General features: G+C 48.9%; 6 protein-coding genes across 20 annotated transcripts; 2 read left to right on the top strand and 4 right to left on the bottom strand.

Annotated features, from left to right (window-relative positions):
• Nucleotides 1-21,311: 21,311 nt before the first annotated feature.
• ZNF618 (zinc finger protein 618) lies at nucleotides 21,312-192,658 on the top strand. Of its 4 annotated transcripts, XM_032200546.1 has the most exons (16): nucleotides 21,312-21,483; nucleotides 91,388-91,431; nucleotides 108,433-108,689; nucleotides 118,724-118,801; nucleotides 127,160-127,198; nucleotides 154,043-154,132; nucleotides 155,536-155,571; nucleotides 156,266-156,343; nucleotides 157,370-157,459; nucleotides 164,776-164,964; nucleotides 169,089-169,172; nucleotides 170,263-170,319; nucleotides 177,426-177,470; nucleotides 184,775-184,852; nucleotides 189,803-189,904; nucleotides 191,011-192,658. In XM_032200546.1, the coding sequence occupies exons 1-16, from the start codon at nucleotides 21,433-21,435 to the stop codon at nucleotides 192,522-192,524; spliced, it is 2,832 nt and encodes a 943-aa protein (XP_032056437.1). In that variant the 5' UTR covers nucleotides 21,312-21,432; the 3' UTR covers nucleotides 192,525-192,658. The 4 variants fall into 4 exon arrangements, with proteins under 4 accessions (XP_032056437.1, XP_032056439.1, XP_032056438.1 ...); XM_032200548.1 differs by lacking the exons at nucleotides 21,312-21,483; nucleotides 184,775-184,852 and adding an exon at nucleotides 83,081-83,195; XM_032200547.1 differs by lacking the exons at nucleotides 21,312-21,483; nucleotides 177,426-177,470 and adding an exon at nucleotides 83,081-83,195.
• A 12,085-nt stretch (nucleotides 192,659-204,743) lies between these two features.
• On the bottom strand, nucleotides 204,744-213,477 carry LOC116497035 (cholesterol 7-desaturase-like). The gene is made up of 8 exons (XM_032200531.1): nucleotides 213,469-213,477; nucleotides 212,869-213,046; nucleotides 208,855-209,043; nucleotides 208,523-208,701; nucleotides 207,363-207,488; nucleotides 206,952-207,071; nucleotides 206,278-206,454; nucleotides 204,744-204,905 (listed from the first exon to the last, which is right to left on the bottom strand). The coding sequence occupies exons 1-8, from the start codon at nucleotides 213,475-213,477 to the stop codon at nucleotides 204,744-204,746; spliced, it is 1,140 nt and encodes a 379-aa protein (XP_032056422.1).
• Nucleotides 213,478-225,704: 12,227 nt separating this feature from the next.
• GRIN1 (glutamate ionotropic receptor NMDA type subunit 1) lies at nucleotides 225,705-260,047 on the top strand. 12 transcript variants are annotated; one of them, XR_004254069.1, is made up of 22 exons: nucleotides 225,712-225,983; nucleotides 228,918-229,052; nucleotides 234,875-235,051; nucleotides 239,366-239,428; nucleotides 240,212-240,312; nucleotides 240,847-240,968; nucleotides 241,421-241,595; nucleotides 243,091-243,235; nucleotides 243,329-243,412; nucleotides 244,000-244,135; nucleotides 244,889-245,016; nucleotides 245,149-245,313; nucleotides 245,414-245,532; nucleotides 245,866-245,978; nucleotides 246,423-246,571; nucleotides 247,360-247,517; nucleotides 247,944-248,105; nucleotides 249,092-249,201; nucleotides 250,251-250,396; nucleotides 253,075-253,185; nucleotides 255,712-255,983; nucleotides 258,839-258,884. XR_004254069.1 is itself a non-coding variant. In XM_032200445.1 (21 exons), the coding sequence occupies exons 1-21, from the start codon at nucleotides 225,726-225,728 to the stop codon at nucleotides 258,905-258,907; spliced, it is 2,967 nt and encodes a 988-aa protein (XP_032056336.1). In that variant the 5' UTR covers nucleotides 225,712-225,725; the 3' UTR covers nucleotides 258,908-260,047. The 12 variants fall into 12 exon arrangements, 11 of the variants coding, with proteins under 11 accessions (XP_032056347.1, XP_032056336.1, XP_032056341.1 ...); XM_032200445.1 differs by lacking the exons at nucleotides 253,075-253,185; nucleotides 255,712-255,983 and adding an exon at nucleotides 252,033-252,284 and having other exon boundaries at nucleotides 258,839-260,047; XM_032200450.1 differs by lacking the exon at nucleotides 255,712-255,983 and having other exon boundaries at nucleotides 258,839-260,047.
• Nucleotides 260,048-261,493: 1,446 nt separating this feature from the next.
• LRRC26 (leucine rich repeat containing 26) lies at nucleotides 261,494-264,343 on the bottom strand. The gene is given in 4 exon segments (XM_032200532.1): nucleotides 261,494-261,753; nucleotides 262,594-263,194; nucleotides 263,196-263,339; nucleotides 264,320-264,343. Coding segments are annotated over 4 exon segments (1,029 nt in total).
• A 2,284-nt stretch (nucleotides 264,344-266,627) lies between these two features.
• On the bottom strand, nucleotides 266,628-267,134 carry RNF224 (ring finger protein 224). Its single transcript, XM_032200055.1, has one exon. It carries the CDS (start codon nucleotides 267,132-267,134, stop codon nucleotides 266,628-266,630), a length of 507 nt encoding a protein of 168 aa, XP_032055946.1.
• Nucleotides 267,135-272,967: 5,833 nt separating this feature from the next.
• Nucleotides 272,968-273,354, bottom strand: CYSRT1 (cysteine rich tail 1). The gene has a single exon (XM_032200054.1). It carries the CDS (start codon nucleotides 273,352-273,354, stop codon nucleotides 272,968-272,970), a length of 387 nt encoding a protein of 128 aa, XP_032055945.1.
• Between the last annotated feature and the right edge of the window lie 10,452 nt (nucleotides 273,355-283,806).

Below are 283,806 nucleotides of genomic sequence, written 5' to 3' on the forward strand. Positions count from 1 at the left end.
GCATGGTGCAGAGCCATGCACCACCCCAGCCTGCACTGAACACAAAACCATCCTCTTTCTTCCCATCAGAAGATATTCCATGACTTAATTTTAATCCCTGCCTTTCACAGGCCATGTGCCACAAATGTTCTACTTAAAGTAACTATTTCAGCCTCCATAAGAACACTCTGTCTTCACAAACTTGTACCTTTTCCTAAAATTCTCCTCTTGGAACAAATGTGTTTTATGGAAAGTTGGAGGGAAATCAATTTGGCCATATTTGCATTAGGAGAGAAGGGGAAAATCATACTATTTTCCTACCTTGGAAAAAAAATAGAAAGAAAGAAAACTACATTTTTCATACAATGCAAACAGCTCTAAAATCCTGGAAGTCTGCATTCTCCCTGCCTTGCTGCGGCTGGGGGTGCAAACAGGAGCAGGAGAGCATAGAGACAGACAAGATGTAAAGGAGGAAGATAAATGAGCCTGAGCATTCTGATAGTTCTTTTGGCCACCAGTGTGATAAATCAGGATAATAGAAGAAGAAAATAAAAACTTTTGAACAGATACAAAAACCCTGATGGGTCCAGGTGGAACACTTCGCTTCCAATTCCACAGTTCCTACAGTCATCCTTGTACATACCTACTTATCTCTATATATTCCATATGCTTTAAAGAACAGGTTGTTCTACTGGGATACAAGAATGCATTCTCCCAGTAAAACAGATAAAAATACAATAATCTCAGTCCCTTCTTAAATGGCAGAGGGAGGAAAGCAGGGAGGGACTCAGAGAAGCCTCCAGTGGCATATGATTATTTGACGACTCACCAATGAAAGCCATGTCATACATCATCTAGCTTGGCTGCCAGGCCAGGACTGGGAGGAGCTGGGAGGTGTCTGGGGGGGAGTTACTCACTTTCTTGTTTTTTTTTTTTTTTTTTTTTTTGTGTGTGTGTGATTTTACAATATAATGTCACTGCAACAGAAGCTTTGTATCCAGGATATCCCACAAAACTCATGTCTTCTCATGGCTTACTGCAGTAGATACTGTCAAGTCAATGTCAAGCTTTCTTCAAGAATCTGCTTCTCTGAAGGGAAGTTTTATTCCAGACTAATTGTCTCCGCTAAAGTCATGGGGAACAAGATTTTTCTCTGTGGATTAAGAGAAATACCATTTCCCTCCATGTTTTCTGCTCTGTTCTTCAGTGGTTAGAGCATGTCTGATTACTCCTTCAGCCTATATCCTTTGCCAAGAAATGCCTTGATCAACACTGCTGGGGGAGCCCTGATAGCAGAGAGACCACAAAGAGCAGAGCAGCAACTGAAGGAAGTTAAGCACAAGACTAGAATTAAAGTGCTCATTTTTATTAACAAGTGTTAATTAATTATTGGAACAAGATACTGAGAGACACAGTGAATTCTCTGCTGCTAGATCTCTAAGGTAAAACTGCATCATTTACCAAAGTAAGATCCTTTCTAATCCTGTGCTGCTACCTGGACGGGGCTCTGGGTGAACCTAAAAGATCTCGGCAACTTTCAAAGCAGAAGGTCAAAGAACCAAGTCGAGTAAGAGCTAAACATGACTCAGGAGATGATGGCTCACATCATCGTATTATTGCTGTTGAAGTCTGATGTTCAGAGCTGTTTCATAGAACGAAATTGGCTTTAACCTTCTACCCCTACCTTTACATTAGAGGTGAATATTAATTAAAGTAAATCAGCCTATTGAACACCAACAGAGGTAGGCTGCATTAACAAATGTTCTGCTCTTGTTTCTTTATAGGTTTCTGAATCTCTGCTGAAGCTTTTGAAGGGGAGAGATGCCATTGCTAATTTGTTTGTTTAGTAAAAAAAGGATCAATGTTAAAAAGCTCATAAAAGTTTGTGATTCTCTTCAGGGTAGGCATATAGGTGGGATCAATCTCATTGATAACCTCTTGGTTTGTGTGAGACCTTCCACTGGGAAAGGGAGCTGTGCTCAGCACTAGAATTAAAACCAGAAAGGAGTTTCTCTCTTAACTCCTGTATCTCCCAGCTTTCCCCTGTTTCCATGGGGCTGGGACCAGTGAGTTGTTGGGCTTACATCTCCAGAAATTAACCAGTCCTGAGAAAAGAGTGCCAAGAAAGAGAGAGCTCCACCTCTTTCTCGAACAGTTTACTCCAGTGATTAACTGCCCTCATTGCTGATATTTGTGCCCAGTTTCCAATTCAAATTTTACTGACTTCAGCTGTTGGTGATGTTTTTTTTTCATGTGCTTCTCCACTAAACAAAAAAGCTCTCTAGTATCTCATGTTCCCTGCACCCCAGTGTCATTTGGTGCTCTCCAGCCACTGAGAGGACACAGGACCACCCCAGAGCTAGTCCCAGATAACTCCTCCAGAACACACAGTATGGATGCTGACTCATAAGTGCCCTCACAGCCAAGAAGGCCCATGGTATCCTGGGGTGCATTCAGAAGTGTTGCCAGCAGGTCAATGGAGGTGATCCTCCCGCTCTACTCAGCCTTCCTGAGGCCACACCTGGAGTATTGTGCCCAGTTCTGGGCTCCCCAGTACCAGAGGGACATGGAGCTACTGGAGAGAGTCCAGAGGAGGGCTATAGAGATGATGAGAGGACTGGAGCACCTGTTGCACAAGGACAGGCTGAGAGAACTGGGCCTGCTTTAGCCTGGAAAAGAGAAGACTGAGGGCAAATTTGTGTGTAAACATGCCAGATTACACACAAATGAGCACAGAACTCATTCAGGCTGTAGTTTCTGTGTTTGAGCTGTCAAGTGGAAAGGCTTTCCAGTCGCTTCTACTGTCACCAGAAAAACAAAGACTGACTATGGCTTCCTAGTGCATGTGTGCCACCCTACAGCAGGTAACACAGGATGGAAATTAACATTGTGTCTACATGGTGGTGTCTGCCAGCGAAATGTGACTTTGATTTAGCTTAAACCAGCTTCTAGTTGGCTAAAAATAGACAAAAGAAACTTGGTCCCTTATTTAATGAAAAGATCTCTAGGCAGATTTTCATCATTTAAAGATACTGCTTTTAAGCCATGCTATGGTCTCTATTACTGGGTTTCATCAGCTTGACTCAGTTCAAAATGTTTTTGTATGTGTTCTGTTTGGAAATAAATGGTTCACAAAATACGATGCTCCAACTGAGATATAAGTAAACACAGACTGCCAAATTACTGCAGCTTAATGAGTTACTGCTCATCAGCTGAGCTGCAGGAACTGGCCTTGTGTGTACCCCCTTTGAAGTGTAATGTACTCACATAAGCCACCCTAAGAGGCTTTAGGTAGGGATTCTTGTTTGGGCAAGGCTTCACAATGGCTGGTGCTGGGATTCTTGAGAATTAGGTGGCTGCTTTGCTAATATTTTCCTCCTGTCCTTGCCTCCAGTTGAGTCTCTACTTCATAGACTAGCTCTAAACAACATCTCTGAGCTTTTATCTGCAGGTGACAAACAGAGGCATACAAACTGGATTGGCAGGAACACAAAGAAGGCTTTCATCTCATCATTGCACGAGGCACTTACAGTAACTTCTTAAGGAAAAAAGAGATTATGCATCAACATTGTGAGCATAAAGACAATTTAAAAGGGATGTTAAGAAACTTCATGTCAGGAAAATATAGAACATCTGCAAACAGACGAGTATTCAGTAATAAGCTACGTCAACAATCTTGGAGGAAAGAGCCTGTTTTCTTGCAGTGACAGGCCCGTAGAATACCCCAAAGGAGATTTTAACAGGCTAAAGTGCTTCTTGTGGTCAGAAAAATAAACTGGCTGTGTGCCACAGTTATGGCTGTTTGGCTGTGTTTGTTTCACCTGCTTGAAGTTCCTTGCTGCCTGTCTCTGTGGCATCTCACAGCTCGGTTCACCCTTGGTGCAGGTGGTGTGAAGGTTTGCTCCAAGACTGTGACACCTACTGCCCTAGAAGACTTCTGGACTTGACATAAAAGCTACTATTTAGTTCCCTGGTAGTTTATGGAATTTATGGGATTTTGTGCTCTTGCTTGGCAGGACCAAGCGTGGGGTGAAAGAAGCAGCCAGAACAGTTGCAGGGCATACTGTGCTCCTTTCTGGAGGACACTGTCACCAGCAGTGCTGTGCAGGAGTACGCACAGTATTTGTGATTATTATAATAATCCAGGATGACATAGAAAACTTAATCACTAACTAATAAGCTGTCTTAACTAGTTATTAATCCACTAATTAATGGATAACTAATTGTAATACATATTTATTTCCAGTCATCAGTAAACACTTCTGCAGCCAATGCTTTAGATGTGCATTCATCCACCAGGAAAGCACTGAACTGAACCATGTGCTCATGCGAACATTGCCAGATTTGCCAGAGTCACCTGGTGTCTGTGTTTCTCCCACTGTCTTCACCTCTTCAGGGCTATGTGCTCCTGCCTTGGCCAGCTGGATACAGCATCTGTGCCAGCTGGTGGGGTTTCCAGCATCTCTGAGATGTGCCTCCATGTGAGCTTGCTGCCTTCTGCTGTGGTTACAGTCAATGGAGAGCTGGTTTAGAGGCTTGGTGTGGTCCAGGCTGTCAGCACTGGGCACACCTGAGATCCTGAGATGAGCTGTGGCCTGCTGTGTAAGGCATTTTACTTCCATCTGCTCTGGTGACTACGTCCAAGCCAAAAGTAGCCTCCTCAGGTGGACTTAGTCAAAAGACTGTTACTTTTGCAATATTTTGTGTAATGCACTTTTTCAAATACCTCCCTACTGCACCATGCCAGGATGCCAGTGGGGACAGGGTGTGTTACACTTTCTCCAGCTGCTTTAACTCAGGGCAGGACACAAATTTCCTGACAGATGAGAGCCTGAGGAAGCCAGTGGATGTTGACTAGTGTTGCATATTGTGTTTTGCCTCTAGTGCTTCAGGCGAGTGGGCAGACACAGCCATTGCCCCTTTGCTCATAAGATTAAACCATGTGAGATTTGGGATTCAGCACAGTCTGGAGCCCAACCCACCAAAGTGCCTGTCTGCAGTCCTAAGGTAGTTAATCCGGGGTACATCCTGCTCTTTAACATTCTTATTGAGTGAGGCATCCCAGTGCTCAGCTCCTGCCAGTGACAGTCCTGGAGCTTAAGCTCTGCAAGGTGGACATCTGCCAGAGCAGTGCAAAATCCAACCTGAGGTCCAGGTGCTAGATTTCAAGCACTGGTTGTTGTCATGATTCCTAAGATATCTTGAGCTCTATGATGCAGAATCTTCTGCAGAAGAACTGAGCTCCTCCAGCTCAAGATTCTGTCACCTCCAGCCACTTTGTTGCTCCCTGTTTGTCTGGCACTCTGATGGCAGAAAGAAATGTGTTAACTGATTTTAGCTGCAGGGGATTTGGGGGTGCTCCCCCTGCCCCCACACATAACAAGGCTGGCCGATGGACAGGAAGGAGCAGGGGGAGAGGTGGCCATGTCTTTGCTGCTTCAGCCACCTGAAAGTGAGCCCGCACCTAGAAGGGAGGACAGAGAGTGCCGGATGAGTAGCAGTGGAAGGACTGCACAAACCATCTGAGTGCAAGCTGCTTCCTGCATGTGTTTTCTTGGCAGAAAGTAGTATTTCGACTGCAATGTTTTAAACGGCAGTAAGCATGAAGGGTGTGAATTATTTGACTCACAGCAGATGCCTGGTGCTGTTTTAAGTACCTAGATGTTTGGCGGTGATTCCTCTAGACTACCCTGAACACCAGCATGATGTTCCTGGGAGTGACTGCGTTTAGCACACTCTGCACAGAAAGACATCTATGCCATCTGCATGGACTGGCTCGCAGTGCCTGGCCAGGGTGAGACTTGCTGAGGTTCACCTCTTAGAGATGTCTTCCAGTCCCTGATTTTTTTCCAGCCACCTACTCCTATTTGTTGAAACTGTGATTTTTCCCCAGATCTGTTCTTTTTCCTTATAGGGTGCCTTTCTGTGAGATCAGACTGCACTGAAAGAACCCTCTACCTGGACCAGGCAGGCCTGTGCCTTCCCAAGGACAGCCTGACACACATGGCTCGCCAAGAGGGAAGGAGCTGTGCTCTGCCAAGTGGTGGGTGGGTGACACCAGGCCACCATCCAGCCCCAGCTGTGGCATTTAGCTGAGCTGCAGGAAGGAGAGGTGTCAGCTCAGCACACAGTGATGGCAAAGCTGCAACTTCACTTTTGGCCCAGTTTGATCCTGAGTCTTCCCTTCTGCTACTGCACATGGTGCTGATTGCTTGTGGGGCCTTTCTTCTGTAGCCCGGCAGATGGGGAGACAGGTCAGAGGTCCTCTTGCAGAAGTGACTTATGGCAGGCGTGATGGAGAAGGACAGTGTGCAGGGGAGTATAAGTGGGAGACAGTGTGTGTTTGTGTCTGTGAACTGGTTTAGTGGCTTTTGACCACCATGGGATGCAAATGCCTGCTGATGTCCCCATGAAGCAGACTAGTTGGTCTGCATGAGAACCCAGACAGCTGAAGAGCCTTTTCTGGACTAGCTGGTCAAAGCATTTCCACTGCATGTGGACATCTGGTTCAGTAGAGTCATCTCCCTCTACTTAGAGAAATTCTACCCAGGATATTCACACACATAGGCACTGAAATATGGATGTGTAAGCCTCTTCCCCTGTATTAATTGCTTAGGGCTTTTCCTTTCTAGACTGAAACGACACAGATGAAGATCTTAAGTATATGGTCCTTCCTGCCAACAACTGCCTTTCCCAAGTTTTGACTGAATTTCTACTTAATGAATCCAGCTTTGTCATTTAGGGGATGTTCCGGCAATAAGATATGACAAGGTGTGAATTATAGTACAATAATTCATGCCTAGAGCATTGTCAGGCACAAGGCTGAGAGCCGAGTGCTGTCCATGCAACTCAGCGTGAATTATTGCACCATAATTCAAGCCCCAAGGAAACAATAAGGGACTAGCCAGAGACTATCAATACAAAGAAAAAAATGGGTTAAATCTATTAATTTTATTTAGGTTGCTGGATTAAAAAGAAAAATTATGCTCTTTGTAACATTTCCTTCTATCCCTGTGTTTTCTTTGCAGAGAAGTGAAATTAAACAAAACAAAACAAAAAGACAACAAAAAAAACACAACCATGCCTGGCTTAATGTAGAATGGGAGAGAATATGGTCCAGGCTCCTTGAGGGGAGAGCAATGAGCTGTGGGCATAGCAGCTGGCAGCTACCTGCTCATTTTTCCCTCTTCCCTGTTTTAAATATTCAGCACCTGTCACTGGATCCTAAAGCACTTTCTAAATGTAGCACAAAGTATGCACATGCATCATTCACCTGCCAGGGAAACGATGCTGAGCTCAAGGGAGGGCACAGAGAGCATGAATGGGAGCACATTCAGTGAGGTGGGACTTGAGGCACAGGGTTGGTCACACACAACACAGACCTGTGGCGAGTTGCATCTAATGCTCATCCTGAAGACAACCTTCCCCTTCACCCAGGCTGAAAAAACACACCACAACTGACTGCAGAAAGTAATCTAAGAATTGGCAGCAGCAAAAGGGATATCACATCAGAGCCTCTGCATAGGTCAATGGCTGGGCTTCTTCTGCTTCTTACTGCATTTGATGTCCAGTAGGACATGCAGCAGAGACTTTAGAAATGGATTTGCTGAACATTTTAAAGGCAGTTCTGATGTAGTCACTCCACAGAAGACCACGCTCACGAAGTATTTATTTTAATCTGAAAAAAATACAGAACAGCTTAAATTTTTTCCTGTCGCTGAGTTTCATTCAGCCCTTCCTAGAAACTTTCTGGAGTTTAAAAATAAAACTACCTATTTTCCAGGGTTCTGTGATAGATAATCTTCCTCTGGAAGCCCCTATAAACAGACCTATTTTGCACTAGGTATCATCCAGCTTGCCCATCTTTTGGGGCTACATACCCAACAGACCAAAAATGTTCTTCCAGAATTTCTTCTATTGAACAAGGGGGCAAGGTGTCCTCACCCTGCAAGATGTCCTTCTCTGCATGTCTTGATTTTTTTGTAGGAATGTCTCCAGTCCCTCCACTATGAAAGACCTGAAAGAAGCCCTGATGAAGAGGAAGTCCTCTTCCTCCCAGCAGTGGTCACCTCTGAAATCCAGGCAGCAGCGATTCAGGGTTGGCTGCTGACCATGGTAGACCTAGCATGAAAGGAAATTCAGGGATATCCAGAGCAAATTTTTAGTGATCATTTGGACTTCAGTTACCCTATCAGTATAGATTTCATTTTGAAATATCTCTGAGTTCATTGATTGTTGCTTCAGACAGCTATTGATTTTCAAATAATTATTCTAATTTTTTTTATCTAGATACCTTTCTGCTCCTATGTCAGGCAGTCTGACATAGCCTTGAAATTACTTACCTGCAGGATTCCACACGAGAGGCTGATTTTCATTTTCACTTGACAGTGGGACACAGTAATAGAGCAAGGCTCCAGGGCAGAGCCCCATCTTTGCCCCGATGGGATGCAGGTCCTTTCATGGTGTCTAACCAGCAAAGGACACAGGACAACCCCACATGCCCTGCGACAGGGCTGCCCAGGCACAGTGCAATATTCATTAGGAGCGGGAGTAGGTGACGGGCTCATGTCAGCTCTTTGGACATCCAGGACAGGTGCTCTGCACTTTGTTTTCCACTGGCCAAAGAAGGAGCAGCATCCTGGGGCTTCTCCTCACCTCCGGGACTGTTTGTGTCCCTAGATCACCTGCCCATGTTAACACAGAAAGCTGCAACAGATCTCCCTTAGCCTTCAACACCACAGGAGATACCAACTCTCTTCCAGCCCCAGTTCTGCTGATAACAACAATGGACTCCCTGCAAAACTGAGCATTACTTTTATGGATTTATTTACTATATCACTTACAATGCCACTCAAAGATACCAAACAAAAACAGGACTTCTTTCCCAAGATTTGCACATACATAAGATGCGATCTCAGCTCCAAAGAGTAAAAACAGACAGTCTTTTTCAGTCTAAAGCCAGCCAACAGGAAATAATAATGGCTGGAAATACAATGGCAATGTTGATTAAAAAGTCAGTTGTATTCAATAAGATTGATTTTTTAAATCACCAGTTTTCATTGCACTTCTCAAAATTTTGAATTATCCTAATTGATCAAAAATATTTCAAAACGTCTTTGTAACTTAACATGTTACAGATGGGCTCAATGGGAATCTCTCCATTATTCTGATGGAGACCCAGTTTTCCAGCTCTTCCATTCATGCCCATGGATTTGTTCTTGCCTGGTTTTGCACAGTGTGGGAGCTGGTTATGTTGGAGGGTCTTTTGAAGCATCAGAGAATTTTCTTCATAAGAGCTTCATGGGGTCATGAGCATAATTGTTGGACTTGATGATTTTAGAGGTTTTTGTCGATTAAACAATTAAAACTAAACAATTGTGTGATTCTATGATTATATATCGAAGAAAGATAGGAAGCAATATAAAGAAAAAAATATTTGTGATATCTGTCCATAAATGAGAGGATATGGCAATTTTTGCTGTATTGATAAGTAGTAATGTGTGCATGGTGCAACACGTTAGCTAACATTGTGGGAAAGGCTGGTTGTGGGCTGGTACACACCATCACACCCCATGCTGGATGCGCCTGTCTGCGGGGTATCTAAAGTAAACTTGCCCTTTTCTACAGGATATTTCTGTGGGAGGTGAATGCTGGAGACCTCCTGCGGGCAGTAATAAAACATCAGTGGCATCTCTAAAAATTATATATGATAATTTTTTAACACAAAAGGGATGGCACCTAATGTGAGGTAATTCTATTTTAGATCTTATTATGATGGATAAAGATGAATTGATCACTGAACTAGAAATCGGTGGTTGCCTAGAGACCGGTGATCATGACCTGATTACATTAATTATGGGATAATAAAAGACAGTCCCGACCAGTAATATATACCTGGTGCTTCTCCCTGGATCTGTTAAGCTGAATAAAGAGATGTGTGAAACTCATTGGGAAGAAAAATAAACATGTAAGTAAATGAGTGAAAAATGAAAAGTTCTTGCTAAGAGTTCACAACCTGACTAAAAAGTTATATTTCCACTCTCATTTTTTAAGAATGGTGTATGATTTTGAGGTCTTTCTAGGTGAACATGAAAACAGCAATTAGAAGCTGAAACAACACAAAGAATAGAAAAATGGGGAAAAAAAAAACAGTAATCAAGATAATTTAACATTTCTGAGTGGTAGAAAATTGATAAGGGAAGCCAAATGCATTAAGAAAAAATGTAGCTGATGAGTTATAGATAACAAGAGCTGTTATTATCAACAAGAAAAAGAAACCTAATTGTGGTATATACCCACTGCTTGAAAAAAGATGTTGAAAATGATAAAATTAGATCATAAAATTAATAATAGTGAAACAGAGCAGATCCAAAAATGTCGGAGGGTCATTATCTTGGTCAAGCAGCTCATAAGCTCCTCAGGGCATTGGAAGAAGCTTAAATTTAGAGAGTCTACAAAAAACTTTCTCCTTGAGGGTTTTATGGAAGAAGTTGCAAATGGTACATTGTATGTCACCTGGATTTTTTGAAATATGGCATTTGCCACCCTTTGGTCATGGGTGTGAACTATGCCACAGATTCCTGCTCTTCCCAAGCTTGTCCTCTGCCATTGTACTTACAGTCTTTAAAAAACATGCCTTTAAAAATCATGGCAAATTGCCCTTTCTTACTTTGTATAGATTTTATCTAGAGACAGCTGCTGGTTTATAGTCTGCTCTTGTAGAATATTTTGAAAAAAAAAAAAAAAAAAAACAACAAACAAACAAACAAAAAAAAAAACAGACAAAATTATGATTATTTTTAACCTAGAGTATAGATTATTTATATAACTCCCATTAGTAAAATAGCTGAACCCTTTGCAGTCTCCCATATATTTATTCTTGCAAGAAGCAATGAAGTAGAGAATAGGATTAAGGTAGGTTAATAGTTTTTGAGTGCAGCTCACAGAGAAGAAACAGAGTGTGACTCCACAAGTAGTAGGCTGGGTCCTGCTCCCCATGAAGCCACGAGAGGGCCACCATCAGCGGTGTTCATGTCCAGGTGCTTGTTCATGTCCAGGTACTTAAGCTTGTAAGGAGGTTTTCTGTCCTGTACTAATCTCTGTGCTACTGCAGCCTCATAGTTCATTTCCCACCAGTGCTCAGAAGTTCAGCGTCTTGCTAAAGATGGAAGGGGAAGACGTTACCATCAAAATTGCTGGGGGGAGTTGGTGGTACCTCTATTTCCCACCCATATGTGGGGAAATCTGATGGGGTAAAAGGGGATGAGCCCAGGCCGAGGAATGCCTTACCCAAAGGCAGTTGGCAAAGCTGGGGCACTCGTAGTTCACCAGCTTTACTGGCTTCCTCCTGCCTGCTGGGGCTCCATGGCAGCCAGAATGTTCCCCTTTGCCTCTGCACCAGCTTTACCCAGACAAAGGAAGCCATTTCCATGTCCCATTTTGCACAATGAACAAGAAATTGTCTCTGTATGTCCTACCTGTTCCTCACCACCCCTTGAGAAGTCTTGCTGCTGCTTTGCACCACAAAGGTGAAGGTACCCAGACCCTGAGCTGCAGCAGTTCCAATGCCCCCGTGCAGCTCTATGGGAAGGAGGTGAGGCGGTGATGGGGGAAGGGATGGCATCTAGAGATGAGAATCTCACAGAGAATCTCATGAGGTTCAACAAGGCCAAGTGCAAGGTCCTGCACCTGGGGCAATCCCAAGCAAAAATACAGGCTGGGTGATGAATGGATCAAAAGCAGCCCTGAAGAGGACCTGGGGGAGCTGGTAGATGAGAAGCTTAACATGAACCAGCAATGTGCACTTGCAGCCCAGAAAGCCAACCATGTCCTTGGCTGCACCGAAAGCCACATGACCAGCAGGGTGAGGGAGGTGATTCTCCACCTTGCCTCTGCTTTCCTGAGACCTGACCTGAAGCTATGTGTTCAACTCTGGGTCCCCCAGCACAAGAAGGATATGGAATTATTAGAACAAGTCCAGAGGAGGCCATGAGGATGATCAAGGGGCTGGAGCACCTCTGCTATGGGCACAGGCTGAGGGAGTTGGGGTTGTTCAGCCTGGAGAAGAAAAGGCTCTGAGCTGACCTTACAACAGCTGGCCAGTGCCTAAACAGGCCTACAGAAAGCTGGGGAGGGACTATTTGCAGGGAGTGGAGTGATAGGACAAGGGGTAATGGCTTTAAATGAAATAAAGGGAGGTTTAAATTAAATATGAGGAAGAAATTCTTTACTCTGAGTGGTGATGTCCTGTCCCAGGCTGTCCAGAGGAGCTGTGGATGCCCCATCCCTGGCAGTGCCCAAGGCCAGGCTGGATGGGTCTGGGGGCAGCCTGGGCTGGTGGGAGGGGTCCCTGCCCATGATGAGGGTTGGAATTAGGTAGGCTTTAAGGTCCCTTCCAACCCAAACCATTCTGTGATTCTGTGATTCTTTGATTTCTGCAGTATCAGGAGATGCCCCTTGGGAATGGGTATTCCTGGCCAGAAGTTGGATAGACATAGGCCTTGCCACAAATTGCCTCCAGTCTTAAAGCAACAGCAAACGGAAAAGGCGGAAGGACAACTGCTTCAGAAACTGGTTGTATGTAGTAAAGTGTAAGATTTTTGCTAAGGTGCTGAGCTCTCTGGCAATTCATAACCAGTCCAAAGTGTTTCAGAGCAGGTTTCAGTCCTGCTGAGGTTTCAGTCCCGCTTTCAGTAGGTAGAGCTGGAGGCCCTGCTGCACACCTGGGATGTGGGGGGACATTCCTGAGAGATCTTCCTGAAGGTTGCGAACCAGCAGCTCTGGACACCTCAGGCTTTTGGTGTGTCACTGGAGATGCCAGGTAGGGGCCTGACTTTCTACAAAACACTGAGAGGAACTGATTCACCACTTGAGCAAACTGATCTGATGCTGGTGTGCTGGAGTTTTGCTTTTGGGCCAAGAGGCCCAAAGTGCAACTGAGGGTGCTCCCTAGAACCAAAGGGGCAGAGATGCTGGGGCTGAAGCTTCCTAACCATGGGACAGGGAGATCGCTGCAAACACACCATGTTTGCAGGTCACCCTCTGTTGGTTACGCCATGCATACAGGTTTATAAATGCTTTTTATGACTCTTGAACTAATTGTTCAAGGGGAGAGAGAGTTCTTCAGAGGCAGGAAGACACAAGTCTCTTTGGAACCCATGAGCTGGATCCAAGGGGTGCAAATCTCAGCATCCAAAGGCAAGGACCAGTTTTGTTCCTTGGAGGCTGCATCTGAATCTCTGACCTCGATTTGGAATGTAGTCCCTAGAGGGGCAGAGCCGCTCTGTGTCTCCGGCACCCGCTTCTCTTCCCTGTCTGGGCCGCAGAGCAGTCTCCTGAGCAGTCAGGATGTGGTCAGGTCTCTGCTTTTGGTACAGCACAGTGGTTGACTTGCCGTGGAATGTAAAATGCAGGTTTCCAGAATGCCAAAAAGGTAATTTAAATGTTAAAACATTTGTGATTGCATAAATTGCATGTATTATTCCAATGGAATTGTAGTGGGATTAATCTGACCTTAATAGAATACTACTAATAATTTATATTATTATCTTTAATAATATTAATTCTATTTAATTTTTTTTTCCATTTACTTTGTTCATTTAAGGGCAGCTCCATTGAGCTCTGGAGCGTTTAGCTCTTGGTGTGCAGCAGTCACTTATCATTTGCACAAGTGGGGATTCCACTAGGCAATTTTCAGAGAAATAAAGATCATCTTTTAGTGAAAGGAAGTTAAAAAAAAATTATAGTATTAAATAAGTAGATATTAATGTGTCATATTTAGAATATAAAACACCCCATAATCTATTCTGAAGTCTCTTCCACCTAAACATATACTTTTTTCCTTCCAGAGGAATCTTTTATTCCGCTGTTTAACTTATTAGGCATTACCATTCTAACTGTTAAAATAAAATTGTTAGGATCATAATGTCAGGAAAATAAAAACCTTGGCAGTATGATAGTGCCTTCTAAACAGAGCATCACAGTTTGTTGGTGATGAATTGGAATTGCGCATTTCATTAGAATTTATATCACAAGCCAAGGGATGAAGCATTATTTCATTAAGTATCTTGAAATTTCACCAACCTAATGAAGCTGTCAAAATTCTATTAATAAAGCACTGGAAATATTTATTTGTTTGTTTGTTAGTGTGCATTTGCCATTATTTAATGTTGTATTTGCAATTTGTTAATTTACAAGCACAGGCTCAGAGGCACAGCAAGGAAGAGCACCAAAGGCTGGCAGTGGGGCTGGGGGTGGGGGTGTCCCGCTGGAGCTCAGCCCTGCCTTGCAGGGAGGGGCACAAAGCCCTAATTATTCTGCACAACAAGCAGGCAGGTGCTCAGGGAAAGAGTAAGACTCTTTGTTGAAGATGACTGTCAGGGAACCAGCACAGTTCGGTCAAGCAGTAGAACCACACGCTGCTGCTTTGTTTTCAAAATGATTTTTTTAACTTTTCTGACTTGATTTTGCCTTTACTTTGTTTCTCAGTTCATCTCTGTGGGGTAGCAAACTTCAGTGAGAGATGAGTAATGTTAGTGATCATTATCATTCAAAAATTGCTAAGTTTTACTGAGTGCCATTCGGCAAGGAGTTGGATTTCCTACTGGTTGCGCCCCTGGGCGGTGCCAGCCCATCCCTACCCGAGGTGGGCCAGCAGCTGTGGTAAGGCTACAAATGGCGACACCTCACATCTGGGTCAGGCTCTTGAGCTTGAATATCCCTGCAGATGTTTATGGGCAGTTTTCAGAGGTGATGCTGTCTGTAGCAGTATGGCACAAAGGGTTTTACTGGTGTGCATCTGGGATGGACATGTTACTCATGTGTGATGAAGCCATAAGCAAATGATTGGGATCACGTCAGATGAGTGCTAATAAAATTAATTATACCAGCACAGTCTTGTACTCAATATATTCTGTTTGTGATGGTAAAAATATTTAGGAAATTTTTTGGTTCTCCAACCTGCCATCCCACGGCCCACATGCAATGTATTGAATGACTTCAAAAAACAACTTACGTTCGTTATTCAGACTAACACTTATGGCCTGACTCTCCCCTGTGTCTGGGTGCTCCAGAGCAGCCACTGACCTCTGGAGCTTGCTGCTCCATGAAGCCTCATCCCACAGGGCCACACAAGCACCCCAAAATGTACAGTCTGGGCTTGCACTTGTGCCCCTGCTTTTGGGGACCACAGCTGGGTGCAAATCTGTATGGGAAGCTTTGAGGGAAAACCCTGCAAACCAGTGCCACTGAATAAACTTCCAGCTATGAAGCAGAATTTTTAGGAGGCCATTCACTATAAAATAAATTATCCAAGTGAAATTTATATATAAGATTTCAGAGAGTATTAATTACACAGGAAGGTTGCAGGGTCTGCATTATTCTGTTAATAGGATCTTCAGGAAAAAAAAAAAAAAGACAGTTCTGACACAATGCATTAGATTTGTTAAAGGGACGATGTTTAATTAGTCTTAGCTGATAAATTAATTAATGAATTTGCAAATACATACCCAGGACATGCATTCGATATTCAAAAAGTAGATGCTGGGATTTTGCGGAGAATAGTCTTTAACAAAGAGATTGTATGCCTGCCTGAAGTGCAAAATTCAACATCGCCATAACTACGGATCCCTAAATAGTGATTTCCATAATTACACAATTAAAACAGAAAATCTCAATTTAAGGCATGCAAATATTCTTAATTCTGCTCTGCCATGACACTGTAAAGAAGAGACAGATGAATCTGATTATGGGCCCAGAAAGCTACAATTCCTCTGTAATGCTCAGATGATGGCTGCGTGTTATGGCAGAGCAGAGCTAGGATTTCCTGAGTGAACTGCATGCACTTCTTTTAAGTACAACTTTAACTTTCAATTTCTTCCGTTTATACTGCTTAGCATGGGGATAACTGCAAATCACTTTAATCTAATTTACCCCAAAATAGTGATGATACATCTCTCAGTATAAACTCCTTCTTAACGTAACATCTCTCTAGGAATATCAATACCGCATACGATTTTTCAATTAAAGCAGAAACTCAACCTTTTCTGTCTGAAGAGCATTTTGTTATCTTCTTCTAAGCTTACAGCACCTGATGTGTGGATAAAAAATCCGTCTTCTGGGGATTTTCAGCTAAATCTATTATTTAAATCCCATTTATTAAGGTTCTTTGCTTCAGTGTCTGAATTTTCTTGGACATCTTTTTCCTGCCAAATACAATCTTCATCATAATGCACATCTTTGAGAAAATACCCCAAGAGCTCCTGTGCAGCCAGCAGGCATGTGCCAACCTTGACCATCTCCTGGGGTTGCCAGCCAGGCTGAATGTACCTGGGGGGTTTATCCACACAACAGGACGTTCTCCATCAGACCAGCATGTAGTCTCCAGATGATGCAGTGCTGCTCTGGCTTGCAGCCTCAGCACCCATCACCTCCTGTGTAGCCCCTCAGGAAGGCAGATGGGCGCTAAGCATCCTCCTACCATAAGGGCCCACTCCACCTGGTGGGCCCACAACTGAGGATCTGTTGCCATCACACCTCCAGATTAAGGCAGGGTAGCTTCCTGTGCTGGGAGGTGGTCACTCCATGACTTGTCAGAGGCAGAAGTAAGCTCTTTGTTGTAGCAATAAACCTTCTGCTGTCAGCAGAAATCTATTGCATGGTCATTAAAGAGTGGGTAAGAGGTGCCCCACGGCTTGGGATTGTATTGCTTTGCAGTTTGCTCTGGAGAGTGCTGTGTTTATAAAATCCTAATGCTTTTAAAATCATAGGTTTCTTGTTTTATACAGGTAACACGTACGCTCACATACTTACAAATGCTCCCACACCCCTGTGCTTCCTCGTGAAATTCAGCCACATTCTGAGACTTGCATGGCTTCAGCCCCGTCACCAAATCATTCAGAACAGAGGGAGCAAAACACCTTGTGCATCCAACACCACACACCAGTTCAGCACTCAGCGGGCTATTGCTTTCATGGGGATTTCCCACGGACAGGGCTTCATCATCATCACCCAAACAGAACCGATCCTAGTGAGTCAGCCACTGCAATTTCTGAAAAAGACTTCGATGCAAATGAAGAATTCGTTCATCATGCTGTAGAGAAAAACATTGGACCTAAAAATCCTGCTCCACACAGTTGGTTATTTAGTGCATTATTGGTATCAAGCCATTGCAGAGAGCATCTGTCTCTGTTGGAAGCAAGGGCCAAACTACGATAACCACAGGCCCCTTAGAGGGGTCTAAGCACTGACAGCAAGTGCTCAGAGCATAAAAGATCCCCCAAAAGGAGGGTACAAAGATGATCACAACTGGAAAAAGAAGGACCAGGAACAGCTTGGTGCTGACAAGGACAACTACAATCCAACTCTTCCTTTCACAGAACCACTGGCAAACATTTTGATGAGTTTAAATGCCTCAGAGTGAAGCAAATGCAGGGTGCTAGGGTCAGGAAGAGTGAAGTGGGGATTTTTTTTTTGCTGGTCTCACCAATATCTTTACAGATAGGGGTGATTTATAAATAGCCATTTTGCCATTTCCTGATTGCGGTTTGCCGACTCTGCCTTATTTATGGCAGCGCACGAGAAGCGCTCAGCACTTTGCTTTGGTGCATGCCCCGGTGCAGGGCTTCAGACACAGAGTTCAAACTTTGGAGCGGGCACAGAAACAAATGGATCCCCTGCCACCTGTCAGCATCACCTTCAGCATCTCACGACAGATGCTGTGAGGACTGCGATGCTCTTACAGAATAGACACCGTGCTGCCTGCCTTGAAAATACGCTGGGGTGATACATGCAAATACAGTACCACAACAGATTATCAAGCTTGCAGAGCCAGCCCTCTTACATATGCATGTTATGACAGTCTTTAATCATATTAACACATCAGTTTATTGCAGGCAGGACCCTCTCTCCTCCAACACATGGGAGGATCCAGGATGTCATTGCCAGCCTGGAATAGCTGTGGAGCTTCCTCGAGAATGGGAATTGGGAATTGCTGCTGCCCCATTTCACAGATGGGAAAACAGAAGTCAAAACATCCAGGCTGGGAATGCTGAGCTGGTGTGAGCCCCTGCTGTGCCCTCTGCCTGTGGCCACCTGGAAGTGGAATAATGAGAAAAGACATCAACCTTTATCAGAAGGTCATTTTTGAATGGACCGTTCAGTAGCTGTCACCCAACGCAGCTTGGAAGACACTTAAAAAGTGAGGATGCAGGTTTTCAGGTTCTGGTCACCAATCTTGGGAAGATTTTGAGAGAAAAAGCAGAAATCTGGCATCACGCAGGATAGATGAGCCCACTGAATGTTACCAGTGCAGCAGGCTGGCATGGCCAAAATGCCTTTCCCTAACACGCAGCAGAAAAGGGCACCTCATCACAGGGACATCAGCCAGACTGACACCACGAGTATCTCATCCTACCAGCATTAAAATATTCTTGGAAAATCGTCTGACTTAATCAGTAGAAATTTCCTAACTCAGAACTGTAGAAATTCTGTATTAGACCTTACACTGATAAATGAGAACAGGCCATTCTTCAGGTGGAAGTGATCACAATTTGGTTATGTTCATTATGCACAAACAGGATGAGAGCCAAGCTCAGCAGTAGAAACACGTACTGATTTTGGAGTTTCACACAGGCAAAACCAAACCAGCACCCAGGACAAGGACTTCAAGCACAGAAATCTGCCCAAGAACTGACAACTCTCCTGTGGACCCCAACCCCATCAGCCACATTAGGTGGACAGCCAGAGCAGACAGCAGGGGCAGAGGAAAAGGTAGATATGAGAAAGAAGGCCTGGTTGGTGTTCCTGGCAGTTTCCTGATTGCTACTCAATTTCTGTATTTGTTCTGTATCCACAGTCAGAAGAAATGGGAGAGGATTTGGGGAGGAGGGCTGAGGAAGCTCTAACACTGCCCTTCAAGAGGGAAGAGAGACCTCAAAAGAAGGCAAGGGATGATTTATCTACATGGCTCACAGAAATGAGCCATTCCAAATGCACCAAATGGGAGCAAAGCTGGGTTAGGTTTGACAGGAGTCATGGATTTGTCTTTAGCAGTGGAGGTGATGATGGCTGGCCTCATCATTGTGAGTTGTGATGGATTTTCTGTAGCTGAAAGTGTTTAAATCAGCACTGGATGTTCAAGGACACAGTTTAAAGGGACATAGTGTAAAACTGAGGAGTTGTAAAGTGTTTCACGGTGCCTTGCTCGAGACAGACTGCGTCCCTCACCGAGGGGCTGCAGCACAGCCGACCCAGCTGTCGGCTCCTCATTCTGCAGGCTTGTGTGGGCTGTGCCATGGATCTGTCACAGCCATTGAGGCACCGTGTGCTTCTGCCCTCCTCTCTGAAGGTGCTGCTGGGGCTCTGTAGGAACATTGGTGGAGCTGGGCACAGCTGGGATGTGTTGCTTGGTTGAGTGGGTGCAGAAGAGGCTCCAACCCATGCGGAAGCACGCAGTGACTGCAGTAAATGTTAGACATCACATTACTCAGAGGTGTGAAGATTTTTGCTCTCTACCATCTTTGAGCAGGTTTCCTGAAGTCTCTAGAAGGCATCTCAGCACGGAGGCTTAACACTGAGGAACTGCTCCAAAGGATGCAGCAGCACGGGCTGTGACCAGGCTGTGAAGCAGACTGAACCCTGTGTCCTTCCTTCTTTGGGGGTTTTCTCCAAAAACCTATATTTTGCACCTGAGAGTGGAAAGTCTTAAAGGTTGAGGAACTGTTTTTGGGCAAACCAGCATCCTAAACACAGCTGTTTTTTGTTTTGTTTTGTTTCCCCCCCACAATCTTCCTCAAAGTTATTACATGCATTGAACATCCTATTTGGCTTCGCGCTTGACCTTGGGGGACTCCTTGTTCCTCTCTACACTGCACAGGAGGTGACAGAGCCTCACAAGTGCACTTTGCCTCCTGCCTTCCCACAACCCTTCTAAGCTCATTGGAAAAACATCTTCCCTTGCCCAACTTCACCAATTCCCCTGCCCCTTTGTTTTTATTTAGCTCTGTAATTACATTATCTGATTGTACAGCATTTTGGAATGAAATCTGCATGAAAGATATTAAAAAAATAAATTTCTATTTCGCAATGTCTTTGAAGCTATCTTTAGTCTGGGCAACCAGAATAAAACCAGTGCTTGACTCTTCACAAATTTTCTGCTTCGTGGAGCTCTTGGGAAAGAGGGCTTCATGGGCCGGGGCAGGGAAATCCATGAGTTCAGATTATTTTATTAATACTATTAATAACTATTTTTTGGCAGTGCTTCACAAGGGAGAAAAACACCAGGTATGCACAAGATGTAATTATGTTTATAGTTAATGCTGACTGTTTTCCATGGGAGAAAAAGCGCCATGTTTTTTTTTTTTTTTTTCCTTTTTTTTTTTTTTTTTTTCCCGAGGAAAACAGCAAATTTTGCCGGGCAGCACCAAACGTCGCGAGGACGTGCCGGGGAAGCGCTCTTTCTCAGAGGGCGGCGGTGGCGGGATGAGTTTCACACGAGGATGGGGACTTGACGATTATTGTGAGAGACTTCTCAAACAGGGGGTGCCACCACGCTCCCGAGCGCGGGGGCTCCGCGCACAGCGGGCGCTGCCCACGCCGGCCGCGCTGCGGGGGACGCCGCCCGGGCGAGCGGGCGGCGGGGAGCGGGACCCGCCGCCAGCCCCCTCCCCGCCGCAGGCCCCGCTGCCGGCCCGGCTCTCGCCCCGCGCCGCCCGGGACCCCTCGGCTCTCGCCCCGCCGCGGGCCGCCGGCTCTCCGCCGCCCCCCGGAGCGGCGGCGGCGGCGGCCGCGGGGAGCTTCGACGCCGCCGCTCGCCCCGCGGCCCCTCGCCGGCCGCCCCCGGCCCCCGCCGCGCCCCGCAGCCCGGGCCCCGCCGCCCCCCGCGGTGGGGCGGCGCGGCGCGGGGCTCGGCGCGGCCGGGGGCGCTTCGCCGGCCCCACGGCGCGGAGCGGCCCCGCGCCCGCCGGGCGGCGGCGGCGGCGGTGGTGCCCGTCGCGGGGCCGGGCCGAGCCGTGCCGGGGCCGCGCGGGGGCGGAGGGCAGCGCGGGGCCGGCCGGCGGCGCGGCGCGGCTCCCGCGCTGGGCCAGACTCAGCCCCTTTCTCCCGCCGCCGCTGGCTGCGAGCGCGCTGCGGCTGGAGCTGCCCCCAGAGCGGCTTCGTGATGGCGGCGGCGGCGGCGGCGGCGGCGCGGGCTCGGCAGCGGGAGGCGCCCGCCCAGCCCTGCGCGCCGCGCCGCTAGCGGCAGCGCCCGTGCCCGCGGCGGCCGCCCCGGCCCATGCCCCCGGGGGGAAGGGGGGCTGCAGCAGCCCGGCGAGCCGCCCACCCGCGCAGCGGGGGCATCGCCCCCACTCGCCGCTCCTGGGAGGGCGGAAAGCAGGCGGCGGCGGCGCCGGCATTGTGCGCGGCGGATCGCAGGCCCCGGCGGCGCGGGGCTCGCCTGCCTCCCGCCCCAGCCCCATGAACCAGCCGGACGGCTCCGCTCCGGCGGCGGCGGCGGCGGGAGCGCAGGTACGCGGCGGCCGGGCGGCGTGTCCCCGGGGGGAGGCGGAGGGAGCGGGGAGGGAGGGCGGCAGCCGCAGCCGCCCCGTCGCGGAGCCCCGCCGGCGGCGCTTTGGCGCAGTGCGCGGGGGGCGCCGCCGGGGCAGCCGGACCCGCGCCGCCGAGGCCTCCCGGCACGGCCCGGCCCGCGCCCCTCGGACCGGGGCGGAAAACAAAGCGGCGCCCAGCAGCCATGTCGGCGGGGACGAGCCGCCGGCCGCCTCGCCTCGCCTCCGCGGCCCGGCCCCGGCCCCGGCCCCGCGCCCGCTCCCCGGCCCGGCCCGGCTCGGCTCGGCTCGGCCCGGCCCGGCGCCCCCGGCCCCGCGCTCCGGTCCCGTCTTTCTCCCTGCTGGAGCTTTTCCCCCCCCCCCCCCCCCCGCTTCCCCGCTCCCCTTCTCGATTTTTTTTCTTCTTTCTAATTTTCCTCCCAAACGGTAGTTTTTTTTTTTTTTTTTTTTTTTTTTTTTTCCATTAAAACGACGCCACCTAGAGGAGACTATTTTCGTAAATAAAAAAAAAAAAAAAAAAAGAAATTAAAATTGAAAAAAAAAAAAAAAAGAGGAAATATTCAGCTATTTCTTATTTTTAAGAAAGTTGGCGCCGGGCGGGGCGGTGCGGGGCCAGCGGCCGGGGGGGACCCCGGCACCGCCCCGCCCGGCGAAATTTTATTTTTGTCCCTTTGGAAGCAAAGCCGTGCTCGTATGTAAATGAAAATTAAGCTGGAATTTGAATGAATTCAGGTTTTTCTCTCCCCCTAACCTCCCACACCCCCCCCGGTTCTCCTGAAGGAAAATAAAGGCTGGAAGCAGCAGAGTGCTGGGGAATCCAACTCGTTCAAGTTGGAGGTGGGCACCTCTGGATTAACTGCAATAAAATGATTAGTTTGGGATAGTGGGAGAATTGCTGTTACGGAGCAATTAAGAATTGTACTTCATTGTAATTTTGAACTTGCCTACCACAGTGTGCCAGAACGGGCTTTTGCTGCAGTGCTTAAAGTTATTTGTTTCAAATAAGGAGTTTTGCAGGAAAATTAGACCATAGAAAATTTGCTGTGGACACACCCAAATTTTTTTTTTTTGTGATTTTGGATTTCATGCAAAACTGCTCTTAAACAATAAGATTCTAAACACGGTCCAGGAAAACACGAGGACAAGCAAAATTAAGAGTCGAATGTCAGTTTTATTTTTGAATTTCTTGGCATTTCTGATGGTTTCTTCTGGCATAATTAAAACATAGTTTCCAGCATTTAATTTCCTACTTCATTTGTAAAGAAAAAATTTCCATAGTAGGTTTTTTTTTCCTTCTTTTCTTTCTTTTTTTTTTTTTTAAGCACATGCAGACTGTAACTACTCCAGATACTGTGTATCTTATAAATCTAGTATTTGCACAGGTTTATTATAAGGTCCGCCATGATATTATGAATGTGCATAATTAACAATATTGTGAAAAATTAATTGAAGATTTAGTGATTTTGATTTTTTTTTTTTAAACAGTAAATCTGAAGTGGCTTTTCAGGGCTCTGCCATGATATTTCTCACAATTTCAAAATCCTTTTTCTCCTTGACTCTTACTGCAAAGCTTTCCTGGAGTTTGAGATGAATTTTTTTTTTTTTTAATTTGTTGTCATGTTCAGATTATTTTGCTGTTACGGGGAGCCTGCAAGTTTAGGACTGTGCACAGACTGGTTTGTTATTGTAGGGTTGCCCTTGAATACTGGGGTCTTGGTATTGATCTTTTAAAAATAAATAACAAAAGAGCTCTGAAACATGCATTGTTTCAATAAAAAGCAATATAGGAGAGATGCATGGCCTTTCCACCCAAAAGTGGGGGAGGGAGAGGAAGGGAAAGATTAGGTCAACATTGAATTTTACCAACCTTGACACAGTCTCCTCTCTAAAATGGGGACAAAATAGCAAGATGGCTGGCTCCACAGCTGCAGCAGTTCTTTTTTTTTTTTTTTTTTTTTTTTTTTTTTGAAAAAGGCATTTTTAAATTTTGAACTCAGAAGAGTTCATGGAGCTGCTGGGCACCCACCCTCAAATGTTGAATTGCAACTGGTTAAAAAAATTAAAATTCAATCTGGAATGAATTTTTAAATCTGAATTTCAAACCCATGAAAAGTTTCTTCTGTTTTATTTCATTGTAACTTGATCTTTGTTTGAAATTAGGCAGCACTGGCTGAAAAATTAAAGGTTCTGAGGCTGTTTTTCACCCTGCTCCCCTTATTTTATTTCACATTTTGTGTTTCTTGGGGGGGGGGGGGCAGGGGGACAATGAAAAAATTTGCAAAGCAGGATAATTCTTTTGGGTGGAGGAGAAAATATTCTGAAATGTCAGCTTCATATTTTTATTTTTGTGCTTATTCCCCCCCCAACAAGGACCCACCCTCTTCCTGGATCTTTTTTAGCAAATAATAAAACAAGTACCACGGTTACAGACCTGCAGTGGTGCAGATAGAGTGGGGTGGCACATATGGGCAAAAATTACACACAATGCTCTAAATTGGATTAAACAATCCCGGAGAATATTTTATTCATGGTTTCAGCCAGGAAGCTGTAACGTGCTGGCTTTTCCATATTCTTATATGCCAAGAATTCCCTTCCTTGAGCTACCCCCCAGAACTTTCACTGACTCTATGATTATACCAAAAGAAACTGTTTAGCTGTAATTTTTTTTTTAAGGATTCATACTTTTTTTTTTTCCAAACAGAGAGCTTTTGATGCTGCTTTTTCTCTCCCTCTGTGCTCCCCCCACCATCACCCTGAGATCTGGGGAGAAACCCCGTGGCTGCATTGTAGGATCAGGGGGGTTATGCATTGATGGGTGCTGCATTTAATTATAAATAATGGCATATATTTGGTTTGGGGTCACAAATACCAGGTTTTTGTTTTATCTTTAAAGTTTATCATGGTCTCCTAAAATATCATTATTGAAATTAGTTTTTATCTGCCGTAACCTGTTTTAGTCTGTTGTAAGAATAAGTGAATTGTCTTGAGGTGGTTATTTGGGATGTGCTGTGTGTTGCACGTCTCCTCTGCAGAGATTTGAAATGCAAGGCAATAGTACTCGGTTGCAACTTGTGGGGATGCTGTCATACAGAAGGTGTGCGTACCGCAACCTTTACAATCTTTAACTCTGCGTATATCAGTTTCTTTTAAACAACGGCTTCCATTATATATTCCACTGGTGATGAAAAGCTGCGGTTTAGGTTATAATGGGTTTCTGAATCTAACCTTTCTGTGTGTTGGTGTCCTTCCAGGAGAAGCCTCTTCTTGCTTGAAAAATTTTTCATAATTTTTCATTGCAGTCTGCTTTCAGAGGATTTTTTTTTTTTTCTGGAAAGTTGATCAATATTTATCATTTTAAAAATTGCTGTTGGGCAGCCAGGGAGGGGGAGGGGAGGAAGCAGCGATACCAACGCCGCACTGGTGGCAGGACTGAAACGTGCTTTTGAAAAAGGAAAATTTTGCAAAAAGTACCCAGTCCTCAGCGAGGGATGAAAATAGACACAACATTATTAAAGTAGTAGATAATATTTACACAAGCTCAATATAAAATATTACGATCCTATTCGCATAACTCCAGAATAATTTAAATACGTATCACTGCCGTAATGGCACGCATAGTACAGGTCTGGGTGCAATCACGTGGCTCTGGTGATGCACAGCCAAGTTTGCAATTATGCGAGTGCGGTAGTGAAATTAGGCTTCCAAAAATTAGAATTTTTAGAAATTTGTATTTTGTGCTGGAAACATGACGTAAGGCTTGCGCTGGGAAGGAGTTGGGGTTTGTGCCCTGAGGCCGTTCCATGGGCAGCTCGGGCGTCCTTCAGGTTTGGGAACAGGCACGGTGTCCATCCACGCAGGGCAGTGGGACAACCCAGCCCAGGTAATGTCCATCGCCCTGCCTGCGTGTGCGAAGCACGATGTGTGTACAGAGGGGCTGCTGGATCGCAACTGCACCTGCTGCTGCTGCCCAGGGCACTGCAGGTTACTCTAATTCACCTTCTGATCCCCATCAACAATTATTTGTATGCTAATTGTGCTGGGAGCTTTTAGGAGCAGCCTAACCTGCACAGCATTGGTCCTGCAGTGTGCAGGAACGTGCCTTTTGTGTCGTGGTGCTGGCAGGATTAGGCCCTGGTTGTAAGTGGTGGGAAAAGCGGTGGCAAGAGAGCACCTGGGCATGGGGACTGCAAGTGGCTGGAGGTTGTGGTTGCTCTTTGGTGACGGACACAAGTAAATGCTGCGGGGAGATACTTATTCCTTGTAATTTATCAGTTTCTGAGCTGTTAAAACTACAGCATTGTGTATATTTGGAATTGGGCGCTTATGGATTCAGTTTGGCCATACTGCATTTTCTAGGGAAGAAGTTTAATTTTAAAGGTCTTTTATGGATTAATTGCTAGTCATCTGCCTCCTTTTTGCTTTTGTTTGGTTCCTTGAATGTCTCTTGATTATTCTGTACTATGTGATGCCAATTTAGTGGTTAACTAGTATGCAAACTACATCTGGACGTGTTGACTTTGCATTAACAATCATTGATTTGTCTGGAGCAAGGGAATAGAAATGAATGATGCTGTTTACCATGGATAGTATATGAAAAATAACTGTTTGCGATGTATCTTTCATCAGTGGCATGCAGCTCTGGTGCAACTTGTCACGGCGGCTCTGCCTCATCAGCAGTCACGTGAGAGCTGAATTTTTAAGCCCTAGCACTTGGAGTGGGAAAGAAACCCAGGAAAGCAACTGCACGTGGTGTATGGTGAAGGTGGTGACTGCATACCCGGCGTGGAAGAGGCTTGGCATGTGGCTCCTGGTCTCCTTGGTTAGCTGTTGGGATGGTGGAAGGAGGAGGGTACAGTTGTGGCAGAAAGGGAGGAGAAATAATTTATATATATACACACACATATATATATGGAGCTTTTCAGTTGAACATTATAATCACCAGTGATAAGCGGTGGGTTGAGTTGGTGGGCTGCTTCTGTGACGGCTGAGGGCCTGCAATGCTTATGGCAGGAGGAGCACGGTTGGCTCCCATCCTTGCCTTGTCTTGCAGATCCCAAGATGTGCCTGCAGTGCATGTTCAGGTGAGTTGCGGGACAGGGACATGTGCTCCATGCTTTGGTCTTCTTCAGAAGAAGAAAGGGCTGAAGGACTTTCCCAAGGAGTGAGTCCCTTCCCAAGACACATGACGCTGGAGACATCAGACTGTTTATGAAGGTAGGGTTCCTTCCCTTGGTTGATGTTGGATATTCACACCTTGAATCTGTCCTCCTCCTCCAGTCTTGGGCCCTGTCTGCCATGCTGTCCGTAGGACTATGGTGGTGTGTGAAGTTGATTGTGAGCATTGATCTTCCTTTTGGGCTTGGGTCAGCAGCTTTGGTTCTTTGTTTTCAGAAATTGCTGAAATTGTGTTTGCCAGTTGGGTACTGTAACGATGGATATAGGTAGTCTCCTGTGATGTTGGTATCCTGCACTGACAATATTGAGCTTGTAAATGAACATGGAGGTGTTGGGCAAGCTGCGTGATGGCTTTGTTGAGTTATTTGGGTTTTCCTTGTTAGAACATTTGTTGCTCCCAAAGTGAGTGGTGTCAAACATGGCAGAAGAAGGAGATTAATAAGAGAAATGTGTCCTTCATACTCCTTGAAAGTGTGGCTGAAAAGAAGTTTCTTATTCAGAGGTGTATACAGCACTGAGGGTATGAGTGGTGTAGAAGCAACTTGATATCAGCAGATTAGGCTCTGCACCTGTACTTAAACCAATTCTTTTGTGTCAATATAGAAGAGGTTTTATGCTCTACGTTTTTTTTTTTGACAACTGATTGGCTGTTAACTCAGGCGTGTAACCCATCTGAATGCTCGTACTGGCATGCTGGAATCCTTTTCTCCAGCTGGGACATCTCAGTGAGTGGAGTTTGCGTGATGGGAACCCAGGTCCTCCCTGGGGAAGTCAAAGCAGCTGAACCCCTGAGCTTGTGCCTCTACAGGTGTAGAATGATCCAGATGATCCTGGATGAGATCAGGGCAGAGCTGCAGGCTGGTGATCCCACCAGGCAGAGACCAGACTTGTGGTGATGTGCTGCATCTGGAGAACCTGGAGCCTATGTGGCTGGTTTGCAGTAAAACTGCATGGCTGTCCCCGTGCTGAGGGCCTGGGGTGAAGGGCACAATGCTTGTCATCGGTGGGACCAGTGTCAAAATACCAATTCTGCTAGAGCAGCTCTTCTCAGGAGTCTTTCTCCTCTGTCATTATTTCTCTAACCTATATTGCCAAGACACTCCTTAACGTGTGCTTTAGAAAGGCTTAGCTGGTGCACTGTACCTGCAAAGATTTAATTACATAGGCAAGGCCTTCCTTGCTTGTAATTTACAATACTGCTGTTTGTTTCGCATCTATATTTGGCTGTCATAATGTGAAAAATAATGCTGGAAGTAGAAAAGCAGTGACAAGATTTTGTGTATCCTGATGCCGGCTAACAAAGGGAAGATGCCAACATTGGTGTGTGGAGGAGGGTCTTGGGATTGTTGAAGCCTCTGAGGAGCCATCGTGTGTGGAGGGAATCAATACAAGTGTTTATGGTTATGTGTATGGTTATAGTGTCCGAGAGACTTGGTGTAGCGATGGAGGATGGTGAGGCTTGGGTACTGGCCAGGGCTCGGGCTGCAGACACAAGGGGCTCAGTGAACATCAGTATGCTGTGTGCTTTTAAACACTGGGGATGGTATTGCGTGAGGTTCAGCATCTCAGCAAGTGACAGAAGTAAAACCAGGGGTGCTCACCAGGCCTTCCTTCAGCTGCCTGCTGAGCAAGTGCTCCATGGACCAGATGCGGTCATGGTCCTGTGCTGGTGCCATGAGGCACCGCCATGTCCTCACAGCCTTCCTTCATAATGCTTGTTGCAGTTTCATTTTGCTAGGTATATTCTGGCAACAAAATTTTTTTCAAAAGTTAATTTTTTACTCTGTGTGGGTGTAGGTGTCCTTTCCTGTCTGAAAATAACAACAGAAGTAAGTTTTCAGCAGAACTTGGGTTTGCTTGCGTTGAAGGCCCATCATTTAGGTTCTGCTTACAGTATGCGGAGAACAATTTTAATAGAAGTATTTAATTGCTTTAGGCCCATTTATGGAAGTATTAAACCTCGGTGTTCAGAACTTTGTGGCCAAAGCCAGCAGCTCTGTGGAGAGGAGAGCCCGGCAGGCTGGTGTGGGGGGAGCAGAGCAGGGTGGTGGAAGTGGGGGCACTGGGGCCTTGGGGTGTGCACCTCTAACCAGGGCTCGGAGGTGTGTGTGTTTTGGTGAATTGTCTTTCTTTTGTGTGCGACTATTTTAATTACTTGGCTACATGAGGGAAGAAGGAAACTCTCTACTTCAGCAGATTCGTATGATTTCTTATATTTAGACTGCTGGGTGTACTTTGGGAGTAGAGCTGAGATGACCCTGTCAGTCATGTGTGAACTGCCTCAGTAGAGCTGTACCTCAAAACCCAAGAACAGCCACAGGCTTCTGGGTGTAAATCTGTCACTTGAGGTCTGGTGCTCTTCAGTCTGTGAGTTGCAAATCCTGAGCTTTTAGCAGTGATCGTGATGCTCATAATTTGAGGGTGAAAAGGAAGGGTCATAAAGACAGGATAATTATTTGCTGGAAACAAAATACCTTCTCAGATTTCTGAATGTGTTTTTGAAACCCATGTAGGGAGGCACCGCTGGATTTGGGTCTGGTGTGTAGCAGAGGGGAACTGAAAACCCCACTGAGAGTCGACTAAATTCTTCTGTGCAGTTAGGTGATACTGTCAGCAGGAGCATATGTTGGGACCTGGAGATGCTCAAGCATGTCCTGGGGAAGGTGGTGGTGGCAGTGACGCATGAGATGGGTCAGGACTGATGTTTGGTGTCCTTGGTGCTGCGGCGATAGCGTGAGCTGGTGGGATCATCATGGGCCAGCAGGGATGTGGATGAGCTCTGCCTGCCAGTAAATGAATTAATAATTTAACAAAACAAAAACTTGTGGGTGTATTTTGACTCTTTGTCATACTTAGATTGTTTTGGGGCATGTGGCTTCTGATATCTGCTCATGGTTAATGCCACCAAGTCATACTAGGTATTTATCTGATGGAGGGATATTTTTGCCTCCTTATCTCTCTTTATTGTAAAGGCCTATAAATTCAGCTGGGTGGTGATAACAGCCATTAGAATTAGCGTTTTTCCTTCATCGTGTTTTTTAGGTTATTGCCAGAGAGAAAGCGTTGGAGGGGGACCTGCTTTGACGTGGGCCGGGAGGCAGAGTATGTCCGGAGCAAGTTTGCAGGGTTGGAGTTGCAGTGTGCATGGTTTGGGAGTAACCATGCAGTTCCCACTTCTGGAAGCGGCATGCAAGTGTCAGAGAGGTGTAGGCATGGGTCCATTGGAGCACCCTGCACTTACTGGAAATAGTCTTGCTGTTCATAAATGAGAAGAAACAATCCCAAGCTGACAAAAACAAAAGGCCTTTTTTCTGAAACCTTGTGTGGATTTAACTTTTTATTATTTTTTGTAATGTCTTAATTGTTTTATTTGCTAAGAAGTAGATTTACTGAGAATGCTCCATTGCTTTTGGTTTCTAATAATGTTGTGTAGATACCAGTCACACATTATGAATGTTTGTCTAACTCGTATATGTTTGTGCTTTCCTCATTTTACAGAGAACTCTTTGGCCTTCCTATTCCAGCATAAACAGTGCTTGTGATTGTAGTTCATTATGTGATATTTAAAATGTATAAAATGAAATGTTCCTGTCTACCTTAAGCAGACATATGTCTACATTTTACAAATTAACCTAATTAAATATATATGTAGAAATTTATGATATTCAGCTCCTAGCATAAGATATGCAATTAGCATCCATGGAGCCAGGAAGGAATTTTCCATTTGTGTCTTGACTTTTCCTCGTAGAATGTGTTTTTTCTTGTGTGTGTTTTTTTCTTTCTTTCTTTCTTTCTTTCAATGCTTTAATTTTTGTTCAGCTTAGGAATTCACATAGGGACTAGTCCTAAAGGGATTTATGCTTGTGGTTAAATTTCCTCAAAAGGAGCTTTGACTGAAGTCAGTAAAATGGTACCTAAATCCTGCACTCCAGCCTATCCCTGTGAATGTGCAGGACAGAAGGATTTCGTTTTGTTAAGACAATATTATCATGAGCAAAATATCATTCTGGAGGAAAAATGGCACTAGAATATTTACATTTTTCAAGCCTCTTCCTTCCTCCTACCCGAAAATAGAAAAAAAAAATTATCTGTCTCCTCTGGATTTATGTAATTTTCAAGTGTTAGGCCAGCATTGTTTCCAAAACACACAGTCCTTCCACCTTAACTCTCTCTGTGGCAAGAGAGCCCTTGCGCAATAAATACAAGGAACATATTCCGTTAATATATGCTCTCATATAGAACTGTTCTGGCACCAGGAATAATACATTTTAGTTTCTTTTCTGCCAAAGTGTGTTTTTTTTTTTTTTTTTTTTTTAAGTTGGATCACACTATAATAGTTTGTTATATAAATAATCACGTAGTCTATTTTGCATCTCAATAGTTGAATGCATTTTATTCACAAAAAGCCTTTTTTCCCCCATAAACATCCCCACTGTTACCCAAAGGTACTCTTTCCTAGCAAAACCCACAAAGTGAATGACGTTCCCAGCTTAGCTATTTTAATGATCCCACAAACCAAAAAAAGCCGTAGGAAATTTTTCAAAAGCAAACTGCAGAAACATGTTTTTGGGACATCATAACTTTCAGACTTTTTGTCCAATTATTTTTGTTAGATTTTCCAAGTAGTCATAACAGCAACTGTAAACTCGAAGAATTTGGGACTGTTCTTTCTTTCTGTGGAGAAAGTTTAGGGCTTTTAAATTTGACCTGAAATGGAGCAAAGCTGACTCAAAGAGCATCCCTGAACAAAGCCACGGGGCTGTAGACCCAGCAAACATTCTGGCTCTGTTGCTAATTTCTGTTCGAGAACTATTAATAATTTTGTGCGAGGAAGGTGAGATGTTGGATCATAACCATTTTTCCCCTCTTGGACACCTCTGTGAATTCATCTTCCAGTATTTTCCTTTAACTTTCTGTCCTGCTGTGTTGCAGAGTCTCTATTTCGAGGCCCGGTGGAAATTTTGCTTTAAGGCACATCTCCAGACCGAAAGGTCTTTGCATGAGCTTTCTGCTCCTGCATTGTCTCAGGTTGGTGGTAGAGGGTTTCCCTCGCTGTCCCTGTGTTTTTTTTTTTTTTTTTTTTTGTTAATGCCCTTTGCCGTAGGGGGGAATCCTTTTTATATGTGCTGGTCAGCCTTTAGTTTCTGCTCCTCCATCACCAGATGCTGAGTGGCAGCCAACTAAGTAAATTAGAAGACAGCATTGCAAACTCTTTTAGGTTTTCTTGTAAGCCTACAGCTTTGCCAGTGAGCTCTGCAGGGCAGGAACTGTCTTACATCTGTGTCCAGTGTAGCTCCAGGTATGGAACGGATGATTTATTAATAATAACTTTGTTTTCCAGTCTGGCAGGTATTGTACATCTGTTTCCTTCTCACCCCTGCTTCATAGCTCTGTGCTGACCCTTTGGAGGCTCCTCATGTTGCAGCCCCAGCGTGTGCTGCAGGCTCCTGTTAATGTGGATTTTCAGTAGCCTGGTGTTGCTGAGCGCCGAGGCAATGGTTTGTGTAATTGCAGCGTCTGCAATTTATTTAGGCAAATAGGAGCACGAAAAATATTTGCTCTTCCAGTTTTATTTCTGCAGTTGTTTTTGAGGTGGGACCACCAGAACTATGCACAGTGCTATGGATTCAGCGGTATGCGTTGGCACATTCTCTGTTCTTTTGCTAATAATTAGCTGCGTTTCACTTGCCGTGCTGGCCACCATCAAGTGCTGTGCTGACGCTGTTGGAGAAGTACCCTCAGCCGCTCCTCATCTGCTTTTGTGAATGCTAATGGTTGATTTAGATGCCTTTATTTTGTGTATTCCGTTATAGTTGCTTTTCCCCAGGTGTATTACTTTTCATATATCCATGTTGAATTTCATTCCCTTTTGTCACCTGCTCTCCTGCTTCATAAGGTCTTTCTGCTGCTTGTCATGGTCCCCCTTGGCTTTGGATGGCCTCAACAATGTCTTCTGTCCACAGTCTTGGTTACCTCGTTCTCCTCATCCCTTTCTCTGCATCTCACTTGGTGCGCTGACCAGGCATCTGTCTGGTCCCCACTATGATATTGAACTATTCCTGCCCTTTATTTTCTGTCTTATTCAGTTGTTAGGTGATCAGAACATTTCTTGCTCTATCCTGTGCATATGACAGCATTGTGAGTGCACTCGGTGTAAGAGCCTTTGTAGAAGAAACTTGGCAAAGACTTGGCAATTCGGGTATGTTGCATCGCGCACTCATCCTTTCTATTTGCTCATCAACACTTTCTGGACACCCTGATAATTTTGTGAGTTGTGACGGCAAAGCTGTGTTGACTCCTGGTGTATCCTTTTTCTCTGTGTGAAGACAGATTTTGTTTCTAATTAACTGTACTAATTCTAAAATCAAGTTCTGCAGTTTGTAGTTCTTTGGATTTAGTCTATGACCCTTCTAAAACAGTGCAGTTTTAGAACTGCACTATTCTAAACCTACTTTGTGGGTTTTAGGTATTGAGGCTGATACGAGTGATTTTGTGGTACTAGGTAATTTTAATAGCTCAGTGACTTTTAGACTTTTTGTTGGATACTGTCTGGCTCTGTTTTTTATTATGCTGATACTTTTTTTTAGGCAGGTCTACATCTTTTTCCAGTGACCCTACAGTTTCAGGCAGATACTCTTGATCACTCCTGATGAAGGAAGGGTCCAGAAGGGGAATTTCTGAGCCCTTTCACATGCAAGCACTGATGCAGAGAAGTTGAATTTTTATACTGTGGTTTTATCTTTCTTCAGTGCTTGATTTATACCAGGCTCTGACTTCTGGTGCTTATGTGTTTGATTTGATTTTATTTATTTATTTATTTATGTAAAATTAGTTTTTATTCCTTTAGCGACCTGTTTATCTCTCTCTTTTTTTTTTTTTTTTTCCTTTCGGATTGGAGTCTTATGGCTTTGAATTTAGATTCATCGAGTTTACATTCTTCCTTGAGTGTGTCTTTCTGTTCCTAATGGCCTTTTTCACTCTGCTCTTTAACTGTGCTTACTTTTTAAGAAGCCCCTTTGACAGTGATAGCCATCTTCTCCAAGTTCTCCACCTCACCCTTTTAACTGCTCCATTGATCTTTCTTTTAACAAATTCTCCCATTTAAGTACCCTTTTCTGTAGTTGAATCGGAGTGTAATGGACTTTGTGGTGCAGCTTTTGTGTTCCCAAGAGTTCTGGATTTGGAGCACGGGTGCAGGGCGGCAGGGCTGAGCTTGGTGGCTGCCTCTGGGTCAGGTTTTGGGGGTATAGGAGCAGCGGGACACCCGGCGGCCTCCTGCTGGTCTTCGAGAACGACGGAGCAGGGCTCATGGACTTATATCTCCTGACTCGCATTTAAGGACACCATTTGGGGAGAGGTCAGATGTGGCCTCCAGAGCATCAATGCTGCATCAAACCAGGTTTCGCATTTGCTGGCCTCTGGGATTAACTGACTTCTGCCGTTCCCGTCATTGTATTTCCTGCCCTTGTAAAGACCCGCAGCCTTCTGGTATTCTTTGACGTGCCCAAGGATGGTGCTGTCACCATCCTTCGATGCTCAGTGGTGCTGGAGTTGTACCTGCCTCTTGTGGACGTGCTGTGGTCCCTACAGGTGCTCTGCCACCAGTTCGTGGCCGTGCACACTCCTCAGCCAGCACGCCCAACTCGGCATGCCGACCTAACTTGGGCACAGATGGTAGTGCGCTGACTGCTGTTTCCTACCTGAATTTTAGAAATATCTGTAATGCTTTTCAGGGATGCAGTATGCTTATGACCTCATCAATAGAAAATGCTTTACTTAAACTGGGCATTCTCCTGCGCTTGTTGATTTTGTCAGGCTGTAGTTTAAATAGTCCTGTATGTGCCGGCATCTGTTTTCATTTTGGTTTTGTTGAAGTCCGGCTTTCCTGCAGGAGCTCCATCTCCTTTGGAGTAAGCCCTCCTTTAGCTCATGCCTTCAGACCCTCTGAAGCCACCTGGACCCATAATTGGGTCCTCAGAATTTCAGAAGAGGGCACCACATTGGTCCTGGGTTTTACTTTTTCCCAGTTTGTTTTGCTTCCAGGATCTGTTGTCTTCTGTGTCATTCATGTGCACTTTTCAGCCCCTGCTGTGAAACTAGAGCCACGTTCTGGTTTGGGGCTTGCTCTGAAGCCAGGCCCCAGCTTGCTGTGCACAGGGCCCTGCTCTCCCCTCTCATGCTGCCCCTCCAGCGAGCTCGCTGGGCTTGCCAGGAGAGACTGGGGAGAATTAAAATAAGGGAAAAAAAGGAATAATAAAAGGAAGAGATGACAGTTATCCTCGAGTTAGAAGTTATCAAGCGCAGAAAATTGATAAAGGAAGTTAAAAACACAAGGGAAAAAATCTGTGACTGTCACTGCAAAGAACAGTAAGAAAGTATTTATATTAGGAACAAAAGAAATTCTAATAATGGTTTGTGTAGACTTATCACGACTGCGGAGAGGTAAAACGCATAATAAAGCAGAAAAACTAGACATGTTTAATAAATATTGCTGTTCCCTATTTGTAAAGAAGAGGTGTGAGGTATTCATAGTCCATGTGCAGAAGAGGTCTGCCATTGTTAACAGGGAGGGTGTTGAGCAGAGGCTGGGAAGTGGAAGAAGCATTTTCCAGCCGGCACGTACAGATGGTGCTCATGGGGGAGTCCTACAGGGGATGGATGGCTGCTGGGTGTGCTGAGCTGGCGAAGTGTTTTGGTGTTGGGCAGCATTTGGCTCCATCAGCTGCTTGTGGCATCGCGCTCATGTGAAGCTGGTGCCCCGATGGCGCGGTGCTGCCTGCCCTGTGGGTCTGGAGCCAGAGGCACACTAGGGCCAATCTGAGGAGCTTTGGTGCGGTCAGTTGTAGGATTTGTGCACTGGGAGATACGATCTCGAGGGGGTGCCTTAGGAATGGGGAAAATAGAGAAGGAACAGAGATCCCAAAGCAGGCTTTAGGGTGGGAAAGGGACAATTGCTGCAGCAGAGGCAATGACACCACATCTGTGGGAAAGGGGTAATGCAAACCACGGGTGTGCAGAGCAAGGGAGCTATGTGAAAACCACTATTCTGTCTTTTCCTTTTGCTTGTGTGTTAATGCAATATCCCTATTTTCAGTTCTCATTTTTTTTTTAAGAGATGTTGAAAAGTTGGAGAAGACACAGACTGTGTGGCTGGAGTGAAGCAATTCAGGGAGCCAAGGAAATAGTCGTTGGTATTTGTTCTGAAATGTTTTGGGACGTGCACAGTATTTTGGGAAATTCTCTCTGGCAATAAGATTTAAAAAAAAAATAAATCACTTGTTGATTTTTATCTTTGTAGAGCCAGTTCTCCATGGATTTTAAAAATAAATAAATAAAAAATAAAAGGCAGGTACCAAAGAGCTCTTCATTTTAGCAGACCATGAAGCAAGGAACAATACCTGGAAGCTGAATACAAACATTCAAATGACAAAATGAAGACGCAAAAATATTTTTAAGAGTAGGAGGTGGAAATTTTGAACAGCAGGGGAGATCAGCCATTAGAGCAAACTACCAAGGGAAAATGTGGACGCTGCATATCTTGATGCTTTTGCTTATTCTCTGCATCTATGGAATATGTGTTTCAGAGTTTTCTGGCAGAGCTTAGCAGTTAGGCAGGGGAGAATTGCTGTTATGTTATAAAGAATGGCTATTCTGTGGTTTAAACAAAGGATCTCGCTCTCTGTCTCTCTCTTTTGGTGTCCTGTTTCCCAGTGTCCAGCAGCAGATGGTTGGGGAAGGATTATAAGGAACAGAGAAAATATTGAGTGAGCCTTTAATATACTCTCACTTCTGTCGAATAATGGTGTAGGGACTTACCAAGCCAGAGCCTTAGTCTGAACCCCTGTCATTAGTGAGATGAACTCAATTGCCATTCCCTGCTCACATTCACCATGGCGCTTAGAAAGGCTCCTGCTCCCCAAATTGTGCTACCTACACATGTCCTCATGTGTGGGAGTCACAGCTCGCGCAGCCTGGGCATTTCTGAGGCATTTCTGAGTCTCTCCAAACAAAAGATGGATGTTTATTCCCACTCTGCTGCCCTGACCTGTTTTTCCCAGCTGGAATTATTAGTGAAATGCAGCATGGATTTGTAGTTTGCTTAGGTGAACCCCAAATTACACCTACATCCAAACCCTGCAGGATGCACCAAAGCTTCCTGGTAGTTTTGCTGGGCCGGTGTCAGACCATGGCACGTGCATACACACAGGCACCCCCCAGCGTAAGCCAGTGCACGAAGCCAAAGTGCTTGCAACCGTTTTTCCCCCCTAGTAGAGATATAACTAATGAAATTCATTGGTAATCTCCTGTAACACTGAGCACAAAAGGCTATTTGTTTACTTTTTCAGGCAGGAAATGATAATGAATAAGGTAGTTAGGGAACACATGGGACTCAGTCATTAATAATCTGCTTAATATTCCTAATGCAAAAACGATAGGCAGAGCAGTGGAGAGAAGTGTGCCTAAAGCGCTGCATAAGAATACAGATTTGCCTGAGAGCGCCTCGTGGACTGGAGTAGACTTCGTTCCCTCGTCCAGATAGGAGGGAAATGTATGGCAGAAGAAATGGGAGGTATTTACAAACTGTTGTAGAGATCAGAGAGGAAATTTCCCCTGGTTAACTCTGAAATCAGGCAAAAAGCAGCAACTGTGCTGAGGTGGCTAAGTGAAGATGTAAACAGTATTAGAAGCAGTAAGCAGTAGGCTTTTAAAGAGTATAAACAGTCTGGTAAGGATGAGGATAGGAAGATCTATTAAAATAAGCAGAAGGCAGTTAAAAGGATAATTAGGAAGGCGAAAAGAAATAGAGAAGATTTAATTGCTAAGAATATTTTGACTTCAAAAGGTTCCTTAGATATGTTCAGAGCAGAGACGGAAGCTAGCAGAGGAAACTTGTCCACTGAAGATGGTGATAGCAATTGGAGGAAGAAGATATGGGAACAGCCTATTTGCAAATGAGCTGTTTAATGCCTTTGGTAGGTGATGGGCAAACTGGGTCCAGTATTGAGGGATTTTTGAAACAGCAAGGAGGCCATGACTTGCTGCAGCTGAGCAAACCAAGCTACCAGGACGACTATGAGAAGTTCCCATGACAGTGTTCCCACATTGCCCAATTGAGGAATTTAGAAAAATATTGTTGCCAGTAGCTGGCTTCATGGACGGGATCTACGTGACTGCTAATCACAAAGGGGTTGTTTTCTTTCAGGTGGGGTTGTTTTCTTGCAGTTGTTTGTCTGAGTGCTTTTGACCATTAATCTTGTGTGAGACACTATCCACCCCTGTTAAGTTTGCTATAAAAGTCAGGCTATTCGGGTAATAAAGGGAGAGCATGATCTGACCATACTAGTGTATGTCATGGTTTCGGCCATTCTTCCTGCAACAGTCCAGGACCCGATTTGTGTCACGTGCTGTGAAGTCCATGATCCGAGGGAGTGGCAAAATGCTGGGGCATGCTCATTTTGTGGGGATTGTGTTTTTAAGCTAAGAGGTACGTGCAACTTGCCGCCAAGCATGGAGTCTCCTTGCAAAACAAACATAAACATACCTTGTTGCTCCACACACCTGCTGAGCAGAGAGGTGACCTTGAGCCACAGGCAATTTTGAAAGATTTTTCTTATGACCTTTACAACCATCAGAGACATATTTGTGCGCGTGTATGCATATATTTGTATGCATACTGTGTGTGTATACATCTATTTTGCACAGAAGCACAAGGCTTGTCATCTGGGAGCGGACGTTTGTAGCAAAAATGGCAGTTTTTTGTATATATGTGTTTGGTGTGTACTCCAATTCCAAAATCCCCCCTTTCTAAGCTCAGTGGACATTTGAATAAAAAAAGGTAAGGCCACAAACAAAATGAATTCTGGCTGGAAGCTCTCAAGTTTTGCGCATAAAAATCCGGAGACAAATTATGCGGTAACTCTGTAAGGTCACTAGTTTTTCTTTTTTACAATCTACAGAAGGGGCTTGGAAGCTTTGATCAAAGTTGCTTTTTCTCAGCAAGCCGCCCTTGCAGTAGAGCTGGAGTGTTACAAACTCCTTTGTGTGTGTAATTAAAAGCCGACATCTATCTTGATATCATGCTGGCGGTTAATGTTTCATTTAGGAAAATGGGTTGACTTGAACATGCTGGGAGAGTTGGTGATTCTTCTGCTTGCTGGAGCAGGAGCAGACGGATCTGAGGGCTCCTCTTTGCCTGCCCTGGTGAGTGGGTGTAATGGCTTGCTCTGATTTAGAGAGCAGGATTAGCAGTTCCAGAAGATCTCGTTATATTTTGTCATATGTGTTTATTAGGATGGAGTCCATGTGGTGTTGTGCTAGGTAAGTTGTCACAGCCTGTCTCAGTGAAGCTGTCTCAGCGATGGGCGCCTCCTGTTGGGTCTGTCCCTGCCGCCGGCTGCTCGAAGACATTTCTGGTGGATCTGCGGAGTCCAGGATTTGAATTCCTGCTTTTCACCCAGCTGCCACTATAATCTGAATTTCAACAAATCTGGGAGGAAACGAGCAATATTTCAAGCGGCTGCAGTGCGCAGCTCTTCAGTTATATTCCTGGGGTGCTGTGGTTACATGGGCAATGCCTCACCAATAGACCGAGTTTCCATGTCAGCGCGCGTCGGGTGGTTGGGTGTCACATCTTGACTGGAGGGCAGAATTTTTCTTGTCGGGAATGTGACCAAATCCATTGTTCGTGCATTATGGCTTGTCCCTTAAAACATTACAACATTTACGCAGAGTGTTTCAGACTCGCAGCATTGCCTGTGTGTGTTTAGCCAGCTCCATCTGCTTGAATGAGGTGTCCAGCTGTGCGCGGCATTGCTGCTGCTCTCTGCACAAGCTACGCTCCTTGTCCTTGTCCTGGAGAAGCCCTTGTGCCTGCCAGTCGCTGTTCCCTTGCACAACCTTCCTTCCTTTTCAGGCACTGGAGCAAGTTCCTTCCGTGGCATGAGGGAGCTGGTGGGCTGGGGGAGCGGCGGTGGCTCCCTGAATTCGCACCTCAGGGCTCGGGTGTAACCAGCAGATAAATAGCTGGCCCATTTCGGGAGGGCAGTTTCTTTAGCAGGATGGTGTTCTTTAAGCTGATACAATTTTAATGGAGTGGGGAAATGTCCTAAATATCAAATGCTTAAGTTTTCAGATAGGATTTGAGAGGTTTCCTCTTGAACGTTATTAGTCCAGATAAGAAGTTACAGTCTTGTGAGTAAAAGAGCTCCTCATACAGAGAAAGAGCTTAGCATTGATACTTGGCAAGTTCCAACAGGCCCAGAGTGGATGTTTTTCATGTGCCCACACTGTTTTAATAATAAACCTTTTTATTTTCACCTGCATTAAGTGCTAATGAGACCAGGGTGTTATTTGGGCTGAATGGGAAATAAAGCAAGACAAGAGCACACCACATCTGTCATCATGCTCTGCTTCCCTCCTTTCCTCAAATCTGATACCCTTCAACATTGTTTCATTCAACCAAATTACGATCAGAGGAAAATAGTAATTTAATTCAAGGGGAGAAAAGTTAAATTAAAGTCAAAAACCAATATATGGAAGAAATTTGTGCAGAAGAAATGTATATCTTCAGGAAAAGCTTTAGTAATTCAGCAGATGTTATCAGCAGCAAAGGAGGATGTGTGTTGTAGTGGAGAAGAAAAGAAGGACTACAGAGTCCTGGAGCCGTCAGCCCAGACAAAGATGAACAGGAGAGATCCCGGACTGTCGTGGAGGGAAGGGTTCACTAACTAGAAGTGGTTACTGCAGCAAGCCTCGCTTCTGCTGGAGCTGGCACCGTGGCTGTTTTCAAATCACAGCCGGCTTTGGAGAGGAAAGTGAACATATTGCCTGCAGCAGAGGACCTGTGCTTGTTCCAGCTTCTCCAAGTGTTTATGTGGTGCAAACACAGTATCAGCAACTTGCCTGGATGGTGGATGAGAGGACCTTGCAAGTAGTGAGCAGATCTTAAGAGGACATGCAAGTAACTGACCTCGAGTCCCTGTATCTTATGTAGATTGTTAGACCAAGGTTTGCCTAGTAGTAAAATCAGAAATACATGCAGTCTGTATAATGAAAACTTGACATTTTGGCAGACCTGGTCTTGAGTTCCTTGTTTGTCCTGCATCAATCCCAGTAGCTAGCCAGCTTGCTGTCTTCCCCCCCAGAACTGACTGCTGCAGCCAGCGGGCACTGGCTGTCAGCTGCTCTCTGGGAGCAGAAGGAGCAAGCAGGAGGTGATGGTTTCCACCTGACGCAGAGGCTTAGGTTGGAACAAGAGCAAACCAGAAGATGTGCCTCTGTTACAGCAGCGCAGTCATTAAGCAGTGGGATGAAGTGGCAGAGCTTGTTGAGTAGCTTTGCTTGGATGTGCCAGACTCTGCTTCCTTCTTGTCAACGGCCCATGTTCACTACGTGGAAAGAGAAAAATGTGAACAAAACCTAGAGGAAGTTTCAGATGCTGTGACCTGCCTTTGTTCTTCCTTATGGAAGATAATTGAGAGAGGAGGCTTGAAAACGAGATTATGTCTGTTGTCAAGACTGAGCGAGCTTCTTTCCTTGTTTCCCAAGGGAGCGCATCCTTGGTGTTGCGGAGCCCGAAATGTGCCGTGAAGGGGCACCTTCTGCATGCCATCAGTTGGATGGGGAAGGTCTCATCAAGCATATCAGGATGCTTCTCCTGATAATAGCAGCAGCAGGGGACTTTGAGGCTGTTCTTACTAAGGTGCAGTGTGGTTGGGAGGTTCTATTCCTGTTCACAGACAGAAGAGCCCAAGGAAGTCAGTGTGGTTCAGCGAGACACGAAAGCTGTGTGCCTTGGAGCAGCCCAGACCCATCCCTGTTGGCACCATGGCCATGGGCTGGGACCAGGATCAGGGCCCTTTTGCAGGACCAGTGGGGAAAGAATGTTTCTGTGGGGTAAATTTGTTGTAAGCACCTTTCTCAAACTGTGCACGGACTCAGATCTGAGGTTGCTCTAATAAAACCCAGATCACACCCAAAGCTACTGGTCCCAGTCTATGCGGTGAGATCCCACCAGCGTGTTCAGACAGGATGGATTTCCATGAATTTGAAGGATCTTTGCTGCTTAAATGTCTGCAGTTGCTGCCTGTGACAATACCGATGGGTGGAGACTTGCTATACAGTCTGGGTGGTGGCTCAGCATTGGAAGTTGAGACAGTGACAAGAAACTAAGGAGGAAGTAGGAGATCTTGGGTTGAAGAACAAAGGTGATGCCACAGTGGGAGACCTGGTAGGACAAGCACCGCAGTGCTGTGGAGTGAGGGGTCTCAGGGCTGGCACAGGTAGGAGAAAAGAGAACATTCTTGGAGGAGGTGGGAGAAAACCAGGGGTGAGATGGTTTGCAATGATAAATGATGATAAAATTAATATTTTGGGGTTCAGAAGTGTTGATGGAAGTCACTGATTTGACTGTCATTCAAAGGAAATGCAAAAATAAAATCTCTCCACAGTGCTGACACCTCTTCTCTCTCCCCACACACACTGTGGTGAGGAACATCCCTTCCATCAGCCCAAATGCAAATGAAGGGGAAAGGAAGGAGATGACTTGAAAGAGTCTCTTAAGTGCAGTGCCTTTGAGATCGTGACATTGGTGCGAGTGTCTGAAGCAACATCACTTTGGGATGCAGGAAGCCACGCTGGGATGTCCAGGCGCATCCCTGGAGCTCGGTTTCTGCAGAGGACAGGTAGTGGTGGAGTGTTCGGCCTAGAGGATTGGAGTCACCATGGGTGAGACCAAGGTGCCACAGAAGGTGCTCTCTGGAAATTGCTCCAGGTGTTCTCTGTTCTGTTCTTGATGCATCTTCCAACAGTCCTTTGCCTCAAAGACATTTCACTTGAGGGCTTGCTGGTTTTGATCCTTCCCTGTTACTGGATTTGTAGTGAAATGTTACTTCTGAAAATAAGATGTTCTGTTTCTAGAGATTAATCTTTTTCCTTTTTCTTCAGCTGTTCTTCCATGAAAGGATTGCTGGTAGCCTGTAAAGGCTGGATAATGTAGTTTTCAGTAAAATTTTCATTTCAGCGAGCTTTCAGTAATTGACCTGTTTGCATCAACCATTGCAAAAGCAAGTGCAAGACTAACTGTGCTGTGCCACATATTTTTGCACAGTTGTGTTAGCGATTCCCGGCCTCCTGCGAACAGCTGGTGCATCCTCTGGAGATCCTCCTGCCATACTCCTGGCTCTGCGCTTGTGTCTTTTGGCATCAGGCGGCAGGACTGTGGCTTTGGCCGGTGCTCCAGCCTCGCTCCATCCTTGGCTGCTGCTGCTCGAGCGGCGTAACAACGTGGTGTCAAGCTACCTGATCCAACCCATTGAATCTCTGGCCTGGCGTACCTCTGTGGCTGCCTGCTGCGTTCACATCCAGAAGCATTCAGGATTTCCTTTAAAAATAGCTGAGAGCTAGAAGTGCACTTCTAATGAGAAATTCTTTCCAAGTGCAAGTTGAAGGCAGACCAACACGTTACAGTCTCCTTGAGTTTGTCAGCAGTGTTACCGACTAACTCGAGGAGGTGTGAACTCCCTTAGCCCTCATTTGTTGGATGTTAATGACACTGCTAGTCATCCCGTGGGGAGGACGAGTGGGTGGCAGCAAAGCCTGCAAGCTGGGGTAGGGAGCCCAGCCAGGAGCTCACTGTTGGCAGAAGATGGAGGTGCTGGTCCTGTGCCTCCTGTCCATGTTCTGCTGCTGCTTCACTCATGGGCTAGTGTTTGTTGGAGCCTTCTGTGCATTGATTTATCTCCCCAACCGTGGAAAAGAACATAAAAACCTGTGAAGGCTAGGAAGAGGCAGGGCTTTCTGCCAGCTTGGTGACTAAGCTGGCTTACGGAGGGGAGCAGTGAGGGGGGAGGCAGAGGAAGGGTGGGAGGAGGAAGGCACCCTCTCTGTACTGTGAGACCAGTTTGGTCACGCAGGAGCCCTCCTCCCACGTGGTGCGAGGGGCTGAGGATTGTGGCAGGTGAAAGGGAGAGGACCAAAGTTCAGATGGGAAAGGAGACCTTTCCTTTTGACAGCATGGCCAGAAGTAGGACTGTGGCTCGTGTGGGTGTGCTTGACCCTTCCTTAACTCAGTTCGTGGCGTTGCTGTGACCGGGCAGGGAAGTCACTGCAGCATCACTCAGCAGAAGCTGTACTCTTGCATCTTATCTGCCACTTTGCAGGCAGGCTCTGCTGTTCTTTGGCTCGTGTCTCTCTAGGTGTGATACTGCTGGTGCCTGCTGCGGTTTGGGGACACTGCCCTGCCTGCCACTGTCCCACCCACTGCTGGCTTTGGCCGCAGTGCAGAGCAAAGGGCTTACCACCCTTCCCACCACGTGCTTTGTCACAGCACGTTTTCAGAATCTGGAGTCATAATCCCTCTGTGGTTCCAGCAGCAGGTGTCTGACACCTTTTTTGGCCTGATTTGGCAGCGGTGGCTGTTCAGCTTGCACTAGCTCAGCTGCTCAGCGTGCTGGCTGGGGTCAGGTCTCGTGGAGCTGAGCACCACACAGTCCCGTGGTTTTATAGTGCCAAATGGTTGAAGAATAAACTGCTCACAGGGAGTGCCTGAGCTGTGCAGGAGCAGGACCTGTGTTCAGAGCCCTGGAAAAGTGCCACGTCCCCTGGGCTGCGATGCCACCCTGCCATACCCAGCCTAGTGCTGGACTTGGGCCAGACCCCGTGCAAGTTCCCATTGCAGCACAGGGTCCTGTGGCAAACACACCGCCAAGCCACACGTTCACCTTGCTGTTCGGCCTCCGCCAGGTTTGTACCGCAGCAGCCGTACCCCGTACCTGCAGGCTCCACCGCGGTTCTGCCAGCGGTGCTGTGCAGGCAGCTGGCTGGAACTGCAGGAACCATTGGAACAGTTGTTTCCCAAAAAGTTGGCAGATCCTACTCTTAGGCTATGTAAAAGTCAAATGAAGAGCTTTGTTTTAGTACGTGCTATGTGAAAGCTTTTGTGTCTCAGCTTCTTCCTGTTCTCTGCAGTCAGCGGTGCCAAGTCTCACCCTGAGCTTTGGAGCCCCAGGGCAGTCCTAGCAGACTCCAGAAGACACGTGGAAACTTTCACACTCACTGTTTCCAATCCTTGAACTTTGCAGCCCTGCTGTACCCTCTGGACATTGGCTTCGAGCAGTTGCCCTCTCGTCAGCAGCAGTTCTGAGATGGTTTTCTGAAATGTGCCCGGCCCATGGGGTTCACCACTGAGTCATTGGGAAGAGAGATCTGGGACAAGAGTGGTGGAGCATCTCCCACCTCTGATAGGCTGTCACCTGCTAATTCAGAGCCCTTCGTGGTCCTCTGGTCTGCTCAGTCCTCTCCTGAAGGACTGGGAATGGAGGTGCATTCTGGGCAGCTCCAGCTCGTACTATTTCTTCCAGAGTTTGTAACAATTTCCCAAGCTGTTGCTCACCAGGCTGCATAAAAAGCTGGTAACAGGAACTGTGATGAAAGCCGCCTTCTGCTCCCGACTTCAGAGGAGGCCATTGTGCTGCAGCATGCTTATGCCACCATACCTCAGGAAAAAAGGTAAAATCCTTGAATCGGGGAAATCTGTCAGTTTTCCATGTGCAATCAAATCTCAAGCCACTGTTCTCTGTGCAAGACCTCTTTACTGGGAGAGTATCAATGGAGGCCAGCATCTAATTTCACCCGGGATCAAGCTCATTTCTGAGCAACCTCTGCTCTGTTTGTTGGTGTGACAGGGGATGGATGCAAGTGAACCAGCCTTTTCTGCTGCTGTGAGGATTTATTACGATGTTTTACTTACCCTGGCTTGCAGCGTCGATACGTGCCTTGCTGTTACCCCATAATTCCTGCTGTGCCGTTGGGATGGTGACTGCTGGTTCCTGACGGAGGTTTGGCATTAGCCTCCAGTAAGGGCCTTCTGCCTCCTGAAGTTGGAAATGAGGTGCACTCTGCTTTTATATTACAAGTTTCCACCGCCCCCTCCCCCCCAGAATGCTGGTGGCCAGAGCTACATGTGGCTACCCTAAGTATACTGCACCTTAATTAATCGTGGCTGATGGTTTATTGAGACACTTTGCACTGCTTAAATTTCCATTAAGGGCAGCTGCAGGAAGCACAGACTCCGCTGCTGTTTCTCCTTAGCACTCTCCTGGTCCACCACATTCAACTTCAGGTTTTACAGAAATTGTCTAATAGGGTTACCCTGTTAGTGGGATTATTTTGATCTAAACTGATAAATGTGAAAATAGGTATTACTGGGAAAAAGAGCTGCTATGTCAGAATTCATCTTCTTGAGAAGTTAAAGGACCTATTTGAGTAACACGCTTAAGAAGACATATTTCATCCTTGTGTATCTTGTTCCCCCAAGAAACAAATATTTTGAACTTCTGCCCAAGGCACCGTCACTGCGTCCTCTCCCTGTCTCTGCGCTGGTCCCAACAGAAATCTTGGCACTGCAGCCGGCAGTGTCGAAGTGATGAAGTAGTGAAACTCGATGGATTTCCGTTCCTGAGGTCAAGCAGTGCATAATTCATCCCCCGCTTCCTCTCCCTCCAATTCAAAAGACATTCCCCAGCGGGCTGCCGTGGGACCGGGTGGCACCAAGCACTGCGCCTCTGCAGGGAGGGATGCCTGCGCTTTGGGGCTGCATGTGGGCTGTGTACTGAGGTGTTTCTGTTTGAAAACCTGGGGTTTGGGCTGCTATGCAATAGTAGTTGATTTAAGATGAGCTTTGTAAGGAGGAGGTTGTTGACAGCTGATGGTGTTGGCCAGTCCCTTCCAAAGGATGAGGCTTTGGGTCTTGCTGCATGAAGGAGGGATGGGTTATACCCCCGCTACTCTAGAGGTGGAATTAACAATAAAAAAAAAATGTGTTTGTGAAGGAAAGTTTTAAAACACTGCGATGTCTGCAGGAGTGCACAGAGGAGCGGGGCTGTGTGGGAAGGAGGAGTGGGCAGCACAGGCAGCATCCTCCTAGAGTGCCCGTGGAGCTGTGGGGTCGCCATGGCATCACTTTGAGCGCAGGTGGGTAGCATGCTGCCTGTGGTCTGTTGGCCTCGTGCCGTCCGGGATGGGCACTTGAGAGTCTCATCTCATTTTCCCTGGTTAGCTCGTCTCAGCTGGAAAGTTTTTCATTCATTTTGTCACTTCTCTTATGGAAGTGGTTTCCAGCCTCTGATCATCTAGCTCTGCAATCCCTAGAGATGCAGGTCTTTGAGATGGTGGACAGATCTGCATGCTGAGCTCAAAATGAAGGTGTAGTAGAGATGTATGCATGGCACAATTATGTTTTCTGTTTGTTTTGCCTTTTTTTAACAACTCCTTACCCTCTCTTTTGCTCTTTGACCTCTAATGAGTACTGAGCTGATATTTTCTCTGCACATGTAGGACATGAAGGCCAACTGAGCTGTGTTGCGTTCAGGTCCCTTTCCTAACATAGTGCATAGGTCTGTTGCTTTTTTAGTAATTCTATTCTGACTTGTATTTCTGCTTGATTGTAACAGTTTCTGTGTGTTCTCCTGCTGGTGGTTTATTTAGGCCCCTGCATCTCCACCTGCAGAGCTGTGGGGCTCAGGTTTGCAGTTCCTGTTCCCCACCATGGTCAGCCTGTGTGGATGTGCCGTGGGGGTACCATGGCAATTTCATGTTTGCTTTCCCTTAGCAAACAGCGGTTTTGTTCTGCACAATCTGGTCTTGGCAATTACTGCTCAGTTCATGAAATTCGTTCTGAAACCTTCTTGGACGTGTTATGAAGATCTTTGCTGGTATTTCCACGTGTAAATGTGATTAATTGTATGTGGGGGTGAGGGGACAGGTGACAAACAAGCCATGTGACAAACAAGCATAAATCCCACAGGGGCACTCGATGGGGAGGTAGCGAGGCTGGGTGGTTATGCCAAGGAGAGGTTTGGCTTTCACACGTGGAAGATGGCTGGGCCTTTGCAAAGGGAAGCTATTTGCACCTTTTAATGCAGCAATTAGAAATACCTTTAGGGGGTTAGAGTCTGTAGCATGAATGTGGTTTCCATCAATAGCGGCGGTGTTGTGGAAGGTGCTGGGTGCCTGCTGGGTGCCCGGTGTCACTGCCGGCTGGCAGAGCAGCAGCCATCTGCATGTCTGGGGCGCTGCTGGCGGCTGCTTGCCCCTGCTGGGCTCAGGTGGAGGGGAGGTCTGGGGCTGGTGGAGCCCCATCGGGTCACTGAGCTCTTGGTGGCTTCTGGGCTGGTTGTGACCAGACCTTCCTGGTACCTGGCATTCGGTACATGTGGCTGCACATCCAGACAGCTGCTTCATCGGCTAACAAGCTGCTGGGGGTTTTATCTGGGATCAGGCTTCCTTGTATGGACTTATAGGGACTTCATGCAATCCCTATAGAGTAGAGGAGCACCCAGATACCTTTCCTGATGCTTGTCCCACTTGGGGCAACAAACTTGAGTTGTGGCCTTCCAAAGTGGCTGCTTTCCAGTAAACCTCAGGTTTTGGTGTGGGTTTAAAGAGGTTGATTTTGAGTGATCCCATCAGGCGATGTCCACCCGTATTAGCGAGATGGTGAGACTTGGTATAGACAAACAGACCATCAGGCTATTAAAAATAACATGGATTGAATTTATTAAAAATAAATGGCTCACTGAGCTCTGATTTGGCCTTTTTATCAGATGTTTCTCCTTTCTTGCTGCGTGAGGACCTGTTTCACTTGTGTGTTTTGAGGCAATGTCTCACATAGCGTAGGGGACACAGGCTGGCTTTGGCCATCATTGCTAGCTGAAGCCACTGAGGCTGCACGGGGACATCTTCCTGAAAGCCACAGTGCTGGTGAAAGAGTTTACTTCATGTACTTCATGCAAAGTTACCTAGGTTAGCATTCACATTTGATTTCTGGTGTGAACAATCTTACTTCATTTTCTTAGAGTGGTTCTGTGTGCTACTGTGGCTACACTTTGGGTTTGACCCCAGGTTAGTGTGTGAGAGTCAACCCACTGCCCGCTGGGATGCTTGCAGGAGTTTGGGAAGGTGCTGCATGCAATGGGTGAGTAAGCAATGGGGAGAGCTCCACCTGGTCATCAAACCCAGGCTGCTGCCCTTGCTGTCCTATCCCTGGTCTCCTCTGCTGGGCAAGGGGCTGCAGGACGAGCCGCGCTGTGGCTGCGGCCTCTGTGCGGAAGGGGCTCATGGGCACTCTGATAGCCCCACTGCCTCCAAGGCTCGTCAGTGGTGGTGGTATGTGAGGCAACCTTAACATTAAGCATTAACCAAAAGGGAGCCTTGCCCCAGCTGTGCATGCAAGGCAGCGTGAGGCTATTCCTCTTTTCTTGGAAGGGCGGAAGCTGGTGCCCGCTGCTGGCACATGGCGGCCCTCAGGCTGCTTTGCAGTTGTGGTCGCAGTTGGGATGTGTCTCACTGCATCTTTGCTAATCTGCCTCTGCCCTCCTGTAGTGGGCAAAGAGGCTCCCTGCTCTCAGACATCCTCTGGCAAGGGAGTCCGCGCAGGGGGGACAGCCCTCACTGGAGACATTTGGGTCTCCGGACCTCTGGCGCCAGTGCGGGTGAGGGGATGCTGCAGCAGGGGGCCATCCTCAGTCAGCCCTGGTTGCGCCCGTGCTTTACAATGCACCCTTCACGGCCGTGCTTCTCTTATCTCCTTGCCCAGAAGGATCCTTAATTTGATGAGGAACCAGTTCATTACGGGCTGCCCTGTGCTGAGTGGGTAGGGATGCAGGCAGGGAGAGGAGGCGTGGGGCTCAGTGCGCCTGCTGCCCACACAGGCAGGGTTGAGAGTTTGGATTTTTCTGGACTACGCTGTAAGTGCTTTAAAATAGTTCTTGAAGTTTTCTTTAACTTGAAAGCGTTTAGGAAGTGATTTTGAATCCATTTGGTTGATTCACTGTTATTCCTACAGTAGGATGCAGAGCAGTGATTCTGTAATTAATTTAATTACATGCTTATTCAATCTTTCCTAAACTAGTAAAATTTCAGAATGGTTTTGAATTCAATGAAATGTGATTTTCAGGGACAGGAGGAAGGGAAGGCAGGGAAATTTCAAGCCATCTGATACTTTCTCCTTGCCTTCATGCACCAGCCCTCCCTCGCCCCCCCACCAGCCCACAGTGCCCATTGCCTCTGCCCCTCCCTACGCTGCCCCAGCCCTGCCAGACACTTGCCTAATTCTTGCCCAATTCTTGCCTCTCGGGGCATCCCTTGTAGAGCTCCCTTCCCCTGCTGGGCAAAGGGGAGGATTTTAAAGGAGTTTCACTGATCAGCATAAAAAGCCTTTTCTTCCTCCTTCTCCCCCACCTCTTCCCGATTTGCTGTTACCTAAGAGTTCATTTCTCTCGCTGCTTTTACTGCATTCGGATTTGGCCAAAACAAGATATTATGTAATTGGGCTAATGAGTTCCAACCCGTTCTCCATCTTCCCATTGCGGCACAGCAAGCAGCTCATCTCTACCCAGTTCACTTCTTTCCCATTTTCGGTTATTAATTTAAAAATATCATTTCCAAATCTGCCTCTCTTTGTCAGTAAGTCTGTTCTTTTTTTTTTTTTTTTTTTTTTTTTTAACTTCGCAGAAGGCCTTGAATGAGTAACCAAATATCTCCTGGGCTCTGGAATTTAACAGTCTTTGCCCTTTGTTCGGCTGGGTCAATGCATGAATTCACAAGTTACTGGATTAAAAAGGAGAAAAATACAGATGTCTGATTGTGATTCGATTTGTATGTTTTTTCAGAAGAAATTAAATACAAAGAGGAACTAATATTATTTAGCATTATTTAGCAGTTTAAAATGTAGTAGTTTTTTTTTTAAATCGAGTTGTTGCAAAGGCCAGTTTTTAATGTGGTATTAAGCATCAAGTTCTTCTAAAGGGAAAGTAGTAAAATCCAACTTTTTGTATTTAAGAAGTTAGAAAATTTAAATCTTCTTACTGCGTAAACATGGGTAGGCTGGAAAATGGCTTGATGGGCAGGGCTTACAGCTGGAGCATAAAATCACCACAACACCAAGATGGTTCCCTAATTTTTGCTGCCTGAGGAGGATGATAAGGTTGGGTGTGCAGTGGGAGCCACTGGTGTCAGAAGGCCCCGAGTGCGAGGCTGCACTGCGACAGCCAGAACAACGTGAACAGACCTCCATTCAAGTTTTTATGAGAGTGTCTTTATAAAAAAAAATAAAAAGAAATAATGCAGTTGTGGCTGGTGTGAATTGTGTGAATTGGTCGGTGTTGGACAAGTTGGTTTTGGCCAAACTCTCAGCCGGGAGCCAGGATGGTTCCTGGTGGGATGTGCTCTGTGCTGGGGATGGGTAGGAGCACGGGGTCGGGATTGCTGCTGCCCTGTGCAGGCGTCAGGGTGGTGTGGGGCACCTGCTGACAAAGAGCTGCCCAGGTAGAAATTTATTGGTAGGGACTGACAGAGCTTCAGGGTTTTTGTAGGGATCCTGTGGTTGCATGAGGTGAGCTTGTAGTGCTGTACCTCTTCAAAAATGACTTTTTGTATATATATAGAAATAACAGGACTCGTACAGCTCACCTTCTTTGAAATCAGTCATTTGGTTTGATATTTTTGGAATGGAGCACTTTGACTTTGCTTTTCTTCTTACTCATGCATGGCAGCACGAGGAGGCTGAGCCTTGTGCTTGGCCTTTGGGATTGCTGTCGGACCTCCAGCAGCATCTTCGGAGGGCTTCATGCGGGGTGGTATTTTCCGTGTGTGTTTGTGGCAGACCCCTCCTGCCCTCCTCCCCTGGCCTTTGAGTCAGCTCTGAACCATGCCTTGTTCTGCTCCAGCTGCGCAAGGAGAAGGCTTCTGGGCAGCCAGCACCACCTTCTTCTCCTCCTCTTCTTCATCCTCATCCTCACCCATCTGCCTTTTCCAGCTCTGTCGGAGCAGCCCCAGAAGTTTTGCAGGATGCTGGTGTCCTGGTGAGCGGCAGTGGGGACTGACGACAGTTGGGTCTGCTGTGACCCCAGATTTTAGTTTGATTTTGTTCCATGTGGTTGATGTTGGGCAGCATGTGGGAAGAAGAGACAAAAAGCCTTGGTTGTCTCAAACAGAGATGCATTTTAGCATATTAAAACTGGCGGCTGCCCCCAATTTGGGTGACTTTGCCTGTTGGCTCCCTCAGCACTGCCTTGCCTTTGAGAATTTTTTGCATTCAAAATGATGAATGTAGCTAGAGACCTTAAGTGACCTTAATTTCTCCAAATTGGATGCCTCATGCCCAATGTGACAGCCTCAGAGTTAAAATTAATATAAATTTTGTAAATCAGTAGACTGACCTTTTGGTGAACTGGAAAGAAATGTCAAATTTCTGTTTTTTTCCCCCCTGTAATCAGCAGTCTGTAATGAATGAATTATTCCTAATTTCAAGATTGTAGCTCAAAAGGGCACTCAAATGGCTGAAATCCCATAAGAAAGGCTGACCTTTTGGTTGTCTCTGATGAAAATTCAAGATTTTCCCCAAACTTCACAGTCTGTAATGGACTGGACGAGAAGGTACTGTAGCTCAGCGGGAGCATCTCCCCATTTCTCTTGTTATTACCTTTATGGTGGCGCTGTATGGTCCCCCAAAGAGCTTTCGTAGTCTTGTAGGAGTATTAAAGGTGTAGTTGAGATTCAGTGCCAAGACTTCTTGTAGGTACAAAGCAATTGTGAAATAAACAATTCCCCTCCTACTCGATAAAGGATTGATTATTTGTCATCTGCTGCCTCGGACACAGCGACTGCATTTTCCCCGCCTGCTCCAAGTTGCTGCTGTGGGTTTTTGTTTTGCTGGGTACGTGCGGGGTGCTTGGACAGTGTGAGCTCTCCTAGCCCCAGGAAACAGGACTCTGAGGTGACGAGGAGCTGGGAACCTGTCCTCCATAACGCCTTACAAATGACCACAGATATGTTTTTGCTTGGAAACCACGGTAGAGAGTTTTGGTTTGTAAAATTAATGTGACTGATGCTAAGGTTGTGTGCTAGGAATGCAAGTGGGATTTTTGTTTTCTTTTCGGCATTAGTGGGAAACATGCATGGTGCTGGGTAAGGAGTGGTGCCTGTGTGTATGTAGGGTGGTCCTGCGTGTACCCGGTGTGCTCCGGGTTGCAGCTTTCCTGGCCCCTTGGCTCCGGGCTGCTTGTCAGGCGTTACTGGAGGGGGCAAGTACAGAATCACTCGTGCTTTGGCACTGGAGCTCCTGTTGCTCTCTCTGTAGCATGGACTTGTAGGTACAGAACCATGTTCTGCAGTAGCAAACAGCAAACTTCAATTTAGAGAGGAAATCCCATGAAACCCTCCCGTACACGCAGTGCTGGGTGAGGCGGGGCTGGGGGTGCCAGCATTGGGCTTGGTGCAGCGGCCACTCCGGCACGGTGCCTGGTCCCACAGGGGGCCCGGGCTCCCCGCTGAGCTCCGGGGAGCAGCTCGGGACCCCTGCCAGCATGGCATGGCCCCACTACATGGAGCTGCGGAGGTGGGCAGCACTGCAAGGCAGGTGGCTGCTGCAGTGCAACACCTTCCAGAAGTGGCCATGTTTCGAAGAGGATGGTTTTAGGGGGAAGAGCCAACACTGGCATGGACTGGAGAGCTCCTTCCTTGTGTTACTGCCAGTGGCAAAGGTCACTGAAACTGAGTGAAGCAGCAAAAAAGTCCCACAAAGCTCCCTCCCCCTCCCTTGTTTTTTGTGTGTTTGTTTTAATTTCCATTATTTTAGAGGTGAAAACTGGCTGAGATCACTTTAGCTTTTCATTTTCTGGTTCTCTTCCAGCATGGTGGAAATTTTGGAGGTACATTTTTTGCTACAACGCAAAAGCAAGATAAAACTTAAGCCCAATTTTCATTTTAACTTTATTAAATCATGGAAATATTTCTAGTAGATTGCGAAATAGATTTCGCAAATGGTACTGCTTTAAAATAATAGATACCAAGTGTTAAATTATTTGGCACTCGTTTTGAAGTGTCCAAGTGCTGGGTAATAGTATGAAGCCTGTCTCCTGTCAGCCTTTTCAGCTGTTTTCTTGGATGCTTGAAATGATGAGTAGTTCAATGAAACGTTTAGCTTGGTAAAATGCTGTCACATCGGGCTTTAAAAGATAACAATTAAAAAAAAAGATCAGAAGGTTTAATGTTCCTAAGTTTGTATGCTACACTCAAGCAAACAACAGCAACAACAACAACAACAAAAACATACACCAAGAAATCATGTTTTTGTTTTTAATTTTATTTGGAGAGTACCTCAGGTTACAGGTAAATGTGTGGGCACTGCTCAGAGCGTTGGCTTGCACTAAAGGTGCCAGCCGGCTTTTGGCAGTCTCTTGAATCCTTCTCCCATGTTCGAAGCGCAATGATTGGTAACAGCCGGGCGTGCCACAGAGCTTTTGTTTTGCCTTTTTTTTTTTTTTTTAAATTTGTTCCCTTCTTATGCTGCAAAGAAACCAACCCACGGACGATTAAGCAGCCTCTCTGTGGTGCTGCTTAAAAATCATTTTATGCTTCTGGCGATGCTCCGAGTCAGCAGGGAGGGCTCGCAGCTCGAGAGGGGTTTGCCAAGCCGTGCACCAAGCAGTCGGTGTGGGGGCTCCATGCCCTCCAGGTGGCCTCTCAGGAGCCTCTCTACTTCTGCTCTGCACACGAGTAAAGTAAAGAAAAACACTTTAAATGGTTTTGGTGGGAATGCTTCAAGCTGCTTCTTTTCTTTCTGTTTTGGAGAAGCTGGCATTAGGTTTTATACTGATAAAAAAAAAAAAAAAAGGCAGCTACTGGCTAAATTTGTGAAAGAAATTAATGCACCCAGTTACCAGGCACAAAAGCAGTGCTTCTTGCCCATGAAGCCCCACAACTGCAGCTTGCTGGAGCATAGGAGGTAGTTCTGGAGAAGTCCCATGCGTGCTCTTCATGATTTCATGCACTTTCCTGACCCAACCATTGCTGGAGTCAGAATGGTGGCTCACATGGAGCTGTGTCCTGAGCCTGCTGCCGGCTTTCTCACATTGGCATTCTTACAGAAAAACAGTCCAGCTGTTTTTTAAAGATTTTTGCAAGGGCTTCATCCTGCACGAAACTGAGTGAGAAACAAGAGTATGCAGGAGCCAGAACAAGTCCTTTAGGGGCTTGTCCCTGTCCATGGCAGGAGGGCTAGATTTATATGATCTTTAAGATCCTTTCCAACCCAGACTGCTTTGTGACTCTGTGAGTCTCATGCCCGGTGCATGAGGATGGACAAGTCTGGAGCAAAGCCAGGACTGCTGGCATCCTGCAGGGTCGCACGCTGAAGCAGGACATCTGCCTGTGCCACATAAGCACAGTAATGATGCTGTCCTTTCTGAGGAGGGGTCATTTCTTTTAAGAAACATTAGAATAGCCAGAAAAACATTTTTCATTCAAGTGTGCTGGGAAGTGCAGCTCCTGTTGCTCTCTCTTGCCCTGTCCCCAGCACTGGAGTGAGGCGAGGAGCCCAGCCCGAGCCTTCATCTGCAGCCAGGAGAGCGCAGTGGTGGCGCTGAGGCTGTGGCCACAGCCTCTCTTGGGCCCAGCAGCCTTCATTCTGGTGCAGGATGCAGTCATGAAAGTGACGTTGGTCATGGCTTCAGTCCATGTACAAATTCTTTGAATGTTTGCTAGCCAGAAGATTGTATCTTGGCAGTGTAGCCCTGCCATCTCCTGCTGGGGGGGTTCTGCCAAGCAGCTGTCAGTGGAGGTGGTCCGAGACCTCCATCTCCTGCTTACAGCTCTGTGTCAGAGCTGCCTGCTTCTGGATGAGGAGAAATGCTGTAGTCATGCACAACATTTTGGTGGAAGAGGGATGTCTGCTCCTATCCCCAGTGGGGCTGGGATGTGCTCAGAGCCGGGCAGTGCAGGGGACACGGCGTGGCTCCCCTCCTTTTACCTTCCCCCAGCTCTTACGTGCTCCAAAAGTAGGACTTTCAGACACAGGTAGCACGTCACCTTTATCTTTCAGTTCAGTATTGGATGTCACTTATTCATAGATTGAAAATTTGTGTTTCCTTTTTCCTGTGCCTCACCGGGCACTGGGAAGCACGTGTCAGGAAGCTGTTGTTACTGGCAGCTTTCAGACTGAAAGCATTAGCTGTGCCCAGGGAAGAAGTTTTGTAGCCACCTGCACTTCTCCACCCTTGGCATGGGTTCGATGGAGAAATTCCTTCCATGCAGGACCCTCTCTCCAGGGGCATTCCCAGGTTTCACCGGGCACTGCGAGCATCTGCAGCCTGTGGCTGTGCCTGGACGCAGGATGAGCTCACGACCTGGTTCCCATCCACCAGGGCTAAATTAAGGGTAAAAAATCCTAATGGTGTTACTGGTCTTACTGGGTGGCTGGTCCAGCAGAGACAGGAATGGTTCAGATGGACCTTTGACTGTTTCCCAGTCTAGCAGCCTGGATCATCTCCTCGTAAAATGCTGAAGTTTGTTCTTTGAATCCCCAGTATCTGATGGGAAAAGGCTGTACGGCTGCACCAGGGTGTGTGTAGGCCCCCCCCCATGTGGCTGGCAGAAGGCTGCTGGGAGAGCAAGCCTGTTGGAGTGCTCGCACCTCCAAAATATTTGAGAAAACTGAAAAAAAAACCAACAAGATTTAAAGCTGTTCATTTGGAACATAGCTTTGAACACTGAGCAGAGCAGCCTGAGGTGGGGCTGGGAGGAAGAAGCCTGCTTGGTTTGGGCCTTCCCCTGTCACCCAGCAGCTTTCTGGGCTTGCAGTTAGTGTGGTTCCGAAGTCTGTCCCATACATCAAAAGGTCTTGAGTGGTTTCTGTGTGGGGTCCAGGAAAGAACCCGCTTGATTGATACATTCTCTGTTTCTGCAGAATTTGAATTGCTGAAGCTCCCATCCAGCCGTTGTGTTACCACCCCCCCTCTGCCTGACCCCTTGAGGTGGACACAACTGTGTGAGCCCCTCAGCATCCCCCCGTGCCCGAACGTGCCAAGAGGAGCAGCCTTCGGGCACCGGGACACCTGGAGCTCTACTTCACCCGTGGGATCCCTTGGTGCATGTCCTGGGGGTGCTCGGCGCCACGGGCTGGGCTCTGCAAATGCATCGATGTCCTCTTCAGATGGTGCTGAGCTCTGCTCTGGGGCTGTTCTCTGCAAAGAGAGTGTGTCCTGGAAAGAGCATGTCTGCATGGGGTGGGCTTTTCCTCTGAGTGTTGTGAAAGGTGATGGTACTCGCACTTCGCGCTTGTGTTGTCCGCTCCAAAAATGAAAGCAAAAAGGATAAAATCACATTATCTGGTGCTCTCCAAAGTATCCTCTTATACGATAACAAGCTTTTGCTATCCAGCTCTTTGCATACTGCTCTAACGTGGTCAGCCTCCAGTCTTCAAGGGGACAGCACGCTCCTCCTGCCGTGGGCCCTGCAGCCCCTCTGTGTGCCCAGGCTGCGGTCTCTGAGCGGCAGCAGCATTGCTGGTGGGAAAACAAAGACCACCCTTACCCACCCATCAGCATTCCTGATGGTGGCTGTGGGGTGATAGGTGTGAATGTCGGAGAGCCAATAAAGGCGAAAATCCTTCGAGCCAAAATGTGTAATTTTAGAAGTAAATTCTGGTCACAAAGTTTAGGTTGGCTGTTGCAGACAACCTCATCACAACGTTCCTGGCACTCTTCATCTGCCTATCCTAGAACTACCTGGGATGGATGCTTGCTCTGCTAGATGGCTGATGTGCCATTGAGGTACAATTTTCTCATCTGGTATTCAGAAGCTTTGAAGATAGGTACTGTGTAGTGCTGGAAGTTAAATACATAAAAATAAAATAAGGAGTAAGTATTTCGCCCTGCAGATAAACATGTAGGAAATGAGACAGCTTTGTGGTGTGTGTGGGTAAGGTGTTGAAGAGTGCGAGGTCTGTGTGGCAGGTGTGGCTGCCCTTTCTATCAGCTGGTTTTGTTTGATTTGTTACACATTTTTGAGTGCTTGTGCAGACTGGCAGTAATAAGCAAGACCCTGTGCTGCGGGTCCTCAAAGTTGTGGATGACAGGTGGTGGGAACTCTGTCCATCTTCTTCAGCACTGTTTGCCACTTACCTCAAAGACATAGAGAATATTCGGAGGAAAATGTTATGCTTGCCAAAGTCAAGGGGTTTATTGGGTTGGGATTTATGCTTTCTGTTCAGATTTTGTGTTTTCCTGCATGTTGCTGGAGGGAAGCAGTAGTTGTGTTGGCTTTGCAAGGACATAGATTAGAGCCTTAAGACCAGAAGTTGATGATCTGGCACTTTACATGCCGAACAGTGTGTGTTGGCCAGCACTTTTCAATGCCTGGCCAATGTGTTTGGTTGCCAAGCCACCTCTGCAAGTGTCATTGCCTGCTATTGCTGGAAGAGTGCTGTCCCAGCCTATAAAAGCTCTATAGCTGCACTGCATGGCTGGACAGCAATTGAGGATTCTTCAGTCAACTGAAGAACAAATCCACTTGGTTAATTACCAAAATGGGGTGGAAAGCACCACTTCTGTCTGAAGAGGTTACTGTGTTAGGGGTGACTTGAAGTCCAGGCTCTGGCCGTTTGAACATCGGACCCTGATGGGGAGCCAGAGGTGGATGGTTTGGGGTTCACAAAGTGGGGTCTGGACTCTTGTTTGGTGCTTAACAGGGAGGTGGAGTTCAGACTTCTGGGTCTGGGATATTTATGCATTTTTGTCAAGCCCAAATGTCACATCTGTGAGAAGCAGGAAGGTGTGGTAACTCTTTGATGCTTCTGCTTGTTGAGTTTGTGATTCTGTTCAGTGGCTGACTGCAGCATCTGATTGTGTTACCTGCCACATGGGAACACTCCAGGGAACCTTTATTTATTTATTTATCTATCTATTTTCTGAAAGAAAGCTATCAACAGACCCCAAGGAGCAGTAACTAGTAATATACTGTAGTTGCTTGTGTGTCAGTCTGAGTTAATGCTTTTTGGATAATGTTCTTCATCACTGAGTTTGTTAACCTGGATCCCCCCATCCTGGCACAACATCCTCCTGACCTTTGGAAAGATATCAAATGATTCTGTTTTCTATTAATAATAATTACAATAGCAATAAGCAGTTTCATGTGCTCCTGGTATTTTTACTTTTACTGGCCAGGTTATGCCTATTGCCTTTCTGATGTTTTGGCTACCCAGGAGAGGCTGGGGATGACCCCAGGCACTTAGATAACCTCTCCAAAATGAAGGAGCAATTTTATGAATAAAACACAAGGCTAAAATTCAAAAGACAAGTGTCTGGTTCTCACAAAATCTTTTTGTGTGGCTCTGGGCAAGCTGTACAATCTTAGATTTCCCAGCACAAGAACACAAGAGAAATGACTTCATCAACTCACTTCAAAATTGTCAATATTAACTGGTGTTTGGGAGACATAGGGATGTTTTAGACATTCTGGATTTTCTAATACTTCTGAATGATTAGAGTAACAGAATGACGTTTATTGAGCCTCTGGAGCCTTCTTCCCATAGTTATCTCCATTTACCTTGTCTTTGTCCACTTCAGATGTAGAAAAAATACCACCTCATAGCTTCAAAATGCTTACATGGCTCTGTTCTTGTAGACTTAACCAAATTTGCCATGGGTTGTAGATCATAAACCAGCTGGACATTGACCAGTAGACTTAGCAGAGAGGCCAAGGATTTTCTTATATATGAAGATCAATTGCTGTTTCATTTTAAAGGTGATAATTTTCAGGTCACAGTTGAGGTACCCAAACAGCAAACCACATATGAAAACTCTCTCACCTTCAGTATATTGTGCCTGGTCTGTGGACAAACTCATTTTTATTGTTGTCAGTCTGCCTTCTTATGCTGGCATTGAATTCACTTCCAAAGTAGCAATACAAAAAGGAAAAACCAAAACACATTGCTTTTTTTTTTTTTTTTTTTTTTTTTTTTTTTTTAGCACTGACAATAGCCTTTGGAAAAGTCCAGTTTTCCTTTCCGAGAAGGTCGCCATGACTACTCTCTGTGCAGCGTTTAACAGCCGTGCTGGCTAATGCAGCAGAAACAGATTTGGCTTTTCCTTTTGGATGTAATGAATAGCAAACTGCTGCGTATTCATTAAGAGAAGCAACTTGCAGAGGTTAAGTGTTTCATTTCTGGAGCTGCCATCTAGGGCAGTAATAAAAAATAAATTGGGCAGCCAAGGAGGAAAGGGGGTTTATAAGACATAAAGTGGGAAGAAAATAATTGCTACCTCGTTCCTTCTTTCTTTCCCTGGGTTGTGCAAGAGTAAGCTAGGATCCTTGAGTCCAAGATATGCAGATTTTTGTTAAATGCAATCAAATTTGCTGGAGAATTAGCTATGTTTTTGATAGGAACACATCTGACCAATTCAGCAAAAAATAAACAGGCTCTTGTACTGCAGTCATCCTGTCCAGAAAAGATCGAGGAAAGTGAAGCTGGCTTTCAAGTCTGAATGGCCCTAGTCCAAATGATGCTCTGTTTACCTTCCATGGATTTGTAGCTCTCAAGGCTGGAGTGGCTTATTGTGATCATCCAGCCACAACCTCCTGTACTGCCCGGGGCAGCAATTCTAGAGTCCAACCCGTGTTTTTTGGTTGGTCTGATTTTTTTTTTTTTTTTTTCTTAGGAAAAGGTACATAACTCTGATTTTAAGACTCTGGAAATGGTATTAGTCTCTCCCAGGTTTAGATGTCCATGTCCATAGTCAGTGAGAAGGGAAGGGCACGTCTCATATATGCGTAGGATGTGAGGATTCAGGTGCTGATGGTTCCTCTTTCCCTTTCAGTTTGTCATTGCTGCACATAAAAGGGCAAAAGAAATGGAAAGCAAGGGCCTGGAACACAAGTCCTGTGAGGAGTGGATGAGAGAACTGGGGGGTGTTCGGTCTGGAGAAGAGCAAGCTCAGGGAAGATCTTATACCTCTCTGCAACTTCTTGAAATGAAGGTGTGGGGAGCTGGGCATCAGCCTCTTCTCACAGCTAAGTGAGAAGACTAGGACTAGACTAGGACTATAGGGCTAGAGGGAATGGCCTCAAGTGGCACCAGGGGAGCTTCAGGTTGGAAATGAGGAGACATTTCTTCTCAGAAAGAGCAGTCAGGCATTGGAACGGGTTGTGAGGGAAGTGGTGCTGTCACTGTCCCTGGCGGTGTGTTTAAGGAAAGGTTGGACGTGGTGCTTGGGGACAAGGTTTAGTGGGTGACAGTGGTGGTAGGGTGATGGTTGGACCAGATGATCCTGGGAGGTGTTTTCCAACCTTTCTGTGATTCTATGTTACACTGACGAGAGGCTAGAGCCTGAGCTGGAAAACGGCATGTGGAACATGTGGAACAAGGTCTTACCATGCTGCAATTTGCAAGGTCCTGCAGTTTTGCCACCTAACCTAACCCATAAAAGTGGCCTAGAAGAAAGCTGGAGAGGGACTCTATCAGGGAGTGTAGCCATGGGACAAGGAATAATGGCTTTGAACAAATGGAGGGGAGATTTAGCTTGGATGTGATATGAGGAAGAAATTCTTCACTCAGAGCACAAAGCACACATGGGAACTAGGGCTGAAGATGCACCTTGCTTCTGTTCTCTGTAAAGAATTGAACAAAATTACCTAAAAACCAGTGTTAAAATAAACCCAGGACACAGGATGGGAGGTGCAGGGCAGTCCCTGTGGTCAAGGGGCAGCCTTTCTCTCTGGCAAGCCAAATGGCCGGGGGGAGCCAGCCCCAGAAAAGGGGCCCTCAGCCCCCCAACCCTCCTCCTTCTTCCACGGGAGGGCATCTTCCAGGCCGCTCCCAACACAGCCGCCTTTGGCCACGCATGGGCCACTGCAGCGCAGAGGCTTGCTAAGGTCACAGTGGCCACCACTGCCCCGCCTTTGCTGCGGGCCCTATAAAACAGCCCCCCTGAAGCTGGCCCACCACTCGCTCAGCGACTAGGGCCTCTGACAGCCAGCGTACGCGGCAGGAAGGAGACCAGAAGCAGCAAGGCGAGAAGCAGCCCTGCTGGTGTGCGAGGACAGCAATGTCATCCAAAGAAGCACCAAGAAGGAATGCAGCTAACAAGAAGGAGAAGTGTCATGGGCAGAGGGATAGCGCCGGCAGCACAAGACACACCAGTGCTCGAGAGACCTCTGGCGCGCAGCCCACAGACACATTTCAGCGGTACCACTGGTACCACAACGACACAGGGAACAGGCTGCCCCCTCTAACATCCAGCGACAGGGGGCCTGGGCCTTCCCACAGGCACAACAGTGGCATGGGGCAAAATCAGGAGCATCAGGCAGACAGCCATGGGGAGCAGAGGCATAGTCCAGAATGGAGCGTGGGACCCAGCCATGGCCGTAAAACAGACGGCAGCATTGAACCCATGCGTGAAAATCAAGCTGATGGTGGCATGGGACATCGGGGTGGAACTGGACGACCCCCTGGTTCAGCACCCTGGCCTGAAAACATTCCGGATAGAAAGCATCCTGTTTAGGCAGTCCCAGGCAAAGACTGGCTTATCCTTCTGCCAAGGACTGTGGAGCCCATGGAGATGAATCCACCAGAAGATGTGGAGGAACACATGGAAGTAGATCCATCTCCACCAGAACAGACCTGGGACTACCGCAGCATGTCGTTGCTCTCTTCCATGTGAGAGCACCAACAGCGTCGCAGGAGTGCCCGGCCAGCTCCCTACTCGTTGCTCAGGCTCCATCCCAAGCATTAGCTTGGAGCCACCAAACACCACGGACGTCCCGCAGGCTTACCTGCAAGATGTCCCAGCAATAAAGAAATCTGTTGCCAATTCTCAGGGGCTGTGTGAGTGCTTCTTTCCCATCCCCCAGTCCTTGTGTGAGAGGTGGCATCCCTTCTGCATGGAGGCTTGAGGGAGAGCACAAGAGAGGACCCAGCTTCCTTTGTGCTGCTGCGCTGAAGTGACAGGAGGAGTCCCCGAGGGCCACCATGCACCTTTAACATTTGTGAAATTAGTCTGAGGGGTGCAAATTGTAGTGTGTAAGCAATTATAGGTGGCTAATTTCTTTTATTTGGAGTGAGTTTCTATATCTGAGTAATTGGTAACGACAGCCATGGAGAATGCTGAGGTACTCAACACCACTTTTGTCTCTGTCTGCACTGGTAGATGGGCTTCCCAGGTCTTTCATTTCTCTGAACCCGTAGATGGAAGCTGGGGGATCAAAGTCCCACCCACTGTAAGTGAGGAACAGGTTCAACACCACCTGATGAACCTAAACAGGTACAAGTCCACAGGACCTGATGACTTGAATCCCGGGGTCCTGAGGGAACTGACTGATGTAGTTGCCAAGCCTCTCTCCATCGTAGTTGAAAAGTCCTGTCATTTGGGCAATGTCCCTGGTGAGTGGAAAACCTACTCTTCAACAATTAAAACAATCAGGAGACGTCTCTTCTCAGAAAGAGTGGCCAGGCATTGGAATGGGCTGCCCAGGGAAGTGGTTGAGTCACCGTCCCTGGGGGTGTTCAAGGGAAGTTTGGATGTGCTGTGTAAGGACATGGTTTAGTGGATGACATTGGTGGTAGGGTGATGGTTGGACCAGATGATCTTGAAGGTCTTTTCCAACCTTAATGGTTGTATGAAAATAACAATGTCACTGGTGGTGACACCTCATCTTACATTGTACAGCCTCATCTTCCTGTGCTGACCACCCCCTGTCTCTCTCCACGGTCTCATGTAGGCAGAAGGGGTCCCTTTGGTTTCCTGCACAAGAAACATGGGTTTCCAGTCGCTCATCCAGGACGCTGTCCATCTGCTGCTTATTGTTTTTGTGCTAGTTGTACAACCTTGTGTTTGGCTCCGTAACAATGCATCTTGTTTAAGTGAGTCCAGCACACCCATTGATCTAGATGGCATTGTATTAGTGACCTGTCCTCTTTAATTATGTGCAACTAATTTTTAATTTTATGTTCCCTGCAAACATGAGTGGGAATGATTTTCTGGCTGTTTGTAAATCACTGATAGATACCAAATCCTTTCAGGGAATGCTTTCTCTTCGAAGAAATAAGGATCCCCTATTACAGTTAGTTTTCAATATTTATCAAATAGCCAGTTTTTAATCCAGTTAGTATATGTTTACATTGATATCTGTTCTAGGGCTGATTTTTTTGAATTAGCATCTTGTGCAATGTCAGGCCATGCAGAAGTCTAAGTCTCTTATACTAAAATAGTTATCTTTCTCAACTGACACCATAAATCTTATCAGTATATAATGCCAAGTACATTTGACAAGGCTGGTTTTTTTTTCTTCTTTCCCATAAGAAGGCATGAATGTCTTGTTAAGATGTTTTTAGCTGGGTTGGCACAGGCCAGTCATACCTGCAGCAAAATGATGTTGAATCCTTTCCCCGCGTTGTTCTGTCTGAGGTGTGTTCATTGTGTCTGCCACAGGTATGAGTGTTGAAGGAGAAGCTGCTGTGGCATGTCCAAGCCTCTCTTTGCTCTGGCAGCGTCACATAGTTACTACTACCATTTCCTCATAATTGTTTTTTTTTTTTTTTTTTTTTTTTTTTTTCCTTCCCTTTTTTGTTGGGAAGGACGTGATGCTTCTAGAGGTGTACTGGGCTGTGAGCTGTTGAGAAGTTTCATCTATGTTGAAAGTCCATGCTTCCCTGGGATCTGACCCATTGCCATTGGGTGTAGCAGGATGTGGCAGAGATGTCCACAGACTGAAAGGAGTATGAGGAGGAGGATCTGGAGGACTGAAGGGACAAGTGTCCTTCCACCCTACTTGTGGTGGTGGCTTTGTTTTCGCAGACGAAGCAGCACAAGCTGTTTTCATGTGTATGGAACCCTGGGCATGGGGGTGGCATTGCTGATCAGAGCAGTCACCTGCATCTCAGTGTGGACTGAGTTGAAAGTAGTGCAGAGCTTTAGGTATCTACATAGCTCCTGGCTTGATCTGTGTTTATAACTGATCCAAAACGCAGCTGACAGTGTCTTGGAGGTGATGGTGCATGTGAAGGTCAGGTCTGTGCCTCCTCCTGGTGGTCACCAGGGTGCTTGGTGATAGGGTTTTGGTGGCCAGAAATGGGTTACCTACCTCCAGAGATGCTGGCAGCTGGATGAATGGCTATGAAAGTCATCAAATCTACCTTCCCAAATAGTTTTCCCACCATAGTGCTGTTTTCTGTGAGTCTGTTGGCTGTCTGGGCAGACCTCACGGTGTTTCCTTGGTGAAGAATGTGGTTGGTGTTCACTGGCTACATCTGACCCAAACAGCAGCCACGTGTCCCCAGTAAACCTGTAGCAGGTCAGGCTACACCAAGGCAGAGCTGCCCCATTGTTGGACCAGCACCTTGCCTGCAGGTTTTGTTAGATGAGAACCGTGTGCGCTATGGAGCATTGCTTAAGAGGCTCAGCGAGCCTTTTCCAAAGACCATTAAAGTCAGCTGGAAGGCTCAAAAATCTGCAAAGACTTGAATCAAGATTTAGAAGGGAATAAGAGTTTTTGAGTGTGTGTGGATAGCGGGCACTGAGGAGTGCTTGAGGTAGTGAGACCTACTTACTCTCTTCCCCAGCCTCTGGCACAGGGGGCTGTGAGAATAGAGAAGGAGGTGAGCTGTGGGAATCACAGGGAGATGGATGAGAAACTGGAGTTCATAATGCTGGGAGCACATGGACCGTGCCTATGTTTTTTGCCTGTGGACATTATGCTCCTTATTTTAACGGGTTTCAGGTACTTTTTAGATGGTGTTTTGAGCATGTGCTGTCTATGTGACTGTCCTTGACAATTATACAACAGTGGAAGGGATAGAGAACTTGGCTCTGCTGGGTGTTTGCAAAATGCAATGGGAAAGCTCGTGTGGGGTTGCAGGGGTCTGGGTCCCACGGCATGTGTGCATCCTCTTAGGTCCATGTTGAGCATCTGGCCCTACCCCGTGCTGAAAACCCTGGCAGTTTGGTGCCAGAAGTCAGCTCAGGGGACCAATTTCTAGATTTAAGTAGGGCCCTAGGGCAACAGAGAGCTGGGTTGCAGGGTACTCTGCCTGAACACAAGCCAGCTTGTGTGGAGGTCTGTGAATAAGCATTTGTTTTTCAGGCATTGGGCTGGAATGCGTTGTTGCCTTTATTTGGGGGTAAAATGAAGTCTGGTGGTGAATCAGTCCCTTTAAAATGACACACAGAGCTGTAGATATGGAGCCTACTGCTGGAAATCAGTGATAAGTAAGAACATCAGAATTTTAAAACATCTTTATTTGGATGCTGAAAGCCACTGTGGTTAATAGAGATTGGGTATAAAGGTTTTTTTTAAAGAGAGAAACCCCTGTAGTTTAGGGTAAAAGCCAGCCACCAGCTGATCAAATTAAGCAGAAGCATCCTCGTGCATGGGCTGGTCTGTAATTGCTCACTTCAGAATTTCTTCGTCTCTTTCTTTCAGCTGATTATGGCACTGCCACAGTTAGGGCATCAGTTCTGCTGCTATGATTCGTCCTGACGTCTGGTTTGTGCTAAGGGGACAAAGTCTCAGGAGGTGGATTCTGGTGGTGCTTTAAAGGAGCAGATGATTGACTCATGGTCTGGAGAGATGAACAAAAAGAGGGGAGTTTGGATCTGCGGAAGCAAAAGCAGTGCTTGACTTAAGAAGAGATACTGTAGGAACACCGAATAAGCTAACACAAAATCCTAATTGGGAAAAACCTTTTGTGTGATTCTCAGGAATAACCAACAGATGAGAGAGATCCACTGTGAGCAAAGTGTCATCTGTGCAGGAGTTATTGTCCTGCTCCTTGGGACATTGCTAAAGAGATGGGCTAGATGATGAGTAGATGGGAGAAGAGCTGGAGAAGGCTTTTAAACTGGTCTTTGCGCAGTTATTGATGAAACAGAGGGAGAAATGCTAAAGAATTTTGGAAAGGGAGTTTCAGAATTAGCACGGTGTGGTGTGATGCAAGAGTGGAGTGAGCCTCTTATGAGAGGTGCTCAGGAGGATGCTGATGCTCAGTGATTTCCAAACTCTCAGCTGACATCAGGGATGATACAGCCCAGGAGTCTGCATCTGCCCACCTCTTGCCTACTTGTGATGGAGATCTGTGCAGATGCCAGCAGTGGTGTTCTTACCAGAGTTGTGAGCAATACTTTGCCATATTCAATTTTTACTCTACTAAAATGAATATCATGGGCTTCTTAATAGTCATAGGAGCATAAAAATCTCACTGTATCACAATTCATCATCCTTTAAAAATTGAATTTCTGTTGAATTATGCCTTGCCGCTATAGTGCTGTGGAAAAGCTCTTATTATTCATAACTATAAATACAATGATGTTGAGATTTAACTGGTGCCTGAAGGCTTTATGCTGTACTTTCGTATTGACAAAGCAAACAGTCTTATGGATTGGTTTAAGTTTATGGGACTAGAGGCAGCCAAGTGCTCCCGCGCCATTGGAAGCTCCTCTGCTACAGTCCCCAGCTGTCCCTGTGACTGCTCTGCAGGCTGGCAGGAACATTTTGTGCCATTTTGGCCCTGTGGGGCAATGATAAACCAAAAAAAATTACATAAAATACTTATTGGGTCAGTGCTTTTCCTCTTGGGTACCAGTTCGGTTCAGCTGCTGGAGGTCATGTGTCATGTCTGGCCACAGCAAGGGTTTGTGAGAGCAGAGCTTGTGTAGGCTGAAGGACAGGACGGAGGAGCTGGAGCATGAGAAGGACCAACAGAAACTGCCTGAATCGCCGGTGTCTTCATCTTCCTCAGTGCGGGGTAGTAATTGGATCTCAATTCAAACATCTTTTCCCTGGCAGGGTTGTCACATGGACCCTTCGCCTTGGGTGGACATCGAAAAATAATGTCTTGTTCATCGTCATCCCAACTGAACGCTCAAACAGACATTGACCAATATGTCCAATTGCTGATGAGAACAGGCCTGACTGGGTAAAAGTTTGCTTGGGTTCACATTTTGCTTTGCAAGCATCTATTTTGGGCTTGAAATGTGGAAAAGTCCCACAGTTCAGTGCTCGGACAAGTTAGAGCTGTTCAAATGTATTTTACTGTAACACAAAAGAGAAGTGAGTTAATCTTTTACAAGAAATAATTAACATATGGAAATAATTTTTTAAGTTGTGATTGGGTAAATTTAGTCTCTTGGGATGAGGTAGAAGTGATTCTGATTGGATTTGGAACAATTTTTTTTGCTGTGGTTATAATTAGAAATTTACACATAGCTAAAGAAGTATTGCTGTTGGATATGGGTTATCATGGATTTTATGTTGTTTGAAGTTTTGTTTGTTTTACAATCTCTTTTCTTAATATAGAGATTGGGCCTTGCAGAAGTTTGGCAGTGGCATGTTTAACTTTTGACTTAGTTTAGACATTCAATATTTTTGTTACAAAATAACTTTTTTTTTTTTTTAAGAAAAATTAATGATCTCTTGAGAACTCAAATTCTGTATTTGAAAAATTGCAAAGCTTCCATTTCAGGCTTTCTTCTACTGAAAGCAAGGCAATAAATTCACTGATTCCACAGTGGTTATGCATTTCATTTCAAAATTTGCTTTCATGTAGGTATACACAGAGATACAAGAAAGTATTAAAAATCAGGTGCCTGAATGTTTTGCCCTACGACAGGACTAAACTGGCCAGTCATTAACTGCTGTTGGATGTGTTCGGCCCCTACAAGTGAGTGGATCTCTGCGCTTTGTGTGTCTTGGAGTCATTTTAAATGTTTGTGAGTGTGCCGGGGGCTTGCTGCCACCGCAGGACCCATGAAATACGTTTTGTCCCTCTGTCTCTCGTCTGATGTCCTGAGGACCCATGGTGGCAGTGAGGGCAGCAGCTGGGTTGAGTTTGCAGGAGGATGAGGGTGCTGCCAGTGGAGGGGCAGGAATTCCTCCCTTGATTTTTGCAAAAATGTTTTTTTTTTTTTTTTTTTTTTCTTCAGGGAATTAGTGGGCACCTGAACAGAAATCACTCCCACTGAGGGTTTTCTTTCCTTGCAAAAATCTTGATACCTGTTGGCTTGGGACTACTGGAGCAGGAGGGAAGGAAGGGACGGTCCTGCTGTCGTCCACACTTCAACAGCACCGGTGGCATGCAGCTGGAGCAGGAGACCCATGTGGGTCGACACACAGGGTGCTGCTGTGTGGCCCCAGGAGCTGGGGCCCAGGGGTGGCAGTGCTGGCCCCGGGGTTTTGGGGGTGCCCGTGGCAGGCGCTGCATGGGAGGGGCAGGCAAAGGCTGTTTCTCCACCTGTTTGGTGGTGACCATTAATTTGAAAGGAAACAGGAAAAACTGGTTCAGTGCACTTGGAAACTTCAAAATGAGAGAAACGTCCCCATCCCCGTGCCCGTGCCCCTCCAAGTGAACAAGGAGCCCAAGTGAACGAGGAGCTGGGTCCTCTCATTTGCAAAACCGAGATTGACCAAATGGATAAACAGTGACAAAAGTGGTGCTGGACACACACAAACCCTGGGGCTCACTCAGACTTCCTATAACTTTTTGTTTGTTAAATGAGAGATGGGTTTTCTGACTTGAAGTAAGCACCAGCCTCGAAAGGAGCGAGGGACTGGCCTGGGGCCGTGGCCGGGTGCAGCAGGCAGTGCAGGGGAGCAGCAGCTGGGCTGATCAGCCCTGAATGAAAGGGGGGCTGCAGGTCGCTTGTCCGTGTGTACCTTGAAATGCTGGGAGGAGTAGACGGTGGGTTTCTGCTTTTTGCACACTGTTTTCTATTTATTTATTTATTTATTTATTTATTATTTTTTGGAACAAGTGTGTTATCTCTCCATCTGAGCCTCTCCGGGGCAGCGAAGGTTCCTCCCGGCTGTTATTTCACATAACTTTCCCTGGCTGGGCAGGTGTGAGCACTCAGCGCCTGTGGCCACCCTGGTTAATGATTGCCCGCTGCCGGCAGAGAGCTGGGGGTTAGGTCACAGCTCAGCTTAGGGAGCACCTGGAGCCAGCACGGGCACAACCCGAGCGTTTGGGGTTAGCCCCCTGCCTGCCGAAATTGGGATAGAGAGCTGTGAGGCTTTGTGAACACTGAGACAGTTTGGACATGAAGGGAATTGGAGAAGTGTTATCTGCTGTGGTGGACTGCCCGTGAGCATCAGGTGGTGGCATGCACTGGGTCCCTGGTGCAGCTGCAGTCAGCTGGAGGAAAATGTGTGTGTTGTTACTTGCAGTACTTAATTTAAATAAGAACTTAACTGATTGCAAATCTCCTTCCGACAAGAGAGAGAAACTCTGTCTCAAATTTTATTTTTTTAAAATGTTTGTTGCTACAGGGACACTCACAGTTGCATCCTTCTCATACATCTGTGCCTGTCTGGAGGCTCCCAGTGTGGTGGGGACCCAGCGTGTTGCAGGGCTGGAACCAAACCCACAGAGCATCCGTCATTGGCTTCAAATTAAATTCACCAAAGGCGATTTTATTTTTATCGATTTACCAACCAACCAGTTATTTCAGAAATGACTGGCTGCTGCTGTTGGTCATTTCTGGATGACCAGTTGGCTCTGCATCGCACGGCTTAATGATTGCATACTTTATGTTGGTTAAATAGTGCTCAGCAAGGAAACAAGAGAAAACCACACTGGGATAATCTAAGAAAAACAAGGATTATAAAAATGGCTCTGAGGCGCTGACTGCTGGAAGTGAAACCTATTTTGTGGGTTTGCTGCTGCACCTTTTTTTCAAAAAATAAAAATCGGAGCAAGTTGCACTTGTTTTCTCAGCAGATGGGCTACTCTATCGCCGGCACGTTCGCCCGTCTGGAAAGCAATTATGTCACTTGGCCCTGTCTTGATTTGCGTTTCTATTAGCGTGTGCTTAACTAATACTGCTGCATTCCAAAAAAGACTGGGTAAATTAGTTCCCCTTTAAAACCAATAAAAAATAAATAAAACCAAGCCCATGATGCACCACAGAAACATTAAAAAAAAAAGGCCATTTTAATTCAAAATGTTTCAAAAACTGTTCTAAGATGACCTTAAAATTCAGTTTTTTGGTGCCAATCCAAGAAGAAATTTAAAATAATATTTCATCTCCACAGTCTTTTTTATAGCATTGGCAACCGTGGGAAATTCTCCTTGTGTAGGTCAAGAATCAGAATCACAGAATCATAGAATTTCCTAGGTTGGAAGAGACCTCAAGGTCATCGAGTCCAACCTCCAACCTAACGCTAACAGCCCTCCACTAAACCATATCCCTAAGCTCTACATCTAAACGTCTTTTGAAGACTTCCAGGGATGGTGACTCCACCACTTCCCTGGGCAGCCTGTTCCAGTGCCTAACAACCCTTTCAGTGAAGAAGTTCTTCCTAACATCTAACCTAAAACTCCCCTGGCTCAACTTAAACCCATTCCCCCTCGTCCTGTCACCAGGCACGTGGGAGAACAGGCCAACCCCCACCTCGCTACAGCCTCCCTTGAGGTACCTAAAAAGAGCGATAAGGTCACCCCTGAGCCTCCTCTTCTCCAGGCTGAACAAGCCCAGCTCCCTCAGCCGCTCCTCGTAGGACTTGTTCTCCAGGCCCCTCACCAGCTTCGTCGCCCTTCTCTGGACTCGCTCAAGCACCTCGATGTCCTTCTTGTAGCGAGGGGCCCAAAACTGAACACAGTACTCGAGGTGCGGCCTCACCAGAGCTGAGGTTTTAGCTCTCCATTGAGGTTTTAGTTAATTTTTTTCTTGTTTTAGTCAGTAAAGGCACGATTCAGAGCATGGCACTTCTTATGCCAGTGAGGCCTGTGCAGGGCTCTCCTGGGGTACAGAGCTCCACTGCTGGCATGCCCGGGGATTCTCCAAAAAGGTTGGAATTTTGGGGGACAGGGACACTGTTCCATCCTCGTCTCCCTGCTTGGCAGAGTGTGCTTTCCTCCCCAAAACAGCCTTGCACTTGTGTCTCTGTCAGCTGATCAATCAAAATTTGGTTCGCTGAAGTTGATGGGGTAAAGCCTACAGTCACTCATTTCAGTAGGTTTGCTAAAACTTGAACAGGAACTGAAAAAAAAAAAAAAAAAAAAGCCACATATAAACGTCCCAATGTACTTTGATTTTTTTTTTTTTTTTTCCCAAAGCACAACTATGTAAGCTTGAGGTATTAAGGGCTTTCCCAAAATTGTAATAGCAAAGGAGTGGGCTGGGGTTTACAGGCACCTGCAATGCCTGACTTCATGCAGGCTCCTGCCAGGCAGCCAGGCATGGGTTTCCACTGGAGCTGTTTATTTAAATCCTTCCCTTCTTCCACATTGTCCAGACCTCTTTTCTTTTTGTTCTTCTGAATGCATGATTTGGAAGGACACGGGCTAGCGATGCTTTTATATTTATTTCCTAGTTGTGTTTGGCAAATAAATGAGCAGGAGTTGCTGGTGTCTCCTCAAGGTCGCCAGGCACGTGACTTGTTCATGATTCATTAATGTTATTTCTTCTTCGCTTCATCAAAAAAGAAAAAACAAACAAACCACAAACAACCCTGAAGAGGCCTCTTGTTTGAGCGGCCGTGCTGTGCTGCCTTGTGCCACCAGCCCTGCTGGTTTCACACCATGCCTTCATGCCGCATTGCCTCGTACCTGCAAGGAGCGTGAGCCCTGTTGCTGAGCCCTGCGGGCCTGAGCCAGGTCAACACTGAACCACGGCACGGCTGGGCCCTGTGAGACTGCCAGGCCTGGTGACATTGCCAGGCCTGGTGACAATGCCACGTTGGGCAGCACTGCCAGGCCTGGTGACACTGCCAGGTCTGGTGACAGTACCGGGCTGGGTGGTGGCAGCGGCCTGGCTGGGCCATGCCAAGTCTGTGAGCAGCACCAGGCCCAGCCACCACTGGTGGGAGGGCTGGTCTATTTTGGTAAATAATAAAAATAATACTTTGTTCATCACCCAGAGAGTGTAGGCTGTGACTGTCAGCCATTTTATTTGTCAGTAATAGCTCTGCTTAATCACAAAACAAGACTTTTCCTGTAATATATCTGTAAAACAATGCAAAACAAAACAACCTTTCTTCCTCCAGTATCTCCACAGCACCACCCCCTCCCAAACAAACAAAAAAAAAGGCATAATTCCTCCTCCCCTCTGACGAACAATGACTCATTCAGTGTTTTTTTCTTTTTCTTTTTTTTTTTTACTTAATAAATTATTATTATTTTTTTTATTTTGGCCTTTGCTTCCCTTCAGTGGCTATGTTGCAGCAGAGCTGGCAGCAGTGCCGGCAGTGGAGATTGCCTAACACTTATGAGCCCCTGTTTTCAACTGTTTATAACTCTGCCAAACTTTAAGTGTTTGGGCTGAAATTTCCAAGCCAGGTGTCTGCCTAAGGGGGGAATTTGTTTGGAGAAGTTGCAGCAGTGCTGCTTCTGCCTGCACTGATTAATGAGATTCAGAGGAAAATGTGTTTGCTCATGGTGAGCCGAAAAAATCACTCCACAAGCAGGGAAAGTGCATTGTGCCAGGCCTAGGCACTTCTGTGTGTTTCTCCTGTTATATATTTTTGGCGTGTGTGTTTTCTGAGACCTCCCCTCCTTAAGCATGGTTAAAATACAGGTAGGGACCAGCACTATCCCTGTGCACTTTGCTTCTCCATGGAAAGAGGCAGAAAGCACTCCTAGGCATTCAGTGGAAAATTTGGAGAACTTTTTGTATTTCATGGACGTGACACTGTAGAAAAACACCCTGATCTGGCTGAATTATTAACCTCTGAAAGTATTTGGGCTCCAAATGCTCAGCCAGGGGAAAACAGGAGCTGGAGGGGCTGAAAGTGCTGCCCACAGCAGGGCCTGTGGGTGACAGGAGCATCCCTCCTACATCCTGCCCTCATATGGGGACATGGCAAAACACAAGTATGAGAGAATTGGAAAAGTACTACTAATAAATAGCTAACATTTCTAAAAAGTATTCTAAAAATTGTAATTCTAATTTAAAAAAAAAATACTCTGGAGAAATATTGCTGAGTGAATGACCTCCCTGGTCATCCAGCAGTGGCCCCCTGCCACATCAGTCTGGCTGCTCGAAATTTTCTTTTTTGTCCTTTTCATTTTTTTCTAAAGAGAATTGAGCTTTGGACAAATATGGGGTGGTACAGAAAGAATGCTGTATGCTCAAGCTGCTCCAGGGTGCATCAGAGCATGGGGCAGGCAAGTAGCCTATACCACAGGGTAGATTCAACCAAAATTTTGGCATTTTCCAACTTTCAGTTTTGTAACCTTTTTTTTTTTTTTTTTTTTTTTTTTTAATGTGGTTTTAATGTAATCTGCACGGGGAAAGCTCTGTGTTCCCTGGTTAGGTTTTTGGTACAGCCTTACAAAGCTGGATTTTTTTGATGGGTTGCTGGTGCTGCTTTTTCTGGCCCCAGGGTAGTGTGGTCACTCATCTTCTCTGTCCAGCGTCCTGGGATTTGTAAGCGGTTGACGCATCCCCATGCTTATTTTCCTTCTCCCTCTCTCTTAATTTCCAAATTCTTTCACATTTTTCCTTTCAACATAGTGTCTTAATTCTGGTGCTTTATTAATCCATCCAATTTTGTTGAGTTCAGGATGTTTGAAATACACTTATATCCATATAAGAAGTGCTTACTGTATTAATCAAATGATCCAAGGTGGCTTCTCCTCTGAAGTCCTTAATTTGTGCTATATGTATTCCTGGTAATAGCAAACTTTGTAACAGTGTGCTTTTCCATCATGTTCCCAAGGAGACCTTGAAATACATTAATTCAGTGATTTTTGAGTACACCAATATAATTCATATGTCCCTTTAGCAGCCACATCAAATATGATCAGTCTCCAGAATCCCAGTGTTGATCTATTAGTGGGGTATGCAAAAGGCTGTGTGAAAACAAATACAGAAGAATCAGTTTTTTTTAAAGATTTGAAAATTTTATTTATATAAGCTATTGGAAAAGACAGCTTAGGAGAGGGAGCAGGCTGTTTGAGGGCTCTTGTAGCAGTCATTTTGGGTGGAAAGCATCTTTTTTGCATCACCATTTTGATTCTCTTTCCAGGAAAATGATAAGATGGTGGCTCTTGGTTTTGCTCACTGTGTATTTCTGAGCAAACACTGTGGAAGAAGATTTGATCAATGTCTATAGGAGCAGAACAGCATTTCCCACGTGTCTTTATTGGATTTTCAGGAGTGTTTTCCCTTGGTGAGTTATACATGCAGCAAAACCTTGTAAACCTGGCAGTGGGATTTCCCCTGAAGTGTGTGCTTTCAGTGTGCCCCAGCTCTGTGGTGAGTGCTGGGCAGGGAGGTGGTCAAAAACCTGCAGAAACTGGGTTTCTGACTCAAACTTGAGGCTTAGAGCTCTACTTAGAGCCATACTTTAAATAAAGCAGTCGAGATGGGGAAGGGAGGGTAGCATGAAGAAGTGCTGAGGTTAATTCTAGGTCTGACAAGTGCTGGTGCCTGAGAAGCTAAATCATAGAATCACAGAATATCCTGAGTTGAAAGGGACCCATAAGGATCATCGAGTCCAACTCCTGGCACCACACAGGTCTACCCAAAATTTTAGACCATGTGACTAAGTGCACAGTCCAAACGCTTCTTAAACTCTACAGTTGGAGGAACCCAAAAGCACTCCAAGTGTCTAAATCACTGAGACAACAGAAATAATACCAGCCACAGCAACTCTTATGGGAAGAGAGGAGAATCAATGCAGAAATTAGGGGCATTTAAGGCCACGAATGAAAAAACATTTTTTGCTAAATCCTTAAAGGTCTTTCCCCAGTACAGGGCTGTATGATGCAGTTAGATGCACCAGGGAGGCAGTGGGATCTTTGGAACATGTGTCTGGGTCTCCAGCCCTCCCAAAGTATTGCACTTAGCTCTGCTTGTCAGGCTTCATGCTGTGCTTTTTTTGGTCTGGCATAAAATTAGTTAAATGAGGCGGTGTAAACATGGAAAGCTTTGCAAGTTTAGTTTAGAGTTTCTAAATAAATACAAAAGACTGCCGGTGTATGAGCGTGTGTGGGAGAGGATGGGCTGACTTGTACGGCAATCAGCATCCTTCTACGTTTGCATATTGACACCGGTGCCTTTTTTAGACAGTAACTCTCAGAATAAGGTTTGTGTGCCTAATTCATGCTCCCCTTGTCCATTTTGTGCTCTTCTGACAGTGGAAAACTGTTTGTCCGCCGTATGATTTGGGAGCAAGAGTTTTCCCAATTGGACTGGTTCTTGCAGCATCGGGCATGTACCAGATAACAGCCCCTATCCTGAGCCGAAGTGTGTCACGCCAATAATAGCATTAAAGTTTTAAACTGAAGGGATACTTTTTTGTGGTGGTTAATGATTAATTGGGTCAAATTCTCCAAAATTAGACTGCTGAAGAAGGAATGGGCCAACAATTTGCATTTTTCACAAAACCTTGCAGCAGCAACTGATGTGGGCTGATCCCACCTCCCCCACCACATGCTCTGTCCCATGCCCCAAACTCACTTGTCCCCAGAAGAGATTCATTTTTAAAATTGTATCCATTAATATCCCAATTTCCTTTTTTACCCCCTTTTCAAATCTTGCATTAAACCCCTGTAGATTCTGCTTTAAGTAGGCAATTAAGCTAACAACATAATTATATCCCTTAATGCTCATTTTAACTGGTTTAGAGAAGAAACAAAAGGGAAAGCAGCTTCAAATATATGGAAATAAAAGCTCCATTGTAAAGATATTTTTGATACCCATGTGATAATTTGTGTGAAGTGTGGAGTTTGCTCATGAGTGGCTGCAGGAAAGCCGGGAGGTCACAGCTGACAAGCCTCGCAGGCAACGTGGAGTTGTACCTTTGAGTGTCCTTTTTCTGAACCTTATTCTGGCTGCAAATTTAGGGGAATCCCAGGAGACTTGAGAGTATGTCCACTTTGTACTACAGTATAGTGGCTGCATAGCTGCGGTAGGATAGTTTTTTTCATTTTTTATTACCTAGGCAATTAGTCACAAGAGACCAATACACCGAGTCCGCAAGCTGCCGCCTTACCATATGTATGAGTGGAAAACAGAGCTGCAAAATAACATTGATGGAGAATTATTGTAGTGAATCTCTACCAATTTAGTGAAGCTCCTTTGCTCCCTGTGCAGAAGCAGGGGAATTGCTGCGTAGTGCCCTTGTGGTAGCAAGCAGAGTAACTTTGATTCTGTTTGCGATTTTCTGTAGAGTGCACAACGTCCACAAAAATCTGTTTGTGAGGCACAAAGTTTTACGAAGACCCTCCAAGCTTAAAGCCAGGAAGCTGCTTTGGAATCTCAGAATTGAGAACAGAAATGAGGATGCTGTTGTAGTTTACAGAATTGTGCCTTCCTTTTCACTCTCCTTTACACACTCTGATTCCTGTAAGGAAATGGAGGTGCCATTCGAGCAGTTTGGCCAGTGTTTGATTATAGGACAAGTGCCTCTCTGACCTGCGAGGGTCCTGTCTCAGCATGCGAGTGGCAGTGATCTAGATCTAGTGGAAATAAAATACTTATCTTTCTTAAGAAAAAGAACAAGAAGCTGTAAGCCCTGGGCAGTCAGCTGCCTACCAGCTTGTGTTGTGTTGGGTATCTGCTCCCACGGGCTGTGATGTGTAGGCACCTTGGTTTCTGGGTGCAGGTAGTATGGGGAAATATTTATAAAATTACAGCCTTCAGAACATCACTTAGACCTGCAAGATGCTTCCTCACACGTTCACCAGTCACTGGAGAAGGTGTGAGTGTCAGAAGGCATTCCCCAGGGATGACCCACTCCTTGACTTCTCTGCAGACACTGCCCACAGGAAGTGCAGGGAGCATCTCTTGGAGGTGCAGTTTCATGGACCGCAGCTTCTGTTAACTTAAACATGAATGTGGTTTATTGTTCTTTTTTTTTTTTTTTTTTTAATTTCACCAAGAAATAACTTATTTAATAAGACTTTTCTATTTTTTCTAAAGTGGTCTGTTTCACTAGGGTAGAAATTTAAAGTTATCTATGTCATCCCTGCTGTGCCGAGCAGGTCCATTGCTAGCTGTGCTGGAGCGAAGGAAAACCATATATCATACTGCGAGATGGAATCCTTTACATACAAGGTTTTGGGGTTTGCAATTGGAAAAGGAATACAGTATAATTGACTGGATGTTGGCTTTCCATCCTTAAATGCTGCATAAATAAGTGAAGGAATTGCGGTAGGAAGATAGGTTTTCTGTAGTTTGAATATCATCTATTGCACGACTCACTAGTGCGAGAGCAGGGAATATTTTCAATGTAACATCCTCATTTATCTCCAGTCTTCGTTCAGTCCCCATCCCTCTTGTTGCAGCTGTTCAGCTTTTCTTGGCAGTGTAGAGCTTGTCTGTGGGACACTTTGCAGGCTCATGAGCCTGTGCCCTAATGAGTTGGAGCAATTCAACCTTACTTCTTCTCTGACCTTGCCCATTTTTTTCCTTTTTGTATGAAATACATCATGGCTTATTGCCAAGTGTCTGCAAGCCCAAATCTCTGACCTGGTGTAGCTTCAGGAAACATCCATAGCTCCAGCCTTGGGTGTCTGCTCACCCCTTCAGACATGTGTTGCAGCGGGTGAGGAGGTGTATGGTATTTGTAAAGGGCTGGAGATACCTCACTGAAGTGGCCAGCTTGACAAAGCAGGGAAAGGCTGGAGTGAAGATACATTCCTACCTCAGTCTGCTGCTTTTGTTTATTTGTAATGTTGAAGCTCCCCAAAAGGCTCTCCTGCTCGTCAGGGGGTGTACACCTCTTGTGTCCTCATCTCTCTCCAGTCAACCTTCTCCATGTCCTCCTTTCTATTTAGGACAATGTGGAGGCAAAGTGCATCAAAGTAGAGATCCAGGATGGGGTTTAGGAATGCAAGGACAATACCCAGTATTCACCAGACTTTCACACAGACACCCCAAGTTGTTGCATCTTCCCATACTTTTAATCCCACACTTGAAAAGTTACGTGCAGAAGACAATTCTTGGGCTTAAAATTTTTTTCCTATGTTTGGTAGGTTTAATTTATTGGAGATTGTGTGCCATAAGGCACTCCCAAAATTTGTGGTATACCATACTCCTTGGGTACAAAACAGTTTATATAGAAAATATCCACTGCTTTCACTGTGATTTATTTATGATCCCAGTGTGAAACAATCCACCAAAGGTGAATTGGGTATGACTGTGTGACTGCCTGTGTGACTGCCACAGCATGAAGCATTAAGTAAGCATCACTTTCTGCGAAGAGGTTGTGGAAGTGGGTGTGTGCGAACTTTTCCCAGCTTGACATCTCGTACTGTTCATGGTCAACAGGAGACTGGAACAGCAAGGAGCAGGTTGACAGAGAATTTCTGGAGGAGGAAGCAGCCGTTGGCCTAGGTTTTGTGTTCTTTTTTTTTTTTTTTTTTTTTTTTTTTTTTTTTTTTTTCACGCAAAGGACTGTGGCTCTGTTGTGGTGGGCTCATTGTTGTGGTGGGCTCATTTCTCAACTTGGAGGCAGAACCAGGCACTGGCAGCAGCAGCCTGTGCTCTGGGGAAACCCAGACTTCGTTTGAAAATTCTGCCTTAACACTTGGGCTCAGGGATTTCTCTCTGCTTTTTAGACATGACCAAAGGCCGCCTTTGAATTCTGGGGAGGCAATCATGCCTCCTTTCAAGGGATTCCTTGCTTTCCTTTCAAGAGATGTAGCAGCAGTTACTGGTCTGCAGGCTTACAGAGGACTAATGATGCAGCCTGCAAAATTCAGTCCCAAAATGGATTCTGTAAGAACATTTGTACCTTTTTTCACATCACAGTCGTGGTTTTCCAGCACTGCTCTGACAAAACCTGTCTAGTGGCAGAGCTGTGCAAATAATAGATTTTTTGTTTCCTTGAAGCACTGACAAATTGAAAAATTCCTTCTTGGGTTGAGCCAAAGGAAAAATATATCGATTTTAATTTTTGTTTTGAAAATAAAAAATAGCATTTGGGGGTATATAGTTTTGGATTGATCAAAATTTGGGGCTTGCAAGTACTTCCTTTAGATTTTGAACATACCTTCAAGTTCTTGCTTTAAAAAATAAATAGGACAGATATTTTGCCTGTATGAATCAGAAAAAATTTAAATGTCAGACTGTGTCACTTCCACTTTTTGAAAATGAGTGTCATACTCCATTGTATGAGTACTTCAGCAAAAATGACACTAATCCATGCAATAGTCGGTCCTGCTATATAGCTACACTTCTGGCTGAAAATAATTTCCCTTCAGCTCTATGCCCTTATTTTTTTTCAGCTCTATGAACTATAGAGAATAGAAGGTCATGAAGGCTGGGTCTGGGTGATGTTTGTCCCATAGAAGTGCCTTGAAAGAGAATTTCTTTAGCCCAGGCAATTACTGAAAGATGTCAGTTTGGGAATGACAGAAGCAAAGGCTGGTGGTATGCAGAGAGAACCCCTCTTCCCAGCCTGGTTTGAGGACTTGAGGTTTGCAGGGCAGGTCCTGAGACAGACTGGCTGCTCCATCACTGCGCCCTCCACGCTCGGCAGCCCCTGGATTGTCTCCAGGAGAGGAACGTGTCCCCGCAGGAGCGCTCCCACAGCCTTTGCGTTTCAGCTGTACCCAGGAGCAGTTGGTTTTTCTCTTCTGTTTTTTTCCAAATTGCCGTAGTTCTCAGGAACTCACCCAACTTTGCTGAGGGCAGCAAGACATTTTTTTGTCTTTTTTTTTTTTTTTTCTTTTCTTTTTTTAATCTAGGAGGTCTGTTTGTTTATTTATTTATATCTGCTCAGGGAGTTGATCTGTTGATATTTATAGGATTTGTGGTTGGCTGATGGGGGTTATTTTGCAATCAGAATTTCTAAGATTTCTACTTTAAGCCTGCTTTTTTCCAACTTTGTTTTTTTCCCTTTGTTCTATTTTTTCTTTTTTCTCTTTTCTCTTTTTACTCTTTTGTCTTCCTTTTTTCTTTTTTTCTTTTTTTCTCTTTTTTTCTTTTTTTTCTTTTTTTTTGAGAGAGACAGGCAGACTAAACTCTTTCTGAATTTTCCCCCTGTAATTACTGCTCTTTTTTAAGTTTGAAAAAATCATCGAGCTTTGTGTGCCATCCCCCTTCTTACTTTTAGGTCAATGTGGTTTGACTTTTTTTTTTTTTTTTCCCTTTCCAAAGTAAAATTACCACAATTTCATGCTATTAAAAAAGCCAATCACACAAAATTGGGAGAGAAGGTGACGATCCCTAGGTAACCTTTCAGTGGTAAACATTTGTTTAGTTTCAGCTTCTTAGCTCATCTCTGAGCACTACAAGGGGTTTCTCTTGTAAGGCTAAAAAAAATTATTTTACAGTGATAAAATAAGAATTTTATTCTTACAGTCCTGCTCTTAACACAGTTGCACTGTGCTCCAATGTATCTATGTCCATGGAGGTATTTATTAAATTACGCATTTTTAATGCTGGATACTAATTTACTGCTTTGGATTATCATTTGACAAATTTTTAATATTTCATTATGTTCCTCAGATATAAAACTGAACATCATTAATACCTTGCATCTGTACAGTACAGTTAATTATGAAAGGATCCAAAGCATTCTCCAAAATTTACAAAAGAATGATTAAAATTCCAAAATGTACAGTTCTGCCCAGGGATCACATTGCTACCACGGACACACAGATGACAGGGCAGCTGCTCTGGGACGTGCCTCACAGTGTCTGCAGATTTAAAGGGCAAAGTTTTAGTCTTATGAAAGCTTCTTCCAAGAAGTACTTCATCACCGGGCTCTTCCGCGGCTCCTCGGCCCATGAAGCTGCGGTTGGTGGATCTCCCCCAGGCACAAGCTGTCCTCTGAGGATGTTCTGGACATGATTTGCTTTTATTTTTTGTTTTGAATGTTTTCTAATGTATTGGGTTCGGACTTCTTGAAGGTCACAGGCTCCTGTTGGAGACCAGCGCGGTGATCTGTGGGGTTCTGTGGCATTTTCGCACTGGGAAGCAGCAGTGGGACTTTGGGGTTTCATGGACATCTGTCCAGGGAGCTACTGTGTTCAGGGGTGGTTTTCCTGTAGATAGGCTTGTCTCTCTCTTTCCCAGCACCACTTTCAGTGCTCAGAGAGCAGAACTTGAGCATCTGAAACAGCTCAAGGTACAGGAGCAGAGGTGCTTCTGGTGAGCCACCGTGCTGTCAGGTGATTCACCAGCTCTAACAAGCATCAGGAGTGCTCCTGATGGCAGAAATGCTCCCATGTAGCCTGTATCTGCATGGTGGAGTTGTACCTGAAGGTGTTTTAGAATAAGGACATCCCATGGTTTGAGATCTTGTGGTGTCTCCTGGCTGGTCGCCGCCTGCAGCTGCTGCCCCAGGGGCCGTGCTCCTTGCAGCACGGCTCTGCTGCCCTTGGCTGTTCGCTGTCCCTGTGGCTTCTCATCAGGCTCCTGCCAGCAGTGCCCTGTGACTGGCATGGAACACAACAAGTTCTGTCTGAACACCAGGCAGTCCTTCTGAGCTGTGCAGGTGACAGGGCACTGGCACAGGCTGCCCAGAGAGGATGCGGAGACCCCTCCTTGGGATCTTCAGGAGCCCCCTGGACGTGGTGCTGGGCACCTTGCCCTGGGTGGCCCTGCTGGGGCAGGGCCGGGCCGGGCAGAGCTGTGCAGGCCGTGCCCACTGCATCGCTCAACACGTGTGGAGGAGAGGTGCTGGCGGCTCCTGCGGGCTGGGTAACTCATGCCACGAGAGGCAACCGCAGCTCCGTTGGATGTGGCATTTCAAAGCAGAGCCTACCTACGCAGAGCCAGGAGATGCGCCTGTTTGGAAACGGCAGAACAAAATGTGTTTAACAGCACTTCTGTAGTAAAATGTGTGGGATTCCGTGTATAAATAAGTCCTACTATATTTTTTTTTTCACGTGTGCTTGCAGCTTTTTAGATATGTTTGTTTTATCAACTTGGAAAGTTGCCTGTAACAGGATTTTTTAAAAATTGATTTCCTGAGAGTTTCCTGTGAAATTGGAAACCTGGAGAAATGGGTGGATTTCTGAAATACTATCGCATGGTTTCTCTCCCCCTTTTTTCCCTAAGTAAAAAATAATAATACCCTCCTCCCCCCTCAAGGTTTCATTCCATATACATTTATTCTTTAAAAATATTTCCAGCTGTTCCTTTTGCTGGGAAACTCATACCATCTATAAACAAGGGCTTGATTCAGATAATTCTGTTGTTTTGCCTGGTCACTCTGATTTTCCAGCTTTTACAATATGAGAGTTCAGAAGTAATCAGTAATGGTTTTTCTCCTCTTCACCCTCAATTTGATTATTTTTCTCGTAAAGAACAGAGTAAGAAGAGTGTTGAGCAACAGGAGATGGAAAAAATATTTTGATTACTTTTCAGTTGCTTATAATCAAGGAGTAACTCTTTAAATCCAGGGCAATTTACTGCATTGATTTAATTCATAATTTTAATTTCATGACTTTTTTGAAGAAAAAAAAAGACAAAAACAACAGCATACTGAGGTGCATCAGGTTGAAGCTTTTTAATACTTGTTTGAACAGTTGTAGTTTTAGGTTAAAATTTATTTAATGTTCCCTTTCTTCTGTCTACCTCTGCCAGAATACGCTACTTGAATTTCCCTGGGCTGCCACAAGAGAAAAATTGAAATTCAAAGCACAGATTCCACCAGTACTTTCAGCAAGTTCATAAAATTACTCATATGAATATTCCCTTGACTCAAAAGCAACTGCTTGCAGTCCTTAAACCTGTCTGGGACTATCTGAAGTATTGGGAGCCAAAGCAAATGGTAGGTGACACGGAAATCCTGAGTACTTCAAAGGCAATTTTTTTCAGTTTCAGGAGCAAAAAGCTCTGGAGTTGTTCAGTGCCTGGCCAAGCTGTTTGTGATATTTTGATCTTTTTTTTTGCTTTCATGTCAATACACTGGCATTAAATCTGGAGGGTAGTTTTCATCTTGTAATCCATGATGTGGATATAACTGTGAGGGGTGCCTTTGGTGCAGGACAGGAAGAGCTGGAGGTGACAGAGATGGCCAGAATTATTTCTTCACTGATTTTGCTGTTTGCGTGGCTCTCCCAGTTACGAGCTAGCAAAACCCTTAATGTGCCTTTTCCAGCAGGGAGTAAACCTCTTCAGTCTGAAACTTTTAGAAGAACTTGTAATTACGAGTTACTGAGCCAGCTCAGAAACTGGGTGGCTGCAAGTAAAACACACAAGTTATTAAGTTAAGATTATAAAATGGAAAGATAATCAGTAATAAGCAAGAAGTAAATACAGTGAAATTTACTGAGAATAATTTCCAGATTTTAATCACTTTTATTATAATAATAGTAATTATTATTATTTGTCTACTTACAATTTTCACCTCTGTGCTCCAACTTTTTCTGCCTGAGATAAGAGTTTGGGGAAAAGTTTGAGCAAACCAAGTCCAGCCGCTTTCAAGACCAAATAATGTTTAAAAAAAAAAAGAAAGAAAGAAAAAGAAAAATAATTCTTCTGCCAATACAAAGAGAATTGAAATCAGTGTAGAGAGGGCCCCTGGGTTAAGTCAGAACTGAAACTCTAAGCGTGGAAAGCGTCATTCTCATTTCAGCTTCTCCAGTGAAATCTTGTGCTCATGTCTGACCTTTGGGCTGCTTTGGGCTGTGGAGCTCCTGGCTCTGTCTCCATCAGCCATATTCGGGAAGTGTTGAGCAGCTTTGGGACAGCTGGGGACCTTCAGGGAGGGGGGCTGCTGCCTTCCCCAGGCATATGAGAGGTGTGAAGCATCATCAGCTTTTAATTCTCTCTGTTAATTCTGGGATGGGCACCCGGGAGAGACAAGGTACAATTCAGTCAGACTCTGTGCATGGGATCACCCGGGGGGTGGCCCCGTGGGGACGAGAGCATCTCTTTGCAGCTCTGGTGGTTTCTCATGGAGGGACACTGCAGTGCTCTTGGCTGTCCTTGCACTGTGGTGGTCAAGCAGCACCCCTGGCCTCAGGCGCTGGGAACCACCACCTCTGGGTGCTGAATCATGCTGATAGACCATGCTCTCTGCCTGAATGCATTCCTTGACACGTGTCCTTTCTGGGACATTGGCCACCAGCAAGAAGGAGACACAGGAACCTTAGATGATGGTGTTTTCCCACCTAGAAGTTGCTGTGTAACAACTGATTTCTTTATACTATGAGTAACTGGTTCCAGCAGGCATTGACTGCATGTGTAGATGAGGTGGATGAGCTTATGTTAGTGAGCTAGCTGTAATAAACTCATGAGTTCTGCTCAAACGTGCGCCAAGCATGCAGACTTGTTGGTGGCCAAGTGGGGTTGGATAGGTTAATGATGGGTTAATGTTGTCCCAGTGGCAGTGGGGATGCTCTGTCTGTCTGGTGCCTGGGAACTGGTGTGTCACGGCACCACAGAGTCACCTTGGCAGCTTCCAGTGAATGAACTTTGGGAATCTAAACATTAAAACAAGTCTTTGTAGAGCTCGGTTTAAATAATGCATATGCAGAAGTATCTGTAGTCCTGTTGCTGTATTCTCCTCCAGCACTGGGTACGCTGAGTTACAGACTGAAAGATTTCAGTAGATGCATTGGTCCAGTCACTGATGGGTGGACCTGTCCCAGTGCCATTGATGCTGCTTGGGTGAGCCCAGCGCCTGGTGATTGTTCCTGCGTGGCTCTTATGTCCCTGATTGTCACCCTTGGTGCTCTTCTCACCTGCTCACCTCTGGCTGGGCTGGGGCTTCATGCACTTCTGTGGCCAAGGTAAGAGTCACCACCTTTCTCATGGTGACCTCGAGTAGAAAATACTCCCACTACTCTTATCTTGGAGTGTGATTTGTTTTTAATACTGGGTTTTCCACCTTGCTGCAGGAGAAAGCATCGACCTCAGTCCCTAAGTGCTCTGAATTTTCACTGCAGCAAGACATCAGCTGAAGGAAGGGGAGGAATTGCCCCAGATGCTCAGCACTAACTCAGCACCGCTGTTCGTCAGGGCAGAGCCCGCGATGAGCAGGGCCGGGGGCACCCCATACCCAGGGCTCAGCTCTGCTGGTGCTCCCTGCCCTCCTGGGGGAGATGCCTTGGTAGAGCTCAGATTTCCTCCTCGTTGAATTTCTTTTATTATTATTATTTTGGTTATTTCTTGAGGGGAATGCTGCAGCTGAGGAAATAGGCAACGCATTCCTCCTTGCCAATGAACTTAGTTGTTCCCTCACGGAAAAATCATCCCTTTCAGAGGCTCGTGCAGCCCATGTAGATGTGCTAAGGTAAAGGGTAAGGATGGGATAAGCCAAGCCAAAGCTTTCCAAAGCATCAGAGATCATTTTGCCTGGTGTAGGGGATACTTTGACTCCAGGAAGTGCGTGGGCACAGATGCTCAGCTCACCCAGCAGCTCAGCATCACTCCCTGCCTTTTGTTAAACTTGGGGAGCGTCACTGAGCTGGGACCGGGTGGAGGGAGAGAACAAAGTGGGGGAAATGCAGAGGGCTGCAGTGCAAAATTCATCACTTGAGCTTTTCCTTAGCATTCCCATGTTGACAGTGGGAAGCAAAGGGCACGGGTGTATGGATGGGTCCTGGTGTTCTGCAGATGTTTTGGTGTAGTAGTGGGTTTCTTGTCTCTCTCTCTCTCTCTCTCTCTCTCTCTTTTTTTTTTTTTTTTGGTTGTTCTTTAATGAAAGTTAAATAGGAAACTGCCAGTGTCTTACCATTTGTTTAAAAAAAAAAAAAAAAAGAAAAAGAAAAAAAAAACACTTCCTGCATTTTCTGTTGCTCTGAAGTTAATAATAATAGACAGTGCAGGTAGGTAGGCCAGCAGTTATTTTTATGGCACATTCCTTTGTAAGATCTGTTTTCAGTCGCTTATCATGTTGCCAAATTTTAATTATTTGGGGTGAAATTTTCCATGCTGGGTATCTGTTTCTGGCTCCCTCCTGACCTGTATGTGTGTTTTGTGTTTTGCCGAAAATGATTCAGCTGTCTTTGGGAATGTATTCAGATTGCTTTTTTTTTTTGCCCCCTTTTTTTTTTTTATTTTCCCTCCCCTCCCCCCCCCCCCCCCGGTAAAACAAACAATTCCACCCTTCCACAAACAATCCAGTGAGTTAACCCGCCTTACTCTGCTTTGGGAGAGGTTGTGAAAGGACCTCACAAGTTTCGATAAAAACATGGAATTGGTAGTATGGGTGAGAACAATTAATTCTTATAAACATTAATTAACACGGGTTGAATGCAGTGCAGTGGAGGTGTGTCAGGCAGCAGTTTGGGGTCGATACTGGTGGATTTTGAGCTGCTACCAGCCCGTGTGGGTCCAGGGCTCCCTGTCCATGCTGGCCCCAGGGTTTGTGGTGTTAACTTCAGTGATCAGACAGAAAGCCCATGCCTAAGTCTGAAATCTCATTTAACATTTTAATGCTTTTTAGTTGTTAATGCTTCTCAGTAACTGTTAAAATGTCGTGTTTTCTTTTCCCAAAAAAGTGTAGCCCTTTCTCTAAACATGCATTTCTGGGGTCAGTTGTACATCTGCTTGGACTCCTAATTTTTGACACTTTATCCTGCTAGATGTTGACTGATACATTTTCTATTTATCTCATGATTTACTTTTTGCTTACGACTTGAATTGAGGAACATATGGCCAGAAACCACATTCTGGTTTTATGCATTTTAATTTAATAGATATTTATTTGTATTAGTTTTGTTTAACTACCTTAAACGTACCAGATACATACAAAAGTACCTTTGGAATCATATTTTGAATTGTAAATTATTTTATGCAAGAAGCTGTGCTACTAATTATGCAGCAGGAGCCTTGCCTCTGTTGCGAAGCTCCATGTCCTGGTGGAGGCGAGCAGAGCCCATCCTTCCTGGCTCATGGACTGGCAGGCAGGCGCAAACACTGCTCTTCTGCTTTTTCAAGTAAAAATGAGGAAGTCCCTGAATTAAATTAACTGGGTAAACTGGTGTGCAGACGATTTATCGTTCCTATTCCCGAAGACACTACTTCATTGAAAGCTGCTCTCAGCCATTTCAGTATGTTCTGGTTGCCAGTGGTTGAATGGCGATTTCTACCAATTCACTGCTTTAACTTTCTTGGGATATTTCTGCTCCTTAAATGGGATGTTCTAGAAGTTAAAAGCAACATTTTGCTTTATATGGGTTAATAGTGTGACCTGCTAAAGTCATCAAAACTTAATATTTGATTCTAAATCCAGCTCATTACCAAATAAAAGAACAAAAGCTTGTTTCAGCCAGATTTTTAGAAACGTGTGCAGCATCTCCCCGTGTTCCCAGTGCTGAGTGTGAGCCCGAAGCTGAGCGGGAGAGGAGAAGAAAAACCTTTTGGGTAGGGCCATGGGCTGGAGGCTTGGCTGGTGCCACCAGGGATTGCGATGCACTGTTGTGCTGGTTTCTCAGGCTGGTCCAGGTGGCGCTTGCTCAGTCTCTGTCCATGGAGCGGGTCGCTGGGCACTGCCTGGCCATGCTCAGAAATAGCCACGTGTCAAGTGGCTCAGGCTGGCCACAATGGCCATTCCTGCAGGTAGCTGCTCACAGGGTGTGCTGCCACCCAGCCCTGCACCAAAGCCGTAAATTCAAGTCCTCAGGTCTGTGACAGGGAGGTTGTTTGTGAATTTGATCTGTTTGGGACCAGCAGCCTGGCAGCAGTCATCTCTGCCCAGACCATCCTGTAGCTGCAGCCCCAGCCAGGCTTCTCCGGGCTTGGCGCTGAACCAAATGGAGCTGTCCCTCAGGAGTCGCGACCGAGATAAAACGCTGGTACAGCAGATTTGCCACTTTGGAAACTGGAGCAGTGTGTGAAGGTTTCTCCTAGTGGCACCTTTGGTGAGGATGGGCTTATTTAAGCATCCAGAAACCTTTCAGAGAGCCAGCCTGGATCTGATGTCCTTCTTTTGGTCTGACAGATCCAAAATAGGAAGTCAGGTGGTAGCTTGCAGCAGCCCCTGAACAACCACGCCACTGGTGTCCATCAGTGAGATCTTGAGCATTTTTCCACATGGGCAGGCTGGGAGATGGTCTCCTTCCCTCCAAGAGCATCTTGGCTGGTGTTAAACTGCCTGGATTGAGAGCTCTCTTCTCTTTGTGGTTCCTTTTTTTTGTCTTTTAAAACAGAAATACGTAATGTTGGTGTGGTCACACCATCACATTTCCCTTTCTGTGCTCCTCATGCATGTCTCACCCTTTACACTGATACATGCAGCAGCCTAGGATGGGGCAGCCCATGAATTGCTCAGGAAAAGAAGTTAGAAAGCAAAAAAATTGTCATTAGAATTCATTTAAAAAAATAAAGTAGAAGGGGGAAATAACAGAGCAAATGCACACCAAACGTAGAAGGTAAACAAAAAATGAAGTAAATAATACATGTAAAACTGCCAGGGGTCTTCTGGTGCTGCCTCTTCTGGTGCTGCCTGTGGGTCGCCCACATCGCGAGGTGATGCCGCAGGTGGGCCTGGGTCGGGCCTGGACTTGGGCCTTGCGTGTGGGCGCGTTTGTCCTGAGCCTCAAGTGTGGATGCCCCATCCTGTTTCTAGCACGTCACTTGCTCGACTCCAGATACAAGTAGGAAAAGGAGCAATGTCTGCATTGGGCGGGGTGGTAAATCAGATGAGAGGTTGTACACGTGTGTACAAGCATAAAGTATGGCGCTGGGCTATCGGCACGTTTCGTGTTGGAGCACGCTGCCAGCACCATGCTCTCCAAGAAGGAATTTGTACCTAAAGGATACCTTGCTTACATGGAGGACAAACACTGCAAATTCAAACAATTTTCCGAATTTGAGGCTTGATGTAAGCTGCTGACGTGCCTCCCTACTTCCCAAACCAAAATCTTTTAATTTTGGGTGGATAGCACACAGTGTTGCCGCTGGAGCGGTGCAGCCTGGTGATGGGAGGGCAGAGTTTGGCTTGGGCTTCTGCGCTGGGGGACTCCTGGAGCTCAGGAGCCTTTCTGCTCCGTTCCTGTTCTGGGGCTGCTCGTACCGAGGGGCGCGGGAGGTGGCTCACGGGCTGCCTGTGAGGCTGGGCTGTACGGAAAGCTCTTCAAAGGGGTGGGCACTGATCTGTAGGGGAGTTCGGGTAATGCTGATGCCATAGCACCCCACAAGGCTTTTGGCCTGGCTTTATGTAAAGTCTCCTTTTTATCTTTTTTTTTTTTTTTCCTTTTTTTCTTTTTTGTACACACAGATCTAATCTTCTAGAAAATGCCCTGAAGGTTTGAGCAATCTACCAGTTGCAGGAACCCATAAAGCTTTTTTTTTTTTTTTTTTTCCCCATTGTGTAAGCATGACAAATCATTAATTTTTGATTGATTGCTTTGAATTATGGGTGCTCTGACATCCTTTCTGTAGCTGAACAGCTGTATAACAAATGAACATATCAGTGCTCACAAAAGATTGGAGATCTAACAGAAGCAATTACATTGTCAGCTCCTCCCTTCTGGCTTTTCCCAGGCAATGGAGGGAGGAAATTTTTTAACAGAAATTCCTCAAGTGGCTAACAATAATAATAAAAAAAAATACCTTTTTATAATTGAATTAGATTTTTATCTCTTCATTTCCAGTGAATTTCTGAAACCTTCAGAAGCCAGGATGCCTTTCTGCCTTGTGTAACTCAGAGAATCCCTTTGAACAAAATTTCATCCAAAGAATTAAGAAAAATAAAATCAAATTGTAATTTTTTGGTTGCTATTCCTTTAAGATTTCAGAATTGCACCAGTGCACTAAATGTGACCTCCATAACTTTTAAATTAAGAATTTATGCTGGCTTGAAATTTATGAAATATTTCAGCATGAAAGAAAGCCTTTTTCCCTCAGGAAAATTGAGCAATAAATCACAGCACTCTCGATTTACTGCCCTACAGCCAGCCAAAGATAGGATTTTTTTTCCTTCCCCCCTTCGTTCTGAAAAAAAAAAAAATGTAATCATATAAGACAGCTTAGCTGCTATCCTCCCACTCTCTAGAATTTTTAATTTCAGCTGTTTCTGCTTGGATTTATTTCCAATATTCCTGCTCGGCTTTTCAATTTCCTCAGTTATTAAATTTTAATTCAGTGCATTAGCATTTAAATTAAAAAAGGGTTTATTTTATCGAAATCGTTGGCTAGCCCCCATCCTGCTGCACATGAATTGCCTGTTTCTGCCATTTGCACAAAATGTGAAATGCAGCTAATATCTTTTAACTTGTATTTGCACAAATTCAGAAATAAAATTTCTGGGTTTGGAATAATATTGTCTTTCCAAGGAAGCCTCTAATCAGAGAGCTGGAGGAAGGAGGCAGGGAGGAGGTGGCGGCTCCCGCTCATCCCCTTCCTGCTCATCCCGTTCCTGCGACCGGGAGGGCAGGACTGGGCCGCCCGCAGGCGAGCCAGGTGTGTCTGGGCAGGGAGCTCCCCTGGGGGCTCCTTCCCTGCAACCCGGCCTCCAGGCAGGGCAGGGCTTAGAAGAGTCGGGGCTTGGGATGAGGAGCTTTGGGATGACACCCAGTGCCTCCATGCCCAATCCAGCCCGGCAGAGCAAATGCAAGGCACTATGGGATTTTGGTGTAATTTTAGGCTGTTTGAGCTTGGATGCTTTGAATTTTCTTCCAGCAAATTGCGTATTTTGGCCTTGTTTTCCTCCTGCAAAGAATGGATTGTTGCTTTAAACTTGGGAGGTTTCTGGTAGAGCACAACAAAATAATCGCACAAGTGATCTCCACCAGTTGTTTTTGGATATATCATGGGGATGGGAATAAAAACAAAAAATCACCTTCTTGGTGGAGCTGTCTCTGAAGTCCTGCCTCAGTCTCTGGAAAACTTGGTGCACCTGCTTGGATTTAAGTGCACGACACGTCCTGCCAAAATTAAACATGGAGGATGCATGTGACTCAGAATGGAAAAACTCAAGGTGGCTTTGGTGCAGAAGGCATCCAAAGTGTTGGAAGACAGCCTTGCCTTTCTTGACCTAAACAGCCTTTTTTAATGTGTTTTGCCCCACAGGCCGACGAGAGCAACAGCACTGGGAGGAGGAGCTCTTCCAGCAGGTACGTGACAGTTTTCTCTTCTGCGGTGTGACACGGTGGGCAGCTGCAGCTCTGCTGGGGTGTGCTGCCCCGTCTCAGAGATGGGTGGTGAGGAGAATGAGATGGGAGTTGTTAGAGTGCAGAGGCCATACACACATGTTTAGACTTCGCTAGAAATGGATGCAAGAAAGATAATTCTAGCCTTGGGGTCCACGAGGAGATGTTTGTGAGTGCAGCGGGGGGGCCCTGTGGCCATGCCTTGGTGCAACAACCATCACAGCACGCAGCTCTGATGGAGACTTCAGTCCGTGCTGCACAGGCTGGCTGGGGAAAGGGCCCATGGCCCAGAGGAAAGTGTGGCACAAAGGCAGGGGAGGTGCTGAGGCTGGGGCTGTTCATGCTGTGGCCTCACTACCTCCCGCCCGTCGGTGCTGTGGGGCATCTTTCCTTGTTGGGTGCACTGGGAGGCGGGAGGTGCACTATGGATGGTGCTTCTCCATCTCCGAGGGGCAGCTGGCCACCTAGCTTCCTTTCTCAGTCAGACAGAAATTCATTTTAATTGGGTTTCCTTTGGAAAGGTGTGCCAGGAGGACAGGGCATGGCATGGCTTTGGTGCTGGTTGGGTTTGTGTGGTCCTGTGAGCTGGTTCCGCCTGTCAGCTGTCCACCAGCAGCATGGCAAACTCATCGGCCAGGTTTAAAAAGTTTTGTGGTAAAAATAGGTGGAGATATAGGAGCTGAGAAATGTGAGGCTGGAAACGGTGTCAGCACTGAGATATACAGGGGAGGGGAGCACATGGTGTGGGAAGGGGAGAGGGCTGCAACAGAGAATGGAAACATCCACGAGAGTTGGTAGGAAAGTCAGGGAAGTGCCAGCACGTGGTGAGGGGACCACCACCCACACAGGGCACGTTTGTGGGTTACATCCGTTTGCGGGTTACATCGGCATGGATGGGGGAAGATAGGCAATGGAAAACAGGAGCCAGTTGACTGCTGTGGAAAAAGTCATTGCAGTGCCGGTTTTGACACCCGTCCTGGTGTCACCTCCATCAGCATCACCTGCCCTGTCCTCAGTGCGGCCCTTTGCAGCGAGCACCAGATCCCAGGCACTGCCGGCCTCCTGCAGAGGTGGAGCTGTATTTCGTGCCCTCCTGTCTGCACTACCCAGTGGTACCATCTCTCTGCTAATGGTATTCCGGAACACCTTTCGACTTCCTCCCAAGACTCAAAAGCACTAAGGAGATCTCCAAAATGCTCTGTGCAGCACTGGGTGCTCCGTGCTGCCACAGCCACCTTTGCGAGGTTTCCAAATGAAACTGCCATTTTGCGGTGCTGTGGCGGTGCCCGGCTTTGGGCACCTCTTGGGTACCTGATGGCTGGGGCTCGGTGTGCAGATTTCAGCATGGGGGAGCAAGCACCAGCATCGGATGTCTTATGCAAAGGAAAATTTAAGTTTTCCCAGCTGGGGAAAGCTCATCAGTGAGGACCAGCAGTGCTTGCTTTCAGAATGCTGGGAATTAGCCTGGACAAAGCACTGGGAGGAAAGCTGAAAATTGGCTAAGGAGCTGAGCATTGCTTGCTTCCCCCAAAGTTTTTATCCTGACTTTTGATCTGATCTTGTAGCTCCCAGTGGAGGGTTTTGCAGTGCTGGTCCATGAGCTCAGTCTCATGTGGACACAGATGTCTCGCAGGTGTCTGGTGTGGATGTCCTCCCTTCCTGGGCGTGCAGGAGGTGCCCTCGGGCTAAGGACCTGAGCATCCTCTTGGGTGTGAGCCAGAGCCTCTCCAAAGGCAGGCACCCAAACTTGTAGCAGTGGCAGAACTGCTTCCAGCAGCATCACTCTTTATGTACATAGAGAAAGAGCGTGAGGCTGGCCATCACATATTTTCTTTTAGAAAAGTGGAAACAAAATCCACATCAGCATCTGCCTGGCTGAACAAAAGATGTTCAAAAAACATTTAAAAAAAAACAAAAAACAGTTGTTTAAAAAAAAAATGCTGTCAGTGACTGAAGGTTGAAATTTGGATTTGATGAAATCTTCTGAGGCCACTAATGGCTGGGGATACAGAGTAGTTGTTTTTTGAGGTTGTTGCTGCTTGAAACTGTCTCATTAATTGCAAGCTATCATGTTAGGTTTTAAGTATTCATTTATATCAGGAAAAAGTATAAGCAAAATAAGGTTGCCAGGGCAACTTTACCTTTTTACAATTTTTTTTATTATTACTTTTTTTACTATAGCATGCTTGATATTAATGTGGTGACCATAGTATTGGGCCGCTCCTGTTTTTATTTATTTATTGGATTGGATTGATTTTATTCTGTTTCAAGTAAATGTTAAAAGCTCTGAAGGCACAGGATTTTACTGATCTTATCACCTCTATAGCTCTGATTGGGCCTGTCTGCTGCCTTTGAAATAACATTGGTTCAGCGTGCAGCCATTTTCAGCTGAGAATTAGTGGTGGCAGAAAGCGCACTGTTTCCTACCTTATTAACTTGTATGTGGATCCTGTACCTCACTGTATGCTTGTTAATGGGATATTTTAAAAACCAAGGAGAATTGTTAGGAGCATAGGAAAACTCTTATTTTAAGGGAGCGAGAGATGGCTGTTTGCCTTGGAGAAGATGACAACTAAGAGACAACATGACAAAGCTGTGCATGTTATTGAACACTCCAGAAAAGGAGTAGATCAGAGACTTCTTTTTTTCCCTTTTGCAAGAAAAAAGAGGCAGTCAACAAAATTAAAAGGTAGGAAATTAAAAGCCGATAAGGATTCTTTTTTCACAGAATCACACAGAATCACAGAATCACAGAATTTCTAGGTTGGAAGAGACCTCAAGATCATCGAGTCCAACCTCTGACCTAACGCGAACAGTCCCCACTAAACCATATCCCTAAGCTCTACATCTAAACGTCTTTTGAAGACTTCCAGGGATGGTGACTCCACCACTTCCCTGGGCAGCCTGTTCCAATGCCTCACAACCCTTTCAGTAAAGAAGTTCTTCCTAACATCTAACCTAAAACTCCCCTGGCTCAACTTAAGCCCATTCCCCCTCATCCTGTCACCAGGCACGTGGGAGAACAGACCAACCCCCACCTCGCTACAGCCTCCCTTGAGGTACCTATAGAGAGCAATAAGGTCGCCCCTGAGCCTCCTCTTCTCCAGGCTGAACAAGCCCAGCTCCCTCAGCCGCTCCTCGTAGGACTTGTTCTCCAGGCCCCTCACCAGCTTCGTCGCCCTTCTCTGCACCCGCTCAAGCACCTCGATGTCCTTCTTGTAGCGAGGGGCCCAAAATTGAACACAGTACTCGAGGTGCGGCCTCACCAGAGCTGAGTACAGGGGAACAATCACCTCCCTAGCCCTGCTGGTCACACTGTTCCTGATACAAGCCAGGATGCCGTTGGCCTTCTTGGCCACCTGAGCACACTGCTGGCTCATATCCAGCCGACTATCCACCATCACTCCCAGGTCCTTCTCTGCCTGGCAGCTCTCCAACCATTCCTCTCCCAGCCTGTAGCTCTGCTTGGGGTTATTGCACCCCAGGTGCAGGACCCGGCACTTGGCCTTGTTGAACTTCATGCAGTTTAAGTTTTCTTGCATGATGGGCTGTTGGAGCTGTTGGAGCATATTGTCAAGAGCTGGGCACTCGAGTGGCATTCAGGAGCTCAAACGGAGGATGTCATCTCTAGGAGACAAGGCTCACCTGGGTGACCCATGGTGATGTGGGTCTCTCTTCTGGATGAGAGATGTTTCCGGGGGATCAGTTACCCTGCTGCTGTCTGTGGAAAGTTCCTTTAACCTTCTCCTGAAGCCCCTCCTGAGCAAGGGAAATAGATCTGGATTCACTCGCTATCTGCACGCCAGCCTTGTAGGGCTGCGGACCTCAGGGTGGCTGTTGGGAATCCTCACGACACCATCACAAGGCAAACTGCTTACCAATAATTAATGTCAGCATTCAGATGGTGGGCTCTGGATCTCGACAAGAAATAATTGAAAAACCAAATGTGCAATTATGTCTGACAAGCAGCGTGTGCTTTTCTTGGTCACCAGAGCCTTGTGTAGTCATGTGTTAGACACGGTTTTATATAATTATTACTGTTTATGTGGTGGGTGTCAAAGGAAGGAAGATTTTTAGTTTCAAGTCCTCCGTTGGCTATTTATTTTAAAGTCATTAGATTTGTTTTCAGACTTAACTACACTTAATGTGTGAGACTCCTGCTGAATAAATCAGACCCTGATATAGGAACTGCATCTGTTTGCGGAGGGAACGGAGCCAGCTGGAAGCTCAGCCCCCGTCTGCACGAGGGCTGTCACCAGCCGGGGAACCCGCTTGCAGCACAGATGTAACTGTGCAGAAAATCCTGCTTCACTCCCCAAACGGAGGTAAATCCCAGACCCGCTGGGTCTGTGAACTGGCTGTGAGAGCCTGGATGGGTCCTGTAGTTACTGCATCATTTCCCAGCACTGTTGTAAGGGTCCCAAAGACGGTGGGAGCTTTCTTGGAGGTGAAGCTTCAGCAGAAGGGCTGTGCGGGACATGAACATTTCCAGCGGCTCCTTTGGCTGGGATGTCGAGGTCTCCCAGCTCTGACGTGGTGCACTTTTGCCTAACATGTCAGAGCAAGCTGTGGTGCTTAGGTGCTCTGGCAGTTTTGGTCTTTATCAAGAAGATTGTTGTCAGGAAAGGTTGTGTGTTTTAATAGACCAAGATAGCTGGAAAGTACTAAATGTGCTGCTTTGTTTCTCTTCACCAGATTTTAATTTGTAGTTTTACCTCTTCAAAAATTATGTGATTTCAATAAGATGTGTAAATAAGACTATTTCAGTAAGATGTTTCCACCTGGAGGAGAAGGTGCCAAGACATTCTTGCACCTACTTTGCTCCTTTGCCTTACTGGTGGTATCTTTTCTCCTCCTTCCCTCTCTGTGCATTCTGTCCTTTGCAGACACATCTTCATTTGCAGCTCTTTTAACCCAAAGGGAGGTTTGCCAGGGATGGCACCATCTCTTCTGCAGGCTCCTCTCCCACCTGACCAGTCCTCACCATGTCCCCAGCTTTCAGGGAGGAGGATCTCCAGGAGTGGCCAAGCATGGGTGGGCATCCCTGGGACATGGTTCTCTGAACCTCTAAAGAAAGTTCTGCACCCCACGAAGGGATGTGTGTGAGTGTTTCTAAGAAGCCAAAGTATTTAAACTGTTTCCCCTTCCTTTACAAGGCCACCCATGGGATTTTCAGTCCCAGAAGAGCTTAAGATACCCTGATCCTGCATCAGAAAGAGACAAAGTATTAATAACCAGGCAAGGTATTTAGTAAGTCTTGGTGCTCTCTGAAGGATTCTCACTAGCCATCTTCAAAAAGGTGCAAACAAACCAACCAGCCGACCAAAAAGGAACAAACCAACCCCCCAGAAATCCCCACTAGCTGATTTAAGAAAAGTGGACAGTGGTGTTAAGTTCTGTGCTGTGATGAAGACAAAAACTGTGGGAAACCTATGCCGCTTTCCTTGAAACACAGATCAAGGTCAAGGTGCCATAGGTGTACACGTAAAAGATGAGACAACAGTGCATAGATGCATCCCAGTGCCTATGGAACCGACATGTTCTCTGCATAATCCATGCCAATTTGCCAAGCCAGACCCAGGAAAGCCTCTGATGGCTTGAGGTGGAGAAATGTGTCTTTCTGGAGATGTGAAGTTCATGAGACGCAGTAGCAATATTGTCTTGGGCAAAGCTAAGTTACCAGGACATAATTTTTCTTAGGTCATTTGCTCTCGTGGCCAGCTTGTGGTTGTTCTGATAAGAGCTTATAGTCTTCTATCTTGTTTACTTTAAATGCGTGTGTATCTCCAGCAACAGGACATCTGCCACCTCATTTGTATCACTCCCCAGCTGAGGAGTTCTTCCAGTCCCGAGGTCCTGTCTCCTTTTCTGGCCGTCTCTTCTGTTTGCTCATTTTATCCCATTCTTCTCACGGCCGTGCTGTGTCATGCTCTCACCCATGGGTCCACGGCAGTCTGGTGTGAGCTTCTCCTGGTGGTGTCGGGGGACCTATGGAGGTCTGCAGACAGTTGTCACCCCCTCAGTCATTTCTTAGTCAAGCAACATAGAGCTCTTTCGCTGATATAAATAAATCCTTAATCTATTCTCTTTGTTTTTCCCTGAATTTCTTTGTCTCTGTTGACATTTCCATGCTTGAAAATTTAAAGACGCTGGCAGCTATTCTATTATCATCTTAAATTTAGTTTTTAACCTGCATCATTTGTATGTCACAGTTTTTATCAGACTGAATTCTTTTGCTTTTGGCAAACACTGAGCGTTTGTTTCTTGTTGGATAAGCCCATTTTTATTTTTTTTTAATTTGGTTAGACTTCCCTCTTCAAACCATCCTCAAGATACTCCTAATAAGGACTTAAGGGAATTTGTTTTGCTAATAACTTAGGAATTCTTTGTGGCTCTTTACTATTGTTCATGTTTGTATTTTAATGTTTATTTTCTAGAGGAGAGGCAGCCTGATTTGGTCCTGTAATTTACCTGTTCTGAAGGATTTGGAGCTTTGGAGCTGTTGAGCATCCCTTGAGGAATGAACACACAATTAAATTTCTCTTACACTTACTAAAGCAGTTTGTTGTTAGGAAAGGTTGTGTGTTTTAGTAGACCAAGAATGTTCAAAAAAAAAAAAAAAAAAGTATGCTGCTTTGTTTGTATGTTTTCCTTAGATTTTAGCAGTTTTTTCATTTATGGTATTATCTCTTCAGAAACATTTTATTTCTTTTATGTCTTGAGACCCTCACTGCTACAAAGCTGTTGATACAGCATGCATAAGAACTCTCAGAGCAGATGAACACATATTCCTGTTAAGAATTTCTTCTTTTTTGCATTGGGGGATTCCTGCTAAATGCAGGCATATGTGTTCTGCAGTCAGTTAAATTATGGTGACGGTCGAGGTTAGGATCACTACGTAAAGCTCAGAACATGATGGTGCAACAATCAGGCTAGAACACTAGAAATCACTTCAGTTGATGCTTTCTTGAGATTGTGCTGTTAGTTGGTCCCTGGGGTCCTCGTGGTGCTGATCATGCTATGCATGATTACCACCATGCCATGTGTTGGATTAGTTAGTTTGGTGGTTTTGAAAGTTATTGCCTCTCTTTTTGGCTGATGTTGCCTCTCTCTGATGGCTGGCTGCCATCTGAGGCAGGTAGTGATCCAACTTGATGCATCTCTCTTCTAAAAAGCTCTTAGGTTATTCTGAATTTATGAACTCCATGACAGCTGTGGTATCTATTGAGCAACGTTTTTCCAGGGTTGCCTAAATGGCAGTTACTGTTGTATTTCTGCCTGCAGAAGGATGTGGTGTCACACTCTGATTTTAGTTTGTTTTTGGAGGGAAAAGCAGAAAACTTGGATGTGTCCCAGGAAAGGACAAGGTTTTGGGCTGTATTTCTTACCTCAGAAATTATCTTTGCATGTCCAATTAATGTGATCTCCTCAAATCTAATTGCTAAATTTGCAGGATGGGTCTCAAAGCCCCTGAGAGTTGCACATTAATCCTGGTTAGCCTCAGCTTATTTTGGTTAGTTTGTAAGTGATTACTGCATTCCAAAAAGTCATCTCTGGCACAGGGTGGGTGCACCAGCCTGGTGAAGCAAACCCTCTGGCTGACCAAGGATACAGCCCATAGGACTCTGAATGAAGCAAGCAGAGAGATTTGAAGTAACACTTCCAAGCAGCGACCTTGAAGTCCTCGAAGCATGAGGTTCACATGAGCATGTTGCATGGGCTCTGACCCATTTTTTTTTTTTTAATTTTTTCTGTTTTTCAGCAAGTTTTGCTCCTCCACTGATGGAGGTAGGAGGAGTTCCAATTCCCCAAAATGATTTCAGAGAACGAGAGTATACAGGTTCTTCTTGTAATGTTTGCTTTCAGAGGTTGTACCCACACTTTGAGAATATGCAATGACATCTTGGTGATTCTGAAAAGAACTGAAATCTCCTGGGGGAACGGTAGTGACCATGACCTTCCTGTGCTGATCCGTTACCAGGAGTTCGTGTTATCAACGTGCAGTAGCATGTGGTGCCACCAGCATATGGTGCTACCACTAAGAGTGCTGCTGGCATTCTTCTTCCTTCTCTGGTATCTGTGCTTCAAAACGTGGATGGGTTCCCAAACACTTCTGGAAAGAATTGTAAGGTATATTTAAATGTGTGTACAGTATGTATTAAGGAAGTGTGTTCACTTTACTTCATTCAAGAGACATCAGGAGAGGTTGCTTGCTCCTATGGAGGGGAGATTCCCAGTAAGAGGATCTCTTTTCTGGCAAACCAATTGGAGCATGACTCAATGACCAGAGCGAGCTATCCATGCTGGAGATATAGTACTTATTTTGGAGGATAATGACTCATAGGAGAGACCCAGAAATGTGTTTGTTACTCCAGAACTTTGCACATCAAAATCAAGGCAGCCTCCATAGAAGAGAGGCACTAGATCAAACTGCAGGTGTGCTTTTGGCAGAGAAACAGCTCTAGAGCTCAGGAGGTTGGGTTGGATGAGTAGGTTGGTTGCTGTGAGGGAAAATTTGAAGCAGGAAGCATCGAAACTAGAAGCAAAATGTTCAGCTGTGTCACTGGAAAAAAATACACGTAGCCTCATCTTTTCTCTCTTTTAACCCTAAACTTGAAAGCCTTTTTGCCCCGTAACATCTGTGAAAGAGGTGGCCCTGGTGGAGGACACCAGGCAGTTCCCCTGCTTTCTGACCCACTCCACTTCTCTCCTCCCCATGCAAGGCATGGTGCCCACACAGTGGGGCTGCCCTGGGGAGCAAACGAGAGCTAAGAAGAGGGGGTAGGAAGGGCACCATAAATCATTTGTCAATCAAGCAAATTTTCATTTTAAATTGTTGTTTTTCTGCTTTCATCATCTCCGTGTAAACTGAGAGTTCATTACCAGCTGTTCTGTCCATTCTACTTCTCTTAGCTCCAGTCCTGGCAGGAACCTTCTGACTCTGAAAACCATGGCAGAGGTCTGTAAGTTGAGCCCAATGTTTTTTCAGCACTACATTTTTTGCCTGCTTTCATTTCTGACAGCTGAAGCCTTTTGATAAGGCATGAGATGAGCGAGCTGCCTGTTGGTTTTGAGAAGGCAAGCTGTAGTGTCATACGGGTGACGTTATCTCAGTGGGCTCTGCAAAGCATGGCCTTTCAAGTGTCCACTTCATGGTCCCAATTACTCTGCTCTTCTGAACCTCTTTGGTCCTGCAGACCAGAAGAGCAGGCCAAGCACTGTACAAGTGTGTATTTTAGTAGTGTAAAAGAGGACACATCATGCTTTCCCAAGGGGAAGTTAGATATCGCCATCATCAATATCATCAAGGCATTAGTGACGTACTGACGTGGCTAGGTTCTAATAGCCTGAGTGGTGTCCAGGGAAAAAAAAAAAAGGAAAAAAAGAAGATGCTTCATGTTTGCTGCTGGGGAGGAAGAGCTTTGTTTGTAGGTGTTGACTCAGACTATGTCCTTCTCATTTGTTTCCTTTTCCTCTCCTTTTCAGGAGAAAACACACAGGAGCTGACGTTGAAAACTGAGTCTCCACTGATCTCACTTTGCTCCTCCCCAAAAGCTCAGCAGGATATGCGCTATAAAAATAGCCTCATTAGAAGCCATCTGAGTACATATACAATCACAGATCACTCAAAAGGGAGCACAGAGCATGCATGTTTCTGTTGCTGTCTTCAGAGAATTACATGACAAATTATTCCTAGCTGGAAGAAATGTCCTTTTGTAATTGAGGTTTTTTCTCATTCTTTCATAAGGGAGGAGTGTGTGTTTTTTAAGTAGCTTTTAGTCACTTTCATTATTTATGAGAATGCTACTCCAGATCAGAAAAAGCAAACTGCAAATGCGAGTTTCTTCTGGCTGCAGCAGCTGACTGATCCCATTTGCTTTCAGTCATTGCCGGTTCCGCTTATCACAGCCAGGAAGAAACGCTCTCCAAAGATAAAAACGACACCATATTGCAGCTCTTTGGTTTGCACCTCTTTCTCCTCCTTTTCCTTCTTCGGCAGGAGATGGGCTGGAAGCCTCTGGCCACATCCTGAGAGTGTTACGGTGCAGAGGAGACAGCTGCAAAGAGTTGCCCATTTCCTTTCTGTCCTCCCACCTGGGAGAGCTCCTACCATTGCTCCTTGTTTTGCTGTCCCTGGGGCATCACCTGGACTACTTGGCTTTATAGCCCAAACCGTGCAACTTGTGCAGTCACTTGTCCATAGTTTGTGGTTGCATCATCTGGCTGTGTAAAGCCTCAGGCCTCCAGGAGCTATTGTAGCTGTACCTAAATGGGTCCCAGAACACATATCTACCTGTAGCTGTCCAAATCCCCGTGATGACTCTTAAACAAGCCTGCTTAAATCTCTTCTGCCTTCACATGCTTGTATTTGTCATGAAAGTGGCTGTAACGTCATTGGAAGATGAAAGTCTGATGATCAAAGCGAGCAGCAATGTTGAAATGAGCATTGTGAGATGGTAGAGCTGGTAATACGGTAATTGGCTCTGTGGCCTAGTTACATAGAGGAGTGACACATACAAGTACAATGTTTGTTTGCCTCTTTAATGTTTAAAATCCATAGGGCCTGTGTTCTGGGAAGGAAGGAGCTCCAGTAGGAGCATGCGTTGAGCAATGGTGTGAGCAGTGTGTGATCCTAAGGTTTGTGCCTCCTCTCCTCAGCAAGGGAAAGCCTCTTGGATCTCCAAGCTCCACAGCTTAGTAAAGACAAGACAATAAGTAGTAAAGGAGGTTGGTATTACCCAGGAGAGCTCAAAGACATGGAGAAGAATTTAAATACACCCTGTGGAAGGAGGTAGGGTCTAAGCTAGCACCCAGTGGAAGGAAGTTAGCAGATTATGCACTCTGCTAATCTCTGGTCTCATTTCTCTGAGGAGTTTTTGTCATATGCAAACAGTACTTTGAAGAATGTCCTTTTCCCAGGAGATAAGCCATGGATGTTAAATGCAGGCTGGACTTAATAGAGGGAGTTGCAGTGGGTCTGTGGAAGGCCACACCTGAACACTGTACAGTTCAGAGCCACCATGAGTGGGATGGATGCAGGTACCCAGGAGTGGAATCTGACTCACGGGAAGTTGTCCCTTAGTTCTTGTGCGCTGCTGTCTCCACCAAGTGGAGGCTCTGACCACATTCTTGGTACCTGTGTGTTACCCAGCAGTGCCCTGCAGGAATTCAGAAGATGGAGCTGGTCTCAGTGTTGGCACAGCATGAGCTCTCTGCCTCATGGTCACAACATTTGGAGACACAGTCACTTTTTGGTTCGTGGTGAGGATTACTTCTTCCAGGTCATAATACCAATTCTTGACTTAACTGAAGGTCAGGCAGCATGTTCTCAGTTACTGTCATTCTCAAGGGAATTTTCTGGGAAATGTTCTGGATCTGCTGCTGCTTTCTCCTTCTTTACATGGAGACCCTTTGACCTGTCTGGAACGAGGGAAAGCAAAACGCTGCATAACACACAGCAAGTGCAGTTTTGAAGACTTGCAAGGGATGCAACATCCTAGGACCAGAGGGGTAATGAAGAAATTATGCTTTACTGGGTCATGTCTCTTTGGCTCCTCACAGACCTGCAGTACTCCCCCTCTCCATCCTATCTGAAGTTTCCAATGTCTACTCTTTTTTCTCTACCAGTTTGCTGTGAGGTGTTTGTAGAGTTTTTTAAAGCCACAATTGGAGGTTTCAAACTCTGCTGTCCCACATGGATCTTCAGCCCTCCTTCCCCTGGTCTCAAGAGACAATTATATTCAGTTCTTCGTGACATCACCTCAGACCCAAGAAGCCTGGACTGATCCTAATTTTGATCTAGTCACAGGAGCACTGGCTGAACTTCACATGAGAGCAGAAGAAAGGGGCCTCCACGGATGGTGCCAGTGCTTGCCAGGAAAGCCATCTTTCACCATTGGTGCCTCCTCATCTCTCTCCAAAGCTGCATGGCCCCCGGTGGAGGCATCAAGTGAGCTGTCTGAGAGCCAGGCCTGAGCCCAGTGTTTTCAGTGCTGCGCTGTTGGATGAAGTAGCACCACGGTCCTGTTTCTTTTTCAAGTGCAGCTCACAGTCCCCTGCCGCGCTGGTGGCTAAGTGCTGGGAGATGGATGTAGAAGACCATGTTGATTACTAAGCCAACTAAGTGGATTTCCAGACTACCTATGCAACTTCTGCCTCCTTCCTGTCAAGGTGGATCTATAACAGCAGCCGTCTGTCAGCCCTGCTACTCCTGGCCTGAAGAGGGACCTTCATGCCTGGGTCTTCATGCCTGGGGAGCTTTTTGGTTGCTGTTTCCAAGCAGATTGAGTCTGTCACTGGACAGTCACCATGAAAATGGTGATCGTTGCTGTGCCCTTAGGGACCACTCTCATTGCCACTATTTGCAAGTCAGCCCCACCACCCAAGTCAAGATCTTGTTTTGTGGTCTTGAGACAAGTTACCCCACGTAGTCTTACTGTCAGTCCCTCAGAGGCTGTAAGAGTAAAAATGAGGAAGATATTCTCAATCTGTGGATGTAGAAGTACCAGGGAAGATAGGAGGGGGCTGCTGCCTTCACCTGCTGTTTTCAGGAGCTGTTTTCAGGGCCCTCGTCACACATCATGTGAAGTAATCCCAGTCTGCTGGCTCCTCTGTCCCCTGCTGGCACATCCGTAGGAGAGGGAAGGTGGGCTGGGACCGTGTTGCCCTTCAGTTACATTTATGTGAAGGTATTTTGCAAAACCATTGTGCTCCTGTGGATATTTAGCTCGGGTGAATCTGCAGCTGAAGCTTGGCTAAAGCTTGGCATCAGCCAGTAGCTGGAAAATATCTGTGGGATATGAAATTATAAGAGTAATAGAAGAACACAGCTCTTCCTTCTTAAGCAAAACAGCAACAGTCATGAAGAAGATAAATTTGCTGTCAGGGGTGTGGGACTAATTCCAGCCACATGCAGCTCAACAAGGGAAACACAACACAGCATTTCCTTGCAGTGTGCTTGTGTTTGGGGTGGCATTCTCTGCATTTTGGCTTGTGTAGTCTGGGCTCTGGAGCCCTCAGTGCTCTGAAACAGGATCTGGCTTACGCAGTAAAACACCAGCACCTCGGGCTGCTAGAGGTGAAGGTGTGTCCTGGGGCTGTGGCAGCAGGGGTGGGAGCATATATATATATACTGAAAAAAATCTCTTGTAGTTAGTGTTCATCATTTATTCCCTAGATGTGGCATGTGAGCGGGACGTGGCTGTGCATAGACCTCACCACAGGGTCACCATGCAGGCGATGCCGGGGTGCTCGACGGGAAGCACTGGGGGCTGTAGCTTCACTTCCCTGGGTACATCTGCTAGCTGCTGCTCTCATTGCTCCTAGAAAGTGTCAGAAGACAGAGAGGGTCTTGATTCTGAAAATCCAGTAGCGCTGCTTTTTTTAAATTATTATTATTTTTGAGAGGGCTTGTGGGCTTCTCTCAGAGCTTCCATGCTCCAAAATCATGCAGAAGTCAGTTGCAAAAACATTTTGGGCTGGTTTCCTCTACATCGAGTATCTGATCAGGATTGTAACATATGGGGCAATGTCAGAGGAATGGATTGCTTTTAATTAATACTTGCAGATTTAGGTCCCACCTAAGAGCAGACTTCCCAACTGGGAAGCTACTTTCTTGGCAGAGATGGATCCAGAAGGTTGGTGAGTGTCAGGAGCAAAGTTTCAGAGAGTCCATTAGTCTGGTCTACTTGCTTACATCTTCCTGCAGCTTCTGGCCACTAAGTCGGGCACCTGTGTGCCTCTGGCCAGCACATGTGTACCGAGCCCCCTAACCTGGGGCTGGCCAGATGCAGATGCCCTGGGTTTTGGAGCCTTTGAGAGTTTTGTTCTGCCTGAGCACATCCTTTGGAAAATGGTTGTTCCAGTGGACCACCATCAGTGCTCACATTTTATGCCTCATTTCAACTGTTTCCAGCTTCCAGTGATGAGCTCTCTCTCTACTTTTCCCTGCCAAATTAAGGAAAGACAGTATTTTCTCCCCATGAAGATTATAATACGCTGCAATCAAATCATCTCTCAGTCTGCCTTTTGGCATGAGAAGCAGCATGAAGTTGTTTGGTCTTATAAAGTCATAAAGCATTTTTTCCCAGTCTTGAACCATTTGAGTGCCTCTTTTTGAACCCTCTCCAGCTTTGCTAATCACCTTTTAAAAACAAGGGAGTTCAACCTGTCTGCAGTGCACTGGAGCTGGCTTTGCCGCAGCTTTGTGCAAAGAGAAAATCACCTCCATGTTACATCTTTCTGCTCTCACACATGTATCCAGAAGTCACGTTAGTCCTTTCAGCCACAGCATGGCTCTGTGGCTGCGGAGCGACCTGCCTGGGGGGCTGTGGGTGAGCACTGGGTTCATGTCCATGAGGTCACCATGTTCCTGGACACGTTTTGCTATGCTGAAACTACTCGGCTTGTGCAGGTCCAGTTGACAGAGCCACTGGGATCACTGGTTTTGGTGTCCCTTTCACAGTCATTGCTCTCCATCCCCCACACCTCCTTCAGTCAGCAGTAAATTTTGGCAGCAATGGTTTTAAATTTAATTCCAGAGCACGATGAATAAGTCTGCCTCAAATCAACCACTTGGGAAGCTCTGTGGAAATACCTCTGCTCAGGAGCACTACAGGTTGAGGATAGCGTTTTGCCTTACAGCATGTGGCCTGTTGCTCTCTCTGGACCATGTACTGCTGATAAATTTTGTCTGAATGTGACATAAAGCTGGGCACCGTCAGAATATCTCTGTTATTCCCACCAAACTTATGATCTGCTCAGAAAGCACTATCCTTAGTCTCACTGCTAGCTGTATAAGCTTTTAATTCCACATCACTTAGCTCCTGCATTGATTTTTATGTTGTTCTGTCTGGGATTGGCAAGTACAGGTTGCTGTGCCATCAATAACTGAGCCATTTCGCCTTCATTTTAGGTCAAAACCGGCTTTTACTGACTGCTTTTACCTTTCTGCCTAACAGTGAGAATTGTAGTGCTTTGATTTTGGTCTTCCTCCTTTTCCCCCATTAAGGGAGGGATTTTCGTCCCCAGAACCCGTGGCTTTTGCTGCCTTTATCAGTGTTTTGCATTTCACACCTTCCTGGTCTGATTGATTTACAATTGATCCTACCCTTTTCACTCTCACTCCTGGCTGCTGCCTTTGCTTCGGCTTTGGAGCGGGCACTCAGCCATGTTGCTGTCTGGTAAGACTGATGGACCTTCTTGGACGTCCAATAATATTACCATAAAGAACTTCCAATTTTCAGCCACGTTTTCTCTGTCTTAATTCATCTTTCTCACTTGTAAAAGCCCTGGATGATTTTGGGAGCATGGGGGGAAGCATGTGTGAGGAGGATGGGAATGAGTGGGGAGGCAGGTCAAGGCTAATTCTCTCTGTTTAGGGGCTATTAATTGCACATTTCATTCCATAATGAGAATGAAACGATGAATAATAAAATATCTGGTGATACGATGTGATTGACCCATTCTGAAATAGCAGCTACATGTCTGTGTAGGAGGTTGTGCAGTAATTACTGCAAAAGATTGTTCTCTTCCTTCATCTGCTCCTCTCATCTCCAGCCTCCCAGGCTTACCCGCTGAGCGCCTTCTTCAGTTGCAACATTTGGATTTGTCTTCCAGCTTCATAACCAGAATCTGAAAGCGTTGCAGGAGTTAGTTTTATATCATGTTAATTTATGCTTTGTTCTGACTTCCTATAGTGTTCCAAGCAATGGGATTTACTTCTTTTTTTTTTGCCATTGCATGGTCTAATAACTCCAATCCATAAGTTCAGCCTATTTTTCACTTAATTTTGTCTATTACTTCCGCTTATAACTTTTTCAAACACTGCTGGCTGTTCCCAGTGTTAATATGACTCTAAATATGTCTCATACTCTTTAAAATCTCACGTTCTGTCTAGTCTAGGATATTGTTATAAATTTAGTTCTTCTGATTTCTGCGCAGACTGAACCAGCAATTATTTTATTTTTGCATTGCATGTTACAATTTATTAATAGTCAGTCTTGAAAACAGGGAGCCCATAAAGAATGATGGGATGGCGCATTTGGAAAAGGAGCTACACTGGGTTAATACTTGGTCTTTGTCTAATGTGCTCTAAATCCCTTTGTTTTTTTTTGCCACCTCAGCACATTTGAATTTGCTGGTATTGCCTTGCAGCTTTTGGTTGTCCAGGTTCCTTCCTTTTCTTAGGGGGTCTGGGAATTTATGTATTTTGTTTTGATTCTTTTCTTCTGTTAATTTTGTTTTTTTCTCACTATTTTGTTCATCTGCTCCTAAATCCTTTCCTCCTCCATCTTTCCCTGCCCACTACACTTTCCCTGTCATCTTTAATACTTGCATCTGCCCATAAATTAATAGCCTCCATAGAAGTTGTTATCATGCTGTATGATCATCACTCTATATCACCTCTTTGATCATCACTGTATATGTTAAATAAGGCCATGTGAATACCACAGGATGAGAGTTAGGTTGCTTTGAAGGTTTAAGAGAAGATGCAACAGTAGATTAACGCATGCAGGAATGCACAGGGGCAGAGATAGCTCCAAATTACAAATGTTGGGAGCAAATGATGTTTCCTCTGCATGTGTGGACTACTTTTGGCACGATAGTCATTGTTTGGACTGCTGGAGTTGTTGTCGTGGACCTTCTAGGAGCCATCTGAAGTTCTGTGCTCCTGCTCACTGAATTGGGCTGGTTTTGACTGATAGTGTTGTTAGTGATGAGTAAGGTTATTTTCATACCTGGCAAGTGGTTTTACTACTTTTGTCTGGTTAAGTTTTAATTGTTTACTATTATGTAATTATTGTTTGTTTATATGAGTGGCACCCATACCTAACCATATTTTGAAATAAGCCACATTTTAAAATAATTGCCTTAAACAAAAATATCTTTACCGAATTCCCACTCATTAAATGTGAGTGTTTGAAAATGAGAATTCATGGTTTCTCTTCTTTTCCCCCCATTCAGGGAGTGTTTGAAGAGGAGCCCACGGAGCCCAAAAGCAGAGGGCTCCGATTCGGTGACATCTCAGTCCTCACCCAGTGAAGAGGCTGGAATGATGACTGAGGTGAAGGTGAAAACAGAGGTACCAGATGACTACATCGAAGAGGTGATCTGGCAGGATGATGCCAAAGATTCGAAGAAGAATATAAAAGATGGGCCAGGAGACGTGCCAGCAGAGATCTGCGTGGTGATCGGTGGGGTTCGCAACCAGCAGACGCTCGGTAAGCCTTGGGTCAGTGTGCCCCAGAGCTGCTTCTGGTGCCTTGGCTCTGCTGAACAGACCAGAGCGGGGTGCACATTGCTCCCTGGGGCCTGGCTTAGGATTAGTGACTTCCTTTAACTATTGCTATCTGTTTGCATCTGGTCACTCCTAAAGACGCAACCAAGATAAGGGTAACTTTAAGAGAAGGATTATCACCTCTTCTGAAGAGTTAAATCGCATGTCCATCAGTCATGCAAAATTCTTGGTGAACCCAGGGCTGCCCAGTATAGAGGAGACCAGGAAAAAAAGCTTGAGAAAAAGTTTCAGTGTTTTGAGGGAAGTTGCTCTGATGAAAGTAGATGTTCCTTTAAATAATTAGATTTATCTTAGAAACAGTTCTTCAGGTTGCTGTTTGTTAGTTTTTATGTTTGCTAGTAACATTTCAGAATAATTTTGACTTTGAGTTGGCTGCGGTGCACCACTTCCAAAACAGTATTTCCTATATCTACCCCACCTAGAGCTGTAAAGTTGTCATGAGAAGGTTTTCTTTTTTGCTGTGAACATCAGACTGTCCTCTCCTGCTCCGGGCAAGGGCATTTCTGTGGGGCCCTGGGGGAGCCTCTGCTCTGGCTAAAGGGTCTCCTACATCTCTGGGACATGGAGCAGGTCCCAGGTGCCATGCAGTGACTCTGAGAGTGAGGGTGGTTGCTGATAACGAAGAGGAGAGAGGAGTGGGATGATGTTTCCTTTAAGGGGCTAGGGAGAAAGCTAATTTGAGCTGCCTGGTGTTGCTTTTGGGGTTGGTTTGTCTTGCAGGGGGAAGGAAAAGAGCCACTGATGTTAGATTTTCTCCTGATTTTTGCTTGATTGCTGTTCATGCTGTTGGAAAGAAATCCTGGAGGATGTTGTTAGCTGAGGACTGTCTTGGGAGCATTGTGGTCCTGCTTGTTTTCCCTTCGCCATCAGGACAGCCACTAGAAGAGGCAGGGTGGGTGGTCACTGCTATTTTATGGAAGTTTAAAACATTTGGGAAAAGCCTAAGTCTATAACTGGCTTCAACTTAAAAATCTTCTACTTTGAAGGAAACACTCTGTGTATTTTCAGATTTTTTTTGTGCCTCCACAGCTCTTGAGAAGTTGAAGACTGTATGGGCAACCCTGAAACACAGAGGTATCCCTGGGGATGGCTGCTGAGCAGAGGCAATAGGAGCTTCTTTTCCATCTGTGGACGCCAGCCCTTGTCGAGGGGATCTGGGCCTCTGTCACGTAGAACCCCCTTCCCCTCCTCCTGCTGGCTGGGCTCTGCAGATGGTGTCTCCTGAGAATGTGGTTTCCAGCTAAGGTTGACTAGATTGTCATGCAAAGTGGGGAATGGGATTTTGCTGTTGGCTAGCTTGGATGCACACCAACATGTCACATATCGAGGGTGCTGGGGACAGGCTGGGGTGAGGGATTTCCTCCCCATGGGGTGAGGGACAGAGAGGGTTATTTACTAGCTAACAAGTGGTAGTTGAGAGTTTTAGAAAGCAAACCGGAGAACTTCTATCTGGAATTGCTTCTTGAAATGAAATGTGCATTGCATTTGTTATTTTATAGCCTCGTGCTGGGTTTCTTTAAAGGCAACTTGGTCCTGAGGCGATTGGCAGTTAGTGGCCGATTCCTTTGTGCAAAGAGCCCTGTAAGTGCCCCTATTCATCCAGCCATTCGCATAATTCTTGCTTGTTGGGGAGATGGCTCTGAATAACTTTTCTGTTTGGCCACCAAATACTGTGCTCTGTGTGGACTGACCATGGTGCCCAGATATCAGTTCCTTGTGGTTTCTTGGAACTGGCTCCCAGTCAATTCTTCTGGTCCCCTCCACTCCCCACAGAAACCACAGGCAGGCACTATTTCTATGGCTGCAGCCATCTGCAGAACTCACAGGGGAAAAGCCCTGTGCCTGCTGCTGCGCCGGAGATTTCGTCTGCTGCTCTGAGGCAGCCACAAGGTTGCAGGCAGCGGGGGGCACCAGTGCTGCCCAGCTCCGGAGCAGAGGCTCCACGCGTTCTGCTGCTGCTTGCTGGTGCTTCCAGGAGGTGTTCTCCTGGAGCCTTTCTTCCAATTCTGGTAGCCCTGTGTCTAAATCACTTCAGCCATGCAGAAAGGCAAGGCCTCGGCAGGGTTTTATTCCCCTTCATCAGAGAAGCTGAGAAGGTGTCAAAAAGGGTTATTTTTTATAGTAATTCATGTTGTGGGATGAAGTAGAGAACTGGAGGTAAATGAATCCCCATCCTTTCCATGGGAATGGGAAGCCTGCTCCCCAGACTGTGGTTTCATGGTGCAGTGGGCACAGTGGGCAGCACAGGGGATGTCTCACCTGAGCCAGGGGTGCCCGCGGGGGCAGAGCCCAAGTGGCTGCAGGTGACAGAGCTCACTGGGGGCTTGGCGTCAGGGCTGGGCCGCAGCGTGTGTTAGAAGATCTGTGCCTCTTTTCTGAGCCACGTCTCTTGCAGGACCCTGCCATGTTCACACATCTGTAACTTTCAGCAGTTTATAACAGGGATTCCCAGCTCGGTAGCCGTTGTTCTCTTGTAGGGCTTTCATCAGATTAGGCTGTGTGCATGCTGCCTGCTGTTTGGCTGCAAGTTCCCGTGCCTCTCCCTGAGCTCTGGTCTACGCCAAACTCTGTTTCAAGCCCTGCGGTGGATGAACGGGAAGTGCCATGGCTCTGCTGATGTTTGATGTTTGATGTTTGAATTTTTGGACTGCTACAGATTTTGGAATGCAGTGTTGGGATGCAGCGATCCATGAGATACTGGAGTTCAAGATGGAACTTGGTGGAAGAAGTAAGGCAAACAGTAGGATTTCTACCATGGACTTTCGGAGAGGCAACTTCGACCTCTCTTAAGACCTATTTGGAGTTATCTCATGGGCAAGATTGCTAGAAGGCAAGGGTGCTTGTGAGAGCAGGGCAACATTTAAACAGCACTTCTTTCAAGTTCAGGATCCCTAAGAGTAGGAAATCGGGGAAGGGAGGCAGGAGACCTGTGTGGATGAGCAAGGAGCTCATCAACAAGATCAAAAGGAAGAGGAAGGTCTATGAACATACTCCAAATATAAGAAATTAGCCACCTATAATTGCTTACACACTACAATTTGCACCCCTCAGACTATTTTCACAAATGTTAAAGGTGCATGGTGGCCCTCGGGGACTCCTCCTGTCACTCCAGCGCAGCAGCACGAAGGAAGCTGGGTCCTCTCTTGTGCTCTTCCTTGAGCCTCCATGCAGAAGGGACGATACCTCTCGCACAAGGACTGGGGGATGGGAAAGAAGCACTCACACAACCCCTGAGAATTGGCAACAGATTTCTTTATTGCTGGGACATCTTGCAGGTAAGCCTGCGGGATGTCCATGGTGTTTGGTGGCTCCAAGCTAATGCTTGGGATGGAGCCTGAGCAACGAGTAGGGAGCTGGCCGGGCACTCCTGCGACGCTGCTGGTGCTCTTGGATGGAAGAGAGCAACGACATGCTGCGGTAGTCCCAAGTCTGTTCTGGTGGAGATGGATCTACTTCCATGTGTTCCTCCACATCTTCTGGTGGATTCATCTCCATGGGCTCCACAGTCCTTGGCAGAAGGGTAAGCCAGTCTTTGCCCGGGATTGCCCAAACAGGATGCCTTCCATCCAGAATGTTTTCAGGCCAGGGTGCCGAACCAGGGGGTCATCCAGTTCCACCCCGAGGTCCCATGCTGCTGTCAGCTTGATTTTCATGCATGGGTTCAATGCTGCCGTCTGTTTTACAGCCATGGCTGAGTCCCACGCTCCATTCAGGACTATGCCTCTGCTCCCCATGGCTGTCTGCCTGATGCTCCTGATTTTGCCCCATGCCACCGTTGTGCCTATGGGAAGGCCCAGGCCCCCTGTCGCTGGATGTTAGAGGGGGCAGCCTGTTCCCTGTGTCGTTGTGGTACCAGTGGTACCGCTGAAATGTGTCTGTGGGCTGCGCGCCAGAGGTCTCTCAAGCACTGGTGTGTCTTGTGCTGCCGGCGCTATCCCTCTGCCCATGACACTTCTCCTTCTTGTTAGCTGCATTCCTTCTTGGTGCTTCTTTGGATGACATTGCTGTCCTCGCACACCAGCAGGGCTGCTTCTCGCCTTGCTGCTTCTGGTCTCCTTCCTGCCGCGTACGCTGGCTGTCAGAGGCCCTAGTCGCTGAGCGAGTGGTGGGCCAGCTTCAGGGGGGCTGTTTTATAGGGCCCGCAGCAAAGGCGGGGCAGTGGTGGCCACTGTGACCTTAGCAAGCCTCTGCGCTGCAGTGGCCCATGCGTGGCCAAAGGCGGCTGTGTTGGGAGCGGCCTGGAAGATGCCCTCCTGTGGAAGAAGGAGGAGGGTTGGGGGGCTGAGGGCCCCTTTTCTGGGGCTGGCTCCCCCCGGCCATTTGGCTTGACAGAGAGAAAGGCTGCCCCTTGACCACAGGGACTGCCCTGCACCTCCCATCCTGTGTCCTGGGTTTATTTTAACACTGTTTTTTAGGTAATTTTGTTCAATTCTTTACAGAGAAGAACAGAAGCAAGGTGCATCTTCAGCCCTAGTTCCCATGTGTGCTTTGTGCTCTGAGTGAAGAATTTCTTCCTCATATCACATCCAAGCTAAATCTCCCCTCCATTTGTTCAAAGCCATTATTCCTTGTCCCATGGCTACACTCCCTGATAGAGTCCCTCTCCAGCTTTCTTCTAGGCCACTTTTATGGGTTAGGTTAGGTGGCAAAACTGCAGGACCTTGCAAATTGCAGCCTGCTAAGACCTTGTTCCACATGTTCCACATGCCGTTTTCCAGCTCAGGCTCTAGCCTCTCGTCAGTGTAACATAGAATCACAGAAAGGTTGGAAAACACCTCCCAGGATCATCTGGTCCAACCATCACCCTACCACCACTGTCACCCACTAAACCTTGTCCCCAAGCACCACGTCCAACCTTTCCTTAAACACACCGCCAGGGATGGTGACAGCACCACTTCCCTGACAACCCGTTCCAATGCCTGACTGCTCTTTCTGAGAAGAAATGTCTCCTCATTTCCAACCTGAAGCTCCCCTGGTGCCACTTGAGGCCGTTCCCTCTAGTCCAAACTCCTCAGAACAGCACCCTTTCCTCTTCTGGGACTTTTATTCCTGGCAGGAATGTAGGTCCCACATCCTGAGGCCCAACCGCACCCTGATGTTTCCATTTGCCCTCACTTTTACTCTCAGCCCCCTCACGACGAAGGGCTGGGGCCACCACCTCCTGCTCCCCTCCCACTTCACCACCGTCTTCTCCTCATACCCCCCCTGCTTTAGAAACAGAGTCCTTCTTTTACAAGTAAGGACCTGAAGGATGGGGTGAACCAAGTGACACTTCCCAAAAATCTTCTGGAGAGTCTGGTTTGGGCCAAGAGGATACCAGGGGCTGCAGCTGGACTGGAGCTCGGGCAGCACCTGGAGGAGACTGGGGCAGACCCCCAAAACGTGCCCTTTTTTGTGTTTTGCTGAGTTTGTGCCCTTTTGCTCTCAGCCCTGTGGGGCTGCCCTCCGGTTCTGCTTTCTGCTGGAAGCTGCTGTCTGGCTGCAGGTGCTTAATTATCCAGGTGCTAATGAAGTTCATACAAACACCCTTTTGACCCCAGGACAGCCAGTGGAAGGGGTGAAGGATTCAGGGAAGAAACCCAATGAAGAAGAGTAAGTGTACAAGAGCAAATGTAGAGTCCTGCACCTAGAAAGGAACAACCACATGGATAAGTATGGGCTGGGGGATGACCTGCTGGAGAGGAGCTCACCAGATAATGACCTAGGGGTTCCTGGTGGACAACAGGTGGACAACAGGTCGGCCATGAACCAGCAGTGTGCCCTGGTGGCCGAGAAGGCCAAGGGCATCCTGGCGTGCATTAAAAGGAGCATGGCCAACAGGTGGAGGTGATCCTCCCCCTCTGCTCTGCCCTGGTCAGGCCTCACCTGGAGTACTGTGTCCAGTTCTGGGCTCCCCGGTACAAGAAAGACAGGGATCTCCTAGAAGGAGTCCAGCGGAGGGCCACAAAGATGATACAGGGTCTGGAGCATCTTCCCTATGAGGAAAGGCTGAGAGACCTGGGTCTGTTCAGCCTTGAGAAAAGAAGACTGAGAGGGGATCTCATCAATGTTTACAAATACCTGGAGTGTGGGAGATGGAGTGATGTGGCCAACCTCTTTTCAGTGGTTTCTGGGAACAGGACAAGGGGCAATGGCCACAAAATGAGCACAGGAAGTTCTGCACCAACATGTGAAAGAACTTCTTCACAGTAAGGGTGATGGAGCACTGGAACAGGCTGCCCAGGGAGGTTGTGGAGTCTCCTTCTCTGGAGATATTCAAGGCCTATCTGGACGCCTACCTGGGCAACCTGCTTTAGGGATCCTGCTAAGGAGGTTGGACCTGATGATCTCTTGAGGTCCCTTCCAACCCCTACAATTCTGTGATTCTGCAGTTCTGTGATTCCTTTTGATCTGCTGTTATGCATGAGTCTCACAAGGCCCATGGGTCACCCGGGTCATCCCAAGCAAGGGCAGCCAATAGACTGATGGCTCCCATGGGCCCAGAGCTGCTGTCTCCTCACCGGTGTGTCTGGGAGGGCACAGCTTAGAGAGCCGATGTCTCCTCTCCTCCTCCTTTGTCCATTTTATCTTGCTCACTTCATGTGCTGGCCTTGGGCCAGGGCCATTTGAAGAGCTCCAGCACATCAGCATTTCTCAGGGCAGGGCTGTGAGGGCAAGAAAGGCCAAGAAGCAGACTGTGAAGTGATCTAGAAAGGAGAGGAAAATAAAATGGCGTTGGTGTTATAAATCAAGAGAAAGGGAGGGAAACTGTTTGGCTGGTGTGGATCATTTTCTAATTCTGGGAATACCATCAGGTCAGTATTTGTGTTTTGAAGGACTGAGTTATCTGTGAGTTGGTCAGGAGAAGTTTTATACAAGACTATTTCAACTCCCAGTCTGGTCCAGGCTTTATGAAAAATATTTTGGAGAGGATTTTTCAAGTCATGCATTATATCGGAAATGTTTCTGAGACAATGTGAAGAGTGAATCCTTCTGCTTTGAGACTATCAATCTAACATGTACATGCTTGATTCATACCATGATGCTGATGTCTCAGGTACTGAGCTGCTATGCACACATAATTCGTGAGATCTTTGGATTCTCCTTAGTTAAACCACGTAAGTGCTGCAAAAGCCTTAAAAATTTCCAAGCCCATCTGTCTCTGTGGCTTGGAAACAAAATGTCAGAGGCTACAGAGATGTTTAATAGGTATCAACCATCATTATCCTTTGGAAATGCATCCACTTTAAGGGCTCTTTTCTGATTTTTTTCCGCACAATTTAGATGGAAAAGCAGTGGAACGTGGCTCTCCTGTTGGATAAACACAAAATCGATATTCAGGGACCTGGATTTTTGACCGTGTATTGAGATACATGTCTGGTATGTGATGGAAGGGTGTGAAAGTCTAATCAGGAACAAGAGAGCAAGGGAAAGCTCTGGACACGCTGAGTGTGTTGCCCAAATTCTATCTGCAAGGCTCAGTAGAAGTCTGGCCAAACTGAGTGCACCAACTAACCAAAAACCCTCCCCATCTTCTCACCTACTACAAGCGGCTTTAACCTTGCATGGCACATCCTGATGTGGGTGAGGTCTGAAATAAGCCATGACCACAGTGGCAGTGCCCAAGGCAACACGAGCATGTCCTCTGTAAAGCCTTAGCATGTGTTATTTCACTTCATCTCTAGTCAACTCTAACAATACATTTACTGTGGCAAACACTCCCTCCTTTCACAGTGGGATCTGTGCCTCTGACCCCACCATGGTGTGCTGCATACGCAGCTGGGGCTGTTGGGCTGTCTCGCAGTCCCTGTGGGGCAGCGCTCGGCCACCTGCACACCGGAGGTGGGTAGAGGTGCCCCTGGCAAAGCTGTCTGTAGCCTTCCCCACGTTACATGTGAGAGCTGAGTCACAGGGGATATTGGGACCAAAGCATTTGCTATGAGATGTGCTGGGCTCTGTTCTGCCTTCAGTTCCTGCCCTTGCTTCCTGGGCAGAGCCCATTGCATGGGGCAGCAGTGCCGGTTTGGTTGCATTCTGGCAAGGGAAGACACTATGCAATCACTTGTATGGCTTATGTTCTTCTTGAAGAACTTCTGCACAAGCAAATGCATTTATGTGCCTTAGACCACCTGCAGAGGAGGAGAGAAATACAAGAATTGGGGGGGGGGAGGGGGAGGTATGTGTGTGTGAAATCAGCCCAGAGCCCCTAATTGGTTTTCATCTATTTTTATTTTTTGCAGTGCTCTGTGTGTACGCAGCACTGTTTTAGGGGCATGGGTGGGTGGCAGTTTCAGTTTGCTGGTGGTACAGCTGAACCTCAGGCACTGAACAAGGTTACGGGTTGGAATGGCCCAAATGATCGGGAGCGCACTCATCTTCTGGCCGTGCTTGCTCTGGGACTCTAGCTGGAATAGTTTTCAGAAAAGAGCTGTGGAGATTCGCGATCAATTTCATCAGTCTTTGAGCATGGACAATGAGGGCTGGCAGATGCTGCTGACTTGCCATCTATTTGTATCTGTATACAGGAAATGCGGCTAGGTACAATGTAAGAGGCTGTGGAGCAGATCACAGTCAACTGACTACAGTGTCCGTATTTTAGAGTGTTTTTCCAGATGTGTTCTCCTGTGTTCGGGCTATAGCGAATTGCGTGTTTGAGCATCAGTGACAAAGTATCCTCCCAAGCTCAAAAGAGAGTCCTAAGTGATGCTAACAGTGATGGGCAGGGAATTCAGCATGGCTGTGAGATGGGAGGAGGGTTGTTTTCTTCAGAAGCTGTAAGCAATAGGACATGGAGAAGAAAGAATGTGTGTACAGTGTGTTCAAAAAACATGTTTGATTTTGTTCCTGGAAAGACCTTACTCAAGAGTAACACACAGTAAGTATTGCTGTAATGTGATGTTTGGAAGTGTTTATTTGGACGTGAGCGTGAATGTTGTGTTCTTGTTTGTGGCTCATCCTTGAGTTTTGCTGTTTTGCATGATCAGGAAGATTTTTCCAAGGTTGCATGCATGTCCATGGAAAGGAAATACTCCGTTCACACTAAAGAATCCTCAGCCCTGCCTTCTCCCACCTCCTCTTCCAGTGAGTGCTGTCCTTGCTCTACCAGATAGGACATACAGGATCTATTACTTACCTGCTGATGGACAGCTAACAAATGCAATACATTTTGCAAGTGAGAGCTTTAAAGTCTAACTTACAGCCTGTTTGCCAAGATGGAGTGGGAAAAAAGGGTTGAATCATCTTAAATAACAAATCTGAGGAAATTTTTGTCTGCCTGTCCAATAAACAGAAGAGGCTAAATTCATTGCATAATTTCATCATTACAAATGATTCTCCCAGCTCTCTTTCTCTGGTTTCATTTCAAATGACTATTTGCAGATGTGTGTTTTCTGGAATTAGATACACAAATTGAGAAGAGAGACTACTGTGGTCATGTGATTTTCCTTAAAAAGGTCAAAAGTTCTATTTGTATCTATTTGGTTTCCTCTGGGTGGATATTTACCAAATCTCTGTGGGTTTCCTGAGAAATTTGTACATTGTGCATTTCTTGAGAAATTTTGAAAACTACTTGCCTCAAGATAACATACTGCCTTCTTTTTTTCAGTTGAAAAGCTTTTTTCCCATTTACTAGGAACTTACTGAAAAGTAATTCAAGGTTATTTCTGTCCATAGGAAATATTAGTCATTATTATAAAATTATAAGTCAGGCTATTTTGAGAGTGGCTCTTTCATGTTAGCAAATTTATAAAGATATACTGAAAATGTAAGTTCAGGGTAATATGCCAAGGAATCTTAAATAAGGCTGTAAAAGGAATAGAGTCTGCGTAGTGATTTCCTGCATTTATCTCCATGAATCTTCCAAAAATTACTTTGTTGCAAACTGCATTTTTTTTGTCCCTGGTTTACGGATAAGTTTATGGTGAGGCTGTTTTTCCTGATCTAATATGGCGTTGTATGCTTTTCTGTCTTGTTTTTCAGGATCTTATGAGTGTGGAATATGTGGGAAGAAATACAAGTATTACAACTGTTTCCAGACCCATGTGCGAGCTCATAGAGGTATCTCTCTCCTGCTCAAATATTTGGGAATCCTGGGGTAACATTCAAGCTCAGGGAATATTTTGGGGAAGGCTTTGAAGATTGCTCTGCCACTTCTCTGTCCGTCACTAATGCTTCTTTTGGGTAGCCCGTTTGTAGGATAATCTTTTTGGCTCTCTGATCTCTGTGGCTCTCCACTCCAGCAGTATTCCTCCTGAAGTTGTGACCAGCCGCTGTGCTTGGTGCAGTAGGATAACTGCAGTATTTACTGCACGGGGCTGTTTGCGGCATTACTGTGTGTTGGGAGAGCTGCAAATCACTAAGTCTCTCCTGGCAGATGAAATCATGTGCCAGCCTCAGGCACTGTAGGCACCTGCCCGAGGTGTTATGATCCACCCCTGCTGTGTCTAGGTGGAGGACGGTTACAGACCAAGGCAAAAAGTTCAGGCAAAATCCAGGACTTCAGGATGTTCATACCTGTGCAGAGGGTTGTTTTTATTCATGGAAAAGGATTACACACAGTAAAACACATCAGGTGCTGATGTTCGTTACTATTTATGGATGCCCACAGTACAGGCTGCTAAATTGTGTATCTCACTTTATGCTGGCAGTGGTATGCTTCTGTATTTTCATGCTACACATAAAATGATACTTGAAATCATCCCCGTGCCCCTGCTGAGGTCACTTTCCAAATGTATTGTTTGCATGAAATTTCTTGTGCTTAGTCAGAAGTGATTTTCTTTTTCCTGAATTTTCTGTAAGTCTGGCTAATTTCAAGTTACTTAATTGCAGAAATGGGGAAGTTTTGCTTGGCTGTTTTGTACAATTAGCGTAGCATGTATAATTTGGAGAAATACGTATCTAAAATAGCAAAACCATAGGGACTTGAAACTAGATCACAAGCCTTTCGGTGTTTTTATTTTCCACCTGAGTTAAGCACTGAAGTGTGTCAGACTTGTAGGAGCATCTGCGATATCTCCTCATTTTTCACTAGCAATATTAGTGTTCTTGGTCTTCCATTAAACAATTAACTGGGATGTCTGAAGGCACATAAGGGAATCTCCCAATGAAAACTGAAAATCTTGGAATAATGAATGCTAATGTAGTGTTAAATCTTAAATGCTTAAACTCTCAGAAGTCAGCAAATGCACAGCTGAAAAGGAAGCATGCATCTGAAACTTCTCAGAGTCTACAGTCACAGTAAATACTTTAATTGCATGGTTGCATAGTTCTTGTGTGCTGTTTAACATCATAGAGCTTCTTCTGTATCCTTAGATAGATGCATAATTGGTTTTTGATACTGGTATTTCTTTCTAAATGCCAACAAAACTCCTAGAAGTCCTTTAAATAACTGCTACAAACTAGCTTCGCTCTGCAGTTGAAGAAAAAAATCCATAAAATAATAGTGAGTGGCGACTGCCCCACCCACTGTAGGAGAACATCAGGTTTGTGACTGTCTGAGGAACCTGAATATGGTTCCTGGAACATACCTAATCCTGAAGGCACTGGCAGGTGAAGTTGCTAAGCCACTCTCTCCATTATATTTGAAAAGTTGTGGCAGTCAGGGAAAGTCCCCAGTGACTGGAGGAGATGCATAACCTCCATTTTGAGAAAGGGTGAAAAGGAGGATGCAGGGAACTACACATTGGTCAGCCTCAGTTCTTTGCCTGGGAAGATCATGGAGCAGATCTTCCTGGAAGCCATGCTAAGGGACTTGGAAAACTGGTGATGGAGACATCCTGCGTGGCTTCACTAGGGGCGAATTGTGCCTGACTAACTTGCTGGCCTTTTATGACAGATTGACAGCACTGGTGGGCAAGGGAAGAGCAACTGATGTCATCTACCTGGACTTGCCCAAAGCCTTTGATATGGTCCCACGCAATATCCATATCTCTAAATTGGAGATACATGGATTTGATGGGAGGACTATTTGGTGGGTAAGGAACTGGCTGTATGGCTTCATCTAGAGAGCTGTGGTGAAAGGTTCAATGTGCAGATGAAGACCAGTTATGACAGGTGTCCCTCAGAGGTCTGTATTAGGAACAGTACTGTTTAATACTTTCATTAGTGACATGAATTGAGTGCACCCGCAGCAAGCAGGTTTGCAGATGAAACCAGGCTGTGTGGTGCAGTTGACATGCTGCAGGAAAGGGATGCCATCCAGAGGGACCTGGACGGGCCAGAGAGGTGGGCCTGTGCCAATTTCATGGAGTTCAACAAGGCCAAGTGCAAGGTCCTGCACCTGGGCCAGGACAATCCCCTGGATATGGAGCTGTTGGAACAGGTCCAGAGGAGGCCACGAGGATGATCAAGGGGTTGGAGCACCTCTCCTATGGAGACAGGCTGAGGGAGTTGGGGTTGTTCAGCCTGGAGAAGAGAAGGCTCCAGGCTGACCTTACAGGGGCCTGACAGTGCCCTGGCCGGGGCGGGGGGGACACGACTCTTTGCAGGGAGCGGAGTGATAGGGCAAGGGGTAATGGCTTTAAATTAAAAGAGGGTAGGTTTAGATTAAATATGAGGAAGAAATTCTTTACTCAGAGGGTGGTGAGGCCCTGGCTCAGGCTGCCCAGAGGAGCTGTGGGTGCCCCATCCCTGGCAGTGCCCAAGGCCAGGCTGGATGGGGCTGGGGGCAGCCTGGGCCCATGGCAGGGGTTGGAACTGGATGGACTTCAAGGTCCCTTCCAACCCAAACCATTCCATGGTTCTGTGATTCTAATAGTTTGCTGACATACAGAGGGCTTTACTGTTGCCTCACAGCATTGCAATAATTTTATAATAATGATAGCAATATTTAAATTTGGGACAAGGATTGCTTTTATTTTACCTATCTCCAACAAGCACTGTGGGATCCTTACTGCAACAGGAATTTGTAGGAGCTGCATTAGTATGAGATCAGCTGCTATTGTGTGATTCAATTTACTAGTATTTATATATTTATTTATATTGCAAATGAAATTAAGGTATGCATCAAATGGTCTCGATTCATCACCATACACATGTACAATTGATATCTGTAGGTTTACCACAAACTCAGTGGAGACATTGTTTTGCCTTTTGCTTCTAAAGTCTTTTTTATGTGTAGCTACAGAAGATGGAAATTTTCAAAATTTTGTATGTGGAAATTTATTAGTAATTTTCATGTCAGCACTGGAAAAGCACAATTTATGTATGTAAAACTTAGAAAGTGTTGTTTTATCTTGCTGTAAATTGATGCATGCAGTGGTAACATTTAAAGTGCATTTAAATTGCCTAAAGACAATAAAAATCAAAATGAGATATTTATTCTTGTATACTAGTCAACAAGAAATCAAATTGAAAATTTGATGCAACTCTGTAAATGTGATTCTCCAAGAAACAGTCCCCGAACTAGCTGCTTAAGTAGTTCAGAAGTGTACCTATCTGCAGACAAATAATATACTATTGAATGTGCACGTCATGTATACCTAAAAAAATAATAATAAAGAAGGCCTATATGGAGGAAAGCTCTGTGTCCTATTATCCATTGAGAGTCAGACACAGCTGAGCCAGAAACAATGCTGGAAATAGCAGAAGACTGCAGGACTTAAAGAAATTTTGTTGGAAGATGCTTTTATTGCAACAAGTATCTAAGGTTTTATGTAGAAGCAGTGGCTGGTATTGGCCACCATAACAAATATGAGATAACCTTCTGGTTATCACTGAGGGTGTGATTCTTCACTCTTCATATTCTCCCTGTGAATCTGCAGTCCACGTCTTGGATCAAACCCCAAAGCACTGGCAAGCCAGCTCTTCTAGTTCTGCTTGTCCCCGAAGTACTGTGAGTTGAGCTCCCTTGGCCTATTCTGTGCAATCATCAGCTGCCAGAAATGCAGATCCTGGACCCTTTTGACTGGGCAAGGAAGGAGCAGTGGCAGGACCTGGCATTCCCTCTTTGCCTGATGGTTTTTCTGAGCATCAGCCACCGCCATGTGTCAGACACCTAGTACCTGCCTTTGCCTGAGGGTTTGGCTGATGCAGGATCAGCTCTCCAGCTCAGCATCAAAATAACTGGAGCAAGCTCAGGCTGCTTTTCTTCTCCTTGGGTGCTTTCTTCCAGGGCTTTTTGGGCCCTCAAGTAGAATTACCTACTTTTTGTTAAGCACTGAAGGATATCCCCCTTCCTCTTGAGCAGCCCCACTGCTTTTTGCTTTCTTGTGACATTGCTGTGTCACTAACAGGATTTGTGTAGGCCCTGCAGATGGACAGAACTGGTGATCCAGTGGGATCATCAGCTATTTCCTGTCGTGGGAGAGGAGAAAGGTTCAAACCTGATCAACACAATTACTTTGGGACAGAACAAATGAAAAAGCATCTCTATAGCCAGCCCTGCTGTTCTCAATCAGTGACACAAGTTCTGTTCCTAGGAGGGGAGGTTGAAAGGTCCCAGATTGTCCTTGCTTAGCACTGGGTTATTTCTAAGCTCAGTTTTGTGCAGCCTGGTATCAAGGTAGCAGCAGTAGCTGGGGAGCTTGGGGCTGGTGTAGGCATGAGGTCTTTGACCCTCTCCCTTTTTGTCCTTAATTGTCAGATCATTGGTTTAGCCCACACAAGACCTGAATTTGTTCTCATCCTTTGAGTTGTTCAGTTCCACGTTGACTCTCACTTGGTGACATCTTTAAGGTGTAAAAATCACATTCTTCTCTGTAGTGATCATTTTCAATAGAAATTTCCTATATTTTTCTTTATGTGCACTTGCCTACTTGCTGAATGTCCATGGCAGAGAAGCTGTGCTGACAGTGATTTTCTTCAGGCTGACTTTTTTTCTTCATCTGCCTTCAGGAATGGTGGTTTCTTAATAAAAAACTGGGCTTCCTCATAGTTTATTGAACCTTCTCTATGGTGCTCTGCTTGGCTGGAGGAATTCAGGGAGCGATTGATCTCCTGGTACTTTGCAAGTGCTAAGGGTTGAGGTAGCTCTTTGTCAAAGAACTGCTGCCTTGCAGGCTCCCTTTCTGCTTTGCTCTGAAAGCCCAGTTGCAGGCATGGGAACCCCATGTAAAGCTTTTATTCTGCCAAGAGTCAGGTACGTAGGTAAGAAATTTGCTCACTACAGATTATCTAGGAAGAAATGAAAAGATTGCAAGAAATGAAAAGAAGTGAAAAGGTTATTACCCTGCGCCTCTCCAAAATGCAAAAAATAAAAATAAAAATAAAAATGTTGGGCTGAAAGGCTCCTTTGTGAGCTGTTGTGCAGCCCCACGGGACCAGGGCTCCTTCCTCTCCCTGCAGAGCTGCTGGAGCTGGGCTGGAGCAGAGAGGCTGCAAATTCCTGGTTGCACTGGTGGGCACTGTCCCAGCTGTCAGCATGGACAAACGTTGCTGCGTCACCTACAGGAAACCCAGGCCTCAGAAATGTGTTGCTTACAGTACTTTTTGTTTAGCTACATGGGGCTTTTCAAGTCATTGGAAGGTTTGGAGTCTCTTCAGGAATTAGTCAGCTAGAAAGTTTTGTTTTGTACGGTTCAGTTGGATTTGAGCAACATGAGCAGCGAAACATCGGCATGGTTTGAGTGAGGAGAATTATTTCACTTTTAGATAACTCAGAAATGGCTGAAATTACTTTATTAGACTTTCAAAAAGTAAATTAAAAAACCTCTGGGCTGAGGCCAAGCAAGCAAGATTTTTACCCAATGGAGAATTCTTCAGAAAGCAAATGAAAGAAAATAGCAAGATTCAAGTTTAACCCTCGCAGGATATATCGCCTCCGCTGTAATAATTGGTGGAAGTTCCCTGTTTCCAGATAAGCATTTCTGGGCTGAAAGATGATTTTGCTTGAGCTGTTTTTCTTTATTATTTATTGACATTATTTAGTTGCTGCAGTGCCTCCCTGAGAACAGACTGGTTCTCTGTTACCTTTCCACATGCGTGTGCTAGCCCAGGGCCTGATACAGCACTGTCAAGGTAGGGTTGTTGACTTCAGGTGAAATTTCTAGTTTAACTAATTGTTTGATGATCTGAAAAATTCTCAGAGCTTCTGGAGTTTCTGGTAGGTGCTTTGCAAGAATGGCTTCTGCTTAGTTCCAAAAATATGAAAAGGAAGATGGCTCATTCAAACTGTGAATGTGGAAAAAAGCATTTTTCTTATGTGCATGTTTTTGGAGTGTTGAGTTGGAGCAGTTCTGTGATTGAAACAATTTTGAGGTGAGAAGTTGAAAATTAATAGAGAAATAACCATTCTTGAGGAGAGATGCTGGTTTTGAGCTGAAGAAACCTGAGTTTCATTTGTATGATTATCTGCTACTGAAAAATCATAGGATATTTGGGGCAGGCATTTCACCCTCTGTGCTGCATCCCAAGCATCCTTTTTTTTTTTTTTTTTTTTTCCACTATGCATTTCACACTCTGTGGTAAATTTTTATAGGAGATACAGAAAGTTACTTGAGACACAGGAGTTAACAGTTAACTTGCTTACTTTCCAGCTCTCCTGCTGACCTCCCTACTCTCACTTTTGCAACTTTCTCAGAAATTGGTCTTTTGTTTAAAGCTGCAATTACTTGGTCTCAGCCCAAAGGTGATTTAGAATGGGCTGTTAGGGGATTTTTAGTTGTTGTGTTTTTTTTTTTTTCTTTTTTTTTTTTTTTCAATGAAGCCTTTAGTCTACCTTATGACTAAGAGTAACAGCATTTCTTAACACAGTACAGAAATGGCTGCTCTTTAAACCTCTGCATGTTGCTTGATTCGTGTTATGTTTAACTAAACTACTTTTAAAAGCTATTTAAATGACAGAAATAGTCTGGTGCATGCATACTACATACCTTTTATGGTCTATTTATGTCATTGTCTGTGAACGCCAGAACAGTATTTTGCAGAACTCCATTGTGCCACAGCTAGCTTTCTCCTTGAGTGATAGGTGGTAATTCAAACAAGTAGCAGCTGTGGAAAAATACAGGGGTTTGACTTTTGAGGTTTTGCATATGATACTGAGGCTTTCTAATCTGGCCCCTCAGTTTATGAAATTGTGCCAAATTAATTGCATACTCTTTAATCTTGCTGCCTAGAAAAGTGATCTAATCGGGCAGGTTAATCAGGAAGAAATGTACAAATTCATAAATCCACAGCCATTTATTTGTATTCTTTTTAAGAAACAAGAAGGAAATTAAATGCAAACAGTGTTTATTACTTAAGGTTGCAAATTTTAAATTTAAAAATGCTGTGACATTCCACAGCTGTGGTTTTCAGAGTAATGCAAGCATGATTCCAAGAGACATACGGAATATTTTGAAATGTAGTTATGTTATTAGATAACGTGACATACGGTATATGCAGCTTAGGATGAATATGAAACACTTCAAAATGGCTTGGAAGTCCTAATCATTTATGATCCTTGACTTGTAACATTGGGTTTTGTTTTCCAGCTTGCAGCTTTGCCCATTGCATTCATTTAGGGCTTGAACGTAATCTTTGCTGTGTGCTGCTTGCGGTCACACGTGCTACAGTGGAGGGGGCTTTCTCTCCCATCTTTTCACATATGTCTTCAGTAAAGCAGGATGGAGTAGCCCCGGGGGGATTCCTGTGGCTCATGGCCCATCTCTCACAGAGGTTTGCCGTTGCTGTTGGAGGAGGGGACACAGTCTCCAGGGACATGGCAGCAGAGCCGGCTGTGCATCTCCCAGGGGAGACCGAGCTGGATGTGTTGTTCATCATTTGCTTTCCTGAGTTGACAGCGTTTGCCCAGGAATTAAGCACATGAGCGATTTCCACAAACCTTCAGCAGAAATTATGAAACGTATCATCATGAGCTCCACGAATAACACTGGGACCATTAGGTTGTGTCAGTCAGTCCAGGCACACCTCAGCCACGACCCCTCTGCCCTGAGATACATGGTCCCCTACTCCGCTGTGACCCAGGCTGGCCTGAGACCAGAGGGGTGATAGCACGGGCTTTCCCAGGGGGGCTGAGGCCGTGCCAGTGAGTGTCCCACAACCTGGTGCTGCCCGTGGGGCCCAAGAGGGCTCTGGATGGAGCACCTCTGCTGGGCTGAGCCAAACTGGCGATCAGACCCTTACACATAGCACCTCAATGAAGCCTGCCACAGGCTGCCAGAGCTGGGGGGCTCGCTCCTCAGGGTCCAGGCTGCTCCCTGGGGTGCAGGGTTGGGGTAGGGACACCCTTGTAGCCATCCTGCTTCAAAACAAAGCTTCTGCGACACTGCAGAAAAAGTTTGAGTGGTGGCAGCCCCTGCAGGCATCATGGGCCGCTGTGGTGGGGTGCCGCTGTGTGGGGTGCTGCTGTGTGGGGTGCCGCAACGCGGCTAGAGACGAGCGAGCGGTCAAGGTGCTGGGGCAGCTGCGAGGCTGCGTGCTCTCAGACGTGGGGCAGAGTCTGCTGTCAGATCTAAGTGCAGCTCTTTCTCTTTGCAGACACTGAAGCTGCCTCAGGTGAAGGAGCCTCACAAGGCAGTAAGTACTCACGGCGCTGTGTGCGCGTAAAGGGGGGACCGGGGCCTGACGTGTGCGAGCACCGCGGGCGCGCAGGGTGCCCGGGGCGCTCGGCTGGGCGCGTTCCCCCGGCGGCACGGCCGGGACCGGCTGCTTACGGCTCGCGGCCGGTGCCCGGTGCGGGGAGCGGGGATGGCGGACATTCCAGCAGCGGGGCCGGGAGGCCCACGGCCCCTGGGGGCCCTTCCCTGCAGGCTGCGGAGCGGCGGCTCGGCCGGCAGAGGGCGGCCGGCGCCGCGGAGATGGCGGCCTTGGGGCGGTGGCGGTGGGCGGAGTGGCGGGGGCCGCCTCCCGGCTCGGCGCCCCCCGGCCCGCCGGGAGCGGAGTGGAGGAGCCCGGGCAGGTCCGGGCGGCGCTGAGGGGCTGGGGGGTGCCGAGGGGCCGGCCGGAGCCCCGCCGCCCTCCCCGTCACGCACCCCTTCGGGGCGGCCCCGGGTGCTGCTGAGCTCTCCAGGTTGATCGAGTCATGTAGGATTTTTGAACCCCAAACCCGCGATGTGGTTCCGTGCCCCCTGGGGAAAGACACTGATGGAGTGGAGGGGGTCAGCGCAGGGCCCTCCGCTAGGAGCGGGGCTGGTTCTGCCCGGGGACGGGGCAGCAGGGACCTGGTGGCACTGGGAGGACAGAGCCAGGCGTGGAGGATGAGAGGCAGCAGGCGTAAGCTGGAAGAGAGGCTGCATGTGAGGAAAAGTTTTCCGCCATGCTGTGGAGAAGGTTGTCCAGAGAGGTTGTACCTTCTCCATCTTTGGAGGCTTTCAAGACAAGTCTGAATAAAGCACTGAATAACCAGGTCTGAGCTCAGATCAGACCCTGCTTTGAGCAGGATGTTGGCCTGGAGACCTCCTGAGATCTCTAGAGACCTGTGTTTTTTCCTGTTAGGTAAGAACCATGAGTTTCACTGAAAAGGTAAGTTACCAGTCTTACCAGTCATAGAGGATGGCTTGGAAGTGCCAAAATAACCCTGGCTGGGTTAAAAAAAAAAAAAAAAAAAAAAAAAAAAAAAAAGAGAGAAGTTGGATAAATAGTGAAGAATAAAAATAATTAAAAAGTACAGCTACGCAATGTTTTTTAAACTGCTGTTTCATCAGTCCCATTCTGTGATAGGTGAAGAGTTGGAAATGAGCATGAGGGAGTCCCGGCGTTCTGCCTGCAGGAGCAGGGCTGACCATTCCGTGCATGGGCGAAGGTCCTCAGCCCCTGGCTGAAATGGCTGGGTAGTGCCCCACCATCGCAAAGCGTGTACCTCCTCATGCCCACAGGACAGGAGATGGGCTCTGCAGACAGGCCCTTTCAGGCCCCCTGTGACATAGGGTCTGCAGGACCAGGCAGAGAATAGACGCTCCTTTCCAGACTCGCGTTGTCTCTTGTTCCATAGCTGCCATGCTGCTTGTTGGTGTTTCACTTATCCTGAGTCTTTCCAGGCTCATCTCTTGCCCCCTTGCTTGGCATGTTTTTGTCTTTTTTTTGTAAGTCAGCTTTCCCCTTCTTACCTGTCAAAGGAATGTTTTTGGCTGAGATAGAGGGAGGAATGGACAATAAGAGGGGAAAAGTGTGAGGGTTTGTGCCCCTGCTGTGTGGGCAAACCCTGCATTGTTGGAGCTGTAGAAGGATTTATGTGGACAATAACAGCCTCTTGTGGTTGGTGGCTGCATCTCAGAGGCTGGAGAGAATGGAAAGTCACAGGCAGAAAAAATCACTGGGAGAAGACAGTGACAAGAAGCTGCTCTTTATACCAGGTTTCATAGGAGCTGCCTTGGTAGTGGTGGAGGTGCATCAGCGAGCAGTAAGAATGGCAGGGACTGCTTCTGTCTTTATGCAGGGCTATACGAGTCTGCCTCTGTGCCATCCCCAATGCACGAGTTACTGAACCCTCTTTAACCTACCATGCTCAATGCTCTCCCAAAATAGTCTCACCTAGCTGAAGAGCTGGAGGCGAGACCAAGCCACCAGAGCAGGGAGTTGGTGGATGCAGAGAGGGAGGCCACCGCAGGCATCCAGCGCGGTGGAAGATCAGCTGTGCATGTCACCTGTCTTGCAGCTTGAATGTGAAACTGCTCAGCCAGTGCTGCTGTTCTAACTGCAGATGATTGTAATTTCCTGATGAAGTCATCTTCCTCTTCCCCTCCTTGCCGTTGCAATGAAATAATTCAGCTGTCTTCTTTCTTCCCCGTGCCCTCTCCTCTGGAGCTGGATTAAATCCCTAGCCTTCCCTGGTTGCCTATGCATGGCTCTTCTCCTCTTTTTGCTCAATGGCCCTCTTGTTTTCTTGTCGTTCTGTTTGCTCATCATATATTTTAGGAATTTTATTTATCTTTCCTTTCCTGCTATTTTTATTTTGCCTGCTCTCCAGTGCTATTCCTCTGTGACCCGATTTGGCTGTTTATACCCCTTCTGTTACAGACGTCTGTATTGTCCAAATCTTCCTTTGCTATTTCTACCATGTTGGGAACCTCTCGACTCTTGGGCTCTGCAGACATGGTTTGCTGCCTTACAAAATGTCTCAGTACTTAATGGATACAACAAGATCTTGTTTTCTCTCATGTGTTTCTCCGTGGGTCCCTGTGGCATAGATTGCATCCATCCAAAACTGGTGTTGATGAGGGTCTTCTTTGCCCAGCACTGGGTCCTGCACGTTTCTAAAAACTTTTTTCTCCACAGTGACTTCCTGACAGCAGCTGTTACTCACAGCCACAGTGGGCACCTGGAGGGGTTTGGTGAAGCTCCTCCTGTCCGTGGGTAGTGGGGAGATATCTCAGCTGAGCCTCTGCGGAGTGCAGCGAGGGCACTGTGGCTGGGTCCCAGGCTTCCTGGAGCTGCGGTTAGCGGCGTCGTGTCATGTGGACTTACCCCAGAGCAGTGACCTCTTGGGAGGTGACATCCTCATCGTGCCAGGTCATGCATGAGTTGTGCCTGGCCTGCTCTGGGCACAAGGGGGTGAAGCTGTGAAGTAACATGCCTGTGCCTTCAGGGCTGAAAGACTGATGTAGGAAGGGGCTGCTTCGGGCAGGGCTGGCCCAGCCTTCCATGGGGAGAAGGGAGCCGTGGGGTGAGCTGGGGTGCAGCTGAGGCCAGTTGTTAGTTTGCTGCCTGCTTGAAGAGGAGACATTGGTGTTTAGACTTTCCAGCTGGGAGGGCACTTTGAAGGCTGCCTTGAGGAAAAACTGTTGGCTATTTGCAGCCTTGGCATGTTAGTCTATAGATTGTGTCTCAGGGACTCACTTTTCTGTTGTGGATCCGTTCTCAAAGTGACATAGATCTGTGGTGCTGAGGAGAGGACAGTGCCCTTGGGGACACAGCTGCATGACTTTGTGAGCAACTTTTTAGCCTTGGCTCACGATCCAAGACCAGAATTCCCACATGTAGAGTGAAGAAAACAATGCAACCCACAGTGCTAATGTGTTAATAAAAAGGATTGTCAAGCTGTTACCAACTTTGACTGACAGGGAGGAAGGGAGGAGAGGTTTTGAAAAAAATAAAAATAAAAAAAAAATTGATACTTTTTCCTAGGCAGGGATGACCAATTTGACATCTAGGTCACTGACTTCCTATAGAAGGGTCTAGCAGTCTTTCCTGAGATGCTTTTATCTCTCTCTTGTTTGCTCCTGACTTTTCAAAGTCCTCGGGAAGAAGGTGATTGTACTACATCTGCACCATCATTTTCCATGGAAATTCCATTCATGTTTCAGGGGGTTACAAACTTTGTAAAAACAATCTCCCTCCTGCTGCTCACATACCACGGGAAATTCTTGGCAACCTGAGAGATAGCTAAATAAAGCCACTGGCAAGCAAGGGTCTGAAAACCCTGCCCCAGCAGGGACAGTGTGCCAGGGACACAGCTGCGGGCAGCGTCACCTCAGATGTGAAGGCGTCTGTGCACTGTGCTGGGTGTGTTCGGTGTGCACATCTCAGGCTGGAGACAACAGTTGTAAGAGCTGGGCTGTCACCAGGGTTGGATGAGCAGTCCTACCCGAGCCAGTGCCTAAACTGGATTAGGAGGAAAAACCAGGATGGGCTCCGTGCTACCAGCTCCTTCTGGGCTCATCCGCAGTGGAAGGGAGGGAGGTAGAGAAGTCTGAGCGTCCCCCAACAGGGCCCTGTCTCCAGTTAGCATAGCTGTGTTCTGTAACTCTGCTACATACCATGGATTTTAATAGTCAGGCAGTTGGATTTTGGTATTACTATTCTGTAGGAAAGAAGAACTTGCATGTAAGAACATGTGCAATGCAACCAGAATTGGCTTGCAGAGCTCAGAGTTAGACTGTCAGTTTTATGGTTGCTCATGAAACCTTAATTCATCCTGGGACTGGGTAAGCATTTAAGCTCTTGTCTACATGCTTACTACTGCTTTTTCTAATGGTGTCTCTGCTGCTTTGGACCAGCATATGACAGAATTAAAAGGTTGCTCCAGCAACTGTTAATATCACACTTGCCCGATTACAGCTTACCAATGGCCTTTTAATATCTGTTTTCAAAATACCATATGTTAATCAATGCAGCCAGTAGTCCTACTAGTCCCTGGTATGTCTAAGCCTTTTGCCTGGGCGAGCCTTGGATCGCCCACAGAGGAGTTTGCTGTTCTGCAGGCAGGCAGGGAACAGCAGAGCAAAAGCAAGCGACTTGCTGGAGGCAACCAGTGGGCAAGTGGCAAAGGAGGAGAGCGCAAGTCTCCGGGCTCACAGCCCAGTCTCTGTCTGCCAGGCACAGCCTCATGCTGTTGGATTGCATTTCTGTGCCTTGTGAGAGAAAGCAGAACAGCAAGCATGTAGAGCAGAGCAGGGGGAGAATTACTAAAGGATGAAGGTTTCTTAAAGTGTAGCTGGAATATTAGCTTTGTATATGGCTGTTTGTCTATCTGAGACTTCAGAAGTGTTCCTCTTCTCGAGGGAGAAGTCCTGAGTGTGGTGGAGCAGTGCTAATATCATAGGGAATAGTATTCCTGGAAGTTTTTAAAGAAATGCTGTTGGAAGTCAGAAGAATCAGGAAGAAGTGATTTCAGGAGCATTTCATCTCCAGCGTGTCAATCAGTTTGGCTGAGTCCAGAGGAGTTCAGTGATAGCGTGGTTTTCTTTGTTCTCCTGCCGTGGTAAGAACTTTTTTGAGGACCATGACGTCCAAGATGTATTAGTTTAAAAGCAGGTATTGCTCACAGCCAGTACAAGCCATGAAAGTGAAGTCTGCTCTGCTAGGCTGTTAGCATGCCACCAGCCAGTTATTCTGTGATTTGCTGGAAAATAACATGAAAAAGAAGTTCCCTTCAAACAAATAGTTCACCTGCTTGCATTCCTAGCAGTGTTGCAGTTTGTTACTGTGACAAATCTGTGGCATTTGCTGGAGGTTTGAAGACCTCTAATGGTTGTTTTCTGGCAGATCCTGTTCTTTCTGCCTCCATCTCATGCTTTTGTTTACATGCAATTCTGTTTAAGAGGCTAAGCTGTGTTTTGTGCTGTTTTTTAAAAGCAGATCCTTGTGCTCACACTGCCAGCAGGTTACTCCTGTGCAGCTCGTCAAAGAACTCCACCGTATGCCTGAGAGCCCAGTGTGCAATTCCTGTCTGTAAACCCAGGCCATTGTTTGCCTGGCAGCTCCTTCACTTGTGCCTTAAATTCTAGCAGAAATAGGAAGCAACTTTCCTAGTCCCTTTGTGCTAACTGTGGCCAGCCCCATAGTTTGAAAAATCATGAGCTGGATGAAGGAATTCCACCAGTATTCCCACAGAATTCCAAGATTGATCCCAAATAACACAACTTGTTTTTCCTTTATGCCTGTTGACCTTCCTGTTGTCTTGGAGCTCATTTTTCCTGTTTGCAAAGGACTTTTGAAAGAATCTCACAGGTGATGATATTTACCAAATATTTCAGACAGAAATTCTCAGCCTAGAGCAATTTTAAACGTATTATGAATTGCTTTCCCTGTTGAAGTGTGTTGCTTTATTGCATTGGGGGTACAAAATTTGTGTAATTGAAGTCTTACACAGATGCTGGTGTCCTACAGAGAGAAAAACCAAGATCTGTCTTCCACGAAGACAGCACAGCTGGCAATACGGAGAGTTCTTGTGTTTTTCTGTATAGTCCAGGCTTTAGCATATCTGCAACTCAAAACTGGCCATTAAGAAGAGATTGAGAAATGGATGGGCTGCGCTCTCCTCTCTTCTCGAGTGACGAGTGACAGACTGGGGTAGAGATCAGAACCATACTGCTTGTTATAAATGCTGAGAAGCATTTCAGCTCAAAGGCTGCCAGTTCTAGCAGTGCAATCGAGGGAAAGAAAAGCCAGTCAACACATTTTCCATGTACATTGAGTGGCACACCAAGGAAGGTGGTGAAGTGCAGTATCTGCTGTGGTGTTGCAGTGTTAAAGATAACTGCTGTTAAGGTTGGGTATCTTTGTAATACAGAGGTACCAAAGAGGGACAAAGGGCCTTCAGAAGGGATCATTGTCCCAGCTGTGCACGTGATGAAGCAGGCAGGATAACCCTGTCCTCCTCAGGTGTTTGTGTTTCTGGCTGGTGCCGTCACTATCCCTGGTTCAGAGCTTGACTCCAAGCTTGGGCTTCGCCGTAGCCTAGAGGGAGGCATGTGCCTATGGTACAGCAGGGCCAGCTGCCTGCTCACGTGTCACATGCTGAAGCTCCTGCCTTGTGGCACAGTTTAACAGGTACCATGCGATATGTGAGTCATTTCTCTTTGCTTGGTCTTCACTCCCACTTCCTCAGGTGCTCAAGATGTAGTGATACACCTTAGATGTAGCACAATACGTGTTAGTTTGTGGTCATATCCCAGCTCCTGGTAGCAGGCTGTAATTCTTACCAGGTTTGCAATGGGTCAGGACGTGAGCCGTTTGAAAATGGGGTTTAACCTGTGAGGCTTGTTCTCTCCTTCCCCTTCATGGTAGTATCACACTTGCTGTCTGTGCACTGGATTGTACCGAGGTGCTGGGCTAAGAGCGTAGGACGCAAGGTGCTGTGGGGGACGCCAGCTTTCATCCCTGTCTGAGGGTGCTGTAGGCTGCAAACAGAATTATGATTTTCTGTCCAGTTTAAGTGCATTCAAACTCTACACTTGTGTACATGACAGTGTCCATGAGGAGCGTTACTTAGAACGAAAAAAAATGAATTTTCCAGAATTGAATGCATAGTATATATTTCACAATCCCGTAAATAAAGAAAAAAAATAATGATTGGCCTGATCTTTAAAAAACATATCTCCCTTTGGGCTCTGACTAAGCATGAGAAAGTTCAGACTAAAAGGAATTTATTCGAAAAAGCAGTGAAAGGTTAGAAACAAGGATTTGGGCTGGAATATGTCTTGCAGACCTTAACTATGGAGGCATAGTGCCACTGCCTCGCATGTGCAAAAACAATTTGAGGGTTGTGAATTTACACCATTAAATTAATATATTAAAAATGAAGGTTTTCTTGCCCACACCTTATATGTGCAGGATATAGTGATTTTAATGTTCTGACTAGAGCTGAAAGGATATGTAAATGGTTTGCTAGTGTTAATCTAAGGTTAAGGAAGAATATTTGGCATCTACATTTCTTCATTAATTTTAAATATTCAAATTTGCAACCTTAATGTTCCCATAAAGTAAATTTTAGCTTTTGATTTCCTTAAACTTTTTTGAGGTAACAGAGCAAAAAATGGGAAGTTCCACTGTTGTGCTTGGTAAAACTTACTAATGCCTTACACAATTAAAAGCCTAAAGTAAAAGATTTGTGTGCATGTGCACACCCACGTACACATGCCAAAGTGAACAGTTAGTCATTTACAACTTTGATTAATTTTTCCAATGTTCTTATTTAATAATACTCCTGCTCCTTGGGGAAAGCTATAAAAATGGATTTTATTTTTTAATGCTTTTGCATTTTAAATAGGTAAAGTCTCTTTACATTCCCATTTGCCTAACAAGTAGATGAATATGTTCATCTTCAAATTTAAATGACCAATGGGCTGAGACCAAGAATGATAAATTTCTGTGCAGGAGGAGGACATTAAGAAAATAATAAGGAACTTTGTCTACAGTGGGAAGGAAATTGTGACTTGTAAGCCTGGCATGTGTTCCCTCAGTGGTGCAGTTGTTGCCTTTCACGAGAGTGTGTTTCTTCCCAGCTCATGGGCTGGGGTCACTCCTGCTCCCCCCAGAGCTGGTGTTTGTTGTGAGGCACAGTGCTGTCCATGGCACCGTAACACAGGTTACTGTTGTCTTGCTCCCATAATCTCTTTCTCTAAGTACCTTGTATGCCAGGAATGGCACAGGGAGGGGATCAGGACTAATGCTTTCTGCTTTGGAGCCTTCACATCGCTGCACCGACATCTTTGTAGAGGCTGGGTGAAGTAGGTATAGCTCCTGGCCCTGCCTTTTAGTAGGGTAAATTTGATCTCACTCTTTTGACATCACTCTGCAATGCTACGGGTTCTTTCAGATGGTCTCATTTTGGGTATCCTGTTGGGTGTCTTTCCTTACAAGCATGTCAGGTGTGCTCTGGAGCATGGCACACAGGAGGATGTGATGCTTCTGCAAGTGGTGCAGTTCCATAGCTCTAGAAAGGAACAGCTGCTTTCTGTGTAACTTTAGTCTAAGGTTTTAGAAAAGAAGGTTTCAAATTTTCTGTTAATCTCCAAACATGATCTTATACAGAAAATTGCTAATACACCCGTAAAAAATAAATTTCTTCTGCTTTCCTGGATACTGAAAAAATAGACAATGTTTACAGAAATCTGGCTGTTAAAACCTTGCAAGAAATCTCCTACACAGTTCCTAGGCAGTGAAATTGATGGAAAAAATATATTTATTTTAATGAAAAAGGGTTAGAAAATTAGTAATTCCAAACTGTTCCATTCATCCATCAATCTGTCTTGAAAATGCCAGGAGAACTTTTCTGAAGATAGGATTACATCCCTCCCATGTTCATTAGGAAGCAATACCCTTTCCAGCTTTCAACACAGATTGAAATTTAGCAGTGGAAAATGTATACATTAATTATTCCAAGTTCTTCTTTCAGCTTGCACCTTTATCTGCTGAGCTGCATGTTGGCATTTCAACAATGTTTTATCTGAATAACGCAGAAAAAAATATATTTTAAGTATTTTTACAATTTATTAAAACACTGTCCCAAACATTTTTAAGCCAAGACAACAATCCAACAGTGCAGTGGTCTGCACTGTTGACTAATCCAGCTTACCTCACCACAGTTCTCAGTATTTTCACTTTAAAACCAGGAAAGGCAGAACAATACAATGGTTACCTTCTTAAAATTTCCTCCTTTCAACCTGACATGAAGGTTAGAGGCCTGGATTACAGCAGACAATTGTAGAGAGTTTATTATCCCATTTTATTTTAGTTTGATCTTGGTCCTTATGAAGGTTTAGGAAGCCAGAATTTGTTCTTTAGTACTGTGCAGTCATTAAACTATCACTTTTCCTTTCCACTTTGGAAACTGTGCATGAATCCTATGAATCCCCATCTGGAAATCACAGTAAGAACAAAATTTCTGGTCAAGGACAAATGTGTACGAAAAAGTCAAGGTGAGATTTGTTTTCCTTTATGCAACTCTTGGTGCTGCGTCATGTAATCTAAACAGTTGTGAGGCAGATGAGTAGAGTATGTTCCCAGTCAGACCTTAAACTCCTTTTGATTTCAGGGGAATTGAAAATAAAATGGCCCATATCATATCTTGTGCAAAATTCCATAATGTGATCTGAACTGAGTTTTTCACTTGTGGAGATTCAGCATCCCTTTTAATGTAAAAAAATAATAAATCTTACTGCATCACAAGTTAGGTATGTACAAGTACACCTGTTTTTTAATTATGCAAAATTGATGCTGTTCAAAATTCTGCTAGGAGAACATTAACACTCTGTTTTCGACATTCTTTATCTTGCACTGCGTTACAATTCTCTTTTAAATAAAGATTCTTTTTTAAATAAAAAGAATCCAGCACTCCCCTGAAGTGACACCAGAATGAAAAAGCATGAAACCAGATCTGCTGGCATTAATTATATTGTCTGGTGTGTCATGGAATCCGAACATTCTGTTCATAGTGCTGATTTTGGGCATAATTGCAAAATGCCATAATATTTTCACTTTAAATTGGTGGTATTTGCTATCTGTTTTGATTCAAATTTAATGTACTTTTAAGCGTGGAAGAGGGAAACTCATTGATGTGTAGCAGCCTGAGGACTCCTGGGAAGTCTTTTCTGTTCCACCATCCAGTGAGCAGTACCCAAACACTTTCCTCCCCCAAAGGTTAAAAAAAAAAAAAAAAAAAGCCAACCAACAACCACCTGTATGTGATCATGAGACTATGATGAACGGGGGGCTGTCTTTCAGAAACAGATATGGGATATTCTCCACTGTATGGAATCCCCTGCTGGTCTGGCATCACACTCCCTGACCTGGAAGGATTACATCCAGCTCCAGAGGGTCTTGAAATTGAAATCTCCACCGTGTAGATACATTTGGCTGACATGTTGTTTGGATAAAGCATCACAGAATTTGTGGACCTCAGTGGCCGCCTGCTTGAAAGCAGCTTGTAAAACACTGTGAGGTGAAGCCAGCCCCGTAGCTGCTGAGTGTGTCTGCAGCAGCTGCTTGTAGGAGTCGGGACTGGGCTCTGAAATGCTGCACTGAGAACCTGAGCACACACTGGTGGCTCTGTGCCCTCTCACTTGTCGTTGAGCCCTTCACCAGCCCACAGCTCACAGCCTGCACCATCTGTTGGTTATTTCGTGGGGTTTCACCTGGCTGTGTCAGGGTTTGTGATTACCTTTTCTTGGCTTGTTAGTTAGGACACCCTTTGAGAAGCGCACAAAGCACCATGCTAGGATGGGCCAGCGCATGTCTAAATGTCTTTTATGTTTCTGACAAAGGCCAAGTGTTTGTGGGAAAAAAGGAAATGATCATGAAATGAGTGATCTTGGAATAGTTTGCCCACAGGGAAAGTTTTTTTCCTAACCCCCACTTAGGAGCTGGCTTGTGCATTTGTGTGAGGGTTTCTGTCCTTTCCAAATTTCTGGATGTTATTATTATTTAATCCTTACTAATATAACTTGGGATACTTTAATCCCCTTATGGGGTTGCTGCTGACTTTGGGCTTGTTCCTGATCCCTTTCCAAGGAATTTTGCCATTAGACACCTTTGAGTTGAGCTCTGATGTAGATTGCCATGGATTTTACTGGCAACTCTCTACTTGGCTGTAAAATGCAGGTGTAAAGCTCATAACTTCAGTGCTGCAGCACAATTTGAATGAGGAGTAGATGGAGGTCTGCTGGCAGGAAGCTGTGTGTCTGCAGGCATGCATTTTACCTCTCCCCGCTGCCAGTCCAGCATCTAGAAGGAAGCTCCTGAAGATGCTGGGGGCTAGGTCAGAGGAATTGCTTTGAATCGGTGTGGGGAATATTCTGCGAGCTTAGGAAGCCATAAATGTGTTCCTTTCCTTCCAGGTGCCCCTCAGGCTGCTAAAAGGCAGAAGAAGCCTCTCTCCAGAGCTGTCTTTGTGGTTCTCTGGGTGGAAGTCACATAAGCAAGCGGGGCTGCCAGATGTTTCTGCTCCCTGCTGTGTTGTAAGAACACAGTAGCTGCGCTCTGGGTCTTTTTCTGGGGAGGCACCTCAGGTAGCCTTTGCTGGACACAGCTCAGAAAGCTGTTTTCTGGTGACAGGCATGTGGCACATATCTCAAAACGCCATTCTTTCCTGTGTCTTTGCATCAGGTAGTTCAATTGCAGTGGCTTTGGCTCTCAATGAAGATTGCTGCAGTTGTTCATGGTTCCCTTCTGTGGGGCAGACATCCTGGGAAAGATTGTGAGAAACATCTCAAATAATTTTCTTCAGACAGGATCTTCTGGGAAGCTATTATATTCGCAGTTGCAATGGCGGGTGTCCTGTCAATCAGGAGTGCATTTTAGTAAACAAATCCTAACCTTTTATTCCCTATTACCCAACACCTGATCACCTCCCCTGTTTCCTCATTGGCCGAGTACTACAGGTTCACAAGCTACTCGACACTACTCTATACCATATATGTACAATTTTTCTTTTTTTTTTCAACCCTTTAATTTCTCCTTTCTTATGTTTTGAGAACTCATGATCTTTGTTTTACTGTTCTCATGCTGCTCATCCTGTTTTTCTCAAGCTTCTACCTTATTTTGGAACAGTGAGGCCTTCTACTGTCCACTTATCTACTTAGCATTTCTCATTATGACTGCACAACTGACTTGGAATACAGTGAAGGAATTCTCTACTGCAAAAACACAACTTTGTTTCTCACAATTCACCCCTCTTCTTTTCTTACTCCTGTTGTTGTTTTTGCACCTCTTCACATACTGCACTCTTGAGTTTTTCCAACATTAAGGTGCAATGCTCTTCTTTGGATGTCACAGGTGATGACAGATATAGAATACCATTGTTATTACAATACCAACAAATAGTTGTTTGAACTAATTCTATTCAGGTAACCACGAAATTAGTTTCTCCCAAATGTTTCTAAATCCCTAGGAAGTGTCATCATGAGCTACTCTATGTAGGATCTTGTTGTGTTTTTTTCCCCAAATATTTTTAAGATCAGTCAAATTCATCCCATTTGATCTACATATATACAGCAACTAGTATTAATTACAGTGCACGCTCCTCCTTATAAGGTTATTAATACATCTAATATTATTTGATTCTAGAGCACTATTTTTGCAAACTTATCAAACTTATTTTCTTGTTGTTCGATATATTTACAATAGCTTTTTCTAATTCACTCACCCTTAACCAAGGTAAAAACCACCTTGCAAAACTGTAAAAAGCTAGAGAATTTTACTAAAGGATTATCTGGAGTCCACTTAATTCTGTGTGTGGTCTCAAGGGAGCTTTGGCTTTGTGGGTCTTCAATAATCATTACATTTGGAATTATTGCCTCCAGGGTGCAAGCTCCCTTCCATCCTAGGGGCAACACCTTCCTGGATTTATTGCCACATAGCCAGTACCACTCCTTGACATTCAGGAAAGGCCATCTGGTTACAGGAATCTCATGTTGTATCTGGTGTGCATTATGTATATTATCATTCCCGTGACTACCATATTCAGTATGGTCTGGATTATTCCCTATTTCATGGATATTTACACACCCAGGGTCAGTAATTTTGCCCCGTGAGTTTTCTATCAATGTTGTTTAAAAGGTACCTTTGATAACACAGTATGTTGTAGCCAGGATTATATGTAGCGAACTCAACCTCAAAATCTGTTCCATCCCGGCACTGTGTATGATCTGTCACTTTTAAAAATCTAGAGAATCCAGACACAGTTGCTGCTGGAAATAGCAATGGGGGACAAGGTCTCTTCAGTCTTTCTAGTCATCTGGGTGCAAATCCAACAATTATTTTGAGATAGAACTCAAGAGATGTTCTGGATCAATTGGAAATGCTGATTTTTCCCTCCATTTTATCACTAATCCATTGAGAATAGGTATTACTAAAATAAAATACATCATTTCTATGTATATATACACACCCCTCTAATAATTAAGAAATAATAATTAAGATAAACAATAAAAATCATAAACTAATAAGGGTTCTTCTGGTGGGGATGGAATACCCTCCTTTCTTTTTCTTCCACTTCCAGAGAGTGTTCACTGGAAACACTCCAATTCTGCGTAATTCAATCCTTTTTACTCATTAAGAATTCTTCTAAGGAGAAGTTAAAGGTTTACAATAGATAGTTTTAGCAGTTTAAACCTTAAAAGTCTTTGTTAATGCAGTCTCTCTGGTATCAGGGTTAACTAATGCTTTTACCCAGGTATGAGTCCACCCTTTCTCAGCCGTTCTTACTGTCGTCTCAGTAGTCAGGAGCACTTGGAACAGTCCATCCCACTCAGGCTTTAGTTTAAGTTCTCTCCATGTTCACATCAGATCCCAGTCTCCTTCTCGGAATGGATGGATCAGGGCTTCCAAGGGTGGGGTTTGAGCTAACAGTGCTGAGAGATGACAGAGGACGACAGCCTTATTATATAGTTCTTAAGAAAAGCATCTTTTGTCTCAAATTGAGGTAATTCATTCATTTTGTCCATGTACAGCAGTCCAAATAATATTTCATATGGTGAAACTCCCACATCTTTTCTTGGTGCAGTTTGAATTTGGAGAAGTGCCAAAGGTAAGCACTTCATTTGGGGAGTTTTCAGAACTTAGTCAATTGCTGCTTATCGTCTGATCCTCTCCACCCTTCCAGAAAAGGAAGGATGCAAAGGAGTGTGAAATTTCCACTTAATTCCTAGAGTCCACATTAGCCCTTGCAATATTTCTGGCATAAAATGATGTCTTTGATTAGAGTCAATATTTTCAACAATTCCATACCTGCGAGTTACTTGTTCTAGAATTACTTCAGTTACTATGTTTGCAGTAGCAGATACTGAAGGGAAAGCTTCCACCCAGCCTGACAAATGATCTACCAAGATTAATAAGTATTTAAATCTACCTACTCTAAGGAGTTCTGTAAAATCTACCTGTACATTTTGGAAACGTTGAATTCCTGGTTCTCACCCCCTTTGGAGTGACTGCAGATAATTTTACTATTTACCTTTTGACATACTACACAACTCCTGCGTACTTGGTCAGCTAGAGTACATATATTCCTACACATAAATATTTCCATAGCACAGTGTCACATGTTGCTTGAATTCCCCAATGACCCTCTTGATGTAAAACAGTTAATATTTACCTCATTAGCACTTTCTTCAGCATTTCTCTCCCATCAGAGAGTATCTGTTTTCCTCTGGACTTCGTGACTCCTAATTCCTTAAAAAACTCTTCCTCAAAACATTTTAGTTCTTTTTGGCTTTGGGTAGGTGTAGCTCAACAATTCCCTGAATCCTCTCTGGATTTATTCTTCATTCCCCCTCAGACACTAGATGCCCTAAATGTTTGACTTCTTTTTCTATGAATTTTAATTTATTTTCCAATACTTTCAAGCCCTGTTTTCCCAGAAATTCAAATAGCTTGTTAGTGGCTTCCTTCACAGCTGTTTCCTCCTGTCCTAACAATAAGAGATCATCCACATATTGTAACAGTAACACACTCTTTGGAGGTTGGAATTACTCCAAAATTTGTTCTAGAACTTGCCCAAATAAATTGGTGGCCCTGTAAACCCCTGAGGTAAAATTGTCCATCTGTATTGCTGCTTCTGCCCCATTTCAGGGTCTTTCCACTCAAAGGCAAATACATCTTTGCCCTCAGGGTCTGAGAGTACCCCATTAATAATACTGTTATTCCAGTCTAACAATTTATTTGAATGCCCAGTTTCATTATCAAATCCTTTCCCAACAAGTTAGTCCCTGCTTCAGGTATGTACAGGAATTGCCCAGTGATCATTCTATCCCCAGTCTCAGCTTGGTGTCCCCAGAAAGTGGCACTGTTATCCCAGTCCCTTCTACCCCCATCATATTTAGGGTTTCATTAGTTAACTTAAGTCTTAACACTTTACAGGCCAGTAATGACCTAGCTGCCTCAGTGTATTGGGTTCACATGGCAAGGTTCTGGTAGCAGAGGGGGCTGCAGAGGTAGCCCCTGTGAGAAGAATCCAGCAGCTGCCCCATGGCCAGTTTCAGCTGGCTCCAAAGGGGCCCACCGCTGCCCAGAGCCAAGGGCAGGTGGTGTTTGTTTGATGCTGTTTGGCATACAGGTGGTGTTTTCATCTACAGGTGGTGTTTTCGTCTACGGGTGGTGTTTTCGTCTATCCCTACGGTGGCAGGGAGGGGTACTGAGAGGACACGAAAAGCCCACCTGATAAACACGTGGCTCAGGGGCTGGTGCCAGCACAGAAGTCTTGGATTTTTTGACCATGGGGCGCTTTACTCGGCACCCGGCCTGATGGCCGCAGACGGGTCCCTATCTTTTAGGGGGAAACGGATCCTGGGCCAGGAGCTGGCGGGGCTCATTGAGAGGGCTTTAAACTAGGTAAGAAGGGGTATGGGGCTGAAACAAGGCTTGTTGGAGCTGTGCCAGGGGGAACAATGGCAAGGCCAGGGGATAAGGCAGTGGCCCAGCTGAAGTGCATCTACACCAATGCACGCAGCATGGGTAACAAACAGGAGAAGCTGGAAGCCATCATGCAGCAGGCAGGCTACGACTTGGTTGCCATCATGGAAACATGGTGGGACCACTCTCATGACTGGAGTGCTGCAATGACTGGCTATAAGCTCTTCAAAAGGGACAGGCAGCACAGAAGGGGTGGTGGTGTGGCTCTCTATATTAGAGAATCTTTCAATGTTGTGGAACTCGAGGCTGGGAATGACAAGGTTGAGTCCTTTTGGGTTAGGATTGGCGGGAAGGCCAACAAGGCTAGCGTCCTGGTCAGGGTCTGTTGTAGGCCGCCAAACCAGGATGAGGACACGGATGAGGAGTTTTACAGACAGCTGACAGAAGTTGCGAAATCGTCAGCGCTTGTTCTCATGGGGGACTTCAACTTCCCTGACATATCCTGGAAGCACAACACAGCCCAGAGAAAGCAGTCTAGGAGGTTTCTGGAGAGCGTGGAAGATAGCTTCCTGACGCAGCTGGTTAGTGAACCTACCAGGGGTGGTGCCCCGCTAGACCTTCTCTTCACAAACAGAGAAGGACTGGTGGAGGATATGATCGTTGGGAGCTGTCTTGGGCAGAGTGACCATGAAATGGTGGAGTTCTCTATTCTTGGCAAGGCCAGGAAGGGGACCAGTAAAACCGCTGTACTGGACTTCCGGAGGGCTGACTTTGTGCTGCTGAGGACACTGGTTGGTAGAGTCCCTTGGGAGGCGGTTCTGAAGGGCAGAGGAGTCCAGGAAGGCTGGGCGCTCTTCAAGAGGGAAATCTTAATGGCGTAGGAGCGGTCTGTCCCCACGTGCCCAAAGACAAGCCAACGTGGAAGAAGACCAGCCTGGCTCAACGGAGAGTTGCAGCTTGAGCTTAGGAGAAAAAAGAGGGTTTATAATCTTTGGAAAAAAGGGTGGGCCACTGAGGAGGACTACAAGGAGGTAATGAGGCTGTGCAGGGACAAAATTAGAAAGGCCAAAGCTCATCTGGAGCTCAATCTGGCTACTGCCGTTAAAGACAACAAAAAATCTTTTTACAAATACATCAACACAAAACGGAGGACTAAGGAGAATCTCCATCCTTTACTGGATGCGGAGGGAAACCTTGTTACAAAAGATGAGGAAAAGGCGGAGGTGCTTAATGCCGCCTTTGCCTCAGTCTTTAGCGGCAATACCGGTTGTTCTCTGGATACTCAGTACCCTGAGCTGGCAGAAGGGGATGGGGAGCAGAATGTGGCCCTCACTATCCATGAAGAAATGGTTGGCGACCTTGTACGGCACTTGGATGTGCGCAAGTCGATGGGGCCGGATGGGATCCACCCAAGGGTACTGAGAGAACTGGCAGAGGAGCTGGCCAAGCCACTAGCCATGATTTATCAGCAGTCCTGGCTATTGGGGGAGGTCCCAGTTGACTGGCGGCTAGCAAACGTGATGCCCATCTACAAGAAGGGCCGGAGGGCAGACCCCGGGGAACTATAGGCCTGTCAGTTTGACCTTAGTGCCAGGGAAGCTCATGGAGCAGATTATCTTGAGAGTCATCATGCGGCACTTGCAGGGCAAGCAGGCGATCGGGCCCAGTCAGCATGGGTTTATGAAAGGCAGGTCCTGCTTGACGAACCTGATCTCCTTCTATGACAAAGTGATGCGCTTGGTGGATGAGGGAAAGGCTGTGGATGTGGTCTACCTTGACTTCAGCAAGGCTTTTGACATCATTTCCCATAGCATTCTCCTCAGGAAACTGGCTGCTCTTGGCTTGGACTGGCGCACGCTTCGTTGGGATAGAAACTGGCTGGATAGCCGGGCCTAAAGAGTGATGGTAAATGGAGTCAAATCCAGTTGGAGGCCGGTTACTAGTGGTGTTCCCCAGGGCTTGGTGCGTGGGCCGGTCCTCTTTAATATCTTCATTGATTATCTGGATGAGGGCATTGAGTGCACCCTCAGTAAGTTTGCAGATGACACCAAGTTAGGTGCGTGTGTTGATCTGCTCGAGGGTAGGAAGGTTCTGCAGGAGGATCTGGATAGGCTGCACCGATGGGCTGAGGTCAACTGCATGAAGTTCAACAAGGCCAAGTGCCAGGTCCTGCACCTGGGGTGCAATAACCCCAAGCAGAGCTACAGGCAGGGAGAAGAATGGTTGGAAAGCTGCCTGGCGGAGAAGGACCTACGAGTATTGGTTGATAGTCGGCTGAATATGAGCCAGCAGTGTGCTCAGGTGGCCAAGAAGGCCAACAGCATCCTGGCTTGCATAAGAAGCAGTGTGACCAGCAGGGCTAGGGAAGTGATCATCCCCCTGTACTCAGCTCTGGTGAGGCCACACCTCGAGTACTGTGTTCAGTTTTGGGCCCCTCGCTACAAGAAGGACATCGAGGTGCTTGAGCGGGTGCAGAGAAGGGCGACGAAGCTGGTGAGGGGCCTGGAGAACAAGTCCTACAAGGAGCGGCTGAGGGAGCTGGGCTTGTTCAGCCTGGAGAAAAGGAGGCTCAGGGGAGACCTTATTGCTCTCTATAGGTACCTCAAGGGAGGCTGTAGCGAGGTGGGGGTTGGCCTGTTCTCCCACGTGCCTGGTGACAGGACGAGGGGGAATGGGCTTAAGTTGAGCCAGGGGAGTTTTAGGTTAGATGTTAGGAAGAACTTCTTTACTGAAAGGGTTGTGAGGCATTGGAACAGGCTGCCCAGGGAAGTGGTGGAGTCACCATCCCTGGAAGTCTTCAAAAGACGTTTAGATGTAGAGCTTAGGGATATGGTTTAGTGGGGACTGTTCGCGTTAGGTCAGAGGTTGGACTCGATGATCTTGAGGTCTCTTCCAACCTAGAAATTCTATGATTCTGTGAACCTAGAAATTCTGTGATTCTGTGGTTCAGCTGGCTCCAAAGGGGCCCACCGCTGCCCAGAGCCAAGCCATGAGTAATACAGTTTAATTCTCTATGAGAGCACACCCAAGAAAAGGAAAAAACAACTGCTGCACAACCGCAGCTGGGAGAGTGAGAAACCTCCCTGTAGACACCAAGGTCAGTGCAGAGGAGGGGGAGTCCAGTGCAGAGGTGCTCCAGGTGCCGGAGCCAAAGCCCCCCCGCGGCCCACAAGGAGGCGCCTGGTGGGGAAGGCAGCCCCGCAGCCCGTGGTTTAGCACAGCGGAGCAGATCTCCACACTGCAGCCCATTTAGGAACAGCCCAGGAAGGTTGGCACCCCACCAGAAGGACCCCACACCAGAGCAGCTCCCAAAGAGCCCGTTTTTCGCTGCCCGTGGAGAAACCCACACAGGACAGCCCAGGAAGGTCGGCACCCCACAACGGAGCAGAGGGCAGAGAGACCGTGAAGGAGCAGGAGAAACGAAGCACTACGGACTGCCTGCAGACCCTACTCCTGCCCTCCCTGCACCACTCAGGGCAGGGAAGAGCTGGAAGAGAGTGTATGGGGGAAGGTGCCCCCATCTTGTTTCTTTGTTTCTCACCGCTCCGGCCCGTCAGCAATAGGTAATAAATTTTATTAATCTTCCTATGCCAAGTCTGTTTTGCCTGCAACAATAATTGTAGAGTGATCCCCAATGAGGTACACTTTTTCATTTATCAGGGAACTAGCTTTCTGAGAAGCTCTGTCTCCCCTATTCTAAATTTATAACAGCAATCTCTCCTCCTTCTTCCACTCCGGATACTCCTATTTGAAGTGGCCGGCCTGGCCACACTTAAAACATCTTCTCAAAGTCTGTACCTGCTAGGATTTAGGCTGCAACATAGGTAGCTTTCCTTGTCTGCCATTCCTTCATCTCTCTTCCTCTCCTTTCCATCCTGGGCCCGACTCCTTCCGAAAGTCCCTCTATCTCCCCCTCTGCCTCACTACCCGGTACTCTGTGAATACCATTTATTTCACTCTCTGCTTTTCCTTCTCATCTCCCCTCCTGGCATACACCTTCGTACTACCTGCACTGTTCACTTCATGCTCCCACTTTCTGGAGCTTTTTCTGTATATCTGGCCAGGTTTTAATCACAAAATGAACTTTAAAGAGCCCTTGAGCTACTGGGTCCTCAGGATTCATCCCCGAGTACTTTCTAATTCTGACCCCAAGTCTCTCATATGATTTCTATGTTGTGGATTGTTATTATTGCTGTTAGATAAGCAGATATTTCTGCTCTATCGGAATTACTCTTGGTCTGTGGGGGGGGGGTGTTAGTTCTTTACCATTCTTGCATAGCTACCTGCCAAATCATTCCCCTCCTAAACATTCTGCTCCAGTGAATAACATACTCAAGAATGACATTTCACCCCCCAGGAATACAAATTAGGCCTTAGAAATGGATTTGACTGTTCTGCTAGGGCCTCAGTTAATGATTTCCATTTTCTTCTTAAAACTCCCAACCTGTCTGCTGGTAAAGGGGGAGTGGCACTGGCCCTGCGTTGGCCCTGCACAGCCCTAAGGCCCCATCGGGACCCCCCGGCCTCCACTCCTGCCGCTCTACACTCCCCAGCGCGAGTTCTCCAGGGACAGCATCAACTGCAGTCCCTGTCTCCCCTCCTGGAGCACCTGCCACTGCCTCTGTTGCAGTATTAGAATTATAGGGAGCATAACTCGATTCCTCCTCCGAAAACAGAACATATTTCAGAACATATTGTTTACATATAAATTTCAAGCCTGAATTTTCATCAAACCCCTATTTTGGCCAAAATACTGAAGTTCCTTTTATTATATTTTTAGGCCAGACAATTACACAATATCAAACCATTTTTTTTTAATTATATATATTTTAAAATGTTTTTCCCTAATTTTTGGGTTGTTTTTACAAATCCTTATCATTCTCTCCAAAGGGCTATCTTTAGGCACAATCCCAGTGTCTCCAACCCCACCCTGCTGACTCTTGGAACCCTTAATCCCCAGCTCTTCCTGACGTGCTGCTGTGGACTTCACCACCCACAGGGTACCACACACCTTCAGCTAGGATTAGGACAGAGGTGGGGTGTACTGCTGAGCACTTCACCTCACTGTGCTCAGGGTACCATACACCTAAGGGCCCAAACTCCCCAGGACTCTCTTTCACTCCTCTCCTCTGTCTTCCGCTTCATCCCTCTCCAGCTGGAGGGACTTTGTTCGTCCCCTCGCAGGATCACCGAGCCTCGCAGATTGGGACTTCACATTCACTCCGCACTAAAAGTGTGTCTTATTCACACTCACGCTCATTCACACCAGAGTTTCCCCCAACCCAACCCGAGGCAAGATACGGTAAAGTTTCTCTTACCTTGGTCCTTGCATGGCTTCCTGGTCCAGGTTATCAGCAGTAATCCCAGTGCCTGTTTCCGATCCGAGCTGGACTCTATGTAGGATGTGTCTGTCTATGTTTGTGCTGGCCTCCCTTCTCCCCAGAGCTTCGCAGAGCCTGTCTTCAAATTAACAGTCTCGGTCCTTTGCCGGCTGTACCGAGACAACCCACCACCCCTGATGGGACCGCTGAAATCAGTGGGGTTCACCTTCCTCTCTGTGGTGTCAAGAAATCTTCGGCAGGCAACAAGATCCTGGATGAGCCCCAAATTGTGAGAAACATCTCAAATAATTTTCTTCAGACAGGATCTTCTGGGAAGCTATTTTATTTGCAATTGCAATGGTGGGCGTCCTGTCAATCAGGAGTGCATTTTAGTAAACAAATCCGAACCTTTTATTCCCTATTACCCAACACCTGATCACCTCCCCTGTTTCCTCATTGTCTGAGTACTACAGGTTCACAAGCTACTCAACACTTCTCTATACCATATATGTACAATTTTTCTTTTTTTCAACCCTTTAATTTCTCCTTTCTTATGTTTTGAGAACTCGTGATCTTTGTTTTACTGTTCTCATGCTGCTCATCCTGTTTTTCTCAAGCTTCTACCTTATTTTGGAGCAGTGAGGCCTTCTACTGTCCACTTTGTGCATCTTTGTCTTCCTGCCAGCATTTCTCCTTATTATGACTACACAACTGACTTGGAATACAGTAAAGTAATTCTCTACTGCAAAAACACAACTTTGTTTCTCACAAGATGGTGCTTTTGTCAGGTACTCTGACCAGCCACTCGCCATCTCCATCCCACTGTGTTTATCACGAGCAGGACGTTTCAGGAGTCCAGCATCTGCCAGCAGAGACTGGAGAAAAAAAGAAATATCACAGCCTCAGACAGAGAGAGGGTAAATAAACCTATTGCAGCAGGCTTAGCTGTGAGAAATCCAGCCACCCTTCCCTGTCAATGATGGACTTTATGAACTGCTTGGGAAACCTTGTTTCCTGAGGTGAGCCAGGGATGTGGAATTCTGGAGATCGGTGCTTCCTTGGCTGTTCTCAGACCTCCTGGTACCACAAAGTCAAGGAGCAGGACACATAATGCACTGTCCAGACTGTCCTCTTCTCCTTTCTGATTTTGCAGCTTTTTTGTTGACATGAGCTTGGAACACTGCTGGGTTTTAGGGGTAATTCAGTAGGCTCTTGCAATTTACTAATTTATATTCAGTAGTTTCGCTCTTCTGCATTTGGAGTCTGTTCCTAATAAACAGCTAGCTCTGCAGTGCTTGGTAAGAGTGGAATCACTTTGGTTTCAAGAGTATCTACAACGTGTCTGGCTGCTGTGAGAGCTCCTGTATCATGTAGCTTTTGTGGCTTCTTCAATTTAAAATGTGACTGTGAGTTCTGTGACAGGCAAAACTTGTTGTTTCCCTTGAGAAGTCCCTAAGTAGCTCCTGCAACATGTTGTATGGAGACCCTGTTATTCTGGATGCTCAATGGGATGTGATCTCATCCTTGCAGGGATGTCATCTGGATGATATATGTAGTTGTTTCCAATCTGGGTTTCTGTGATGCTGTGCAGAGCTCTGTCAGCCCAGTGGAAACTTGAATTTGTGTGCAATTTGTGTGGTCTGAGATTCCTGCACTTATGAGAGCGGGTTAATTATCTGTATTTTTAGCTTGAGATACAGAAGTCCTGACCTTTCAGCAAGTTTGATTGCTATTGTTCCCTTCTTGGGTTTCTAGAGCAAAATCCAGAGGCTCTGGGCCAAGTGCCCTGAGCAATGAATCCTGGTTCTTCCGCCTGCCACTGTTGGGCACACGTTCTCTGCCCTCCCTGTTTCCTGCCAAAATGAGATGTGTATTTTCTTCTCTGCTGGATATCTGAACCAAAACAACTAAAAATCTCAATATATTCAATGCTACATTTGGGAAGAAAGATGACCTGACTGATCCTCCCTACGACGGGGTATTTCAGTATTTCAGGAGCTACAAGTCATCGCTGAACACAGGCCACGCGACAACTTGGCTGGAGCCAGCAGGCAGCAGCCCCTGGAGACAGGCAGAGAAGAGCAGCACATTCCCTGTCCTGTATGGGAGGTTCACTTGCAAGCAAAATGGTCAAAAATGCCTTCAGGTCCCACAGAATTGGTTTTTTTTTTGGTACTTGAAAAATGATGGCCTGTTTGCCATCTCAGTATGCCAGTGCTTCATATCTGAGGAACTGCGTTGTAACATGGCTGTTGCTTTGCCTTTTTTCCAAGAGCTGCTGCGGCTGGGAAGAGCACTGGAAGTGCCTGACAGATGTCAACAGACAGCTCTATTGGGTACGAAGTCTGGCGCTTTGGTGCAGCCCTGCAAGAGTGACCGCTGCTCAGAGAGGGGAAAGCTTAGCTACACATTGGCACTCTACTGATACTTTCTGAATTCTCTGTAAACCTCCTTATGTCTGAGACTTGGCACTGTTTGCTGGGTGTGATCTCCTTCAAAGCGGAGAGGAAGAGATTAGTACCAATACCAGCTGGAACAAATTCTTCTCATAATGATTTTTTTCCATATAATCTCTGGAGGTTGTTCCTCCTTAGGGAAAACAGTCTCCTAACAAAACAAGCAAACCCCTTTTCTCCTGGACTGCACCATTATACTTGGTGCGTGTTTCCATGTTCCCCACACTGCCTAGGGAAGGCAGTGGTCATACCCAGCACATGGTCACCCCTTCAAGTCCCAGCCATTATCAGCACCATCCTCGCAGTCCTTCCCAAGTTACAGAAACTATAACTACCCGTGCCCGCGTGAGTGTGAGATGATATCCTAGTCCCGTGGTGTGCCTCGCTTTCAGTTTTATTCTAGCAAGTGTCCTTATTTACTGAGCACTTTGCTTCCAAACTAAGGCTGTGTTAGTTTTCTTCTTCCAAATGGAGATATTGAAAGTGCTTGGCATTTGTTACTCCTTTGAAGAATTAGTCCTCAGTTCATCGACTACAAGGCTCATTATACTTCAGAAAAGAGGTTGGTTTCTTGTCTTTGGGATGCGTGGTGAGACTGATTACTGATGACTCGTTGCGAATTTTATTTGCTGATAATTGACTGATTTTTTTTTTCGCAGCAGATACACAGATACACTCACTAGGAATCATTAGATTCCCTTTGTTGTCGAACGGGGTCCCAGGTAGATTGAGACCCTCTGCACCATTGTACAACTACAGAAGGAGATTGCGTAAGATTATTTATGAACCGCTGTTAGATATGCATATCTTTGCAGTGACCCACCAGTGCTTTTATTATTTGAATGTTCTCATGTTTTGCTTCTCCTCCTACTCTTCCTTAAGCAGTGCACTCTGAAGCAGAGGATCTTTTTCATCTTGGTTTATGTGCCTGGGCTCTGTCTCACTTACTCAGCCTGAACTCTTTAAAATCTCTTATGTCTAGCTTAGTATTGCTGTGCTCTAATTAAGATACAATATTTTTGGCAGTAGATGTAAAGTTACAATGCCCAGCTATTTAACACCTATTATACTGAACGTTTTTCTCTTACACATCACAGTATCTCCTAGTTTTATTTTGCTAAGCAGAATAAAGGGGTGGAAAGTAATGCTTCATTTAGTGTTGAAACCTTAAGGGCTGATGGACTGCAGTGATGAACCCGAGTGATCAGACAGTACCATTGCATCTCAGCTTTAAATATTCATTTGTTGTAAATAAAAATATGGACAAGTAAAACAAAAGATTACTTAATGTGCACACTGGTGCATTTGAATGCAGCATGGAGGAGGTGAAAACAAACAATGCCTTAACTTTGCTAATTGTATGCACACATGGCTGCAAACAACTGAGCTGCAGCAGGGGAGCTCACGGAGTGGCAGCTCGTCTGTGGAGGCACAACAGCTGCTGTGTGCAGTCCTCGTTTGCTCCTGGTGTGAAGTAAAATACATTGCTTTTAAGATCCTTTCTGGCTACATGGGCTGATGCGTTCTACTTTATAGTGGGCCAGTGGCACACAACAGGCACGCAAGCCATCAGCTGTGGCTGGCTGCAAACACAGCACTGCACATATCGGTGGAGTCACTACTGGTGGATGCAGGTGGATGCCCAATACCAGGAGCTGGAAAACCTCACCGAGCTGACCAGCAAGGATGTGATCAGCACCCGTACTCAGATTTTCCTTACACAGGTGCAATATCTGGATCAAAGGCTTTCATTGTCCTCAGTCAGAGCAAACCAGATTCACAAGCATCCCGAGCTTTTTGCATCCACCTGACTTCCCCTCCCCACCCAGATGGGGCCAGCCACATAGACTGACAGAGAGCTGAGCATACACTGGGGCCTTTCCTCCTCTGGTTGTCCTCCTGTTCTCTGTAAAATCTGAGCTGTGCCAGTGGCATTTTCCCGATGTTTCCCAGTGGGCCTGCTGGAAGATCACTGCCCCAGCTCAGCAGGTGCAGCAGGACTCCGAAGCAGGGTGCCTGAATGCGAAACTCGCTGCGTCCGCTCCTGGAGCAGTTGAGAGAGCGCTGCTGTAGCAGCGGGGAAAATAAAACTCCCCTTCTGATGCCGTTTTCAGTTCTTAGTCTGAGCTGTGAAGGGGACAGGGTTTGTGCAGATGTTTGTCTGTCTGTCAGTCCATCCCTGTGGTGATCCCAGGCAATTCTGACTGAAGGCTGCAAGCCTCAAACTGCAGTGTGTTCCTCTGGGAGTGGTGGCCGTAGGCATCCCGGTGGAGGAGAGACCCCCAGGGGGACTCCCCCAGGATGGAGAGCCAGCAGGTCTCTCCTCTGACAAAGGGACACGCAGGGAGCACTGGGTGGGCACCTGAGCAGGATAGACACAGGAGGGAGCTGGTGTTTTGAGGGCGCCAGTGGCATGTATCAGTGGGGGATGAAAAGATAGGAACACAGCTGTGGTGAAGGGGGGCTGTTGTTTGTGGGCTGAAGGGAGGGGGCCCAGCGTACTGATACATACGGTACCAGGCTGTGTCGGTCCTGTCATTGGCAGAGGTCCTTTGTGCTTTGAATTGCTGGTTCTCTTTGGATTTGTTTGTTCTCATGTGCCCATACGGGATTCTGGGTGCAGTTAGCAGTCAGTCAGCAGCAGCAGTGAGCACCAGGTGTGGACAGGAGATGCACATATTTCCAGTCCTTTTTTTAGGTGGCGTGTTATGTCTTTGGCTTCTAACAGCGCATACCTTGACTCTGTGTTAAATTCTTCCGGTTCGTCTCCACCCTGACCAGCACTGTAGTCCTTAACTTCCAAAGAAGATTTCAGCAAGGCCTGCTGAGAGCTCTTATAGAAGCTTTACTGGAGAGCAGAGCTGCCTGACTGAAACAAAAAGCAGGATACCTTAGGATTAGCTACGTAGCACGGGGGGGGTCAATGTGAGGCAGTGGCTATCTGTGTACCTGAGAGATTCAGCGTGGTGTGTGGGATCATTGTGACTGCATGGGGGTTTCTGACTGAGCAGTGTACTCTGGAGTGCTTGCTTTTTACTTCAAGGTTTCTAAAGTGGCCTGTTTTCTTATTCCTACAGACAACTTTAGGTACACGTGTGACATTTGCGGGAAAAAATATAAATATTATAGCTGCTTCCAAGAGCACAGAGACCTGCATGCCGTGGATGGTGAGTACTATTTTGACATTTAGACACCTAAACTAAAATGAGAAGTGGTTGCTGTGTTGCCCTGGGGAAGGCAAAAAGTGGTCCTGCAGGATCATGCAGCCCATGATGTGCAGGACATGTCGCAGCGTTCCTCGCTCGCCTTTGTCAGGGGAGGCACAGTCTGCAGGCACTGCAGGGAGAAGTCTGCTGGGCTTGATTCTCTTTGCATGCATCAAAACAACACCCTCTGCTGGGACCTGTGGTCCTTGCAGTCCTCCCTTCTGTATTAAGGTTCGTGGTTAAGATGGATATGCTAGAGCAGAGTGCCTCAAGGTAAATTGTCCGTCTGGCCACTGCCTAGGCAAGAATTGGTTGCTTTTTGGTTTCTGACTTCACATGTTTGTTCCTAACATGACCTTCTGTGAGAAACCACGTTTCAGAGTTGAGAAATGTTGTTTCATTCTTGTTAATTGCTGTGGTAGTGAAGAGATACAGTTGTCAGGCTTATTTTTCCTTTGTGAATGTAGATGTGGTCTAGGCGGGTGACGCTTAGACAGAAGCAGACATCCTCCTCTAGAAGCAGTGTGTTTGTTTTTTCTATACTGGGGGGAATAGAAGCAACAACATACTGTCTTTGGCTTGGCTGCCTATACTTACAGGTCATTTAAAGCTCCTTAACTTGGAGCCCACACCTACTCCAAACCCTCACTGCACATGCTGTGAGCATGTCGGTGTTGCTCCTCACCTGGCTGAGGAGGGAGGCCTGGCAGATTTTTAGGTAGAGACTGCTTGGGAAGCAGAAAGTTCTGGCTAGCTGGAGCATCTCAGAAAAGCACGTGGATTTTCACAGTAAATGTTTTGCTGTTTTTCAGTGGAACATGTGTACATCTAAATGTGCTCTAAGAGCCAATGTTCTCTTGCAGTACACCATGACACACTATTGTTCTTGTGAAGAGACCTAAAATTAAAATAGCGGGGCTAAAAGTCACTGTGAGATGGACGTGTCTGCTCCTGTCAGAAGTGTGTCTTCATAGCTATGGTTCAGGGAGTGCTACCTCAGCTTATGAGACAGCTTTGGAAATGGCTTCCACTTGTCTTTTGCAAAGACACTGTTCATCATGGTTCCACCGAGGGGGTGGTAGTGTCTCAGCAAACAAACGTGAAGCAGGTGTGCACCTGAGCTTCACGTGGGGCTGAGTCTGTGTCAGAGCAAAGGCCTTGAGAATCTCTGTGTTTTAGGGCTGGGCATGCTCATAGTTCCTGCGTGGATGCTGGGAAGAGGAGGGACTGGGGCACAAAGCCTGGTGTATTCTGTGGGGCTGAAATATGCTAAAGCGGTACGTGAAATACAGGAGGAAAACAAGGCCATTTAAGGATTTAATTTCTGTTTTGTTTCTTCCCCTCCTTCTTCTATTCTGTGTTAGTTTTTAGTGTGGAAGGTGCCCCAGAAAACCGGGCAGGTAAGCTGTGATCCTTCGTGTGCTTTATTTCACAAACTTTTTCAAGCATTCAGTAATTCAGGTACAGCAGGTCCGATTCTACACTTGTAAGAGTCAAACGAGTTTTTTCACTGATTGCAGTGGCAGAGGAGCATCCTCTCTGCCTCACCTGGTGTGTACAGCCAGTAGGTTAATGCCCAGCCCTAGTAGATACCAGGCTTTTGTTGTACGTACAATTGATGAGGCTTCTGAAAAATCAAAGAAACAGGTGTTTCATGTCTCTGGTGATTTAGTGAATTGTTCAAGGCATAGATTACATTATTTTATAAAATGGGTTGGGTTCTGATTTGCTTCGAGCTGTGGTGTTAGATGGTAGGAATTCACTGGTCAGTGTTTGGTAGCTGACTTGCTCGCAGACTGCATTACTGTGGCCACTTTCAGACATCAAAACATCATTAGATGGGAAGAAAATCAGGAAATATAAATCAGGCTTTGAATTACCGGGCTGGAAAGGGGGTTAATATTTGACTGGGGCACCTGAGGTGGAGGAGGGACAAGTCAGACAGAGGGGTCATTGGGTTTGTAATTCATGTCTTGAAATCTTGTTACAGATTGAAATGTCATTACAGATGCAGGAGCATTCAGTGCCTATGCAGCTGTAGAAGGAAAACCTGAGGGTGTTGTCAGCTCTCTTGCTGGTTCTGTTCTCTTGCAGACCCCTATGACCAGGCCGTCATAGCAGCAGATGAAGTAAAGGAGGAGGAGCCGGAACCCTTCCAGAAGATTGGTCCAAGTATGACTTATTTTAGAGATTCAAATATCAGAGGCAGCACAATGGTTTCAAATGTGGCACTAGGTGGAGTTTGTCTAGTAAAACCAGAATGCAATGCCTTATGCATAGATTTTGGGACCCTAGGAGTTCTAAAAGATACATTTAGGTTCAAGTGAACACCAACCATCACCAGCCCTGGCCCTGTGAAATGCAGCCTTGTGATGTTTTCTGTTCAAGATCTCTGCTAAGAAAAGAGGAAAGAAGTTGAGGATAAAAGCAAACTGGCAGTGATTAGAGAGGGTGTTAGGGTATACTGGCAGCATTGACAGGTGATTGTGTGCACACTGCCTCTGTGGTGGGTTCTTCAAACAGATCAGGGTGAAACCAAAGAGATTAGAGGACCAGATTTTGCCTGATAAATTTTGGAAACAATTGAGTAACCCTAGATTTTACCTTGGCTTGCGGCTTCCTATCAGTTCTGTTCTTCCCAGCACTGGCAGGAACAGGAGGTGTCAGTGCATGGGTACACTACCTCATTATTTCAGGTACCCCCAAAACACGGATTGGCACAGAAAAGCTCATCCTCCTGAAGACAAATCAACAATTCCAATATATATTCTGTAATTAAGACTTAAACTTGACAGTTCTGTTCCCTGATTTGACTATCCCTGCCATGTCCATTCATCACAAACTGTCTGTAACCAGAAGACAAAAATGTGTTGTCTGTAGTTTAGACTTCAGAAATGGATTCTCTTTTGTTTTGCACACTTACCTGCTGCAATTTCGGATAATCTCTTGCACCTTGTTCAGTTCTACTGGAGCTGGTCCATCAGTCTAAGCACTGGCTTTAACTGTTGCCTTTTTGGGGGAAAGGGATGTGTGAATTATAGGACAGATTAGTTCCTAGTACATGAGGAAAATGCTCTAGTGTGTTTTGTCACCTGGCCTGGTTTCAGTGTAAAGAGTCAGGAATTCAGTGATTTTGTGAGAGGATGCTGCACTCTTTTCTAATTTTATTTAATGCTTATTTATTTAAATTCTTCACAGAAACTGGCAATTACACCTGTGAATTCTGTGGCAAGCAGTACAAATACTACACTCCATACCAAGAACATGTGGCGCTGCATGCACCTATTAGTGAGTATCCTGCTGGAGATCTATTTTATTACAGACTGTGATTTACAGTGGTTGGTGATAAATGATGAGGGCTGCAGGAGAGGTTATCATTCTTGTGGATCCTTCCACTGGACCCTGTGGGATTGCAGCTGGCAGGCCACAGATCATGTGCTGACCAGACCACTGCAAAGCTGAGCTGAAATCTCCTCTTAGAGGGGCACTGTTACTGTTAGGTCTATAAAGTCACTTTATAAAGTCACTTTTACCAAAGCCCATGCAATTTCTTATGTGTTCCATGGGGGTTTGATGCATTATTTTGTTGTTTAACTGAAAGTTCCAATACCTAAAGTATATATAAAAAAGTGATGCACAAACTTTTCTAGCCTCCCCTAAATAAATGAGTACATGCTGGGGGGGAGCATCTTTCTTTTGAGCTTCTGAGAAACTATTGCAGACAGCGAGTTCAAACTGGTATTCAAAATCATGTAAATTACCTTGGCAGCTTACTACTAAATCACAGGCAATAAAATATTTATTTCAGGGAGCTCGGGAAAAGGCAGTTCTCAGCATACTACACGACACTACGATCTGCACTCTGGAGGGACACTACGATCTGCACTCCCCAGACAAAGGGGAGGTTGTAATGAGCAATTAAGTGTAATTCAGTGCAAAAGTCTAGTGAAACAATTGAGAGAAATTCTTGCTATATGCTGGTTTGGGATGCTTTAAAAGCATGCAGGGAAGTTCTTTGCTCTTGAACTTCATGCTTCTTTCATAGCATCGCCCTGTGCCACATTGCAATTTTAATTCTGTGAGCCAGCATGGTTGCTCTTTTGCCCACATCTGTCCAGCTGCCAGCATTTTGGCTGATGATGGGGATGGATGAGCTGAGTTCATTAAAGTTGGTTTTGTTAGCTGCTCATCCACAGCCAGCAGAGGGAGTGCATACTCCTTCCTCACCAAATAGAGCTTAAGTTAGAGTTATTCTAATGAGGCAGCTTTAGTTTTAGACATACGTAGAAAAAAAATGGGAATGTAGTCCACCAGACGATCACTTAGAAGGTAGGTCAAGGCTTGATGGCTCTTGACAGCTCCCATCCAGGTTCCCTGGGGCATGGAGATGTACCAGGATGATGGTAGAAGGTGTGGGGCCTAGAATATCTCTGCCACCACCCTCACATAGTCAATATGCTTATCTCCCATCTGCTCAAGGGAACTAACTTATGGTTGCACATGTAACAGTTATTCCTAAACATCCCTACACACTCAAACTCCACTTTCCAGACGAGACAGCAGTCTAAACTCAGGTGTTTTCAGGTCCTCAGAAAAGCTGCTGGAGGTGATCAGTAGTAGATTGACCTATGAGTATAGAGGGGCCTATAGACACTGAGGCTCTGATGTCTTTAGTCCACCCCTGTACAGATAATCAAAGAAACTTAGTAGTTGTATAGCTAAGGAGCAGTGTGCAGTGATGAGTGTTCATCAAATCTCTGCTCAACAAGAACAGATTCTTATCTTCTCAGTACATCCCATTTGAAGGGGATTTATCACTAAGGATATCTCTCCACCCTCCCAGCCATCTGTAATACTAGTCTGCAGCTGCTGGTTCCAGTCCAGCCTATCCAGCATAAAGGAAAAACACAACTGTTCTTTGAGAGGAATTCGCCTGAAGTGGGCCCTGCAGGTATGACTGCAGATACAGACGGTCCATGTGGATACTGCCCTTCTTCCTGAGCAGAGTGCAGCTGTAGGATCATCTGCTCAGCATGAGGGTTAGGGCTAGTGCTGTGGGCCTGATGTACACTTTTTGGCTGCTAGAAGCCAGAACAGTCTGAAACTGCAATGTGGGAGAAGTCAGAAAGACATTTCACCAAGTGCCAGGAGAGCTGCTGAGATAAGCCTGAACCCTAAAGGGTCAGGAGCTCCCCTGTGTTAGGCAGGGATTTGCCAAGCAGGAAGCTATGTTTTTTCCAGTGGTCACCAGTTTTGGAGGAGGTGGCACATTGTTTTGCATGCTGAGATTGAAGCCATTTTTGCACCATGGTTTCTGCAGTAGCCTTTGCAAAGGAGAAAGAAGCTGTTCCCACCAACGACTAGAACCAGCAGTCACTGAGGGACCAAGTCCAGTCCTTTCAGCAATTATCTTTTAACTATGAGGACACATGAGGTCAGATCAGGATAATACTGTCATAAGGTTTAAACCCTCCTTACAAACTTTTTTTTTACATTTTTTTTTCCTCTCCTAGTTGCCATGACCAGTAAGCTTTATGATTTACAGTGACAAACTGCAATCCCTGATGAACATACAGGATGTGACTAAGCTCCCAAGGCAGGCTGGCCAGTACATCCTCCCAGTTTGCTATGTTCAGACTCTGCTCTTCATTTAAATCAAGGTCCGATGAGGTAGCTGCAAACACCTGACTTTTGATGCAGTGCACAACTGGCTTTTCTTATCCCCTAGCAACCAGAGGAAGTAAGAATGAGACTCTGCCTTTACCCTGGCCTTGTTCTTGTGGTTATATGGCAAATGCTGAAAAATTAGACTTATTGGGGTAAGGAACACACTTCAGCATTACCAGTCCAGCTTTCTGGGTCTCTCTGCCTGAGTGCAAGCTTCCCTTCCGGAGCCTGTCTTTCTGGTTTTCTGTGATAATGGATTAAAAGTTATTGAAACGAGGCTAAAACAAGGACTTATATCCTGCAGGGTCCCTGGGGCCTTCCAGGATAATTTTTGGTCAGTGCTACTGGATACCTACTGTCTGTAAAAGTGCTCTGCTGTGGGGTTCCCTGGAATTGTTAATGCCAAATAACTCCTTCAGAACTCCCCTTTTGTTAGTGAGGAGAAAGAGCTTTTTCCTGTGCCTAGAACTGGGTTATTACTCTTCTAAAATACTGATTCTTACCATGTTTCTATCAGCCGAGAGGTCTATTCACTCTAGGAAGAGTGTTTTTTTTTTTAAAAAAAAAGGATTGTGGAAATGGATTGTAGGCATGTTCGTTGTCTCTGGTTTAGAAATGTCTCTGAATGGAGGTGCACATGAGGGAGGGCTCAGAGATTTCTTTCTGTCCTCTCACAGCTCTATCTGCTCTGTAATTTGGAACATTTGCAGGTGGCTGTGCTATTGTGGATGCAGAGAAAACCTAGTGCCTTTGGGATGTGGGCTGGTAAGAAAAGCCACTGAGACTGTTTTAGTTTGCTAAGAGTGTGCGCTCTTCTGGTAACTGCAGGTATGGCAACAGACTCCAGTCATGGAAGCATGTGGTGAGAGCTCTAAAATCCACACAGCTATCCACATCCATTGCTTCCAGGATGGAAATCTGAAGTGATGTTAGGGCCCTGAGTGCACTAATAAATCTGGGTGGCCCTGGCTAGCCTCACATGGGGCCTCCACCCACACACAAAACCCCTATGTCAGCTCAGCTGTTTTGAGTCTCTGTGCAACACTATGTGATATCAGTCTACAGCTCAGTTGTAGACATGTAGATCTGGACCCTGGCCTGTAGACCTCTCAGCTTGACCTCAACCCTGTCACATCACTTTGGACCTCCTCGAGCTTTGCTGGGCTGTGGCTAACCCTGATTATCCTCATCAGACCTGATCCTGCCTCTGACCTGTGAATTGACTTGTCAGCTTGACCACAGACATCCCTCATCACCAACAACTTGCCTGATGATCTGGACTCTTGATTGAACCTGGCTTCCATCTCTTGCCTGCCCTGTTCACCTTTTGGAGGCCATAGGATGGGTTCTGGCTGGTGAGGCCCCTGCCCTACCAGCCCTGTGGCTGTGCTTGACTTCTGAGGGGACAGCCAGACTACACCATGAAAAAGACTCCCTGCATCCAGACTTCCTGCACCATGACACCTGAGAGGCTTTCAGAAATTCATCGGGCTTGGCTGCTAAATTACTTTTCTTGTTGTAAAGAGCACTGAATACAATTTATTCATCATAATTGCTTACACACTTGCAGTGCTTCTTAAAGACAGCTGCCATCATGGCTTTTTCTCTTAAGGAAAGCAATGCTTTTTGGTAGCATGTCACGTTTCCACTTAGGTCCTACCTACCAAAGAAAATAAAAGATCCAGATTCCAGCTATGTGTCTTTGCTTCCTCCGTTTCAGTGAGTGAAACTTGTGAGTTTCATGTTTTTTCGCACTCTCTAGATACAATGTGCCTTAGCAACAGACTTTACAGGCCTGCATTTGTAATACAACTAAAACATGTGTTTGTATAGAGAAGCACGTTAAAAATTTGATAGATTTGAGCATGGAGTCTTTCCTATGGAAAGTTCTGTTTCCAATAGGGGAGGTCTCCATTCAGCATCTGGAATTTTAAGCCATTGCTAAGGAATCCCTTTCCATCATGTTCATTAAATGAAGGTTTTTCTCCAGAGGTGATCGCATTCCATCCAAACCGTCTGAATGGCTTTCTTGCCATACTCCCTTATCTGTCCTGACAAAATGTGTCTGAAGAAATGTGATACGCAAATTATTAGCCAGAACTTTCACCTGGAATAAGTTAAATTACTCAGATAATCTGATAACCTTCTCTGTTGTGGTAAGGAAGAACAGAGAGTTAATGTCTTCCTGATCCTTCTTGGGAGTGTTTGTATACCCAAAGCACCTCAGTTGTTTTAGCCACGGCATTGCCCTGAGAACATTTCCACAACCATTGTGACCATGCACTGCAACTACCAGGCTCTTTTTTCTGCTGCCAGGGAGGAGTCCCCTATCTTTTTATTATCACCTGCATTGTCTGTCTTCTTTAGCACACCATGTGCACTTCTGTGCCATTTTGTGTGGATATAGCATGGTGTACTCAGTTTAGTTTAACAGCTGATTGGAGATCATCCAGTGAATCTTAATCTCCATGTTACTTCTTTTTCTACTAGGTGTTGGATCATTTAAAAACTTTTTAATGAAGTTTGGGGTGTTACTCAAGGTCACTGATTAAAAAAGGGGGGGAATAAAGAAGTGATGCTTCTCTAAGTTTGACATGGTGGGGATGCACCGACAGTTGAAACTTCTCTACTGCCCTCCCTTTTCCAACGTGTCAGCCTCAACTGGGGCATATCTCAGGTATTTTCTGAGACATTTTAAAAATAATATTCTGTAGCAGCAGTTATGAGATCAACTATACACAATGCTGTCTCTGGTCTTGCTGTCTACCTGCAGATTTTGAGGCAGGGTTTTTTTGTAGCCATTCAGCAATTCAATATTTTAATTTCTGCAAATATCTTGAACTTGGCATTTTCATCAACCTGAGGCAGTGAGTTCCACAATGAAGACTTCTTATCAAGAGCAGAACAGAAGAGCTACATGATTGTCTCTACATATGTTGCTTAGTTTTCAGAGGGAATTTGTCATCTGGTGAGCTAAATTCTAAAACATGTTTTCAGTGAGTTGCTAGCATCCTCAAGACTGCTAGTATTAATATTCTTTTGTCTGTCTTGCCTTGCTGGCACAAACTCTGTCTCTGCCTAGAGTCAGATGGAGCAGCCTTCTCTCTGGAGCCCAAATTTGAACTGTACAACTGGAGAGGGAGAGGACTAAAGCCAGGTCTCCTTCTACATCACAGGTTTGAGACCAAATGTCAGCCTGTTTATCCCTGATACAAGCCATGACATCATATTTGTTTAAGTTGGGAGGAAAAAGAAGTCATCTTGGAGGTCTTCATAGCATTCAGACTTCTTCCTTCAGATCTCACAGAGGGAGCAGGGTTATGCAATGACCCACTGTTTCTGACATTGAATAGTTGGCTAATTGCTTCATCATTTGGTATAGATGGGGAAATAAAGCAACAGTTGGCAGGAACAGGAATAGTTGGAAATTAAATGACACATAAGAAGGAAATTGTCATATCTGACTACATATGTGCTGGCACTTTGGCAGCAACTGGAGGAGAATTATCCATGGAGATGAAATGGAGTCTAGGAAGCAAAAGCAAGCCTTCTGCCTATTCAGCTGGCCAGAGACCAAGCAGAGAAGTATCTTGACCTTAACTATGAGAGAACCTAGTGTAGACTCTCCTGCATAAGTACACTATAACATTTACAGGAAATGTCATCTTGGATCTCTGTAACAGATCAAATGAAACAAAAAAAAATGTTTCCTTTGAGTATCTGTTTGCAGGTTGCTTTGAAAGTACTCATCATCACTCTGCCATGCTGCTGACCTCTGGCAGGAAAAGATGAGAGCAATTCTATAATGTCTCATGGGATTTTGGAAATGAGCATCCAGTCCCAGCCTTGGACTTTTTTCCTTGTCTGCTTCAGAGACAGGCTGTTGTGCTGCTGTGGCAGTCCATGACTGAGAACTGCTCAATGTGGTTAAGTGTTTCTGAGTTACACTATACAGGATTAGCAGGTTACTGGTGCTACCTTCCAGTTGTAGGCATCTTGAAATATCACCCAAGTACAGGAATTGCTGCTAATGTTTGTGGGTAATGTGAACCCTGTTTGTTAGTGATTATTGGCAGTTGGTTGGAGTGGGTCTTGACTTCAGGAGCCACATCCAGATTTCCGTGGAAGAAGTCACTGCGGAATGAAGGGGGGTTTTAGGTTGTTTCTCTGTTTCTGTATTTATTTTTTTTTAATCAATGAGGCCTAGACAAAGGGCTGTCCTCTCAAGAGTTTTTCATATGACTTTTGGCATTGAAAATTCCTGGTGATCCTCACTGTGCATTGCAGAGACCAAAATGTAAGTCACGTGTATTCAAAGAGCATACCCCAGTAATATTCAGAACTTTTCCATGTGCCACCAGCATTTGTGTGGAGATGGGGACCAAAAAGTCTTTCCTGACGTGCAGGATGAGAACTCTGCTTCATAATTCCTTTCCATTACAAACAGACAGCGCCATTTGCTTTATATAGTTAAACAGACAAGGAACGTAGCCAGGGTTCTCTAGGACACATGTGAGGCTCAAGGAACAAAGGTGTATACCTCTCCCCATGTAGAGCTCTGACTAGCACATTAGAAATCTTTTCTCACAGTTCAGCCTCTTCCTGACACAGGAGCACAAAGTTACAGGTACATCCAACCAGGCTATGGCAATAAAATAGGAATCCTAGGTGGATGGGGTGATTCCTACTGCAGTAGGAATGGGTTGGTCATGTGGCAGTTAAAGGTGTGGAAGGGAAGTAATAAGCTTCAAGAATCTATCCCCTTGGGTGAGTGGGGAAAACAATTTTGTTACTTGGGATCAGTGGATCCACATTTGCTGTAGGTCCCCATGCAAGGGATTCGTGAGCATGGCTGTTAGAAAGCAACCCTCCCAGAAGGCACACGGTCTGGGAGCTGACTGACTGTCCAGGCACTAGTTCTGAGTGTTCATATCCAGAGTTCTCTCGATCTCCACTCTTCGTGGCAGTGAAGACACAGGGGAGCCAATCCAGCAAAAAAACACCGTCTTCAATAAACCGATGTTCTACCCTCCTGCACCGCACCCCCTCCGGTGTCCCACCGGCATCCCCATCCCAGATGTTCCGCGCTCCAAATTCTGGATCCCCAGGAAGCAAGGCCATCACAGGTACCAATTGCCTTTCTACCATCAACTTTCTTATCTGCTTAGTGTCCAGTCCTGCCCTGGGTTGGGTTTTGACCCTTCCTGGACTCAGTCTGCTCCATCCATGACTGTCCCAGAAAAGCTCCTCCCAGAAGCAGTTGAGGGGATTAGATCCTTTGGCACAATATAAATAAAAATTCAGATCAGCAGTAGGTCTTCATAACCCAATGACAAGTTTTTGTTTTTTAAAGCATCGTGGTAACCACAAGGTACAAAAGACCCTGTTTCAAATCCTGGTGTCACAAACTGAGGAGAGCTTTCTGAGAAGGATTGGCTTTAGTAGTTTGTCAGGTATGGAGATTTTTGTTTGTTTTTCAGCTTTATTTGGTTTTTAGTTTTCACTTCTCTCAAGCAGGTGTCTTCAGGGTTAAGCCTGGGCCTGGGCAAATGAAATGGAGTACAGGTGTTTTTGCAGTGCTCCACTTCCCACAGGAACCACTGGGAGATAATATGGGCTCCAGCAGCAGAATTAATGGGACAGAACAGAGGTGTCAGAAAACTCAAATTAATGCGGATCTTCCCTTTGTTCCCTCCCTCCAAACAAGTTCAAATTAAAAAAAATAATAATCAATTAATAAATAGGATGTGAGACATAGTATTCACATATCCAGAGAGCAGGGAAGAGCTCTTTTAAATCTGTGGGATTGGTAGATACATATTGCACAGAATCACAGAATTGTCTAGGTTGGAAGAGACCTGAAGATCAAGTCCAACCTCTGACCTAACACTAACAAGTCCTCCACTGAACCATATCGCTAAGTTCAACATCTAAACATCTTTTAAAGACCTCCAGGGATGGTGACTCCACCACTTCCTGGGCAGCCCATTCCAATGCCTCACAACCCTCTCAGTAAAGAAGTTCTTCCTAATACCCAACCTAAAACACTCCTGATGCAACTTTAGCCCGTTCCCATTTGTCCTGTCACCAGGCACATGGGAGAACAGACCAACCCCCACCTCACTACAGCCTCATTTAATGTACTTATAGAGAGCAATAAGGTCGCCCCTGAGCCTCCTTTTCTCCAGGCTGAACAATCCCAGCTCCCTCAGCCACTCCTTGTAAGACTTGTAATATCAGTCCATATTCCATATCAGTACAGGAGAAGGGCAGGTTAATCAGCTGTGTAAACACCCCTGAATAGTCTGGCATGGGCAGATCCTGAGAAGCAGAGGTGGGAGAAGCCACAGGATGCTGAACAAAGGTGCTTTTTGTTAGAAGACACATGTCTGCATCTACCAGATGTTGCAGTGTGACCTGTCTTCTTATATCTTAGAATCATAGAATCATAGAATATCCTGAGTTGGAAGGGACCCTTAAGGATCATCAAGTCCAACTCTTGACACCGCACAGGTCTACCCAAAAGTTCAGACCATGTGCCTAAGTTCACAGTCCAATCTCTTCTTAAATTCAGACAGGCTCGGTGCAGTGACCACTTCCCTGGGGAGCCTGTTCCAGTGTGCAACCACCCTCTCTGTGAAGAACCCCCTCCTGACGTCCAGCCTAAATTTCCCCTGCCTCAGTCCATCAGTACACAGCCACAACAAATCTTGTGGATCCTGAAATTCCATATTGTTATTGCACATCCTAAATACTAATATGATTTTATTACTGAGTTGAGGTCTATCCAGTTTAACCAATTTAGGTGTTCAAGCTGAGCAACCTTTTTCATTACTTATGTAAGCTAGTGACAACTTCTTCCAGTCCCGTGTCTCTTTCAAAAGCAGAAAGAGTCTAACTGGGAGTCTTCCAGAGTCCATATTCATCTGAGCAATAACAGGGAGATAAGTTTTATACAGGGACACTACTTTAACCAAAAAGAATATTAATGCATTGGATAGGAAGTCTTCCTGTATGTAGGAAGGAATTTCATGATGCTTGAGCCTGGTAGATTGGTCTTCAAGAAAGAATATTTTGTCTGGGTATACTAGCATATCTATCTGGTGGCATGTTTTCCATGGTGTCTTTCAAGGCAGCTTCTTGTACAAACACAATCTGAGTGGCATTTGAATTTCTGGCACAACTGCATTGACCGTAACACCTATCAGGAAGACAGTCTCCAGAAGGGATGCTTTCCGAGTATTGCAGTTAGAAGTGTTTCATGTGGGCAAGGATGGTGGAATACCACTCCACTGGCAGTATTTGGATTTCATAGCCACTTAGTGGATTGGCAATTAGTTTTCTTACAACAGAGAATTTTGCTTCACATGCAAAAGTTTCAGGTACAAGGAGGAGAGAGACAACTTGTGTCAGCTGCCATCTCTACTGTGGGAAGGACAGAGTAAGTCCATGGAGACTCATTAAAACATTTTTTTCTTATAGCCAGACATGGCAAAATAAAAAGGATTGGGGATAAGGACAAAACCACCATGCAATTTTTTTCCAAACAATTTTGGAAACCTCCAACTCACTTTCACTTGTGACATAAGCCAGGATTTGAACCTGGGTCTCTTTGGGGGTAGGTTGGCCAAATCCATTTTGTCATGGTTTTATTTTTCCATTATGCCATCTGATTTGCTGGTTACTTAAGGTCACTTGTTCCTATTATTTACTTGTTGAAGGGGATAGACTAGATAATGTATCTAGCTCTTTTTCAGCTGTTTTATGTAGTTATGTTTAACTGATTTGATTACCAAGTTGTCCTATTCTGCATATGAGAAAGAATCAGGAATGTAGTAGAGAGTTTGAGGAACCTGCTCAGCACTGGAAGGGTCCACTAAGGATTGTCTGGGCCAAAATTTGTGGTCTGGGAGCTTCATGCTCTTCAGGTCTTTCGGAGCCACATCAGACATACAGCCCATGTGTCTGAGTCATGAGGGGGCCATGAAGTGGCTGGGGCATCCACACAAAAGTCAGGACAGCAGTGCCGACTGCTCCTCTGTCTGCAGAAACACAAAATGAAACAATTATCTGAAATCAATTTGCAGCAGTCCCTATCATGCCTGAATTAAATCTTTCTTTTCCCAGACACCCTCCCTATACAATTTGTATGCTGCTCGACCCAGCAGGGCTGTGCTAGGCCACATTCAGGTGAACCATTGGGTGACACTGGACTTCATGAATGAGTCCACATATGGCAAGAGTCTGTGCAGTACAGACCCTACACAGTAGTTTGGCAAGCTCGCCTTTCATTTTACTGATCTCTAATTGACCCTTTGAGTCACTACAGCAAATATACTCGCCCATATATTACAAACCCAGTTGAAGCGAGGTAAGACCTGACACTCCTTGTACTGTTGAACTTCGGCTAAGGAACACTGGCCTGAGAAGGATGGGTGGCTCCTCAGATATGCTGTACGGTGACATTTTAGAACACTTCAGCTATTGCCAGGGTCACACAGCCACCTCTGCACATTGAAGGAGTAGTCCTTCCCCTACAGTTACTGGGAAGTGGTTCTGCTCCAGTGCTGAATTGTGCCAGCCACATGGTGCAGAGGAGCAGGGCCTGCCTGCATGGCGTTGGGTACGGGTAAGGTGAGCTCGCTGTTGGGAAGCACTGGAGGGCAGGGGATCCACCACAGCTTTTCCAGACATCATGGGCAGACTCTGAGACAGCCCTTCAGTCCTCCACTTGAACATTTCATGGAGGATGTTTAGGGAAGGAACGAGGATGACTGTGAAGCATGGGGAGAGGTGATGTAGGTGTAGAGTGTCATTAGGTGACACTCTAAATGTCATAGTGAGGACATGAGTTCAATCTGCAGTCCTAGTCACCTGTGCCAGAAGCTTTGAGGTCTGCATATTGCCTTAAGGAAGAGTAAAATACAAGTGTTTTGTTTTGGCTTAGTTTTGGAGGGGAGAAAGGCATGACCCTTCTGGTTCAGTCAGGGCTGGTACTCATAGGCACTGTAGGAGCTACTGCAGACCACCTCAGACAGAAGGCGATAACAACAAAAAAAAACTACTTGTTATCTTTTCAATTAATCTGTCCTATTGTCCTCCAAAGCAAGGTATTTTTGGCCACTTTTTGGCTGTATTCAGGTCAGGGTATGTGATTACATGGCACAGGGAGCATGTCGTCTGCCTCCTTTTGTTATAGTCCCTTGTCCAGTATTGACCAGTCACCATCCCTGCTTTGTTCTCCACCCAGCAGAAAGTGCTTTCAGCAGGAGAGCAGAAGGCAAAGCGCAAAACAACTTTGAAGAAACAAACAGCAATTCTCAGAACTCCAGCGGTAAGTGTGTTCACTCCCTCCTGCTGTACTTTACCACGATCCTCTCCAGGGCAGTATTCAGCTGTGATTGGTGATTATATATCTGGGGAAACTACTTTAAGCTTGCAAACAGAGAGTCTTCCTGGGGTGTTGTCCTCTTGTCAATCCTCCCCAGGTTCCTGCCACTCCAGAGCCTGTACAAATAATGCTCTGAGGATTCTGTTCCTAAGTCCTGGTGCTTTACCATAATTTTTTTCAGTGGGGAACAAAGATGTAGAGAAGGGGGAATATGGATGGACATAAAGCAGTACTCATTCTTTGTCTGTGTGTCAGTGAAGGATTTGTGAAGCAAAACCATTTGGAATATGTAAGAGAACTCTGGGGACCATAAATAGTACGGCAGCGTGCATATTACTGTGATGCTCGCTGTGGCAATATATTTACAAATCACTGTAACTGAAGGCCAGCTGTTTGTGAATTTGCTATATGGAGGTCACAATATTTGAGATGTGTAGATGTGAGACCAGAATTTACCACACTTCTGGAGTCTCTTTTGAGTTTTAAGTCCAAGTGGTAGTAACTAAATATAACCACTTGCCTCGACAATCTCCTAGACAACACCATTTATACAGTCATCTTTATAACATTTCCATCGTGCTTATCTATCCCCCTGCCTTCAAGTGGGACACTGCTATTCTCTTACACTCCCTAATTGAAGCTTGACAGACAAACCATATGTATTGTAATTTAAGCGATAATTGTAATTTCAGAGATAAATAATATGCCAGTAGAAAAGGCTGGCCTCCCTCCATTCCCATTCAAGAGTACCAAAACACATGGTGTTCACAATGCTGCTAGCTGGAATGGACAGGTAAGGAAAGGGATTTCTCCCTGCAGCAGGTTGCATAGTGTCTGCCTTGGGGGTTTGTCTGTCTCTGAAGCAATTGAGGGGCCTGTACAAGTGTGTTAAAAGGGAATGGAGTGGTGATGGAAAACCCACATGCAGTAGCAGAGTGGGTGATAGTGAATGGGGAAAATTGTTACTGAAATGCTGTGTGTTTTGTTTTGGGGAACAATCCTGTACTAATCCAAGCATTCACCACAATTACAGCTGTTCATTCGGGGACAGAAAAACCTAAAGAAAAGAGATGTAAGCAGAACCCATCAGGTGAGCTTGTCTCTGTGTTTCAGGCCTTTATACTCTCTAGTCCTGTTCCAGTTGGGTAGCAGCAGTCAGGAGTGCTTAGGGGCTAGACAAGTCTGTCTTCAGTCAGCCAAACCAGGCTGTTAGACGTGACAGAAGACAGATGCAGTTCACTGACTGCCAAGAGTTGTTAGCCTGACTTGCTGCTCTGAAAGTGGCCACTTGCCTCTCAGCAGGCCTGCTCCCCATGTCTTGTCTGCTGTGGGTAGTATGAGTGCTTTGTCTGAAGGATTTGAAAGCCTGCATGTCTTAAAAACAATATACCATTTGGGCTCCTAACTCCTCTGGGGCCCTTTGAAAACAGCAACCTTAGATTGTTTCTTTTTTTTTTTCCTGTCAAACTCTGTAGAGTCTATGTCACCATGGACGAAGGACAGAATTATCTCCCTTCATATCAAATAGCTTATCCCTAAAGCCAAGAATGCTGCATTGTAAAACCTTCTGGCTGCAAACATGCTCATGATAAATGTTTCAGAAGTGGAAAAGAACCCGTAGCATGGAAAAGGTTCCAGGAACCGCTGACAAGAAGCACACAGAAAAATAGAGTGGCTGTATTGAGTAGTCTAAGAATTTAGTTCTGTCTGAACTGCTATTAAATACTAACCCATTGTTGCTATGACACATTTCACAGACTCTCCTTACCATCTCCTTGTACCAACTCACATCACAATCATCCTTCTGAATCTGTTTTCTCCAACATTTGAAGCACACGAGTAACAGCTCGCAGTAAAAAAAAAAAAAAAAAAGAAATTTTTACAAACTGAGTAGTGAGTTCAATACAATTTGTTCATCTTCTGTCATTGTTAGAAGAGTTTCTGCCTGCACCACAGCTATAGTCAGTTAATTTCCGTGGCTTAGTCTAGGGCCTGACAGACTGCAGGGGAGTTACAAAGTGCTCACCAAAACTGTTGTTTGAGCCAGGAAACCTAAGGAACTCTAGTGAGCTGCTCAGGACTGGTTTGAAGGGCGTTAGTCTGTGGTTGGAAATGCTTCTTTTCTTCGCTAGGCAGCTGACACACTTTTCAAAGCCAGACTGGTGCATGGGGATATATAAACTTCTTCCCTTTTCTCCTTTGACTCCATCTTTGTGCTACTTCTTTATTGTCCCATTCGGTGCTCTTTTCCAGCTCTCCCACCGAGCCATCACCTCTTTTATTTCTTCATGTTTCTCAGTAGTCTGAATGTTCTAACAGATAGCAGCCTAAGTGGCCATCAGTATGTCCCACTGTGAACGACACTGGTGATGAGAGAGGCCATAGGAAGCTCTGTGAGCATCTGTGTGCTTGGATGTCAAGGCAGAGCTCTCTGTAACTTCATTTTTGAAGAGCTGCCGTGTGGCTGTGTTGTAATATATGGGACAAACTCTGTGTGGCTCAGTGTTCACATGTGTGATGTGAACTATCAGAGTAACTGGCATTGTCAGCTTGTCTTCTCTTGTGCTCAGGCAGCAGAATTCATGCAGGCAGGGAAGCAGCTGGTGGTAATGTGCTGAGAATGACAGGACGGACACTGCCCTCCACTCCTGTCTGCTGCTCATCACCAAACTCTGCTGCTGTAAAGAACAATCCCCAGGTTTGGGGGGTAAATCCAGGACCTAGTTGAGTAGCCTGAGAGCTGCATGGTTTGGCCTCGTGAAATGCTTGATTCCCTGTAACATTTGCTTGTGGAGTATGTGAGTTTTGTGTCACAGGCTCAGTAGTGGTGATAAAGAAGGCGACAGCATCTTTTTGGGCCACCCAGCTGGGTGCGTTATACTCCATGACACCTTGCAAACTTGCAGTGCCACATGTCCAAAGGAAAAAGACAATGAGGGGGAGGACAAGCAGAGCAAGGTCAGCAGCTAAAGCCACCTAAAGTAGATGTGGAAGCAGTACTGTAGGGAGACCTAAGTGGGAGTAAGACAACTAGAATGGAAAATCAACATGTCTCATCCCTGCACACAACCCCATTCCTTGTCATAGTGAATTTAAGTAACCAGTATCCTTATCTGAGAAATCTGTCATCTCACTGCCCATAGAACAGCAACAGGATCTGTTCTGCTTGGCAAAGCACTGCTTCCTGGCTGTATTTGAATCTGTCTACTCGCAGGTCATTTTTCCAGCAGGGCACGATACAGGCACAGAGTGGATAGAGAAGGCACCTTTTTGCTGCTGCCCACTTCCTGAAAGGGAGAGTGTCCTTTGTGTTAGTGGGAAAGAGGCTCAACAGCCTCTTGCTTTTTGATAAAAGCTGGAAGTTTCACAGTGCTTTGAAATTATTCTCTGCTAAAGTATGTAGATGGCTTCCTAGTGCTGTCTATGGAGCACAGGCAGCCTTGCGGATGTCCCTGGTCACATGAAGCTTGTGTTTATTCGCTGCTGAACTAAGCAAGGTCCAGAAAACAATGGCATGACCTGATTGTGAAAGATGGAGTTGGCTTGTTGCAATGCTGTTAATCATCTAAAGTGTAAAGGTGCTTTAAAGAAAACACTTGGTGATGGTCATTTTGCTGAGTTTTGACATGTGTAGGATTTTTCTGTACTAAATTCTCAAAAGGCCAAAAAGTATTTGAAGGCCAGTTTGAGAAATATACTTCATGGAAAAGGTATTGATTATCAGCCTGAGCAAGGTAAAAAAAAAAAAAAAAGCCCTAGAAAAGGGCAAGCCTGTGTTGTGTTCAATGGGGAAGGCTTGTTGCTTTTTTTCTCCCCTCTTCCACCATGCATACCCACAGCAGGCAAAGCAAAGTTGGCTGGTCCAGCAGCAACACAGTGTGTAACCAACAGTGTGTACTTTCCAAACTTCTGGATCTCTGTTTTCTTGCTTCTTACCTGACTTCAGAAAGCCTCAGGGACGGATGAATGAAACTACAAAACCTTGAGGTGAAATTAAAAAAAAATAGACAAAAAGGAAAAACTAAAGTTCTTTAGTTCAGATATCTTAAAATACTACCATTAAAAGAAAAACAAACAAACAAACAAAAAAAAAAAAAAAAGAAAAATGACATTATTCACTGATGTCTAAACTTGGTAGACATTATTAATGCAAAAGATTCAATGTTTAAAATTACGTAGGGAATTGGGAAGTATTTTAACTTCAAGGTTGATTTAAGCTGTATAAATATGTCTCAGTTTCATCTACTGCATCAGGTAACTATTACTTTTAGAAATTCTAGTGAAATGTTAGCATTTACAGTTTTTAAAATGTCAGTGCTCTTAATTCATGTTTACACAAGATAGCTTTTATTTCCAGCAGCATTGCAGTGTTTATTTCAGACTGGGTAGAGGGACAAGGAAAATGTCTTTTTTGTTTTTTTTGAATCAGTTCATGCCATGTTGAGGCAAGATTAAGACAAGAAAAAATATATGATTTCCTCCTTTAGATTTATAAGTAAAAAATAAATAAATTTGAAAAGAATGAGAAGTGAGAAATATAAAAGTTGTAGGACCAAATTTTAAATGTATGCTTATTAGAATTTTCTGAAATGACAGATTAGCTAGTCTGTCATTTCCAGATCTTACATGCTGTATTTCTTTTTAGTGGCAGTTGAAAACGTTTTTCAGTACTGCACTTTTACTTTTGCACCTATGCAGCACACTTATGATAGTTCTGTTCAACTAATACAAATGCCTTGTAAGATGCTGTGGATATACATTAGGTAACAATGTATCTATACACCTAGTAGCAGCATGGCTCTATTTCAAGTGGAAGGATAATTATAAATGTCTCATTCACTACTTGACATATAAAAATAAGGTTTTTAGCTTATGTTAAAAAAGGTAATCAAATAGAAATAGATAGTGTGATTGAGAGGTAGTGTGTTTTTCCTGCGTAGCAACAGAGCACCTAACCTTCAGTTGTTTAGAAATGGCAAAAAGGCATAATGCAAATGAATTTTAAACTCTTGATATAAATCTCTTCCAAAGCTTTCTTTGGTGCTGACAGGAGCAGACATGATGTCTGCTTGAGTCCCCTGTGCAACTTCCAATTGCAGTAAGAGGAGTCCCGTTCCCAGTCTTGCCCCTGCGATGCCCAGTCCCGTAGTATAGCAGAACGGAGACACCCAGCAGTGGCTGTGGCCAGACTTCTGGGATGGAGCAAGTTACATCATTATGATGAGACTGTTGTCAGCGTCACTGTGTGTTCATGAGACTTAAGCAGATGTATGATCTCACTACAGAGTAAGGATGTTCAGGTCCTCAAACTGCCAGCTAGTCCAAAAAAATCTCTTTTGCACTGAAAGTGCAAGTGGTTGTGGTGCACACAGAGAAGGAGTAAACTACCTGTGTTAGAAACACTGGGGCCTTCCTTCTCTGCTGTTGGACATACATTGTCTTCTCTTTCTTTGTAGTCCAGAGTTCATACAGCCTGTCTAGTTGGATTTCCTCTGGGAAGACTTGTGGCTTTTAGGCTCATTTTTGGTGGGTGAGTGCAGTGTTCATGCTCAGGGCATAGTAATTCTTGATAGTTAATTATAGTCTTGTGTTCGTGCAACCAACCCCTACACCTCTGCCTCCTGAGATGCACCTGACTGTCTTACAGGTTATGTTAGCTGGACCAAAGCTCAAAATACAAATCCCATGCAAAAGTGCACTGACTCATCTTTTGGTAAATCTCTTTCTCACCTAGTGGTTGGTTTGTGAATGGTAAGAGCCTGATACTCCTACCTTTCTGCAGAGTTGGAAGGGCACTGTTGCCTGCTAATGCTTGAGTCTGAGGAGTGAGGAAATCAGGAACTTGTCATTATGTGAGTTTCCACATTGTCATAACTGACCTGTGCAGAGCACAGGTAATTCTGACTACAGGGCAATGAAATTGACTACAGGGCAATGAAATTGCACATGCATGGAGTTGCATTTTTTCAAAGCAGATGAAAAATTATGTGCCCAGGTGAAAGATTGCCAACAAAGTGCAGTTCTCACCACTAACAGAAGAGCAGCAAATGTAGAAGCCTCTGTCAGGAAGAGTCACTTTGCTCCGTCACTTATATATGAGTGCCTGTGTCCACTGGCCATTTGCATGGAATTGAGTTTTCTTGGAATTCACTGTTTATTTCTGGTGCTGCATTCATTTATGCTGCTCTGAACTTGTCTTGTTGAACAGGTAGACAGGAAGAAAGATACCTGGGTTAAAATAACCACTCAGCAGCACGTCTCTGTGGGTGAAATCCCACCAACTGCTCAGTGATACAAGCTCCGGATTGCAGTCTTCAAGGACAGATATAGTGCTTGGGCTGGACAGGTCACTAAAGAAAGGTCCACTGATAGATGAATGTATGGACAGAAAAAGGTGAACTTGTGTTTTGGTATTGCCTGAAGAGTCTGTGGTGTGAAGGATTAGCAAATCCTCCAGAGCAAGCCAGATTATCATGGATCAATCTAACTGTTGACACTTAGGTTAATTTTACTCATTGTAGTTGGCTTTAGCTGGAATTGACTATGCTGAGGCAGGGGCATTACAGTGCATGGATAATAAAGTGGACTGTAATATAAATATCAGAAAAAATCCCAAGTCTTTCTTCACTTAAAATAACATAGTAGCAATGCTTACTGTGTGGCCTGAATTCACATTTCAAACTGACAACATTATTTATATATAGGAGGTCAAGAATAAAAGTGAGACTGCATTAAGCCTTATGGGTGGAAAACAGAAGAGTACGCTGAGAACATGTTGGGGTGTATTAAATGGTGTATGCCTCTGCTGTGTGCCTCTTCCAGGTTCACTTCTGGGTGGGGGGTAAAATGTTGGTTTTTGGCCCTCAAAAGCTTACGCACTCTGGGGTGCTGAGAAAGCCCTCTAAACCCTGAGGCTGTGGGACCTTCCAATGAGCATCCATGTGTTCACTGTGTAAGCACGCTTCTCAAAGCAGAAGTGGAGAGCATAAATAATGAAAAAGCGGTACCCAGAGTAGCATGCCCTGTTCACCTTCTTGGCAGGACCAGATCAGGAACCTGCTTTAGTGAAGGTCGTCCTCCAGATGCAGACCTCATCAGCTGCAAAAGGCACTCTGAGTAATAGAACTGTGCTAAGCAGTCAGCAGCAGTCTGTATCATGTTAGTGTCTTCCATACATACCCTTTCCATAGCACTGTCTATTCATGTCTTTGCCTAGCATCATCCATGCCTTCGTTGTCATTCCTGACCAGCTGGCTGCCAGCTGAAGCCATCTTCAGCACAGGTCCTCCTCGTAGCGCAGTACTTATCATGAAGCCTCACCGTACTTTGCCTATGGGGTTAAAAAGAGACTCAGTGAAGCTTGCCTTCTAAGCAAACCACTCCAAGTCCATCAGCCCTTATTCACTGATGGATCAGTTCATAACTTTGGACCTGAGACTATTCCATAAATGAACTGGATCGGTGACTGAATAATTAGCACTAGTGGTTTCTTCCCCTCTGCAGGGGTTTGGCACTAAAGGATCTCACCTGGAAACTGCACGATGTCCAAGGTGCTGAGAATCACTGCTTCTGCTCCAGTGCACTGTGGGGTAGATGCAAATAGCCCCTAGCTGACCAAGGGCTCATTTGAGAACCCAGGGTATCCATTTCTTTCAGTCATATCTCAAAGACAGGAAGTCTGCAAGGTGTGTTTGACAGAAGATGTGTATTCTCAGCCAGAAATAACATACACTAGTTAGGAACTGCCTACTTTGGCCTATCATCCAGTGAGGCTGAACCACCCCCTTTTTCCTTCCCAGCTTGACTTTGAGGAGGGTACATGGTGAATCTGGAAATTTGCACCTGGAGCCACAACAAAGGCATTTGTAGAAGGTTTCTTGCCCCCTCAGTTTTTCTTCTCCTGGCCCTCACCACTTGACTATTCCCATTACTGTAGCACAGAGTGTATGTTAAAACCTCTGGACCTTTTGAAATGGGAAGGAAAGATGCAGATGCCCAGCCAGTTGGCAAGACACTGAGAGAAAGTTCACACCTGGACGTGTTGTAGTTTGTGGTACGTGGAGAGCCCCATCGTGCCACAGTTAAATCTGGAAGTGCGGAGAAAGGATAAGGATCAGTGAGTAGATAGGCAGAGCTGTGTAGCATGCAGCAAAGTCTCTGCCAGTCTCAATATTTAAATCTCTTTCTTTTTTGCAGAAACCGCAAGTCCCCTGATTTCAAACCCTTTCCCGCTTTTACAAAGTAAGTGTGATGGATGTCTGTGGTGCGCATAGGCAGGGACTTCCACCTGCAGCCACACTGGCCTGCCCTCTTAGCATTTTTCATGAGTAAATGATTTTTTATTACGAGTCCAGTTGTCAAGGAATGAAATGCCTCACTTTTGTGGCTCTGGTTTCAGGTTTAAATGCAACAGCAATCCTTCAGGGTGTTTCAGTGCAGTGTGTAGCTGCTAGACCATTCGCACTCACAGCCTTCTGGGAGCAAAGCTTTGTGAAGTATACCAGTAACAGATTTTCTGAGAGACCAAGGCTTGAAGACTAAAAATTAACCCATGTTAAAGTTGCATTTATACAGTGGAAAGCTTGTCTTGATTGCTCAGCTCACAAAACGCCTTTCCAGAGACAGTTCCCATTGCCCGGAGAGCACAGCTGAGGAGTGAGAGCCCAGGGCATGGTGCTGAGACAGCAGTGGGTGAAGGAGAGCAGGTATGGATGGGTGGATGCAGGCAGTCTGCCCCGTGTCCCTGATGTTTCCAAGAGGTGGAACTTCTTCCTTTGTCTTACAGTGGGGTTTGTTACTACTTGGCTTGTGTCTGTATTGTAGGGGTGGTGCTGTCTGTGCCAGCCCCGTAATCCCGGACTGATGTCCCTTCGCATGGGACAGCTCTGAGTGCTGCACCCTGAGCATGGCCACGGTGCCAGAGGACACTTGTTCATTCTCCAGTTGCAAATTTGAGAAAAAAATCACAGTTTTATTTAGAACATGACAGTTCATATTGGAAAAGAAATCAAATTAGTGCCAACAAATGTAACAGTCATGATGCACTCAGGGATCACCTTTTTAAAGCATGCTGTGTAGCACTTCTTTTACTGAGATGGGCAGAAATGATGGAAGTTCTGTTTTCAAGAAACTTGCACCTATTTTTGGGTGTGATGGCATTTTCATAGAAACGTAGAATCATTTTGTTTTGAAAAGACCTCCAAGACCATCAAGTCCTACTGTTAACCTAGCAGTTCCACTAGGAGAGTGCTGCTGTCTCAGATTTGTCGTTTCAACAGTTTGTGAGCAAAGTATTCAAAGATGCAGTTACTAAAGCTATAGCCGATGGAAGCACTGCGGGAAAATGCTGAGAACTTTTCCCTGCAGTTCTATATTTGGTTTTCATCAAAATGTGGACAGAGGTGTTGAAATGTAGGTCCTTTTTGTAGAGGAGAGAGTTGCCTGGGGGCCCGCTCCCTGCACTGCCCTCAGTTGAGAGCTGGCTGCTGTGTTCTACTTGTGCATGGTCAGATTTAGGCATTTTCTGTTGAATGGCAGGAAACTTTGTGTTAAACGCCTTCAGCTCATGTTCACTCATGGCCACAGACCTCTCTTCTCTGGTTTAGATATGACATGGGCAGTTAACGTGGGAACTGGAGTGCACAAATGCTATTTTTTCTTTCTGTTGGCTTGCTGTCTTGCTCTGGAGCCTTGTTCACTGGATATATATATTTAAAGCACTAATAAATGTGTCTAATAATAGCCCTGGGGAAAGATGTTGGACTTGGTGTTGTATGGTTGGGTTTGATGACATTAGAGGTCTTTTCCAACCTAAATGATTGTATGATTGTAAGTTGTGCAGATGATGACAGTTCTGTGTGGCTTGGGAGCCTTGAGGAGTCTTCAGCAGCTGCTGGCGTGTCAGGTTGCTGTGAAGGTGTTTTCAGAGAACACCCGGCCAGCTGCTGAGGACAGCCCAGTAGCATGCCTTGTTCAGAGTGGAGAAGGACCTGTATTGCAAAGGAGATGGGTCTTCTGGGAAAGTGTGCTTTTGGGCCAAAGGAGCGCTCTGCGCCCAGCATCCAACACCCTGCGCACCACAGACAAGTGTCTCATTTTTGGGAAGAAAAGCTCTTCAGTGCATGATAGAGAGCCAGACACCATTGCTTGGGGATGCTGCAATGCTGAACCTCCAGTCTGAGCTTGCAAGAGGCTATTAGAAACGCAATGGATGGGTGTTTGTAGTCTGCTGGCACCGCTGTGTTTGTGCTCTGCAGCCCCTTGTCAGCACAGGAAAACTCAGAAATGAGAGTCAGGCTCCACTGAGGCTGGCTGCAGAGGAGTCTGTTGTGGGAGCTGTGGGGGAATGGGGCCAGGCAGTGAGGAGGGGGGTGGGAGGTGTTGGTTGGTGGATAGATAGCGGGGGACTGCTGTTGGCGCTGTTCACCCAGCCGCCTGTCAAAGTTGTACACACTCTGTGGCACCACATGGACAGTTCTGGCCCACGCAACATTTGCTATTTCTTGCACAGACTTTTCACTGCCAGATTTAGGCTACAGGCTTGCAGAAAACTTCTGAACACATGGCAACAACACAGAGCCAAAGAGGCAGCAGGGCTGGTGTGGCCATCTGAACTCCACAGTTCATTATTTCATAGCCTTTTTGTAAAGACTCACCCCTTCAGCAACAAAGCTTGGTGCATGCAGCTTGGCTATATGTGAGATGAGGCAGAACACGGAGGACAGGAGATGCACAGAGCCTTGACTCTGTGAGGCTTCCTGCCCGGCAGCATGCCTCACGCAGAGCCACTTCCCTGCTGCTGCACAGGTTCTCCAGCCTTCCCTGCTCCTGCACCGATGGTGCAGGAGCACAAGGAATTGTGGCTGAACATCCAACCACGGGTGAGCTCAAGCTGTATCCCAAGGCCTGCAGAAAAAGCAGCATCTCTGCTGCCCCAGCTTCATGGCTCTGGTGTTTGCTGCGTGGAAAACTTGCTTTCTGCAGGTGGGTTTCTGCAGGATAGCAATAGCAGATTTTGTTTTCTGAGCAGTTTAGTGACGTGTGAGAATGCTGTGCTATGCATTTAGAGGCAAGTATTGTGAGATTTTTTTGGTCAGTTGGTTAATGCAAAGTTTTTGCAAGATGCTCATGTGGCAGTTGGCCAGAGTCTGCCACATGAGAAGAGCAGGACCTTGTGCCTAGATCAGTGCCTGGCAAGCAAAGCAAGAGCCGCCCAAACCTGGGATATCAGCCTGTAAACGGGGAGACTCTGGGGCTCAGCAGGCAGCGTTCAAGAGTCATGAATCAGCAGCCTCCTCCTGAGAGCAAGGAAGGAGCCAGGGCACTGCGTGTCTGTGTGAAATGGGATCCAGCTGCCCTGTTGCCTGAGCGCCTTGGCTGGGGGCTGACAGCTCCTTGCAGTGACGGTCTGTGGGGGATGACAGCTGGTTTTTAGCCCCAGCTATAGCAGCTCATGTCTAGCTTGGGAGACCTGTGAGTGCAGGATCTCTGCATGCCCACTGGGAATCTGACAGGTGCTGCCCACCTGCACAGAGTGGCTGCACACATGCAGGTTCTTATTGAGGGCTTGCTCAGTTCATGTTGCTGGTAAAAGACCCTCAAACACGGGACTGGTGTCATGCTGCTGTGCCACACAGGCAGCAGCGTTGAGAGTTTGGGGTGCAGGGGGGAAAAGCCGGCAGGGAGGTGCTTGACCCCTGTCAAGCCCTCGCTGCCCTCAGCAGTGCTTGCCCTGCTCATAGCCCACCTCCTGCACCAGCCCAGGAGACCTGGGGCTCTGGGAGCTGTGGTTAAAGATGTGAACAGGAGCTCCAACACACTGAACAAGTGTGCAGCAGGAGACCAGCTGGCACCAGAATGCGCTCAGCAGCTGCCCAGGGGAATGCAACTAGAGGAGCTTGGAGGAAGGAAAGCCCCCTCCTCCCCAACCCACACCAAGGGGCAACGTGTTGCTCCTGCCATGACTCCTGGCCCCCTCAGCTGTGGAACAGCAAGAGGAATTGGTTCCGGAGAAACAAGTAAGGGTTTGAGATCAGGGAGGTGTCCTGCAGAGTGAGATAGACTGCTTGGGAAGTCCTGCTGCAGGCTGGAGAGCTCTGAGCTGTCTCTCAGCTGACTGTGTAGCTGCTGCTCCAGCTTCATTCGTTCACAAGGCCTGCTTTGGCAGCCCAGAACAATTAAGGCTGCTGGAGGGCACAGGTATTCTTAGGTGGTTGGAGCAGGCAGCACAGATGGGTCACAGCTTTCCTCGTAGCACCACCAACAAAGCTGAGAGGGAAGGAAGAGGTTCATTGATGCAAGCAGTCTGGGCACGGACTGCTCTCATGGGTCCCTTGTTGAGCCCAGACCACCCGATGGAGAACAGATCCCCTCTGCGTGCATTAGACCTCAGTCTGAGCAGGGGGAAGGGAGCTGAAATTCCCCTACAGAAGGGAAAAGCAGAAGTCCCGCAGTGGCATGGAAGGGGCTGTGCTCCTGGGAAGAAGAAAGGGGCACCAGCATCCAGGTGGTGTTCAGAGTGGTTTTAGCAAAATCTCCAGTTCCCTGTACCTTCAAGTTGCAAGCAGAAATAAAAGGGAGAAGGGAATTTACTCCTGTAAGGGCCAGGAAAGTCCTGGGAAGTAAAGTGAGACTTGAGAGAGTAAGGTGAAATTCCATTTTCACGAGCATTCTGCACATCCAGACTTTTGGATTGTTTGATGAATTTAAGTTTTATCTCTAGTTTTAACTTAACTCATTTTCATTCATGGCAAACTGTAGACTTCTGTGAATCTTTGTCTTAGAAGTATTTAGAAACTTTTCAGCATCTTGAGAATGAGAAATTAGTTTTCAAAAGCAGACAGTGGTTTTGGTACTCAAGCTGGACATTCCTGCAGGAGGCGGTTTTTGTAAATAGGATGAAAATCAACAGGGTTTTTCTAAGAATCACATATGAGAGACCTTTCAGAGTGCACTGAGGACACGGTATGTTGCCATGGCAAAGAGAAGAGCTTGAGATGAAGAACTGGGGTCACTGCGTGATGGATGGAGAAGGGAAGAAGCCAGCTGAGACCTGTAGGGAGTGAAGGGGAGCCAGGCAAGGGGAGCGCTAGAAGAAAGATGGCACGGTGATGAAATAGCTGAAAATATAAAAGGAGGTAAATAAAGCAGGTCAGTGAGACGAGATGAGCTGGGAAGGAGTGGTGAGAATATAGTGAAACAGGAGAGGCAAATGAATGTGAGAAATGTGCTGCTTGGAGGCCAGTTTCCTTCCCAGTGAAACATCCTGTAAGTGAGCTTAGGGGAAGCGTTGTGCTAGTGGCTGCTTGGAAACTTGCCTGTAGGGGAATTGCAGAGTTTGTGTGCTTGTTTGGAAGCAGCTAAGTGTCCTTGGACTTCAGCAGTGCTCTGCCACTCCTCTGGCCAAGGTTACCACAGGCAGAGATGGCAGAAGGGAATACATTATCTTTAAAATACATGTGAAGATCTGAAAGTGTCCCAGGGAACCAAGGTTTGAGATCTCTTAATTTCAGACTTGCTGAAGCATCTGAGATGTGCAGCATATTCTGTTCACCCACCTCTGCTGCAGGAAAGGAGGCTCCAGCAAAGCAGTGGGGGAGTGGTAGTCCTGTGAGCTGCCCTGGCTGCACCGCCAGAGCTCTTCTGGCCCTGCCTCCTGCTGCCAGCAACCTTCTGTTAGAGTTGTGACCTCTCTCATGTAGATTAATCATGTGTTAATTGTGGCACTTGAGACATCTCCATCTGAGCAGTCTAGGCTCCGTGAACAGCAGAGACAAATAGGTGCATCTGTAACACAAGTCATCTGACGCTGAAATACACATCTGAGAATGATGGTTTGCACGCGTGTGTGGTTTTCTCTCTGATAAGTACAAAAGGAATCTAAATGGATTAAATTGGACCTCTTACATCATTTTACCGTAACTGACAAGGTGGCTATGGATGGTTTCAACAGAAACAGATAATCCATATTTTAATTTCCCCGGTCCTGAAATGCCTATGTGTGACCCTCAGCTGCCAAATTCCTTGCTTTTCTTCAAAAAACACAGTTCCTTAAGTACAATATTCCCAAACTTCCTCACTGCAGCAAAGCATAGCAATAGACAACACACCAGAGGGCTGTAGGTTCTATGAGAAATGCATGGCAGAGTCTGTAACCTTACAGCTTATAAGTATATTGTATTTTCCTTATCAGTTTCCTGTAGCCGTCTGATAAATTCTGTGTTTTGCTACCTAAAATAGACGTCTTACAGCCAAGTCAAGCTTGTACTTTCCAGTATTTTAGCTCTTCTATCCCGGACACCAGTGCTTTTGTTTATGTGCTGTAGATTTCTCTTTGTTGATACAAGAACATATTTTTCCCTTCAAAAGTAGATACAGGTTTCTGGTACACTGTAGCAATAGGCTTTGCTCTGTGTGTGCCAGGTATTTATATGCAAGGTTGTTGATTGGAAAAACACAAGCATTTAGCATTTCTACTGTTCTAAAACAAATTGCCACAGCATAAATGGTGGCTATGTGCTGGTATATCTGGAAGTCTCAAAACAAACTGCAATGTTAAGATATCTCAGCCACTGTAGTTTGATACTACATCTGTCAACTAATGCATCCAGCTAATAGCAGTTTAAACTGAGCAGCTGCAAACATCTGCTACTAGGTTAACTGAGTGAAAAAAATGCATTTTCAGCATACTCGTTAGAACAGAACTAAACGTATCTCTCAGCTCATGAGGGAGCTCTGCACCCAGCTCTTACCTGACTCCAGCTCATCCACATGACTCTGGCAACACGGCTCTCCTGCTCCACTCTCCGCCGTCTGGCACAGCTCTGATTTCTGTGCTTCTTCCCCTCCACCTCTGCTTACCTCGGCTGCTGACTGCTGCTGAGCCCAGTGGCACTCACCATTCCCCAGTCTTGCTGTGCTTGACAACAGACACAAAAAAAGTCATCCGCATCCCCATGTGGCACTTCTCCATGTCCCAACTTCTGAGCAACAGGATTTTTACAACCCAGTGCTCCTTGCCTTACTCACAAAAGACAGCAGAAACTGGATTTTGACAAAAACGGATGCAAAATGCATTCACCATGCTTTGAGGCGTAAACAAGAACAAGGATAAGCATAAAACAGCCTGCAGCAGGCATGAGCTAGTGAAGCCCAGTTGGTCTGCAGCCTCTTGAGGCTCTGCGCAGATTCACTGATACCCGACGCATGCACACACGGCAGGTGCTTCGCTTCAGTGCTCTGGCAGCTCCGCTGCCTGGGGCCATGTCGTGGCAGTGAAGCAAAAGCACGCAGAGAAACTCCCGGCCCTGGCCCCCGGAGCAGTTGCCCTGGCCCCGGAGCAGTTGCGTGCCCGGCACTTTCCCCACTCCCAGGCTGAGCCCCGCAGGGCTGGCTCTGTGGACTCACTGTGACGAGCACATGTGGGCTGCGGCGACACGCACTGGGCCCTCGGGCACTGCCCCGCTGCTGCACAGACTGAAGTACGCACATGTGCTGCTTCCCTGCATACTCTGTATAATTCTTCTGAACTGATTTCTCCCAAACAGAGCCTTACACCTGTGGAGCTTGTGGAATCCAGTTCCAGTTTTATAACAATCTCCTGGAGCACATGCAGTCCCATGCAGGTAAGCAGGGCACCTCGACTCGCTTAAAGCGGAGAATTAAATTCTGCGCTGATGCCTGATGTTGACCCCGTTGTGTGTCAATGGAGCTTCCCGTGCTCATGGTTTCCAAAGCCCCAGTAACTTCACCTGCGGAAAAAAAAAGATACTCAAAGGCTGGAGCACACAGCAGCAGCTGCAGCAGCGTGAGGCTCAGGGTGTATCACAAATACTGCTCCTTTCCCTAGGAAGAGAGGACATGTGCCATTCTAGCACATCAAACTGCTCATTCCCTTTACCCAAAGGTATCTAGGGAATGCTCATTTTGTAAGCATTAATGGTTCTTTCCTACAGCAGATGAAATCGCTCCTCCCACAATCAGGGTAGTACTCACTGAGGCAAACAAAGCAAAAATGCTTGCAGGGCAGCAGAGCTTTTGCCAACACAAGTCCTCTTCTGTGCTTGTGTCTCCTGGAGTTCTGCAAAGGACTGAAATGTGTTCTCAGAAGAATTTGCCATTTCAGCAGTTGGGTTCATTCCCTTCTCAGTTACCTACATTAGAAAATTCTGAGGAGTAGTAATTCAACTACTTTGTTTCTAAGCCACCTTTTTTGTTTTCTGTCTCAATACAGAAGGTTTTAGCATTTCAAAGGCAAAGCTGTTTCAAAGACAGCATTCAGAATATTCAAAAATGTAAAAAAAAGCACATTTTGGATATAAGCAGATTTTTTTTTTCATTTCTTGATCAAAAATTCAAGTGAATTGATGCAGGTTTACAAATTAATTCACCTTTGGCAGATCTGTGTTCTCCAACAGACAGCTGCTCTGTTGTAGTATACATTCAGTGCTTTGCATTTGTGCTCACTTCACAGGTAAGCCCTGAATAATGTGGCAGGGAAGGACAGATTGCTTGAGGAAAAGCATATATCCTGTTCTGTAACAGTAAATTTAATCAAAGTTTGTATTTTTTTCTTTGTTTTATTTTTAGTCCTAATTGTAGTGGCAGCGTCCCTTGAGTTCTTCATGTGCACGGTTCCTCAGTCAAGCTCAGCTCTTACTAGCAAATCTTAGTGCAGGCTCCATGTGTCGTTCAGCAGCTACTTTATTTATCATCTTTATAATGCCATGGATAGACCTTTAGGGTGACCTGTTGTAAGACAGTGAGCTAAGTTTTATGGATGGTATTTTCTGTTAAAGCGTAAACTGGTTAGTGTGGAGTGCTCGGAAGCTAGGTTATGATGAGGAGCAGTGATGGGGCTGGTGTCATTTCTTGGTGTTGGGGTCTGTCCTTGCTGCTCATGAATGGCAATTTGTGCTTGCTTCCTTGCCGTGTCCTGACTGTCCTATTCCTTGTTCTTATCTCTGCTGGGGAAATGCAGCAGTGTGAGTTACAGCTCTTAGTAGGACTGAGGAGAGGAGCTGCAAAGGAGGAACAAAGGCTAAGGTGCTGGGGGGAGAAGGGCAATTCACCGGCAAGCTGTCAAAAGTTTTAAGCTAATGCTGTCTGCAGCTTCTTCCTCTTCTTTTCTTTACAAATGACTAGTGACCTCTGGGCTTGCTTACCTGGCTTGCTTTGAACACAGAATAGAGCCAGAGGGAACAGGTGGCTGTGATCTGAGTCATGCATAGATACACTTGTATTACATGTCACCCGAGATTAATGTCACCTTAGATTAATGGATAAATCCCCTCTCCCCATTTCAGGGCTGTTCCTCTTAAACTCTGTGTTTTACACCTTTCCCTGCTCTGTAAGACACCGTGTTCTGCATGGCTGCTTCCCCCCAGATATCTTGCACTTACTGAAGTGCGTTCCCAAGGCCACTGCCCAAGCTGCCCCCCATGCAAGCAGTCATCCCCGCTGTGGTGTCCCTGGGCACAGTGCTTGCCAGGCTATGTGCTCATGCCTCGTCTTCTGGGGAAAGCAGCAGCTTTTCTTCTAGCTCTGTGCAGCTGGAGGCGAACAGTGCAGTATTTGGTGCTGTGGGATGAGAATGAAGAGGCGTGAGAGCCTCAGACAGCCTTGGTGGGTATCTGGTTCTGGAAACCATACTCAAGGAGAGCAGCAGCAGAGATTACCCAGGGTGTGCAGCTACTCTGGATACAGATTTGTTGCCTTTTAGTCTGTCAGAGCTTGCAGATTGGCACATCCAAGAAGCAGCATCAGCACAATGTCTGTGCCATCTGGGGAGGCAGAGGCCTTACAGTCAGCAGAACTGCAGGCAGAGGATCTGCAGTGGGGACGCTGGCACAGTAGCCATTTGTAACAGTCTGTGTGCCTGTGTTCAAGGAACATTTCACGATGGGCATGTGGAGATCCAAAAAGCCCATCCATGTCAAATACTCCCTCAGCTGATGTGTTTGGGACCCAGTTTAGCTTGCTGTGTCTGATGCACAGGGCTAATCTCTTGCAACTAAATGTGACCCGTCCATTGAGCTCCTCTTGTAAGTGACCAAAGATAGGGAACATGCAGCTGGCTTCAAGTAGCAAGAGCGGGGTTGTACTGGCTCTTGAGTCATTCAGAGGGCTGAGCCTGGAGCCTAGAAGGTAATAAGGAGAGATTATAGCTCCATAAAACAGCTACACAATGAGAAGAAGCAATTAGAATGCAAATTGGAGGCTGAAAGGCAGAAGTAGAACAGCAGAACATCAGGCGAAAGAATTTGTTCTGTAATTACTCTGCACAATATACAGCTTTGATTCCCTTTGGGGTACTTTGTTCAGGTCGAGTGCCACCATATAATGCCCTTCCAACAGTCTGGAGCTAAAAAATAAAGGGACAACTAGTCTGAATCTGGATTAAAGGATTGGAGGCATGAAGACAAATTAAAGAACTATGATCAGTGTAGTTCACAGACTGCCTGATAAGGAAGATGTGGCCAAAATGTACAAACCTCATTTATGCCACATTGAATGCTGATGGATATTTGCAGAGAATAAATTCCCTATTACTGTAAAATAGATAAAAGAGTTGGGGAAAGTAAATTCAGAGGTTTTCTCCACCCACCCACCTCACCAGTATGAGGAAGCCTGTATGTTCATACACCCAAACCATGAACAAGTTGGTAGCCAACATTCAGCATTTTCCTTTGCCTACCCACAGACATTTTAAGTTGAGGCCACTTGTGACATTAGGTCAGGAGCAATTAGTCTATGCAAATGCCGGGGGAAGGGTGCTGTTATATATGATTCCTGGCATTCACTGAAGCACCTCCTGCTCATTGTGTCTCTTCCACACATGGAAAGACCAACCTCTGGCTGCACTCCTGAGCGTGGCGGTACTCCCCAACCACCAACCACTACGGTGCACCCTGGTTTCCATGGGCGCCTACATGGACGACTACTCAAAGCAGTCCCTCAGAGCCCTGGCTGGGCTCTGGTTCTGCCATACCCTGGATTTCTCCGAGGTGTTGATCTAGTCTGTGTCCAAACCTAACAAGAACTGTTCATCTTCAAGGTTTATGAATGCCCCAGCAGTTAAGATGCAGAGCTGCTCAAATTTAACAGGATTTGTTTGTGAGAAGTTTCATCATATCATTGCTTGTCTCTAGATCCTTGCTGGACTCCCTTTTCTCCCAGGTCATTGCCACACGTGAAGGAGAGCACCTTTGTGCTCTCCCATTCATTCCAATGGGCAGCCCACAGCTCTGCCTAGCACCAGATGAACGTGGGCTGCAGAGCAAAGCCCTCAGACCTGTGTGTGATTTCATAAAGCATCCTTTCTTTCATGTGCTGCTGTCTGGAGTGCTGGGGCAGGATTAATTTCACTGCATGATGATGTATCTAGGCTACAGATGTTGTCCTCTGAGCTTGTCTTTTTGGACTCCCTTTCTAATCAGTGGAGAAGTCATTGACTCCAGGTGAGTTCTGAGCATGTCGGATCTCATACTGCAAGAGGCATCTTGTTCTAGCTGGGTGAATGAATCACACCCTAAGCCTGTTTCACACCACTGAGGGTAAAAGAAGCCATAGAGGAGCCGTCTTGAAGAGAGACATGTCTGATAGAGATGTCCAAAATTAGGTGAGATGAGTCCAGTTGTGATAAGTAAAGGACCTGTTTTTGTCTTCTTTGTTTTTAATTCCATTCTAATGTTCAGCTTGATCATCAGTCCATCTTCCTCTTTCCTTTTCCACCTCTCTTCATCGTACGCTTTAATATAGCTTCAGAGACTATTTCAGAGCACGATTTCATAGTGAAGCATACTAACAACTAGAAAAATTCTGGAGTGGGGAAAAGGTTCTTTGGACACAGGAAAGGAAGGACATGGACATGATACAGAATTTACTGATCTTGTCTGCATTTCCTTGGAAAATCCCAGCAGTTTGGCAGCCAAAGTGTTTAGCCCAGTCACATATAAGAAAATGGAGCATTAATACCTCTAGTCGACCCACAGGGGTCTTCTTTGCAGCTATAGGGAGGAACAATCTTTGGTCATACTCCGGAAACATTTTTTATTTCTTTTTATTTCCAGGCTGAGGCAGCAGTGAGTAGCCTGAGGGATATTGGGAAGAAAACATGAAGTAGTTCCAGTAGAGGAAAGGGGAGCAACTTGCAATGTGGAAAGAAAACCAATAAGGCAAATGAAGGATAAATATTTGTTAACCTTGCTTTCATTTTGAAAGCAAGCAAATTGCACAGGCCAGGCTGCACAAGGAGCATCTGTTCCTCCCAAAATGTTGAGACATTTCTCAAGCTGTGCTGATGACATCAATGTCACCGATGCACATAAAAAGTTAATGTCATTTCAGCCACGTTTTGGGAAGGTGACGGAGTGCAAGACAGTTTTCAAGGTTTCTGACAGTATTCTGCCATCTCTGAAAACTTCTGAATTACTACAGAGAATGTAGTAGATTGGGGTCACCTTAGTTAGGGAACCGTAAATAGATGCTAAACAGATGGCTATTGTTTCACCTTCTTTGTGCTTTAAGAATTAGTATCTTGTGCTTCTAACACCTCCCTGTCTCTTGCCCCACAGCTGACAACGAGAACAATATTGCCTCTAGCCAGCCCAGATCACCTCTAGCTGTTGTTGAAGAAAAGTGGAAACCACAGCTCCAAAGAAATAACGCCAACAATAGTATGTAGCAGTGTTTGGTCTTCGTCCCGGGCTTACCTGTTGGGTTTGAAGGAGTGACTGTCAGGGTATACACGCAGCAGTAATGTAGGCATCACACAAAGCTCTTGTCCTACCCTGTCTGTACTTGATTTCATCTATTATTCATGTACAGCCCTTCAGAGGAGAGCAACCATCCCATTAGAGGAGTACTCGTATGCAAAAAGTACAGGGGAAACTGGGGAGGACGTTTGTAAGGGCACACTTGAGAATGCCTGGAAAAAGTTAACTTCAACAAGGTCAGACGTCCAGTCTGGGGTTAAGAAATTGCTTCATTTAGTGTTGTGTAGGCTTCCTGAGCTGGCTGGCAGCCAGTATCAGGCTTTGTCCCCAGCTTGTCCTGAGACCTTATGCTTCATGGGACATGGTAGAATACAGCCCTTTGGGAAAGCATTTCCAAACCACTTGAGCTGAGCATCCCGGTGGATGGGTGATACAAAACCATGGTGCCTATGTGTTCTGGTGTGCCAAAACTGACATTCATGTTGCCAAAAATCATCCACTAAAAGTAGGGTTGCTGGAGATCAGAGGAAAAAATAAAATTTGGGCTTCAACACTGCTTGAGATGGTGGAAGAAGTTGTATGCTTCCCTTCTAAAACAGCTGGCTCAAAGAAGAGGCTTAAATCACAAAAATAGCAAGAATTCCAGCTTTCCAGCTGGGCTAAGCCACATGAGCAGAGTTGTGACCACCAGCCTGTAGAAATGGATAGCAAATGGCACATGTGATTATAACTTACCTAGGCAGTTCTTAAATGAATGCCACAGAGATGCCATCAGTAAGGCACTGTGTTGTGAATAGCCAGTGTGTACTCCGTCTCAGTCCTCATGCCAGGAAATGCAAGCAGATAAGGTCTTAGCTGCTCTTAACAAGTTGTTCCATGTACCCTGGCAGTTCATCTGTTCAGAAGTCCTCTGGGGAAGAAATGCAGGGTTGGAATGTCTCTGCCATCATCTGGCATGTTCCAACTGCTCGGGTCAATCTCAGCAATGTTTTTTGACTTCCCCCCTGCTGTTGCAGACGAACAATTCTCATCTGTTGCTTTCTCTCCCTCTTTGTATTTGACTGCAGCATCTGCGAGTGGTTCAGTAGGGAACAGCGCGATTCCGGAGAAGGAGCGGCAGAACATTGCCGAGAGGCTCCTGAGGGTGATGTGCACTGACCTTGGGGCTCTGAGCGTGGTGAGTGGGAAGGAGTTCATCAAGTTAGCACAGACCCTGGTGGACAGTGGAGCTCGCTATGGTGCCTTCTCAGTCACCGAAATTCTTGGCAATTTCAACACACTGGCTCTGAAGCATTTGCCTCGGATGTACAACCAAGTGAAGGTGAAAGTAACCTGCGCCCTGGGCAGCAATGCCTGCCTGGGCATCGGTGTCACTTGCCACTCACAGAGCATTGGCCCTGATTCTTGCTACATCCTGACAGCTTATCAGGTGGAAGGCAACCACATCAAGAGTTATGTCCTGGGAATTAAGGGTGTAGATATTCGAGATAATGGTGATTTTATCCACCACTGGGTACAGAACGTGCTCTCAGAGTTTGTGATGTCAGAGATCAGGACGGTGTACGTCACAGACTGCAAAGTCAATTCCTCTGCGTTCTCCAAGGCAGGCATGTGCTTGCGTTGTTCGGCCTGTGCCTTGAACTCAGTAGTGCAGAGTGTGCTGAATAAGCGAACACTACAGGCTCGCAATATGCACGAAGTGATCGAGCTCCTGAATGTCTGTGAAGATTTGGCAGGATCCACGGGCCTCTCAAAGGAGACCTTTGGCTCCCTGGAGGAGACCTCTCCCCCACCCTGCTGGAACTCAGTCACTGACTCCCTCCTGCTTGTCCACGAGCGCTACGAGCAGATCTGTGAGTTCTACAGTAGGGCCAAGAAGATGAACCTCATCCAAAACCTGAACAAACACTTGCTCAGCAACCTGGCGGCCATTTTGGCGCCAGTGAAGCAGGCGGTAATTGAGTTGAGCAATGAGAGCCGGCCCACCTTGCAGCTGGTACTGCCCACCTACGTCAAACTGGAGAAACTATTCACTTCCAAAGCTAATGATGCTGGCGTAGTCAGCAAACTCTGCCACCTCTTCTTGGAGGCGCTGAAGGAGAACTTCAAAGTTCATTCAGCACACAAGGTAGCCATGATCTTAGACCCTCAGCAGAAGCTGCGGCCTGTCCCACCATACCAGCACGAAGAGATCATTGGCAAGGTCTGTGAGTTGATTAATGAGGTGAAAGAGTCCTGGGCAGAAGAAACAGAATTTGAACCTTCAACCAAGAAGCCCCGGGCAGCAGGGGAAGCCACAGCAGCTCAGGAAGAAGATTGGTTCGGGAAAAATGAAGTCTATGATTATTTGCAAGAACCTCTCTTCCAGGCCACCCCTGACCTGTTTCAGTACTGGTCGTGTGTTACCCAAAAGCATACAAAACTAGCCAAGCTAGCCTTTTGGCTCTTAGCAGTGCCTGCTGTTGGTGCCAGAAGCGAATGTGTAAATATGTGTGAGCAGGCTCTCTTAATCAAAAGGAGACGGCTACTCAGTCCAGAAGACATGAACAAACTCATGTTTTTGAAGTCCAACATGCTTTAAGACTGTCTTTTAATTAAAACAAAACTTTAAAACACTGTTCCAAACAAAGAAAAAGAATTTTAAGTTCTAAACACTGTGGACCTCATTATGAATGCCCCTGGAAACCAAGTGCTTTTTTATATATATATAAAAATATAAATATATATAAAATTAAGTTTGAGAGGAAAGCTGAGCACGTGAGAGAGACAGCCCTCTGCCAGGAACGTGCTCCTTTCCATAGATAGTGTGTGGACTTGACAGACTTTCTAATGTTTTCAAGTGGGCAGACCAATGGGAGGCTGATGTTCTAAAGTCTTCAGGCAGCTGAGATCTAAAGTGACTTGAAGTTTCTTTTGTTTCTCCTCCACCCCACCTTTCCTCTTGTCCCCTGGGCCATCTTGCCATGGATAATCAGACTACATTGAACAGACCAGTTCTTCACTGGACTTTGCTCCTTTGAATAACTGTACACCTTGAGGGCATTTGTCTGCAGCCTTCTTGACATACGGTGCATGTTATCAGGGCAGCTGTGTTTTACGAATACCAGTATCTTCAGAAATCAGGAAGGGAGACTCTAAGATTGTTTTTATTATTATTTTTATTCTAACTTTTTCATATAGGGTTTTTCCAAAAAAAAAAAAAAAACACAAAAAACAAAAGTCACTCTTCTGTCTCCACTCCAAGTTTTGAGTTTAACTTCTTAGCTAGTGAGCCTGCTCTAAGGAACCTGCTTTGGCAGGGGGGTTGGACCCAATGATCTTTTGAGGTCCCTTCCAACCCCTTCAATTCTGTGATTCTGTGATTGTAAGTTTGATTTAAAATTAAGAGAAATGATTCATGGCAGAAAACGTCTGTAATTGTTATGTTTCTTGGATTTTTTTTTTTTACAGCATACCTTCTTTTCTGAATTCCCAGTGTAAATTAGCTTCTCTGTGAATTCTGTACATCAGGGGTTCTCAAATTTGTTCACAGAGTAGCCCATTTATGATTAAATAATATCCTTATGGAAGCCACAGCTGTTGCTTATATGGAAAAGCTAGAAACCAGGACAAGCAAGCAGGTGGTTACAACACAGATGTCTTTGGCCATCAGCTAGCTTGCCAGCATCTGCCAGCTGCCATTGAGAACCCTTGTACCTAAACTTTTTTTAAACCTTCCCAGAACACACACTCAAAATAGCCTTCACAAGGCCAAGGACAAACCAAGGTGTATGATTTTTCAGGGGAACAAAGATCATCAGTTCTGTCAAACTAGGGTTTGAAGGAAGCTTAGAGAAGCGCATGGGCTCAAAGATCCTTCTGAATGTAAGTGCTTCTGATTGAGTGCGACGAGTATCTTCCTGTTTTATTTGGAATGGTTTCCTCTAGTAGCACGAATGTCTTTTTAATACCTACAGTGCATTACACTACTTGTTATGTTGTTGAATCATTCTGGCTAGGAAGGCCATCGGCCTTTAAACGTTCACACTTACTGGCTCACCCCGAATGCAATTAGAGATCATCGTAACACAGAAACATCTCAGTCACTCTGCTGTCCACCAAGGCCAGTGCTCTGCTGTGTCTGGTTCCCATAGGCACAGCTCCTGGGCTGCTAGACAGGATCTCTGCAAGCTGTCAGAGTTGGTGCCTCTTGGACAATTCCTGACTTCTGGTGCCAAACTGTTAATTTTTCATCACTGGGACTTGTATCCCAGAGGCAAACTGAAACAAATTCTTGTTTTTGAAGCATTCTCTTCTGCTTCCAGTAGTGTCCTCAGGAGCTGCAGCCGCAGTGGCAGCGGAGCAGCAGTGGTGGTGTGGGAGGACGGATGGGGCAGGGTCCAAGGACAGGCTGGAGGCTGGAGCCCTCAAACCCACAGTGGTGTTTCTGGTTGCTGGTGATACAGTTGGTAAGATCGGGGGCCCTTTTTGGAATGCTGCTGTTGAACAGACATTCAACCAAGATCCCACCTCCCATCTCTGGTTGAATTAGAAGTCGCATGTCACAGGACAAGAGAAATGGCAGGGCCAGTCAGCTAGCTCACAGCTCAGCCTACCCAGCCTCAGGTTTTGTGTTCAGGCATGGAAGCCAGGCACTAATGGACAGCTTCACTGCCATGGGGCTCAGACAGGGAACAGTTTGCATGCTAGAGACCTTTCCTAGATCAAGGTCACCGACGATGGCTCTTTATACCCAAGTGTCTTGCCCCAGGATGACTCTTGCCCTTCTCAGCCTGGAAACAGGACTTACTATAGCCTGAGTAGAGAGCTTAGGTTGACAGCACCTCTCGGCACTGTTAGTGGCCTCAGGGCAAAACTAGTTCCCTCTTAAATCTGAGTTTTGCGTATGGATAACTTAAAAGATGTAGTCCACAACCCCACCGGCAACTGCAGAGGTAGCAGCAAGTAAAGATGAGCAGCCAAGGCAGAGGCACTTGGAGATCTGATTTCTCTGGCAATGGCTTTTCAAACAGGTGCAGGTCGCAGGGTCAACGTTTGTTCTTTCTGGTTTTATTTCCCCCCAGACAAATCCTGCCCACCCAGCCACTCTCTGGGCCCACAGTAGCATATCTATTTGTGCTTGCAGTGCAGGAGGAGCCTGTAACAAACAAAAACTAAGTCTTAGACTAAAACCAAACAAAAATAAATAATTCAGCAGGTGCAAAGTGTGTTGATTATGAAGCATTTGTGCCATGCTGCAGGTTCCACTGAAAAACACAAGGGATCCTGCAGCAAGAAAACTGGGCTGAAGGGACAAGTCCAAAGCAAGATTAGCTTTTGATGCTGCAGAGCTCAGCTGACAGGCAGAAGTGGGGCAGGATGTGTACTGCTTTTTCCAAATGGTGTGTTACATCTTTTTGCCTGGTTTGCCTGAGACTCTAAGAGCTGCTCACAGGCTCTTCAGCACTTAGGCAAAGGTGTGACAGCTTCTTGTTCCTTTCAGAGAGTTCCAAACCCAGCACTTCTTTGCTGTGGGACAGGCTGGTAACTGCTATGGGATCTGGCAACTCAGGCTTGTTGTGTCTGTCTGCCAGGCATTAAGATAGGGAAGTGGACCACCAAGAACTTACCACAGGTTTAAAGCCCCAGAACTGAGGTAAAAATACAGTTATTTGTGCAAACATTTAATGCCAGGCTGTCCAGCAGTAAGCTGGACCAGGGCTGCACAACCAGGGCGTGTGGGTGGAAAGGCCACCACCACCCGTAGCTCCTCTTCTCCTTTTCACAGTCTGGATGTGGCATCAGATCTGGAGCTTTTCTGCTGTGTCCAAAGAGGGACTGATGGGCCCTCTCCCCAGTTAGTAGCTGCCAAATCCACAGTTATCATTGCACTAATGCCAAGATGGATCTAAGCAAACATACAGCAATGTCTGGCAGATGAGATTCTCCCAAAGACTTAAAAACTTAACTAGTAGCTGAAAAAAAAAGCAAAACAAAATCTAATGGAGCAATCTGGAAAGTCTAGGTGAGAAGAGAAGCTGGTTGGCCAGCCCTTCTTCATCAGATCAGTGGAAGAGGCCACAGCGTTTCATGAGACTTCAGAAGGTCACAGGGTGTTCTGCTCAGAGGAGCTCTTCGTGCTGTGCTTGCCCATGGGCTGACTTGTGTCTGATGTTCCTTTGCCTCTTTGAAAGGTGAGAAGCACATCTGGAGCATGTGGATTTGCTCTAAATGCCAAGGTTTTGCTCCTATTTCTCCTTCCCTCCTTAGGACTCAGACTCAGGACTGCATTCTAGGGGGTGTAGATACATTACCACAGTCTGAATTTTGGAAACTTATTTGCCAGGTTATTGGTATCAGCTCAGTGGTAGCTCTCTGTACAGAGCAGCAGTTGTGCTGTGAGGAGTCCTGCCCATCCTGTGCTGGGAGGCAGGAGGAGAGAGGCCGTCTTGGGTTTGACCGGAGCTGTCATGAGGTTCTGCTTCCCATGGGCTGGGAAAAGTCCTCACAGTTGGGATCATCCTGTGGTAGGTCATGCTGGGAATTGTCTTCTGCTTCTTCCGTTTCCTATACTTGCACTTGAGAAAGATGCTTGGAGAAAAAAAAAAGAAAAAAAAAAAAAAGGCTGTATGTGTCCTCTGGACATTCATTTGTTTCTGCTGCTTGTTCTGAGCCTGACCTTGCAGGCTGCTCTCTCGGATTTACACTTTGCTCTGGGAGGGGTTGTGTCTGCAGGTGGGGAGCAGGCACCAACAGAAGGTGAACTGTAAAAAATGAAGGGCATTCCAGTCCTGTCCGAAGATCCATATTAAAACAAAACTGAGGAAGGAGCGTACAGAGGCAGAGCTCTTCACAGCAGAAGGTTGCGTCTTTGTGAGTACAGAGTCAGGGTGTGGTGGTTTTACTCGGGTGGGCAGCCGAGCTCCACCACAACCGCTCTCTCACTCCCCCTCTCCTCAAAGAGGAAGGGGGAGAAAATACAACACAGAGAGCTCAAGGTTTGAGATGAGAAAGGTTTAATTAAAGGGAAAGAGAATGGGGAGAAAAAGAAACAAAAGAAACAATAAGTCTGTGCGGAAGCACAGAGAGAAGGAAAAAAAAAATTGTTCTTTACTTCCCATCAACGAGTGATGTTCAGCCACGTCCTGGGAAGCAGGGCCTCAAAACGCGTAGTGGTTGTTCAGGAGGAACAGTCGCCTCCCCCACAAGAGCCCCCCTTTTTATTGCTGAGTGTGACATCAGGTGTTATGGGATATCCCTTTGGTTGGGTTAGGTCAGCTGCCCTGGCGATGTCCCCTCCCCATCACTTGCCCACCCCCAGCCTGCTGGCTCTTGGGGGCTTGGAAGAAGTCCTGATGCTGTGCCAGCCCCATGCAGCGAGACACACCTCTGGAGTGATACCAGTGCTGTTTCAGCTACGAGTGCAGAGCACAGCACTGTGTGGGCTGCTGCAGGGAAAGGTGACTCCAGCCCAGACAGACCCAACACACAAGGTCAGTGGAGATTGTGGAGCCCAGATCTGTCTCTGTCTCTTTCCCTGTCTCTAGCAGTAGATGGTAGTTGTGTTCTGGCTTGCAAGATGGCTCAGTGTCTTTTGCCTGGGTCCACTGCAGATGGAAGTAAACTTTTCTTTTTGTCAAAGTTTTGTCTGTTCTAGGAAACCTGATTTGGTTGGTTTTGAATTAGTGCAATCTGGAAAACATGTTGTGAAAGCCAACAGTAGGCTCAGGTTTTGCTTAATTTAGACTTCTGTTGTTGCTGGGTAAAACAGTCTAACTTCAAGATAAATTGGTTTAAGCATCCCTAAGAACTGCCTGCACTGGTTTAACTGTGCTTTCTGGGTGTTCTCCCCTGCTGATTAGAGAATACATCCAGAAGCATCTCAGGGAGTCATGACCCTTATGTGAATTCTGCCCGTGAAGCTGTGGCAGACACGTTCAAAGCTCGGGAATCACTGAAAACAGAGGGGAGACACTTCGGAAAGCTGTTGAGCCCTGAATTGAGATATCTGGATTATTACAGGATTCAGTGAGATATCTCAGGTTGGGTGGTTTGCTTTTCTCCAGCTGCTTGCAATAACACAGAAGGTTTAGTGTGAAAAGAAACTCCTACGTGCGTTTATGTTGGTGGGTAGCTCTGCTCAGCCTTACCCAGGGAAAGGGATCATTTCCACCTCACGGGTCCTGCAGCAGGCGAGCCAAGATGCTGTGTTGCATGGAAGCGGGGTGATGAGACATTGTGCTGCTCAGAGAGCACTGCATGCCTTCTAGGCAGCACCAAGTTAGTGCTTAATCAAAAGGCAGTAAAAGAACAGCCAAAAGTTGATGAGAGGCTGGGAGTGCTGCTTGTGCTGAGGAAAGACTCAGATCTCTAATTGCATCTCTACCTAAGGGAGGGGAGAGAAGCTCCTGTGAGCTCTCACAGGGAACAGATTATTCCCTATGGAATAATTGGGAGTACTGGGATGAAAGCGAACAACAAAAAAAAAAAGGACACTAAAGGCAGATTCTGGGAAACGTTTTTATTGAGGAGAAATCTGTGATCTGGGAGGAGTCTGTTACGGGAATGTGTCCTGAGCCCTGTCATGAAAAGGAGACTGCACGGCTGTGTGCTCTGTGAGGCTGCTTAGGACCTGGCCCGGAGGAAAGAGCCTGGGTGCAGAGATCAGAGGTGCTGGGACTTGAGGCCCATCCTGCCCAACAGCCGATAGGTCCAGAAGGGCTCGGAGAGCATCTTCTCCCACGTCCTCCCACTCACCTCCGACACCACGCCATCCACCAGTCCCTGCAGGAGGGAGGGAGCTGGCTGGCAGGGCAGAGGAGGTGACACCAGTATAGGGGACAAATGTCTCATCACCCCTTGTAATGCCAAGGTGAAAGAATCAGGGGCAGGGGAGAGTATAAAATGTTTTCTGCTGCGCATTTTCTGTGCTACACCACGATCTTGAGTTCATGGGATCTGTTGGGAATGCCCAGAAACATCAACTGAGACTCGAGGTGCTTTGTCAGATACTTCTGAGGATGTCACCCTGTAGCAATAAGAGCTCGCTTTTCCCAGCGCATGGGACCTGTCCCCATGCCACAGGTTGTCATCGTCCTGGGCTCCAGGAAATGTCACCAAACCAACCAAACAATAACACACGGAGAGGTAAAGCCAAGCACAGCTCCAAGTTGAATGCCTCATTAGTACTGTGGGATAGTTTGCTTATGCTAGGCCAGAAATGGTAAACCAATGAGAGTGTATCGCCCTGAAATTTAATTTATGTATTGAATGTTTGGGGAATGTCTGTTTAATTATTTGTTTTTGTTTGGCTGGTTAGTTGGGTTTTCTACTACTCCTGATAGAGTCCTTTCTTTTTAACTTGACAGAAAAGTTTTGCTCACGTTAGACAACGGTGTATCCAGTAGCCCCTTTAAAGTTTAATGTAGGCAGCTGAGTTTGATTTTTCTAGAATAGCTTCTGAAATGAGTCACATAAAGGGCTCATTCATGGACAACATCAACCACTGACTGAAAGGATTTTCTTTTTTGCGATCGTTTTAGCATCATTGGCAGTGGTCAGCGTGTCTTGGTACCCAGGTGAGCAGAGTAGCGTTAATGACAGGAATATTTTGCAGTGGAGTTGATGAGTACAGGCATGTCAAACCCTTGCTTTTTACAACCAAAGTTCCTTAAAAAGACACTTCCAGCCTCATCAGCCTTGAATGCTTATTTCCAGTCTTTTAGGGGTTCTTGTGGCGGTCTCTGCAACATGTGTGGATAGGATTGTTTTCTTTCCGCTGGGCTGCGGGGGGTGGGAAGAGGCATTTATTTTTTTCTTGCTATCCATGGAGAAAGAACTTTCCATTCAAGGAAGGAGGTGTGTATTCTGGAAGGAGAAGCAGTCTAAGGAGCTGTTTTCCATGGTCCCTTAAAACTTACTGGGACTAATTTTTTAATATATATTTTTTTTAATTATTTAAAAGGAAAACCAATAACGGATGAGCTGAAATATTTGTGACAGGTAGCCAAGGCTGTAAGTCCAGGAGGATCACACATCATCCAGACCTGAGGATTCTGGTCCGCCGTAGCTAGAAAGTGTCATGCCAACAAACCAAACCGTCAGGAAATCCTTGTTTGCAGCCAGTCTGAAAAGAGAAGCTGTTCCTCGTTCGTGTGTTCGTTTTTGGAAACCTCCTGCTGGGAGCTGAATTCTTGTTGTTTCATCAAGAAAACAATTAATGTTCTCCTTTCCCTCCTCACCCCCCCTCCCCTCAGTAACTTGTGTGCATTTCCTTCTTTTCTGTAGATGCAGATGTTCTAGGCAATACCACAGATGCACCTGCGTGTGTCTCTACCTGCGAGTGCAAGAATCTCATGTCATCTTAAAAAATACAAAAAAATATACAAAAAATATACAAAAAATATCTTTTTTAGGCCAGAGTTTTCTACAGGTATTAATGAATATTTTTCTTAATCCTTATAAGTTTTATGTGTTTAATATTTCTTAATACCGGTAGCATTAATTTATACTTTTGTAGCAACACAATATTTTTATAAACCGCCACCGCTGGCTTTGTCTTCATAATGGGGAAATGTGCGGGCAGCTGGCCCTGCACTGTACCATGTACTGTATTTAAAAGGTTATCTAATGTCACACTTGCTGTGTTAATAAACAAAACAAAACCTGTTTGAAGTCTCATGTATTGTTGGTGTGGATCGAATGACTCAATAGAGAGCAATATTGCACGGGGTTGAGTTGCTGATTTTTATTGTGATATATGAACGCTTGAGGCCAACTCAAGTTCTTCTGATTTTTTTCTTTTTAGAATTTTGTTTTGTTTTGTTTTGTTTTTACAGCTAAATAAATTCAGTGCTGTTTGAAACTTAGACTGACGTCAAATGAAAAGGATTATTAAAGAAAAAAAAAAATCAAGGTGTTTAAATGTTGCTGTTTTTACAAGTCTGTTGCTGTCTGAATGGAAATATTCCACAAGAGAGAGGAATAGTTCCACTTAGCTTCCAAACGAGCTGAGCACTCCAGGCCAGAGCTCAGTTATTTGGAGATACTTAGAGACATGTTTCTGCAACATTCTTTTCAGAGTTGATGCCAAGGCAGAAGACAAACTGTAACTGTAAGAAAGCATCCGTTGCTTGAGGATTTTCATGTCAGTGTTGTATTTATGGTTTTACAATAAAACAACCTTTAGGAAAAAAGAAGTGTCTGAGGTTTTCTATTTTTCAAGCATGTTCATGGGACCTCACTCAATGCTGAGTGTCTCGGTGTGAAGAGGGAAAGGAAGAAATATGCTAAAGGGACTTAAATCTCAGTAGCAGTCTCTTTGATGGTCCTAATCAGCCATAGAACTCTATAGTGGCTTCTCACTGCCTCCCTTGTGCACCCAAACCATTTTAAAGTATTTTTCTGAGCATCCCAGGCATTGTTGCCAGTGCAGTGAACCTGCTCCTCTCCCTAGCAAGACATCTGTGTCTATCAGAAAGTGAACCAACACTATTTGGCCAGCTGGATGCATGTTGTACAATAAGTTGTAATGCAATATTTATATTCACACAGCCAGGACAGGTTCAGGTCAGCTGAATTTTATGCTGTTATAATTAGTCTTAATTCACATATGCCATGTTCTTGTCCACTGTGGTCAGTGATTTTCATTTCTATAGGTAGATCCTCCTGTGAACTTGATCTCACCCCATAAGAAAAGAGGTGTCCAGGCATTGAGCCAGGTGTTGAGCAGACTCGGCCCTCTCCACGAGACAGGGCACACGGTGGCCATTTACACTGATAGACAAAATATCAAAGGGTGCTGAAATCCTTGCGTAGAGGCTGTGTCAGCCTTGACCTGACTCAAGGTGCCCCACGAAGGTGTGGGAATGGGGCTCACTCAGGAGTTTTGCATGCAGGGGGGTGGCATTGCTGATGCTGTCTGGAGCTCCAAAACCCAGCTCCAAAGGAACCAGAAGTGTCCGGGGAATTGTCCCACATACAGCACAGCATAGAGCAGGGTTCAAAGGAGGAGCCCAAGCCTACTGCTGGCAAATCCAAGGCATGTTTCCAGTCACCCTTCATGTATCCTTTTGTTTGAATTGTTTTGATATCCTTTGGGGGTTTCTAACCTTACCAGGAAAAATAAATAAATAAATAAATAAATAAGCTTGATAGTTAGGAAGTTTCTAGTTAATTTCTTTGTTAGGAAAGAAAAAGAATAAAAGACTTTTTTTGACAACAGGTCTGGCAATTGGATGTAACTGTTTTGGCAAGTGTGACAATATGAAGATATGCGACAATGGTAAATACAGCTATCAGCATATAACAGTAAGAGTGTCTGTAGCTTCAGAATATAATAGAATGTCTGTAGCTTTGCAGGAAATTTGATGTAAATGAGCAATTTCAGTTAACAGTAAGCTTAGATGCTTTCAATTCCTATGAGTAAGAATTTGTTTGAACGTCTACATATGTGAAGAGGATAAAGGATAGCCAAAAGGCTTAGCAGACTTGAGGACAGTGCTTGCTGTCCTCTGGCTTGCCAGTGTCTCACAGCAATAACTTGTCCTTTTTGATAGACCATTTTAAAAGGATAAATAAGATTGCAAAAGGAAAGGCTTAAGCTAATACTGACTTATTTCCCAGTTTTCTAATTTTTGCCTTAACAGAAAAGAACGTTAGTCATAGTAAAGAAAGAAATGGTAACTCAGAAGTCAGGCTCTGTTGGTGGTGTGCCATGGTTTCCTCTAATTTCAGAAGAACTGATGAATCTAAGAAAGCCGATTGGACTCACTCCCTCTACTCTGATCTTCAACAAGTTGCATTCCTTGGATTCTGTATGGGAGCACAGTGCAGAATGGGGAGCAACTGGGCTGGCTCTGTCCCAGAAGCTGGAACTTCTGCCTCTCGCTGTATCTCCATCTCCTTTCCACTGCCCATGCCCATGCCCACAGGGGTTCCCACAGCCCTGAGAGGTGAGCAGGGCAGGCCTGGAGGTCAGGGCCAGGCTCAGCCAAGTCCAGATCATCTGGCAAGCTCATGGTAATGAGGCAGGTCTGAAGACAAACTGGGACATCAATCTGCAGCTCGCAGTCAGGATCAGGCCTGGTGAGGGTAAGCAGGGTCAGCCACAGCCCTGCGATCATGGGGCAGGCCAGGCTGGGAAGTCAGCCCCAGCCCATGGGCAGGGCTCAGCTCAGCATCGACAGACCTGCAGCATCGCCTGGGACAGGGAGCAATGGCCCAGAGCCGTGCTGAAAAGGGGCTCCTTGATCATGGGCAGGGGATGAATGAAGGCCCCATGTGGGGCTGGTCAGGACAGGCTTCATAGTGCTCTCATGGCCCTGAGAGGCTCAAGCTGCCAGTGTGGGCAATACTCCTTGCCCAAGCTCCCTGATATCTTTTTGCGTTCCTTGCTGGAGCGTTCCTGTGGCTCCTGAAGCAGCGCAGCATGGGCCAGCAGCAGGACCACTTCTGCCATGCAAGGACACTCACACGGGGAAGTGTCTACACACACAAGCCCACACAAAGCCCATTTGAGTACAGGCACATCCTTGGGTTTGTGCCACAAGTGAAAAATGACAAATCACACACATGAGATCAGTTGTTAAAAAAATTTAATAGTAAAGTATTGCCAGTGCAATAGGCTGGTGTGAAGGGCAAAGGCACAGCTTGCGGTGTTATCCGGGGTGCTTGCCGGGGTGGGCAATGAACTCTGCACTGGCAGAGCCTGCAATGACATTCTCCAGCTCCTGCTCTATGGGTTAATGGTGAAGGAGGAACCGGAAACCTTAGCAAGGCACAGAATTCACAAGGCACAAGCAGGCGCACAGAGTGCAAGGGCAGCAGCCACCAGCCTGCTTGGAAAGCTGCTTCATTTGGGCATTTGCTCTTGCAAGCTTGTGGCATTGAGTAGCTGCCAGAATCCTGCAAACTATACAAGGCAGGCTGTTTCTACAGTGAATACAGGTTGGTGTGCAGCAAGGCAGAATTTATCCCTTTAATATCAAACATTTAGGCACAAAGCACAAGGGAACCTAGACCACTTTTAGCCATATTTGCAGCCTAATTTCTATGTGTCAATTTCTGAGCACAGTGACAGCAAGTGACACCTGTGCTCTTGCCGTGAGATACAAATTTTTACAGCCATCTGGGCATCCTTAGCATCACTGGAATCCAGGGGTTACCAAAACAGGATCTTATTAACATCCTTGACCTGCAAAGATGTTCTCAAAGTGGTTTGGTCACTGGGATGGTCCCTCTGCTTCCCAACTTGGTGCATGAGGAATTCACTCATTCAGAGCTCAGTAGGCTCGAGGAAGCCCACAGGTCTGGTGAGGGCAAAGTGAGCAGTTAAACCCATGCTGCCCAGCCTGCTGTCAGATAGCAGACAGCAAACATCTGTGGGCTTTGTAATTACACCTCTGATGCCATACAGACATTGGTCAAAGCTTCCCTAGAGAGCAAAGCCTGCCCTAGCTGAGGTGCAGAAGCAACAGCAAGCATGGCTGGGAAAGGAAACTTCAGGCAATAAAAGGCCATATGGAAAGTGTCTCGTTTAACTACACAAAGTGATGACAGCAGTGAGAGACAAGGTTGTTTTAGATGGGGTTCTGTCAGTCTTAAGTTCAAATTCAGAACATATATGACAGCAGAACTGCAACAGCAGGCATTTACAGCCTTGGGGCTTCAAGTGCCTTGAACACAGAGGGGAAAAGGGGGAACGCCAGGGCTCAGGCTCTCTTCCCTGCAGCAGCATGAACACAAGGGGTTTCAAGTCTGCACAGCACCACTGCCCACCAGGAGCCACCTGAGAGCTGTACTGCAGAGGGCAGCAGGATCCTCACCAGTCCAGGCCCTCCTTCGGTGCCGAGGGCCTCGTGCTCTTCTCGCTGTAGAACTGCGCGAACCAGCGCCTGTGCTTCTGGATGCTCGCATCCTCTCTGACCAGCAGCGGCTTAAGCAGGTACTGTTTGTTATTCCAGATGGTTATATCTCGCTCAAACTGGGGAGAGAAGGGTGGTGAGGAAACTGAATGAGCAGCTTTGTGCATGCTGCCTGCACACTAGGTTTATTTTTTAGCATTTCTTCCCAGTGGTTGGTGTGGGACTATTTTTAAACTGCAGCACCACTGCTCTCTGTCTGCAGTTAGCAGACATTTAGCCCATTGCAGCTCCCAAACAAGGAGCTACTTTCAGCTTAGACAGCCCCTGCCATGGGATATACTGGAAAATGAGTGGAGGTTGTGAAGGTAGGAGCAGCTCCACATGAGATTTTTGATTTGTTGGGTAGCTCCAGCCAACCAGGGCACTATAAATTAAGCACAGGTGTTTTAAATTCCACTCAGATATGTACCCAGTAAGACATGGAGTTTCCCTCCACAAAGACATCTCTGCAGAAATAAGTGCTGCTTATTCGCATTAGTAAGAATGCATAAATTTAAACCATCATTTAAACAATACAAGCTAGCAAAGCTAGGTTTGATTTGGGGTAGGTTTTTGGCATTTGAAAATCGTCTTTTGGCAATTTTTACTATGGTGCCCTCTGGTCAGACCAAACATTTTCCATGCTTTAACCCCTGACAGAAGGGAATGACATGAACTATTCTGACTGCTTAAAAGGGAGTTACAGGGATGACAGAGTAAGATTTATCTTGGTAGTGCCACCTGGTATAATGAGCAACAGCCACAGGTTTCAGGTTGAGAAGTTCCAAATGGACATTAAAAATAAAAATCAACACCGTGGGTAGAGCAGTAATGGAATGGGTCACCCCGAAGGGGGCAGTCTCCTTTCAAAGCTCCTAGACAGCTCTATGCCTGGCCTGAACTTGGCCATGGTCTTGCTCCAGGTGGGATTGGAGACATCCAGGAGGGCTCTCCCTCCACTTTTATGAATCCTTTTTGTAAAGACCTGGAAAAAACTCTGTCAGGAGGGGCAAGAATTGACAAATCTCATTATAATTTATTAGCAGGGATATTTCCTGGCACAGTTATCACTGAAGGATATTGGATGGTTTTAAAGTACCAGCCTGGGGTGCTGGAAATCTGGATGCAGTTATTAGACCTTTCAAAGATGTTCTACAACCTGGGAGAGGTGGCCTAACCCTTGTACCCCAGTTCCCCACCCACTGCAGATGGCTAGCATCTCTCCACCATCATAAACAGATGAGCCACTGCAGGGACCCTCTTCACTAAACCTTGAGTTTAGTTATTCAGGCCCCTGAAATGGAAAGATCGTGCCAAGCACTGAAAGGATCATGCCCAAGACTATTTTGCTCCTACATATCTCTGAGCCCACATGGGCTGGCTGTTACTTTATGCAACATCCAGCAAGCTCCAGAGGATCACTTCTGGCACATTCTTCCTCAGAAGCCTTACCTGTACACACTCTGCTCTCAGGATGAACTTGGGGACTATGGCCGGCACATTCTTCTGGTAGTAGATTTTGTGGACCACATTCTGCACGAGAGGCTCCAGTGGTGTCACAGTCTGCAGGATGACCCCATGGCCCAGGAAAGCATGCTCAAAGATGAGGAAAACCAGCCCTGGCCCCACCTGCAGAGCAAGAGCACACCATCAGGGGAGAGTGCCCAGCGGCCCCACTGCTGGAACAGCAGCTCCGATGCCCTTGGTAGGACAGGCTGCTCTGAGCAGGCAGGCAAGGACTTGTCCTCTTGGCCTACCACGCCATTCAGCTCAAGGGGCTGGTGGTCACCCTGCTCTCAGATCCAGCAGGAAGGGGTAGTTCAGTTACATCCATGAGGTCTCTGCTCCTGCCGACACCAGCTTTCATTTGTGAGACGAGAAAACACCCTGCCCTACTTGATTGTGCAGCTCATGCTCACTGCTATTAATGCAACCTCCTGCCCTTGGCTTCTGCAAGCTACCTCACCAAATAGGCTCACTTGGCAGATAGGAAATATGGTTTTGTGTAAGTAAAAGGGACCGGTCAGGATGCAAGGGCAACAGGGCAGGCACCGTGTCCGTGGCTCATCAAGCCACCTGCCTTCCCTGGTGTCCATACAGGGCATTTCATGGCACATAGGACATACCTGCCTGGCTGAAACCGACAAGTCCAGCAAGGGGAAGCGCTTCCCGAACACGGTTGCAGTGTGCTGGAGCAGCATGCGGGAGCAATGCTGGTTGGGCTCGGGCTCCGGCTGCCACTCGGCCTGGAGGGGTGGAGAAGGAGCGGCTCAGCCCAAGAGCCAGGGGTCAAGAGCATGGGCTGAGGGGAGGTAGCAGCGAGAGGGTGACTGAAGGGGGGCTGTGAAGGGCATCTAGAGCTAAGCACAGATGAGGGAGTGAGGCTAAAACCACTGAGGTACAGAAAAAAGATTTGAACTGAAGACTGAGGGATGAGGCAGAAGAGGTGAGGTAGGACTCAAGCACTGAGGCAGAAAGAGGACCTGGCCTCAGGGACCTCAACCTACTTGTGGCCACAAGGCGACGTAGGGTCCTACCTTCCAGACATGCTTCATAAAATCCCACACCTTGGACTTGGTGTATCTCAGATCAGATCCACTCAGAAAAGACGGTCCATGAAGAAAGGCAAGGTGAGCTGTGTCTGCTGCATTCTCAGGGATTTCCTGCCAAAGGGAACAATTTATCGCTGGTGAGAGCTGACCTGGGCAAGAGCTGCCTGTCTGTAGCAGCAGTGCTGCAGCAGCAGTGGTGTGGTTGCAGCATAGCCCAGGGCCCTCATCTCATGGCAAGAGGCAGCCCAGGGAGTGGAGGTGGGGTCTGAGCACTCACTGACCTGGGACCAGCTCTTAACTAGCGTGTAAAATAATTTAATGTGCAGCTAGAACATTCAGCATTAATATTAAGCTAACCTAAACACGTTAACTTCTGTAGCCACACGTGCTGGGACTCCAAACTTCCTCTGTCCCTAGAAAAATTGTAAAGAATGAAGCATTTTTGTGTTTGTGATCCTAATCTGGATTTCACATATTTTAAACCAGCGTAAACCTGTAAACCCCACCAGCCTGCCCGCATCAGGTCACTTGTTGAGGTTTTAACTGCTTTGTTACTCAAGTACACCACCTCTCCTGCAGCTTGGTGAGTAGCACAGTCTGGCCATAGCACAGACCTGTGTGCAGTGGTTCACTTCTGCTTACGGCCACAAAACTTCTCCCTTTTCCACCCTCGTTTCCACCAAGACAACAGAAACTGCAGTCATTTTGTTTGGCTTGGCACATTTGTCAGCATATGATGGAGATTATGAACATCAACAGCAAGATAACCGTATGTTTCCATTGCTGTCGTCAGTGAGTTGAAAAGCCTCCTGACAATAAGTGCAGCAATCCTTGAAGAATCTTTTTTAAAAACTACATCAGATATAGATCAAAGCAAATTAAGAGATTCCCTTTAAGTGCCACCCAGGACATCTGTTGTCTCTCAAACAGCCCATGGACCCTACATATGGAGAACATCTGCCACGTTCTTGCACAGTGATGCATTCCTAGGTGTTGGCTCTGCTGGCAGCAGCAGCTGCCCAGTGGCACTGGGTTAACTGGGAGAAGATGCCCATTAACGTGTCATCTGGGAGGAGAAATCCCTGAACTGGACTCCAGCAGAGGACCCAGACCCAGATGTGCCCCAGGTGTTGCCCCAGTGCTACCTGGATGTGGGCGTCCACAAAGTGCTCTGTCTGTCCCCGAAACACCCACTCCTTGGCAGCAATCTGTGGCTGCTCGGGCACAGCCCACGTTGGGCCGGTCCCGTCGCAGTGGTACCAGAGCAGAAGCATCCCGTTCACCTCACAGCACGGCCACGTCCGGACCTTGGCAAAATCTGGCACTGCAGGGAAAGAAAAGAATTGGATTAACACAATTATTATGAAGCCCACTTTCCCACTTTTCCCTACTGAAATATTTTAAATATTTTTTTAGGACGATGCCCAGGGCACTAACAATACTGCAGGTGCTTTCTGCAGATGCGGGAAAGGTTCACCTTTTTCAGCATATGGGATGCTGGTGCATTTTCCATCTTCTCCTCGAAACTGCCAGCCGTGAAAGGGGCACTCGATGCAGTCGCCCACGACGCGCCCGCCGGCAGCGAGGTTGGCACCGAGGTGAGGGCAGTAAGCGTCCACCACATGGGCCTGGCCGTCCCGGGTGCGGAACGCAGCGAGATGCTCTCCTGCAGAAAGAGGGGGGATATCGGCGTATCCCTAAAGCCAGCAGCCCCGGGCAGGGCCAGGTGGGCTCAGGGATCCGGGACCCGGGACCCAGCCCCGTCCGCGCAGCCACCAGAGGGCACCGGGCGGCCGCAGCAGCTGCCTCCAACCCCGCACGGCTCCCACCCTCAGCACCCGTTCTCTGGGCTGTCAGAGCCTGGTTCAGCTGAAGGAGAAAAGCCGCCTCCACAGAAATGTGTAAAAACGTGGGATGCTCCCTCTGCTAAAGAGGGGCTCCAGGTAGAGCAGAGCTGTGGCTGCATGTAGAGAGAGCCCCGTTCCTGTCCCTTTGCCCAAGACGTCTAGAGGAGAGCGTGGGCTCGTGAATTTCAGGAAAATCTGGCTGAAAGGAGGAGCTCTGTTTGCTCTTGGCCTCCAAGAGCCGCATGCACCACAGCCCAGCAGCTCAGTACAGAATCCCTTCCTCAGGCAGGGCTGGCTGAGCCAGAGCCCCGTCACCTCCCCGGCAGGGGGGTTCTGCCTAAACAAAAGGCAGCTCCTGCCCCAGCCAGCTCCGTGCAGGGAGGGATGGAGCCAGTGCTGGCAGAGCTAGGGCTGCATTGCCCCGACACCCAGACTTGCTTTGCTTTGCTGCTGGGTCAAGTTCCTTCTGCCCCAATGCAACGTGATGTTTGCCCCGCTGATATCTGTCTCTGCTCACTGGGATCACACTCCTCCCCCCTGCCCCCAGGGCAGCACCCTGCTAGCTCAGCAAAAAACTTGCAAAATTTGCCTTGGCTTCTGGAGAGACAGAGGCTGTGCCCATGCTATAGCCGTAGGTCTGTTCACGTGGCTGTGCAAGGAGGCCATGACTGCACTGAGTGCCATGCCGTCACCTCCAAAATTGCTCTGCCCCAAGGGACAAACCTGGTGCCAGACACTTTCCTGGCACAGTGCGAACTGCTCTTGTGCAGCTGCACACCTCGATGCTGTGGCACCATGCTGTGGGAGAGGGGCTGCTCGTCAGGACCTGGCCTGAGAGCAACGCTGGACCTGTCCCTTCATCCCCTTGAGTTGTGTCCTGGCTGGTCTGGGTGCTCGGAAGCACTCTGGGGGCTGTTCATATGGAGGCAGCCAGTGAGTTAAAGGCTGGGGTGCTCCATGTTCCTCTCTTCCATACGGTGTGCCATGCAGTGCACGTGTATTAACGCATCAGCTTGTGAAATCTGATTGTTATAGCTGGTGTTGTACCTTAGCACTCAAACAGTAAGAAATGAGTCCAAACTAAAGTCCAAAGACCAAACTAAGCTTCTGTCCACATTTTCCCAGACAGCCACACTGATGACTAGTGACACGCCGTGAGCTACACAAAGCTACTTCCTTTGGTTTTGTGTCCTGGGCAAAGAAAACAGAACAGTGAAAACTTCCCCAGCCTTCAAACCTAGAAAAGGTTATTTCTGCTATCTGGCAGAAAAACATGGTTTTACTGCAGTGCCTGGAGGCGCCTTCTTATCCAGGACGCCTGGCACTGCTGCCTTGCTGGAAGGCACTGGTACCTCTGCTGGCAGCTGGTGAGGGGAGTGGAGGTACTGGAGGTGCAGGTCCTTCCCCTGCCCCCAGGCAGCAACCAGTCATTCCTTGTATCAGCATTTTCTCCTGTCACCAAACTGCCTCTTTGCCTGACCTGAATTTCAGAGCAAAGGGGGGCTATGCCAGGAGACATTTCAGCTCATACAGCTGTTGGAGGTGACACAGGGTCACCAGGAGCAGTGGTACAGGAGTGGTTCTGGCGGGTCAGAGTAACTGTAGCCTAGGTTCCTGGGGGGTCCCAAGGAACAGCCCTGTGCCCTGCTGCTTTGCCCAGGAAGGTCCCAACTCTAGAGCTTTCCTTCTTACACCGCGTCTGGAACTCATCTGCCATGAAGAGCTGAAGTGGTACCTGTGGTCAGAGCCTTGTGGGGCTGCCTGAACTCCTCTCCTGGGACTCCTGAGCTAGCACTGCTTTCATCTCCAGCCTTTGTACTCCGGAGCCAGCAGAGCCAGAGGAGAAGCTGATCTTTGCTTAGGGTGGTGCATCAAATCTGATTATCTCCCCATGTGGCAGGACAATATCCCAGCCTAATATATGCTAAGAAACTCTGTTGTAAATGAATATCTAGAACTTAAGAGCCACATACAGGCACAGATGTTTTCATGTGAAATTAGTCTATTTTCTTCATGGAAAATGAATGGCAATTATGACAGGAATAACACAAGGCACAGAAAGAGACACAAGGTCATCATGCAGTTCTTGTTTGGGGACACAGAAGCTGGGAGAGAGCCCAGAGGACTCGCTCAGGGGCATTGTTGCACAGGAGCCTCCCCTGGGGTATGAGCAGCTTCACTGCAGCAAGCCCCAGGCAACAGAGCTGCAGGACACAGCAGTCCTCAGGAGAGCCTGCGGCTTTCCTGCATGCTCTGTGCTGTGGTTTGGAACGTACCTGGTCCCCAAAGTCAGGTCATGCAGGGACCAAGTCAAGAGATTTTTCTTCATCTCCTCTTGCTCACTGTCTCTGGAGCAGGGCCACATTTCAAGGCTATGCTCAGAGACTATCCCAGATAAATTAAACACAGACTTGGAAGCTCTGGGTTGTTTAACTCTCTTACTTACTGATAGTCTTCCTGGCACCAGTAAACTACCATCATGCTGCAAGGTGAAATGATTTTACCTGCACATTTTAGCTAGACCTGGAGGACTGGGTACCAGGGCCCAGGCTTCAGGTAGACAATGAAGTGATGCAACTGATAGGCTGGCAAGGGCTCTCCAGGATGTACATAATGAACTGGAAAGTTCCCGACACACAAAGAAACAAAACATCACAGGAGAAGATGGCTCTTGAAAACAGATCTAAAATAAAACACCAACACTGAATCTGAGGGACTTCATTGCAGAAACCTCCTTTATGATGAGGAAGGCACCTGAACAAGTCCCAAACCATCTTCAAGGCAAAAGGACCCTCGACAACCTAGGAGATTTTTCTGGATGTGGCTGTGAGACCTGATCTGCCCCAGGACAGGGGGAGCTGTGGGCACAGCAGTGCCTGGGAGGGGAACCAGGCAGTGAGGTGCCCTGTTGTCCCAGAAGAAGCCCAGAGGGGTGCCTTGCACATGCACAGTGAGCCTGTGCCATGATGCCCCAGCTGGGGTACCTGGTGCCTGTGGAAAAGCCGAGGCTGTGCCATGCTTGGTGCCCTCATGTAGGTGTTGTGTGGGGTGACCCAGAAGGGATACCCCAACAGAGATGCCTTAGTGCCATAGCAGAGACCACAGCAGAGATGCTCAGGCTGAGATGTCCTGCACACTGGCAACAGCCAGGGCAGGGAGCCAGCATGGGTGCTGGCTGGGATGGCCCAGTGCCCTGGCTGGATGCCCCGGCAGAGTGCCCAGTGCCCTTGTGAGGATGTCCAGGTGAGGGTGTCCTCGTGCCCCCACGGAGACACCCAGGCAGGGATGTCCCTGTGCCCAAGTAGGGATGCCCCCATCCCCTGGTGGAGTGGAGATGTTGGGGATGCCCTGGTGGGGATGCCCTGGTGGGGATGTCCTGCTGAGGATGTCCAGGTGGGGATGCAGCAGAGCTGTCCCGGTGCCCCAGTGCAGACGGCCGGGGCAGGGATGTCCCGGGGGCCCGTCAGGGATGCCCGCCGTGCGGGGCCAGTGCCCTGGCCGAGACACCCATCAGGGGTGTTCCCACTCCTGGGCACGGGCACGGCATTGATCGGGGATGCCGGGGATGCCCCGCCGTCGGGGATGCCCCGCAGCCTGGCCAGCATCCCGGGCCCAGGGAACGGGGACGCCCGTCGGGGACTCACCGAGCAGGGACAGGCTGCGGACGGTCCCGGGGGGCAGCTGCGCGGAGTCGAGGACTCGATACCAGCCGTTGGGGTACGGCGGCGGCCGGGCGCCGGGGCGGCGGGGGCGGCGGGGGAGGCGGGGGAGGCGGGGGTCCGCGGCCGGCAGGGAGCCCACCTCCCCGCGGCGCCGCCGCAGCTCCAGAGGCCGGCAGCAGCCCGGCAGCACGACGAGCAGGAGGAGGAGGAGGAGCAGGAGGAAGAGCAGCGCCCCGCTCCCCAGCCCCGCCGCCAGCAACTCCGCTCCGCACCACGCGCTCCCCATAGCGCGCCCGGTCCCGCCGCCGCCGCCCCTTATAGCACGGCCAGCCCCGCCCGGGTGGGGCTGGGGGGCAGCTCCCACCCCCGACACCCCTCAGGCACCCCCGGGCTGCGGCGGCTGACGATTCCTGTGGCTCAGCCCCCCGCGGGCTGCGAGGTGCACAGCAAAGAAACACAGCAACAAAAAATCACAGTCACAGAGTCACGGAGTCATAGAACTATAGAATAACAGAACTGTAGAATCACAGAATCTCGGAATGGTTTGGGTTGGAAGGGCCTTAAACCCCATCCAGTTCCAACCCCCGCCATGGGCCCCCAGCCTGGCCTTGGGCACTGCCAGGGATAGGGCACCCATAGCTCCTCTGGGCAGCCTGGGACAGGGTGTCACCTCCCTCATTGTGTAGAATTTCCTCCTTACATCTAATCTAAATCTCCCTTCTTTTAGTTTACAACCATTTCCCTTTGTCCTATCATCATCTGCTTGAGTAAGAAGAGGCAGTGAGCACAAGTTGCTGCAAAGGGAACTCCACTTCCACAGAAGGAAGTTTGTCTCAGAAGGAGCAGTACAAATTCTGTTTGATGGGTTATTTAGATCAATGCATACCACATCACCCTCCTGGGCTGCTATCTCATTCCCAGAAAGATGGGGCTGGTGTTGGGGTTGGCTGTGACAGCAACTGCCTGACAGAACTCTAATGTGTCCCTTGGAGTCCGAGGACAGCTCAGAATGTTGCCAGTACAGAAAAAGGAAGGGATGCTCTCGTGCAGAGAGGACAAATCAGGGCCAAGGAAAGATCAGGTTACTTAAGCATTACAGCTTGCTGTAGAATGAGGTAGGGAATTAAAGCTTGATTTAGTCCTAAGAATTGCACAGTTCAAGAGGCAACTGTAGAAAGCCCACCTGCTGCCAACCATGTAGATAAAGCCAGGGATTTCCAGGCATAGAAACCACCCCCCAAACTCTACATAGTACTAAGTAATTGAAAAGGGAAAAGCAAACAGAAATGGAGCATCTGGTTGAAGCAAAACTAGCATCCAAAAGGGTGAATTCAGACAGGTTGAAAGGCATGAAGACCCCTTACTAAAGGTTCAGGTAAATATTTTTGATCTATTGGAAACCTTTTCTAGAGGAGAGTGCCAGTGCAGCCATGCAGGATACTGAACAACCCAGAAGGAAGTAAACAGACATCCCTAAGAGAGGGGCAGGCTGCAAGTCCTGACTGAATGAGGAAAAAGAACAACGAACAAGGAAGAACAAGTGAAATATCTAGTCAAAGTAGGGCAGGACAAAGAGGGATTTTCAAGAGTAACTTACTAAGGGCATAAAAGCACATAAAAAAATACATCCACAGTGCTAAAACAGAGACTTTATGTCAGTTTGGGGATTAGCAGACCAAGGAATCTTCGCACTGTGCTGGTCAAGCCAACCAGGCACTGTAGTGAAGGGGCTCTCAGGCACAGGAATGAGTATGCTCCATTGAGGAAGGGACAACAGCACGTTTCTAAGTAGAATCTGTGTCTCACCAAGAGACCTTAGGACACAATACACAGCTGAACAAGTTCATGCTTTGTTCACTTGGACTTTCAAGACACTTCCTCTAAGACCTGTTGCAAAAGGCCCTTAAATAAGCCTGAAGTAACAGGAGAGGAATCCTCTTTGCTTCTTTAATTGGTGAGAAGACAGGAAACAAGGAAAAGGAATAAATGGTCAGGTGTTACAATGGAGAGTGGGGATCTGCATTTGTATCTGCCTATTCATGAAGAAACTGAGAAACGGGATAAACAGATGTCTAAATCGCCTAATTAAGATGGTTCTGAATTATTCACTACCGTAAAATGTAAAGTTGACTATGAACTACTGCAAAATAAACCTTACAAATCTCTCAGTGACTGACAGGCAAACAGCAGTGTCTGCCATTGAAATGTAATGCATGTGGCGAAGACTAACACTAGCTATAGGGTTAGCTACTAATTGGCACTAGGAAAGAGATCGGCATGTTACTCGACTTGGTCTCTGATCTCATCCTCTCACTGTTCCACTCAGCTCAAAAAAGACAAATGCAACTCTAGGAATAATTAGCGTTAGTGCTTTTGTAGACATGATGATCTAAGCATATAAGAGGGGCTAGGTCGATAGAGAACAGTAATATTTTCTGTTAGATGCACTGATACAGTTGGAAAAAATGATTGATGAGCTTTAAGGTGTAATATCCCTCCTTTGACAATAATTAGGAATGTAATTGGGAACAGAGCATGAAACCATCTGCACGTCTGGTGAACTTCAAGGTGCATGTAATGGTGGCCACCTCATCTTGCATGTAGTAAACTTAGAGGTGATACCGAGAAATGAGGGCTGTGATCAGAAGCAGGGAATGGCACCTACAGGAGGCGTGAGAACAAATACTTGAAGTCTGAAAATCAGAAGGCAATTGACACACCCATTATCAGTCCCTGAACTAGATAGGTCTCAATCTATGACTTTCCATTTAAGCTCATATTTTACACTTTTCCAGGTCTGAAGGAATTTATGAGTGGGCAGAAGGGAAGTGAGAAAACAAAAGGACACACGGACAACACGGGGGGCTCCAGGGTGCTGGTGGGGCACTGAACTCCCAGCAGCTGGGCACAGCTGGTGGGCTCCACAGGAACCTCTGCTTCTACAGACCGTGGCAGAAAACAAGAGTGGAACAGCCCATGGTGTATGAAGGCAGGTCTAAGCAGTACACACAGCACAAGAGCCATTTATAGATGGACTTAAAGGGTCCAGGAGAAGACGTGGGGTGTTCCTGGGTGGCACAACAGCAGAAGCACCCAGGAGCTGCTTGAGCAGCACAAAACCTCTGTGCCCATGAGGGGTGTGAGGCTGTGCCTTGTGTCCTCCTCTTCCTGGGTGCCTGTCTCTGGGGTAGGGGATGAGCAGTACTGGGCTGAAAGAGCCCAGGCTGGAGGGGAAAAACAAGCTCAGTGCAGAAATTTCCCTTTCATTCTTTGTATGCAATGTTAGGATATATTGAGAGTTTTTTGACTGGTAATGTAGTAAACTCAGCTATACTAAAGATTTTTGGGGGCTTGAAGTAGTGTGTATAATGCTGAATGCCTTTCAACATGTACAAAACCCTGATTCTGCATGCATGCTCCTGAGTTTGTTGAGTTACCTATCCAAGACTGAAATCTGTCAATCCCTACGTTTGATACATAAATGAGCAGTGGTTATGGTACAGAGAATTCCTTTGTTTCCAGAGACAGAAAACATTAAGTTTAGCTCTATCAATCAATCAATCAATAAATAGTAAAGGAAGAATGTGGTGTTTGGCTGATATTAGAAATCTTTGTATTGGCTTGGACTTTCTAGCAGGTTTCTGCATTAGAGCAGAGCTGGGTCTTGATGTGGTGATCAAAATCAGAAAAAAAAAGGCAATTCATGGGATTGCAGGAGGGGAATGAAGCCTTGGAGAAGGGGGTTGTTGGTCACAAAGTATCTCAGTGACATTTTTCATCAGATAAGGGTTCTACCTGTGTGTTCATCTTTCCAGGAAGCCTACCTCAAGACTGTGCTTCTTGCTTTCCAGATGCACTATGCAGTGCGTGTATTATGTGAGCGCACCTTAAGGGAAGGAGATAAGGAAAGAAATGTTTTCTTCAAATCCAACATGGCTTATCCTAGTCTCATCATGTTTTTCTTTATTTTTAGGCTTGTTTCATAATCAAACAAAACTTGTGCAATCAGTCCTCAATGTGTCCTTAGGAACAAGGTTTTGATCTCCTTGCAAATATCAATCACTCATGACAGGAGGGCACAGCCCTCCAGAGGGGCATGTCAGTTGTCACATTCCTGTGCTCTGGATTTTGTGTTTGAGCCCTAACCCACCAATTATCTGTTCTGACACGCGGAGGAGCACACCCGGGATCCAGCTCCAGCCTGCCAGCTGGCTCTGGGGTGAGGCACATCAAGTGCAGTAAAAAGCCTGGTGCCACACGGCTTCTGCCCCTGCTTGCCATACTGACACAACTGGGCCAGCTCTGGCGTCGTCAGGCTTGCTCAGCATCCTCCAGAGCTATTCCTGAGGCTGTATGCCTCACACTCATTATGCCTGGTGTCTTTAAAAAAGCCACATAGGGCAGGTTGGAAAGCAGTCCCCTATTTTTTCTGTTCTCCCTGGGTAAGGAGCATTCACATGGGAGTTGCACGGGGTGGGAAGCCCCTGGAGCGAGTTAAACATTCACAGTGATGTGAACATTTCCCAGCAATAGCATGAAGCCAAGAGAACTGAGGCGTCCTAGGCAGACCCATGCCATAGAATCACAGAATCAGAGAATGGTTTGGGTTGGAAGGGAGCTTTTTGAAGGTGATCTGGTCCCTTCCAGGGACACCTCCCACTAGATCGGGTGCTCAAAGCCCTGTCCATCCTGACTTTGAACTCTTCCAGTGATGAGGCATCCACAGCTTCTCCAGGCTTGTTCCAGTGTCTCACTGCCCTCATCATAAAAAAATGTCTTCCTTATGTCTAACTTAAATCTACCCTCTTTCACACTTAAAACCATTACCCCTTGTCCTGTCACTACAGCCCTTGGTAAAAAGTCTTTCTCCACCTTTCTTATTAAGCCCCCTTCATCTTTTGAAAGGCTATGATGAGTTTCCACAGAGCCTTTTCTTCTCCAATCTGAACAGCCCCAACTCTTCCAGCCTTTCTTCACAGGCAGGGTGTGGGGGCATCACAGAGCAGGGCTGCACAAGGTGAGGAGAGCTCTCAGTACTGTGACGAGCTCCTGGGAGGGAACTGGAAGGCTCAGGGATGCACATGAAGGGGCTCTGCCGAGGAGATGTGTGCTGCTTTACCCCAAAAGCAGGCTTCAGGGGTGCAGAGGTGGGAACCGTTGCACATTTCTGCACCCATCACTGTGAAGATAATGTCCTGCTTTAAGGACAGTTGGCTCTGGAGGGGTTACAATTTCTGGAGTGCCACTTTGTCCATTGGCACATTTTTCCTTCCCTGTTCTCAGCTTCATCCCACCCTGAAGAGGCTGGGCATGCCCCGAGGTCTCACTCTCCATTTGACAACCTCTGCCTACAAGGAGCCTGTCACTACCTGCAGTCACACCTGCCTGGAGAACCTTGTACAGTCCTTGTAGGGAATTTTGGCCCTCCAACATGCCTCCAGCTCCTTCAGAAGGTCAGGCCATCTCATGTGGGTAAGGTGCTGCACAGACACACTGCTGAGTCTCGCGATGAGCAGGAATGGTGCAACAGCAGCCTCTGGTGTCTTGGTGTCTCCATAGGGTCCCTGCAGACAAAAAAAACAAATGTGACAGCCCCAGGTGACAGCACTACCTCGTCAAGCAGGGCAGCCACATCCTGATGCAGCTTTATCACAGGCACCTAGGCTGTTGGACTGAGCTTCTCAGCAGCCATGCTGATGGCCCTGAAATGGGCTTCTGTGGGTCCCATCCAGCTCGCTGGCAGCAAGGGCAGGTGCTTGGGAAGGGCAGCATGGCTGAGTCATGAGTTTAGAGAGGAGAGCAAGGGGCTGTCTGAGTTGAACCCCCTTATAGAGAGGCAGTGGAGGTGCTCACAGAGCACATAGAGGGTGGGTATGTGTTATGGCTGGGGCTCCCCCATGTGCTCTGTGCCCAGACACTTGCCATTGTGTTAACTGTGGTGACTGTCACAGCATTACCTGAGCCCAGGCCCCAGCAACCTTCATGGTGAAAATGTGCAGGAAGCACCCAGCAGTGACAGCTCTGCCCAGCAGCCCCAGGGAGCTGGGTGTCCCTGGGGAAGGCTGTCCTACTCCCCATACACGGCGTACAGGCAGCTGCAGCCCAGCCACTTCATGGCTTTTTTTTTCCATCAGAAAATGGGGATTTTGTCAAAATGAAATTTTCCCTACAGAGTATTTCAGATTTGTGAATGCTGCTTTTCCCTTAGAAAATTATTACAATGAAAATTTCTACCTGCTCCTACAGTCCATTTGACTGTGCATATCCACGCATTCAGTCCCTTCTCAATTCCTCGACACTGTTCTTGTATTTCTGTCGTGGTTCCACTCGAGTGGGTAGCCGAGCTCCACCACAGCCGCTCTCTCACTCCCCCTCCTCAAAGAGGAATGGGGAGAAAATATGTGAAAAGGGCTCAAGGGTTGAGACAAGGATGAGAAAATCACTCAGTAATTATTGTAACGGGCAAAACAGACTCGGCATAAGGAGATAGTAAGATTTTTTGCCTATTACTAACAAGCGAGAGAAGTGAGAAAACAAAGGAAAAAGCAAACCAAAAGCACCTTCCCCCCCCATTCACTCTCTTCCACCTCCTCCCCCCCGAGCGGCGCAGGGGAATGGAGGAATGGTGGTTATGGTCAGTCTACAGCACTTCTTCTCTGCCGCTCCTTCTCGGTCACTCTTGACCCCTGTGCTGTGGGGTCCCACCCACGGGATGCAGTCCTTGATGAACTGATCCGGCGTGGGCTTCCCACAGGCAACAGCTCTTCCAGAACTGCTCCAGATATGGGTTCGTACCACGGGGTCCATCCCTCCGGAGAAAACTGCTCCAACCTGGCTCCCCTACGGGCAGCAGCTCCTGCCGGGTCACCTGCTCCTGCGTGGGCTCCTCTCCACGGGCTACAGGTCCGGCCCGGAATCTGCTCCGGCAGGGGTCTTCCACAGGTGGCAGCCTCCGTCGGTGCAGGTCCACCTGCTCCACCGTGGTCTCCTCCACGGGCTGCAGCGTGGAACCCTGCTCCACCGTGGTACTCCATGGGCTGCAGGGGGACATCCTGCTTCACCATGGGCCTCACCACAGGCCGCAGGGGACTTCTGCTCCGGCGCCTGAATCGCCTCTCCCCCTCCTTCTGCACTGACCTTGGTGACTGCAAGGCTGTTCTCTCACTCCCGGCTGCTGTGTGGCGCAGCGTTTTTTTCCCTGTTTTAAATATGCTCTCACAGAGGCGCAAAACAACATCGCTTATTGGCTCAGATCTGGAAAATAATGGGGCCCTTCCCAAACATTGGGCAGCTTCTAGATCTTTCTCACAGAAACCACCCCTATGGCTCCCTGCTACCAAAACCTTGCCACGTAAACCCACTACAGTTTCTCACCATCTTTTCCTCTGGCAAATGGTGTTTCATGTCCCATCCTCCCCCCAGTCTCTCCTTGCCTGTTCAGAAACCTGCAGCTTCTTCACATGATGACAGGACTGTAGAGGTGATACATGCTGTGCTCAGGAGGGTGGCAAAGGTTTCCACAGCCCTAGATCTTGTGTCCTGCAGGGAGAGCTGAGCGAAGCCAACAAGGATGAGCAGTACAAACAGGGCAGCTGCTGCTTGGCAGCTCCACCAAATTGCAGAAAAGGCTGAGATGGGGCCCTCTTGTCTGAGAAAGCATGTAGGGAGAGCACAAGACCTGCTCAGTGACTGCAGTCCATCCAGGACATCAACTGGAAGAGAGGTGGAGACAGAGGCAGAATGTACAACACCAACAGCTCAACCCAAAGGGCTGCTCTGGCACTTTCACCTCAGTCTCCATCCCAGTGCTCCCTGCAGCCCCCACCACAGAAACAACTCCTGTGGGCATGCTGCTGCCTGCCAGCCTGGCTGGATGGCCAGTGACGAGAAAGTCCTCCCGTTGCATCCCTGCTGCTCGCCCAAATCCCATTCCCAAGCAGGCTGCCTGGATAGGATACTGCGCCAGCCTCAGGCAGGTATCGAGGTGCTAAAAGTGGCCCCTGCAGCCCTTCCTTGCCCATTGCCCCTGCCCACTGCCTGCCTGTACGGGGAGGGTCACTGCTGTTCTCCTGCCCCAGCCCCAGCCATCCATGCCTGCAAGGTTCCCAGGGCATGGGATTCCCCAGTGAGCAGTAGGAACAGGCTCCAACCATGGAATGGAGGCTGTGCAAGGAGGCTGGGTTGGGCACCAGAAAAGCCATGTTGCACATTCACCATCCTGCCTGCCCCATGTGTGTTCCAGAGCCTGGAGACAGCTCCTCCAGCGTGGAGAGCCCTGGGGAAAGCACCAGGTAGCGGTCTGTCATTGCTCAGGTAGGCAGTGTCTGACACCGCAGGCAGCATGCTTTGTCTTCAGCCACTGCACCTCTTCTATAGCATGAGGAGTTCATCCTCCAAATAGCCTCTGGGAACCTTTTTTCCAGTTTTTCAGCCTCTGTAAATAATGTAGTCTCCACATCCGTGGGCAGTATTCCCATTGGGGTCCTCCCGTGCTTTATGCAGAGATTCAAGCCATCACCTGCTGCTGCTCTGACCCCTCAGGAGCTCATCCAAGGACAACACTAACTCTTCTGGGCTTTGAAACTCATGTGCAGTGATCCCCGGTCAGTACTGGAGGCCGTCTTTCCAGCCAGTGTTAGTCCTGTCCCAAGGGCAGGACCAATAATACCTGCTTCTATTTTCTCAGCTTTGTGCTGTCTTAAAATGTTTCAGTGTGCTCAGTTTATGAAACAATCCAACTGTATGCTATTTCACAAATTTATCAGCAGTGAATACTTCCAGAGCAGTGGCAAAAACAATGAAGTGCCAGCCACCTCTCAGATCCAGTCATGCCTGTAGGAACGCCTGCCGCCACTTACAGTTCTTTGCTAATCTTCGTCCATCAGCTTAACCACTCCTGTGTTGTGCAGCTGTACACAGAAGGCGTTACCACAGCCTGTGTTACAGCCTTGCAGTTACCAATTACATTTTAACTTTCTCAAAAGAGGAATTTAGTTTGTTTGGCAGCTCCGTGATGACTGGCAAGACTTGCATATTCCTAATGCTTCATTTCCTCATTTATGAAATTTCATATTATCTTTTCCCTCATTGGGACTGATGCCTGTCATGGTTCCGCTCGAGTGGGCAGCTGAGCTTCACCACAGCCGCTCTCTCACTCCCCCTCCTCAAAGAGGAATGGGGAGAAAATATGATGAAAAGGGATCAAAGGTTGAGATAAGGACGAGAAGATCACACAGTAATTATTGTAACGGGCAAAACAGACTCGGCATAGGGAGATAGTAAGATTTATTGCCTATTACTAACAAGCGAGAGAAGTGAGAAAACAAAGGAAAGAAACCAAAAGCACCTTCCCCCCCCCCATTCACTCTCTTCCACCTCCTCCCCCCGTGCGGCGCAGGGGAATGGGGGAATGGGGGTTATGGTCAGTCTACAGCACTTCTTCTCTGCCGCTCCTTCTCGGTCACTCTCGTCCCCTGTGCTGTGGGGTCCCACCCACGGGATGCAGTCCTTGATGAACTGATCCGGCATGGGCTTCCCACAGGCAGCAGCTCTTCCAGAACTGCTCCAGATATGGGTCCGTACCACGGGGTCCATCCCTCCGGAGAAAACTGCTCCAACCTGGCTCCCCCATGGGCAGCAGCTCCTGCCAGGCCACCTGCTCCTGCGTGGGCTCCTCCACGGGCTGCAGCGTGGAACCCTGCTCCACCGTGGTACTCCATGGGCTGCAGGGGGACATCCTGCTTCACCATGGGCCTCACCACAGGCCACAGGAGACTTCTGCTCTGGCGCCTGGAGCACCTCTCCCCCTCCTTCTTCACTGACCTTGGTGCCTGCAAGGCTGTTCCTCACTCCTCTCACTCTCCCAGCTGCTGTGTGGTGCAGCGTTTTCTTCCCTGTCTTAAATATGCTCTCACAGAGGTGCAAAACAACATCGCTTATTGGCTCAGCTCGGGTCAGCAGTGGGGCCCTTACCAAACATGGGGCAGCTTCTAGATCCTTCTCACAGAAACCACCCCTATGGCTCCCTGCTACCAAAACCTTGCCACATAAACCCACTACAATGCCTTACTCCAAGGCAGATGAAATTCCAGCTGGGTTCAGTGCTGCTCCTGTGCAGACTTTCAGTTGACGGGGACTCACCCTGGCCTGGGAGGATTTGCACCATTCACAAGCACAGACACCACACAGAGGTTGGTCTCATGCTCTTGCCCAAATCCCCTGCATCCAGAAGGTGCCAGGCATAAAGAGAAGGATCATGCTATGCATATGCTAATTGCTAACAGGCAACTGTTAATTTCTTGCACCAAACCATGGCTAAGAAGGTTGCCATGACGTGCCAGGAGGAAGCCACAGGAAGAGCAAAGACCACTGCTTGCTACAGAGTCCACATGTGGATCAGCCGGTGGGTGCAGTTGTACCTGCCATTTACACAGCTTCCACCCTGTGAAAACCCTGTGTGCACCCATTGCCTTCCGATGATCAAAGAGCCTGAGGACACAGCAAGAGTGGAAGTCATGCAGTGACAACGTCTGTGCTGGCTGCAGCTTGCTGCTGGAGCTTGTGATCTGGGCTGTTCCTGGTGCCAGGACAACACGGCCCGGTGGGAGGCATGGCCTGAGAGAGACGCAGGCGTTTCCCCGTGCTCTGTGGTGGTGCCAGGAACAGCAGTCTCTGGAAGAAATGGCGACATGGTGGTTAGAACCTGGCTCCTGAGTACGACCACCCTAGGCTCATGGGCTCAGGAGGGGCTCAGCAGCTGTGCTAGTTTTTCTTCCTACAGGAAAGTCCAGACGATAAGGAGGGAAGACCTTTTGCACTGCAATGTGAGCAATCCAAAAATTTTCATACGCCATTTTTTTTCTGTTGTCTTTTCTGCCAAGTCCCCTGCTGTGGCCAAGGGGGCTGTGTTACTCTGCTGCCATCATACCAACCAGGGCAAGGTAGAGCCTGTGCCTGCTTCCCAAACAACCTTCAGTAAACGTGCCTGGTAAGCAGAGAAGGGAAAAAAGCCAAATGTGTGCAATCTATCGGTGTGGATGCACCTCCACTTACCTGCTTGTGTGGGCCCCTAGGAGTGGGCAGAGCCACACGAGCACTGTGAGGAGCAGAACAGCACGGTGGCACTGAACTGGGCAAAGCCTGCAAGTCTCGCTGAGTGCACAGCAGGATCAGTGTGGAGTGCCACATGAAGCACTGCAAGAGTTAAGATGAGGTGGGGTCATTTTCCTTCTCACCCTGAGCACATCACGACTGCCATGGGTTTCACTGCTTTCCCAGGCAATCGGGGCTTTTCTGAGAGGGTCCCTGGGAGGGACGGCGCCGTGCGGCTCTGTGGCCCCTCACACACGGCAGCCCCACGGCGTTACACAACGGCCATTTTGCTTCTGCCGCTTCTTGCGAGAGCATGTGGGCAACGTGGGACACAGGCAAAATGGTTTCCATGGCAACTTGCACTTCAGAGATGCCAGTGAGAAAATTTGCGTTGGGGGAGAAAATTCTGCTTCAACTCACGTTGCAAGGAAGCACAGAGGTGGGCTGCGGCAATATCCTAGAAATGGCTGATGTAAAAATATCTCCGGTGATTTTTCTTCTGCAGGCTGCTCTCTCGGCTGGCACACAGTGGGCTGGCTGATGGCATTTGTCCCACGCAGTTACAAAGCAACACCATGTTGCTCTCTGCAGCCCCTTTGTGTTTTTTTCCAAAAGGACTAGGTTGGCAGCTCTGGAGTGCAACGTTCTGTTCTTGGAAATGGAGAGAGGTGGTCCAGGAGTGGAACACAGTCCCTTTCAGCCATGGAGATGGATTGTCCTCCAGATGTTGCCCACTAGCTGCTGTGGCTCCCTTTCCTTTGGGAGAGGCTAATGGTAGCCATAGGGCAGAGGGATGAAGAGAAACCCCAGAAGTCTCATCATCAGACAAATCTTTAAATAATAGCTCAGACGTAATGGGGTGAATTTAATGGAAAAAGTTGCCCTGTGAGGTAATGCCTGGAAGAGTGATGGCTCTGTCTGGAGGGACAGAGTAAAGCCAGGAACCAGGTGAGTGTCTGCTAAACCTCTCTGCCCCAGAGGTGCGTTGGCCAAGGGAGGGTTCTCCAACTCTAGAGTGAATACAGACCTTGATGACATTCATGTCCTGGGCTAGGAAAGTATGCCAGAGGTACTGTGTAACTAGGAGAACAAACTCAGAAGACCTCGTTTTACCCAAAATGTAGTGTGCTTATGCCTCTCAAATTAATGGGGATACCCACACCCTGAACGGACAGCCCAGCAACAAAGATGAAAAAGAAGGAGCCAGACCCCAGAAGGAACTCTCCAGCAGCAGCCCGGAGCTCAGCCCCACCGGGCTCTGGCCCCAGCACCGCACCCCACCTCCCTCCCCCAACGCAGGAGCCCTCCCGCGGGGTGCAGGAGCAGGACCCTGGCCCAGGAGTCCCCGGGGCTCCTGCAGCCCCCCCGGGGCCGGCTCCCCCCGTCTCCCCCGGGCACGCGGGTGGGACCCGGGGTCGGGGAGGGGAGCTCCCGGCACCCCGCACGGAGCGGCGCTGCCGCAGCGACCGGGCCCTGTCGGGGTCCCTCCCGCCGCCCGCGGGGGCCGGGGGCGGGCCGGGGGTGGGCGCTGCGGCAGCGCGGGGCCGCGGAGCGGGAGGAGCCGGCGGCGGGGAGCGGGGCGGCGCGGAGCGGAGCGGGCGCTTCAGCACCAGGGAGAGCGCCCCGTGCCGAGCCGAGCCGAGCCGAGCCGGGCCGGGCCGGGCCGGGCCGCATGGGGCCGAGCTGAGCGGGAGGGCGCGGGCGGCGGGGAGCGGGCGGGGGCCCGGCGGGCTCCGGGCCGGCCGTGGATGAGCACCATGCGGCTGCTGCTGCTCGCCCTACTCTTCTCCTCCTCCTTCGCCCGCGCCGGCTGCGACCCCAAGATCGTCAACATCGGCGCGGTGCTGAGCACCAAGAAGCACGAGCAGATCTTCCGCGAGGCGGTGAACCAGGCCAACAAGCGGCATGGCACCTGGAAGCTGCAGCTCAACGCCACCTCGGTCACGCACAAGCCCAACGCCATCCAGATGGCCCTCTCCGTCTGCGAGGACCTCATCTCCAGCCAGGTACCCCGGGCCGGCGTCCACCCCCCGCCCCCGCCGCCGCCGCCGGAGCCCCCCAACCCCGTCCCCAGAGGGCGCCGAGCCCCGCTGCCCCCCGCTTCCCCCCGCTGCCCCCCTCTGGCCCCCAGCCCCCTGCCCCCGCACACGCCGCAGCTCCGCGGCGTCCCCCGGCCGCCGCCGGGGGCTCGGGGCGCACAGAGCCGCGGAGCGGGGTCGTGCCCCCCCGGCCCGGGGCGCCGCTGCCCGCATTGCAGCCTTTATGTAAGCGCGGGCGGGCTGCGCGCTCCACCGCGCGGGCACACGCACGCCCCCCGGGGCACACGCGGGCTCACGCGCCCGGAGAGCGGGTGTGCAGGCACGCAGCCACCGACACGCGTGCACGCACTGCCCGCACGCACGCCCCAACACGCGTGCACACGGGCACCCGAGGCAGCACGCAGAGCCGCGGGCACGCGCTGGGTGCACGCATGGCATACACGCAGCAGGTGCGGGCATGGGGAGCACCACGCGTGCACACGCATCGTGTGCGCTCACATATGGAGTGCCCATGGGCTGTGCTGCGTGCACACACACATGCCCTGTGCACACATGCATCATTATGCAAACATGGGCACACACACAGAACATGGCATGTCTACACTCATGTCAGTGTGCCAATTCACAGACGCTGTGCCACACGCACATCCATGAGCACGCACTGCACCGGGTGCACATACACGCTTACTGTCACGCAAACACATCCCACTCCATGCATTGCAAGCACACGCGCACAAAGTACTGCCTGTACACACCCACCTGCACACACCCACGGGCCATACACTTGAAGGTCTGCGCACCGCAGCTGCACCCCCATCACACGCAGCACCACTCTTCCCCCCAACACCGCACCACACATGAAGCAGACACAAGCACACCCATTACTACACACACATGCATGAGAAACATGAGCACACTGGGGATCATAGATACACAAAGAACACACATGCAACTTGCAGCCACACTGGAGGTGCACACACACACATACATGCACACACACACTCCCCTTAAGTGTGCTCTGGGGGCTGAGCCCACCGTTCACCCCACTTGGGGTGGTGGATGGGCAGACAGGCACCTAAAAACTACCCCCATCTCAAATGCACTCATGAGCATGCAGAGCTGTGCTTAGGTGCACAGGCATGCACACAAAGTGTGTGAACACCTGCACCACAAAGACCCATGCACACGGACATGCATAAACACGGGCACGCCCCAGCACACAGAAGGGAAGTGCTGGCGGAGCAGTGCTGGCAGGGTCACAGCGCAGCTCCCCAAGGATGCAGGATGTCTGCAGACGTCCCCAGGGGTGCCAGCAGCACTGGACAGGGAGCACAGCACAGGCTGTCCCTCACCAGCAACAGGGAAAGGGCTCAGTTGGGTCCCTCCCTGGCAGGAGATTCCATTTCAGTGACCCAGCTGAGGGATGCCCATGTCCAGGCCACCTCTAAGCCTCGTCCCCAAGGCAAACCCTGCAGGCAGGGGCAGCTGCCACGCTGCAATGCAGAGGGGACTGTGGGTGCTCACATCAGGATGCTGGGGTGGCCACACCATCCCAATGGTCCAACTGCTCCTGGCCCCTCAGCCCCAGCACGGCACACAGCCGCTCCTGTCCTGGCTGGCTGGCGCTGTGTCCGAGCAGGGAGCTGCAAGGCAGGGGAGGGGCTGGGGACCCGCCCCACAAAATGGGTCCTCTTAGACAGCTGCCGTGTGGCATGGAGCAGCCCTCGCCTCCCTGCCTCTCCTCCCCATGCCTGGTGCTGCCCAAAGACCCATCCCCAAGCCCGTGTCCCACACCTGCCAGCACAACCCCCTCACCCACCCCTGGTGTTGGCTGGGCAGCAGACACCCCCTCTCCTGCCTCCCCATACCCTGTGTGTTCTTCCCAGCCCCTTTCCCATAAATCCCTCCTATTGTAGGGTCTCCAAACCCTGACCCAACTCTCTCTGCACCCTCAGCCTACTCCCCTCCAGCACCAAGCAGGATCTACCCTCATCCCACCCAGTCCCCAGGCCCTTCCCTGGACACGCTTCATCCTCCTCTCCCATCCTACCTAACCAGCCTGGGTGCACAGAACATCCGGGGGCTTGGGCAGATGTTTGGAGGAGGGAAGAGGGGCTATCTGTTCCTGGACATCAGTCCTTGCATTGATTCACCCTAGCAGGAGACCTGTCACCAGCTGGGGATATTCCTGGTGCAGTGAAAGTGCATTATTATAACGAAGGGTCCCCTAGGGATTACACAGCTCCTTTCCCCTTGGTTTGACACCGAGCACGATCTTGCTGGAGACTGAAATCCCAGCCCACTAGAACAGCAGGATGTTGCTGACATCCTCCCTCCCCATTTCGGCACAACCCCACCCCTGCACCCCATTGCCCATGCTCTGGGCAGATCCCTTGTCAGCGCCCGAGAGCCAATGCCCCCATGCCGGCTCTCTGGTTTCTCGGGGCCAGATGGCTGATCTGTGCCGTGGCTCTGTGCTCTTCCTCTGGCTCTGAGTCCCAGCTGACCACTTTGTTCATAATAGTCCTCGGAGGGAAATTACAACCGAGTATTAAATGTGTGGTTAAAGAAATCGCATTACACAGTGTGACTGTAAGGGAGATGCTTCCCTTTAATCTGTAATCCATGAAAGTTATTAGTTTAGCTGAGCAGCTCGTCACGGCGTTTCCATCAAGACACAGCCCTGAGCCGACCCGTCCCCTCTGAGCCGCGGCAGGCTCACTGCACCCCTGCACCGCGCCCTCGCTCCCAGGCGCAGTCATGGCTTTGCTGATGGTGATTACTTGAATGCTGCTGTTGTGCTAACGTGGGGCTGTTTAACGTTGCAGAAAAGGAAAATCACACTCGATGGCAGATGTGCTCCTGTGAAATAATGTTTGTGTCATGTATCCTGTCCTGCAGGTCTATGCAATATTAGTTAGTCACCCTCCTGCTCCCAACGATCACCTAACACCAACACCCGTATCATACACAGCTGGCTTCTACAGGATCCCTGTCATTGGTCTGACAACACGCATGTCTATATATTCTGATAAGGTAACTGATGCATGTTTCTAGTCTAGTACCTCATACGTATGGTGTAAATCGAGAGTGCCTCAGGAGGGTTAATGATGTTAAATACTTCCTATGTGTCTGTCTGTCCATCCATCCTCTCTGGTTAAACCCGCAGGTCCCTCCCTCTCTTGCATCCCCAGTACATCATTTTTTTGCAGCTGCCAGTGTTGACCTACATAGTGTGGGATGATTTCTGCAGCGTTTCTCTGCCAGGCTGCTGGGCTCGCTGCTCTTCAGCCAAGCCAAATGCTTGCACTTGCTCTTGCCCTGCTCGCTAGAGGCAGCCAGGGGGTCCTGGGTGCTCCCCAGGTGCGGGGGGACCTGCGGATAGGCAAGAGGTTTTATGTGATATTGGCAAAGGAGATAATAGAATTGCCTAATAAGTTATCCTGAGGCTAATTCCCCTTCCCTGGCTGTGACGAAGGCCAGGATGGATGGGGCTGTGGGCAGCCTGGGGTGGTGGGAGGGGTACCTGCTCCATTCCCTATTGGAACCAGATGGGCTTTAGGGCCCCTTCCAACACAAACCATCCCATGGCTCAGGCTGAGCAGCACTCAAGAAAGATTCAGATTCCAGTCAAACCACCCTCTGCTTTCCCCGTGGAAACACATCGATCTTGACACTGGATGTGCTCCTGCTGTGCAGGATCTGGGGCCATGCCCTGGCGTGTGCTCTGAGATGCTCTGGTGCTGCATACTCTCAGCTCACAGCCCTTCTGCAAAACCACGGCGTGGCCAGCAAGAGCAGAAGCAGCAGCTGAGCAGGGCCAGGCTGTCCAGGTGCCATCACAGCCCTGGACCAAGGCAGCCTTGTGGAGGGCTTTGTTCAGCTGCATGAGCTTAGTGCGTGACAGCAGGCCTGCTCCAAAGCACGAATCATAGGCCTTTGCTTGGAAATTTTGAATATTCACAAATGCAAATGTTCAGTGCAAAAATAGTCACTCTGCCCACATGTTAAATGAAGCCAAATTTCAGGAGAGGAGGAGCAGAAGCTCCCAGAAACCCAGCCGGCAGCGATGCTCAGCAGAAGCAGCAGCAGGGCTTGGTAAAACCACAGCAGGGTAGTCAGCAAACCAGGGCCATGGCAGTGGCAGGGCTGGGGACCTGCTGGGGTCCCTCCAGGCACTGCGGGAAGGGGAGGGGGCAGGGCAAAGGGTGATACCAGAGCTGGCTGACCAGAGGAGCAGGCAGCTGGGACGTGTAGGGGGATTTGCTTCGTGCTGATGTGGGGTGGGGGAGGGCTGGACCTGTAATGCCAGCAGATCAGCTGCCACTTCCAGAGGGTGACCTTGTGCTGAATTCTCCAGCTCACCCTGAGAGGGTGGGAGCTTCCCATGCAGACATCCCCAACCATCTTTCCCTATTTAAAAAATATTATCCGCAAAAAAAATTGCTGATAAACACCACGCGGTTCCCCTCAGAGCCAGAGGGGGGACCCATGGCGGTGGCAGGGGCGATGCACTGGGGTCACTGGGCAGGTGCAGGGCCACAGGTGCCCTCACAAGCAGGGACTGGTGCCCTTCCCTGGCACCTCTCGAGCATCCCTGCAGGGCTGGTCCCCGCTCAGCTGCCTTTCTGCAGAGAGGGGTGATGCCTGCAGGAGCTTGGGCATGGGCAAAGAATGGATGGAGAGAAGAGCAAGGAGGCTGCGCATTTGGCTGGCAGGCGCTCAGGGGCACAGAAGAGTGAAGGAAAAAGGAAAAAGGTGAAGGCATGGGAGAGGGTTGTGCAAAGCTCTGCCCACCCTGTGCAGGGCAGGCTGGTGCAGCACTGGGACATTCAGCTGCTTCCCTTTTTGGTTTCCAGTGATCAGCTTGCTATTTTGTTTTAATTCAGGAAATTATATCTTTTGGTTTAGTTTCTATGGAAACAAGCTTGCAAGATCACTTCGTGTGCATGCTCCTGATTGGTTTTGAAGGCATCAGCCAATTTTAGCTAAATTTCACAGGGGGTTGAAGTCTCAGAGTTAATTATGGTCCTCCCAAGGTTAAACTGCCTGAGAGAGGAGGCGTGGGCCTCAGCAAGACAGATTTGCCCAGTTCTTTTTGATGCTTTCGGAGCATCTCCAGTGAAGTGCAGCGCTCCACAAGCTGCAGCCAGTCCTTGGTATTGATACCTGAGGGAAGCAAGCTTTTACTGCTCCCGGTATTCAAATAACTGTTTGCTGCAGAAATGGGATTACAGCCGGCAGTCCTACTGACTGGGACATTCACATCTCCTTTATGCCTCACCCAGAAAAATGAAATGCTGTTGACACCTGGACCCTGACATTTTTCTGGAGAGGCAGTGGGGCAGGGGATCAGAGGCAGCTCTGGACTGAGACCTGCTCTGCTGCTGGAAGAGATGAAAATTGGAGCTTATGCAGGCTGCACTGGGAGAGGCACGTTAATGTCCAGCACCCAGTCCTGGTGATTGAGATGAGGTCTGCCTGTCTCTCCAGCCCGGGTCTGGGGACAGCTTTTCCCTCTGGTTTCTCATCTCACTCCATGCTCTCTCAGGGGGTTATTGCTCACTGAGAGAGGGGATTTGGTTGTTTGTTTGTTTTCTTTTTAAATTATTATTATTGTTTTTATTACTTGCCTCACTGTTAAGTGATACTCAGCAGCAACAGTGTGAATCAAGGCAAGAAGCTGCACTGCAAATGGGGACAAAACCAATTCCCCCCAACCTTGGCTGAGGTGTCAGGGTCAGGACTTGAACAAGAAGTGATGTGAGAGGCAGGAGGGGGGCTCCCAGCCTCCTCCCAGCAGCGCAGCCATCAGCAGGGGCAGCTGCAGCCAGTGACAGGCTCTGGGAGCAGCAGCCAGTGCTGCTGGCAGTGGTGGAGCCCACCCACCCCAGCCCAGCAGAGCTTTCCACAGCCTCTGACGGAAGCTGCAGGGGACCAGAGCAACCCCATTGCTCCCAAAGGACACCCCATCCGTGCATCAGAGGAGGTGAGGATGATGCATTTGCACCCGAGCTCCCCACACATCTGCCCCCACCGAAACCCCTCCCAGCACACATCCGAGCTCTTGCAGAGTTATTTCAGCTTCCTCCCACGCCTGCAGCTTCCAGGAGGGGTCTCAGCGGGGTGGGCAGGCTGAGCGGAGCAGGCAGTGCAGTAGCCCAAGACACTTCCACAAAGGCACTGGACAAGGCTTTTTAGTACCCAGCTGATTGATTTGGCATAATTGGTACCTTTCTATATTGGGATTTCTGTCAGTCTCCTTGAAATTGGCCAATGGCTCCGTTTTGGGGTGTGTTGCTGGGAACGGGACTGACCACATGATGCCCACAGGTTTTCAAAGCAGAGCATGTTGTTTCCTGGAGCCTGTAGGTAAAACGACTGTCCCAGCAATGGACAGGGAGCTGCAATGAGTCCTTAGGCTGATAGAGATAAAGAAGACAGCAACCCTTTCACTCACGGACCTGTACGTGTTCCTTATGTGAACACACGTGTAGTACCCAGTGGCCCCACGTGCAGCCACGTACACCTGCATCTCCTGAACCTCAGCTCTCTTCACATGTGCTCATGTCAACAAAGTCAGCAGCACTAAAACCCTACCATTCCTAGGGCTCTGACCCCAGCCTCGTAACCACAATCACTTCCAGTATGTTTGGGTTTCCACCAGGGTGATCCTGCTTTGAAGCCTGGATTCAGTCGCAGACGTTTTTCCCCAGAAGCAGAGCTCAGCGAGGGGGTGCAGGACTCAGCTCCCACATTTCGGCAGGGGACAGGAGGGTGCTGCAGGGAGCTGCTCCTGGGCTTGCTGCAGGCAATTCCCACGCGCCCATCCCAGCCACCCTGTGCCCGGCAGGCATAGAGGGGAGTACATGTTGTGAATCCTGCAAAATGACTTGCAAGGAGAGTTGCTGGTTGGTAATGAGTAGCGTTTTCGCTGTGTGCCCAATCTGAGGGGAAAAGCAGTGGGTAGTCAGGGTGTATGCTGTGGTAGAGGTTATCAAAGCACCAAAACATGATCCCCAATGGCCTCTGCACATCATGAGCTGGACTTGTTAACCTTCGGGAGAATTTACTCTCATTTTTCCACTGACCTTTGGGCCCTGCAGAGAAGCTCAGGAGTCCCAGGTTCTTCAAAAGCAGGGTACAAAGATGGGATTATTCATCTTGAAATCCAGACTCAGCACTTGCAATTAGCTTTTCTTCAATATCCTGCTTAAAAATGACAGTTTGGAATCCAAGAGCTGAGATACCCTCATAGCAAGCCCATGACCTTTTTGACACTGCCTCAGAAAGTAAATATGCCCGAACCTACAGCAAGTAATGGGTGCCTCTGGCCTGAGGTATGGAACTGGACCTGGAAATGCCTGGAAGTGTCCACCAAAGAGAGCTCAGATGCCATGCTTGCATGGAGACCACATTTCTTGTCGGACTTTGTCCCTCTTGGGCTTCTTCCTGATCCCATTTTTCAGTGCTGGGCTTACAGGGTGAGCTGTATTTCTCATGCTCTGCACGTGGTTGGGAATGTTTGTGCTAGTCATACAAAGCTGCACCTCTGTAGCACTTATTATGGCTCTCCTCGTTCCTTTTCTCTTTCAGTTAAAAAGCCACAGCTCTTCCCTGTCCTTCCATAATTAGGAAGTGCTTCCAGGCTTTGTTATCTTGCTGCTGCCTCCATCATTTCCATGCTTTGGGCCAGGGCAGCCAAGCAGCCCCATTGTCCCAGAGATGTCCCAGTGCATGGAGATGTGGCCGGGACAGGAGCTATGCACTGCTTTTTGTGCTTGCATGCTTTGGTTGGACTTCATCACTGTGCCGTGCATGAGGAAAAGGCACTGGCTGGTCTGCCTGCTCCTCCTGCCTGGGTCCGTGATATACACAATGCCTTTTCCCTCCCAGCCTGAGCTGCCATGGCAGAGTTAGGACATTTGTGACCCATCTGGGTCAGCTCCCTAGATGAGCAGCTCTGGACAAGCCCTGGTGGGTCCAGGGGGCCATCTCAGCCTAAAAACGGAAATACTGTGATGTACTCTTTTCTGTCCCCTCCTGCTTTTGACCTCTGCTTCCCTCCTGTGCAGAGCTGGTTTGCTGAGTTGCATCCATGCTGAGTGTAAGCACTTCCATTTTCTAATATCTGACTCTAGGGCCTTTTGGAGAAGCTGCATTTTTTGAAACCTCTCTGTCAGCTGCAGCTTTTGGTACAATTGCTCCCCAAAGAGTGCTGTAGTTAATTAGGCTGGAATTGCTATTGCTCAATCATCCAACCATAATGATGTCTTCAACCAAATCAGATAGGTTAGCTGGGGCAGGAGTCCAGCACTGACTCCTCCTGCATGTTGCTGCAGAACAAGCTGACCTAGAAACAATCCAACAGCGTATTATAAAACTGCTTTTCTGAGCTTTTCTCCTGACCAGTGCCTGCTACATACCTGCATATATAGCAGGCATCTGCAGCTGCTCCTTACCATGCTCTGAAGGCAATTTGTTTTCTTTGTGATGCCCATAGCTCTGTAATATTTTTGGACAGAGCAAAGAGCAAAGGCTATATTTGCACTGAATATTTTTGACAGTTCATTCCTGGACAGGGTTTTTTTCACCAAGCATTTATGGGCCACAAAGCAAAAACCCTCTCTCCCATGCACTGGATAGACCACAGCAAAGCATGAAATTGTAGCCAGGGTTTTCTTCTCAGCCAAAAGAAAGGAGCGCAGGAACCAGCTGAAGGTGTGCAACCCCCAGGACAACCCAAAATTGCTGCTTTGCCTCTTTGGCCTTGCGTTCTCAGCCCTGCCCGGTCCCCCAGACGCACCCTGGCAGATGACCCACACCAGTCTATGTTTAGCTCTTGTTCTTCCTTGCAGAGCATCCACCTGTCCTTTTTGCGCACGGTCCCACCATACTCTCACCAGGCCAACGTCTGGTTTGAGATGATGAGAGTCTTCAACTGGAATCACGTCATTCTGATAGTCAGCGACGACCACGAAGGTCGTGCTGCACAAAAGAAGCTGGAGACCCTCTTGGAGGAGAGAGAGTCCAAGGTCAGTTCCTGAACATTGTCTTGTAGCTTTGTTTAAGCAACAACAACAAAACTAGAAGTCTCGGGCTGTTGTATGTATGTAGATTTCTGTATGTAAAACACCTTTTCTTTCCATTGTAACATGGCTAACATGCTTAAAGCATCAACAGTGTCTGACTAGTACCTGACAGAACTTTGTACTTTATTCATTTCACTTGCTTTGCCATGGTCAAAATCTCCTACATGTAAATCAACTACAAAATGAAGGGAAGGATAACCTGGAGCTCTGCAAATGCCTCGCCCAAGAGTCCTACCTAAGGAGAGGACCAGTCACTCAGCTTAGGGAAGCACCTGCCCCACTTACAGCCACCCAGGGGCCCACCCAGACCCAGCAGTGCCAAATCAACCCAGAAAGCAGCTTCTGAATTGGCTAACTGGAGCTCATCTTAGTGGCTTAGGAGGGGCGAGGGCGGCCGGCGCATTGCTGCACAGAGGTGTAACACAACCTCTCTGTGCAGCTGTCAGCTCCAAGGTGTTAGGCTGATGCCCCTGTTCCCATCTCCATTGAAGCACATGCTAAATGCCGCTTTCCTGGCGCCTCATGCTGTCACCAGTGCGGCTGAGGCTGGCAGGAGCAGCTTTACCAAGGAGGTGTGCGGCATCTGCATGCAGGGAAGCAGGGAGGGAGGCAGGGGAGGTCCCCTGAGCCTGCTAGAAATTTGGCAGGACAGCCACAGACCTACTGCCATTGAGTAACGGGACTGAGCAAGCATTCAGGCCAAGCAGAGGAGGACAACACAGGGAGTTGGTTGTCTACAGCGGCTCAAAGGCAGACACCTACCTGGAGAGCAAGGAGCCTCCTGTCCCATGGAGCAAAGTCCCAGCACGCCCTCTCACTCTGGGCAGCACTAGGTCTTCCGGGGGAACAGAGCCTGAGCCCACCACTGGGTCTGCAGCAGTGCATCCCTTCCTGCTCCCTCCTGGCTCATGGCCACAATCTGATCTTCACTTGCCCCAGCCGTGGCCTCTTGACATTTGGCAGTCGACTGCTGAGAAGTGCTCATAGGCATCTCTCGTGCTTGGAGCTGGCATCTGAGCTGTGACCAGCCAGAGAAGCCTGCGGCTGCTCTTCCTCATCTCTTGTCAAACCACCAAAGGAAACGCTGGTGCAGAGACATGGGCTGGCACAAACTGAGCTGACCGGCAGGCTTTTGGTTTTGGCACCGGGCTCCAAGACGTTCCTCCCTTGCTGCAGCCTGGGCCATCGTGAGGCTCCAGTGTGCCACTGACCACGCTGGGATCCTCCTGCCTCCAAAGGCATCCCTGTTGGATCACGGCAGGACCATGTTCATCCCCACAGCCTCTTTCCAGCACAGTGTCTCTCACCCAGGGAGCACTGTGGTTGTTCCCGCTGTCAGTCCATCGTCCCTTATCTTTCATCTTTTGGTTTCCACCTTCTGTTTTCCTGCAGCTCCTGTGCATCCTCTCTTGCTGCTCCCTCTCACGCTTCCGCTCTACTTGCTCTGTGAAATGCTCCTGGGCACAGGGTGTATTTCTTCTTTGCTTGTCCATTGAACAGAAAAGCCACTGAGACCTTGGGTTTGAAAGGCAGGGGAGAGCAGATCTGTCCTCAGATCTGTCCTGCATTTGAGCTGAATCTATGACATCTCTTGGTATCTCCTGGCAGCTGCAGGGCTACTCTGGATGCCCTGGCCATCCCCAGAATGGAGCTTGTGCTCTGTGGTGGTACGTCATGGTGTCTTTCCTTTGGGGTCTGCCACAAGCTCTTGATTCTCTTTCCCTTGAGCTTGCTTTGGTCAAACTGTCTGGATTGTCTGGTCTGGAAGGTGGTAGCTGCTCCTCTCAGGGCTTTCCTCTCTTCCTCATTTCTTCTGCTAATTGCCCTTCTAATCACTACTGTGCCAACTCTTCATAATGTGAAGGGGTGCCCCAGCCCCCTCCCAACTTTCTCCAGGGTATCCTGAGGAGGCAACAGACAGGAGAGCTGATCTTGAACTCCTCACTGCTTGGATCACAGACCCTGAGGACCTGTAGTGAGTGAGAGGCTCACCTGGCCCTAGTATGGCTTGTCTCTGGGGTCTGCACTAGCCCTGGCTGTTCCTCAGGCATGGACATGTACTTCAAGCAGGTGCTTGGAGCCCAGCACTTGACCAACCCAGCCCTGCTCAGAACTGGCACACCCATATGCAAGTCTTGACTGAGGTGTCTGCAGTCTTCACCAGGGGCTGCTGCTTGGTCCCTGGCTGAGCAGCACAGCTCTGCTGTGCCCACTAACCACCAGCACTGATTGGGCTCAGGGAGGTACCAGATGCTGTGAAGTTCAGAGCTTGTCCAAGTCAGGGGTGGAAGGTCCCTGGGGTGCCAGCTCCCTTCTTCTGGGACGGTGGTGATCATGCAAGTGGTAATTTTTAAGCAAATGCTGGAGAACCTGGTGGAAAGTGAATTTTGAATTTGTGGGTCCCTGAGTGAAACATGGGATGAAGAGCAGGGAAGTGCTTTGGGACCACACAGAAAAAGTGAAAAGAGAGGCAACATTTCTGGTGATTGCAATAGGGATGGAGGCAGGGAGAGGCAGAGGTGATCAGGTACCATCAGGTCCAGCTGTGGTGGACCCAAGACTCCGCTTCGCTTTGCTGACCAGCTTTAGTCTAGGTGCCAGCACATCCCAGGCACATGAGGGCAACTGTGTCTGAAGGCTGCAGAATGGATGACCAAGTTTCCAGCTAAATTGATGGTGCCTGAGGGAAAGTGGGCAGTCTCTCTTCATTGGAGAGCATTCGTGCCGTCCTACTGCTGCAGCTCTGCTCTCCTCCAAGGCTGTGGAGGAGACTGGCAATTGGAGCAGACTCAAAGAAGCAGTTGCAGAAAATCCCACTGTGAATGCCATCAGAAGTGAAGGCAGAGCCTGGCTTGGAGTGGATTTTCCTCCTCAGATTCTTTTCCTTGCAAGAACCCAGCTTCTTAGAGCAGTGAAAAGTCTGCCAGACTGTGCCCATGGAGAAGAGAGGGCAGATCACACAGCTGCACAGATGGGACACCTGGCAGAGCACCTTGTCAAAGCCCGGCCCAAGAGCTCAGGAAGAAGCATACAGTTTAGTCTGGAAAGAGAGACACAGAGGTTAAACCTGGCTGCCTGAGGAACAACCTGGGAAATGGAACCCTTATGTTACGGGAGTGCAAAGGGTCAGGTTCCCAGCAGGAATCAGTTGCCATAAGATACTGCAAAATGGAGGTGGAATAGAGCCGTGTCCTGCATCCCACACAGACAGGTCAGGGATGCCCAGCTGGGTTGGGAAGGGGCCAAGAAGAAGGGGTCAGACTGTCCCACCAAGGCTGCCTGGCACTGCCCTGCAGACCCCATCAGACTGGCACTGGGAGGACCACAGGGCCTGGGGTGTCGTGTGGGGGTCTGTGTGTGCTGCTGGGGTCACAGCCCCAGGAGCTGGCACCAACAGCCTGCAGCACACTGCTGGAGGAGAAGAACCTCCAGAAGCAGGTTTCATGCCCCTGGTCCCTGGGGGCCACGCAGTGGGAGCTGCTCAGGTAGGAGGCAGGGGAGAGGCAGGCTCCCTGCTCCGCTCCCCACAGGACCAAGCACCCCAGCAGTCCCACGGGCACCCTGCCTCCAGCAGAGCCACCAAGTGCCCCCCAGCACCAGGTAAAAGCTGCAGTGTCATCCCATGATCACCATTGCTTCATACTGCCATGCTTTGAGCTAACACAGGACATAGCAAGCTTTTTTCTTTCTCTTTTGGATGACAACAGAGCTCCAAAAAGCTGCTCCCTCCTTGCAGGAGGTGAGAAGTTCCGCTGAGGCTCCTCACATGCTGCAAACTCTCTTAGGGAGAACAGGAGTGTAATGGTAATAGTAATGGTAGTGATGCTAACACTTTGATAGTAACAGTTTGTGTTTATCCAGCACTTTCCGTACACAACATTTTGTCCTTTACTTCCACAGTAATTCCATGGAATTCCTACCACTTAGGCCCTTAGAGATGCGTAGATTGTTTCTGAGCTTAAGATAAAAATTTCTTGCTGAAGAATTCCCCAGTCCCACAAGGGAAATGCAACTGCACCGCGACAGCTGTGGCACTCAGGCTTGCTCTAACCAGTACGGCTTTGCACCCTGACGCTCCCGCGAGAGCTGAGGCACTCTCTCCTGATAGTGGTTTTTGCGAGCTCCAGCGTTATAGAGACCCTTTAGCAAACAGTGGAGGAGGAGGTGGATGTTGGATTGCTTTACTACACGTCATTTTCAACTGTTTATAATATTCTTCTGTGTCTACATATTTTCTCTGTGCACATTATTCATCAGAGTAAAAAAAGGAACTATGAAAACCTCGACCAACTTTCCTATGACAACAAGCGAGGACCCAAGGTATATATGCATGGAAATGCACGCCGCCCACCAACCTAACTAGCAAATGAAAAATAGCCACAGCCACCAGAAAAGATAAAAATAAAAAAATAAAATAAAAAAGAAAAAGAGAAAGAGAAAAAAGAAAAGAGAAAGAAAGAAAAAAAAATAAAAAAGTTCCATGACTATGTTTCTTGGTAGCACGTTTTTATGTTGAGATAGTTTGGTTTGGACTTGAGAATGGAAACCTAGCCAGCTGACCCTGGAAGGATTTCTTTTTGAGACATGCATGTGAACCAGTAATTAACTTGCAAGTTTTTTTTTTTTTTTTGGAAAGTTGAACCAACCCCTTTTCCTCCCCAAAGGAAACAGTTCCTTGGTGTAAGTTGCTCACTTTTATTCCCAAAGGTTAACCCTGTGCAATATGTTTTTTTTCATTTCCCATGTTTTTGAAAAACAACACTCGTTTGAGTTTTCAATTGCATTTCAAAGCCTTTTTCTCTTTCCTGTACAATGCACGCCTCTTTTTGGGTCTTGATTGACTTCAGTTTGCATGCACAGTGCAAAAAAAAAAAAAAAAAATCAAACCAAAAAACCAAAACTTTAAAAGAGAAAGGAAGGAAGGAAAGAAAGAAAAGAAAGAAAAGAAAATAAAAGAAAAAGAAAAAAATATCTGTAACCAATCTTATTTAGCAGACTTTTGTGCAGTTTAATGAATTTTCTTGACCCTTTTCTAGATAGCATGGCTCTCACAAACAGTCCTCAGTCTCCTGCACTAACCAGTTTTGCTCACACTAACCACAGGCTGAGAAAGTGCTTCAGTTTGACCCCGGGACCAAAAATGTGACGTCGCTGCTGCTGGAGGCTAAGGAGCTGGAGGCTCGTGTCATCATCCTCTCTGCCAGGTGAGACCCGCACAGCCCTCCCTCCTCTCCCCTGCTCCAAATCCCCTGCTCCCCCTTGCAACACTGCCCAGCCCTGGAGTCCATGCAGATTTGGGGCACGCCGCTCTTTTTGAGGAGAATGGGAGAAAATCCATTTGAAACCCCACATCCCAGTTATTGCATGGGGTGCACTGCCATTCAGAGACCTTGCAGTCATGGCCACAGTGGAGGTGCCTGGATGTCCTGCAAGGCACTGGCATCTGTGGGTGCAGTGGTAGTACCAGTGATGTATCCTGAGCCCCCTGTAAAAGTGTGAGCCCTGTTGGTTTTTAAATGGTGAGTGATAAGGAACAGGCCAGATTTTTTGGGTATTGTGGGATTAGGTGATGCTGGGAAAGAGGTTCCCATTGCATCAAGCAATTACTCATTGCCCAGAAGAACCAGTGGCCAGAGGGGATCAGAGGAGGCTGCCTGGGGCTCCCAGGGGTGCAAGGCAGGGTGAAGGGGGCCATCAGCACCTGGAGCCACAGTGCTGTTCCCTTCTTCTCATTACAGCGAGGATGATGCGGCAACGGTGTACAGATCAGCAGCCATGCTCAATATGACGGGCTCCGGCTACGTGTGGCTGGTGGGAGAACGGGAGATCTCAGGCAATGCCCTGCGCTATGCCCCTGATGGTAGGCACCCACCGGAGGCACCTACCCCCTGTTGGCCAGGCCTGCTGGAGGAGCCTGCTTGGGGCTGGGATGAGTGATCCGGAGAAACACAATGTCGTGGTGGTCCTGAGTGAGTGGTGGGTCCCACACAATGCTCTCCCTTGCCCGCATGTGGAGGCAGAAGCCTGAGGGCTTTGGCCACGCTGCCCTGCCCCACATCCAGCTGGCTGGGGCCCTGCAAGATGAACACCACCTGGGAGAAAGGCTCTGTGTCCTTGTTGTCCCCTGTTCTGCTGTGGCATGCAGGTTGGTGCCAGCCCAGCACCACTGCAGCCACCTGCCCCTGCCCAGAGCTCAGACAGGCATCCAAGGGGACCTCAGCCCCATAACTGTGTGCTTGCTGTCTGCAAACCCTGCCTGTAGGAGCGACAGTGGTGCCCAGTGGGGCTGACCTGCTCCTCTACTCATGGCAGGAGTCATCGGTTTGCAGCTCATCAACGGGAAGAATGAATCAGCCCACATCAGTGACGCTGTTGCAGTGGTGGCCCAGGCTGTGCACGACCTGTTTGAAAAGGAGAACATCACCGACCCACCGCGGGGCTGCGTGGGCAACACCAACATTTGGAAAACAGGGCCCCTTTTCAAGAGGTATTTTGGGAAGGATACATTCTGCATCCCCAGGGGAAGGGTCCTTCTAGGGGAAGGAGCTGGAAAAGGTGGGAGCATGTGGAAAAGGTGCAGGAGGGAAGCATGGTCGCTTTGTGCAGAGCATCTGTCAGTACAGCAAGTGGCACAGGACTGTTTGCACTCTCCTGCATAATGCAATGTGAGAGCTACATCTGTCCTAGAAGAGTAGCCAAGACACGGGCTCAGGCTCTGGCCCCAGTTTGTCCAGGCTGTTCGGGCACCATCCTGGTGCCTGGCACTGGTTCAGTCCCTGCCACCCCATGCTGCCCTGAGCAATGCTAGGACAGCTGGGATCAGCTGGGGACAGCTCCCCAGAGGACAGCTCTGGGGACATGAAAGGATGGAAATTAATGTGGGTGGGAGAGGGGAAAATGGGGTTTTCTGCAAAATCAGGGTGGGGGGAGGTGTCTGCCAGTGCTGCAGGCGCATTTCTTGCTGGATATTTCTGGACTGCTGGCAGGGCTTGGGGACAGGAGATCTCCATGCGTGGGGCAGACTGCTCTCTGCTGTAGCAAACCCTGGTGCCATGTTTTCAGGTAGTGTGGTCTCAGCAAACCAAGGCATGTGGTGCAGGATCAGAGCATGTGTGTGTTGATCTCGCTGCTGTGGGTGGTGTGATGGGCAGATGCTGCATATGGTCCCTGGGACTTGATCTTCTTTCTTCATGGTGTTTTGTGCTGCATCTCTGCAGATGCTGGAGCCACAAGAGCCTCTTCTGCAGGCGGGATCTAGCTAAGGCAGCAGTTCCCTCCCTGTGCAGGAGGGCAGCCTGGCCCCTTGTTTCAGCAGTGGGGTCCTGTGCTGGGGGTTGCTCCCTGCAGACATAATCATGATGTCCTGCAGGATGCTCCTTCTGTACATCTGGGTCCTGTTGAGCGTGGGACCTGCAGAGTGTGAAGCTTTCTTTAGAAAAGCAGTGACACGATCTTTGGCACGAGCCATGTGATGTTGTTCTCTGTGGTGCACCACAAGAGGCCCAGTCGATTCTGTGTTTTCTCTGTCATCTTTCAAGGGCTCAGAGAGGTTGGTTCTCCCCTTGGTGGCGCATGTGCCTGCTGGGGTGTTACTGAGGTTGTGATGGGCTGCTGCTGCTGGCAGAAGCAGCAGGAACTGTGGCATGCATGCAGCTCCCAAGAGACCCCTAGAAGAAGGTCTCCTTGGGTGCTGTGGGCCAAGTCATTCCATAGGGGACTGGGACTGATCCGATGGAAAAGGGGGGACAATGACAGCAGGTAGGGTAGTGCAGCATTTGGGAAATATGGCTCCTCAGACTGCATCCACCAGGAGCAGATGCCCACCAAGCTATGAACCAGTCATAGGTGGCCTTGACTGGACTTCTGTAGGGTAATGGCCATACCAGGCAACTGAGAAAGCATTTGCCTTCTGAACCCTTCTTAGATCTCCCAGTGGCCACCACAGGTTTTCTGTGTTGGCCCCACTGTGTTTCTCTTCACAGGGTGTTGATGTCCTCCAAGTACTCAGAGGGCGTCACTGGCCGGGTAGAATTCAATGAAGATGGGGACAGGAAGTTTGCCAACTACAGCATCATGAACCTGCAGAACCGCAAACTGGTCCAGGTTGGGATTTACAACGGCAGCCACGTACGTACAGCCCTGGGCAGCCTGGGCGGGAGGGGAGTGCTAGTGTGTCTGCCCACAGGCTCACGTCTGTCTCCTTCCTCGGGCTGATCACAGGTCTTGACCAATGACCGGAAGATTATCTGGCCAGGGGGAGAAACTGAGAAACCTCAAGGCTATCAGATGTCGACCAAATTGAAGGTAACAGCACATGGCAGCAGGGGTTGTGACTTCATCCACCCCCCACTTCTGCTGCTGCCCCTGCAGCTTCCAGCACCTGCTGTCTCAGAGTGGTTACAGCAGAGCAACTCCGACAAGGTGCTGGAAGGTGCTCGGAGCTGCAGCACAACTTCCAGCTGGGGACAAACCACCAGGGTAGAACCCTTTGGTTTGGGAGGAGACAGATGGAAAGGGGATATGAGAGAGCAACAGAGAAGGGGCGGAGGGGAAGGTGGTCATTGTTCCTCATGGCTTGGGAGCCAGAAGGCACACAGCAACTGTTTGCAACAAATAGAAAAATGGGATCCTTTGACCAACATGTGGTTCAGTTCTGGAGCCCTTTGCTGCTGGACGATGCAGAGGGCAGAAGGAAATGTGTTCAAAAGGAGGTTAAACAAGCTAATGCAGGGTAGGTGGGCTGAGAGCTGCAGTGCTGGGCTCAGGAAATCCCTGAACAGCTGATGGCCAGAAGCAGGAGGTAACACTGGGAGAAGGTCCCTCTCCCCACCTGGGAGGAGATAGCTCTGGAGTGGGATGGAGACAAGTGTACACTTGTGCTTCCCCTGCAGATTGTGACGATCCACCAAGAGCCCTTTGTGTATGTGAAGCCCACGCAAGCAGATGGGACGTGCAGGGAGGAGTTCACCATCAACGGTGACCCTGTCAAAAAGGTCTTCTGCACGGGGCCCAACGAGACCATCCCAGGTAACACCATCAGGCAGGGAGCGCAGCAGCCTCTGTAGCCCACACGGCCCATGCTGTGACCCCAGCAGATGGCTTTTCCTCTGTCTCACTTCCGTGTGGGCTCCAAGGCTGTTTTGAGGGACTGCACCCCATGATTGTGTCTCCTGACAAACCCCCACTCCCTTTGCCTTGATCTGAAGCAGAAGCACCCCCGAGGCACCCGCTGCACTGGCGTTAACACCAGTCTCAAACCATTGTGCTGGGGAAAGCCTGCTTCAGGATTAGGAGTGAGCACCTGGTTGGGGGTGCGAGCCATGCAGCAGAGCCGGGCCTGCCCCAATCCCCCTGAGTGGATGCACCCCCAGTCCCTTGGCCCATCACAACATCCTCTGCACAGCTCCCCTCAGCCCTGAGCTGCATGCAGGACATGTCCAACCCAACGGGGATGTGTTGGCTTCCTCCTAGACATCCAGTCCCCTCCGTCCCCCGCTGAGGGTCAGCAGCAGCTCAGCCCACCTTCCTGCAGCATGTCCCCTTGGAGCCCCACTGTCCCCACCTTACCTCCTCCCACACTGCTCCTTCCCTCACACCCCAGGCGATGGAGGTGGTGGGAAAGGTGCCCCAGGCAGGCAGCACTATGTAACACGGTTGCACTGCACATGACGCCAAAGCCGTGCAAGTGGCCACTCTCCCCTGAGGACAAACATGGGTGCTGCAGAGGGTCCCTGGCAGAGGGCTGCCTCCACTCATCCCCCCTTTTCATCTCACGCACAGGCCGCCCCACCGTGGCACTGTGTTGTTACGGCTTCTGCATTGACCTGCTCATTCGCCTGGCGGGGGTGATGAACTTCACTTATGAGGTTCACCTGGTGGCTGATGGTAAATTTGGTACCCAAGAGCGGGTGAGTCTGGGCAGCCTGGGGTACCTCTTTGCCCGTATCTTGTGTCAGAACACGGCCAAGCCATTCGGGCAGAGCTGGCCGGTGGGGTGGGTGCTGGGGTGAGGGGCTGACCCCTCGCTGGCTCTGCGGTAGGTGAACAACAGCAACAAGAAGGAGTGGAACGGGATGATGGGCGAGCTGTTGAGCGGGCAGGCGGACATGATTGTGGCTCCCCTCACCATCAACAACGAGCGGGCACAGTACATCGAGTTCTCCAAGCCCTTCAAGTACCAGGGTCTGACCATCCTCGTGAAGAAGGTATGGGCTGGGCTGGGTGGGCTGGCTGGAGGAGATTCTGTGTGGGCAGGGTGCTGGCTCAGTGGGTGCCAACATTGTTCTTCTTTCTCCCTTGTGCTAGGAAATCCCCCGCAGCACACTGGACTCATTCATGCAGCCCTTCCAGAGCACACTTTGGCTGCTGGTGGGGCTGTCTGTGCACGTGGTGGCGGTGATGTTGTACCTCTTAGACCGATTCAGGTGAGTGTGCTGTGGGCCACCCAAGGGTGGGTCACCGAGGGAGGCAGGGGATGGGCAGGGATCTCCCAGGGCTCTCTGTGGAGTGGTACCAGCATGAGGCAGGCAGGGCTACAGGTTGGCAGTGTCAGGGACACGAGGGCTGTGCAGCCAGGCAGGGAGGCAGGGTGAAGGGCCGCCTGGGGCAGAGCGTAGTCTGTAAGGATCAGTGCTGGAGGATCAGTGCTGGAGGGCTCCCAGTGTAAGGATCAGTGCTGGAGGGCTCCCAGGGCATGGGGAAGAGTCTAGAGAACCAGGCTAAGGGACATCAGATGAGCTCTTTGTCTTGTTTACCAGCCCATTTGGCCGCTTCAAAGTGAACAGCGAGGAGGAGGAGGAAGATGCCCTAACACTCTCCTCGGCCATGTGGTTCTCCTGGGGAGTCCTACTGAACTCTGGCATCGGAGAAGGTGCGCCAAGGCAGGCAGCTGTGCTGCCCTCTGCTGCAGCCCTGGCTGGGAGAGAGCCCGTGCCCCCTCCCACATCCTTCTGTCTGTGCTCTGTCTGTGCCCATGCCCTCATCCCCTCCCCCCCCCCCCCCAAGCCTTCCCTGCAGGGGGATTTGGTGATGCTGGAGTGGCATGCTCATGGCACTGCTCATGCAGACAGTCCTGCCACCCCTCACCCTCAGTGATGGGAAGCCCTGCCTGGGCTGCTTCTATTTCCTGGGGTTATCCCTCCATCAGGGTTCAGTGAATCCTGCACAGGAGCTGAGTTTTTCTTGGTTTGGGCAATCACAGCTGTCGAACAGTGCAAAACTGCAGCTGTCATCCACCTTGTATGGGGTGTGCACAGCTTTGGTGACTAAGTCAAGCCCTTGTTGTGCCAGTCTGAGCTCTCCTCTCTCCCTCCAGGTGCTCCCCGGAGTTTCTCTGCCCGTATTCTTGGCATGGTGTGGGCTGGCTTTGCTATGATTATTGTGGCTTCCTACACTGCCAACCTGGCTGCTTTCCTGGTGTTGGACCGACCCGAGGAGAGAATTACAGGCATCAACGACCCCCGGGTAATGACCCCTTGCTTCATTTCCCCTTCTCTGCCCACCTCTGGGAAGAGACACAGATGCCTGCAGTGGGCACCTCCTGGTCCCTGTAATGTGGCTGGCAGCACCCGGAGCCTGCTTAACGTGGCTATGGGGCCGTGCCCGGGGGCTGTGCCTGGGGCTGAGCCCCTGCGGTGTGTGGGGATGGGCAGACACAGGCAGGGATCAGCAGGGAAAAACATTGTCCAGAAACAGCACGAGCCCAGCCAAACTGCCTGGCAGTTCCTGGAGAGCCTACACTAAACAACGAGGAAACGATTCATTATGGATGAGTTATAGCTAATGAAAATGTCCCTGCGGTGCAGTCAATACTCTCAGCAGATACCAGCATGCTTCATACCCATTTCCTACTCTGGCAAGGACACAGCCACAGCCTATCAATCTGGGAAGCAGGAAGGCACCCCACAGAAGTGCCAGCCCACAGCATCCCATGCCCCACTGCATCCTCTACCCACAGCACTGTCAGCCCCATGGCATCCGTGAGCCTCCTGCATCTTCAGCACTGTGATGTCCCTGTCCCATAGCATCCCCTGCCCACCACTGTGGTCTCAGAGCTTCCCTAGCTCCACAGCATCCTGAGCCCTACAGCATCCACTGCCCCATGGCACCTTCAGCTCCACTGAGGAGATCAAGGTGTTATCTGAGAAACAGGTCCCTAAAGGGGATGGAAAATCAGGAAACACAGCTCTGGGGGTGAGCTGGTTTTGTTGATGTAGGACAGAAGAAATAGAAGCCCTGCCCTTGCCTTTCAGCTGCGCAACCCCTCCGATAAGTTCATTTATGCCACGGTGAAGCAGAGCTCGGTGGACATCTACTTCCGACGGCAGGTGGAGCTGAGCACCATGTACCGGCACATGGAGAAGCACAATTACGAGAGCGCTGCTGAAGCCATCCAGGCTGTGCGGGACAAGTGAGTGGGACCAGCTCCCTGCCTGGCCATGCTGGGGTGGGCCTGGGGGGGCAGGGGCCTGGGGAAGTGAGCACAAGCCCCAGGGGAGCTGCTGCTGAAGCGCGACTGGGTGGGAACTGCACAGACCCAGCACGTGCCAGGTCTCTGGGTGGAGGGCACAAGGGCTATGTGGGACAGGTGTGTTCAATGCCCTGTCCCTGTCTTCCCTTTCTGGCCTCTGTGCCAGACTGGGTGGCTTCAAACTTCATTTCAACCCCTCATGCTCCTCAGAAATATTTCCTATCCTTTGCCAGGAGTGGGATGCTGATCCCCATGCACAGGGCTTGAGTTAGGGCCCCCTTGGGAGCCCCCTTGCTGCTCCCACAGTAGCTGCAGACAAGGTGGGCTGCCCACCCTTACCTGTGTCACACCTCTCTTGGTTTCCAGCAAGCTCCATGCCTTCATCTGGGACTCAGCGGTGCTGGAGTTCGAAGCCTCCCAGAAGTGCGACCTGGTGACGACGGGGGAGCTTTTCTTCCGCTCCGGCTTTGGGATTGGGATGCGCAAGGACAGCCCGTGGAAGCAGAATGTCTCCCTGGCCATCCTCAAGTCCGTACACGGCTCTCAGCCCCCAAACCCTGCATGTGCTAGCACGCAAGTAGCCCCACACCAGGCAGTGCCACCCCCCTCTGTGAGGACACCTCCCTGTGAGCTCAGCCAGGCCAACAGCACCGTGCTGCCTGGCTCCATCTCCCCAGGGTTATTCTCTCCACTCTATTTCTGTTAGGCAGAGATGCTTCGGGTCCCCTCCCATCTCCAAACAAGGCTCTTATATCAGCGTTAGCCTGCAGTATGGAGTGCCACAAAGCATCTGGTATCACAGATAAAAAGGGATTTCTCTGTGTTGTTTTGGAAATGCCATGTTCATTGTGGAGAGTGGAATGTGGTGATGGAGGAAAGGCAGCTGGGAACCAGCTGTGGAGGGAGGGGAAGAAGCAAGATTAATTGTAGAGGGTCAGGAGCTAGCAGGGTACTGGCCAAAAACCACCCGCAGGAACCCAGGGTAACCTAGGGAGGCCCTGGACCCCACCTTTGGGGCAGCTGTGCCAAAGAGCTGGGTGGCAGCAGGATGGGTGGGATTTGGGGCTGCAGAGCCTGGAGAGGCACTAGGAGCCCTTGGGGCCCTTCTGGGAGAAGACGGAGAGGCCCAGGTCTGCAGGTGGCCCAGGACGGCAGTGAGGTGTGGGGATGTGCCAGGAACAGGAGGCAGGGATGTGCAGGAGCCCCGTGGTGGATGTGTGCCCTGTGCCCATCCCCATCCCTGCGCTGTAACACTGGGTGGGTCCAGCCCTCACAGCAGTGATCTGCCCCCTGGCACCAAAGCTGTACATGCACACACGTGTGCACACAAACACACCCTGCCAGGCATACACATACAGTGCACACACACACACAGCACCCATAGACATGTCCATAGGCTGAGGCCAAGGGCAGAGCCCAAGGACAGTGGGCTGCAGAGAACATGAAACCAGCCCCTGTGTCCCAGATGCCTGCGCCTGGTCTCCTGTGACCGTCCTGTCTCCTTGTGCTTTCAGGTCCCATGAGAACGGCTTCATGGAGGATTTGGACAAGACTTGGGTGAGGTATCAGGAGTGTGATTCCCGTAGCAATGCCCCAGCAACACTCACCTTTGAAAATATGGCAGGTTTGTTCTGCAAACCTCTTTCTTCCTCTTCGCTGGGTAGCCTGCTTTCGCTCAAGACATTCTCCTCTCCTGAGCTCTCCTCCCGGGCCAAAGCTCTGCTTCTTCTGGGTTTGTGCTTTCCTAGCGGTGGGAGGCTGCTGTGGTGGGTTCCCACCCCACCTTGTCTGAAACAGCTCCACGAAGCTTCCTCCACCTTCCCTGGGGTGGCTTCCTCATCGGCGGGGGCAGCTGCCATGCCCATCACTCCTGTCCCTCCACTCTGGCCCAGCCACGGCTGTCGGGGTGCAATTGGTGCAGAGGGAGGGAGGGAGGCAGCATCCTGGGAAGGGGCAAGCGGTGCAGGGGTGAGCAGGAACTCTGCTGCAGGAGGGAGCTGGCAAAGGGCAGCCCCGAGGAGTGTGTGCTGGACCTGAGCAGGGGAAGAGGGCAGGGGGATGATGACTGATGCAGAGTTTTTTTCTCCTTGGCCCCTCTTTGCAAAGATTAATTTCTCCCAGGTGGGTTCTCTTCCCCCAGTCAGTGTGGCAACACAGGGTTAGTGGTGTCTGAGGGGACCCCACACATGCTGGCATCAGCGAGAATGAGGTGGAGCCTTTTGCTCCATTCCCTGGGATGCAGGGCACTGTGCCACCTCCCCATCCCCAAGTACCAGCCCCAAGAGTCACAGCCAGCTGAAGACAGCATAGAGAGCTCAGCACATGGTGTGCTTCCCTATGCACCAAACAGCAGCACCAGAGCTGGGTCTTTCTGCTGCAAACAGCCCTGGGAACAGCGTCTGCCCCGGTGCGTGGTGCAGCACCCAGCACCCCATGCCTGCCCTGAGCATCCCTGCAGTAGCACCGGTGCCCAGCCAAAAGGAGCTCACACAGATGCTCCGAACCTACCACCTCCCTGCCTGTCACCATGGGTGCCCCTCTGGGACTGTGGGGGGTGGCAGGGGCCGGGGGGCCGGGGTTGGCCAATGCTGCTGGTGCTGAGCGTGATGCAGAGGAAATGAAGTGTCGTGGTGCGATTCCCACTGCCCCATGTAACTTTCCTGCTTATTTCAGGTGTGTTTATGCTGGTGGCTGGAGGTATTGTTGCCGGGATATTTTTAATATTCATAGAAATAGCTTACAAAAGGCATAAGGACGCGCGGAGGAAGCAGATGCAGCTGGCGTTTGCGGCCGTTAATGTGTGGAGGAAAAACCTGCAGGTAGGACAAACCGTTTTTAGAGCAAATCTCCAACAGGTGCGTTTTCCATTCCTTCACCAAATCAGTGAATGCAGAGCTGTGGGCTAGCATGGGCCCCCCTGTCCCCCACCCCGCACCCAGTGACTCTACCAGGCGTTACAGCACTGCTAGTGAGCTGTAGGGCCCTGCTTATCCCCAGGGCCACCCCTGGCCATTGCCACCTCCCATGGGAGGTGTCATTCCCAGCTCTGTCCTGGAGAGAGACCTGGCTTAAATGCCTTGGTTTGTCCTTGGTGGTGCTGGGGACAGGGACCTTGCTCTGCTGGGGACCATGTGCCAGAGCCACATCTTGTCACAGCTGAATCAGCAGTGCCAGCAGCAACTTTTGTAGGCTCTCTGACCTGCTCCAGCCACGCTCACCAGCAGAGGAGGGGAGGGTTAACGTGCAGCCACCAAGCATCCCTGCCCTGTGGTCCTGACCATCCCTGCCCTGTGGTCCTGACCATCCTTGCCCCATGGTCCTGAGCAGCCCTGCCCCAATCGTTCTGAGCATCCCTTCCCTGAAGCCCCCCAGCATCCCTGCCTTGGGCCCCCAAGCACCCCTGCCCTGCAGTCCTGTGAAGAATTGCTCCGGGTTTCTCGATGGTTTCCAGTGCCTGCCCCTCCTGCCCCCCTCCCGGGACTGTGGTTCTCCTGCCGCACCCCAGCCAGTTCATTAAGTGCTCTTGTCACTTGGGGATAAGGACATCTCCCCCCAGCATCTCCCATCCCTGAAGCACCCGGGTGAGGGGAGCCCGGGGGAGTGGTGGTACCTGATGGTGACACAGCCCCAGGCACATCCCCAAGCCTCCCCCCACCCTCGCCGCGCTGCGCCCCCCCAGCTCAGGGACCGCTTGGGTGCTCTCTGCAAACCATCCGGGCTGCGTCCCACCCTTGGGGAAGCAAACCGGCACTCAGAGAGCCAGGCATCCGTCAGGGGACTCAGGGATGCCGCCGCTTGCAGGGCCACTGCCCAAGGGATAGAGCCCCCCGATGGCTGGCCGAGCGCAGTGCGGGGTCCCCGCGGAGCGGTGGGGGCGTGGGGGGTGCTTGGGGGACACCACCTTCCCGAGAGCAGCGAGGGGAACATGAGGCCGGGCTGCTACATCCTGAGAGCTCGCTGGGTTCAGTTCACTGATACGAGTTTCGGAAAAGCCATTTCTTCTTTTTTATTATTATTTATTATTATTATTATTTTTTCCTTTGCTTCCAAAAAGCAGCAGCACCGACGGGGTTAAGGCTGCTGGGACAGAGCACACTAGTCGCACTGCCATTTTTCACTTGCCAACCTTCTAGAAAATACTGCACTGGGTCCTTGGGCAGAGTCTGTGGGACTGTGAGCAAAGCATGCTGCCCTGTGGGGATAAACAGCCTCATGGTAAAGAGCCGTTTGACATTGTAAGACTTTTCCACAGGAGGAAACGTCAGAGCACTAGTATCTGGTACATTGCTAGAAGGTAGGCAAGTGGAAAGATTTATTTGTTAAAACAAACAAACAAAAATAATGTTTTTTGGGATCACAGTTTTGCCATGGCTATTTCCTGAGATGCCATGGAAGAAAAAGACATTTCATTCCATTCATCTTGCTTTCCTTTCCGTTTGTGCATGTCCGCAAAAGAGAGAACTGAGAAGGAGGAGCAAATGTATCCCCGAGCATGCTCTACGCACCAGCGGGATACATTTTGGTTACCCCCGTGCGGTAGCAGAGCCAGACCTGGTCACTCCGTCCCCCGTCGGCAAGGTCACACTCATTGGCACGAAAGCAATTGGGGAGGAATCGTTGTCAGCGCCCGCCGCCGAGCGCGGCCGGTCCCCACGGCTCGCTGCCCCCGCACCGTGGCGGCTGGTGCTCCCAGCCTGCGCCAACCAGGTCCGACTCGCTAACACCAATGGCTACATTTTTCAGTTCTGTTTCTCTTTGAGTTCATCCTGACCCTGATGACATCATAGCGCTAACGCTTTGCTTCCTCCCTTTCTTTTCCTTTTCTTTTTGTTTTGTTTTCTTTTATTTACTTTTATTTTTTCTTCCAGTTTCCTTTTTTCTTTAAAAAAAAAAAAAAAAAACGGTTTTACTTTGGAAAAAAAAACAACAACAACAACAACAAACAACACAACACCACAAACACCAACAACCACGTTCGGCTTTGCACAAACGCATCATTTAAATTTTGGAATACCTTTTTTATGGAATATTCATACAATGACTTCTCTTTCAATGCAGTCCTCTCTCTCTCTTGTGGCACTAGGATTCAGCCTCAGAAAAGGCCCTGAGCAATTTTTTTTTAGTAGTAGGTGCAGCATCTCACCTCTCGGTCTAGGCAGGCTGGCGGTGGAAGCAAGGGACAGGGACAGGCAGAGCACCCCCAGGTGCTCCTGAGGAAGCAAGGTCAGCGCTGCAGGCTGCCGGCAGACACCCAGGAGACGCAGGGCTGCTCCCCAGAGGGGTTCCAGCGCTCCCGACGCGAGGCCGGCCCCGTAGCCATAGCAGTGTGGAGGCCGCGCTGTGCCTGTGGGTCACAGAGGCCCTTGGAGGACTGGGAATGACATCTCCAGTAGCTTTCTCACCCAAATGAAGGACATGACACGGGGCAGTATTCAAGTAGATTTAGCGTTTCCAACAGCACACTAGAGATCTAATCGCTTATACATATTCATTTTAGGATAGAAAAAGTGGTAGAGCAGAACCTGACCCTAAAAAGAAAGCCACTTTTAGGTCCATCACCTCCACCCTGGCCTCCAGCTTCAAGAGACGTAGGTCCTCCAAGGATACGGTAAGAGGAAGAAGAACAATTCTGCCCTCTCTCTTTCTCTCTCTTTCTCTCTTCTGCCATCCCATCGACTGCCACACACCCATCCCGAAGCTGCCAGTGTACATGCATAGCTCATGTTCGTCACCAGTCAGTCAGTCAGTCAGTCATCCCGTGTTCCTGAAAGGATGCTGGGATCCTGGAGGGCAGGCAGGAGGTGCTTTGGAGTCCTGTGATGAGTTGGGAGATGCAACCGAGTTTTTGTTTTGTTTCCGTTTTCTTTTTGCCTGGATGATTTCTGATGTTCCTCTCTGTGCTTTGCTCACCGTACCGGTGCTGACCTCTTGAAACTGATGACATTTTTATTTTCTTTTTCTGTTCCTGAGTGTTCCTGTACCTGTTTGTCATTGTATGCCTAAAAACAATCACCCCAATTTAATTTGGGCACTGTCTCACCTCACCAAGAGCCATATGTGTCACATTCTCTACATGTGATTTTTGTTTGTGACTTAGCATTCGGGACATAGCCCTCGGCACAGGAGGGACAGCTCTCTCTGGTTATCGTCAGCAGCGAAGCCTCTAGAAGAGGCACCATGGCTTGAAAGAGGAGGTTGTTAAAGACCCAGCCTGCTTCAAACCTGGGTTTTCCACCTCGCAGTATCGCTGCTCACATGTAACCAGAGAACGTTTCCAAATAGCTGCCTCTAAAGCCAGCTGTTTCCCCATGTGCAAACGTGTCTGCTCGTGCTGGAGCTTCAGACACGCCAGCGTCAGGGTGGGCTGTTGGTCTGTCGGACTGAGCTGGTGTCCCTCTGCATGTTGCCGTCTGTCGTACGACACTCTGCACTGTGGCTACTCTGTTGTCTCATGTGGATGCGGGCGCTGCGCTGCCCGAACCTCTTGCAGCGGGCTCCCCGCCACAGGCGCGATGCACGGCGGGGACGGGGAGACGCGGTGGGGCGGCCAGTCCCTGGCTGCAGGAACGCGGGGGGGAGCGGCGTGCGATGTCGCAGGGGGTCTCCAGCCACAGCTCTGCGTGGAGGCGGCTGCGTTTGGCACCAGGGCAGGCTCCAACCCCAGCACCCCTGGGACGTGGCCCCGGGGACAGCTGAGCCCTCCACCGGGCCCGGCTGCCACCATCTCGCACAAAGTGCTCCCCCGGCTGTCAAGGGTTTTCCCACATTCTCCTCGCTTGTCCCTGTGCCCAATGGGGAGGACAAGCATCCCTGTCACCTCCTGCACTGCCCCCTGAACCACCTTGTCCTGGTTGTGCCCCAACATCAAGGATGCCCCCGCCCCGCTGCCCCAGGGACCAGACCCCTGAGCTTGAGGGAGGCTTGGAGGAGGGTCTGTGTGGCCAGACCCCAACCAGGGGAGAGGAGGAGAGGTGGAGTGGATGGGGTGGCGAGGAGAAAGTGGGGAGTGAGAAGAACCATGACAAGGAGGGACTGGTGGGGAGAAAAATCTGCAGGGAGAGCTGTCAAGGGAACCCTCAGCCTGGCCAGAGTAGACCCCATGTTTTTGTCTCCAAAATTTAGCAAACCAAGGGGAGCTGGCCTAGGAGAGTAGGAGCATCACAGCAAAGTGGGCACCAGAGAAGACACATGCCTACCACAGGCACGTGAGCAGTGCCAGGAGAGGGGACCCCATGGCTATGGCCATGCCCTCTCCTGGTTGCCTGCTCGCTCCCCCAGGAGCAATGGGGCACCCCAGTACCACCTCCAACACCCTGCTCCCTCCCCAGGGATGCATCCTGGGTCTGATCCTGCTTCTTGGTGCAGCATCCATGACCTCATGCCACCCCACCACCCAGGGCTAGGAGCTGGCCAGGTCCAGGGACCATCTACACCAGAGGCTCCAGAAGATGGCATCCCACTCTGGTGGCAGCTGCAGCTGTGGGGCAGCTATGGGCAATGATGCCCCACTGTCTAGGAGTCTGTTGCAGTCCTCTGTGTGCCATGAGGTGGCATGGCTGGCCCCAGCATGTGTTCTGAAGGGGGGACAGGCTAGTTGGGCCAAGAACAGGCCAGCAGGACCAAGATCCAAGCCAACGGGGCCAAGACTGAGGCTAGCAGGTCCAAGACCTGCCTATTGCAGAAGGCCCACAGTGGAGCAAGCTTTGTGGTGATGTTGGGCAGGCCCGCTGGTTGCTCCATGGGGTGAGTGACCAACGGGAGGGTGCTGTTACCAGTTCACATCACAGCCTGCCTTTTGGTGCCCCCAGCTTCAATGCAGCAGCCCTGGCTCAGAGACCCCAATGCCCTCCTGCTGTGGAAGGCCCCATGAGTACATAGCATGCGGGGACACATTGCCTGGGGTCCTTGTAAAGGCGAGAAAGCAGTGAGGTGCTCTGTTTTGTGATGCTTGGCAGAGCCGCAGGCCCACACCAGGTCTCAGTTGGGCAAGGCTTGAGAGCCCATGGGGCTGGAAGGCCAGGCTGACCCCGGCCCCATGGGCTCTCCTGGCTAGCAAGCAAAAGATACAAACCTGGTGGCCTTGCTTCTTCCCTTTTCGTTGTCGGGAGTTTTAAAAATGGATTCTGCTCTGCAGCCCTGCAGAATGGTCCCTCAGGAGTGCCAGAGAGACAGGCTGGCACCATGGAGCCAAGACAGCCCTGGGAAGCTGCCACCCCACTCTGAACGTCCTAGCGCCCACCATCACCCGAGCTGCACAGCCTCTCCGCGGCACATCATCCCCACCGCCCCAGGAGGAGATGCATGTGTTCCCCATAGGCAGCTCCTGCAACTCGAATAGCACTCGCAGAGCTGACGTACTGCCATCCATCGCAGCCACCCACGCTACTGCAACCCCACAGAAGCCATGTGAGACGCATAAACCACACAGACACCTTCCGAGCCGGCATATTTCGTACAGACACGTAACGAGACGCACAGATCCCTTAGCCCCCACTGCAGATGTCATCAGCCCCCGCAGCCCCACTGCCAGCCCGCGGGCCCCCAGACACAGCACGACACACGTCCCACGTCACCGCCAAGCGAGGGCCCCGCCAGCATGGGGACGATGCCAGAGCTGGTCGAGAATCGAGGGGGTTCATGGAAAAGGTCACCTTTTCAGTGAAAGATCAGCCATTCCAAAACCAAGTGCTTTTTGGCTGAAAAAGAACCTAGTTTTTGGCCCCAAACGAACAAATGTAGGCCAAAGACAACAATATTTTTTTTTAAAGGAAAGTTGACATTTTCTACAGCAAGATTGCATTTAGCTGGAATCCTATTACTTAATTGAACAAAAAAAAAAAAAAAAAAAAAAAAAAAAAAAAAGAAACCCAAAATTCTTCCAGAAAATCTTCCACCAGCCAGGGACTACAATATGAGCCCAGAAGCCCAGATTAGGTTGAAGTCATTTTTAAAGACATATTAAGTTCTTGTCTATATTTTCTTCCTGGTGTCATTTAAAGTTTTTGGTGCCTTCACTTCACTTCCATACCTTAACATGTTTGAGTCTCTTCTACGGTTAATATTGATTAATTTCTTGGCTTTATAATGTTTGGTTTGGGGATAATTGCACCATCCCTGTAACATCATTTACCCTAAATTACTGATATGTGCTTCTAGCATTAGTTCTACTTTAACATAATTTTGATATGACAGTTTTCTTGTTTTTTTTTTTTTTTCTTCCTTTTTTTTTCCTTTTTTTAATATTAAAAACTGCATGCATGAACTCTACACAAAAAAAAAAAAAGTAAATGCGAATGTTACCCTGTGATAACTCTGTGATTGGAGGAGATATGCTTTCAAACCCAAAGCCATGCTCTTGTATTGCAATTTTCCTGGCCAGCCCCCCCCAGATCACTTGGTGGTGTCAGTGTCTCCCAAAGCTGTGCAGAGAGGCCAGAGCACCCCCGCCCCCCTGTCAGACCTCCCCCTGCCACCCCACAGCCACGTGTACTGAGACACATGCACCCACACGCACACACGGCTTTTTTCCTGGTTGCGTCAGGCCGGTAGCACAGGGTATTTAACAAAGGACCTTTTCTTCTGCCCGTATGTGTTTTTTTTTTGTTACTTTTTTTTTCTTTTCATTTTTTCTCTGGAGCTCGTCCTTCAGCAGAGGCTGGCACCATCTCCTCTGGGTACCCGCCCAGCCTCTTCCCTCTCCAAGTCGTCTCCTCCCCATGGGGCTCCAGCCCCATCCCATGAGCTTCACTGTGGCAGCCAAGATTTTGGCAAAGAGGGGCGGCTGCACCCCTCTAGGAAGAGGCATGCTTTTAGTGGACCAGCAAAATGCAAGAAAAAGCTCCCCAGTGTGACAGAGCAATTTGTCTGAGCAAAATCACCAGGAGATGGCCAAGGTGTTGCCACTCAGCGAAGCAATGAGGAATTTCATATCGGCTCCATTTTGATAGCAGTTGGTCCCCTACATGAATGAGCAATCCCAAGAGTTGTTCCTTCAGTGGCAGTGTGTCTTCACCACGTGCACTGCAGGGATGGGACTGTGCTGGCTCCAGCCCCTGCCCCAGCAGCTCCCTGTTAAGGTGCTGGGGTCATTGTGAAGCAAAAAACCATGCAGATGAGCCCCGAGGAGCCCACACCATGCTTCGGGGGCCACTAGACCTCCCTGCACAGGCTGTAAGGCCACACAGGGTAGCCACAGTGCTAGAGCCACCAGCAGCAGTGCAAGGGCCACAGTTGCCACCAGGAAGCAGAGGATGGGTTAAATCCTGTGAAATCCTAAAAACCAAGGAGTCTCTGGAAACCCAGCAAACCAGCAGCCCTCCTAGGTGCACGGCCAAGCCAATATAGAGGAGAGGATCCATGTAGCAGCAGGAGACCCACCGAGTCCTCCTGCCCAAGTTAGGTTCCCAAAGTGGTGGCAGATGCATTTGTGTCACCCATTTAGGGCTTGGAGCTAGGAGAGGGAGAGGAAGGACATATGGAAGAAGATAGGGAGGAAATAACTGCCCAGCTATAAGCCCCTGCCTGAGGAGGAAGGGCTTTTTTTTCCTTTTTTTTTTTGTTTTTTCTTTTTTCTCTTTTTTTTTTTTTTCCTTTTTTTTTCCTTTTTTTTTTTTTTTCTGGATGGTTGAGGGGTTTTTCTGCTCTCCCTGCTTGCTTGCTGGTGGGACCGCTGCTGGGGAGGTCTTTCCCGGGGGTGTTGGCCGGGCCCCACTGCGAGGAGCGCAGAACCCCAGATCCAGGCCACGTCTCCAGCACAGGCTGCATTCTCACATTAGCTAGTGATGCTACAGCTAGTCACAAATCACCCGCACGGCACAGCTCCTCACCTGCATAGAAGGATAGTGAGAGCAGGGGCACTCGAGCAAGGAGGTGCAACACCCTGGCCTCAAAGCACAGCTTGAGCTGGCACCAGCCAGACCCTCCAGCCATGGGCGTGGCTGTGGGCTAGGCTGGGGGTTCACTGCTTTTCTCCTGTAGCCATCCCCATGTAGGGGTGGCTCCGCAGGCGACACGGCCGCCGTGCACTGTGCCCTGCTCCTGGGTGTCCTTCCCATAGGCCGTAGGGTGCTTGGAGAGCGTCTGCAAGGACCTCTGCACGAGCCCACACTGGGCAGGGGGCCTCAGCCAGCACCAGGTCTGGAGCCATTGCATCCACCCCAGAGACATCCCGTAGGGACACAGGGGGTGCAAGGAGGCGTGGGGGCGAGTGCCATGACTGCCTAACACTTCTCTCTCCTTGTCTGTGTATTTGTGTGTTACAGCAATACCATCCCACCGACATCACCGGCCAGCTCAACCTCTCCGACCCCTCCGTCAGCACTGTGGTGTGACCTGCTCCCCGGGGGCCATCAGCCCTTGCCCAACACAGCGGAAAGGCACAGCCAGGACTGCCTGTCAAGGGACACTGATGGGTTCTTCTGGGTGAGACGGGAGGAAAGCATCCTTCATCCATACACAGTGACTTCATTGTATATCTCCCTCCCTCCCTAGGCCTGCTGCCATATTCATGCCCCAAAATGCACGGCAGAACCAGGACAGGGTTTGGACTTCTCTGTACAGAGATAATCACTTCCAACCAGTGCTGTTGTTGATCAGTATTGCCACTGGCCAGCTACGTGCAAGGGGAAAGGACTTCAAAGGGACATGGTGCCTGCTCTCCCACAGTAGCAGGGAAAAGCTGGTGCCAGACTGCAAACCCGTGCTTCACCTCACTGGCTGCGTGTTCTCCGCAGGTGCATAGCTCCCGGAGCACCCAGAGCTGTGCTGGTGGAGCAGCCCATGTAGTTCAGCAGCCCAGGGACGTGCTTCTGCCGTGCCATGCTCCACCACCACCACAGCAGGGCTGGGAGATGTGCGCCCTGCTCCTGGCCAAGGGATGAGCCCCCCGGTCCTCCCCTCCATCAGCCCCTGCTCAAAGCCTATGGTACAACTGAACGTGGTGCTCTGGAGCTCACAGCACGCTGTCATACAAGATCCTGGCTCCCCACATCTCTGCACACCAGCCATCCCCACGGCCTGGCCACAGCCAGCACGTAGCTCCCACACTACAGCCATCCTGGCCAGGAGACATGGCAAAACAGGTCCTGGCTCAAGAGGAGGTGACCAAACAAGACTGCCTGGAGCCCTCCTCCTGTGGGCACTGTGCCCACGTGCCAGCCCCCCAGTCTCCCTCCAGGCAGGCACCACAAGTGGCTGTGGACACCCCAGGGCTGGGGAGCAGAAATCCCACCTGCAATTTGGTACCAAGCCCCAGCGTCAAGAACCACCTTCTCCTTGCTGCAGCCAAGCAGATGGGGCAGATGGGGCCAGCAGGATTTTTGGAGGGCAGCTGGGGTCTGTGAGCATCGTCCCACTGGCTGCAGTGGTTCCATCAAGTTCATCTTGCTCCAGCTGAGAAATCGAGTCCATTCGACTTTATACGTCAGTGTAACATTAATACCAAGTTTTTGCAAGAGCTCAGTAAAGTCTAGACTGGATCACGGGCTGGCTTTATTGCCTCTGTCTGTCTCTGCCTGCCGGCGGAGCTGGCTGGGAGCCCTGCGCTGAATCAGGGCCTCACCCAGCATTGCTGCAGGGCGCGCGAGCAGAAAAGGTGGAGGGATGGGGAGGGACGGAGCAGGGGGGACAGGAGCTGCAGGGAGGACTGGAACAGGATGTTGCTATTCGGGGCTGGCCAGCATGGGGCCAGACCTGGGCTGAAACCACCTAAATGCCAGCCCCTTGCAGCCTGGTTCTCACCCTCTGTCCAGAGGAAAACTGGGGTGAGGCCGCTGAGTACATGTTTCCCTGGCCACCCCTGGGTGGTGGCAGCAGCCATCTCCTCGCTGTGCCACTGGCTCCTGCAGGACCCCCCCTGCACCCACGTGCTCCGTGTGTGGACGAGCAGAGTGATGGGCACAGCAGTATCCCCAGTGCCCGTCCCCATCCCCTCCAAGGCTTTTTCTTTGTGATGCCCAGTCTGTGGCCACGATGGCTTCTTCAGCTTTGAGCCCTCGGGCAGGACAACTGTCCCCCTGGGAGGAGCAGGCAGGGGCAGCAGGGCTCAGGGGATGACGGAGGATGACAGGCAAGGCCCTGGCTCCACATGGGAAGCCCAGGCCTTCTTGAGCAGGCCCACATGCACACTGGGCTGTTCTCTGTCTTGGAAATAAAGATGAGAGCAAGTCACAACATTTGATTTATTCTCTTATTTAACCTCCACTGAGAGCTTGCCAACAGACACATTGACCACATCTCTGGCCTGTACCACAGCTCTTGCACAGGCATGAGATCATTTCTATGCCGCAGGAGCTAACGGGGAGGTTGACACTCATGGCTGTCTCATTATGGCTCTTACTGCCTCGTGGTGGGTAGGAACTTGTGCCAGAAGGGACTGTTGGGGGTTGACCTCTTCAACCCAGCTTGTACTTTCCTTTGCTGCATGGAAGCTCTGGAGTTCCCTCAAAGCACCCAGAGATCCTCAATTGCACAAACAGGCCTATGGAGAGCTTTGTGACACAACAAAAGTCCTTCTGGAGACACAGAAAAGGCACTGAGAGGCTTTGGGGCACCAGAAGGCACCCAGAGACTCATGGAGTTCACCAAAAGGCACAGGGAGGTAAACGGTGCACCCTGAAATGCACTCAAGAGCCTTGGGGAGCAAAGGGGCAGGAGAGGGTGAGCCAGAGGAAAAGGATCAGCAGCCCCCCTTGGGAAGGGGCTGTGCAGGTCTGGGGGTGACCTGAGGGAGCCTCCTGAGGCGGGGAGCAGTGCTGCAGCGGGGCCGAACTGGAGGTGGTGGGGCAGAGCTCAGGGATTCCTCAGGGCCCCAGGGAGGAGCAGGAGCACTCTGCAGGAGCAGGGCATCCGTTCACTGCTCCACAGGGAAACCTTCACAATAGCTGGGTGCAGGCCCTGCCCAGGGCTGGTGGTCCTGCTCAGTGCCCCCTGCAGAGAAGGGGTCTTCTACAGAAGCGGGGTTCCTTGCGCAGGTGCTGGTAAATGACCACGATGCAGCCCATCAGGGTGCAGAAGATGATGCTGGCCAGGAAGGAGGACAGCCCGAGGAGCAGGAAGGTGGCATAGTGCTGGGCAGACAGTGGGGTCTCCTGGCACTGCCAGAAGGACTCATTCCTGAAGGCCATGATCGGGTATGTGCTCAGCTGCTCCGGGAACACGCACTGGAGCGAACTCTCCTCTGGAAGAGAAAAGCAGTGGTGGTGGGCACAGGGGGCAACTGGGTGCCAGGGACAGGAGGACATGGGGCAGGTCTGTATGGGACAGAGCGGGCCAGGGCAGGAGGACAGGGACTGTGGTGCCACATTGGCCGAGATAGCCCAGGGCAGGGCACAAAGGGCACAGTGAGGGTCCAGGACTCATGTATGTCCTGCGCCTTGGGGAGTGGGATGGGACAGGGAGCTGGGCGCAGTGCTGGGCAGGACATGACAGGGCAGGAGAGGAAGGGGCAGGCAAGGCAGTGGGGCTGGCTCCCTGGGGACAGGCATGGGCAGCAGTGAGCAGCCAGCCTGGAGATGCCACAGAAAGCCGCCCCAGTGCAGGCAAGAGGCACGGGAGTGGGTGGCAGCAGAGGGAGAGACCCCCGCTGGCAGAACTGCTTCTCGCCAAGGCTCACAGAGGAAGAAATGCAGGATCAGACCCATTCTCCTGATGGCACTGGGGAAGGGGCTGGAGGAACTGAGTCCTGGCCAAGTCAGGGGTGATGCCCACCCCTCAGGTGCCCATTGCCCGTCACCCCTTGCCCTCCCTGTGGCAGGACTGGTGCCTCTGCTGGGGACAGCGCTGTGTGCCGTTACCCAGTCTGCCTCTGCAGGAAATCCCTGCTGGTGACCAGAAACCAGCCACCAGCCACTGGAGGGTGGCACCAGGAACCAGACCCAGGGAAAAATCCACCCAAGTGGGGCTGGCTTCTGGGAAACCTTGCTGCACCCACAGGGACCCCATCCCCACAGACCCATGGCCTGGCAGCAGTTGGGGATGACGAGCAAGGATGGAGCAGGTGGGGGCTCGGAGCACTCACCTGGCACTTTGTCCCTGTTGTGACCAAGCCAGCGCCAGAGGGGCAGGATGCTGCAGGAGCACACCCAAGGGTTCCCATGCAGGAAGAGCTCTTGGAGCTGGGGCAAGGCACTCAGCACCCCAGCCCCCAGCTCCTCCAGCCTGTTCTGGCCCAGGTTGAGCGTGGCCAGGCTGCCGAGAGGCAGGAAGCTCTCGGGGCTCAGCGTGGTCAGGTAGTTGTTGCTTAGATCCAGCTCCTGCAGCGCTCCGAGCCCCACCAGCGCCTGCCTGTGGATCATCCCCAGTTGGTTATGGGGCAGGCTGAGCCGCAGCAGCACCGGCAGGGAGGGGAAGGAGTGTGCCCTGAGCACAGCGATGAAGTTGTAGCCAAGCAATAGGGTGCTGGTGTTGGTGGGCAGGCGCGGCGGCACCTCGTGCAGGGCGTGCTGGCGGCAGTCCACGTCCCCTGCCAAGCAGCGGCAGGGGGGGGGGCACGCAGGTGCGGGCAGCGGGCACAGGAGGAGCAGGAGGGCCAGCACGGTGCTGGGGCCCCTCCACACGCCCATGGCTTCCCACCCACGCAGAGAGGGCTCCCCGTCCTCCAGCATCAGGGTTCCCCCGGGGACAGGGTGTCCAGCACCCCTCGCCTTGCCCAGCTGCTCGATCCTGCCCGGCACCCTTGGGTGTGGTGAGCGGGTGGACACGCACAGCTCCCGGTAGCTCTGTGCATTCCCCACCGTGTGCTGTGCGGGGTGGAGCTGCGCTTCTCTTAGGAAATATTTTTGCAGTGATGCCTGCCCTGGCAAGGTGTGGCTGTGCCCTCGTCCCTCCCCCCTCCAGGCATCGCTCCAGCCAGGTAAGCAGCCAGCTCCGTCCAGCCCGCAGTTAGCTGCTTGTGGGCACCGCAGCCTGGGGAGGTGGAAAAAAACAAACACCTCCTGGCCTTCATCCTCCCCATGGGGCAACCTGCCATGCACAGAGGACCCAGGGCCGCGTAGCTGGCTGGGAAGGGACAAAGCTTCAATCATACTGTTGGCAAGTCTAATGCTGTCCCTGCCATGCCCAGAGGTTCTTGGTGGGGAGCCCTTGGCCAGGATCTCTTTGCCCCTAGCAGGAGACCACAAGTGAGAAGGGTTGGGATGTGACCCCCACCCAAGAAGGCATGAGGAAGGTAACTGTGCCGGGCTGCTGCCACCTGAAACTTGCTCGGCCTGGCCTTGGCGTGGCAGTGCCGGCACTGGAGGGCTCAAAGTCTGCCTCCACTCTGTTTACACCTGCTCCTGTTTGAAAGCCCCGCAGCAGGAGCTGCAGAGGGGAGGTGCCAGCCCTCCCTGTCAGGGCTCCAGGGACCCCAGGGGACCAGAGGACCTCATCCCACCCTGCCCAGTGATGGAACAGGGGTGCTCTTGTGGCTCCTTTGCCTCTTGGGACTTGGGGCACCCCTGCCCCATGGCAAAGAGGCTGAGAGGCAGCAAAGCAGCGTGTGCCTGTGCCCCCAGCCAGATCCCGGATGTTCCCAGACCCAGGAGCAGGCAGACCGGTTTATTAATAGCCTCCAGAGGAGCTTTGGTTTGTTTATCTACCCTGCGGCAAACTCAGTTTGCTGCATTAATCCCCATCTGGAAATAATTCAGAGGAATCCTCCAGTCCAGCCCAGCCCCACAGGGCTGTGCAGCTCCAGCTCACCCGCAGCACCCCAGGCTGTATGGGGACACAAATTCTCAGGGTCCCAGTGCACTCAGAGGTACTTTGTCCACTGTCGTTTTCGTCATTTTTGAAGTGCAAAAATTGCCAAGGAAAAAAAAAAATGCTGTGAAAAACAAGGTCATTTACTGATTTTGTGCTCAGAGAACCCAGGAGGCTGTGAAGCAACCCAGCACCCTTCTCTCACTGCCACCCTGCTGCACACCCCGTTGGCACATGGCAGAAGAGGGTGGGGGGGTCCTGCAACCCAGCAGACCCAGTGTCCCCACCACTGTCCCTTCTCTTGCCCCATGAAGTTCTCTGCAGGGTACCAGGCTCCTGGCACCCCCAGCAGCTCAGCCCTTTGAGGGCCTTTCAGTGCCCTCTTCTCTGGGCAAGGGACACAGCACCTGCAGGTCTTCGTCCCCATGCACTTCTCCCCGTGGCGATGCCTCCCCGGAGGAGGTTTGGGGCTCCACAGCCCAGCACAGCCCCAGAGCCAGCACCAGCCCTCAGCATCCCCTGACCTAGCGGGGGCTGCCAGAGCAGTCCCCATGGCACGGGCAGGGGGAGGGAGTCAGGGTGCCCAGTCATCGTGCTGAGACCATTCCCAAATGCAGAGGCAGAAAAACTCCGGAGCCCGGCCACTGACTGCTCATAGCACAGCTCTCCAGCTTGCTCCTGGCGCTGAAGGGTTCCAGGGTGGTGGCAGAGACCAGGAGCTGTGGCTGGGGGTGGGGAGCCGTGGGTCCTTGCTGCCTTCCACCACCAAAGGGCTGGAGCCAGGTGCTGGGGTGAGCACAGAGCCTCGCCAGCAGGATCCTGGCAGGATGGGACCCATCTCCTCCTGGGGGCACCAGCACCGGCGTGGTGAGACTGCAGCTCTTTCAGAAGCAGCACACTCGGTGCCTCCAGGGCTTTGCAATCCCTGCTGGGGACACCTTGCTGGGGGTGGGCTCAGCTCCCACACAGCCCCTAGCATCATCCTCACCACCACAGTTCCCTCAGGGTCCCTGTTCCCAGGGATTGTCCCTCACAGGAGCACAGCACAGCCTCTGCTCAGGCAGGTCTCCATGCCCAAACCTGCGACAGGGACGGTGAGCCCCTGGGCAGCATGAAGATGGAGGGGAAGGCACCTTAGGACTCCAGGACAGCTTTTTTCACATCCTTGAATATTTTAAGTTATTGCATTTTTCCACATAATTAGAGATCCGAGGCTGGCAGGTGCCAGCACCATGGCAGGAAGGAGTCCCCACAGCACACCACGCTCATGCCAGCCCCCTGGGCACCCCTGCCTCTGCCCTGGGGCATCCCTGGAGCCTGCTCTGCCTGGGCACAGCTCAGGGCTCTGACTTTTTTACGGCATGTGACACCAAGTGGCAGAACTGTGAATGGGCACTGTGCACAGCGTGGGCACTGTGCACGGCAAGGGGACAGCTGAGCACCAGCACACAGGGTCATGAAATCACCGCGGTGCCTGACACGGGGATGTTGTAAGAGCTCATGAATTGCACGGAAAATGGATGCAGAAGCTGGACTCTGAGGAAGGATGGACTCTGCAACCCCTCTCCTCCCAACCCAAGAACTGTATTAACATTACCCTCGTGCACCCCTGCCTCCCCCCCCCCCTCTCCATTTTGCCTCTGCTAACCCCATATGGTGCTGGAGTAAAACAGCTGGAGGCCAGATCAATTCAAAGAGCTGGAGCCATGAGCTGTGGTCCCCAGTGACCCTGTCATCCTCAGTTTTAACTATTCACCTGCCCCACAAAGCCCAAATTTCTCATGCAAATGGCCAGTAGAGCAAACACTTAAAGAAAAACAGTTGGACAAAGCAGGTCACTTCTCCCTGCTCTGGGGGCAGGGCTTTCCCTGGGCTAGCATGAGGCTGACTTAACAAATACAACCAACAGGTGCAGCACAGCAGGTGTTTAATAGATGTGTTGGATACTCCCCAGAGCATCTCTGCATTGCTGCGCTGTGCCAGGCTCCTGCACCCCCTGCCTTGGTGAAGGTGTCCCCATCACATATCTGCATGCACAGGAAAAGCTGGGCACCAGCAAGCCCTGGGTCAGGCACCAGAGGACACCTGTGATGGTTGTACTAGGTTTTGGAGTTGTCAGGATGAAGGGTGGAAATATCCTCTTCCCCTCCTATTGCACCCTAAATCCCAGCAGGATAGAGAGCAAACCCCGAAAAAGCTGAATCCCTTCCTAGGCTACGGGGACAGCCCCACCACAACCGTCCACACATGGGCCTGGGGCATGGCATGGCATGGGGTCCCCAAATCGTGAGACCCTGGCAGCTCAGTATGTGATGATCCACTGAGCCATGCCAAGCCTGCCCACATGCTGCTGTTCCCATGTCCCACAACTCAGCTCTCAAAATCTGCCGTCACCCCGCAGCAGATGCATGGCCGGCAGCAGCCGCAGCGTGGGAAGGGGGCCTGGGGCACCGCATCTTGGCACAGCCCCGATGGCTGCTGCGTGATTGCTGGCTCCTTGCACGAGCCCTTGGTGGCCGTGTCTGGCAGGGACCGTCCAGCCACCCGGGGCTGCTCCTTGTCAGCCTTGACGGCGAGGAAGGTGGCCAGGTCGAGGTCGAGCATGGTGACGCCGCCGCGTGGCGTGGGCGTATTTTGGCGGCACTGCGGGCAGGGGATCCAGCGCTGCTCGTTGGCGATGGTGTCCAGGCGCTTGAGGCAGGTCTGGCAGAACGTGTGGCCGCAGTACAGCCGGCGTGGCAGCCGGCTGCACAGGTCGTAGGAGGAGTAGCAGATGATGCACTCGACCCTCTGGCTGCCCCGGCTTGGCGTGCACGAGTTCGCCTCAGTGCGTGGCCCCATGTCCTCGGCCCTGGGGCTGCCACCAGCCTGGGACATGCTGGGAGGGGAGGGGAGGGCAGGAGGAGATGTCAGCCCCATGGCTGGGGCAGGGAGCAGGGTGTGGGGTGCTACCTCCACGTGCACGTTTCAAGGGAGATGGGGACCAGTCACACGCTGTGGGGGCAGTAGTGGGTTGCTGGAGGTATCAGGGTTCCTGCCCAACAGCCCTGCCTGCCCTGCAGCCAGCCCTGCCCCTCTGGGGTGAACCCCATCCAGGGGGATTCCTTATCCCAGCGCCACCCTACATGGCTCTGCTGAATGCCCCTTCCCTCCCACAGGGGCTGGGGGCGGCCAGGCCTCATCTGCCTGCCCAGGGCTGCGGGGGCTCTGGGCCAGTGGGCATCATGGGGTGGGAAGAAGGTAGGAGCAGCAACCTGAGGGCCAGGCCATGCAACCTTCGTGACAGCCTTGGGCACCAGCCCGTGGATGTCAGCAGCAGGGGGCAAGCATGCAGACTGGTGGGAAGGAGTCCAGTGACATCTCAGGGTACCCTCCAGCATGTCTGCAACCCTCTCCAAGGGGCCACCAGGACCCCACACCTTCCCCACTGGTGACCTTGAGCATTTTGTTTGGTGTGGGCACCCACTTCTCCCCCCAACCCTGTTCTCCATCCCTACCTGGGTTGCTGTCCTCCCCAGGACCTCAGGGGAGATGGCAGAGGGGCTGCAGCATCCCAAGGGGCCGTGGCAATCCTGGGAGCAGCATCAGGGTCCCAAGCAGCTCCCTGCCAGGTCCCAGCAGCCGCGGGTGGCTGCATGGTGGGAAGGGGCTCACCTTTCAGGGGCAGGCACGCTATCGGATCTGCTGCTGGGAAGCCAAGCCTGGGAGATTGAGTTACAAGTGCCTGGATAACAAAGACCTCCGAAATTGAAGCCCTGCCTCCCTCCCTGGGAGTGTTCATTAGCCACCCGCTCTGCCTCATTAGCAGAAGGCTCTGTCCCTGCAAGGTCGGGCGTCACTGTGTGTGGACATCAGCTGTGCCCGGGCAGCAGCGGTGGAGACCTCCCTGTCCTTGGCCACCACGTTTGGGCAGATGTCAGCCAGCAGAAGCCTGACCACTCTGCAGACTCCCTGGGACATGCACAGCCAGCACATCCCCAGGTGGCCCGGGCTGCGGGGACAGCTGTGACCCATGGGTGAGGACACAGCAAGGGTCCAGGCTTGGGGGAACTGGGGCTGGCAGGGGGGCACGAAGGCTGCAGCCTGTCGCGTGGCTCCAAGGGGGCAGCACCCACGTGTGGGGCGGTGCAGGGGAATGGGGACCCTGTTCTGTGCCTGGGGGTGACAGCTGCGAGGGAAACCAGCTGGGGTGTGAGGGGGGCTGGAGCTGGGAGAGGTGGGGGAAGGAGTAGGGCACCCAAGCTGTCCTCGACCTCCAGTGCCTTGCTGACCGTGGGGATGGGCGTGAAGGCAGCACAGCACAGCGCAGCACAGCTCTTTGCTGGTGGCAGCAGCTCAGAGGGGCTTGGTGCCTGCAGGCTGACCGGGATCAGGGTGACACTGCGGCTCAGCTTCTCCAAGAAAGCCACCAAATCCATGTCCATGCCCTGTTCCTGCTCTTCCTCCTGGGACTGCAGAATCTAGCATTGAGTTCCTTGGCTCTGCTGGGGATGATGCTCATCAGCAGGTAATGCTGGGGAGATCCCGGCACTCCCCGGTGACACCCGCAAGGTCTGTGCTGATGCATGACCCAGGGGTGGCGGCAGGCAGTCCCCGCAGCACCAGCCCCTGCACGACCCTGGGGCCAGCAGCGATGTCACAGCCCCAGCAGGGAGGGTGCTCAGAGCAGAGAAAGAGGATTTGGGGGACGAAGCCAGGATACTGGAGGACAAATGCCTGGGCCGGAGCGCGCAGCACTTCTGCCTGCGAGCAGGAGAGGGCAGCAGGCAGCAGAGCAGGCAGGAGCGGGGTGCCACGCTGTCCCCATGGTGTCCCCACGCTGTCCCCACGCTGTCCCCACGCTGTCCCCACGCTGCTGGGGCTCCTTGGCAGAAAGAGGCAGGGGTTTGGGGCCAGACACCGAGTTCCTCACCGGGACTCTGCGGAAAGACTCAGCTCAACCCTGACCCTGTGCAGGGCAGCAGAGCTGGCAGCACAGCAGCTTCGGGCTCGCTATCTCGACATGCTCCATCACAAGTGTCCCAGGCAGCACCCGGCAGGTGGGACCCCACTGCCAGGGACCAGGGGCAGGACATGGGGTGGCACAAGGTACCCAGGGGACCCTGCAGGCCGGCAGCATTTGTCCCCATGTGTGCTGGGGCAGGGCTGGACACACAGATGGCACTGTGACTTCCATCCAAGTCCGATGTGTCCAGGGATGTCCACGCATCCAGATGCCTCTGGATGTCCCACATGTCCCAGAGCTGGCAATAAGTCATTCTCCTGTCCAAAGCACCATCATGGCCCAGCTCACTGGCCATGCAGTAATGTGTGCAACCCAACAGGCATCATTTGGGGCGTATGAAGTTAAACCCAAAACCACTACACACGTGGGGGTGGGCTTGGTTGTGTGCACACCCAGGGTACCCATGGCACTGCCTGGTGAGGAGGGGTAAGAAGGGGCAGAGAGCCATGGACCTGGCACAGGAACCTCCTGAGGTTCCCCAGGGAGAGAGGTGCAGAGTCCTTCCCCCCGGGGAGGAAAAAACACGGCCCCAGGACGTGCTGGGGGCACCCAGCTGGAAGCAGCCTGGCCAGAAGGGCCCTGCTGGGCACCAAGCTGACCCTGAGGCAGCAACCGGCCCTCCCTCGGGACAAAGAAGGCAGGGAATGGTGCCCTGGGCTGCATTAGGGAAAATAATACCCACAGGTGGGGGGAGGTGATCCTTCCCCTCTTTCAGCACTGCTGAGTCCACCCCCTGAGGGCTGGGTCCCACTCAGGACTCCCCAGAACAAGAGACCTGGAGCAAGTCCCCCAAAGGGCTATGGAAATAAGCAAAGACCTGGAACCCCTCTGCTGTGAGGAGAGGCCGAGAGAGCTGGGACTGCTCAGCCTGGGGAAGAGGAGGCTCAGGGGGATCTCATCAGTGCCTAGAAATGTTTGGAGGGAGCCCGCTCTCATCAGTGGTGCCCAATGCCAGGACAAGAGGCAGTGGGCACAAACTGGAGCACAGGAGGCTCCCTCTGAACACCAGGCAGCCCTTCTATGCTGTGCAGGTGACAGGGCACTGTCACCGGCTGCCCAGAGAGGTTGTGGAGTCCCCTCCTTGGAGATCTTCAGGGCCCTGCTGTTGGGCACCCTGCTCCGGGAGGCCCTGCTGGGGCAGGGCTTGGACCAGAGGGACCCAGAGGTGCCTCCAGCCTCAGCCGTGCTGTGATTTTATGAAACCAGGACACATGGGACCAGCAGGCAGGGCTAGATTCGGGTAGGGGAAGCCCTTGCGTGGCATGGGCACACCAAGTAGCATTGCTGCCTGAAACCTGCTTGGCTCCACCTGCCCTGCAGAAACAGGTGAATCTGGACATAGGGGAAGGCGTAGCTGCAATCAGCAACAACAAGAGGGTGGGAAAAGTGTTTTTCTGTTCCCAGGGCTTGGCTACAACCCTGGGACCTGCAGGAACCTTTGGTACAGCAGGGCAGGGAGAGGCACCATAAGGAGAGTGCAAAGGTCCGGTCCCGATGAGCCAGCACTGTGCATCACCACCGACACCCCACCCGCAGGAGACAGCAGCCACCCCGCACCGCCCTGCACACAGCCCAGCACCCGGCGCACATGGGCAGTGCCCGTGGGACCCTGCACGAGCATCACCCAGAGCCCAGCGTGTCCCTTCTGGGGTCTGCCCCCCCTGTGCCCTCCCTGTCCCCCTGCTCCCAGCCTTGCCGCTGCCTCCGGTTTAATCATTGCCCGGGGGCTGGCAAGGAGCGCTGTTTGCTGCCTTCCCAAGGTTATGCAGAGCGAAGGGCGGTGGTGACACCGGGTGCTGCCGGCGGGTGCTGTGCCCTGCCCAGCACATCTCCACGTCACACCCACGGGCACCAGTTTCAGCCAGGGCCATGTGCCACCGCCTTGCTACCACGTCCCTGCCCAGCCCGTGCTGAGGGTGGGCTCTGAAATGAGGAAGGGCTGGCATCTGGGACAAGGAGCCCACAAAAGCAAACACGGGGTGAATCAGCTTGTCTCTGTGTCAGCACTGACAGCGCTCCAGGCAGGGCAGACAAGAGAGCTCCTTGTGCAGCACAGGCTGCGTTGGGGCTGCGTCCCTGCCAGCGTCCCCCTGCCAGAGGCAACCCCCCCTCCCCACCAGCCGCCAGCACGGGACCTGGGCCAGGTGGAGGAGCCGAACTCCTGCACCTCTGCCAAGCCTCTGCCTCCCTGGCCCAGAAGATCTCAGGGGCTGTGGGAACCCCAAGGGGTGGTGGAAACCCCAAGGGGTGGGTGGGCTCCTGGTGCTGGTGGGTTCCCAGTGCTGGTGGGATCCCCAGGGGTCACAGGCAGTCCGGGCAGTGCCACAAAGCCCCCACAGCACCCACCTGCCCCATCCCGGAGCCCACCCCTTCCCCAGCACCCCGCAAAGCCAGGCGCTCTCCTTCCAAAGGACGGGAGGGACAGCATCCAGCTTGGCAGGGTCAGGCCAAGCCCCAGCCCCCGTCCCCAGGCTGGCAGCACCGTGCCATACTGGCAATGCCTGGGTGAGGAGATGCTGGAGGGGGCTGGCAGCAGCAAGATGGGGAGCTCGAGGCACCTGCTGCTGCTGCAGTCAGCAGTGGAGGAGTTAAGCCCGGTATTGGGGAAGAGAACGCCTCGTGCCCCCCCCCCACAGCACAATACAATGCACAGCCCTGCTGAAGAAGCAAGAAGTAACTCAGGAATCCCGGAAAACCCGGGCCAGAGGGAAGAGGCATACCTTGGCAGGGCAGGAGAGGGCAGTAACTTTATTTGTGGCACGCTGAAGTCATCGGATCACACCCGCGCTCTTTCCAAGCCCCTGCAGATGAGGCCATTCCTGCAGCCGCCGCGGTTGCTTACGCAGCTGTCACTTGGCAGCACGACGGCCGGGGAACGCCAGCACAACGGCCGGCTTGTTCCAGCCCCGCCGCGCCAGTCCCAGCCCAAAACCGAGTCCAGAGCCACCCCAGATTGCTGCAAAGAGGCCAGCGGGCTCCACGCTCGCTTTTCTCACTGCCAGGGGGTTGCAGAAGGCCGAGGATGGGGATCCGCAGTGGGCGCTTCAATGGCACGGGTGGGCCTGCACACCCTGACCGCGAGGAAGGCACGGGACTGGAGGGGGTCCTGGCATCCTGACAGCAGGCCCCTGAACGCCACACCATCAGGTGCTGCCCTGGAGTTCTGTCTGGCACCCTGCCACACTTTGTCCTTCCTGTCTCCTTCCCTCCGTCTGGTGGGCAACGTGGTGAAGAGGAGCAGCCACGCACCCAGAGCTTGGCGCAGGGCGTGCAGCAGCCCCATGACACTGCATGGGGGCACTGCTCGAGGAGGGGAGGGGTCCCCGTCCCAGCCGGGGACATGTCCCTGACCCTTCTCCATGGGTTTTCCAGCAAGGGTGGACTAGCCAGCTCAGTGTGGAGGCTCGCAGACTGCTCCAGTCCCAATGTAGGCACTCCTCGGTGGCATCTGTGTTGGCACACATCATCCCCAGGGTCCCTGGGCCTCCATGGAGTGGGGGGGACCCATCCTTCTCCCCCACACCCCACTCTGGGCTCCAAGGAGCCAGCAGGTGCCCATCACCAGTGTAGCTGGCGGCAGAGCTCATGGGTGAAAACCAGAGGTGAGTCCAACCGGTGCCACCTCCCAGCTGCCAGAGCAGGTGATGGGGCAGCTCCCTGGGGTGCCTGGGCTGGGTGCCCCCCCAGTACGTCCCACACGTCCCCTTAGGAGATGACACAGCAACACTTTCTGCAGCAGGGGCAGAACTTGCGGCAGCAGTTCCCCCCACCAGACTCGTGGCCTTTGGGTGGTTTGTCCAGGGTGACAGTGTAGAAGGAGTCAGGTGAATCCCCATTGGGCATCTTCATGCTAGCATAGGGGTTGTAGGGCCGGGACCACGACTTCCGCGTGGAAATGGTCTGGTTGTCACAGCTGCTGGCATGGTCTGCCTGCTCCTCTGCGCTGTACACAGGCACGACGGCGGGGTTGGCAATCACGGTGGGCGAAGCAGGCTCTTCCTTCAGGTAATGAGTGATGAAACTCTGCTGGAACTGGGACCGCGGGATGTTCACACTGGCATAGGGGTTCTCCAGGGTGACACCGCGATCCATGTCCCCGTCCCTGCTGGCTGGCAGTGCTCTCCCCACCTCCTGTGAGAGACAGAGATGAAGCTAAGGCATGGGGGGACAATGGGGTGGCCTCACTAGTTTGGGACCAGGGTGCTGAGCTGTGCTCACCCCTCCCTGGCAGCCCCAACAAGCGACCCGTATGTGTGGCCCTGCAAGCAGGGGCAGCAGAGACAGGCAGGGGCCAGGGGCAGGCAGGGTGCTGGGGCTGTGGGTAGTGCAGGAGCTTCTGGGGGGAGCAAGCCTGGGACGAAGGGGGGCACTGGAGGGAGGGGAGCGGGGGAAGGACAAGAGGCAGGGGGGAGAGCGAGGGAAACGGACGGGGGGGGGGGGAAGCGAGAACCGGGGCGGGGGGACTGGGACAGGGGACGGGGGGGGGGGGGGGCACCGCGGGGCGCGAGGACGGGGAGGGGGCGGCGGGGCAGGGGCAGGGGCTGCGGGGGGCTCCCGGCACTCACCGAGCCGCGCGGCTCCGGCCGGCTGCGGGGCGGCTCTGCCCCGGCTGCTCTTCCTCCTGCGGCGGCGGGGCTCGGCTCGGCTCGGCTCGGCACGGCCCGCCCCGGCCCGCCCCGCCCGGCCCCGGGCAGGGACAGGGACAGGGGCAGGGGCAGTGCCGGGGGGGCACCGCACTCCCTGTGCCCTGCGGGGGGCACCGGGCGCTGGGCACCGGGCACTGCTTGGGCAGCGGGCAGGGGACACGGCGCACCTGCACCCCCCGGCACCCACGGCCCACCCCCCGCCAGGCTCCCGCTGCCCCCAAGCCCTCCCCCAGACACCCAAGTCCCTGCAGCCCAGGGGTCCCGCAGCCCCTGCCTGGCTGCGTCCCGCCTGCCCAGCGCAGACCCAGCCCCTGACACCCCGATGCCAGATCCCCAGCGGGATCCCCCCCCCTGCCTGGACCCCCGGCATCGATAGCAGCACAAACCAGGGGGGCTGGACCAGAGCCCCCAGCCTGGGCCTGTGTGTCAGCTGGGGACACCGCAGCTCTGCAGTGTGATGTTGGCTGTTGTGGGAGCCCGGACCAAGAGGGAAGATGCGGATTTGGGGCATCCTCCACCTGAGAGCAGGCAGGGGAGCCCCGGTGCGAGCCCCAGCCCCAGCCCTGCTCTAGGGTGAGACTTTTCAGAAGACGCCAACTGAAAACCCAGCCCAGAAGCTAAGCGCCGTTGCCTTGGGGCCCTGATCCTGCCGTATCCTCACTGCCACAAAGCCGGTGTCCCTGTCCCCCTGGACACCCGCTGTGCCCTCTGAGGGGCTGCAGGCAGGGCAGCGCTGCCCCCAGACCCCGGGGCTCCTTGTGTCCCAGCAGCAGCACCAGCGTGGGGACATGTCACGGGGATGTGGCACCACCACAGCTCCCCTGCTGTGCCCGGCACACCGTGTCCCTGCTGCCAGGTGCTTGTGGCAGGGGGGGTCCGCGGGGCACCCTGCCTGTCCCCAGGCGAGGGGCGCAGGTCCCGGCCCGCAGCCGGGTGGTGGCCGAGCACCCGTGGGGTGGGACGGGGACACCGGGGGTCCCCAGCTCCGTGTCCCTGCTGCGTGATGTTGCTGTGGCCACCGTGGGGACCCGCGCCCTTCCTGCCACCCAAACGGCCCGTGCCGAGCCCCGGCCTCCTCCCAGGGTGCTGGATGGGGCCGTGCCCGTGGGGCTGGGGGACGAGCCCCCCCTCCCCCCCTACTGCTGCTGAACCCTCGGGGACACGAACTACGTTTCCCACAGCACTTTGCAAGGGGAGCCGCCCCCTCCCGCGGCTCCGCGGGACCACACTGCGCTTCCCAGCCGGCTCCGCCGGGGAGAGCCGCCCAGGAGAGCCCCGCAGCGAGGGGCTGGGGTCGCCCGGCCCGGCCCGAGCCGCTGGTCCCGGGTGAGTGTGGGCGCGGGGCCGGCGGGGGGAGACGGTGCCGACAGTGGCAGCGCGGTCCCCAGGGGTGCGGGGTCTGGGATCAGCTTCGGCAGAGCCTCCCCCGGCCGGCTCCGTGCCTCAGTTTCCCCAAGCCCGAGCACCGGGAGGAGCGCGCCCCGCGCACCCGGCCCTCGGGCCCCGGGGGGGGGGGAATCGCACTCCCGTGGCAGGAGGGCAAGAGCTGCCGGACCCCCCCACGGCCCCTCCGACCCCGGCCGCCAGTCCCGGCTTGAGCTGTGTCCCCAGAGAAAAACGACTGGATTTTGATTTTTATTTTTTTTCACATAGAAGGAGGCTTTAAAAATAAAATATAATAAGAAGAAAAAGGCAGCGCCCCGGGAAGAAAAGCCCGGCCCGACCCGCGTGTCGCTGCCCGCCCGGGCGGTGTCGCTGCGGCTCCTCCGCAGTGGCGGGGCCCGGCCCACGCGCGGCCGCGCTCACGGGTGGGCTCCGCTGCCGGCACCCGCTGCCCGGGCCCCTCCGTCCTTCCTCGCCCAGAGGGTCTCAAAAGCGCAGCTCCTGCTGCAGGCGCCTCGGAGGTTAGGGGGCAGGGTTCCGGGGAGGTTTTGTGGTGGGTTTGGACGCCGCCACCCCGCTGTGCCGCCGTGGCCCCCACGGCACCCGGGGGGACCCAGCCCCACACATCTCGCTGTGTGCAGCCTCCGGCACCTGCTGTAGCATCATCTCTGGAAGCCCCTTCCTGCCCTGGCTGCTGCTCTCCTCCTCCAGAACTTTGCCTTTCCAGCCTCCATTTACTGACGGCCAGTTTGATCTTGTGCCAATGGTGTCTTCATTAACTGCAGGCCAAGCTGGAAGGGTCCCCAGCAAGACGAGGGCTTCAGGCTTCTGCAGAAAGTGGGGGGCGAGGCTGGGGCATGCTGGCCCCAGGAGGGACTAATATCCCCCAGTTCATCCCCACTGCTGTTGGCCCCAGGAAGCTGAGCCCCCTTGGCTGCATAGAGAGGAGCAGGGGCTGCGTCCTCAGCCCCGGGAGCTTTCCCAGAACATCCCCATGCTTTGCCCTGGTCACACCACCTCCAAAATCCTTGCGCGCTCTTGTGCACAGACATGTCCACAATGGTAGTATAGCTCCAGGATGGGTTGGTTGGGATTTGGGTTAATCTGAGTCCTGTTGCAGGGAAAAGGAACAGGAGCAGCTACAACATCTGTGGACCCTACAGGATCCATACTAGACCAAGGTGGCCACCAAGGCAACTCTCTTCTGCTTGTGAGTACTTGGTCTGCTGCCTAAAGCCAAAGCATCCCAGAGCTTGATGGATTCAGGGTCACAGCAGCATCCCCCCTTGCTCCCCAAAGCTTTCCAGCCCCATGCCATCTTCAGGAGCTTCAGCCCCCTTCTGCCACATCTCAAGCACTGCGGCTGGGGAGCCCTGGCACAGCCTCAGCACAGGGCTGGAGGCACCAAGGAGGGCTGGGCTGGGCAGGGTGTGTGCAGACCCAGTGCTCCAGGTTGATGCGTTTTATGAGAGATACTTGGGTGTGAAAAACTCCCTCAAAGGGACGTGGGGATGAACAGAAAGGCTCCCCACGGTGCCCCTTCTGTGGTGGAAGACCATGGGCCACTGTAGGGCGCAGACGTCCTCAGTGGTGAAGCATCTGCTGTGCCAGTTTCTCCTTGTTTTCAGCACAGGGAAGATTACAAAGGCATGGGGTTTGTCCCTGCCGTGATAACACAGCCTGGTGCTGCACTGGTGTTTGCCTGTGGGATGTTTGTGCTTCACTGCGAGGTCAGATAGGGACTGGAGGGGACGGTTCTTCCTCCCCTGTGCTCTTCTGACTCGTGCCATTTCAGGCTGCTGTCCCCAGCTCTTAAATATTAAACCTGTCCTCGTGGCGTTGGGACCGAGGTGTACCTTGTGATAAGACATGGAGCACTCTGTGCTGCCTTTGCCCCTCTCTGGGGCTCTGTTCAGGGTGCAGGGTGAAGGCAGGGGCTTAGACCATTTCCAAGCAACCTGAGGATTTTACTCCTCAACACCTCCCTTATTTACCCCATTTCTGTATCCACGTCATGGGGCTGTGCTCCCCCATGAGGTTGCTGCTACCTGGAAGCAGCAGGGCTGAAGTCCTGAGCCATCCCAGGGCTTGCTCATCCTCTCAGAGGCTTTTTGTCCCATCTCTGCCCCAGGGACTTCACCCTGTCCCGGTGGGTCTGGGGTATCCATAGGAGGAGTTACAGCTGCTCTTGCTTTCTTCTGGCAGATGCTGGGGACCTGGCAGAGGAGGAGGTAGAGGCTGCGGTGCACCGGGGGACCACATGGACATACGGCTGGGGACAGAGCAAGGTGACAGTGACAACCCCTTGCCACCGTGGGACCTCAGGGGCCGCAAAGAGAGCTCTTATCCCTAAAGCATTCCCATGGCAGAGAGCCCTATAAATGCCAAGGCACAGGAGGGGCTTTGTGCCCCACACCAGCTCAGACACTGCGGACCCCCACGGGTCAGTGCCCCAGCTGGACCCTCCTCTGGCACCGGAGAAATCGGGCACCTCGGGAACGGGGGTTTATGTGCAACGGGGTGGGGACAGGGGATACACGTGGGAGAGGGAGGTTGGCATCACAGGCAGTCATCAGCACTTGCTAAGGTTAAATTGACGGGACCACTTGCCCTGGGTGCTCGTGCTGTGCCCTGGGACCTCCTCCCGTCCCCATCCATCACTGGGAGCATCATGGCATTGCTCACACCTGTGCTCAGGGCCGGCGGGGTGGACAGGACAGACAGCCCTGCACCAGGCAGGCATGCTGCCCCCACTGCATCCTGATGGCAGGAGGGGGCTCGGGGCTCACCTGTCCCCTGGCAGGGGACGACGGGCACTGGCCCCAGGAGAACTGCACTGACCCTGGTGGAAGCAAACCAGTCCTTCAGCCACAGTGTATTCCCTGGGAGGGCACTACAGGGGGGTGAAAGCCTGAATCTGTTCTGTGTAGCTTTCAACTGCAACATTCCCTTCTCCTGTTCCCAAAATTGGTCCATCCTGCAGCAGCCACAGGCCGTGGCACAGTCCTTCAGCATTTGTCCGGCCAGCGCTGGGCATAGGGCAGACACAAAGCCGGGTGAGCCGCCACTGGCCCTGGAGCTGCAGCCATGTCTGGAGTCTGGTGTTCAAATATTTAATTTGTTCACAGGATACAACTCTGAACTGAGCTAGGAGAGCCATGTCTGGGTTCCTTGGTGGCAGATAAGCCAGACTGAGGTTGTGGCTGGGCTGGCAGCCGGTGGTTGCTTAGGAACTGCACTTGCAGCAAGCAAATGAGTGAGGCAAAATAACACCTAGCTGTTTGTCACTTCAAAGCAGCGTTGTTTCCCACAGTTGTCTGTGGGGAAAAGAATTTCAGCAGAAAAATGCAACTGGAAGTTAGGAACTACCCAAGACGTGGCCTGTTCGGGGTGAGGTGATGGGGAGAGAAGTCCCATAACGGTGTCACAGCACTCACAAAGATGCACCAGCTCCGTGCATGCTTTCTCCAGTATGCAAGGATACAGCAAGCAGTTTGAGGGGAGAAAAAGCCACAGCTAGCAGAGCCAAAGTACAAAAACTTGGGGCTGCACAAAATGAGGAAGCTCAAGTGCAACCCAAACAAGAAGGCAGAGCCGTGGAAGGGGGCCATGCACCGTGTTCCCAGCAGGGTCCTGATGTCCCCATCATGGGCAGCCAACAACTGGTCTGGAGCCTGCAGGTGCTGCAAGGACAGAAGTGTTCCCGGCCATGGGACATGCAGGGCATGGCTCCACCGACAGCCACCCACCGCCTGCAAGCCCCGGTGGGTGCAGCATGGGGTCTGGCTCCGCACGCCGCCTTTTATGCCACCGTTCTGCCCATGTCACAAAGTGCTGGTCTCAGCATCTCCCGCAGTTCCAGCCCCAAAAAGGTTTCAGTGGCCATGGCAGAGCACCCGCAGTGCCCAGTCCTGTGTTACCAACTGTGAGCCTGACAGGATTTTTTGACTGATAGCAGCGATCTCAGAGGATGCCTCAACTTGAGCCTCAAGGACCTTCACACAAGATTTATTTTGTTAGCCCCGGAAGGTCCCACCGCAGGGACAGACATTTCTGACCCAAGGCTCTCCAAGACCCAATGCAACACCAACAGCCATACCTGTCGAGTGTTTCCCTCCTGCTCCCGGGGCCATGCAGTGCCACGGCACGGACACAGCAGGGTGACTGAGCTCCTCCCAGCCCACCCATAGCAAAGGATGATAATAAGGGGGCAAAAACACTTTGAAATCGGCAATGTGCTGGGAGACAAGAAGCACACCAAGGAGTTCCCTTGCAAATGGTGACTTCTTGCCACTGATTGGTGGACTGGAGACTTTTTGGAAGCTAAAGAAAGATTGAGGGTGGCCCAGGGGGTGGGAGTGGGGTGCACTGGGGGGGTGGCATCTGCAAAGGGGCTGGTGCTGGTGGGGGTCAGTGGGGTGTCCAGTGAGCCAGGAGGTGCTGGGGAGGGGACTGGTGGTGCAGTAGGGAGACACAGAGAGCACAAACCAGTACACAGGGACAGAGCTGCCAGGGAAATGGGATGTGGGGGCTCATGGTGGCTGCAGGGGCTCTTGGTATGTCTAAAGAAGAGCCCTCAGATGCACTTGTGTCTCCTCAAGGATGGGGCAAGCATCACCCACAAGCATAAGCCACACCACCAGGCTGCAAAGCCCCAGCACAACTGCGGCCCCTCACACCTATCAGCAACACCAGCGTCCTGGTGGAAAAGAGCAGCAAGGTGCAAAATCCAGATCCCCTGACACAAGGCCCAGTGTCCCTACAGCCATGCCACATAGCTCAGGTGCCATTTGCGTGTGTGCAGCTGCAGCCCCGAGTTGCTTTGCTCCATGTGTGATTCCCATGGCAATCCGTGAGTTTTCTCACAAACCGGGCTTGCCCTGCAGCAGCAGCACATCCCCAGAAAGGGCTGACAGCTCCCCAGAGCACACAGGATCCCTCAGCAGCTCTATCCTGCTGATGTGACATCTGAGCCACCCCACCAGCCTGGGAGTGGGGGACAGGGACACTGGGGCATGCAAAATGTGCCGTGCAGATGTATGTCCAGGGTACTGTGCTCTGTGCCTGTACAGCAGGGGCCGGTGCTGGGCACTCCCGCAGCTCCCCAGCTGTAGCCGTGTGCCTGCAAGAGGCAGCCACGGCCTTGCAGCGGTGTCCCTGGGACTGCAAGTGTGCAAATTCACAGCTCCTGGTGCACTCGGTGTCCTGCAGGCTGTGTGTTGTGTGCACAGGGATGCTCATGCCGTGGCTGCACAGCCCAAAGCTTGTGTAGATTAAGCCCTGCTCTGCCCTGCCAGGGGATGCTTGTGCTCCTCGAGGATGATGATTCAGACAATCCTCTGGCACAGCTGCAGTCGGCGTCACAGGGGTCAGCTGTGCCTGGGTGGCTGCCGGGGTGTCCCCGAGCTCATGCCGGCCGCAGGGACCAGGCAAGGAGCCGGCTCCCTTATCGCCCTCCTGCACTCGCCCGCCGCCGCTCTCCCCCATGGCTCCTGGCCCAGCTCATGCAGGGTCTTGGCAGCAATGGGAGGGAAGCTCACATTGTGGCTGCCCACTGCGGCCGGGCTGCAGGAGAAAGCAAGGATTTCCTGGCCTGGAGCAAGTCCTTCCCGTCCCCTCCCTGCTGCAGGGGCTGCGGACGGGCTGCTCCTGCTGGGCTCTGCGCAGGGAACCAGTGGCTGCCCCTGCACGGAGGCAGCAGGGATGGAGCTGGGATTTTGCTGACACTACCCTCCAGTGCCAAAATCGTGTCCCACCAGCTCTATTCTACCACATGCACAAAATCTCTGCTCCAATAGGAGATCCTGGGGTTGGGGTTGGTGTGGGGTGGCCTCACAGCATTGCACAGGGTAAAAAGCTTAGGAAACAAAAAGCTTGGGCAAAAGTTAGGAAGGGTGATTCTGGCGGCAACCTCAGCACGGTGCAGGCTGGATTTGGGTCCCCTGGTCTGTGGCTACTGCTCCCTGCTCAGAGCCAGGAGCAGCCCAGTATGTCTTCCAAGGCTGAACATTCACTCACGCACAGAGACACAGAAAATGGCCCTACAAGCCCCAGCTGGGGACACCTGGCTCAGCAGCTCACATGCACAGCCACCAGCTTCCCTCCTCAAATTTCATTTCTCCTCCCAGGTGAGAAAGCGCTTCCTGTGGACAGGGGGCCAGGCTGGGATGCTGCAAGCTGCTAGCACCCACACTGCTGCAGGTCCCCTGCACAACCCACTTTCGGTTTCGCTGCAAGTAGCCATGCGTGGTGATGCTGTGGCAGCCTGCTTCTGCCATGCCACAGCCACAGGGAGATGTCAGAGGTTTGCTGCACCTGGAGATGTTTTTTAGGTTGTTTTCCTGTTATTTTTCCATGATTGGGAATCACAAGGCCTTGGCAGGAGGGGAAGGGGTGTCACCTGTTGTCCTGACCTAGGGCACCCCCAGCATTTTGCCATTGTCCCACTAGTCCCCAGCCTACGGACAGCTCGAGGACATCACCATCCTGTCCCCAGCAAAGGTTCAGGCTGAAGCAGAGACACGGTCCCCATGGGAAGCAGCGGACCCTGCGCAGCACCCAGCTCCCAGCCAAACCCTTGGCTCCGGCTCCCTCCCCGCGGAGGTCTGTTTTCTGTCCTGCCGTCTGCTTGTCCTCCCCCAGCTCAAACAGTCCCCGTTTGTTTGGCTTTTGCTGCCGGCTGGAGCCAGGGCCGCGTGCCGGGGCTGCCCGTGCACAAGGGCCCCTTGTTCACCGCCGCTCGCTGGCCTTCCTCCCTCCTCACTCGCCTCTCGCCTGCTTTAGCAATTATCCCAATTAGCGGTGCCCCCTCCCTGCTGCCTGGCTCCAGCATGGCCCTCGTCCCTCCTGCTCTGTGTTGGTGGCAGCCGCCCTGCTGTGCACACAGGGCCACTGGCCATGGGGATGTGGGCACCTGGGAGATGGCTGCCTGCCCCCAGGCTGGTAAGCAGGGGGATTTTGCAAAATTCAGGCACCTAGAGGCCTGTGGAGGACACCAGGACTTCCTGCAGGCTCTGGATGGAGCACGAGCATGGTTGTGCTCAGCCCTGCAGCCGCCAGCCCTGCAGCATCGGCACCTCCACGTCACCTTCGTGGTGGTTTCCCATCCTGCCCCAACCTCAGGGTGACACCACGGGGCCGCGGAGCGTGGGTTCAGCCCGGTGGCTTCCTGCACACTGTGACCCGCACGGCACTGCTGACACCTTCCTCCCACAGCCAGTGGCTTCACAAGAGCCTAGGGCAGGTGCTGGAAGTTTCCACTCGCCAACACAGGCTGGGGCCGTGGCTTCCTGCAGCAGTTCCCAGCAGGGCCCTGTGCTGGGACCACCTTCCCCTACAGAGCCCCAGGGAGCCATGCAGAAGCACCCCCAGCAATGCACATCCCCTGTGCATCAGGGCAGGCAAAAAACCCACACCCCGTCCCTGTGACACAGTCCTGAGCCACAAGGGGAGCAGACCAGCACCAGCCGTGGCCACGACAGTGAGGTGGCAGTGTGGGCAAGCTCCTGCCAAAAGGACTGTGCCGTGGTCATGCCAGGACATGGCTTCTTGGTGGGGGCAGCAGGCGGGGCGAGCGATGCAGTGCCTGCCAGGATGGCTGCGAGCACCCCATCTCGTGCTGACAGCAGCCCCGGGCACCCAGGGTTTGAGCTTTGCAGCTCGAGCCAGCCTGTCCGCTCCCATTTACATCTGCTGTGTTTGCAAGCTCCGGGTTCACGCAGCCTGGCAGCACCGCGCTGCTGCAGAGCCTCCTCCGCAGCTCTGCCAGCCCCAGTGCTACGTGTGTGCGTCAGGGTCCTCCCATGACCCCGTCACACGTCTGCAGAGCCTGTTCTGCCCTAGGAGGATGGCAATCATCCTTGAGCATGCACCCAGAGCAGCACCTTCTTCCCCAGCCATAGGACCATGACTGCTCCAGAGCACCCTGCAGGCTGTGTGGGTGCCTGGTGCTCAGCAGCACTTACAGCCCTACCACCCACAGCTGCCCCCAAAATCCACGCATGCGCCTGGCAGACAGGGATGTGGCTCATGGTGGTGTGGGTCTGTGGATATCCCTGTTCTGATCCCAGGGCGAGCGCTTTGGTGGCTCCCCCGGCACTCTGGGCATCCCTGTCCACTTCCAGGTCGGATCACCAGCTTTCTGGTCTTCACATCCCCATGACACTAGCCATGGGGCTGGCTCTGGTGGGATGGCTTGCTCCCCACAGCCTGCATGGAGCACTGGCCTGTGGCTCCTCAAGGTCCCCAGGGCCCCTATCCACCAGGGCAGGGGAAGAGAGTGGCTGCAGGGGGTTGGGCAGGGAGATGCTTGTGCCTCTTACCCCTGCCTCCGAGCCTTGTGAGCACTCTTGAAGCCCAGGACAAGCAGGCTCTTCTGGCTGGGCCCTGCCCATTCTTCCTGGTCCCATGCAGGAGCTGCCCATCCTCCTGCAGCATCCCAGTACAACTCCTGACACCATATATTTTGGCCAGATCCTTGGAGAATGGAATAAACTGGAGAGAGGAAAGAGGTGGT

The sequence above is a fragment of the Aythya fuligula genome, chromosome 19 (genome assembly GCF_009819795.1).
Source record: "Aythya fuligula isolate bAytFul2 chromosome 19, bAytFul2.pri, whole genome shotgun sequence".
In the NCBI taxonomy this organism is placed as follows: domain Eukaryota; kingdom Metazoa; phylum Chordata; class Aves; order Anseriformes; family Anatidae; genus Aythya; species Aythya fuligula.

What these genes read in the sequence shown, in the direction of transcription:
- ZNF618 (XM_032200546.1), top strand. Translation starts at nt 21,433, where the DNA reads ATGAACCAGCCGGACGGCTCCGCTCCGGCGGCGGCGGCGGCGGGAGCG. An exon ending in TGAAGGAGCCTCACAAGGCA is followed by an intron (nt 127,199 to 154,042) that starts GTAAGTACTCAC and finishes TTATTCCTACAG; the next exon opens with ACAACTTTAGGTACACGTGT. An exon ending in GCACATGCAGTCCCATGCAG is followed by an intron (nt 184,853 to 189,802) that starts GTAAGCAGGGCA and finishes CTTGCCCCACAG; the next exon opens with CTGACAACGAGAACAATATT.
- LOC116497035 (XM_032200531.1), bottom strand. An exon ending in CCGCAGCCTGTCCCTGCTCG is followed by an intron (nt 209,044 to 212,868) that starts GTGAGTCCCCGA and finishes CTCTTTCTGCAG; the next exon opens with GAGAGCATCTCGCTGCGTTC. An exon ending in TGTCGGTTTCAGCCAGGCAG is followed by an intron (nt 206,455 to 206,951) that starts GTATGTCCTATG and finishes CTTGCTCTGCAG; the next exon opens with GTGGGGCCAGGGCTGGTTTT.
- GRIN1 (XM_032200445.1), top strand. Translation starts at nt 225,726, where the DNA reads ATGAGCACCATGCGGCTGCTGCTGCTCGCCCTACTCTTCTCCTCCTCC. An exon ending in ACAACAAGCGAGGACCCAAG is followed by an intron (nt 239,429 to 240,211) that starts GTATATATGCAT and finishes CACTAACCACAG; the next exon opens with GCTGAGAAAGTGCTTCAGTT. An exon ending in CACCTTTGAAAATATGGCAG is followed by an intron (nt 249,202 to 250,250) that starts GTTTGTTCTGCA and finishes TGCTTATTTCAG; the next exon opens with GTGTGTTTATGCTGGTGGCT.
- RNF224 (XM_032200055.1), bottom strand. Translation starts at nt 267,134, where the DNA reads ATGTCCCAGGCTGGTGGCAGCCCCAGGGCCGAGGACATGGGGCCACGC.
- CYSRT1 (XM_032200054.1), bottom strand. Translation starts at nt 273,354, where the DNA reads ATGGATCGCGGTGTCACCCTGGAGAACCCCTATGCCAGTGTGAACATC.